The following is a 288,302-nucleotide window of genomic DNA, read 5'->3' as shown; positions in this document are numbered from 1 at the left end:
TGCAGTTTACAGTGTGCACTCATTAATACTTACCTGTCCTCACTCCTCCGGTGTTCTATTTTTCCAGTGTCCCCTGCAGCTGCCAAAAGCTGCTCAGCCAATCACTGACTGAAATGGGACGGGGCCGCGGCTGATTGGCTGAGCGGGCTGGAGGTGGCTGTGATTAGTGGGGAGACTCCGGAGACCCGTAGGAGGACAGAGAGGGAGCGAGGACAGGTGAGAAGACCTTTTTTTTTCTTCCTATGTGTATTAAATTGTGCGACTGAAATAAAATGTGGAAGATGCACCATCGAAGTGATGTTAGGCTCTTCTTTATGGCATAAGCCATTCTGTAACATGTCCAGGTAGGAGAGGCAGGATCCTCAGGAAGGAAGTGACCCTACAACTTGCACCTGCTGGTGGCACAGAATACATTTACTTTCATGTGCTCAATTAGGACACATGATTAGAGATGAGCCAACCGGGTTCGGGTTCGAGTCCATCCAAACCCGAACTTTCGGCATTTGATTAGCGGTGGCTGCTGAACTTGGATAAAGCCCTAAGGTTTCTGGAAAACATGGATACAGCCAATGACTATATCCATGTTTTCCACATAGCCTTAGGGCTTTATCCAAGTTCAGCAGCCACCGCTAATCACATGCCGAAAGTTCAGGTTCGGATGGACTCCAGCATGCTCCAGGTTCGCTCATCTCTACACATGATTTTTCTACAGAAGATGTGATCTCTATGGCTTACGACGCAAATACTTTCATCAGATACGCCTTTCCGTGGTTTGTGGCACCTGTATCTCCCAAGACATGAACACCCAGTGGTTTCGATTGCTTCACCATGTAACAAATTTCTTCTGAAAGTTTTACTATAATGTCACAACAGACCCAGTTCTTGCAAATTCTGACACCCAAAAAGCTATTTCTGTCTTCAATGTCACCATCTAATATCACGTCTCGTCCAAACCCGATCATTCAGCATTTGATTACCAGTGGCTGAAGAAGCTGGATGCGGCCCTAAAGCTGCCTGGAAACCATGGATACAGCCATAGGCCCTAGACTGTATCCATGTCTCCCAGGACTCCCTAGGGCTGCATCCATCTTCAGTCACTGCCCATTTACCACTGTTACTTTGAGGTAACAGACAAGAGGTGACACTCTGAACATGTACATGGGAAACATGGGAATTATCACCTCCACTGGGCACAACAGGCCTCACCTCATGGTGTGAATGGATGTTCTGTCAACAAACTGTCCGGGCTACTGTGTTCTCCACACTGACCATCCACCATCACTGGTTTACACTGTCACTACTTCATTTACACAAGGGAGAAATGTTTAGAAATGGCATTTTCTACAGATGAGAGCAACAAAGTTGGATGCAGCCCTAGGGAGTTCTGGAAAACATGGATGTAGCCTATAGCCAATTGCTGTATCCATGTTTTCCAGGCAGACTATAGCCTAATCCATGTTTTCCCAGACTCCCTAGGGTTGCATCCAACTTCTTCAGCCACTGGTAATCAGGGCCATCTTAACAGCATTATGGGCCCCTGGGCAGAGGTGCAAATTGAACCCCCCCACCCCTCGCGCCCGCCGCCATAAAAAAAAAAAAAAACATCTTTACAACCCCGCCCCTAGCCAGTACAGTTACTTACAATAAAAAATACAAATTATTGTTAACATAAACTTTAATTCACAACACAGTCTCTCAGCAGTACAAAAAAAAAAAAAAAAATGTGCGTGCATGCCTCACCAAACCAGACCAGGTTGGCTTCAAAGTATCCAAAAAACGCAATGGAGACAGCACTTCCAACAGCAATCTGCAGGGTTTATTGTCACACCAGTGCAACATGTCTCATATATACAGAGGGGCAACAACATGACTATTATATATGAGAACCATGTTGTTTTCCTGTATACTGTATACAGTATACAAGGAAACAACATGGTTCATATATAATATAATATAATAGTCATGTTGTTGCCCCTCTGTCTATATGAGACATGTTGTTTCCCTGTATATTGTATTATACAGTATACAGGTTGACAACAGGGCTTATATGCAAAGGGACAGCAACATGTGTAATATATTGTATCTGGGGCATGTAATATATTCACCAAGTTTCCCTGTTCACCGGCCATCCTCATAGGCTGAGACCTGACGTCGTCCTCCTCAGTTAATACGTGAAGGAGGAGGAGTCTCAGCTGCTGCGTACAGTGTTCACAGACTCCTCCCCCTTCTGCTGGCCTGAGCCTGAGGACCGCGCACGGGGGGGGCGGGGGGGTTAGGGGGGTGCAGCTGACGGCAGGACTCAGACCACAGGCACTGTACAGCACCTACAAGGGGGAGCATGCGCCGTGCAGACCAGGGACAAGGAAGATGTCACATCGGCCGGGGGGGAGCGGCTGACGGCAGCACAGGCACAATACCTACAAGGGAGCTTGCTTGGGGACAGGGAATACGTCACAGCGGGCAGGCGCCAAGGGCCAGACTGGGACTTAAAATCAGCCCTGGCACAGAAGCCCCAGCAGCCCATATACCATGGATAGCTGTGACTATACTATACAATTTTCAGTGCATGATAATACTGTATCTCTAAATAATTGTCATAGCTACCAAATAACACAGTATACAGGAAGCAAATATCACCATACATGTTACCGCCAAACTGTTACTTAGCAAGCCGAATATAGAGACCGATACTACTAGTGTACAAGTAACTATATCTCCACACCATGACCACTGCCATTACCATTACATAGTAACTAACACCACTATACAGTCACTGAATACAATCCACTATATAAACACAAATATTATCAATAATACCAGTGTATATATTGGACAAATAATACTGCCACACCATGGGCAATACCATCAGCATACAGTAACTGGATCATACCTCTATACTGTCACTGTATAATAGCCACTATATAAAGACCAATACTCTCCCTAAGCAGTGACCTATAGAGGTAGATCCTGCAGACTTATAACTATAGCTCAGCGACTCACAGGGGGCGGCTTCTCTGTAACAACTGCAAGTGACGTTTTTCACTGACAAAGTTATTCGCTCTTTCTTTTCTTCTCCATCTGGCTCCAACCATCATAAAGACGTCTCCAGTCGTGACTCGTATGCACAGGATCTGCCAGACAGACATTTTAGGCTCCTTGCTCCACAATCATCATCATCTCTATACAAAGTGCCCATGTATTGCCCCATACAGTAACAGTGCTCCCTCTATGCCCCCATATAAGCAGCTATGCCCAGTATGTGCCTGCAAATAGTAGTCAGGCCACCCTGTGTCCCCATATGGCAAACAAGCCTTCTCTGTGCCCCCATGCAGTCCCACTTTAGTAACCCCCTCCCTATATGCAGTCCCACTATAGTAACCCCTGCCATCAGGACGTTTGGGGCCCCATACAGCTGGAGTGTCTGGGCCCCCACCTATCTTGCACTGTATCACATATCTGAAGGCTACTAATGACAGGTAGGCTCTTTTGGCAGGGCCCAAATCTAAGCTGATTTTTATATTTCTTAACTTTAGAAATAACTGCGGTCCGGTCCGCAGACTGACTGTATACCAAGGACGGCATTCTTGACCTCGTATAAAACTCTCAGCATCAGGATTTTCTTATGAAGATGAAACCTCTCAAAATGTGGATTTCCTTTTCGTGTTGTAGTCTCTTTTATCAAACTTTTTCATTATTACCACAAACCCCTCACATACAGTGCTAGCAGAACCACTAACAGGTGAAAATGTATGCATATATCCTCTCACGTATACATGACGTGTATATATACACAGTATACACATTTACATGCATACTACACACATACACATGACTGGATACTGCACAACAAGCACACACAAGACTATACATATAGCACACATAATACTTCTTATATGCTTAGTACACACATATACACACGATATTATACTTCATACATATGTACAGGACATGCATACCTCATACACATGCACAAAAGATACATACTACACATAAATACATATGACATGCAAAGTGCATACACATATATACACATATTACATCACATACATACTGCACACACTTACCTATCCCTATAGCAGCCTAGACACAGATGTAGACTACCAATTCCTGTAACACTGGAGGACAGCTGGAGGGGTGAGCAGGGGGCAGCCTCTCCTGTGTGTCCTGTTCTCTGCACATCGCCTCCCCCTCCCATCTCTGTTCCTCCGACTGCTCAGCAATGTCGGCAGCAAATCACAATTACCAAGGAAGCCCTGACTGCTGGTAAGAAGCATGGGGCAGCACAGCCAGGAGGGGGCTGGGGGCTAAGGTTACACAGAAGGGAGTCAATGGCAGTCAGCTATGGTGTAGCACTGTGGAGGAACTACAGCAGTCCCACTCTGCGGGGGCCCGTGACTGGGGGGGGGGGGGGGCTGACAGCACAAAGAGAGGAGATTACAGCAGGAGGTGCCTGGCAGAAGATAGCCTGATACTCCAGGGGCCACTGTCACACAGCTCCCTGCACACTGCTCCTCTCCAGCTGACACACAGACAGCCCAGCCTCTACAGTCAGGGCCGCTTCTGCCATGAGGCGGAATGAGTATTCCGCCTCAGGCGACAGATTCTGCGGCCATGCAGGGGGCGGCAGATAGCCGCCCTGCAGCCGCTCACTTGTCCTGCGGCAGCCGTCCGGTCCCGCCACCAACGCTCACCGATGTCCCCTGCCGCGCTCCCGCGCTGTCAAGTCAGCAGCTTTCATGGTCCTCCAGCAAGTCGTGAGTGCCCGGGGTCAGCGGGGGCCGCGATGAGCTGGGACAGCGGTTATCGTTGGCGGCGGAATGGCGGCGATGACAGCCGCTGACTGACGGCGCGGGAGGGGACAGCGGTGAGCTTTGGCGGCGGGAGTGCTGCGGCAGGACAGGTGAGCGGATGCAGAGCTGGAGCGCGCGCGGGGGGGGGGTGTTCTTTGTATACGGGGGTGTCGGGTACGCATTGTGGTCGGGGGGGGGGGGGGGGGGGTCGGGAGCTAGTGAGGGGGCGGCCGCCTGCGGTTTGCCTCAGGCGGCGGAGACCCCAGAATCGGCCCTGTCTACAGTATATGGCAGAACGCTGTGCAGAGCAATCTGCCATTAGCCCTAATGCAGTCAATGTACCCTGGCCGCACAGTGCAGAGCATCATACATACCCTGGCCGCACAGTGCAGAGCATCATACATACCCTGGCCGCACAGTGCAGAGCATCATACATACCCTGGCCGCACAGTGCAGAGTATCATACATACCCTGGCCGCACAGTGCAGAGCATCATACATACCCTGGCCGCACAGTGCAGAGCATCATACATACCCTGGCCGCACAGTGCAGAGCATCATACATACCCTGGCCGCACAGTGCAGAGCATCATACATACCCTGGCCGCACAGTGCAGAGCATCATACATACCCTGGCCGCACAGTGCAGAGCATCATACATACCCTGGCCGCACAGTGCAGAGTATCATATATTCCCTGGCCGCACAGTGCAGAGTATCATATATTCCCTGGCCGCACAGTACAGAGTATCATATATACCCTGGCCGCACAGTGCAGAGTATCATATACCCTGGCCGCACAGTGCAGAGTATCATATACCCTGGCCGCACAGTGCAGAGTATCATATACCCTGGCCGCACAGTGCAGAGCATCATATATACCCTGGCCGCACAGTGCAGAGCATCATACATACCCTGGCCGCACAGTGCAGAGCATCATACATACCCTGGCCGCACAGTGCAGAGCATCATATATACCCTGGCCGCACAGTGCAGAGCATCATATATACCCTGGCCGCACAGTGCAGAGTATCATATATACCCTGGCTGCACAGTGCAGAGTATCATATATACCCTGGCTGCACAGTGCAGAGCATCATATATACCCTGGCCGCACAGTGCAGAGTATCATATATACCCTGGCTGCACAGTGCAGAGTATCATATATACCCTGGCTGCACAGTGCAGAGTAGCAGCAGATAACCTTCCAGTCGCAGCATACTTACCTTGTTCTATTGCATTACCTCCCCCTACTCCTCCTGATCGTCCAGCCGACATCACTGTGTGTGGGCTGCAGCTGGATTGGTCACTTATGCACAGGAGCCAGCACAGGAGAGAGCAGCCTCTAGTGGCCGGAGGTATAATTGCTACCTCCGGTCACAAGAGTGACTGACAGGGCCGGGAGCCAATGGCTGGCTCCCTGGCTCTGTCAGTGAGAAAGCAGGAGGATTTGCAGTGCCAGGCACCGGCCCCACAGACAAGATTAACAATCCGGGCGTGCAGGGGCCGCCTAGGACGCAAGGGCCCCCGGGCAGCCGCCTACCATGCCCAATGGGTAAGACGGCCCTGCTGGTAATCAAATGCTGAATGATCGGACTGCAGCATGCTCTAGTATTGTCCCATTTGCCTCTTCATCATAAATACCCTGCACAACTAGGGTTAATTCCACCTGAACTGCTATGGTTCAGATTACCCTATGGGACCCAGACACAGGAATTTATCACGATCCTATAGCTCCATAGAGTTATCAGCAGAAAGCTCCAGCAGTGAAAGTCAGCAAAACATTACATTGGAGCAGTAATACCATGTACCATGTGGGACATTAAGAATTGTTTTCCCATCCCAGTCAACCTTTCATCTTTTTTTTCTTTACAATCAGCTGCACATCTGTGAGCAGGCTGTACCCTTTGCATAGCTCACAGCTTATATTGTTGCGTTGTTCCTCAGAACTCCTGTCCAGGTTTCACTTTTTGTCACATTTCCAAATTATTCTTAAAGGGGTATTCCAATCTCATGTATGATGCCATATCCTGTGCATTTACCATCACTTTATGATCTGTGGGTTCTGACCATGGGAAATCAGCATCGATTTAGCACCGAGGCCCCTTCACAGTCTTAGGCCGGGTTCACACAATGTAATACACTGGCCGTTCTGTGACATGGCTGTGTCACAGAATGGCCGGTGCCAGTGAAGTTCAGCCCTGCACTACCGGCCAGAAGAACTTAATTTCTTTAGACTAGGGATGCGGGCGCATTCGGGTGTGCCTGCATTCCAATTACCCCCAAGCACACAATGTAAAGTGCGTCCAGAGCCGCACTTTACATTGTGTGCACAGTTAATTTTGGGAACTGCCATGTGACACTGGTAGCCTGCAGAACGCTGTAAATGGAAAAACAATGAACAGACTGCAGAGCTGAATAATCTTTTCTAACAGAATATCCGGTGAGCATTAGAGATGAGCGAATCTCCAGCACGCTTAGGTACGTCCAAACCAGTATTGTCTGCCCTTAATTACTAAAGGCTGAAGAGGTTGGATGCAACCCTAGAGAATCTTGTAAAACATGGATACAGCCTATGGCCTTTGAATGTATGCAGTTTTTCCAGGCAGCCTCAGGGTTGCATCCAACTTCTTCTGTCATTGGTAATAAAATGCTCAAGTTTCACTCATCTCTACTAAGTATTTTGTAGCATAAATCAAAGACATTATGGGGTAACTGGGGTGAGATGTTGCAGTACCGCTGCAGCACTTGTCACGGTGGTCTGGAGCTGTATGTGCCCGCCCCTGAATATACCAACACACTTTATAGTTTAGAAGAGGTGCAGGTGTAGAGTAACTACAGATTCTCAGATAAACTTAAACAGGTAAACTGTTTACTTGAATACTTCTCAAAGGTGCAATACCCTACTCATATTCTTTGTAGTAAGGTGCAGAAATTACAGCAATACTGGATCCCTTGAACTGGATTCTTGAGTAGTACTTGGAAAATACTTGTAGATATACTAGAGACATTACTTGTACTTATATTAGAATACTTAGAACAATCATTGCCCCTCGCTCGTGGGTAATAGATATGGACTTTGGACTACTTTAGACTTGAGTAATGTTACTGACCTGACTTGAGGTAGTGAGTGTGGACTGATACTAAATTCAGGGCAGTTTGGGGCCCTATCCAGACCCTAAGGTACTCAGCTGTGGGAGCTTTTTCCCCTTAACTAACACATATTAAAAAGTTATATAACTTTGTAATGTATGTTAGTCACCTGCTTAGAGCACTGTTTTAGGTCTGAGCTGGTGTTGCGAGAACAATATAGGCAGGACGTGCAGTCTTGTAACCATGAGAAATGCTAACACACTGTATGTGTGAATGTGTCCTAAATCTAAATCGTCATCTTCAGAAGGACAGCCGGACCGCTCCAGCCCTCCATCATGCCCCCCCCCCTCCAGTGCGTCATCAGCTGCTCATCAGTGATTAGCTGAGCATAGTTATGCTCAGCCAATCGCGGCTGAGCAGCTGATGACGCACTGGAGGGGGGGGGCATGAGGGAGGGCTGGAGCGGTCCCGCCGTCCTCCTGAAGATGATGTGTTCGACCCAAGATGTCGGCGGGGTTGACAGTGATTCGGTGAGTATATGGCATTACACTTCCAGGGTGAAGGAAACACGGGGAAGGGGGCCATTCACTTAAATAACACACATTAAAAAGTTGTATAACTTTGTAATGTGTGTTATTTAGTGAATAAATTTTGAACACCGCACTACCCCTTTACCATGCGTTGCTCTTCTTGTATAACAATTGACTGTTGTTCATCCTAGCCAAAACGTTCATATCGGTACAAGATGAGTGATATGGCGATTTGCAATGAACAATCCTGGCACTTTTTTATCAGAATGGTTTTCATTGTTTTATCAGCATTTAAATGCATCTGTGCCGGAAGCATAGCCATGAATCTTTCAGCTGAATAACTTTGTATCTAGATAAATAACTTTTAATCTAGATAAATCTAGATAAGTGTTCTAACCGATATGTAGGTGGCATGGTGAGGGGTATGTTTTACTGGATGTGCAACCATAAACAGATTATACAAATTATGTTGTGTGTGGTTTGTGTGTTGCTGCTATGGTGGAGAACTATGTGTTAGTGTACTTATATACCCTGTACTTTGCTGCAAACCTCTGCCCAGATACCATAAGGCATTTTGTCAGCAGAGAGCAGGCACTATATTTTGGTTTGTGTGGTTTTTCCCTCTCTGGCCCTGACCACATAAGTACAGTCCATGGACTGTATGAAGCCGAGGAGTTAATCTTTGTAATAGATTAGCACAGTGTGACGGCTGTGTACCAGACAGTTACTGTTGATCTAATCGCGGCATTTACCAGGCGGGACAAAAATATACTCTTTAATGGAGCTTCATTTACTAGTGACGTGATTACGCTACAGAACAAATTGATGTCTTTCTCTAAAATAGGGCATGTTGTCATTGCAAATATTTAGCTACATATGGCATAGTGTGATGAAAAGTAACACGCCACCTACTCCAGTAAAAAAAAACAAAAAACAGTTCATAAAACTGATGACACTAATTTACATGGAGATTGCAGAAAACTCTGGGATTTCGGTAGCTAGGCCAGTGACGGTCTATAAGTTCATAGGTAGAGCAAATTACAATATTAAAGGGGTTGCCGATTTAAACTTACTTGGGGGCAAGTATGAGATTGCGAAGAGTCTAAGGTGTCGTATAGATATGACATGAGGGGCAAGTTCTGTGGACAGCCCAGGGCCCATGGTACAGTTTATCCAGCACTGGCGTACACGTCTCTGTCATACATACCATCTATGGCTTTCTATGCTTCCTGCCATAGAGGAGCGGTACATTAGACAGTGATGTGGACACTTCCCTGACAGTGCCAGGAATACCACAAGCCGCTCTGACAGTGTCAGGAATTCCACACACACACTTCAATAAATATCAAGGTTGGCCCATGACTTTGTCCAATTTTTACATTTTGGCTTACTGTCTATTCAAGTTTGACACCCCTGATTTAGTTTAAAGGGGTACTCCAGCGGGGGGCATTTTTTTCCTGGGACCGGGGAGGAGGTAGCTGAGGGAAATGACGTCCACTCGGCTGAGGGAAACAACGTCCACTCACCTCCCCGGTTCCAGCGGCGGGTCCCGCATCGCAGCGCTCCGGTCGCTTCCTGGTGTCTGACGTGGGCCGAGACGTGACGTCTCAGGTCCGCACAGCCAGTCAGTGACGGAGGAGGGATCCGTTTCAAGTCCGCTCAGATCCCGCCTCTGTCACTGACTGGCTAAGCGGACCTGAGACGTCACGTCTCGGGCCCGCGTCAGACACCAGGAAGCGGGAACCGGGGGGTTGAGTGGACGTTGTTTCCCTCAGCCACCTCCTCCCTGGTCCCAGGAAAAAAATGCCCCCCCCGCTGGAGTACCCCTTTAAACAGAAAATCCCATTCACCTACCTTTGTACATTTATTGGGTCCTCAGGAGACAGGCCTCCAAATTGTCAGCTCAGGGAATTTTCTTATAGTGGGAGTCCACTCTTAGTCAAGACAAATTTACTAAACCTATATTAGATGGGAGGGTCTGTGCCTGTAAGGCTGTTATTAACAAAACTTGGAGAGAAACCCACTTTAAAGGGGTTATCCAGCGCTACAAAAACATGGCCACTTTATTCCAGAGACAACATGACTCTTGTCTCTAGTTCAGGTGCGGTTTGCAATTAGGCTCCATTCACTTCAATGTAACAAAGTGGCAAACCCCACCCAAACTGGAGACAAGAGTGCTGCTGTCTCTGGAAGAAAGTGGCCATGTTTTTGTAGTGCTGGATAACCCCTTTAAGATAATACACCATACCACCTATGAGTTCACCCTTCCCAAGACCCCTGAACATCCTGAAAGAATTAAAGCATATTCAAATTGTAACGGAAAGGGGACTGACTTACTTTATGGCTTTGTGTCGTGTCCACTAACACTTCTGCGTCAAGTTGAGAGATCGTATTTTTGGTAAATTTTTATATCTATTTTATTAGAACCATCATATGTTTTATATACCACTGTACCATAGAGAGTGACCCTTTTAATACATGCTTTTATTCTGATAGTTAAAAGGTGTCTTCTGGTGAGATGGCTTTAGACCAGCTGGAGGTGCCAAGATCAAAATAAAATCTACAAAAGACTTCCCAAGAGAAAACAAGACATATTATGATCCCATTTAAAGACACAGTATGGTACATAAGAAATGATGTAGTGGGCAGTTTAGGGAAATTGAAAATAAGAGATTAATAAGTAAGTCCATGATATACATTAAGTCCTAGTGGACAATAAGCCAGTAATTCCTAACAAGAGTGGGTCGGAGTATAGTGGGAGGAGGCTGGTCAAGTTGGGATGTTTGAACTGTGTTTGAAGGGGTTATTTAGCGCTACAAAAACATGACCACTTTTGCACCACTCTTGTCTCCAGATTGGGCGGGGTTTGTAACTCAGTTCCATTGAAGTAAATGGAGCTTAACTGCAAACCACACCTTAACTGGAGACAAGAGTGATGCAAAAAAGGCCATGTTTTTGTAGCGCTAAATAACCCCCTGGAATACGTGTATGTTGTATACTTGTTGTAAATACTTTTTTCATGTAAGAATTAGGGATGAGCGAACCTCAAGTCCATCCGAACCCGATCGTTCGGCATTTTAATAAGCTGGGACTGCTGAACTTGGATAGAGCTCTAAGGTTGTCTGGAAAACATGGATACAGCCAATGACTATATCCATGATTTCCACATAGCCTTAGGGCTTTATCCAACTTCAGCAGCCACCGCTAATCAAATGCCGAATGATTGGGTTCAGATGGACTCGCGCATGCTTTAAGGTTCGCTTATCTCTAGTAAGAATACATCAAGGCCTTGTGCTTACACTTATTTTTTGCTTTATCTAGTGGAAGGTGTATATTTCACCATGTTTGACTAATTAAAAAAAAATAAAAATTGGAAAATAAATAAAAAGGTGTTTTTTTTAAAAAAAACCTGATTCATACTACCATATACCCAATGGAGGCCATATACCAGCGAGGACCTCTGTGCTATTTAATTAAGCCGGATGCAGAAAAAGGACATGTACCACGTGGTATATGTCCTTTATGTTGGATGTACAGTGCTGGGTTCACACTATATTTTTGCAATCCGTTTTTTTTCTAGCAGTTTTGTGCAAAAAATGAATGAAAAACGGATAAAAAAAAACGGATGCATTTGTGTGCATCCATTTTGATTCGTTTTTCCATTGAGTTCCATTATTAAAAAAAAAAAAAGATCAAAATGGATCAGTTTTTTTTTTTAACGGACACAAAAATTAGGTCGACTGCGTTTTTTTGTGTACGTTAAAAAAACATCAGTTTTAATCCTTTTCTTTTATAATGCAGGTCAATGGGAAAAAGGATCAGTTTTTTTTCATCCTTTTTTTTTTGGGGGGGGGGGGGGGTAAAAAATGGATGAAAAAAAGCAATGGAAGAACGTAGTGTGAACCCAACCTTACTCTGTCACAACACCACCAAGTGACACAGCTATGAGTAGTAGAAAGTAGTTGTAGAAGAAATCCAAATATTCGGTGAAAAGGATAGCCATTTTTGTATTATAGAACATATAACAATAGGTCTGTGGTACCAGGATCTGATTGAAAGGGGTTGGATATAGTGAACAGTAGACCTGGATATGGGTGGTCACTATTGTTTTTCATGGATAAGACAGCTGTGAAAGTCTCTAGCTGAAGTCCCCCTTCCCTGCTGACTACACATACTTAGGCAATCGTGTACGTTTATGGAACATTTTTCCGACAAGAGATCATCTTATGTCTTTACGGGATAGACTTACCGTTACAATCCTAACACTTTGGCTGCGTGACCTCCCATACGAGTCCAGATTTTAGCTTTACTCCTGATAGTCTGCTACTTCCCTGCACATGGGCCTCTTTAACTCTCAGGCCAACACAAGCAGTAAACTGCTTGCTGCTCTGATCACTCTATTAACCCCTTCCTGCAAAATTAACAAAAATAAGTTTTTTTAAGTGCCTTACCACAATTCAATGTGCAATTATATCACATGGGTTTGCAGGCCTGCAAGTTGTATTTGTGCCATCAGCAGCAGAAGTTAGCTGTAAAGTGTAACCAGGCTACAGCTGCAATTTGGGCATCAGAATTAGCTGTTTACTCATGTAGATGGCACTGCCAATGCAAAAAAAAAATAAAAAATTTAAAAAGTTAGAGATAATTTTCCAGTTTAAAATCCTAATCCCCCATCCACAGGATAGGGAACAAGTGTCTGATCTAAGGGATCTGCTTGCTGGGACCCCCAGCAACTTGGAGAACGAGGATCTGTGTTTTATCTTAGAATTGATTGGTACATCACGCATGCATTTATTGTTTATGGAGCGGATTGTGAAGTACACTAACTCTGGCAGCTCCATAGACAATGAATGGAGTGACAGCTGCGCATGCATGACTCACTTGAAGAAGGAAAAAATTATGCCTCTCAACATGTGGTGACACAAAAATTTTTATTGCAAAAGCAGAAAAACATAAAAACTATATTGGATCATAGATATTGAAGCAGGAGGAAAATGCCAGTGGAATGGCTGCCATCTGTAGTGCTTATCATACTGGCATGACTTCAACAAAAAATCTTTACTTACTATTCCATCTGTAATGTTCAGCTGTGGTTTCAGGTTCACTAGGGTTCTGTAGGTTGACTACGGCCCTAGGGTGAAACTAGATGGTGCTTGTACACCTTATCCCCACAGATTGTATAACTCTCCTTTATTCTCTTCAGTCCTTTTCTTTTTAACTTGTGACCAGGATATGGCCAGGGGTTTTCCTGTAAAACATAACTTTTGATATTTTGCTGCCCACGGTGAGACTAAAAATTCCTTCCATACTTGTTATTATCTATTCAGTCTCCTTCCCCCAGTTCTGAGCTGCTGCTTTCTGCTGAAGACACAAAATCTGTGTGTGAGCTGTCCTCTCTGTCTCCCCCTCCCTCCCTTCTGAGATAGCTGATACATAAGTCCCTGACTGACTTTACCTGATACATTGTGGCTTCTTTGTAATGCTGTGAGGTTTATTCTGAGGTCAGGTTGTTAATGGTAGGATTTGAGGTCAAGTTGCAATTCAGTAGGATTTCAAAGCTCCTGTATCCAGGCAGTTCAATGCTGCCCAGTAAACCTGACATTTTAGGAAGGGGTCTTCAATGTACATTCTGGATAAATCCTCAGGTGGAACACACTATTTTGGGCATGGATGTGCTTGGAAGGATGCGGTTATCATTGATTTATGCAATGGCATATTCTGTAATCTCACCCTTAGAGGACTATGGTGAAAATCACTAAATGTTTACTGCCGGTATATGTTCAATAGATGAGGAAACATATGAAAATTCAAGTTGGTCAAGGCTGGTCAAGTTGGGATGTTTGAACTGTGTTTAACCCCTTAAGGACAGAGCCTGAAATGGCCTTAAGGACAGAGACAAATTTTATGAATATGACCTGTGTCACTTTAGTCATTAATAACTTCGGGATGCTTTTACCTATCTAGCTGATTCTGAGACTGTTTTCTCGTGACATATTGTACTTCACATTTCTAGTAAAATGGAGTCGATACTCATAACGAATCTTTATGAAAAAAACCCAAATAATGTGAAAAAATGCATTTTTCCAACTTTGAAACTTTTTTGCGTATACAGAAAGTGGTTATACCACATAAATTATATATTAAATAGCATTAGCAACATGTCTAATTTATGTTGGCGGCATTAATTAAACGATCTTTCATTTTTTTTTAGACAATAGGAAGCTTAAAACATTAGCAGCAAATTTCCAAATTTTCTGTAAAATTTCAAAATCAGATATTTTTAGGGACCTGTTCAGGTTTAAAGTGTATTTGAGGGGCCTGTATGTTAGAAAGCCCCACAAAGCACCCCATTTCAGAAACTGCACCCCCCACACTCTGCAAAAGCATATCCAGAAAGTGTTTTAACCCTTTAGGGGAGTCACAGAAATAAAAGCCAAGTGTGTAAGAAATTTGCAAATTTTAATTTTCTGTGCAGAGATTTTATTGTAATCCAATATTTTTCATAATTATAAACCTATTACCGGAGAAATGCACCCCAATAATTATTGTCCCGTTTCTGCAGTTTATAGAAATACCCCATATGTGGCCCTATTGCGCTATTTGACGCAACCACAAGCCTCAGATACAAAGGAGCGCCTAGTGAATTTCAACGCCTCCGTTATATTTGGTCATTTCTGACTGTACCACTTCAGGTTGGCAGAGGCTCTGGGGTGCCAAAACCTAAAAAACACCCTGAGCATTTGGACCCCACAGGTGCTTCACAGATTTTCCGAACAATATGGCGTGAAAAAAGAAAAAAATATTTTTTACACTAAAACGTTGTTCTAGCCTTCAATTTTTCATTTTCTTAAAGGGATAAGAGGAAAAAAAAGACACAAAATGTGTAGCGCAGTTTCTCCCGAGTACGGAAATACCCCACATGTGGCGATAAAGTGCCAAGGGGGCGCAGGACGAGCCTCCAAAGGGAAGGAGCGCCAATTGGCTTTTGGAAGCTGAATTTCACTGGAAAGGATTTCAAGGGCCATGTCGCATTTACAGAGCCCTCGTGCTGCCAAGACACTGGAAACCCCCACAAGTGACCCCATTCTGGAAACTACACCCCTCAAGGAATCTAACAAGGGGTGCAGTGAGGATATGGACCCCACTGGTGACGGGCACAAATGTGGAACAATGTGACGTGAAAGGGAAAATTTTCATTTTTCACTTTCATGGCACAAATGTGCCCGTCATCAAGGGGTCCATATCCTCATTGCACCCCTTGTTAGATTCCTTGAGGGGTGTAGTTTCCAGAATGGGGTCACTTGTGGGGGGTTTCCAGTGTCTTGGCAGCACAAGGGCTCTGTAAATGTGACATGCAGGCCCGTTCCTACCATGAGGCAGAGTGAGGATCCTGCCTCAGGCGGCAGCTTCCGAGGTCCCTGAGGGGGCGGCACAATCCTGCCCTATCATTGTAGTTAAGTCATTTCTGACTTAACTAGATGACAGCAGCCGCCCAGCAGTGTTACCTTATCTCCTGCTGCCTTATCTGGGTCCCGGCTGCCTTATCTGCAAAGCAAACAGTGGAGGATGCACAATACTACAAAGTTTCCCTGTGATCCCCGTGCTTCCTGCACTGTGTGCTGCCTGAGTGTCGGGACTGGAAGCAGGAGGAGGAGGGGACTCAGCACGGCAGCCTGCAGAGGTCATAACAGTGAGAAGACCAGGAAACTGACCCTGCAGAGCTCTGTCTCCTGTCCACCCTCCTCTGTGTGTGCTTCCTGTCCTGTGCCCCCCTCCCTTCTGTGTGCGCTTCCTGTCCCCCTCCTCTGTGTGTGCTGCCTGTCCTGTGCCCCCCTCCCTTCTGTGTGCGCTTCCTGTCCCCCTCCTCTGTGTGTGCTGCCTGTCCTGTGCCCCCCTCCCCTCTGTGTGCGCTTCCTGTCCCCCTCCTCTGTGTGTGCTGCCTGTCCTGTGCCCCCCTCCCCTCTGTGTGTGCTTCCTGTCCCCCTCCTCTGTGTGTGTTGTCCCCCCTCCTCTGCACCATGAGCTCTGTCTTCTGAGGTCCTGACTCTCCACAGCCTCCCAGGACCTGTGTAGCCAGGAGACAGATCAGAAACAGAAGGTATGGTGTGAATTGCATAAGTGTGTGTGTGTGTTTGTGTGTGTGTGAATGTGCATGTGGGTTTTATACAGTAGATATATGCTGAGGTGGGTATGCAGTGTTTCTAGGTGCTTACTGTGGGGGGTGACTGGTATTAGGGGGTCTTTGCTGAGGGAAGGGTATGGGTATTTTCTATTAGGAGGTCAGTATCACCAACGAAGATGCTGTTTGGGGGTATTAGGTGATATCCACCATTACAGGGGGCACCATGCTTTATAGGTCACCTACCCTGATCATATGCTGTAATCCTCTACTGGGCACTCTGGAGGATTACTGCATCAAGGGAGGTGACTTATACAGCATGGTGAGGGTACAGCGATTATGCGGATCCCATGCTTTATAGTTCATCATTATCTCTCCATCTCATTCATTTAATATCGGCCGCAGAGAACCTGTTAGTTCACACAATGAAGTGTGTGGCTCCGGCCGTATGCTCCATTGTGTGCAGCGGTGAATCCGGATGTGGGCGCACATGCGCCCGCACCCAAATTCAGAAGGAATGAACATCATCCATCCGGTACTGTGGTGACTTGATGATCTTCAGTAAAACCAGCCGCTCTGTGATCCGGCTGGGTCACAGAACGGCCGGTGTTATACATAGTGTGCACATGGCCTAAGGCACAGAGACAGGGGGAGTGATGGTAACTGGTCACACAGCTGGTACATGTGTTTGCATGCAGTATACGCACTGCTGGTACCTACTATGCAGTACATACACTGCCGGCAGGTATATTTTTATGTGTGTGGTATATTTATAGCTAATATATACCTATATGTGTGGTATAATTGCTGCTAGTATATATATATATATATATATATATATATATATATATATATATATATATGTATGTGTGCAGTTGATCACTAATTATTGGGGGGGGGGGGGGGGCGCCATTTTAATTTTCGCCTCAGGCAGCAGAAAGGCTAGAATCGGCCCTGGTAGGGGGAGTGGCTTAGCTATGGAGCTGTGAAGACGTGCTTCCTAGGAGCTCCGTCCCAGCGGCCGTGACAAAGCAACCATTCGGTGCCTCAGTTGCCTTAAAGAGGATGCAGAAGTCGCAGGGGACACCCGCTGACACCCCTAACCGCCCGGTGACACGCTCGGCGGCCTCAGCTGTCGGTATCGACCGTTTCTTCCGGCCCGCTACACAGGGTATGCAGCATTCCAACATGGCGCCTGATCCTCCCTCACACACTGGGCCGCAGGACCCTCGGGGATCTGGACTGGGACGCGAGACCCGCGCTGAACCGCGGTGGCCTTTGGGACCAGAAGTAAGTGCGGCATCCCCTCCAGACCTGTTTACGGTGGACGGTGATTTGTTCACGGGGCGGCCTGATGCCCAGCTTTCCCCACAACGGGACTCACCGAGTGAGGTAGTCCGGTCAGAGCTGCAGCTGCTTCGGACCTTGATCCAGGGACTCCCCACCAGACAGGACTTGGACTCCATGGTGCACCGTATAGAGATTGCACAGCAGCAGGCTCTGGAGGGGGTGAGAGAGGAGGTCGCGGGCGTATCTTCCCGCACTACCGCCGCGGAGGAAGCTATAGAGACCCTGACCATGAGGATCTCCTCACTGGAGTCGGAGGCGGCACAACACAGGCGCCATATGCAATCCCTGGCCATGTCACTGGACGATCAGGAAAACCGCGGGAGGAGGAATAATGTGAGGATCAAGGGCCTGCAGGAGCGGGGTGCCCAGGACGCTCTTCATTCTAGGGTCACACTGTTATTTAATATGGTGACTAGCCGTCCGGGTGAAGCTACCTTTACTATTGACCGAGTGCACAGAGTGAACCGATTACAGCTGAATGCAGATACCCCCAGGGACGTTCTATGCAGGCTGCATTATTATACGGATAGAGAGCTGATCCTGGGTGCCGCCAGGGACATGGGCTCAGATATTACATTTGAAGACACTGTGGTGAAACTATTCCCTGATGTTTCTGCACGGACTTTACACATGAGACGGCTCTTGCAACCGCTACTGCTACGCATTAAAGAGTGTGGTGCGTCATACAGATGGGGACATCCGTTCCACGTAGTGGTGAAAAGAGAAGGACGCACGCACGTTCTGCGGTCACCTGAGGATTTGCCTGGCCTCTTCTCTTTCCTCGACTCCGCACCGATCCCGATTCCCGACTGGATGTCAGTGGAGCGCTTGCCTGCAACATACCCGAGACCCCGTAGAGGAGACGGGGGACACCGTCATCGGCCCCCTGCTGCCCGGTCTAGGGAACCCTCACCAATAGGACGGGATCTCTCGGCTGGACTCCCAATGGAGGCGTAACGTGGCACGCTCTCCCAAGGCGGGCGGGACAAGGGTCCCTGTTATGTAGGCCTTGTTGTCATTCGCAGGTTTAGGGGGACACTGGGTTATTGTTGGTGGGGCTTTCCGAGCTGCAGTACGGGGAGGAGGGAGGGGATAGTACCTGCACAGTTTTCTCCCTCTATTGCTCAGAGTTTCTTAAGGGCAACCTTATGATGATTACACGTCTCTCCCCCCCTGACATTGGTGGCTGCTGTACATTTAGATGCACACATCCAGATTTTGTACCCCTCGGAAGGATACCGGGGTATATGGTCCCCACTCCCCTTTGAGACAGGTCACGCCCCCACTAATGTTGCCTTATGAGACCTCATGGTCCACTGTATTTTTGACACCTCATGTTCAGTTATGTTTCTTAAAATTTGCACCGTTCTAAGTATTGTGCCCCGGGGGGTGACTCTCGGTCCGCCTGTATCCTTCCCTTGCGGGAGGATGGGGTGGCCCGACGCCTCTCGGTGATACCGTCCATTCAGACGGTCGCTGGTCACGGATCTCCCCCATGTCTTTCCGGTCCTCTATTTTCTCTACCCCTCTGGGTTGTTCCCAGTCGGTTCTTCAGGGCAGCGCCCCTTCTTCTGACTCTTCTGCTTTCTTTCTTGACCCTACCCCAGACCCTCTACTCCCTACCCACTAACTCCTCCCTACACCCCCCACTCCCTCCACATCTCTTCCTACCCCCCACCCCATCTTAACCCCCTCCCTTGCCCCTCCCCTCCCTTCTCCTATCCCCTTCTCCCTTCCCGGGTGGTGGACGGTGGGCGAGATGTCCTCAGTGGGCTCACTCCGTGTGGGCTCCCTTAATGTTAAGGGACTACATGACCCGGGCAAGCGCTCCATACTCATGAATCTCCTGAGAAAAAAGAGACTACAGGTGGTGTTCTTACAGGAGACGCATCTTGTTGCATCTAACCAGATTACTCTCTCTAACCAAACTTTTCCTTTTACTTACCATAGCTATTCACCCAATCCAAAGGCGTGTGGCTCCTCCATCCTGGTTTCGCGGCACCTTCCCTGGGAACATCTTGGGACTTTGAGCGATGATGCAGGTAGGATGGTGCTGATCAAGGGTCGCATTGCAGCCAGCACATTCACGTTTGCTTCACTCTATTTGCCAAACACTAATCAGGGGACGACCCTTTCCCAGATGCTGGACACACTGGAGGACTTTATGGAAGGGACACTAGTTCTGGGAGGGGACTTGAATGTGGCCCTGGAGCCTCAGTTGGACACCTCATCGGGACACTCACACGTGAGCACCTCAGCCCTGCGGCGCATACGTTCCCTCCTACACGACCATAGGCTGGTTGACACGTGGCGAATGTGTCATCCATCTGACAAGGATTTCACGTTCTACTCACCCGCACACAACACCTATTCCAGGCTTGACTATTTTTTTCTTCATCACAGAGATTTGCCTATAGTCTCTCACGTGCAGATAGACAGCATCACTTTTTCGGACCATGCCCTGGTAGAAATACGCCTCGACCTTCCTTCGTTGCCCGCTCCACAATGGCAGTGGCGACTTAACACTTCCCTCTTGCACGACACTGTGGTGCAACAGGAGATAAAGTCAACTTTGGAATCTTATTTCCCCGCTAATGATACGCCGGATGTCTCCCCACTTTCGGTGTGGGAGGCCCATAAGTGTGTCATTCGCGGAATTTTGATAAAACATGGAGCACGATTAAAGAAGGCGAGGACGGCTAAAACCGAGAAATTGCTCGGACAGTTGAGGGATCTAGAGGCAGCACACAAGGGGACTGTAAATGTGGACACGACAGGGGCATTACTGCAGAAGCGGGAGGAATTGAGGACTCACTTGTGGCACAACGCGAAGGCCACCCTCTCCAGATGCAAACGGTATTATTATGAACATGGCAATAAACCAGGTAGGGCTCTGGCAAGAGCCCTGCGCACACAACAGGCGCGCTCCTACATCCCCATGATTAAATCCTCGACACAGACATCATTACACTTACCGGCAGCCATTGCAGAGGAATTCAGGGGCTTCTATGCACAACTCTACTCTATAGACTCCTCTAACCCCCTCACAGGTAGTGACAGCTTCACAACCCGCATCCAGACCTATATTGCGGAATCGGGCATGCCTCGGTTAGACGACGAGGTGGCGGGGGAGCTAGAGAGGCCCATCTCCTCTGGGGAATTTTTATCGGCCATCCAGGACTCACAATCCGGGAAAGCACCCGGCCCTGACAGGTTTTCCCTAGCCTATTACAAGCTTTTCCGACAATACCTGGCCTCTCCCTTTGTGAAAGCCTTTAACACAGTCTCCGACCTGGGTGAGTTGCCCCTGGATACCACGCGAGCCACCATCTCTGTCATCCCGAAAGAAGGGAAAGACAGTTCGCTATGTAGTAATTACCGTCCCATTTCCTTGCTAAATGCCGACCTTAAGCTCTTTACTAAAATCCTGGCCACCAGATTATCCTTGGTGCTGGAGGGGGTCATTCACTCGGACCAGGTGGGGTTTATGGCGGGCAGAGAGGCCAGGGACAACACCATCAGAGCGATTAACTTGATCCAGAAAGCCAAGTCCACTGATGCACCGTTCATGCTTTTATCCACAGATGCGGAAAAAGCATTTGATAGAGTGAACTGGTCTTTCATGATGGAGTCCCTGCGGTATCTGGGGTTGGGCCATAACTTTCTCAACTGGGTACGCGCCCTCTATCATGCGCCTCTGGCTCGGGTCCGGGTGAATGGCCTCCTCTCCGAGGAATTCTCTATCTTGAATGGCACCAGGCAGGGCTGCCCCCTGTCGCCCCTAATTTTTATTCTAACCCTGGAACCCCTGCTCTGCAGGATTTGTGCGGCTCCGGACGTGGGGGGCATACCGGTGCGCAACACCTACCACAAGATAGCCGCTTACGCGGATGACCTCCTTTTTTTCATCACCAACCCCACGGTTTCTCTTCCAAATTTGATGAGGGAATTGGAGGCCTTCTCTCAGGTGTCGAATTTTAAAATAAACTTTTCTAAGTCGGAGGCGCTGAATGTTGGCCTTCCGCTTGGGGTGGTGAGTGCGCTCCGGTCTGCCTTCCGTTTCCGATGGGCCCGGGAAGCTTTGACATATTTGGGGATCCAACTCCCGGCTGATTTACGTAAGCTCTACTCTTTGAACTTCCCCCCGTTATTGGCCAAGATACAAGCACAATGTGAGGCGTGGTCCAGGGGCTACTTCTCTTGGTTTGGGAGATGTGCAATATTTAAAATGACTGTACTCCCCAAACTTCTTTATCCCTGCCAATGTATTCCCACAGCTATTCCTGTCTCCTTCTTTAGGGCAGTGGACTCCTTGCAGATACGTTTTATCTGGAATGGAAGGCCAGCGCGCCTGAAGAGGACGCTTTTATGTCAACCTAAAGCTAAAGGGGGGATGGGCCTGCCGGACCTCCGATCCTACCACCGGGCCGCGCTTTTTACTAGGGTGGTGGACTGGTGCAGGCACGGGGACAGGAAACCATGGGTGGCTTTGGAACAGTCTTTCACCCGCGTCCCGCTTGGCTGCCTCCCGTGGCTGCACCCGTCTGCCGCCTCTGGTCTCCGCACTCACCTGACAATTGGTCCCACCATTCTTGCGTGTGCTGCCCCTGCTAGCCGCACACACATGCTCCCGCACAGGTCGGCTTGCTTCCCAGTGTTGGGTAACCCTGAGTTCCCTTCGGGCCTGGAAGACAGGATCTTCCGGTCGTGGGTAGGCGCGAACAGATTCAGAGTCACTGCCTTTCGCACAGGTTCGGAGTGGCTCTCCGCTGAGGCGTTGGGTGAGATTTCAGAGCCCGCCCCATTGGGGGCCTGGAGGATCACTCAATTGCGACATTTCTTGCACACGTTACCTAGCGCATCGACTTATGCCACTTCACTAACGGACTTCGAGGCACTTTGTATGGAAACGGGCACACTGAGACACACCTTATCCCTGACGTACTCCCTGTTACTTACACCTCCCGACCAAGGACCACCTAACTTTCTTCTCAAGTGGGAGGAAGATTTACACTTGTCCCTATCGGACCCTCAGCGTGACAGAATTCTGCTTTTAATCCATAAGTCCTCCATGTGTTCCAGCTTTCAGGAAACAGGATATAAAATTGCCACCAGGTGGTACAGGGTGCCCACGAAGCTACACTCCATCTGGCCAGGGGTGGACCCAATGTGCTGGCGGTGTGGGACCTCGGAAGGTACCCATTTTCATGTTCTCTGGTCGTGCTCTGTCCTGTCCCCCTTCTGGGAGGAGGTAAGGAGGGTTATTAAGACAGTGACGGCAGTTTCCGTGGACCTGACTCCGGCCTTATTCCTCCTGCATCATTGCTCAATCCCGCTGAAACAATACAGGACTTCTCTGCTGCGATTCCTGGTGATGGCGGCTCGGGCCTGTGTTCCCCTTTACTGGAAAAAAGACGTTGCCCCACCTATCTCGCTTTGGATTGCTAAGGTGAATGACCTTTTGTATATGGAAGATCTGACATCTTCCCTCCATGAGACCAACGCCAAATTTACGGCAACATGGCTTCCATGGATGGAATTCAGGAATTCTCTTGAGTATGCCAATTTGCTTGCCGGGACGGGTCGGGGTTGAAGTGGTAGGAGAGTCTTGCTTCTCGAGGCTGGGGCCCTCTCCCCATCGTCCCGCACCAAACCCCTTCCTCCTCTCCTCCCCCCTCCCTGCCATTACCTGATCCCCCCTCTCCCATCCATCTCCCCACTTCCCCCTACCCTCTGCCCACCAGGAGGGCTCGCCTTCTTCCTTTCCTTTCTTCCTGGTGCCTCTCTCTGGTCTCCTTTCTATTTTCTCGGTTCTTTTATTCTTGGCCTCTGCCCTTAGTCTTCTCCAAGACGGGGCTGGCCCCTCTCTGGGGCTGAGTGCTTCCTATAGTATATTACAAAACCGGGTGCAGGGGAGGGGGTGCGGTGATGACCCTCCAACTCTAGGCCAAACCGTGATAGGTTGTACATGTTTATGCTGTATGGTTTGCAAAGTACGGCTGTTAATTATTATTATTATTTTTTTTTTTTATATCTGTATGTATCTGAAGCTGTATATGCCTTTTCTTTTGACTCGCAGTAATTGTACATGTTATGATGTCATTTATCGAGGGGAGGAGTGGTGTTGTTGCTGCTTCGCCTCCTTTATGTAACCCAAAATAAAGAATTTTAAAAAAAAAAAGAATCGGCCCTGGTGACATGGCCCTTGAAATCCATTCCAGTGAAATCCAGCTTCCAAAATCCAAATGGCGCTCCTTTCCTTCGGAGGCTTGCCCTGCACCCACATGGCGCTTTATGTCCACATGTGGGGTATTTACGGACTCGGGGGAAATTGCTCTACACATTGTGTGTTTTTTTTTCTCTTTTAACCCCTTGTGAAAATGAAAAATTCAAGGCTAAACCAACATTATAGTGTAAAAAAATTTAATATTTCATTTTCACGCCACATTGTTCCACATTTGTGCCAGTCACCAGTGGGGTCCATATGCTCACTACACCCCTTGTTACATTCCCTGAGGGGTGTAGTTTCCATAATGGGGTCACTTGTGGGGGGGTTTCACTGTTTTGGCAACACAGGGAGTTTTTAAATGCAACATGGCCCTCGAAATCCATTCTACTCAAATCCAGCCCCAAAAAGCTAAATGGCGCTCCTTCCCATTGGAGGCTTGTCTTGCGGCCGCATAGCGCCTTAGGTCAACATGTGGGGTATTTCCATACTCGGGGGAAATTTCTCTACAAGTTTTGTTCTGTTTCTTCTCTTTTAACTCCTTGTGCAAATGAGAAATGTCAAGACTAGATCAACGATGTTGTGTAAAAATAAAATTTTTAACACTAAAACATTAGCCTAGCCGTGAATGTTTCATTTTCACAAGGGTTTAAAAGAGAAAAAACCCACAAAACGTGTAGAGCAGTTTGTCCCGAGTACAGAAATACCCCACATGTGGACATAAAGCGCCATGCGACCGCAAGACGAGCCTCCAATGGGAAGGTGCACTATTTGGCTTTTGAAGGCCGGATTTGGCTGAAATGGATTTCAATGGCCATGTTGCATTTACAGAGGCCCTATGCTACCAGGACAGTGGTAAACCGCCACAAGTGACCCCATTTTGGAAACTACACCGCTCAAGGAATCTAACAAGGGGTGCAGTGAGCATATGGACCCCACTGGTGACGGGCACAAATAGGGAACAATGTAACGTGAAAGTGAAAAATTTCCATTTTTCATTTTCACAGCACAAATGTGCCAGTCATCAAGCGGTCCATATGCTCACTGCACCCCTTTTTAGATTCCTTGAGGGGTGCAGTTTACAGAATGGGGTCACTTTTGGGGGGCCTCCACTGTCTTGGCAACACAGGGCCTTTGTAAATGCGACATGGCATTCACCATCCATTCTAGCCAAATGGCGCTCCTTCCCTTCGGAGGCTTACCCTGCACCCGCCTGGCGCTTTATGTTCACATGTAGGGTATTTTCATACTTGGGGGACGTTGCGCTACACATTTAGTGGTTTTTTTTATCTTTTAACCCTTTTAACCCCTTGTGAAAAAGAAAAAATAAAGACTAGATCAATGATTTAGTGTAAATTTTTTTTTTTTTTACACTAAATGTTGGTCTAGCCTTAATTTTTTTCATTTCCACAAGGGGTTAAAAGAGAAAATAAATGCAAAACGTGTAGGGTAATTTCCCCTGAGTACGAAAATACCCCACATGTGGATATAATGTGCCATATGGGCACAGGGCAAGCTACCAGAGGGACAGAGCGTCATTTAGAGGCTGGAATGGAGGATGGAGGCCATGTCACATTTACAAAGCTCCTGTGCTGCCAGGACAGTAGAAACCCCCCACAAGTGACCCCATTTTGGAAACTACACCCCATAAGGAATCTAACAAGGGGTGCAGTGAGCATATGGACCCCACTGGTGACGGGCACATATGTAGAACATGTGCTGTGAAGATGAAAATTACCATTTTTTTTCATTTTCACGTCCCAAATGTGGCCGTCACCAGTGGGCCATATCCCCGCTGCCCCCTTGTTAGATTCCTTACGGGGTGTAGTTTCCAGAATGGGGTCACTTGTGGGGGGTTTGTACTGTCCTGGCCGCACAGAGGCTTTCTAATTGCATCATGGCACGCCTCTAATGGGAATGAGGGCCATGCCTATTTAGTTGGGGAAAAGGGACAATTTTAATTAATTTGGGGGTATTAGGCCAATTATTAGTTTATAAGGTTGAAAATGACAGGTGTCCATCAAATTCAACCTGTGTTGATCCAAAGGAAGGCAAAAAACCCTCGTGAGGCAGACGACAGTAGCCTCATCACAGGGGAAAAATTCCTTCCCGACTCCATATTGGCAATCAGACTAATCCCTGGATCAACGTGACCCCGGAAATAGGAATAAGGGACAGAATTGAGAAAATTTAGAACTCCAATGACGTGTGGTACGTCTTGAAGCAATCCTTTATGCAGAGGCCGGGGTGATCAGGACAGGTGTCACACTGGTAAATGCTGTCCTTCCTGATCCCCCTTTTGTGGCACACTCTGCATTTCTTTTGGGATCTCCCCTTTTTTCCAGTGTGGGGGACTTCACCCGGAAAATGTTGTCCCTGTACGATACGGGGTCCTTCATATCCAGAAGCGCTGGGGCCCGCTCCGTGGCTGCCGAATATCAGGGCTTTGATCACTGCTTCCTGGAAATCAAGGAATTTCCCCGGGTGGCCGGCATATCGGTACAGCACAAAAGCGTTGTACATCGCTGTCTGTACCAGATATACGGCCACCTTTTTATACCACGTTCTGGTTTTTCTCGTGGCGTTATATGGTTTCAGGACTTGATCTGAGAGATCAACTCCTCCCATATACTGATTGTACTCTAGAACACAATCAGGTTTGTTCACCACGTTTGTGGTACCACGTACAGTGACAGCGGTGACGCTATTCCTGTGAATTGTGGTCAAAATAAGGACATCGCGTTTGTCCTTATATTTGACCAACAACATATTGTCACAGGCATAGGCCTTGCTCTCCCCCCTTGGCATTACTTGTCTAACAGGGTGACTTGGGAGGCCTCTTTGATTTTTTCGGATCGTGCCCAAGCTACAGTAGCCCGGGCAGCGAGTAACCGAAACAGGGGGATGCTGGTATAAAAGTTATCAACGTACAGGTGATAACCTTTATCCAGCAGTGGGAAGATCAGTTTCCAAACAATCTTCCCACTAACTCCGAGGATGGGGGACATTCTGGGGGCTGGATTTGGGTGTCCCTACCCTCATATACTCTAAATCTGTAAGTGTACCCTGAGGTACTCTCACAGAGTTTGTATAGTTTCACGCCATACCGCGATCTTTTGTTAGGAAGGTACTGGCGGAAATGGAGTCTTCCTTTGAAGCTCAGGAGGGACTCATCTACTGAGATGTATTTCTCTGGGATATACATCTCAGTAAATTTGGCTGAGAAGTGCTCTATGACCATCTGTACTTTGTACAGACGGTCATATGAGGGATCATCTCGCGGTGGGCAACTTGCATTGTCATTGTAAAGCAAGAATTTTAGGAGGGCTTCGAATCGAAACCGTCCCATGGCCATACTGTAAAGTGGGGTACTATAAATAATATCCCCACTCCAGTATTGCCGAATTGTCGGTTTTTTTACTAGGCCCATGTGCAGCAGGAGCCCCCAAAGTTTTGTCATTTCGGCTGCATCAGTAGGGGTCCACGCCATGGGCCTAGCAAAAGAAGAGGAGGGGTTCTGGGCCAGGAATTGGTGCGCGTACAAGTTTGTTTGCGCCACCATCAAATTTACAAAGTCATCAGAGAAATAGAGCTTGAAAAAGTCTATTTCTCTGAGACCTGTGGGGTTAATTTGGATTCCCGCCGTTGCCATAAAGCCAGGAATCCAGGGCTGATAATTTTGGTGGTCTGGGGTCCAGATGGGGTCACCTATCTGGGGGGCGGGGGGCAGGATGGGGTCACCTGTCTAGGGGGCAGGGGGCGGTATGGGATGACGTGTCTGGGGGGCGGGGGGTGGGTTGGGATGACGTGTCTGGGGAGCAGGGGACAGGATGGGGTCACCTGTCTGGGGAGCAGGGGGCGGGATGGGATGACGTGTCTGGCGGGTGTCAGCCACACCCCTTTTGAAAAACCCATTTTCCGATGGTAATACAAACGTGGATTTATTCCATATAACAATATGCAGCAAACTTCACAAGAAATACACAATGTTTTGGCGTCTCCTACGCCATTTTCAAGTGGCACTTGAAAATGGCGTAGGAGACGCCAAAACATTGTGTATTACTTGTGAAGTTTGCTGCATATTGTTATATGGAATAAATCCATGTTTGTATCACCATCAGAGTGCTGCAGAGTATTTTTTACTAGCTGACTTGGTCCAAGGTCTGGGATTCATATGCTGGCAGCCACAGTTCGTTTAGTGTGCTGCCTATATTATCTATCTATATATACAGTATATATTCAGATAGGAGATAGATGATAGATAGATAGATAGATAGATAGGAGTCCTATCTATCTATCTATCTACCTACCCCCAGTCACTGAGTGGCTGCAGGGGGTCAGGTATAAGTCAGCACATCCTCCCCCCACCAGGCACCGCTCTCTCTCTCTCCCACACAGGAATCCTCGGCCCCTGTCACTCAGTGATGTAGCACATATATCTGTGTCCCAGAGTGAGCGTCACACATGGCCGCTTCCAGCAATGACAAAAGATAACAGGGCTCCGAGGATTCCTGTGCGGGACAGAGTGCTGTGGCCAGTGAAGCATGGAGGTGCCAACCTATACCTGACCCCAACTGTATGTGCGGGAGAGGGGGGGCAGGGCTCACCGTGCAGCTTCCAGAGAAGCTAGGAGGAGAGAGCGCCCGGCAGCAGCGCTGAGCTCACACTGGAGGGGGAGCTTCCGCCTGTGCGCAGCCTGTCAGTTCTCCAGCCTTCCTCTTCAGCCCCCGCAGCAGGATCTTCCACTCCTTGCCCTCCACCAGTATATGTGCGCCCTGGCTCGGGAGGTAAATCGGAAAATCAGCTTTCCAGCCCCCACCTCTCCACCCGGCCACGGTGGTATGCGGGTGAGGCCGGCGCTGTACTGCTGCTGCACTGTCAGCGTGCACCCAGGCCCCCTGCGTAGTAATAGAAGCCTGGGGGTCCATCGGTGCAGTAGCGTTTGATGCCGGTGGTATGCGGGTGAGGGGGCTGTACTGTACACTATCGATCTGGATGGAAGCTGCTGCTGCACTGTCAGCGTGCACCCAGGCCCCCTGTGTGGTGGTAACAGCCTATTATCACTACACAGGGGGCCTGGGTGCACAGTATCGATAGTGTACAGTACAGCCCCCTCACACGCATACCACCTGCAGTCCGGCACCAAACGCTACTGCACCCATGGACCCCCAGGCTGTTATCACTACACAGGGGCCGGGCCTGGGGGAGAAGAAGCTGCTATCTTACCGCCTGTGAAGCAGGAAAGTGCCGAGAGAGCACATCCAACTGCCAGCCCGCGTGACCACAAGAAAGCCCATAAAGCCCACGCAGCCAATAAAAAGGAGGGCTGCAGAGGCAGTACGTGGGCGACGCAATACGGGTGTAGGGGGGGATTGGCTGGCCAAGCACATTATTAATTAGAGACTGCTTCAAGGTCCCCCCTCCCCTAGCAGCAGAATAGTTTATTCCAAATGCCTCCGGCATTGTCCAGTCAGCAATTAGGCAGCGCTGGGAAGACGGGGAATACAGAAAATACCGCACATACCGTCCTGGCCAAGTTGAGGTCGGTTAACCGACCCCAGTGACGGTATCGGTATTTTCGCGGTATACCGCCCAGCCCTAGACAGGAGCCGAGCGGAGACGACGGAGAATCACGTGGACGCCGCGGGACCGCAGATCTTCCATCCGGACGCCGGGATCCGGTGAGTATGGTCCTCACACACCACACACACCTTCTCTGCACCTCTTGGCTAACTAGCTGAGGGGTGTAGAGAAAAGTAATAATATTTATTTTTACTTTGATCGCCGCTATTGGCCGGCCGGGCTTGGCCGGCCAATAGCGGCGATCTGGGGGGTGGCACCATGGCCCTCTCCAGTATACACAGTAATGGTGATTGGTGCTGTCTCGTACAGCACAAATCACCATTAAATTCCGGGGCCCCGGGTCACCGATGACCCGGGAACCGGAAAATTGCTGTAGTTGGCTGATTTGAATAAATCAGCCAATTACATCGATCGTCTGCACGGGGGGGTGTAATCCACCCCCCGTGCTGACAAGCTACGATGGTCTGCTGTGTATTACAGCAGCCATCGTTACCGGATCGCCGTGTGTTTACACACAGCGATCCGGTAAACATCGGGCGTATGTGTACGCCTGTTTGCGTTAAGTACCACGCTGCGGGGGCGTACACATACGCCCGATGTCGTTAAGGGGTTAAAGGGGTTATTTAGCGCTACAAAAACATGCCCACTTTTGCACCACTCTTGTCTCCAGATTGGGCGGGGTTTGTAACTTGTAAGTTCCAGTAAGTTTGTAAGTTCCATTGAAGTAAATGGAGCTTAACTGCAAACCACACCTGAACTGGAGACAAGAGTGATGCAAAAAAGGCAATTTTTTTGTAGCGCTAAAAAACCCCTTTAAGCATGGAATACGTGTATGTTGTATACTTGCTGTAAGTACTTTTTTCATGTAAGAATTAGGGATGAGCGAACCTCAAGTCCATCCGAACCCGATCGTTCGGCATTTTAATAAGCTGGGGCTGCTGAAGTTGGATAAAGCTCTAAGGTTGTCTGGAAAACATGGATACAGCCAATGACTATATCCATGTTTTCCACATAGACTTAGGTTATGATTATCATTGATTTATACAATGGCATATTCTGTAATCTCACCCTTAGAGGACTATGGTGAAAATCACTAAATGTTTACTGCCGGTATATGTTCAATAGATGAGGAAACATATGAAAATTCTGTACTTAGTTCCATGAAAATTGATTTGAAAAATTTGTTCATTGAATTGTAGATATCTAAGAAAACTAATTGTGGTTTGAGGCAAACACAAGTACAAGTCTCTGGCAATAGGTTGCCACTAGAGATGAGCGAACCTGGAGCATGCTCGAGTACATCTGAACCCAATCTTTCGGCATATGATTAGCGGTAGATGCTGAAGTTACATAAAGCCCTAAGGCTATGTGGAAAACATGGATATAGTCATTGGCTGTATCCATGTTTTCCAGACAACCTTAGAGCTTTATCCAAGTTCAGCAGCCCCAGCTAATCAAATACCGAACGCTCGGGTTCGGATGGACTCGAACCCGAACCCGGTTCGCTCATCTCTAGTTGCCATCCTTTCAGCGCCAATACAAAATCCCTGACAAGGATGTTCCTTATGTGAGGACTGCGGTCAGCGAATAAGTGTTCTATTAGACTAAGCAATTTTTAAATATTACCAATAAATGATGGAAACTGGTAACCCCTTGGTGCCTGGGGAGGAGCGGCACTGAGTTAAAAGGCAGCAGCTGATGAGCAAATTTCCAAAATTACGGAACACTTTGCTTTGTTACTAATCTAAAAATCTTTAGTTTCTCCAGTGTAAGTGCTGGCACAGTTGTTAGAACCCCCTTGAGTATGGAGACAAAGTATAACAATATGTTGATGATTTACTCATTCAAACATGCAATGAAGAAGAGCACAAAGAGATTCTGAGTCCATGAAGCTCTTTATGCTGCAGTCTTAAAAAAGAGCCGAGACAATATACAATTGATGAAGTCAGAGGTTAAATTTCTCAGCGTGACAATCTCAGCTGAAGGGGAAAGAACCAGGGAGGAAAGGGTTAAGGCTATCCAGTCCATCCCTGTACCAACTAACATTACTGAACTGAGAAAATTCTTGAGACTCATAAATTTCTCTATTGAAGATTTTTCTCTTTATACGACCTGTAAAAAGGTGGAGAGGGTACAAATCCTCCAGTGACATTAGACAATGAAGCATTTCAAGCCTTTGAAAATCTCAAACAGGCTCTGGTTAATGCGGCTGTATTAATCAATCCAGACCCTTCTCAACCCTTTTACATTCAGGTTCATGTGGGGGATGAGGATGCCTCAGCTGGGTTGTTACAAAAATGGCCCAAAGAAAGCGCAGAAGTGCATTGTCAATTCCATGTATTGGGGGTATTACATCAGTAGTGCCTAGTATTAAGGCAAAAATTGGCCACACTCCAATGCCTCGGTTCACACTGTAGGTTGCACACTGTATGTGGCTTTAGTACAGGCAAAAAAAAACAAAAACACAAAAAGTGCAACAGCAACCTACAGGTTCAAGTACTTAGCGTACATACTCCCCCTGGCATACACACAATAAAAACCTGCTCTATAGATATAAAAAAATGAGGATCTTAGCAAACTGTTTGATCAAACAGAGTGTACCATGTCACCATGTTAAGGTGTGCTCAGAGACATGGTCCCTATTCTAGCATTCTCACACTAGCATTGGCCTCTCCTGGGCTAGCAATAAGCCTACAATGGGCAGATAGGAGCCAAAAATTCTCTATATATAGCACCCACGATACATGGGTGGAGTGCAAGCCAACAGAAGGTAGCCACACCCCTCACATACAACAAAAAAAGCAAAAACTGGCGGCACACCAATGCCTCTGTTCACACTCTAGGTCGCACGCCGGATGTGGCTTTAGTACAGACGACAACAAAAAAATACAAAAAGTGCAACAGCAACCTACAGGTATAAGTGCTTACAGTACATACAGTTTTTATTGTGTGTACAAGGGGGTAGTATGTATGGTAAGCACTTGCATCTGTAGGTTGCTGTTGCACTTTTTGTGGGTTTTTTCGGTGCCCAGTATTGGCATGAAGGTTGGTACATGGCAGATATGCATTGTGGATACCGGAGCACCAACTGCTTCTGCAATGTAAATTCCCTAGGCATTTTTCAGCTTAGAGAGCAGAGTTGGAGGCTGCATTACACATTATTCAATTCTTTACTATCCCTTCCTCTCTCACTTTGCACCTCCGTGTCTGGGAGCGGAGGGGCATGGTTGATTCACAGAATAAGCCCCTTCAGCACACAGCTTTTCTTACAGAAATAATGCAGTGAGGAAAGGATTTTCCTAGTTTATGGTCTTTTTGCAAAATCAAAGGGCATGAAAAGCTGACCTCAGATCTTCACATCATAGGCAATGCCTAGGTTCATCAAGCTGCAAAAGAAGCAGCTTTGACCAGAGAGGATAGATATCCAGACATTGTTTGCATGTGTGGCTCTCCGGAAAGAATTGTCCGATTACAAACCCTACTCAATGGTCATTGGCCGTGTGGTAGGGGTTGCCCCATCTATGGGCAGTAACGCTTCTATTCCCAGTGTGAGTTGGGGTCGTTTTCATTTAGTGTACCTGCAGGGTCAGTGTGACTAATTGGTGCCAGTTTTACCCCTTTAAGGCATTTGCAGAGATAGCAGGGATCATTGTAACAAAAATGACCCTAATAAAAACCCCAAAAGTACATTGTGTCTCAAAAACAAACAAAATCATCCGGATAATGAAAGCATTCCAAATTTATAATGACATAAAATGACATGTTACGTGATTTGAAAATTGGGGCCCCGACAACAAGGGCAAACTTGGCTGTGACACCAAAGGGTTAATACAATAGAATACAATACAATAGTTTGCTAAATTCTGTCCTATCCCATTCAACTTTAAAACTGTGGGCATTTCTGGTGGTGTGTTCTATTTATTTTATTTTTTTAACTAGATACAATAAAGTACTTTAGCAAAGGACATAATAAAACATTTCCCCGAATTGCTGTATGAATTTCAATATTGGAATTGGCAGCTTGTATGGGTAGTCAGATATATGTGATGTGGATAGTTCTGTAGCCAGAAGCAAATAAAGTTCCTATTGCCTTACTCCTGTTTGTGTCACATTATTAAATTGCACACATTCCGGATCCTGCATGATCAACAGTGTAAGCGCCCCAAAACGCCAAAGGTCCAAAATTGCCGATTCTTGGTCACGTCACATCACAGAAAAAATGTAATAAAAAGTCATTGTATATGCAAGGGTATCAATAAAAACTACAGATTATGGTGCAAGAAATAAATGTATTTATTTTCATAATACAGTATATTTATTCAATATTTCTATATTATATATCTATTTTAAAGGGGTTGGCCACTTCATTGTAAAATAGTTCAGTGTACAGTATTAGTAAGTGTACTCACTGCACTTACTGGCAGCAGCTCCCTGTGTACCTCATAGAGCCAAACTCAAGCTCCCCTCCTGCAAGCTGTCCTGCTCTGTCCATAAGATGGCCGACATGGAGAAGCATGTGACCATGCCCCACCCCCTGTGTCCTCCATAGACATATACAGACTCAGTGGTTGACACTGGAGGCGGGGAATGGTCACATGCTCCTCCATGTTGGCCATCTCATAGACAGAAACACCACAGAGCAGGACAGCGCAGCCTAGAGGAGGGGAGTCTGATATTGGCTCTATGAGGTACACAGGGAGCTGCTGTCAGTATATACTGTTAGTACATTTATTAATACTGTACACTGAACTATTTTACTATAAGGTGGCCAACCCCTTTAAGTAGTAAAATAAAATAAAAGCTAAATAAATTGGGTATTGTTGTAATCATACTGGCCTGAACAATATAGAAAATATGTCAGTTTTACTACAAAGTGAATAGATAGATTAGATAGATATTTTGGTTTCTCAGCATATTTTATAACAGCTAATATTCTTTAAATTTATAGTAGAGGGGTACATTATTCCTTTTATTACACACCTCAGGTGCTGTTCATTCTGTGCTCTCTGCAGACCCAACCAGCCTGTCTAACTTGCAAACCGAAATCTGTTTTATTTCAACTACTCTCTTTCTGCAGATGAAAAGTAATGTTTCCAGGCAGTTGCAAATTGCTCCTTCCTATTCTTTCAGATCTGTCATCCAAATTTCACATCCATTAAAACCATCCCTTTCAGTTTTATTTAATTTTTTCCTTCCAGTTTCACTTCAGGATACAATACGTCTCCACAGGATAGGGGACAAGTAAGAGATTGCAGGGGGTCTGACCTCTGTACCCCCCACGATCTCCATCTCAGACCCCCGGCTTCTTTGTTATGAATAGAGCCGTGCGCTGTATGGCACGTGACCCGCAGCTCTATTCATTCCTATGGAGCTCCCTGCAAGAGCTGAGTAAGCCAGAAAGTGCTTATCCTGCTCTTTCCGGGGGCTCCATAGAAATGAATAGAGCGCATTCATAACAAAGAAGCCAGGGTTCCGAGACGGAGATCGTGGGGGGGCACAAAGATTAGACCCACTGCGATCTCTTACTTGTCCACTATCCTGTGGAGGGGGAACAAGGTAATTTTGCCTGGACAACCTCTTTAGGGCCAATCTACAGTATATGTACCATTTATCGTCACAATTTACAACATTTAAACAAATTGATCAATTCTAAAGCAAAAAATAGTGAGAATTTGGGGGCAATTGTATATCTGGCCATAGCAGGCATACATTTTTTCCTGACTGGTGTCAATGGTGTAAGCTTTTATCACAAAACTTTTTCTAGACTTAATTGTGGGCTTGTATAAGTTCACAGCAAACTACTACATATCTGCATTTTTGTTTCCACTTTGCTTTCATAAGTTACTATAGTAAATAGTTTTAAAGGTATGCCAAATATTCTGCATTTACAAATGGAATTTGTCACCTATATCTCATTGATTTTCATCTTGGTTGATAGAATTGAAAATATATCCATAGTTGGTTTGTTTTTGTTCACTAAAAGAATTTGTCTCACAAAGTTGTGAGATTCCATCTTCTTGTAGGTCCCTTTTGTTCATTACTAAGTGATCTTCATATCATTTTTTCCCACCAACATTATGCAGTCAATATTCACGTGTCGGCAAATGAAACTGTATGAATGTTTTTTTTTTTTACCCAGGAAACAACATTAAGGAGAACCACCTAACGGGGACTTGTCATCACAAAATGACTATTCTTTAAACCACCATATTATATCAAATAGTGAGAGAAAAAATTGGTACTGCTAAATCCTCAAAAAAAGAAATCCACGAACTCTGGCCATAAGTCCATTCAAGAAAGTTTTATTTCAAGGTACTGGTACAAATTAGCTCACAGGCTGCTACATTCACCAAAGCATCCCCCTGGTGTCCTGCGGACGTTCCGTAGGATAGGCTCCTCCTTCTTCATGCGCAAGAACGTATCGGGCAAAGGTCCAATATATGTGAGTCTAAATTAACTCTTATGTTACAAAATCACCTTCTTTCTATGTATTTACACATTATTACAATTTTACAAAAATAACTATACATATTGTCAGGGCCCCAGGGAATAAAGACACAGGACAAGTGGGCCCTATGGCTAAGACCCCCACACTGTCCCTACCTACTTGCAGAGCAGGCCCTAAACGACCGTCCGCAACTGGGCGGCGTTCCCTACTCTGCAGAAAGTGCGAAACACAAAACAAGACGTGACAAACTAACACAATCAAGAATAGTCGGCGGGCAAGGTTGGCAACAAACGGGCAGCAGAAGTACAGAGTCAGAATCCACAAGCAAAGTCGAGGTCACGAAATCCAGGTCAGAAACACTAATAAACACGGAACGGAGATACAAGGAAAAGGTACAAGGAACTATATGCAATAACAGACAGTAAACAAGGTACACGGTGAAACAGAAACCAGAGACAATAACCAGGTAACTAGAGGACAAGGCAAGGAACACTGAGGACAAGCAAGGCACACTGAGGACTAAAGGAGAACACTGAACCAAAAGACAAAAAAGGTTATAAACAAGCAAGGGATCAGGAAACCAGGAATACAGACAATCTGAGGAAAGGCAGGATCTAGCAGACAGACAAGCTGAACAACGCTATCAAGAGCCCTGAGTGAAGGGAGAGGCACAGGTATAAGGGATAAGTAGTCCCGGACTCCAAGCTGATAGGTGGAGCAGGAGAAACACACAAGAAATCACAGAAAGCCAGAGGTGAGGAGACCTGTCCATCACAACACAGCAGACAACAATCAGTGAACAGACCATAGCAAGGAAAGTGCAGGGAGAACTAAGAAAACATGGACTGGAACAAAGAGGACATAAGCAGAGAACACAGTAAAACCAGGAACGGATTAATGCCAAAAGCGCAGTCTGTGGCGCAGAGGGCGGATCTTCACCGCAGAGGGTGGCACTGATGCCTTTTCAGGCATAATCATGACACATATATTGCACGCATGATCCTATCCTTTGCATGTGTGAAATGCCAACATTGTAACAGTATTATTAAAGGGACCGAGGTGAGTCACCCTACAAAAAGTAGTAAATATCCCATAAAAGGCTTTCACACATGTAATGATGCCAATGTGATTTACTTGATAAAATGCACCTGTGGTATGGGGTACGTCGGCCAAACAAGCAGACAAATCAAGGTGCACTTAAATGAGCATAAGTCTGCAATTAGAAGGTTTAGTACAGTCAAGGACAACAAGGAAGGCGATAAGAAAAATAAGTTTGGTGAAACTATGGTAGCACGCCATTTTTTTGGAATGTCGGCACAATATTTGTGATTTCTGTTGGCAAGTAATAGAACAGCTTGAGATATGTAATGACAGCGAGGAGAACTCAGACGGCTTCTCTGACGTGAAGCATTCTGGATTACAGAGCTTGAGACATTGAGCCCGAAAGGTCTCAATTAAGCATGTAGCTTTAGAGGATTTTTATAAACGTATCAGTAGTAGTATGATCGTTTTCCTCTGGATAGGATCACGGTGCAATATATGTATGGTTATTTTTGTAAAATTGTAATAATGTGTAAATACATAGAAATAAGGTGATTTTGTGACATAAGAGTTAATTTAGACATATATTGGACCCTCACCCTGCACGTCCTTGCACATGAAGTAGGAGGAGCCTATCCTCTGAAACGTCCGCAGGACACCAGGTGGATGCTTGGGTGAATGTGAAGCCTGTGAGCTTATTTGTACCAGTACCTTGGAATAAAACTCTCTTGCATGGAATTATGGCCAGAGTTCATGTATTTCTTTCTTTGAGGATCCAGTAGTACAGAGGACTACGGTCTGGAGGTACACAGGTATAGGTGTATTAAGTACCAATTTTTTCTCAAGTTATACAAATCCCCAAAATACACTTATTACGGGAAATGCTTATAAAGTGTTTTTTTCCCTGCACTTACTACTGCATCAAGGCTTTACTTCCTGCATATAATGGTGATGTCACTTCCTGGATAAAATGGTGATGTCACTACCCGACTCCCAGAGCTGTACAGGCTGTGGCTGCTGGAAAGGATGATGGCAGGGGGGCACTGAGGGACACAGGGCACTGAAGGGACAGTGAGCATCCCTCTGCCATCATCCTCTCCAGCAGCCACAGCCTGCACAGCTCTGGGAGTCGGGTCGTGACATCACCATGTTATCCAGGAAGTGACATAACCATTATATGCAGGAAGTGAAGCCTTGATGCAGTAGTAAGTGCAGGGAAAAAAGCACTTTATGTGCATTTCCCATAATAAGTGTATATTGGTGATTTGTATAGCTTTTGAGGCACATACAATACTTTAATAAAAATTTTCGCTATACTTCTCCTTTAACTTTCCATTTTACGGTCTACATTTTAAATACATTGTAATATATCGATAATTTATACAGACGCACAATAGATTCAATCAGACGACACACAGATCATTGGCCCTTGGAAATCCAGCAAAATTAAAAAATACAGCGCAGGCAGTGAGTAAGGAGAACATAATAAAAAATGTATACTTACCTGTCCCCATGCCCCCGCAGCACCAGCTATCTGACTGCTTCAGGAACTCATTTTCTTCTGGCATTTTGGTACATCACAACTTTGGCTGAAGGTACTCAACCTAGCTGTTGGATTGCCTGCTAAGTGACTTCAGCGGTGTCCCATCCTAGTCACTGACTTGCTGAGCAGGTAATCCATCAGACGGGTCATGATGTTGCAGCAGGGAGATCTAGAGGAGGCTGGTGAGGGTACGGGACCAGTAATGTAGCACTGCGGGGCCACAGGTAAGTATACATTCTTAATTATGTTCTGGCACCCCCCTGCCTGCAGTGTTTTTTTGGCTAAGGCAGTCAGTGACTTCAGCGGTGTCCCATCCTAGTCACTGACTTGCTGAGCAGGTAATCCATCAGACGGGTCATGATGTTGCAGCAGGGAGATCTAGAGGAGGCTAGTGGGGGTACGGGACCAGTAATGTAGCACTGCGGGGCCACAGGTAAGTATACATTCTTTATTATGTTCTGGCACCCCCTGCCTGCACTGTGTTTTTTTATTTTGCCCAACTTCTCCTTTAAGTCAATGCACAAAACTTTATTTTCAGACAAGACTCAATAGAATCTGGCAGCTAATATCAGAGAATCTATGTTTCACCAGATTAACAGATTAACAAAGGCAAATCAAATCTACATCTTCATTTTCTATATTTCTCATAGTATTGAAGCTATACTTCACTTAACTGCTCATATTTGCTGTACAGTGTTTTACCAGGATTAATTTAATATTCAGAGTTACATAAAGATTAAATCCTAATCTCATCTTTTCTTTGATGTATCTGTTATTCTTTAATTATTTTCTACACTAATCCTCTTTCTAATGGCTGAAGGATATTTTATTTTCATTTCATCCAAATCTAGGCTTTTTTGTTTAGAAGCAACCCAGTAATCCTTAATGTCTGGAATATAATGTGATGTCTGATGTGATTGTGATAAATTGGATCAACAACCAGAATGCAATGAAGCTTTTGAATCAACCACCTGTGATGCAAACATGACCCAAATAGGCTATGTACACCCTTTTTTTTAGCCATTTGACGGACGTCTTTTAGGATGTCCGTCATTTTGAAGCCAGATAACCGTTAATTATAGCCTCAAAATGCCGGCTATGCTAAAAGACGGCTGTCAATCGGACAGTGTGTGATTTATTGTATAGTGATTAACAATGACCAGAAGCCAGAGATAAATTAAGAATTCACAGATCGCAGTTATGCGTAAGTTATGTTAGTTAGATGTGTTATAAGGCCAATCATTAGGTAATGTTACAGCATTTTACTGTAAATCGATGGCCGTATATTGATAATGACCATCGCAAATAATGTCCATGAACATTATTTGAGGCCGTCATTATGAAAAGATGGACGTCTTTTGCTGTTAAAGGACAACTGCAGTGTTATATAAAAAAAAACAAGGTTTCCACATTTACCCCACTCCCACGTCCATTTGCGTTTGAATCTCCTGCTGTTCACGGGTCTCCGGAGCCTCAGTCAGTCTCTTATTTTTTTTCTCCTTTTCCTGGTTCTTTAGCTGGGAACGTCAGATGAGTGACAGCTTGCTCAGCCAATAAGAGCTGAGCATCATCTGACAACGCGGGACACTTGTTAGACCAGCCCCTCTACATTTAACACAAAATAGCGCGGTCAGAAGATCCCATAGAAGATCCTGGCCTAACCATAAGTCCAATGATCATATAAAGCTGTTAGTTCAATTGGATGTGGGCATGCTCTGTGACCTATGCATGTATATTTTTGCAGGGAGAGGGAGGTCAACTGTAACCATCATTTGAAAATAAAAAAAAACCAACACAAACAATTTTTTAAATGTTCACAAATCACAAGAGAATTCTGATTTGGCACTACCAGCACGTCCAGTGCACAAGGGGGGCGCTAACTCCACAACTCCCGAGGAAGATACAACTGGTGCTCAGCTCAGAAAGGAACAGTCCAACCAAAGTATCCAACACAAAGTAAACAGATGCGGCACTCACCAATAGTTGTCGTCTTCTCTTTTTATTGCAGAAATCACGGGGAATACATCACTGAAATGCATGAAGGTGAGGGAGGACAAACAAACGCATACCAGCAACAGCCGTTTCATACATGCGCGCTTTGTCACAGCCAGCCGTTTCATACATGCGCGCTTTGTCACAGCTAGGTACATCTGACGCCTGCTGGCTAGACACTAAATAAGTCCGTGGAATCAAACAGACAGGTGTAACACATTAGCAACAAAATATAAAATCATTGTAAGGGTGGCTTCACACACACCGGATCTGCAACAGATTTCACGCTGCGGATTTGCAGCGAAATCCGCTGTGGATCCAGTGTCAGTGCATCTCTATGAGAATACATACTCTCGTTGGGGGTTCCCGGCGTCTGCTGGTCCCACTCAATTAGTGCGCTGCCCCGCCACAGCCACTGATTGCCTGAGCGGGACGTCCTGCCAAGAACCCCCAAAGCAAGCCGGAACAGGAAGGAGGGATTGGATCCTCCAGCCGCCGGGGGGTTAACTTACATACACGCAGTGGGATGTCAATCCCGCTGCGAGTATGTATTTTCATAGGGATGCACTGATCCAGTGTGTGTGAAGGCACCCTTAAAAACATTTACAGGAAGGCATATAATTCATTGCTATCGTTGAGACCTAGTTGTCAAATGGCCTCAAACCAGGAAATCAAACTATCTTCTCTTCTCAGCAAGACGACAACTACTGGTGAGTACAGCATCTGTTTACTTCGTGTTGGATAGATCTTTAAATATGCATGATAGTTCTTTAAATATGCATGGTTTCTGATTAATCCTGAAGAAGGTATTTTATGCTGGCCCCATGCATAAGGTTAATAACTATCTTTTTATTAACTTCCATAAATGTGCATGCTTAGTTTATCTGACCATGTGTCTTTATCTTGATAGGGATAAGGGAGACAAAGTTTTGCCATGTTAAAATTCAATATGCCCAATAATTGTTTCCCAAGAACAGACAATTGGGCAACTCTTATAAACATTCGATGATTGGCCAATTTTACGGAAATCTGCAGGGTGAAGGACCAGTAATATATTTGTAGCTTAAAGGGGTAATCTCAACTTAACTAACATAGTTATATTTGTAGGTGTTACAGCTGTGGCGACGACCTGAGCTTCGGGCCATTGCCACACCTGCTCCTCCCCATCCCCGTTGTCAGAAAACACTGGAGCCCATGTTCTAGGGCCTGACACTGCCTCCCCTTCGCTCCAGCAGGGCATCTAACCCGCCCGCACTCGTTTCCTGCTCCTCTGCTTAGCACTAGAGATGAGCGAACCGGCCGAGGTTCGGGTTCATATAGACCTGAACTCTCGGCTTCTGATTCCCGCTGTCCGCTCCATGGAGAGGGTAGATACAGCCTGAGGATCGCCTGGAAAACTTGGATACAGCCATAGTCATAACCCCAGTTTTCTAGGCGGTCCTCAGGCTGTATCCACCCTCTCCACGGAGCGGCCAGACAGTGGGAATCAGAAGTCAAGAGTCCAAGGGTGCACACGCTTGCTCTGTGAAATTTGTGGTATTCTCATCTAAACTAACATAGTTATACTTAGGTAGGTGTAATTGCTGCGGCGACCCATGTTACAATCTGTTGTTTTGCAATAACTGCCGTTATTTGCCATTAAGTGCAATTTCATCAGTGTGTGAACATAACCTTTCTGTGTTTTCAATCCATTCTTGGTTTTGATTGCAAAATACTGATCAAAAACACTGTGTGGGAACATAGCCCTAAAAATGATGCAGTAATTCAACTATACCTGGAGTGATTCTATCAGACATAAACTGCCTACAGAGGACTGATCTGCAATCAGAGACACTGACAGCTGAGGGAGCTGGAGGACAGGCAGCATTGATTATTCATGAAGAGGAGGGAGGAGGAAGGAATAGTGAGATGTGCCATATTGTGCATAATCCACTGCATGGATAAATTACCAAACGGCACCATGCTCACTAGGGGACTGCCACCTACAGCACACTGTCAGCATTATGTAGGGCCCATGAGCTGATAGATTCCCTTTAACGACATGCTTTCCAGCTGGGACCTACCAACCTCCTTGAATGCCGTAATTCACCTGGCTATGGGGATTGATATTCACTTCTCCGAAACAGAGGAGGAGGTCTGCAAAGAATGCGAGTTGGCCATTCCTCGCTGCAGGTTCCACTTGGCTCCAGCTTTCCAATAGCCACCCTCTCTGTGATCCCAGCCAGCTACTGAGGAGCCCATGCAGGTAGAGTTAGTTGAGATGAGAATATTCCTGCAGCACATAAGCTAAAATAAAAGCCTTGTGGCCTTCCCCATTTGTCTGTAAACTTTGCATTTTCTTTTGGTAAAAAGTCTGATAATTTGAAGCTTTATTATTATTTTTTTTTTAGGCGTTTTTCATATTTGTGTCAGAAATTCCATTAAAATTCAACATTGCAGATTCCATCAAAAATTCCAGTCAAAATAAAAAAAACCTTACTGTAAAATGTCAGACACCATGAGAAAAAAAAAAACACGACAGATCCTATTACGCTGAAGTCAGCCACTCTCAAGCCATATTTTTAAAACAGTAATAGATGTAATTATGACAACACCTCTGTCCTGGAAAAGTCATATTATCATTAGATCATTGCATCATATCATAACATAACTTAGAATGATTTTTAGAGGATTTAGTGCGCTGGAATTCTCCAGATAGAGTCATCCATTATGTTGTTATTCTTGAGGCACCAGAAGAAAAGACACGATTCTCCGATCTTCTTGTTTAATATTATGTATCTATACAGATAAGAAAGGATAGCTCTCACGCCACATAGGCAAAGTGCTGTCCTTTCAAGTCAGTGTTTCACTTCATCTAGGAGTCTTACAACATTGACTGGGGAAATATGTCAAGCCAAACAATCTCTCCAAAAGGAAAGATTGCCCTAAGACTTTTAGATAGAGTAAAACAATGACTTGAAGGGACACCACTTTGTAAGAGCTATTATATCTCTTCTTCCCAGAGGAGCAGGAATGGCCATTAAAGAGGTCTGGCCATAATAAACTTTTCCTAGGGGGGAGGAGCAGGGGAGAAAATGATAATGATTGATTTCTTAGCCCTCTTCGTGCCTGTGATGCGCTGCCTGACCTTGGGACCCCCGTGGTTTAATATTAGGGATGAGAGAATTTACAGTAGGAATGACACAAAGCGCTGTATTCCGCTCATCGGGCTTCGGGGCTTTAAAGTCTACTCTGCTCCGTGCCGCTCCTCCCCAGGTGCTGGAAAAAATATGGATCCAGTCCTAGGAAACAGGGTGATGTTTCCCAGGACGGGATCTATCTTTTCCCAGCACCTGGAGAGGAGTGGCACGGAGCAGAGCCCACTTCAAGACCCCAAAGCCCGATGAGCGGAATGCTAGCTTCGTTCCTACTGTAAATTTGCCCATTCCTATTATGTGTCGTCGTCCCCCAACTGCTGCTTCTTCTCTAAGGGTGGTATTACACGGGCTGATGGGGGCCCGATAATACCTGTAAACGAGCAGCGATCTGCTAGATCGTTGCTCGTTTACTGGACCTATTACACGGCCCGATAATCGTTAAACAAGGGCTGCAGGGACATTGTTACCGATGTCCTTGCAGCCCTTGCTTAACTATATACATTACCTATCCACGTTCCAGGGCTGCTGCTGCGGTCTTCTTCTCCACTGGTCCTGCGTGCTCCAACTTCAGTGTGGCCTGTCAGCTGACAGGCGGCTCAGCCAATCATAGGCGGGGACCGCTACACTCATTTGCTACATCTTTTCAGTTACAGATCCCTGACTAAGTATGTTTTCATTAACATTAAGTAGAAGTTAAATCTGTCCCTTCTCATGAACCCGTTCTAATGGTGCACACATTTTAAGGTCATGATACTTTTCAAAGCTAACAGGCAAATGAACTTCACTGGATATCCCCTCACTTGTAGTAGGGGGGGTGGGCTTACTAGAATATTGTTTTGTAAAGTGAAACATCCGCTTTCAGGAAATATGATGCCAAGGGGAAGTGATTCCAGATGTTCTGCTTCACAAGTATTCTTTGGAAAGAGAAGCCACTCTGAAAATGAGTGAAAAAAGTGCAATCACATTACTATCAGATTAAAAGTAAATTCCTTTGATATATTCAGTGTCTTTAGTCAGTGCAATGTAATGTTTCTGTACTTCACAATCACGTAAAATTGAGTTTTTATTACATTGTCATCTACTGGAGTATTATTTATCAGTTTGGGTAACGCTGAAGAAGTGGCAGCGGAGAGCACTGTGTCAGACTGGAAAGAATACACTTCCTGCAGAGCATACAACAGATGATAAGTACTGGTAGACTTGAGATATTAAAAAATAAGTAAATTACTGTCACGGCTGCGGCGGCGTCCCATGCTCCGGGCCGCCGCCGCAACTGCCCTCTGCCTCATGCAGCCGCCGGGGTCCATGTGCAGGGACCCGGCGCTGCTACTAGTTCGGCCCCGGGGGGCGCCTTACCACGCCCCGCTCCTGTCTCTGTCTGTCCCGGCCGGCGCGCGCGTCCCCGCCTCCTAGGGCGCGCGCGCCGGCTACCTCGGATTTAAAGGGACAGTCCGCCCTTAATTGGTAGTTGCACCAACCACTCCCTATTTAATCCCAGCATGCCCCACCACAGGTGTTGGAGCCTCTACATGCTTCCCATAGCGTTTGGCCCAGCTCCCTGTTGTTCCTGACCTCAGTCCTTGTTCCTTGTTCCTGTCCGCTGTCCTTGTCCCTAGTCCCTGCCCGCTGCCTTCCTATTGTTCTTGAGTACTGTCCGCCACCTGCGATTACGCCTACAGACCTCTGTCTGCATCTCCTGCCTACTGCTCCTGCCACGCCTCGCCTGCCGTCACTAGCAACCTAGCCAGGGGTAGCGACCTGGGGGTCGCTTGCAGCAGCAAGTCCATCCCGCCTTGCGGCAGGCTCTGGTGAAGACCAGCGGCCCCTTAGACTCCGCTCCCTGGTGAGGTTAGTGCCATCGCTAGTGACGGTTTAGTGGATCCACGACTCCAGGCGTTACAGTAGGCTACAACTATGGATCCCGGCGAGGTGCCTGATATCCGTGAGGTAGCCAGAGTGGTCGCTCAACAGATCCAGCAACAGTCGCAGCAGATCCAGCAACTGACTGCCGCCTTACAGCAGCATACTACAGCTCAGCGCTCACCACCTCCTGCAGCCTCTTCGAGACTTCGACTGGCTCTCCCGAGTAAATATGGAGGCGATCCCAAGTTGTGCAGATGATTCCTGACTCAATGCACCATGCATATTGAACTCTTAAGTAGTCAGTTTCCCACCGAGCGCTCTAAAGTGGCTTTTATCATCAGTCTATTGGAGGGTAGAGCTCTGGCCTGGGCCACGCTGCTGTGGGACCGAGATGATCCTGTTGCTGCCAATCTCCGAACCTTCCTAGCCGAGTTTCGCTCCGTCTTTGAGAAACATGCCCGTGCCTCTTCAGCTGAGACTGCTCTCCTCAACCTCTCTCAAGGGAGCTCCTCTGTTGGTGACTATGCCATCCAGTTCCGCACCCTGGCAGCTGAATTAGACTGTAATAAGGCCGCTCTAATAGCCACCTTCAAGAAGGGCCTGTCCAGTCGGGTGAAAGACGTGCTCTCCGCCCGCGACCTCCCTACATCTCTGAAAGATCTAATCCTACTGGCTACCAGAGTCGACAACCGATTTTCCGAGAGAAAGGAGGAGGTCCGGCAAGAACGGCGACTAAGCCTGCCCCGTCGCCATCACCGCCTGGCACCGGTTTTCCAGAATCCTGTTGCTCCAGTACCCCAGTCGACTCCTGACGTTCCCATGCAAGTAGAACGAGTTCGCCTGACCCCTCTTGAGAGAGCTCGCCGACTGGAGCTGAATCTCTGTCTCTATTGCGGTGGCTCTGATCACTTCCGGCAGAGATGTCCCCAACGTCCTCAGTGTCCGGGAAACGCTCGCACCTAGGTCCGGTAGGAGAGGCCTCCCTAGGTGTGAATGCCACCTCTCCAAGATTGTCTATGCCAGTTTCTATCCAGACACCCTCAGGACAAACTCACACCCTCAGGACAAACTCACCAGACTACTGCCTTCATCGACTCCGGGTCTGCAGGCAGTTTCATTGCAGCTACCTTGGTCCAAAGATGACGGCTACCCGTGATCCAGCTAGCCTGATCCCTGTCTATCTCCTCGGTCACGGGCGAGACTCTTGCTGAAGCTGTGCACTACCAGACTGAACCTCTAGTCCTCCAGGTGGGCGCTTTACATCAGGAGAAGATCTCCTTCTACGTCTTGTGCCATTCCTCTTCCGACATCCTGCAGGGTCTACCTTGGCTGCAACTACATACCCCTAAGCTAGACTGGAGAACCGGGGAGATTCTCAGTTGGGGTCTGGAATGTCCTAACCGGTGTCTGAGGTCTCCTCAGCCCAAGTGCTCTATGACATCACCTGATTCCGCTAAGCCTCTATCCGGCCTACCGGTGGAGTATCAAGACTTGGCTGACGTCTTCTCTGCCAAGGAGGCGGACTCTCTACCCCCTCACCGGACGTACGATTGTCCTATAGACCTCCTTCCTGGAACTTCTCCTCCGCGTGGTCGGGTGTACCCTCTCTCCGTACCGGAGACTGAAGCTATGTCCTCCTACATCCGGGAGAACTTACTGAAGGGTTTCATCCGAAAATCCACGTCCCCTGCTGGCGCAGGATTCTTCTTTGTGCAGAAGGACGGTTCTCTTCGCCCATGCATAGACTACCAGGGCCTAAATAAGGTGACTGTCAAGAACCGATATCCTCTTCCGCTTATCCCCGAACTATTCGACCGTCTCCGTGGAGCCAGGATCTTCTCCAAGTTGGATCTCAGGGGAGCGTACAATTTAACCCGTATTCGTGAAGGAGACGAATGGAAGACCGCTTTTAACACCAGAGATGGGCACTACGAATACCTGGTCATGCCATTCGGCCTATGCAATGCCCCAGCGGTCTTCCAGGAATTTGTCAACGACATATTCCGTGACCTCCTCTATGTCTGCGTCATCGTCTATCTTGACGACATTCTGGTCTTCCCTGACCAGCAGACTCACGTGACACAAGTACGTCAGGTCCTAAGAAGACTACGGGCCAATCATTTGTACGCCGAGCTGGAGAAGTGCGTTTTCTATCAGCGCAGCCTTCCGTTTCTTGGCTATATTGTCTCCGATCGGGGTCTACAGATGGATCCAGCCAAACTCTCAGCTGTTCTCCAGTGGCCACGTCCTGTGGGACTCAGAGCTATCCAACACCTCCTAGGATTTGCCAACTACTATCGGCAGTTCATCCCACATTTCTCTACCCTGGTCGCACCCATTGTGGCTCTCACAAAGAAGAAGGCGGATTCCAGGCATTAGCCACCTGAGGCCGAGCAAGCCTTCACTAGCCTAAAGTCTGCCTTTGCTTCTGCTCCTGCTCTAGTCCGCCCGGATGCCACCAAGTCGTTTTTACTTAAAGTGGGCGCTGGAGCCGTCCTCTCGCAAAAGGACGCATCAGGCAAGATCAGAACCTGTGGGTTCTTCTCAAAGACTTTCTCCCCTGCCGAGAGGAACTATACTATTGGCGACCGAGAACTCTTGGCGATTAAGTTGGCACTGTAGGAGTGGCGTCATCTCCTAGAGGGGGCTAGGCATCCGGTCAATATCTACACGGACCACAAGAATCTTCTATACCTCCAGTCGGCCCAACGGCCCAATCCCCGGCAGGCCAGGTGGTCGCTTTTCTTTTCACGTTTCAACTTCATTATCCATTTCCGTCCGGCTGAGAAGAACGTGAAAGCCGATGCTCTCTCCCGAGCATCTGACGTCATGGGACAAGAGGACTCTCCTCGCCACATTATACCTCCCGATCGCCTAGTGCCAGTCGCCACATCTACTTTACAAAGATTGCCTCGCGGAAAGACATGTGCGCCCTGCTCTTCGTAGACGGATTTTGAAGTGGGGTCATTCCTCTATGGTGGCCGGGCATCCGGGAGTTCAAAAGACCGGGCAACTGATCTTTCGCCACTATTGGTGGCCCAGCCTACTCCAAGATATTAAGGACTTTGTGGTATCCTGTACCATCTGTGCCAGGAACAAGTCCTCTCGTCTAAGACCTGCCGGCCTACTTTAGCCCTTGCCAGTCCCAGACCGTCCCTGGTGCCATATAGGCATGGACTTTGTCACAGACTTGCCTCCATCTGCGGGTAACACTGTCATTTGGGTTGTTACTGACCGCTTCTCCAAAATGTCCCACTTCGTGGCTCTTCCTGGACTACCATCCGCTCCTCGCCTGGCCCAGTTGTTCTTTTAGCATATCTTCCGCCTACATGGTCTTCCTCTTCATATTGTGTCTGACAGAGGCTCACAATTCGTCTCCTGATTCTGGCGTGCTCTCTGTTCTCAACTCCAAGTGAAGCTGGACTTCTCGTCAGCCTACCATCCCCAGACCAACGGTCAAGTGGAAAGGGTCAATCAAGTCCTTGGCAATTACCTACGACACTTCGTCTCTGATCGCCAGGACAACTGGTCCAGTCTGCTTCCATGGGCAGGGTTCTCCTACAACCATCTGGACTCGAGTTCCACAGGCAACTCACCCTTGTATGTGGTCTATAAGCGTCACCCTTGTCCTCCTCTACCCCTCTCTCCATCCTCTGAGGTCCCAGCCGTGGAGGAATTGTTGTCTGACCTGCAGTCGATCTGGGAACAGGCTCGACAATCTTTGCTCAAGGCATCTGACCGCATGAAGGACCAGGCGGATAAGAGAAGAAGACCTGCCACAAATTTTCTCCCAGGTGACAAAGTCTGGCTCTAGGCCAAATATGTCCGACTCAAGATTCCCAGCTACAAGTTGGGTCCTCGATTCCTCGGTCCTTTCTCGGTGCTAAAACGCATCAACCCTGTCACCTACAAACTCCACCTACCCCCTACTATGCGGATCCCGAACGCCTTCCATGTTTCCCTCTTAAAGCCAGTGGTCCTCAACTGACTCTCCAATAAGTCTTCGTTCACTGCTCCTCAAGCCGTCTCAGACGACGTCTACATTGTTAAAGACATTCTGGCCATGAAAACTGTCAGAGGAAGACTGTTCTTCCTAGTGGACTGGAGAGAATTTGGTCCTGAGGAGAGGTCCTGGGAACCCGAGGCTAACATCCTGGACCAAGATCTCATCAAGAGGTTCCTGCAGGCAAGAAAGTGGGGGAGGCCAAGGGGGGGGGGGGGTACTGTCACGGCTGCGGCGGCGTCCCATGCTCCGGGCCGCCGCCGCAACTGCCCTCTGCCTCATGCAGCCGCCGGGGTCCATGTGCAGGGACCCGGCGCTGCTACTAGTTCAGCCCCGGGGGGCGCCTTACCTCGCCCCGCTCCTGTCTCCGTCTGTCCCGACCGGCGCGCTCGTCCCCGCTTCCTAGGGCGCGCCGGCTGCCTCAGATTTAAAGGGCCAGTCCGCCCTTAATTTGTTAGTTGCACCAACCACTCCCTATTTAATCCTAGCATGCCCCACCACAGGTGTTGGAGCCTCTACATGCTTCCCATAGCGTTTGGCCCAGCTCCCTGTTGTTCCTGACCTCAGTCCTTGTTCCTGTCCGCTGTCCTTGTCCCTAGTCCCTGCCCGCTGCCTTCCTATTGTTCCTGAGTACTGTCCGCCACCTGCGATTGCGCCTACAGACCTCTGCCTGCCACTGCTCTCCTGCCGCCACTAGCAACCAAGCCAGGGGTAGCAAGTCCATCCCGCCTTTCGGCGGGCTCTGGTGAAAACCAGCGGCCCCTTAGACTCCGCTTCCTGGTGAGGTTAGTGCCATCGCTAGTGACGGTTCAGTGGATCCACGACTCCAGGCGTTACAATTACAAATCTATATAATTTTCTACATAATTTTCGCCAGAGTTCCCATTTAAACCATTATGATTTGATCCTTCAAGACAAGCGCATATGTGCCCCAAAGACAAATATCCGGAACCACACACCTTTATATGCTAAAATGAATGAATTTTGTGTTTGGGGGTGTAGTGGATACCTGCAGTGCCTTTTCTTCTTCTACTTAGCATAACTGGAGATACATACTGGAAAATTATCATAAAGTAACAAGCTACACAGATGGCAACTATAGAGGGGAAGATAACACAAAAAATAAAATAAAAACCCACTGAAATACACCTTTCTTCCTACTCATTTTTTTTAGCCTCATTTAGGTCATTATTTTTACCCACATCAGGAGTAGGGATGCACGATGCACCGAAAAATCGATACTACTATCGATTTTCGGGGCAAAAAAACGGTTCGGTACCAGGATTTCCTGGTATCGATACTTTGTTAAACTACAAAATAGCGTAGTTTAACAGAGTATAGTGCAGAGAACATGACAGGCGACTACCTGAGCGCCTGTCATGTTCTCTATGTGCCACCCCTGCAAACACAGACCTGGGACCCCGATCTTCCGCGCACCATGCTGCTGCCGCCGGCCGTTCCTGCCTCTCACATCGCCGCGGGGTCCCGGGTCAGTATAGCATTACAGAGCAGCGTCGGCGGCAGGAGAGGGAAGAGAGAGGCTGAGAGCTGCACCGTCCGGGGGAGAAGGCTGGAGGTGGGGGAGGCGAGGAGGAGATCTGACAGGAGATGGGTGGCTGTGAGGTGGGAGCCGTCAGGACACTCCCGGGCCGGCATCAGCAATGTGAGGAGTGAGCAAAAGGTCGGCCTGGCTGCAACTGGGAAGGGGGAGGGGGGCGGTAGCCTGCACATTACTCTGCCGCCCGAATCCAGCTGGAATAGTGCAACTACAACCCCCATCATCCCTGATAGCTGAAGTGTATTACATAACTACAGTTCCCATCATCCCTGATAGCTGAAGTGTATTACATAACTACAGTTCCCATCATCCCTGATAGCTGAAGTGTATTACATAACTACAGCTCCCATCATCCCTGATAGCTGAAGTGTATTACATGACTACAGCCCCCATCATCCCTGATAGCTGAAGTGTGTTACATGACTACAGCCCCCATCATCCCTGATAGCTGAAGTGTGTTACATGACTACAGCCCCCATCATCCCTGATAGCTGAAGTGTGTTACATGCCTACAGCCCTCATCATCCCTGATAGCTAAAGTGTATTACATGACTACAGCCCCCATCATCCCTGATAGCTGAAGTGTGTTACATGACTACAGCCCCCATCATCCCTGATAGCTGAAGTGTGTTACATAACTACAGCCCCCATCATCCCTGATAGCTGAAGTGTGTGTTACATGATTACAGTTCCCATCATCCCTGATAGCTGAAGTGTGTTACATGGCTACAACCCCCATCATCCCTGATAGCTGAAGTGTGTGTTACATGCCTACAACCCCCATCATCCCTGATAGCTGAAGTGTGTTACATGACTACAACCCCCATCATCCCTGATAGCTGAAGTGTGTGTTACATGCCTACAACCCCCATCATCCCTGATAGCTGAAGTGTGTGTTACATGTATACAACCCCCATCATTACATGACTGCAGTTCCCATCATCCCCCTGATAGCTGAAGTGTTATTGTGCATATTATAAGATTATCACCTTCCTGATGACGCACGGTAAATGGTGCAAGCGGAGAAACCACCAAATTCAGTACCACATAAAAACGTGCTACTAAATAAAACTACAGATCACCCCACAGCCATGCAGGCTAAAAGATAAAAAAGTGTTAGGAGTGAGAATAGGGCAATTTTTTAAAGAACATTTATTTTAAATAAGGCAAACTTTAGTTTTAAAATAATATGGTCCGTACGGGCGCATCTATATTCTTGTGGGTTTTTTTAAAATAAAATTTATTAATTATCGAATTGGTATTGAGTATTGAAAAAAAAAGTTGGTATTGGTATCGAACTCAAAATTCTGGTATCGTGACAACACTAATCAGGAGAGGGTCCAAAGCACAGAAAAAGGTGCAAATGTTCATTTCACTTCTAGTTTTACTAAGGCTGCATTCACCCGTCCCGTAAATTATGGGCCCTACAGATGGGGAAGCCCTATCATGGAATGTTTCCCCGCCCGGCATAATGTATCAATATCATGCCGATGCTGAGATTCAAAGAGTTTCCCCATTGCCAGTATGATATTGATGCATTATGCCGGCAGGGCTGTGGAGTCGGTAAGCCGCAGCTCCGACTCCAACTCCGACTCCTGAATTTTATCAGGACCGACTCCAACTCCGACTTTTGAATTTTATTAGGACCGACTCCGACTCCTGCTACTTCATAAATGGCCGGTCATATACCAAGGGGAGTTATTTATCACACTGGCTCAGCAGCTTCTCCCTAATGTCCTACATGATCCTGGAGCGACTTCTGAGGGATTAAGGAAACATATAAAGCAGCTTCTCCTGTGTGTGCAGTGGATGCAGTCAGTCTCCAGCCTCCATGTCCTGAACAACTCAGAACTAGACTAGATGGAGCAGGTGGTCTTTTCCTGCTGACAATCTTCTATGTTGCTAACTAAATATTCACCATACTTAAAGAAACACTGCTAGCAATGCCAGATCCCTGTGATATAGAGGTCAGCCATGGTGATATACAGGAGGTCACACATAGTGATATAGAGAGGGGTCACAGATAGTGATATAGAAGGTCACTGTGGGGGCATGCAATAGCACACACGCACACACAGACACAACCTGCTGCAGCCATAGCATACACACCCACACCGCCTGCTGCAGCTATAGCACACACACAGCCTGCTGCAGCCATAGCACACACACACAGCCTGCTGCAGCCATAGTACACACATAGCTTGCTGTAGCCATAGCACACACCACACACAGCCTGCTGCAGCCATAGCACACATACACATAGCCTGCTGCAGCCATAGCACACACATACACACAGCCTGCTGCAGCCATAGTGTGCACACACACACATACACACACGGCTTGCTGCAGCCATAGCAAACATACACACAGCCTGCTGCGGCCATAGCGCACACACACACACACACAGCTTTCTGCAACCATAGCGCACACCACACGCACACACACAGCCTGCTGCGGCCATAGCACACACACACAGCCTGCTGTAGTCATAGCACACATACACATAGCCTACTGCAGCCATAGCACACGCACCCACGCACAAACAGCTGCAGCCATTGAACATTGAAGAAAAACACAATCTTCTCCCAGAGAGAAAACACCAAACCACAGAGGTTACAGCTACACTACTTATGTGTTCTCCTCCTCTATATTAAACAGGATATCTCCAGGAAGAGAACAGCACAGATCTCCCCCAAGACAATGGACTCTTCCAGCTCAGAAACAAACTGCCAAATACTGACCGACAACTTTTCCTCGACCACCCTTATCTAATAGGGCCAGTGTCCTATTAGAATGTTGCTCATAATATATATTCATAAGCAAAACTTGTAAAATTCATATCAAAATTCAATTCTAAATTTTTTAAAGATTTTTGTAAAGCTGGACTCGAAGTTGGCACATTTTTTTCCGACTTCAACTCCGACTCCAGCCAAAGCTAGCTCCAACTCCGACTTCACGACTCCAACTCCACAGCCCCACATGCCGGGCTAGGAAACATTCCATGACAGGGCTTCCCCATCCAAAGGGCCCGTAATTTACAGGACGAGTGAATGCTAAAAATTACCAAAACATGGGTCAACAGAGAGGCCATAAAAAAACTGCTCAAAAATGTAGTGGGGACATAGCTGTAGATTTTATCTATTGATAGAACTTTGGCAATGTACAGCACAAAACTGTCATTCACATGGTCTATTAAGTACTAACACCTCTAAATTAAGTGTAAATTATGTCAGAAGATTTATTTTCAACAAGTTGTACTTCTTGATATTTTTAGATTTTTCAATTTAAGGGTGGAAGGAAATTTCTGAACATTTCCTGTAATGAATCTGTACAAAACACATTTTCTTAAACATAGAAAAACAATTTCAACACGTTTATTGGGGAAATGCTACAGTACTGCAAACAAATCATAACTAAAACAGGAATTATCATAACTAAAACAGGAACTAAACAGAAAGGAAAGCAAGACAAGTGTGGAGTGACTGCGTCCCCCAAGAAAAACAAAGTTTACTTTGCTCTAAAGGTCATAGCTGTATAGCCTCCTGTACACACTGGAAAGAAACACATCAACATTTGTTGGATAAGTCATCAAGGACAATGATAAAGATCTTCATCCAAATGACAGTGTCTGTTCCCTATTTCTGTAATGTCCACCTAATACAAGCTGAAACTGGTTAGACATATAAAAAAAAGTATTTAGTATTTTTCACAAATTACTGGGACTAATCTTCCACTCATAATTATACCAGATTCACACATTTTGGTGTTAATCATGTGCCAAAATCTGCACCAAAAACAGTTAACACATGCCACTTTGTGTTCAATGGAAATATGTGTTGCACTTTACACCATGAATTTAGTTTAAAGCGAATTTATATGAACCCCTTCCCCCGTTCATTGGCTGACATCAAGTTATTTCCTGCAGTCTGTTGCTCCTAGTGCTGTTTTTAGGGTTAAAAAACATTCTTTTATTCAGCCAGAGCGGTGTAAAAGAGGCGGGCCTAGAGTGTCCTTGAAGTAGGTCAGCAACGCCTCTTGGGTCTTCCTCCCTGCCCTCCTTGTTTTAGTAAGGAATATTAAATGTAAAAAAAACCCAAAACCCTGCAGTTCTGCACCTAGGAGTCCGGCGAAAAATTTTATTAAAGTATTGTATTGCCCCCCAAAAGTTATACAAATTACCAATATACACTACAATGTGTGAAAAAGACGTCCGTTATTCCATAGACTTCAATCCATTTTAGTCAAGTCAATTAAAATAATGCAATAACAGACGTCTTTTTTAAACACAAAAAGCAGACGTTGTGTGAACATAGCCTTAAAGGAGAAATCTGGCAAAACATTTTATTAAAGTATTGTATTGCCCCTCAAAAGTTATACAAATCTCCAATATACACTTATTACAGGAAATGCTGATAAAGTGCTTTTTTCCCTGCACTTGCTACTGCATCAAGGCTTCACTTCCTGGATAAAATGGTGATGTCACGACCCGACTCCCAGAGCAGTGCGGGCTGTGGCTGCCATCATCCGATGGCAGGGGGACACTGAGGGACACAGGGCACTGGAGGGACACTGAGCATCCCCCTGCCATCATCCTCTCCAGCAGCCACAGTCATAACTTGGGTGGATTGGACATTTTATTTGCTTTTCATTTCATTTTATCTAATAGACAATATCACCAAAAATTATTAATTTTGGAGTTTTTTTCCCCACTATGATTGCAGTGTGGGATCAATAAAGTTTTTTTTTTTTAAATAAATCAGATAATTCTGCATGTGGCGACATTTTTTAAGTCCCCCTAGGGGACTATAATGTGCAATCATTAGATTGCATATACTAATCAATGCTATGCTTCTGCAAAGCATTGATCAGTCAGATTGGTGTTCAGGTGATTAAGTCTACTTGAGGCCGACTTAATCAGTGGAAAGGCCTGGACTGCCATAAAATGTAAGTAAAACGCAACAGCAGTTCTAGCAACCGATCGGCACCCCCGTTCTTTGCTGTGGCGGTGCCAATGGGAACTCTGACAGGACCAGTACACTGTGTATGCTGCGATCAATTTTGATTGTGACATGCACAGGGTTAAATTATTGGTAATTGCAGACAGGTGTCACCTATAACATACAGCTGACACACACTGCATGTTGGGCAGGTTTAGCTGCTGATCCCGCACTATATGTAACAACCGCTAGGCTGCTTTAAAAATGCGTATTTGCGGTCGTTTAAACTCTAAGCATCCACCGTAGCAATCCAAAAAGGCACAGGCGTAGCTGGGCTCCTACTGCGCCTGCAACGTTTTCTTCACCAGCATTTTGGATCTGTCATTTGTGTGGCACAACACTGGTGAGGAAGATGGTGCAGCGCAATAACATGGTAGCCTAGAGAAAGGAGCATGGCTGTGTCTGTGCGCCTACGCAGCTCTGGATAGTTTAGATGCTGAAGAGGAGAAATCTTGCCTGGGGGCATTACTTACGGGGGGAAGGTGGGGAGGAAAACCCTTTAGGTGTTGTAAACTTTTTTACACCACTCCGACTGAATAAAACACCCTAAAGACTGCACAAGGAGGAATGTGAAGCAGAAGACCGGAAAAGACTTGATGTCAGCAAACGAATGGTACAAGTGGTTTGGGGGTGGTGGTGGTGGGTGGATTCAGATTCGCTTTAAGGACAAAACTTTCACACCCCATTCATTTCTGTCGGTAGGACTGAATGGAATCATGATTGATAACCAACAATGAAAACTTTGTATTTTAACTTCAAAACTTTCAAAAACTGTGGGTCATAAATTTGCTCCAAAATGAATATAAAATACTGTTACAAAACATTTGGTTCATCCTACTTATAATCATCTAACATGTGGAGTCATTTTATAAAGTAACACTTGTCTTGAAAAGGCATATTCAGAGTTGTTGATTTACTTAAGAGTTTACAACAGTTACAAGCCATTACAGTAGTCATGTTGTGCCTATTATTACTCATGATACTCGAAATCATGCAGCAGCACCCTCTGTGCTCTGAGATAAGAGAATAGCAGGAGGATGGGGGTAGTAGCCGTCAATGTTTGTATCACTGCCCGAAAATCTGGTAAATTTATAATCCAGAGGCAAATCTGAAAAAGGAAAAAGGAAAAATGATATTATTATAACATTACTTCCTTAAGGCTTTGAGATGCCGTCATTTACCAGCAAAAGGCTGCCGTCTCTTAACATTGATGGCTGCAAATAATGATCATGACATCATGTCATTATTAGGAGGCAGACGTTTTTTTTCCTGCTATGATCCTGTAGTGGGAACATAGCTTAAATATACATACATATATTATATTGCTAGTTATTACTCCACTAGATCAACAAACATTGCATTGCAGTAGTAAATTTAAGAAACTCTAATATATCTTATCCGCAAAAAACTCTGTAATATACCTTATCTGCAAAAAAAAGTTTTATTCTCCCACCAAGATCCCCCCCCCCCCAAAAAAAATAAAAACAATAAACATGCTCAATTATATCTTGTGTTTACAAGACGTACTAGCAGCTCAACAAAGGATCAGCATACATATTGTCCATAACAGTCAATGGACAGGGGTGATCTCCAAGGTGCCAAAATCTGGCATCCCTGTCGATCAGTTGTTTGCACAAGCTGTGGCACCTGGATGTAAACACAGTATATGGAGCTAGAGGCCTTGGCAGACCTTTCATCCTTCTTGTATGAAAACAGGAGTCCCTGATGTTTGACTTCCATCAATCAAAATGTGATAGCATACACTAGTGTTAAGTAAAGAACTGCTATAAGCTCAAGACAGGCTTTATTTTTTATCTTTTATTCCTTTATTTTTTTCCTTTTTAATCTCATAAAAATTAATAAATCATCTTTTTACAATATTGTACTACTAGATTTCAGCTATACAAAAAAACCAATCCACATATTATACATTCCCCAACAATAGGGGGGACGACCAAGCAGCAGTGGAAGAAGAGGACAAAAAAATTACATAAAAAAAAATAAAATATACATTTACCCCTTAAGTACAGGGCCAAGTTGCATTTTTGCACTTTCGTTTTTTCCTTGTGCTTAAAAGGCCATAGCACTTGCATTTTTTTTACCTAGAAACCCACATGAGCCCTTATTTTTTAGCCCCACTAATTGTACTTTGCAATGACAGGCTGAATTTTTTGCATACAGTACACTGCGAAACAAAACAAAAAAATTGAAAGTGTGGTGAAATTGTAAAAAAAACGCATTTCTTTTATTTGGGGGGGTATTTGTTTTTTTTACGCCGTTCGCCCTGGGGTAAAACTGACTTGGTCCACTGCGTGCGCTGCATTTATATTTTTTCTGAGCTGGCGTAGGTTTCAATTCATTCGCCTCTACATAAATCCTCTGAGCTCTGGAGCTGCGGGATCATTTGTAAGCCCAGCGTAAAAATGTACTTATTAGATAAAGCTCAACATAAAAATATTCTTTCAAAAACAGAGATATTACACTTAGAGAGGGAGGCCTAATAGAATATTAGCTACTATTAACAAGGCACAGGAAGAGAAAAAATAAGTGACTATGCTTAGGGATAAGGATGGTAGGATGATTAATGATCTAGCAGAGAAAGAGGATAACTTTGTAAATTTCTTTTCTGAGCTGTATAAGTCTTCCCATACTTATCATTTGCTGTATGTCCTGCAGGAAGTGGTGTATTCTTTCTAGTCTGACACAGTGCTCTTTGCTGCCTCCACTGTCCATGCCAGGAACTGTCTAGTACTGTAGTAAATCCCCATACAAATCCTCTTCTGCGCTCAATACTGGAAAGAATACCACTTCCTGCAGGACACACAGCAGCTTATAAATACTGAAAGACTTGAGAATTTTTAATAGAAGCAAATTACAAATCTCTGGCACTTTCTGGCACCAGTTGATATGAAAGAAAAACATGTTGGTGAACAGCACCTTTAAAGTAACCATTAATTATCAAGCGCTGTACAAAGAAAATTCTTCAAGGGCAACTGTCAAGGAAAAAAACAATATATAGTATATATACTGTATGTTCTGCACTGCCCCAAAAGTCTGAAACTGCTACTATGAATATCAAATTTAAAAAAAAGGGAAGATCTATCTCCTGCCAATGTACACAGCTCCTGTACCCATACCATCCTGGGGATGAATATTCAAGGTGGTCTGACCTAAATACATGGCTCTATTACCGTAAATGTACGTTCAAATGGTGAGGACAGTCTACAACATTTGGATTTTGTCAGCAGAAAAATACATTTCTGAGCCTAAATTCACTGAGCTTCTCGATTATGTAATTCTGCTTTGCAGGCTCACATCTGTTTTATAAATAGGCTCACATGCTTTAAACATATGCCCAGTCTTCACACATTGATGGCAGTTCTTTTATGAGATTAACAAAATTATTGCGCAGTATTCCCCTTAATGAAACAGGCCTGAGTTTTGTCAGTTCATGGACCATCAGTAGATGTAAGGATGTGTGCTTGTCTCCATTTCACAGTTTAAAAGGGATTGCACAGAATAAGAAAAACATGGCTGATTAACGCTGTTGTTATGTCAAAAAGGTTGATATGGTCATGTTTTTTTTCTATCTTCACCTTAGGAATGCTTCCAGAATAGAAGCTGAAAGTCTCCATAGAAGTCCATTAGTCAGATGAAGACCCTTCACCTGGCTGGTACATGCCAGCATACGTCAGAAATTAGGTATAGAATAATATGTTGTTTCTACAGATGGGATCCTGTCAAAAATGTATCCATTAATGGGATACTATATTATCCTCTGGGTATTGAAAGCATTAGTTACACAAGTATTTCTCATAGCTTTTCATTAGCATCGGTTACTCAGTATATCCAACCTAATCCTGTACAATCATTTTAAAGTATAAAACATCACGGCCATCACGGAGATCAAAATTCTTACCTACAATAGCCATGATGCTTGGGATTGTGATAGTACTATAATTCCTAATACTAGAACAGCACCATGTCACATTTGGTGTATCCTGTGAGCTCTTAGCTCCAGGAGTAGAGTCTGCAAAGAAGGATCCCCATTTCTTCGATACAGAATAATTTTCTTGTACTGGAAGGCCCTAGAAGCAGAGAAAAAGAGGGACTTAGATATTCATAACATGTACAGTGAAATGTTACCTTGTAAGGGTGGCATCACATGTAACGAAATCGAGTTCGCAGCTAAATTCACTGCAATTCCCCTACTGTCACTTTCAATAGGATTACATACTTGCAGCAGATGCAAAAGGCAGCCCCCGCAGCCCGGTGCATACATTACTGGGTCCACGCTCCTGCTTGCTTCTGGGGCTCCTGGCGTCTGGCCAAAAAATTTGGTATTGTAGTGTGCAGAATTATCTGATCTATTAAAATATAACAATACTGTTCCCCGCATGATGGTGTAAACAAAAAGAGGAAATTGCTGATTTATATTATATATCAGAAAAAAAAGTATAAAAAGCGATCAAATTATTCCTTTATGATACCAATAAAATGTACAGATCATGGCGCAAACACCCCCCACCCCCCAATCAGACCTGTAAGTGAAAAAATAAAAGCATTATGGCTCTTAGTAGGCGAGGAAGGAGCACTGCTTCAGTGTGTTTGGACATCTGTGCAATAATGACCTTTAGTCATGAAGGGGTTAATAACTTTAAAGGGGTAGTCGACCAAAAAAAAATTTCTTTCAAATCAACTGGTGCCATAAAGTGCCAGAGATTTGTAATTCACTTCTATTAAAAAATCTTAAGTCTTCCAGTACTTATCAGCTGCTGTATGCCCAACAGGAAGTTGTATTATTTCCAGTCTGGAGAGCAGGGGAGGTTTTCTATGGGGATTTGCTGCTGCTTTGGACAGTTCCTGACATGGACAGAGGAGGCAACAAAGAGCACTGGGTCAGACAGGAAAGAAAACACCACTTCCTGCTGGACACACAGCAGCTGATAAGTACTGGAAGACTTAAGATTTTTTAATAGAAGTGAATTACAAATCTCTGGCACTTTATGGCACCAGTTGATTTGAAAGAAAAACTTTTTTGGTGGACTACCCCTTTAAGGGGGACACCATCTGAACCCATTGCACTATTTAACTCTAAAGCGGAAATCTTCCCTAAAACATCAGTTTCTAAAAACACCTTTTAACTACAGGCAATGGCATGTCCGACCATATTACGATTTTAAAGGTCATCTGAAAAAATGAAGAAAAGTAGCTATTCAAATGATAAACAATGGCATTTTTTCTACATTTTTGTAATGTTGCTGTTTATCTTCTTACTGTCTATATTATATAAAGAAGGTTTTATCACCCTTGTTAACATAATAGCCCACTCCTTTCTCCTTTTGAGGCTTTAGCTATAATATCAATGTTTTTTTCACCCTCTTTGTGCCATATAACACAGGGCACCTTCAGGCCATATACCACAGGGCACTTACACGCCTTAGTGGATTAGAGCTGTTTTTTGTGGTATGAGGGGAACAATTATTTTTTTTAGCATTTAAGTTACCGTATTTTCCGGTGTATAAGACGACTGGGCGTATAAGACGACCCTTGATTTTTAAGAAGATTTTCAGGGGTTCAAATTTTCTAAATCTTATACGGCGGAAAAGTTTAACCCCTGCCTGACCAAAGCAGGACTTACTAGCTGCAGTCAGTCACCCACTTCTAAATTATAGTCTGGCTGCAGCTGGGGAGCCCTTTTGCAGGAGTGCTGGGGTCAGGGAGAGCCTGCAGTGTAGTGTAGCTGCCTCTCCCCACCGCCCGGGTCACCTCCGCCCGCCCTACCGACCACCCGGGACCGTCCATAGGCTGCCACCTGCCTTCTTCAAGCCCTCACCGGTGGAGACTTCACCAGATGCCGCTGCTGCCATTCACCGCCGCCCGGTTCACCTCCCCTGTCCTGCCCGATCATCCAGAAATGTCCTTAGGCTGCCTCCTGCCCATCTCAAGTCCTGGCCTCCACTCACTAGTGTGGCAGCCGTCGGCGGAGACTTCAATCACAGAGGCTGTGGAGACTTATGGCGCAGGCAGTATCTCTGTATCACATTGCCTACATCAGGAAGATGACACACAGCTGCTGGGAGAGAGGAGCTGCCGGGAACAGGTGAAGGTGAGTTGGTGCTTTTTTGTTTCCTGGGGGAGGAGGGGGTTGCAGGGCAGGCATCTTAGCAGTCGCCGCATATGGCAGTGATGCAGCCATTTTAAAGCTCCCCCCCTGTATACACTAATAATGTCAATTTGTAAACGTTTTTAATAAGTAACAACCTACTGCTTCCGTTATAAGAGGGTGACGCAAGAGTAGGGGCGGAGTCTGGAGAAGTGTGGGATCCACACGGAACAGCTGTCACGCATTAGCAGGGTGTTGGCGTCGCAGCCATCCGAGGATGTTTGCCATGAATTTTAAAAGAAGTTACCAATAAAGTGCAGTTCAAGATACGGGTGAGTGCCAGCTCATTTCTTTTTTGCAAGTTGATACGCCAATAATGCATGACGTATAAAAGGACCCCCGACTTTTGAGCAGATTTTTTGTGGTTAAAAAGTCGCCTTATACGCTGGAAAATACGGTATACAGTATGTATGTATAGAAGCACTTCTGCAAACAATTTTATGTCTCTGTGCAACAGAAATAAAAGATCAGCTTTTTTAATAGTTACAAATATCCTACAGTTTTGTGTGTATAACTCCTATATGTCACCATGGCTGCAGACTACAAGCCCTTTCTGTAGTCTGATCCTGCAGTCATTCATTTCTCCGCTTCCTCTGCCCCCTCTTCTTCTTGTTAATTAAGTATTTATGACCATATGAGCAAAGGCGTTGTGTGGCATGGCTGACGATAAATGTCCCTAGTGAATGTTCCAAATCCGGTACAAGCTGTACCTGTTTGATGAATTTTGGCACAAATCATTAATGATGGTTTTTGGGACCTTAATATGCTAGTCTTTTACGTATGACATGTTGATAAATCTGCCCCAAATATAAAATTATTTTAAGTAATTTTCAAGTAATTTAGTTGTCTACGTAAAATTTTATATTTGGGCGTCTAAATCTTCCCTCCCATTTATCTTGAACTCGTTTTTCTTACGTTTACTACAAAGAGGCGTTCTTATTTTTCTGTTGAGGCTGTAATAGTTGTTTTTGTTAACTTTGGCAAAAATGCTTCTCACATCTGTAAGAAATCAGTTTCTGTCTTGCATCTTATAGATGTAGTAGTGTACATGAAATAACCTGGATTACACTAAAGGAAACCAGCTAAAACATTACTTTATTTACCTCAGGGAAGACTATAGAATTCATCATTGGGGTCCTTAAGTTTTTGTTTTTTATATAACTAAAGAGGTTATAGTGTGAAGCAAATTTGGTAAAATCTGATTTGTACCAGATGTGAAACTCTCCTTCAAAGACCTAGTATGGATGTTGTACATATAGCTATATAGTATACATATTTATGTATATTTCACAGTATATCTACACTTTGGGGGGAATTTATCAACACAGGATTTTTGTGTGGGTGGTCTACTGAATTTCTGCTATGGCAAGAGTAGACTGGTGTATTTAAATTTACTATCAGGAGAAAGACTAGTCTATTTTCTGTAGTAGGGAGTTGTTTGTCTTAGAATTGTCCTTGAATAGTCTCAGAATTGTCCCAAAATATACTCATTTTGCGTAAATTAAATGAAAGACATGTGTCTGTATCAGAGAGCTCACACATGATACTTTTTGTGTGTGGTAGGGGGGCAGTTGAGGGGGTAGGGTGTATTAAGCACCGTATGGGCAGTAGGCTCTAAATGGTATCTTGATAAAGGGAAGAGCGAAACGTGTGTTGGGGTGCGGGCCACGTCTGGATCCTGGGTTGCTTTAGGTATATCTCCTAAGTGTTTTCAATCTATTACTGCACTAGCTTTAATATACTGTACTCCACAGCACTTTACAAACTTTTGTGTATGTCTGGAAGATGTGACCAATCAGTAGGCATTTCAGTGATAAAACCGGTATTACTGAAGTACATGCATTGCTTTGCTGTCTAGTAGCATATTCTTGTAGTATAGTGCAGTACTGTACTGTGCCAGGACTAGCTGCTCCTTTGTAAACCAGGTACACACAAGTACTGAACAGAACCCCAAAAAAGAAACTGCACACTATGCATAATGTTATTTATAGCTTAATGTAGCTATTTCTGCCTTTTTTATATGTAAGAAATTGCTTTTTTATATTAAATATCCTTTCATTTTTCTTTAGGGTACAAACCCACACACCGTATACACAGCAGATACGCAACAAATACGCAGCAAATACGCAGCAGATTTGTTGGTACAGATTTGATGCTGTGTTCAGTTATTTAGATCTAATCTGCTGCGTTTTTGCTGCGTGTTTGCTGCGTATCGCAGCAGTAAATACGCTGCATATACGGTGTGTGGGTTTATACCCTTAATCTCATTTTTGACTAATATTGGGTGGACAATGAGGAGATGTAGGAACAATTTAACAGTTTTCCTATAGAGTTATAGGCTCAAGATAGAATAGGTTGAACATACCACAGTGTTCATCCTGGAACCAATTACTAGTGTAATACTGTAATAATTTGCTGGTGTTAAGTTTCTTACATCCTGCCTATTTCTTAGAAGAAATGTGAGAACTTTGTAGATGGCAATAAGATATAAAGTAAAATCTTATGTTTAAAGATACACAACACACGTTTGAGGAAAAAAATAAATCTCTTTCACTTCTATATGATTATGTCTTTAAGTTTAGAACCTAAAGAAGAGACCCTAAAATTCATTATGTAGACATAGTGCACATACTGTATTTTTAGATATACGACTTATGCTACTTGTGCCTTTTCTCAATTCATTGTGTTAAGTTTACAATTCACACAATCTGCAGTAAATAAGTAGATAGCAGAATTACTGAAGGAGGACATTTATCGATCCTCCTGATGCTCGCCACCGCCATCCTGTCTGCTCCTTAGGTGTGCTCTATGCTTGTTCTAGGGCTGCTCGTGTTTTCTGGAGTCTTCTTTTTCCTTCTGCTGCAGTGACACATCTGACCACTGGGGTGCGCATGCTGCCGCCTGCTTTAGATTTTTAAGGGCAGCTTGTCTCTACCTGCTACTGCCACCTGCCCATCCAGAGTTAACTGCATTTAAAGTAGCTCCTCCTTTGCCTGAGCATTGTTGCATTATTGCAGATATAGCAAAGGTGTCTGTCGGCTGTCTGTATACTCCAGTGTATCCTAACCCATGCCTGTTCTTCGGATCACACTTTTTGTCTGTACAGTGTGCCTCACCTGTCTGACCTAACTTTGTAGATGCCTGCCCCGACCCTTCGCCTGCCTGACTACGATACCAGTCTCATCCCCGGCACTGTGCTGAGTCTCCTGTTGACGACCTGGCCTACTGACCACATATACTTGGCCTGCTTCCCAGTGCCTTGCACTCACTCTGCCTGGTTCTTGGGGTCGAGCTACAGCTCACACTGGGACCACACATGTGGAGCGACCTAGTGTCCTCTTGCCGCAGAAGTCCAGCTTCCACATCCTGGAGCAGAATAAAGGGTAAAGACCTACAGGGCCCTTAGACTCCGTTTCCTGATGTGGCCCAAAGCTAAACCGGTTTAGAAGCACAGTGGGTCCACACTCGCTGTCTATTACACCATTTTTGTTATACAGTAATACTTTTTTTTTTTTTTTTAGAAACTACTTGCTACAAAAAATATACTCCAATCCTAGGAAATGAATGCACTATAAATAAAATCCATATTAAAAAAAAAATCCATATAAAAAACATACAAAGCCATATTCAGGTTGTTTGGCCTAAAACCATTCCTCGTTTTATAAGCAAGCGGTTCCTATAAATACTCATGAAAGTGGCTATAAATTGGTTATCTTTTTAAATAGTGATTAGCTTTATATCCAATATAGATGACTCTCTGTTCCTAAGCTGGGCACAGCTCATATTCTGTTTTCATATTTACTTTCATTAATACTGTAACCAAACAGTAAAACAACTTGTGAGCCATTGAGGTATGTTTGCTGGGCTGTAGCTGTTTATTGACTCTTGTACACATGAAAGTGTTATACTGGACCTCAAAATAGCAATCTTTCCACAGTCCAGAAAATTGAGAACTTCCGGAGTAATATGCAGTTATGCAGCTATTAAAAGTATTAATAGACGGCTTTGATGTTCTCATTAGTTCAAACAGAAAATAACATATTAGTGGATGTTTGTACGAATTCCTAGAAGGTTTCCTGTGGGACTTAAAGTGATGCACGTTCTTGAAAAAGACATGAATAAAGATCACTTACATCATACTTTCCTTTCTTTTTTAAGGAGGATCCAAAATCTGTCACATCTGGTTCTTGGGCTTCACCACCTTCTAACTCCTCGAGGATGAGGACAGTCTCCCAGTTGCTATAGTGACGGGCGGAGAAAATATCTGACCGCATGCTGTCACCAAAATACACCACCTGCAAGCCAGAAAATACTTCAATTATAAGAATCCATTACCCTTAGAGTATGGTTAGCTTATGCTAGCTTATGGAATCAAAGAAATGAACAGTCATATGATGACATCCTTCTCTAAGTAAAATATATACGACTATGGCTGACCCAGATGTAATAAAACTTTCTATGTGCTGGTTTAAAATGTACGTTACTCCTTCACCTGTTTCCCACTTCTCTTATATGTTTTGCAATTAGATGAACAGAGATAAACAGATCAGTTATGTTATGTATGTGAATGGCCCCCTTCCCCGTGTTCCCCCCACCCACGCTAAACCCGGAAGTGTGGTGCATTATACTCACCTGATTTATTTCGACCCCTGGTCATCTTGTGACAATGATGTAATCTTCGGGAGGCCTGGCCAAACCACTGAAGCCGTCCCTCATGCCGCCCCCCTCTCTGCGGCGTCATCAGCTGCTCAGCCACGATTGGCTGAGCATAACTAAGCTCAGCCAATCGCGGCTAAGGACGCGGCAGAGGAGGGCCGGCATGAGGGACACGTCATCAGCTGCTCAGCCGCGATTGGCTGAGCTTAGTTATGCTCAGCCAATCGCGGCTGAGCAGCTGATGACACGGCAGAGGTGGACCGGCATGAAGGAGGGCTGGTGCGGTCCAGGTACTAATCAGGTATGTATAGTGCACTACACTTCCGGGGGTGGGGGGGACACGGGGAAGAGGGGCCTTCACTAACATGACATACATTACAAAGTTGTATAACTTTGTAATGTGTGTTATTTAGTGAATAATTTTCTAACGCCGCACTACCCCTTTAAGGAGCCTAAAATGGCCTGTGCTGTAGCTGGCAGTCCCCTAGTGAGCATAATGCCCTTTGGTAATTTTCCGTGCAGTGGATTATGCACAGTCTCAGATCTCCCACTGTAATGAAGTGTCAAAGAGGAGTTGCCACACTCTGAAACACCTCACCACGCCTTCCTCCTTCCTCCTCTTCATGAATATTTAATGCAGCCTGGCCTACTGCTCGCTCAGCTGTCAGTCAGTGTCTCTAATTGCACCAGCAGCGCCTCCTCATACTTTCACTGTGAAGCTACTGAGTTGTAGAGATTATGAAAATCTTCTTGAATTACTGTACAAATATGCAAAAAAAGAGTATGTGGAGCCTAATTTAAGAATCTTGAAACACAGGACTAGCCAGATATCCCTCCAGAAAAGGGCCAAACCAAAGGGTGGCTCCGGAAGGGAAACCGCCAAAACCACCAATATTAATTGTCCCCTTCAGTCAATGTCCAACTCAATTTATGAGCACAAGGACATGACAAAGGAAAAACCAAAGGTATCCTTCTGCAGAAAGCTGTTTCAGAGTGTTGCCCCTCATCAGTGTGGAGTAGCACTCTGGCTAGGTGGGAGCAATGCCTAGTAAAGCCATATGGTAAACCTTCACCTTTGGCATCTTTCTCCTATGGTGTCAGGAGCAGTCACACCAAACACACAGAGACAGTGAGCCCTGAGCTCAGCCCCGCCCACTGTCCCTACCTAATTGCCGCAATCTGCCCTAAAATGGCAGCGGACAACTTGGCGGCGATCCCTGGCCTGGATACGTGAAACAATAGACAAGACAAAACGAACAAACACAATAAGAATGGTCAGCAATCCGGGTCACAACAGTCTGGCAGCAAAGGTACAAAATCAGGATCCAAAAGAGTAGTCAAATAACAGGCAATATGGTCGGGGGCAGGCAGCAAGCAAGCGAGGTCAAAAGATACAAGGCAGAAATCAGGAGAAGCAAAGAAACAGAACCACAAGCAGGCAGAGACTAAGTCAATAACCGGCAAGGCACAGGCAGAAACAGAAATCTTAAATAGGACACCAGGAACCATGTCCAGAAAGTGATAGGAGGGACCAGCTGTCAATCACTGAGGCAAAGGCAGGTTAACTGTTACAAGACCAGAAGAAACTTAGCAGAACAGACACGGGTGGGGCAGGGAAAACAATTAGCAGACCAGAAGAAATAAGACACAGTTCAGACAGGGCACAAACAAAGGCAAACAAAACACAGAATAAATGAAAGATTATGGCCAAAAGCGCAGTCTCGGTCGTACCTTACGCACCGAGGACTGCGCCAAAGTTGCATTCATGACATATGGTATGTTAAATATTTGGAGACATTGCCACCCTACTTTCTGAGTCTACTCTTGCTTTCTCCCTGCTTCAAATATATGTTGGATGTAACATATCTGCCCATATTTAAGGGACAACTCCCACGAAAATTTTTTTTTAGCTTATTTAACACACATTACAAAGTTATATAACTTTGTAATGTGGTTAAATACCCGGTCTGGCCCCCTTCCCCCACTTTCGGACCCCCGACCCCCCCCGCCCGGAAGTTAAAGAATATATACATTACCTATTACGATCGTCACGGTCCTCTTCTCCCGGGCGGCATCTGGTGACGACGACGTCAGAGCCGGGGGGCGGTCCGGGTCTTCTTCCTCCTCGGCGTCTTCATAGAGAGTGAATGGGACGGAAAAGGCTGCTGGTGCACATGCGCACCAGCAGCCTTTTCATTGGCTGGAGCGCATCACATGGCTTCCAGCTTCGTCAGCCCTGATTGGCTGAGGTTGCTGGAAGCCATGTGATGCGCTCCAGCCAATGAAAAGGCTGCCGGTGCGCAAGCGCACTGGCAGCCTTTTCCATCCCCAGGACCCGGAAATCAGAGACATCGCTGGACGGAGGTGACGGTGAGGCGGACGGCGGGCGAATGGAGTGGCGATCGTCACCGGAGGGATGGTGAGTATGGTGTCTGTGTTTTTTTTTTTTTTTGGGGGGGGGTCCCGCGGGAGTTGTCCTTTAAGACCACTCCCCTCTAATTCTAACTTTGGGTTTCCTCAACACATTCCAGAAGTGGATTATAGCAGCTTAGCCCACTCTAGCTCAATTGTCAGGATGTTATGGACACTGCAAGGCCTCTGCAGAAATGAAGTGGTGCCAAAAATAAGGTCCCAAAATCTAGGTGCTCCTTCATCTCTGAGGCTCTTGGTTCAGTCAAGATGCATTCTAGGGTCACATATGGGATATTTATAAAAACGTTAAAATTAAGGCAATGGATCTAAAGTTGCATTTCTATGTCAGCACTTGCTGTGTTAAAGAAAAAAAAATTAAGAGTAACTTCACACATACTACATTGCAGTAGATTTCACAATGGGAGTTCCTACTGCGATATCTGGTACTGTCATTTTCTATGGTTTTACATCCACGCAGCAGATTTTTCATTCCTTTGTGAGAATGTAAAGCCCCTTCCCACTTAATCCACCGCTGTCAGGCTAAAATGTTACCTGCCCGCGCTCCCGGCTGCTTCCCAGGCTCCTGGCCGCCCTGGCGCCGCTCAGCCAATCAGTGCACTGTCCCGCCGCAGCCACTGATTGGCTGAGAGGGATGTCAGGGAGCTGGAAAAGCGCGGGAGCGCGGGCAGGTAACGTATTAGCCAGGCAGCGGTGGATTAAGTGGGAAGGGGCTTTACATTCTAGCAGTGGAATGAAAAAATCTGCAGCGAGGATGTAAAGCCATAGAAAATGACAGTATCAGGTATCACAGCGGATTTTGCTGCAGAACTTGCAAAGTGAAATCCACTGCAATGAGGTACTTGTGAAGCTACCCTAAAATGGAATATCTGAAAAAGTGAGTTTAAAGGGGTTGTTTGGTTTTTATAATTTACAAGAAGAAATCCAAATTTCTATGAATAAAATACATTTAAGCTGCAAAATGTGAACAAATGTTTCAGATGTGATAAGAAAAAAACATTAAAATATGTTTTCTCTTTCTTCAAGGACAATTTTCCTTTCATCTCACAAAGCATCTGTATGTCTGTATTTCTCATATAGTTGACTTTAAAGCAGTATGGATTAGACCCATATGAATCTCATAAAGTATAAAGCATCTGCATGCCATTTGCATGTCTTTATTCATTATAAATCAGGTAAATTCTTAGGGATCCCGCCCTTTATACTGGTAACGCCTGGCTGACAAAACTGACACCTTCAAGTCTCAGATTAGGGTCGTGGGAAGAACACCACTTTTTTTCAAAGCAGAGCTGGTGTCTATATGAATGCATACCTTTTATACACCATTTTCTTTTTAGTTTTTTACACCATTTAGCTGTAATATTAAATGGGTATAAGAAAATAAAGCTATCACCCCAAGATATATAACTTACTTTTAAAGTAATAGTGTGAGTGAAGTTTACAGCACACTGCAGAGAGGGTGTAAATGCAACAGGTACTGCAACCTGACCGTGCAATATTCTACAGTGAAATAAAATTTCCTGCAACAGCTTAGGGCGGGAACTAGCAGGAGTGCTGTGGAAAGGGTGTTGGCAGGGTGGGAGGGCTGAGAGAAAGAAATTCATTCTGGGAATTGTAGCACTGAGCAACTGCCCAACCAGGAAGTACAACCATGAAACACAGAACAAAGACATGCTAAAGAAATATATTCTTGGTAGCTTCAGAATTCAGGTAAGCAATGCTTTATGCTTTAACTCACCATGAAGTACTGGGTCTATGGAAAGAGCCTGGGAGCCTGTCCCGCTACATACCCAGCGACTCCCTGGGTAATAGCGATCATTCTTTGCTTGCTACTAATTACTAAAATGTCACTGTCAAAGCTGCAATGTAAATGCTCATTACACCCCTAGATGAATTCTTTGAGGGATTTATTTTCCAGAACTTCTAGAGAATAAATAGTGGATAACCTCCTTACTAGCCCTTTTGTATACACACACATATATATTGTGGACATGTGACGGGAAAAGTGCTCGAGGGGTTGTACATCTCACCCAGGTTAATACATAGCGTGAGATGGTGAGTCCAGGAGGCATCGGTGCTCAGCAGTGTTATGCTGCTGAGCTATTATTTATTATTGCCGGGCCTGGACTTACATGGAATGGCAGGTAGGTTTTGGTAGTGGGACTTGCCATTCCCTTCCCCCGATCCAGTATGGGTTTTGGGATCAGGTGAGCTCTGATCCCAATCAGCCTGAGAAGGCAAAAGGTGTGCTCAGTGTACAGGTCCTTGCTCTCAGACAGGAGTAAACAGCCTGCGTGGTCTGTTTGGTGAGAGCTGGGAAGACAGCCACTGCTGGGGCCTGTTCACACCCCGCAATACTGCCGACTGAAGTGCCAGAGAGGTAACCTGCTTTGTTAGTTAGCGCCCAGACGGGCAAGACCTTTTTGTTTTGTTCTTAAAGCACAGTGTTGCTATATTTCTGTTATGGACTGTTTATGCTGCAAATAAACGCCAAGCTGTTATTTTAGTCCAAGTCTGCTGTGAACTGTGTCCAAACACACCATCCCCCGGGAAGATCCCTACAATATATATATATATATATATATATATATATATATATATATATATATATTTATATATATAGTAACTGTGTAACAAATATATAGTAACTGTGTGTAACAAAGTAGTGGTATAGTCCTAACACAGAACGTATCAAAGTATTCCCGCTGGCAAGAGATGTTCAGTGTTGCACATACAGTATATGAGAAGTACAGTATGCTTTATGAAAATTCAATTTGGGAACATTTGTTTAAAGGTGTTATCCAGTGCTATAAAAACAAGGCAACTTTCTTCTGGTGACAGCACCACTCTTGTCTCCAGTTTTGGCTGGGTTTTGTAACTCAGTTCCATTCACGTGAATGGGGCTTAATTGGATACCACACCTGAACTGGGGACAAGAGTGGTGCTGTCTGTAGAAGAAAGTGGCCATGTTTATGTAGCACTGAAAAACCCCTTTAAATAAGATAATTTGACTATTATCTTACCTTTGGTTCAGGTTTTCCAGTCATTTCTTTTAACAGGTCATATAAATGCACCCAGTTGCCTTGAGAATACCATCCTGCCTTCTCCAGTGCTGGCAACATGTCAATTTCCACATCATTGTCTACGAAGACAATAAAAATACAAATGAGAAATAAAGAAGTCATCACTAAGAAAGATACTAAAACTCCTAAATGCATAGGTTAACCATTATATCAAAGTGTACCTGTCCTTACAAAAAACTTTTAACATGTCATAGAGACATATCATATAGCAAAAAGTCCAACAGCACCTGGGTTAGTAGAGAATGCCTCTTACGTTGTAGAAGACGGACGCAAGCCAGAGGGTCTTCAATCCCAGTTAAAGACCATGAAACATCAAGGAAGAATTGTTCCGACAGCATCCAATAGTGAAAAAGTGGTGGTAGTTTATTCAAGCAACAAACACCATAGCAACGTTTCGACCCAGCAGGGTCTTTGTCAAGCCTATATTACATGTGCAATGTGCTAGTATATATGGGGAAACCCAAGTGCATCACTAATACACGCTCGTTGACATCATCAAAGTGTTAAGCGAGTAAAAGCACAAACAAGGAGTGGATCTGTGACCCACCCGCTCACAGTGATTGTATAAAAACATATGGTGTATATACATAAGATGTGGACAAATGTTTGTGTTCAGTGACTGCAGTTATGTTAGGGGGGCACATACGGCAAAAACAAATCTGGCAGGTGATGAACATGAAAACAGGGGTATATAGAACCATGACTTATGAAAAGAGGTCCTTACCAGGATTTCAGAGAAGCCCACCGGAGGAAGAAGTCAGAAACTGCAGCCCACAGGTGCGTGACCTGCAGTCCAATCCACATGTATGTAACGGCGCGAGAGGCGCCGGCGGTCTGTGGCAGATGACGTCAAGAGGCCGCAACGCCGCCCCCGTCATCGCCTTAGAAACCAATACAACAGGTTTCGCTGACAGCGCCGTGCACGCCGCCTGTCAGCGAAGCACAGCCTCAGACATGGATAGGAGAAAAGTAGCAAGAGAAGTATAACGTACTAGAAGTCCGGAGCAGTCGATGACTGCTGGACAGGTGGAGCTGGTGTAGGTATATAACCTAACATGTAGCACATTGGCTGCCGTGGGGAATACATGGGGGTACTAGGAAATATGCCATATGGGATACTTAATCCCTGATTCCACATGGGGTGAGGTATCACAGTCATTGGACGATCCGGAGACACCCTATGCATCCCAAGGGGGACACCCTGGAGGAGCATCCATCAAGGGTCGCACGGGGGTGATTGTCACTGTAGCTCGCGGTAAGCATGCCACTGTAACGAACCACATGCTCAACGGACCTCACTCATACAACAGGCAAAGGAGAGTAACAGCAGCACATCATCCCACTGTACTCTTCCATACATAGTCACACATCTCTACCCCGCCATCGGATTGGCAATACCTATATAGGGCCTATGGAACAAGGGCCTGAAGATTAAAGTTTAAACACCAATAATGCTCAAAGTACGATTTATTGAAGAAAAAGAACAGGTGAAGGCAGAAATGATAAGACACCCAGTCTGAAGATGCTAGTACAGTATGGATTGTGAAGAGTGCTTGAATCCTCCAGGTGGCAGTCCGGAATGGCCCAGTATAAACATGATCTGCAAGAACGGAAAAAATAACAATCCAAAATCACATCTCTTTCCATTTCCACCAACACTGTTCTGGCATCTTTTGATGTCACATCCTTGTATACCTCTATAGAACACACAAGGGGCCTCTATGCTGTAGCAAAATGCATTACTGAGTCGGACATGTCTGGGAAGTGTAGAGAGTTCATCCTGGCGCTGCTTGGCTACATCCTCGAACACAACTACTTTGAGCTCGGGGGTGTCTTTTACCGGCAGCGCCGCGGGACCGCGATAGGGTCCAATGTGGCCCCTACTTATGCTAACATCTACACTCACCGGCCACTTTATTAGGTACACCATGCTAGTAACGGGTTGGACCCCCTTTTGCCTTCAGAACTGCCTCAATTCTTCATGGCATAGATTCAACAAGGTGCTGGAAGCATTCCTCAGAAATTTTGGTCCATATTGACATGATGGCATCACACAGTTGCCGCAGATTTGTCGGCTGCACATCCACAATGCGAATCTCCCGTTCCACCACATCCCAAAGATGCTCTATTGGATTGAGATCTGGTGACTGTGGAGGCCATTTGAGTACAGTCAACTCATTGTCATGTTCAAGAAACCAGTCTGAGATGATTCTAGCTTTATGACATGGCGCATTATCCTGCTGAAAGTAGCCATCAGATGTTGGGTACATTGTGGTCATAAAGGGATGGACATGGTCAGCAACAATACTCAGGTAGGCTGTGGCGTTGCAACGATGCTCAATTGGTACCAAGGGGCCCAAAGAGTGCCAAGAAAATATTCCCCACACCATGACACCACCACCACCAGCCTGAACCGTTGATACAAGGCAGGATGGATCCATGCTTTCATGTTGTTGACGCCAAATTCTGACCCTACCATCCGAATGTCGCAGCAGAAATCGAGACTCATCAGACCAGGCAACGTTTTTCCAATCTTCTACTGTCCAATTTCGATGAGCTTGTGCAAATTGTAGCCTCAGTTTCCTGTTCTTAGCTGAAAGGAGTGGCACCCGGTGTGGTCTTCTGCTGCTGCAGCCCATCGGCCTCAAAGTTCGATGTACTGTGCATTCAGAGATGCTCTTCTGCCTACCTTGGTTGTAACGGTTGGCTATTTGAGTCACTGTTGCCTTTCTATCAGCTCGAACCAGTCTGCCCATTCTCCTCTGACCTCTGGCATCAACAAGGCATTTCCGCCCACAGAACTGCCGCTCACTGGATGTTTTTTCTTTTTCGGACCATTCTCTGTAAACCCTAGAGATGGTTGTGCGTGAAAATCCCAGTAGATCAGCAGTTTCTGAAATACTCACACCAGCCCTTCTGGCACCAACAACCATGCCACGTTCAAAGTCACTCAAATTACCTTTCTTCCCCATACTGATGCTCGGTTTGAACTGCAGGAGATTGTCTTGACCATGTCTACATGCCTAAATGCATTGAGTTGCCGCCATGTGATTGGCTGATTAGAAATGAAGTGGTAACGTGCAGTTGGACAGGTGTAGCTAATAAAGTGGCCGGTGAGTGTATATGGCGGTCCTGGAGGAGGAACATATCTACACTTCCCCCCAATGGCATTTGGTCAAAAGTTGGCTAAGATATATAGATGACATCTTTTTGGTGTGGGAGGGTACAGTAGACCAGCTTCTTGATTTCCAACACACCATCAACCATCTACATCCGGAACTCAAGTTCACCCTGACTTACTCACAAATAGAGGTACAATTTTGGACACATTGGTGTACAAGGAGGGTGAGCATCTAGCGACTGACCTATACGTCAAACCAACAGATAGATACAATCTGTTACATTATGACAGCTTTCACCCCAGGAATATGGTAAACTCACTCCCATGGAGTCAACTGCTCAGAGTGAGGTGGATAGTGAGCGATCCGGAGATAGCTGACACCCACCGCGACACCATGTGCACCAAGTTTAGACAAAGGGGTTATCCAGACAGACTTATTGATGACCACAGGGCACGTATTGACAGGACCACAAGGATAGAGACATTTGCTAAACAACACAGACAGATGGAACAAAGACTACCTTTCGTCTCCACCTACGGTCCACAGAGTAGACAGGTCTCACATATCCTATGCAAACATTGGGGGATACTCCAACGGGGGTGCCCGACCATCAGGGAATTCCAGACCCCCCCCATTGATGTCATATAAGAGGGACAAAAATCTGAGGGACATACTAGTACGCTCCTTGATCCCTACACAGAAAGGACATAAACAGAGACTGCTTGCCCCCTTGAAGAAAGGCAATTTTACATGCCATGGATGTGCTACCTGTAACAATATAATCAAAGGTGACACCTTCCATCACCCCCATACCGGGAAGGAATTTAAGATCAAGCACAGATACACATGTACCTCTGACTTTGTGGTTTACATGATTGTGTGCCCTTGTGGCCTTATGTACATTGGTGAGACTACAATGGAGGTGAAAATGAGGATCAGTAAGCACAAGAGTACTATCAGGAAATCTATGTTGGATTTACCGATCCCAAGACACTTCAAAGAGATGAACCACAGCATCAGTCAACTTCGTTTTCGAGTGATTGACCATGTCCCCCCACTGGCCAGAGCGGGCGACAGACAGAGACTTCTCAAAAAGAAAGAATCCAAATGGAACTTTGTACTGGACACTCTACAGCCCAGAGGGCTGAATCTTGAACATAAATGGCAGCTTTGATGACATACACATTATCTGACTTTGATCTACCCGACAGGGGTTAATTCACCACATTAGAGGGTTCCCATGGTCGCTTGCACACTACGTGCCCCGTGTGCGCCTCTATCCGTATAGCTAGATATATTATATTGTTTATTTATTTTCTGTTATTCTATTACCTGTATCACTGACACTTTTTATTTTTTCCGTTCTTGCAGATCATGTTTATACTGGGCCATTTCGTACTGCCACCTGGAGGATTCAAGCACTCTTCACAATCCATACTGTACTAGCATCTTCAGACTGGGTGTCTTATCCTTTCTGCCTTCACCTGTTCTTTTTCTTCAATAAATCGTACTTTGAGCATTATTGGTGTTTAAACTTTAATCTTCAGGCCCTTGTTCCATAGGCCCTATATAGGTATTGCCAATCCGATGGCGGGGTAGAGATGTGTGACTATGTATGGAAGAGTACAGTGGGATGATGTGCTGCTGTTACTCTCCTTTGCCTGTTGTATGAGTGAGGTCCGTTGAGCATGTGGTCCGTTACAGTGGCATGCTTACCGCGAGCTACAGTGACAATCACCCCCGTGCGACCCTTGATGGATGCTCCTCCAGGGTGTCCCCCTTGGGATGCATAGGGTGTCTCCGGATCGTCCAATGACTGTGATACCTCACCCCATGTGGAATCAGGGATTAAGTATCCCATATGGCATATTTCCTAGTACCCCCATGTATTCCCCACGGCAGCCAATGTGCTACATGTTGGGTGATATACCTACACCAGCTCCACCTGTCCAGCAGTCATCGACCGCTTTGGACTTCTAGTACGTTATACTTCTCTTGCTACTTTTCTCCTATCCATGTCTAAGGCTGCGCTTCGCTGACAGGCGGCGTGCACGGTGCTGTCAGCGAAACCTGTTGTGTACACTTGGTTTCTAAGGCGATGACGGGGGCGGCGTTGCGGCCTCTTGACGTCATCTGCCACAGACCGCCGGCGCCTCTTGCGCCGTTACATACATGTGATTGGACTGCAGGTCACGCACCTGTGGGCTGCAGTTTCTGACTTCTTCCTCCGGTGGGCTTCTCTGAAATCCTGGTAAGGACCTCTTTTCATAAGTCATGGTTCTATATACCCCTGTTTTCATGTTCATCACCTGCCAGATTTGTTTTTGCCGTATGTGCCCCCCTAACATGACTGCAGTCACTGAACACAAACATTTGTCCACATCTTATGTATATACACTATATGTTTTTATACAAACACTGTGAGCGGGTGGGTCACAGATCCACTCCTTGTTTGTGCTTTTACTTGCTTAACACTTTGATGATGTCAACAAGAGTGTATTAGTGATGCACTTGGGTTTCCCCATATATACTAGCACGTTGCACATGTAATATAGGCTTGACAAAGACCCTGCTGGGTCGAAACGTTGCTATGGTGTTTGTTGCTTGAATAAACTACCACCACTTTTTCACTATTGGATTTTGTCGGAACAACTCTTCCTTGATGTCATAGAGACATGTCAAAAGTTTTGATCGGTCCAGGTCTGAACTCCTTAGAGCTCCATTATAAGCCTGACTCTTTTCTAACACAGTGTGGGGAGAGGATGCGTGCATCTTCTCCCTGCTCGTTCTACCGATCAGTTTTTTTTAAATCACAGGTACAAGTTAATATATATGTATATAGTTTTGCAAAATAAATGTATAATTGATCTTTATTAAAAAGTGTAAAGATTAGTGATGAGCGAGCATGCTCGTCCAAGCTTGGTACTCGTTCGAATATTAGGGTACTCGATGGTACTCGTTACTCGGACGAGCATCTTCGAAACTCGAGAAAATCTCATCATCCGTTTCCTGTAAGTTTGGGCGCTATTTCTCAGCCAATAAACATGCAGAAGACTCTTTGGTACATCCTGCGATGACGTGGGACCCATACATGTCGATAGCAGCGTTTGGTTGGCCAAATCAGATGACCCTGCCAAATAAAAAGCGCGGCCGGCAAGGCTCAGCCCACATGTATGCTGGAAGAGATTAGGGACAGAGCTGCTGCTGGTCAGGGAGAGCGTCAGTGTAGGATTTAGCGTTCCAGTAGTTAGGGAATACTAGCAATACAAACAAACAGCCCTTGTAAGGGCTTCAAATCGTTTTTAAATTGTATTACTACAGACTGCTGGCTGGGACCTGCAGTACAGCTACCACGATTTCAGCAGCACAATGTGGTGATCGGCTGCTGGCAGAAAGGGGACATTAGGTTTTGCATACAGACCCCTAAGAAGTGCTCAGTCCTCTTTTATTGGGACCACTAGTATTTTTTCTGATTTCTGTATTTCTTGTTCAAGGGATATCTAAGTTCACTACTGATTGCACAGTGTAAAGGGGGTATCACAGAGTGTGTATAGGTGCAGCCATCACCAGATTGTATATCACAGCCTCTCAAAAACTAGTGGGACCACTAGTATATTTTCTGATTTCTATATTTCTTAATAGAGGCATATCTAAGCTCCATACTGTGCAGTGTCCATAAAATGGTGAACCCCAGGGGTAAGGGTCGAGGACGAGGATGTGGGGTTCCAAGCGATGCAGTTGGCAGAGGCCGTGGTTCAGGGCAGGGTGACACAGCAGCACCTGTTGAGGAGGTAGCAGTGGCACACCACAGATGTTCACTCCCTAGCTTCTTCGCCCAACTTACGGGGTCTCATGGTAGACCGGTATTGAAACCGCAGCAGTGTGAACAGGTGATCACGTGGATAGCGAATAATGTGTCCAATAACTTATCCACCACCCATTCTTCAACGCAGTCCACCCACGCTACCCAAGGGAGTGGAACCCTTGCTCCATTAGCTCAGCCTCCTTCCCCACAGCCTGGCCCCTCCAGGGAAAGAAGGGATTCAGATCCACCACCATGCTCCCAGGAACTCTTTTCTGGACCCTTCCCTGAGTCTGAGCACATTTATTACAAATTTATTACAAAATCGTAACAAAGACTGCACAGTGTTTTGCTCATTCTGGAAAGCTCAGTGATACACATCTCTGGAAATTGTCCAAAGGTTGCTGCTGCAGAATCCCGCCATGCTCAGTGTGCTGCTGTAAGTGAATGGAGAGGGCGCACGCTCGTCCTCTCCCTCTCCTCTCCGCTCAAAGAACTAACATGCTAGTTCTTTGAGCAGAGAGCGGCGGCAGCGGACGAGCGTGCGCCCCCCTCCATTCACTTACAGTACAATTCCGACGATCTTGCTCAGTGTGAACTGGCCCTAAGAGTGGATTATTGGTTTTGCCTACCCATTCCCTGCCACAGGGGCCTGCAGATCCTTGCACTTTCAAAGTCAAATCCAATTGAGCATCCTTGTCTTGTCCATTTAGAACCATATTATCTGTGGATGTCATCTTACGGGTGTCCACTGCTGTCCTGCTGTCCACTGCCGTCCTTTCACCAGTACCTTCTACCTTCTTTGGATGTTGCTATGTTGTGTCAGGCAAAGTTTTTGGGTGGTTGATCATATGCTACCTCTGTTTTAATGGTTACCTGTGTTCTCACTGCCATGCTGTGTCAGGCTAAATTTTGGGGTGGTTTAAATGCTACCTCTGTTTTAATCCTTCACTGTGTGATTACTGCTATACTGTTGCCCATAATTTGGCGTAATAGACTACTATTACTAATATTGCGATTAGGCAGTCTCAGAGGCATCCATGCCTGCTGCCCCTGCTGTTTCCTGTCCATTTCTGTGGTGCTTTCATCATTTTCTGAGGTTGACAGGTTTTCACACGACCTTTCCTCTACCGAACTTGGGTCCCCCGCAAAAATGCTTGAGTTTCCCCTTGACTTCAATGGGGTTTGTTACTCGAAACGAGCACCAGAGTATCGGGAAATATTCGTCTCGAGTAAAAAGCACCCCAGCATTTTAGTACTCGCTCATCACTAGTAAAGACCTATCTTTATTTAGTGGGAGCTTTCAGGCTATGTTCACATATTGTCAAAATGGTGTTATTTGCCATTAAATGCTGTCCATCCAAATAAAACAGGCATTCTAGTCTTCATCCTCTCTCTCTTCAAAACATATAGTAATCATTAGACAGTAGCAGAAGTGGATGTGGCACAAATATGTATGCAGTTGTGCCCAAGTTGTGTAAAATTGCTATTGTGTGAGCCATTTTCCTCATACATCACATATTGCAATGACACAAATCACAGATGTGTTGTTTTAGATTGTAGAAGTAAATCATGCCATATGTGTCTTCTTCACCACTTCTCATTATATCCACTTGGTTGTTTCTAAAGAATTTAGAGAAATTTAACAGACAGAAATCCAAAATGTGCCCCATGTACATTAACAATTTTCAAGTAGTTTGTTTTTCTTATCTTTATTGAGAAACAAATATCAAAATACCTCCACAGAGTGCCAGAATACTATCACTATATACCGATCAACTATGACATAAACCCCTTTCTGCAAAATTTCATGCATCATGACATCCCAGCACGTCATAATGTGCAGGGGCTCTTTAAAGAGAGCTCAGGAGCTGAGCTTGCTTCAAAGAGGGTAAGGACCGGGTGCTGAGGCCTCACCATTAGTGAAAGACTGCATAGGTTGCACCATTAATTGCAGGGGACCTGATTGTTTTTCCTGACTGCTGAAGGTAAAATATGTACCTCTGTGTAGTCTGATCCGCGATTCTCTAATAGAGTTTGCCTAGGGCAGACTCTACGGGAAGATTGCAGATTACATTATTCAATGCTATGCAATGACGTAGCACTGAACAGTGTATGCAATCTAATGATTGCATGTAATAGTTTCCTAGGGGAACTTAAGTGTGTAAAAAAAATGTTTAAAAAAATATGACATAGCCGTTATCCCAATAAAGGTTTAAATCACCCCCTTTCCTATTTTAAAAATAAAACACATATAAATAAATATATAAACATATTATATCTCGTAGCATGCATAATTGTTATTCCTGCATGGCGAACGGCATGAACACAAAAAAAAGGGAAGGATTGCAGATTATCTATCAGAAAAAATGTACAGAAAGCGATCAAAAATTTCCATCTATGCAAATGATACTAATAAAAACTAGTAATTTTGGCATAAGAAGAAGAACACCCAAACCAGCCCTGTACGTGGAAAAATGAAAGCACCATGGCTCTTAGAAGGAGAGAAGGAAAAAAACGGAAATTCAAAAAATTAAGGCCAAAATAGGCCGCAGAGGCAAGTGTATTCCGCTCAGGTAAAATACGCATTAAATCATCCCCCCCTCGTGGATACTAACAATTAGTTTTATACTTACTGTACTTACTTTTATACTTTTTACTATTTATTATCTTTTCAGTCTCCTTCCCCCAGTTTTAATAAACATTACTTATTCCCATATACTCCCAATTCTGCTAAGGCTTTTTGGGGGGAAATTTTGCTTAAAAAAAAACAAAAAAAATAAATATGACACTAGAAGGAAATAACTTAAAAAGGCTTCACAAGAAAAGAAACTGAAAACATAACATCCATAATCACTGTGACCTTTTGGGAATAAATTATGTTTATTCATTGCAAAACTTTGGCCACTGATAATGATTTATACAGATCCCGGTCATCCCAAAATGGGTGGCCTTATAAGTAGACAACTAGTCTGCCAAGTGTACTGGCAGCAGGCTTGGCACTGAATAAAAAAGGCGGCCAAAGTAAACCATGTTGCAAGCACATATAGTATGAGTAAGCAAAGAAAATCTTGCCGGGGTTTATTAATTCAATAAAAGGGTTGTGTAATGTGTTCAAATATGAAATCCCCAAACCACCTAAATTAAAGGCTGCATCTCTTTCCAAAGACTAGAACGCAGGACATTATCCTATAGAACTCTGGATCAGTTATTCTTTTGTTTATGCACTGTATTATCCCAAAGCCGGGTTAATGACATGTAGATATACTAAATGGAGTGTGTCAAGCATCAAAAGCCCTGCATAAAAATGTAGTGAATAGAATGAATGAATAGAATTTATAACAATTGTAATGGATACAACATGTTTTACTGGCTACCTAACATATATCAACCATAAGGCAAAACCAACATGTGGTTTGCATAAACTGCTGTGTCTGTATGCACAAAGTGGATATAATCCCAGAAAGAAATTTCACTCCACCCACCCTGATATTGTCAAAAATACTTCTTATCTTTAAGAATCATTATTTCCAATCAAACTACTATAAGAAAAAAATATAGCCTAAAAGCCTAAAAATATAGGTTTGTACATAAATCTTAAAGTGACATTGTCACCCCCTTTTTGCATTCTGACTTCTCTACGCAGGTGTAAAGGAAAAAATTTGCAGTTTTCATACCTTATTTTATTTCATACATCATGGTACTTGTTCCAATGAAAAGTAATCTTTTAACATCTGTGGACTGTGCCCATTTAGCCACCATAGGCCCCGCCCCTCTGTTACGTCATCGACACATAGGTCCGCCCATTCAGCTAGACCTTTAGGCCAGCCTGTTCCGATGGCTGTCGAGGGTGCAGGGCCTATGCGGCGATGACCATGTGGGCGGGGCTAAGTGCTGCTCCGTGAAGCCCCGCCCAGGTAGCATAATCAACAGATGATAAAAGATGACTTTTAACTGGAACAAGCACCATGACGTATGATATAAAATAAGGTATGAAAACTGCAGAATTGACCCTTTACACCTGTCTAGAGAAGTCATAATGCAAAAAGGGGTGACAGTGTCACTTTAAAGAAATATCCTTATTCATCTCAACTAAATTAAATGACATGTCTTAGCATGTGATATCTCACTAGCAGATGCTCCACCAGGTATCTTGATCTTATTACAATCTTTTAGCAATTTTTTTTTTCTGGCATTTTGCAGCCTATAGAGGAACTTGCAAAAAATATCATAGACTATAACTGAGCTAAAACATGGCAAAAATAAAAAAAATACAGTGCGTATGAGGGGTACAGGCTCCAACTAGCCCAGAGGAGAGCAGGGAAATTCTCTGGAGGGACTTCAGGACTAAATATGCATGTAGTGTACAGAATCAGCACAGCCTCTCTCCTCTCCCCTGGTACCTTCCACCACCTCGAGACACAGAAGGGAAGGGAGAGGGGATGCAGCCTGCAGATCTGACAGCATGTGAGCTGTATCTGTTGCTTTCTTGTGCCAGAGGTAAATGAAATATGTATGTGAGTCTGTGTGTATGGTGCATGTGTGTGTACTATGTATGCATATATGTAATGTGCATTTGTTTATATCTGTATAAGATGTGTGTATGTATGCATATAGGTAATGGGCATTTTTTGGGTTACATATATGTATGGTATGGCTCAGTTCCTCCAGCTGCAACATCCCAGTCACTGACTGGCTGAGCAGGTGATCCATCAGCCTGGTATGTGACATTGCGGACAGAGTTGCTGCAGGAGGCTGTCAGCTGTCAGATATTGTTAAAGAAGCAACCCCTGTCTGCCTGAGATTTATTAGTTTCATGGGACTTCTCCTTTCAAGAAACTTAAGAGGCACACTATGCTGTTTGCAAAGTGTACTAAGTTGCTATAGTAATGTGAAAGGTTTAGCACTGGTTATATCTGGTGCATGTAGGGAGGTCCCCTAGAATTAAAATCCCTGATGGGCCCAAGGTACCCAGTCCAACACTGGACTGGAGGTATGAATGTGAGTATGAGGGGTATGAATGTGGGTATGACAGCTCATATTATTCTATTCACTCCCAGCTAATTTATAGCCACAGGGTTTTTGGACAAAAATGCAATAAAGTTTTAAAAGTACTCAGATCATATCACTTGAGTCATTTGTATATTAAATAGTACATATTAGTAATAATTTTGCTGAGTTCAGTATAACACTATGAGCTCATTGTATAAGTGCAGTCATTCACAAAAATGATAACTAAAAAAAGGATCATTTTACCACAATAATATCTAATTCAAGCAGCCAACACTGAAGGCTCCGAGTTTAATAGAGAAGATCTATTTCTAGTGACTTCTTATCAGGATCCAGGAGCCAGAGATATAATATACTAAATGTGATGATCTTTTGAACTACTCTTTTAAATGAACTAGTTCATAGTGAACTAATCCCCAAAATAAACTAGATTTCCCATCACTAATTTAAAGCGTACTTGTTGCATACCTAGGTTTGTGATTGCAAGAAATTTTGCAATATATACACGCTTTATTTTTTTTGTTTTCTATGTTTAAATCAATGTTCTAAATACTTCCAGTGTGCTGATATTTGTTTTTTCCTCTGTTTATCACACAGCGTGGACTTCAGTTTAACAAGAAGGGAGACATCTAGTGGCCATATGTATAATGTTGATTTAAACATAGAAAACTTAAAAAAGAAAAGAAGAGTATATTGCAAATTTTAAATAAATCTACAAGGCAGAGGAAACTTCTCATAGCAATATGTTGTTATATGGGGACCAAAATAATTAACCCTTTCATGACCTGGGGTCATTGATACATCAGTGCCCAGGTCGTTTTTAGACATCAGCTTATGGGATCAGGGGAGAGAGGGGAGGGGGCAGATTGCATCGCCGCGCACCTGGTGCGCGCCCTGCTTCCCTCCTTCCCCCGACCTCCGTAGCCAGGAAACCGGAAGCCTGAGGCTTCCGGTTTCCATGGCTACCATCGGGGCTCTGCAATCACTTTGCAGGGCCCGGTGGACAGTTCCTGACACAGACAGAGGCCACCTCCGCCACAGCAGAGAGCAATATGTCAGACTGGAAATAATACTCCACTTCTTGCAAGACATACAGCAGCTGATAAATACTGGAAGACTTAAGGGTTTTTAAATAGAAGTTAACTGTATAACTTTCTGACACCAGGTGATTTGAAAGAAAACATTTTTCGCCTTAGTTTCCCTTCAATCATGTTAAAGTATGATCAAGTATGATGACGAAAGTACTAATATTTTGGTGCTAAGTCAGTAAAGTTCCAAAATGCTGTAAAATTAGAAAAAGAAAAAGAAATGTCATAAACTGGAATAGATCCTGTTGATCACATTGCATGGACACACTTGTTAGAGTTTCATCATTTAGGCATAGAAAATAACTGACTGAAGCACCATCAGCCTCTTCATCTCCTGCCCCGTAACCCTTTACTACAGTCAACATTTTTAATTCTGAGCCTGGAATTTTCTCCAAACAACAGAATAGCAATTTAAAAATTTAAGTTTATATTAATTCACAGTGTCATGACAGGGAGGAACCCAGAACAAACTTACCAAGAGTCCAAAATGGTCTTTGTTGAGGAATTAGAGAGAAAAAACCTGGCTTTAAGGCGTTGGTAATTATTATGTCAAAAAGCTCCTCGAAATCTTTCCTACAGACAAAAAAAAAAAAAAAAAAAAAAAGAGCTATAATAAAGTACGATAATTCATCCAATAGGACACTACATTTCTCTATCTAAAAATATCTATATGTTTTCACATACTGTATGACATGGGTAAGGATTCAACCAATGATCAGGATTTGTACCTGTTGCTGCCACGTTTCAAAGTGCTTACCTCCAAGATGTGGAATCAATGGAAGTGACTGTCAGGGAGCCGAAAGCTTTAGCCATCTTCTGTTTCCCAGACAACACTGAAGAATAACTTTGGCAAAAACAAAAAAACTGTGTAGGAAGGAGTTTGGTGGGAAAATAATAAAGAAAGTATACTTACTGGTCCCTGTGCCCCGAAACAGATGTAAACAGAGTCAACAGGCTCCTGTACCTCACTAGATGTAATTTCCCCACCCCCTCTCCCCACACGTTACGACTCTAGTGTAGGTACCCAATCCGGGTGATGGATTGCGCGCTCAACCAGTCAGTGACTGCAGCTGAGTCTCGCCCCAGTCACAGACTAGCTGAGCGTGCAAACCATCAACTGGTTCGTGACATTGCTGGAGGGAGAGCAGGAGTATGCCGGCAGGATCAGGGAGGGGTGATGCAGCACTCCGAAGGGACAGGGACAGGTAAGTATACATTCTTTATTATGTTTCTCCCACCCACTGTCCGCACTTAATTTTTTTTTTCAACTGAATTCTCCTTTAACCCCTTAAGGACAGAGCCTGAAATGGCCTTAAGGACAGAGACAAATTTTATGAATATGACCTGTGTCACTTTAGTCACTAATAACTTCGGGATGCTTTTACCTATCCGGCTGAATTTGTTTTCTCGTGACATATGGTACTTTACATTTCTGGTAAATTGGAGTCGATACTTATAACGAATCTTTATGAAAAAAAAAAATAACGTGAAAAAATTTAATAAAAAAGGAATTTTTCCAACTTTGGAACTTTTCTGCTTATACAGAAAATGGATATGCCACATAAATTATACATCAAATAGCATTAGCAACATGTCTACTTTATGTTGGCAGCATTTATTAAACTATCTTTCATTTTTTTTTTAGACAATAGAAAGCTTAAAACATTAGCAGCAATTTTCCAAATTTTCTGTAAAATTTCAAAATCAGATATTTTTAGGGACCTGTTCAGGTTTAGGCTATGTTTACACTGCCTATGATTGCGTCCGTAGTGCGAACCGCGAATATACGCACGTAGTTTTGAGGTTGATGCATTCGCTTGAAAGTATGAACAAGACCATTGTTTGAGGATGGAAATGTTGAAACTCACGGCCGTGGATTTCCATGTGGTCCTGTACGGAGTACTTATTTCAGCCAAATTGAACTTGATATTTCAATCCAAAAGGTTCTGTGAGTTTTATTGGGCTGGGCGAAGATTTCCAAGTAAATGACCTGCCTCAGATCGCTTCGAAACAAGCTAGGGAAGCATAACTGTACTACGAGCGTATGTTCGCGGTTCGTACGCATCTGGCCGCATGTCTATTTTTCCCACGCCCGTAGTTTCAGCCGCACATGAACGGCAGCGTACGATCTACGGACGGAATCATACGCAAAGTGAACATAGCCTTAAAGTGTATTTGAGGGGACTGTATGTAAGAAAGCCCGACAAAGCACCCCATTTCAGAAATTGGACCCCCCAAACTCTACAAAAGCACATCCAGAAAGTTTATTAACCCTTTAGAGGAGTCACAAAAATAAAAGCTAAGTGTGTAATAAATGTGAAAATTTGAATTTTCTGTGCAGAGATTTTATTGTAATCCAATATTTTTCATAATTATAAACCTATTACCAGAGAAATGCACCCAAATATTGATTGCCCGCTTCTGCAGTTTATAGAAATACCCCATATGCGGCCCTATTGCACTATTTGAAGCAACCACAAGCCTCAGATGTAAAGGAGCGCCTAGTGAATTTCAACGCCTTTTATTTGGTCATTTTTGACTGTACCACTTCAGGTTGGCAGAGACTCTGGGGTGCCAAAACCTAAAAAACACCCCTAAAAGGGACACCATTTAGAAAACTACACCCCTCAAGGAATGTAACAAGGGGTGCGGTGAGCATCTGGACCCCACAGGTGCTTCACAGATTTTTAGAACAATGTGGTGTAAAAAAGGAAAAATTCTATTTTTTACACTAAAATGTTGTTCTAGCCTTCACTTTTCATTTTAACTGCTGCTAAATATTAGGGCTTTATTACGGCTTTTGATATGTTCGGATCGTGCCGCAAGCTACAGTAGCTTGGGCAGCGAGGGAGCGGACGAGGGGGATGCTGCTTTCCTGTGTACAATCCGTCCTGTGTACAATCGCCCTCTAAATGTTAAAAAATCTCCACAGCCAATAAAAAAATTAGTCTACAGTAGCACAGTAAACGGACTGCACAAGAAGGGGATGCAGCTGCGGGCATCTAGTTGGCTCAGATTCCTGATCAGAGTACAAGCACTGCACCAATGTGAGCTTACAGGTGTACAACAAAAAACAAAAACATATTTTCAGAGACCTGCAGAGTGATGAAAAAAGATCTAAAGTTAAAGTTTTTGGGACTTACCCTAAAATGTGCTCACATAGAAGCTGGCAGTAGTCACTGTGGGAGCTAGTAATTAGCAGAAGGATTTTTCCAGCATTTTTCAGGCTCTTTATCCAGTTCTTTAAAGATTCAGGACATGGTTTTAAATATTTGCTTGGGTCCTTCTTCACAGTTGGAAAATATATTCCACAATTTTCTATAACAACAAAAACAGTGTCTGCTTGGTTCTATGCTGAAGAAGTTGCTCTTTTTTGCATTACAGACATACAAATGTATCATGTGGAAAATCTGAAGCATTTACAATAGCATCAATGTGGATGGAATTTTAATCTTATACCCATCTTTTGAAAGCAATCTGTACATATCTTCAAGGAAATGAACCTATGGTGTGGATTTTTTAATCTACAGCATGTCAATGTATGTTTGTTTTGTGGCTTTTTTCCTGATGCAGTATGCGGCCCCTTTCACTATGGTTCCAGCTGTGCTACAGCTCCCCTCATTCAAATATCCAGGGTGCTGCTGGGTGTGGAATAACTTTGTGAGGACACAGCACCAAACCAACAGCCCCTTCATTCTCCAGAACATAGGGGTCTCAGAGGTTGGATCCCACCATCACTCACTTTGTGAGCTAGTAATACCTTTTCATGCTTTGACTGGTGTAAAATTACTGGTACTTTACTGTAAACTGGTCCCAATATTGATGACTTGGGACTCATATACACTCACTTATTGCATCTCCAGTCTGTATAGCCATATTGAGGAACTCAGAAGCACGTGGACCCTCTACTCTATCCTCAGATTACAGAATCACACACACACACCATATTTATCTGGCAGATTCTGCCAAAATTTAAGAGAAAAAAAAAAACAATGCCATGTTCCATCAACACCACCATGTCAAAGGGTGTAATATATAGACTGGTGTAAACTGCCCACAGTGACCAATCACATCTCGGCTTTTTATTTTATCAGCTGAAAGCTAAACTGTGATTGGTTGCTGTAGGTAGTTTACACCAGTCTATAGTTTATACCCTTTGATAAATCTCCTACTGTACAAACCCAATGGCTCACTGAATAGGCATTCACAAAGTGTCCTTTTTATACAACATGCTACCTACCTTACCACTACCAGACTTTTATATTTTAGGTAATCAAACATAAGAAAAAAAGCAGGCACTACGACACCCAGCACTCCAACAGCACAGCTTCCTATATGCAACGTGACCGCTCTGGTGGTGCTTGTTGGTAAGGGCAATAGTCCAATGTAAACTGTAGCAGAGTAGGAATACAACGGCAACTCACCCAGGTAGAGCGGAATGGAAGCTTTATTGCAGGAAAAGAGCAAATATACAAACAACGGTGCGTTCCGCAGATAGGAGCAACAACGTTTCGTGCTTGCGTGCTTCAACTGGCTCACATGTTAAAGCGCGAAACGTCGTTGCTCCTATCTGTGGAACGCACCGTTGTTTGTATATTTGCTCTTTTCCTGCAATAAAGCATCCATTCCGCTCTACCTGGGTGAGTTGCCGTTGTATTCCTACTCTGCTACAGACTTTTATATTTTAATTGTTTTTGGTCCGTTAATTTTTGTGACCAAATTCAATGAATGCCACTGGGTTTATTACAATTTCCTTTGACACTTTTGTCTCATTAATGCTACTCATTGTTATCCTATCCATTGCAGTTTACATATTCTGTATGTCACAAACATCATTGTTGGTTGCACATCCTCTGCGGAGATGTATAGCTGACTTACAGTGACTTTTTGCGCTGCATCAATGCCAACTTTGCCAACAAAGAAACAACTGCTTGATGGTTACTGAGTGAAACTCTAGCATGCTAAGGTTCGTCCGGACCTGAATACTCTGCATTTGATTACCGGTGGCTGAAGAAGATGGATGCAGCCCAAAGGAGTCCTGGAAAACATGGATATAGTCTATGGCCTATGGCTGTATCCATGTTCTCCAGACGGCCTTAGGGCTGCATCCAACTTCTTCAGCCATGCAGGGTGTTCGGGTTCGGAGGAATCCAAGCGTGCTAGAGGTTCACTTATCTCTTATAGTTAACAATTTACAATAATGACAATGTACATTAAAACAAACAATTAAAAAAACTGTCCACAATCATTTTATATAAAAATAAGTAAATAAGTAAATAAATGAAATAATTTATTAAAACATGCAGGACACCGTCAGTAGTATCAATTAGTACCAATTTTATCTCCAATCCGCATGCAGTTTTGGAAATCTGTGGAAAACATTAAGGGTGCGTTCACACCTACAGGATCTGCAGCAGATCTGCAGCAGATTTAATGCTGTGTTCAGTTATTTAAATGAAATCTGCTGCAGAAAATCAGCTGCAGATCCTGTAGGTGTGAACGCACCATTAACAAGCTTCTGTTGCCACCTAGTGGCTTTAAATATTTTTTTTTTTTGTGGATATATTTTTGTATATGAGCACATTACAGTCAACACATTTCCTAAGGTGGTATTCCCATCTTATAAAGTTATCCCATGTCCACAGAACGGGGTATAACTAGTTAATCTTGGGGGTCATATCTCCCCCCCCCCATGATCTCAACCAAAGTCTCATGTTAGAACACTATAGCCAGCTGTTTCCATGATTGCCACTAAAAATGAATGGAGGCGCAGCAGCATGCATGCGTGATCTGCTGCTTCATTCTAACAGGAGACTCAGGTTCCCGTTTTCGAGATCATGAGGGACCTCTGCAATCACTATTTCTGCTTGATCAGCTGGAAGAGGTGACGTCTCAGGTCCGCTCAGCCAGTCAGTGAAGGAGGCGGGGAGGTGAGTGGTTGTCTTTTCTTTCAGCCACCTCCTCCCCGGCCAGATCTAAAAATAGCCCCCACGCTGGATAACCCCTTTAACTAAGTGGGATTTAGAATGCTGTGACGTTTTTACCCTTGCCTTTCAGACCATGTAACTGAGAGCTGTATTTTTTACCAGGTTGCCATTGTTATTACAGCATTCAACATGCAGGATAAACAACATGACAATTCTATACATTGGATATTATGAATGTATTAACCAAATGGGTGTCATTTATTTTTATATATATAATTATATATAATTATATATAATCATTTATTTTTATATATATAATTTATATAATTATTTTTATATAAAAACATATTTTTTGCTGACAAAAAAATTAGGCTTTTCTTCTGTCAGGCCCAAAAAATGTACTGGGTTGGCAGACCTGGGATGGCAGAATCTTTGCAATCACACTGTGCAAAGCGGTGGGGCAATGGGGTAACATAGTAGGCCCGACAACCGTACAGTTCCTATAATGTAAATGTACAGTATAAGTGGAAAGGTGTTTAAAGGGGTTATCCAGCAAAAATCTTTTTCTTTCAAATCAACTGGTGTCAGAAAGTTATATATATTTGTAATTTACTTCTATTTAAAAATCTCAAGTCCCTTCCCCTACTTATCAGCTGCTGTATGTCCTGCAGGAAATGTTTTCTTTTCAGTCTGACACAGTGCTCTCTGCTGCCACCTTTGTCCGAGACAAGAACTGTCCAAAGCAGCAGCAAATCCCCATAGAAAACCTCTCCTACTCTGGACAGTTCCTGTCTTGGTTAGAAATGTCAGCAGAGAGCAATGTGTCAGACTGAAAAGAAAACATTTCCTGCAGGACATACAGCAGCTGATAAGTATGGGAAGACTTGAGATTTTTAAATAGAAGCAAATTGTAAATCTATATAACTTTCTGGAACCAGTTGATTTAAAAGAAAAAGATTCTCACTGGATAACCCCTTTAAGACAAAATGCAGGGTCCCACTGTATAGGGACTGTGGCTGCGTGTCATCCAGCTAGTAACCTTTTTTGTGTTTTTTATGTTGTGTTCTGTAATTTTATGTGTACCTGATATGTTTGGGAGCAAGAAGTTTAACATTTACATACCTAAAGATAGCTAGGAACCTTCCAGGGTAAAGGGTATGTTCCCACTAAGGAACACGCGCCGCAATTTCAAGCAGAGGCAGCAGCATGTCATTTTTTGGGCAGATGGCGGATTGAGCTTCAGAATATCATTGAGTCTATGGGACAGGCGGAAGTGGAGTCAGCTGTGTGGCCTCAACTTAAAATGTTGGCGCATGTTCCGTAGTGGGAACATACCCTAAGGGTACTATTAAACGGCTCGATGGGGGCCCAATAATAACTGTAAACGAGCGCCGATCTGCTAGATCAGCGCTCATTTACTGGGCCTATTACACGGCCCGATAATTGTTTAAAAAGGGCTGCATGAACATCGTGCAGCCCTTGCTTAAACTGCATACATTACCTACCCATGGTCCAGGGCTCCTCTTGCGGTCCGCTTCTTGCCGAGTCCTGCGCGCTGCAGCTTCAGAGCAGCCTGTCTTAGCTGACAGGCCGCTCAGCCAATCACTGGCCGCAGCGGTGACAGGCCGCTCTGAAGCTGCAGCGGAGGCAGCAGACTGCTGCTATGCTCCATGGGCTGCCCAGACGATCTAGCGATCGCCCGGGCAGCCTCCCCACGGCCCCCCTTGAACTCACCTGCTCGCTACTTATGCGTGTAATAGCGTAAGCAAGGAACGAGGAGCAAACAAGCGCTAACAGCACTCAACATCGCCCTGTTTAATAGGGGCTTTAGAGATAAGCTGCATAATGGCCCCACAGCAGGACAATAGAACCTAAGAACCTCAGTATGCCTCCTGGTAAGCCTAGTACCATATGGCTGCAAAGTTACAAAACCTCAAGACCTGTACCCTGCCTTTAAAAACTGCAGAATCATTGTGAGTAAAGACTTCTATTTTTTTATTTTTTTTTTAAATATGAAATAAACATTTTACAGAGAAGAAAGAGAAAAATGTAACAAACCCACAGTTCCCTCTCATTGTCGAAGTAGACTTCTTACACCAGCTGTGAGTCAAACAACTATGATCTGTCTCAAGGAGAAATATAACAGGTACACATATAGGGCCACATGTATCATCCGGCGAACAGATGATTTTCGGCGGAAAGTGCCGATTTGCGTATTTTTTTATACGCAAATGGCCGATTTGCGAATAAAATATTCGCAAATCGGCACTTTCCGCCGAGTATGCCAGGGGGGCGGAAAGGGGGCGTGTAGTGGGCGGAACGGAGGGCGCGGACTCAGAGTCCGCGCGATTTACCATCCGTTCCGCCCAAATATACGCCGAAAACCTACTCCAGTCCTCAGCTGGCGTAGGTTTTCGGCGGTGCGCACCGGCGCGCACGGGATTTATGTAGAGGCAGTCCGCCTCTACATAAATCTCCGTAGCGCCGGAGCTGCGGGGGCATTTATAAGTCCGGCGTAAAAAACAGCGGACTTAATAAATGCCACCCATAGGATTTTGGATGGCCAAATAAAACTTCTCACTTTATTTATCCAAAATTACAATTTCCAGCATGTTAACAGGCTTTGCCTTCACTGGATACAGCTGTATCCACCTCTCAACTAATGGTGCATTTACAGAGAGATTTATCTGACAGAGTTTTGAAGTCAAAGCCAGGAATGGATTTGAAAAGAGGAGAAATCTTAGTCTTTCCTTGCAACCTGCAACAATGGCCGTTGTTTATTGGAAACAAATATATAGTGTGAATGTGGCCTAATAATGCGCTTCTTTGAAGTCAATAGGAAATTGGACGGCAGTGCGCACACTGTATAGTGGGTTGAAAACCTTTCCATTATAATTTTGCCCTGCCAGTCCCACTACTGATTTTGATTAAAAAAAAAGACAAACCAAAAGACTGACAAAAATACTACAGTATGTGCGAACAGAGGCAAATAATTAATATGATAATAATCAGCATTTTTTCACTCATATTTTATTTCATAATTAGCTTTAATTTTTTTTTACTCTGTAAACCTAGCCTGAAAATGTGTCAGCCTGGCAATGAGTGGCTATGTTCACGTGAAATTTTTTCTTTTTTTAATTTTGAGTTTCAAATTACGTCAGTCATTTCTCAATTTGGGTGCCCGACAGCTGTTGGTACATTATTCTAATTAAGGCCCTTTTGGGTGTGGTTCTTTTTTGAAGGTCCATTGAATATAAAGGGGTACTCCAGCAAAAAAAAATTTCTTTCAAATCAACTGGTTTCATAAAGTATATAGATATGTAAATTACTTCTATTTAAAAAATCTCAAGTCTCCCCTGACTTGTCCCTCTTCACTGTTCTTCACTTACCCCCCCCCCTTTTTTTTATTTTTTTTTATTTTATTCTACCTTCTCTTCTTTTCCCTTCTTTCGTTCTTCTCTTTTCCGGTCTCCGGTTTCTGGTCTTCTTCTGGAGACCTAAGTTGTTTAGCTCTCCATGTTGGGGAGCAAATGTTATGGTACTATACGCATATACCAGGTGATAGTCTGTGGAATTTGTGACCTTTCGGGGTCTTAAATTAAAAAACATACTTTCTCGTCATTGATGTATATGCTTTATCTATTATGAATATGTACATACGAACTGATTGTATACCCTGTGAGAGTTTAATTAAAACATATTTTCCATAAAAAATCTCAAGTCTTCCCATCAGCTGCTGTATGTCCTGCAGAAAGTGGTGTATTCTTTCCAGTATGACACCATGCTCTCTGCTGCCACCTCTGTCAGAGACAGGAACTGTCCAGTGCACTAGCAAATCCCCAGAAAAAATCTCTCCTGCTCTGGACAGTTCCAGTCTCTGAAAGAGGTGGCAGCAGAAAGAACTGTGTTAGACTGGAAAGAATACACCACTCGCTGCAGGGCATACAGCATCTGATAAGACTTAAGATTTTTTAAATAGAAGTAAATTATAAATCTGAATAACTTTCTGAAACCAGTTGATTTGAGGGAAAAATATTTTTACCTGAGTACTCCTTTAATAGAAAGACGGTGAAAGACGAGAAAAAACAACAACTAAGAATAACGTCTGTTGTTTGCAAAAAATGTCCGCACAGTGTGAATATATTTTCACAAAAAATCATGGTCATATTAAGCTTTTATTTTACTATGTGAATCTAGCCTGAAAATGTGTCTGGCAATGAAACGTCGAAACTTGCCTGGCTTATGCGTGGTTACTGCTATTTGTTTTCAGACTGCGTATAGTCACACATATCTACCGTTAGCTTTGCAACTACATAATACTTTTTTGTCAAACACTGTACAAAGCAAGGAAAACTTGTTAGTTTTACTAAATAAAGTAAGTGGCCACAAGAGGGTGCTATATATTTAAGAATTATGACTCGCTGTATTTTTCTAGACTGTTAACAAGATTTTTATGTAATGCTAGAAGGTCAATATAAAGCTTGTAGAAAAGGATACATGACTCATAAGTCACTGATGTATAAGCATACAGTGTCATACATAAGCCACTGACTATCATTGTAATAAAAAAGGCTAACTTTACTGTATGTGTAGTGCCATAGCTGCACCATGTTCAAGCTCGGTATAGGAAGCCCCAAGACTAGCTAAAAGCAGCAGCAGGGAAGGGTGGCGCCATCCTCACTATTCATACTACCATCAACATCACTACCTGTATAACATCCCAACTCACCTCTTAAGACTTTCCACCAACCCATGCACCACTAAAATAAAAGTTCTGATACAATTCAGCCTGTTACCTGGAATATAGCTATAAGAGGTTGGACTACTCTATAAGCCAGCAGCAGCACCAAGAATCTTGCTCCTTCCCTAAAATCCCACAGCAGCACAATAACGGGGTATTTTTGCCCCTGTGAGCTTAGGCAGGACAACAGGACAAATTTTAATAGTAAAAAAAATATACAGTGGTGCCTTGGATTACGAGCATAATTCGTTCCGGGGCCATGCTTGTAATCCAAATCCACTCTTAAACCAAACCAAATTTTCCCATAAGAAATCATAGAAATGCAGACAATTGGTTCCACACCCCAAAAATAATGATTTATTATTGTGAATAACATGTAAAACAGATGAAACAAACATTCAGAAACAGCAGAATATGTTATATTATAGGTTACTGTACAGTAATGGAGAGGATGGGAAACACAAGAGACTGCAAGGAGCATGAAGGAATGTGTAGTGCAAATGTGGGCACATACATGCAGCACTCTGTCCGGGGAGAGAGGGGTTACAGCTATGAAGAAATGACCTCCAAAGTCCTGTCCCCTGATGCAAGCCCCAGCCTGAGGTGGATCTGCCATAATTTGGAAGGTGAGGGAGACTTCCATGGTCGGAGTACAGTGCTGTAGACCCCGCTATGCAGACCATGCCCCTCCTCCACTTCCCCTCCCACCCAGTACAGGGAGCTCTTAAACCAAAGCAATGCTCTTAAACCAAGTCACAATTTTCAAAAACTGTGAGCTCTTACATCAAAACGCTCTTAAACCAAGTTACTCTTAAACCAAGGTACCACTGTACTTTATTAAAAACCAATTAACATAGGACTAAGCTCCTCCTCCCTCCGATATAAGAGTAGGTGGGCCCTATAGCCAGTTATGTTTTGTCCTGGAGATAGGCAGGACTTTCCTCCTTCCTTCCTTAATTTTGTCTATTTATCAGGTCTACCTTGCTGTAATTGTTCCTGTGTCTCTTTTTGTGTGAATTTGCTCTTTTTTTTATCTTAAATGGGCTGTTCTCCTCTATGATTGTATAATTATACCTATATATTAGGAAAAAGATGAACCTACCATACAAGACATCATCATCTGGGTCAGTGATCTGGTTAAATCTTCTGTTAATGGCCTCAGAGACTCCCTGACTTGTCCAAGGAAGAGAACTAGAAGAGAGCATGAAGTTTCTCCCTCTGTGTCTAAAGGAAAGTTTCAGAATTCTGGACAAAGTATACGCTACAGAATCTAAGAAGGATAAAGATTAGTAAGAGAATTTTCTTTTCAATCCTGATAAAATTTGCATACTGGTTAAGTTGGTGCATTTGGACTCCCAGCAGTCCTCTGACCTATCTGCTACGCCATCTAAAGCTTTTAAGATGGATGATTTCATTTCTGACTTTATCAAGGCAGAATGGACGAAACCTGATAGGGCGCCTTCCATTAGCAAAAGATTCTGGACTTTATTTGCAATTAAAGGGGTAGTGCGGCGCTAAGAAATTATTCACAAAATAACACACATTACAAAGTTGCACAACTTTGTAATGTATGTTATACAAGCAAGGTAGAAGGAGAAATCGGCACTACGGCTGTGATATCAGAAAGCTGGGGAGTTCGGACTTATAGATGCATATAACAGTTAGACATCGGTGGTGCTCTATATAAAAATGTCATATTGATAAATCTTGTCCAAGAAGAAAGATAAAGAGATATGGCACTCACCGGCTGATGTCTTCGTAAAAAATACACTTTATTTCATCCACATTAGGATACAAACAGGTTACAAACAGTGAGAGGACGCCATCAGCGCTAACAGCGACAGCTGTTTCCTGCCCTTCGGCACTTCGTCTTGGCTGCGTGATGACGTTATGCAAATGTTACGTACTGATATAGTCCATCCTACATACTACGGTGACGTAAATTGTGTGATTAAAAGTTGAATAACATTTAAAAACAACTACAAAAAGGAATGAAGTTCATTTCTATCATTGAGACCTATAGGTCCCGTCGCTTCAAAATGGGCAATTAAATAAGCTTCTCGTCTCAGCAGTATTTTATGTCTATCCCCGCCTCCCTCTGGTGGGAAAATACGTTCCAACCCTGCAAATTTAAGCACTTTTCTGTCACCTCCATGAACTGTTTTTACGTGATCTATTAATCTAGCAGCGCCCTTACCGGTGGAGATAGAATACCAGTGTTCACGTATCCTCTGCTGAAGTTTCCGTTTTGTTTTTCCTATATAAAAGCGCTGGCAGGGGCAGGTAATAGTATATACTACATACGAGCTTTGGCAAGTAATAAGTTGTCTGACATCCCAATCTTTACCACCTAGAGATAGTTTTTTAGCTCCTAGATTAAAGTTACACATACAGCATTGAAAGCATTTTTTATTTCCAACAGGTAAACTTTTTTCTAGCCAAGTTTTTCCAGTATCGTTGTGTATACTATTGTTCACACTGTCGGCTATTGTGCGATTTTTTCTATAAGTTAGGAGCGGTCTACGATTTGCAATTTCTTTCAGAATAGGATCGCTCTCAAGAATGTACCAATTTTTTTGTATTGTGTTTCTAATGGTGTCATTCAGGGGCGTATTTTTGAAAGAAAAACAAAATCTTTTATCTTTTGTTTTTTTGGAAAGTTTTTTAGGGGGTGCATTAACTAAAGTTGTTCTGTTGATTTTTTCAGCTTTTTTAAGAGCTGTTTCTAGGACCTTTTCTGGGTACCCTCGGAGACGCAGCCTCTCCAGAAGGTCTCCGGCTTGTTTCAGGTAAGTGTTTTCATCACTATTTATGCGTTTGAGTCTCAATAGTTGACCGTAAGGGATGGCATTTTTTACAGATTGCGGGTGCGAACTATTATAATGAAGTAAGACGTTCCGAGATGTTGGCTTTCTATAGCCCTCTGTACAAATTTTACCATCTCTAATTTTAACGGCAACGTCTAAAAAATCAAGTTGCTGCCCTCCGAATTGACCGGTGAACAGCATGTTCATATTATTTATATTATTTAAATAATTAATGAATGAAGTGAATTCGTCGCTCGAGCCCTCCCATACAATACAGATGTCATCCATAAAACGTGCAAAGTATTTAATATTTTGTATGAATGGATTATTGGATGAAAAAATAAACCTTTTTTCAAAAATAGCTAAAAATAAATTTGCATATGAACATGCAACTGGAGTACCCATTGCGGTACCGGTGCGTTGTTTGTACCATGTGCCGTCATATCTAAAATTATTGTTGGACAAAATGAACCACAAAGAATCACAAATAAATTTTCTAAATTTTTCCGATTTTTCGGAACTCATGAGAAATTCGTTGATCGCCTGTACACCCGCGTCATGTGGGATGCGGGTGTACAGGCTCTCGACATCAAGCGAAACCAAGTTATAATGTTCCTGCCAAGTTATGTGTTGTAATGATTGTAAAAATTCATTTGTATCTTTCAAATAAGACGGGATATGTGGCAGCAGGGGGCGTATTAGCCAATCGACATATTTTGAAAGTGCCTCGGTCACTGAACCGATCCCGGCCACAATAGGTCGGCCTGGGGGATCAGTCAGTGACTTGTGCACTTTTGGGAGATAGTACCATTTAGGTTTTTTGGGAGATACTGGAAGTAATTTGTTTGCTGTGTGTTCTGAAAGAATTCCTTCTTCAACAGAAACACGCAGCAGGCTTCTCAATTTTTCCATGGTTTTAAGTGTGGGATCTGAAGGGAGTTTAGTGTACACTTCTTGGGTATTTAATTGTCTGAGGGCTTCTTTAGTATATTGGGTTTTAGACAGCACTACTGTACTGCCCCCCTTATCTGCCCTCTTCACAATCAAATCCGGACGGTTTTTTAACCATGTCAGTGCTCTTTTTTCTTTATCAGTTAGGTTATTTTTAGCTTTTGGGTATATGAGGGCTTTCATATCATTCATCACAGTTTTTGTAAAGATGTCTATTGCTCCCCCAGGTTCCACAGGTGGACTAAAAGTTGAACGATTCCCACCACTAAAATAGGACTCCTCTATCTCTTCCGCTCTAGGGGTTATATCTCCTCTAGATTCTATCTCTAACTCTTCTAAGATTCTAAAACACTCTTTTTCATTTTCTGTGGTGGTCTCAATGGCACTAAACCCCAGGGGCCCAATTGTTGTTGGTATCTCACCTTCCCTTTTACTTATTCCCTCCCTAGATGTACAACCTGTGGAGAAAAATTTATGCAGGTTAACCTCGCGCATTGCCCTGTACAAATCTATCTCAAAAGAGGCCAAGTCAAAATCCTCTGCAATGCCAAAATTTAATCCTTTTCATAATACACTAATGCAGTCATTATCCAAGGGTACTCCAGATAAGTTCATGACGTTTATAGATGTTATTGACGTCTCCACGTCACAAATTTTCTTTTCTTGGTTTTCTTCCCCACTTGATCTTTTCTTTCGTCGTCCTCTTCTGGTGGATCTTCTAAAGGGATGTCTTTACTCGTGCTTGCTTGTGTAATGATTGTTTTTGTTGGTTCTTTCTTTTTTTGTTGTTCTATTTCTATGTCATTGGAACTGGAGTCAGACTCACTTGTTCCCATGTCTGAATATGGTGACGTTGTCTTCTTTTTATTATTTTTTGTTGGGAAGCGTTTTTTATTTGTTTTCTGTGACCATGAAAAAATCTGCTGAGTTTCATAATCATTCTTGTCCCTCAAATATTTTTCGCGTTTCTTTTCTTTAGTTTCTCTTTGGAGGACAGCTAGACGTTTTTCTAGTTTTTTCAAGAACGTTTTTAGCTGTTCTCCGGTCATCCTTGACTTAAGTTCTGTTTTAATTTTTGTGAGTTCAAGAGTGATGTTTTCATGCTCTTTTTTATTTCTTTCTATTACAATATTTAGTAAGCGGGTAGAATGATCCAAGAACGCTCTATCCCATTCGGCTTGAAACTCTTTATCATTTTGAAAGATCGCAGGTGCTTTGTAATTTCTTAGGCCTCTTGGTACTCTATCGTTTTCTGCATATGATTGCATTGATTTTATTGTCCAAAAAAGCCGCATCTCTCGTTCAGCCAGGGATATTACTTTATATTCAAGCGTCTTGGTACTTAAAATCTGAACTTCATCCTTTTCGTTGCATAACGCAAAGAAAGCGCTGGCGTCCTCTCTACCTGTCTGAATTATGGCATCTAAGTCCATATTATCAATCCCACTCACAATGTCCATGGTTTTATCTGATTCACTCTCCATGTGCTCTGAATTCTGAGACAAGTTAGACTCCATATCATACAAGCAAGGTAGAAGGAGAAATCGGCACTACGGCTGTGATATCAGAAAGCTGGGGAGTTCGGACTTATAGATGCATATAACAGTTAGACATCGGTGGTGCTCTATATAAAAATGTCATATTGATAAATCTTGTCCAAGAAGAAAGATAAAGAGATATGGCACTCACCGGCTGATGTCTTCGTAAAAAATACACTTTATTTCATCCACATTAGGATACAAACAGGTTACAAACAGTGAGAGGACGCCATCAGCGTTATGTATGTGAATAGCCCCCTTCATTGTGTTCCCCGACCCCGCCCGTGGACCCGGAAGTGTAGTGCATTATACACACCTGATTCGTGTCGACCCCCGTCCGCCATCTTCTGACAGTGATGTGTCACTCGCGGCTGAGCAGCTGATGACGTGAGTCATCAGCTGCTCAGCCGCGATTGGCTGAGCATAAATGTGCTCAGCCAATTGCGGTTGAGCATAGTTATGACGCGGAAGAGGGGACCGGCATGAGGGCCGGCAGGAGCGGGTCGGCCGGCAGAAGACGGCGGTTGACACTAATCAGTGATCACTAATCACTTTAATGAGGAGCAGTCCAGGTCCTGGATGACCCCTCCCAAAGTGAACGTAGCTATAGCTAAACTTTCTAAAAAGATTCGAGTTCCGTCTAACGATTATAACTCCGCCTGAGGTTTAAGAGATCCTATGGATCGCAGGATAGAGGCCTCTCTAAAGAGAGCCTATACCATGGCTACTGGACAAAATGCTATAGCAAACCATGAAGTTTCTAAGTCTTTAAGGAATTCGCTGGCTAGAATCCAGGAAGACAAAGACTGCTAGATGACATACTTGCTTCCTTTAAGCCGGTAACCTCGCTATGGATTAAATCTCGGATTCAGCTACTCAACATGCTAGACTTGTTTCTAGATCTTTAGCACTATCTACTGCATCCAGAAGAGCTCTGTGGCTTCGCCTCTGGGCAAGGGATAATCCTTCCAAGTTTACTCTATGCAACACAGAATGTTCTCCAGGTAGGCTCATTGGAGCAGAATTAGACTCCTTCTGATCACAAGCAGCTAGCTGAACCTTTAACGTACTGGGAGATAAGCCCTTGTCAAATCCATCTTGCAGAAATTGTAGTATCTGCAGCACTGAAGGGGAACTACGAATTTGTGAGCCTTGTGAGACTTCTACTCTTGTGAAGAAGCAAGGAAAGCTGGATCGAACCAAACCAGCAAGCAGAATTTCTCATAGAAGCTTACAATCAGAACGGCATGGACTCACTAATGTCCACAATAAAATATATTTATTAAAAAGCAGCAACACATTTCGGCTCAATATTACTTATGAGCCTTTTTTAAGCATATCAAGTATGCTTGAGTAAGGCTCACAAGATAGTTCCCCTTCAGTGCTGCAGATACTAGAATTTCTGCAAAATGGATTTGACAAGGGCTTATCTCCCAGTATGTTTAAGGTTCAGCTAGCTGCACTATCTGTTCATCTTCAGAGAAGACTTCTCCAGACTCAAGAGATGAAGGAATGAATAAGAGCAGTATCCAGACTCCACCCTAGAGTCTGCAGACCTGTCAATCCATTGGACCTCACCCTGGTCTTGAAATTTTTAAATAACAAACCCTATGAGCCCCTTATTGATATATCTCTAAAATGATTGACTTTGAAGACTCGGTGGTACCACGGTTTAAGAGTAACTTGGATTAAGAGCATTTTGCAAGAAGAGCTCAGTTTTTTTTTTATTTGAATTGGTTTAAGAGCATTGTTTTGTTTTAAGAACTCACTGCACTAGGTGGAAGGGGTAGTGGGGAAGGGGCATAGTCAGCATAGTCAACAGCACTGTACTCAGACCCAGAAAGTCTCCCTCACCTTCCAAATCATGGCAGATCTACTCTTCAGGCTGGGGCTTACATCAGGGGACAGGACTGTGGAGGTATTTTCTTCGTAGCTGTAACCCCTCTCTCCCCGGAAAGAGAGTGCTGATATCTTATGCCCACATATGTCCTGCTCATTTCTTCATTCTCTCTGCAGTCTCTGTCAGCCCTTGTGTTTCCCATCTTCTCCATTCCTGCTATTATGTCCCTGCATTCACACTCAGCTATACACACTGCTGCTATAATGTGCCTGCACTTACACTCAGCCATTCACATTGCTGTATAGAGAGGTTTCTGTCACTGTCCTCCTGCACAGCTCTGATTCTTACTTCCTCATTGGTCCATGCTAAACACACCCTGTCCCTATTGCTGTCATGTAACCATGCAGACCTCTGACAGCAGCCCTGCTTCTCTATTCTAACCTGTTGTACTACACTACTGCATTATAGGGCTTTGCAGTTCCATCCTGTATCTACAAACTGCTGCTGTTTTTCCAGGTTATTGCACTTACTGCATTATACACCACATGCTGGCTGCTATACTTTACAGTAACTTATAATATGACATATTCAGCTGTTTCTAAATGTTTGTTTAATTAGTTTTAGATGTTATTCAGAATAGATGAATTAGATGGTATCTATTCCTATTCTTGCCTTGGTCTTGACTTCAGATTATCCAGCATTGCGAAGTTTAGATGTAGTAAGATACTTGAAGACTTATCTCCAAAGAACACAAGACTACAGACAATCGGAGAATTATACATAGTATACATTCTGGCCAGGATTCCAACTGGCCGCAGGGAAAACACTGACATGTCAGTTCACACAATGAAGAATTTGGCTCTGGCTGCACTCTCCATTGTGTGCTATGGGGAATTAAGATGCGGGCGCACACAGATGCGCCCCCATCCAAATTCAGCACAAATGTAGTTCATCCGGCTGACTTCACTGAACAGCATACCATAGGCACATACCATACTTGTAGATGTGATGTACCAGATAAGGGTATGTGCACACTATGGAATCAGCGCGGATCACCTACCATAGCATCCATGCGTATTTCGCCTGTGCCATAGACTCAATTCTATGGTCGTGCGGAGTCCGCCGTCCGTCCAAAGAATGAACAGGTTCATTCTTTTGACGGATGGCGGAATCTGCGTGGCTATAGAATGGTGTGCGGCCATGAGCGGGGGCGAGCTGCGGAATCCGCCACGGGTGATCCACGCACATACTGTTAGAGAGCTTGAGCAGATTGATAGAAGCCAAGTCACAGGACTGCATGACATGCAGTGGTGAAATGCCCACCCAATACCATGTCATGTGCAATGACCAAAAACCCACACACCTATAGTATCTATAGACGGAGTGTATGTAGATTAATGAACCTTACATTCAAGTATGTGAAGTGTATCACAGGATCTATAACATGATCCAGTGATGTGTAAGGAACTGTCAGTGCACTGGAAAAGAACTCATAATAAGGCAAGACAAACATTCATGTGAGTGCATGGTATGTGGGTTCACAAACTGGGATGAAATAAGATAATTACAGAGCACATTATCAAGTATATTGATCATAGGATCACAATAGTTTCTAATGGTAGTGAATAAAATTAGCAAATAAAATTAATCACCCAGCTGGTTCATGTCAATTAGAGGTAACTATGTAAGGAGGATATGATATATAGTCATATTCTAGATTAAAGGTAATTATGATATATATTTATATTCTAAATGATCATAAGGGAACATAATATACAATACCATCTGTCTTCAAGGGAGGCACATAGGGGGATATTTACTAACAAATCTAAAAACACAATTTTGTCAAAGATGTTTCGGCATAATTTCCAATCTAATGTGTTTAGTCAAATTTATGTAAATTGTCTAATAGCACAGTAAATGTGTCTTAAAAATAATGGTCTTAGTCTAATAAATTCACCTGGTTCGGAGCAGACGTAGCGATGCGCCAATATATGCGACTTTTTAAAAAATGAGCAGTTAATAAATTTTGTTAAAAAGGAATTCTGGTGCACTTTCGATCTAACTAGCAACAAAAAATCTAATTCAAAAAGTTTGCATCTAATTTGGATAGTCTTGTCTAAAAAAGCTTCATAAATTCATATTAGATTTATTTTGAGCGCAAACTAGATATATTAGACTAAAAACAGACGCAATTAGTTTGATAAATGTCCTCCATAGTCTATAACCTGATATGACTAATGTTGTGATTCATCTGATGAAAGTATCTCAAAATAAGTAAATTCAGAAGGGATTTTCTAGTGGTGCTTGTGCTTGCTAATGCAAAGTTTGATCTCCATGGTGGTTTGTACGCCAGGCTACGTGGGTGAATTATCATTCACAACACACCTGATGCATGGAAAGTTGCCTTTTTTGATGGGTGCTAGCAATAATTGTGTGGATCCATTCTTAGCAGGGTTCTCTGATTTCAGTAAGGAATTCCTAAGATTATGTCCCCTTTTGGACGACATAATAATGTTCGCTCAAAATGGACACTACCCAATCCCTGCAGTGACTTTCATCACTCTTAATACAAGTCCCCTGCAGTGAACCACACTCCAGCTGTGAATTGCACCACTGTTCCCTGGCGTCCCACAGCGGCACAAATGGGGGTTTATTGCCCCTGTGTACTGGGCAGGACAAAAAGAAATTTTAATAGACAATCAAAGAAATAGCTCCTCCCCTCAGGAGTACAAATGAAGCCTTGCCCCGGTACTCACTCAGTTTTTATTTTGTCCTGGTGTAGGGCAGGACTGTCGGTTCTCCCCTTCCCCGGTCTTTTCTTTCTTTGTGTATGGTGCGCGGCGCGTGGAACGCAATTGCGTTCCACTGCGCTGCGCCGCACCGGAAATGACGCGTATCGCGTAGTTCCGGTGACTAAGCGCATGCGCAGTTCACCGGGTAGGACGCGATGTGCGTCATCAGCTCCGGCCGGATGTAGGCCCTCGCTCGGGCTTATACAGTGCTCGGAACGCCAACTTATTTGCAGGTAAGCCTGGCTGCGGTCGGTAATACTGCTCAGTATCGCTACCTGGGTTGGTCGCTTCTCTTGTGGAAGATTATCAAGTAGGTCTTGCTGGATTCTAGGTGTTAGAGTTTATAGATCCTTAGCTTATTGTACTCCCTCCATTACCATGTCGTCTAGAGAATCATCTGGGAGAAAGAGTTCTGCTAAAAGACAACATCTTGTCTGCAGAGAATGTGGTATGTGTGTTTACTATTTTTCCCCTCCATTTCTCCAGGAGGAGGTATTGATTATCTGTATCTTTTCAGAGACACCTCTCCCGGATGACAGTGATTACACCACCTGTCTCTCCTGCCGTCCTAAGATTCAGGACAAGAATGAGCCTAATATCCAGGATGTGGTTATCTGGGTCAAGGATCTCATGCAGTAAGACTTCTGGAATAAGGTTGGAAAGATTATATATATTATTAGAAAGACACTCATAGTGTGTCTCTTAGGTCTTCCATGAAGGATATGCGTGAAACTATTAAGGGAGACATTGCTGCCATGATTCCAAAAAAGAGATCCAGAAGAGGTTATACTTCCTCTCCGTCCGCATCTGGTGAAGACTATACCATCTTGGATGAGGTTCATTCCTCCCCCTCCCACAAAGATGTGGATGAAAAGGAGGACAGATTTATATTCAATCCTGACAAGATTTCTAGACTGCTAAGAGCTATTCAAGTTGATAATTCTGTAGATTATGCTGACATGCCGAGCTCCTCTAAGGGTCCCAAAGGGTTTTGTGTGGATGAATTTGTCTCTGAATTAATTGATTCCGAATGGGATAAGTTAGATAAGGCCCCCCCTATTAGTAAGAGGTTTTGGTCCTTATTTCCTCTAAATGAGCAGCAGTCCAAAGGTTGGATCAATCCCCCTAAGGTTGATAGAGCCATCTCTAAATTAAACCGTAATATTATGGTACCCTCTGAGGATGGGTCAAGTCTAAAAGATCCAATGGACCGCAGGATTGAAGCCACGCTTAAAAAAGCCTATAATACTGCGGCAGGTCAAACAGCTATTGCCGTTTCTAATCATGAGGTTTCTAAGACGATAAAGAAATGGGTGTCAAAAATCCAGAATGATATAGATTCTGGTATCAGTAGAGATTCTATTCTAGATTCTTTTAAAAATCTTTCACTGGCGGTAGATTATCTGTATGATTCTGCATCACATCAGGTAAGGCTGGGAGCCAGAGCCATGGCTCTGTCATCTGCATCCCGTAGGGCCTTGTGGTTACGTCCATGGTCGAGCGACAACCAATCCAAATATAATGTGTGTAATTTAGAGTATACCCCAGGTAAACTTTTTGGAGCTGAACTGGATACACTTATGGAGGAGTTATCCGACAAAAAAGGTAAATCTTTACCTAGTGCTCGGAGTTCTTTTCGGAGGAGACAAGCTCGTTCCCCCCCCAGGAACAGACAGTATCGCTACAGAGGCAGAGGAAGAGGTTATGGTAACTACAGGAGAGGAGGTCAGACCAAGGGAGCTAAGTCTCCAAATAGAAAGAAGGAGTTCTGACGCCACCTCAGAGGTAGGGGGTCGCATTGCACAATTTCTCCCAGCTTGGGAAAGGGTTGTGTCCGATGTTTGGGTGATAAACCTAATAAAAAGAGGTTATGTGTTACCACTGCACCCCCTGCCTCCAGAACGTTTTCTTGTATCCTCCCGTTTTTCTCCCCAAAAACAGATCGTTCTAGAAGATTCTATCTTACAGTTGATCAAGATCAGAGCCCTGGAGGAGGTTCCAATGGCGGAAAGAAGAGCGGGAGTTTATTCACCGGTCTTTCTGGTTCCAAAGCCTTCAGGGAAATGGAGACTGATCATAGATCTGAGATACGTGAATCAGTTTATGACAAAGAACAGGTTCAGAATGGAGACGATAAAGTCGGTAAAATCACTTCTGAACAGAGGAGACTATATGGCGTCATTGGATCTCAGAGACGCATACTTCCATATTCCCATATTCGAAAACCACAGAAAGTTCCTGAGGATAGCCGTATACATCAAAGGTCGGTTACAACATTTTCAGTTCAGGGTTCTTCCTTTCGGAATTACATCTGCCCCCTTTGTTTTTACGAAGGTAGTAGCCGCTGTCGTTGCTCCTCTCAGATTACAAGGGATATCTATTATCCCATACCTAGACGATTGGCTTCTCCTGGCAGAATCAGCCGAACGACTAAGTCACAATGTTACAGTGACATTGGATCTTCTATCCTCTCTAGGATGGGTAGTCAATTGGGAGAAGTCAGACCTGACCCCCTCATTGACAAAGAGATTTCTGGGGTTTATAATAGACTCGGAAGCTATGCAGCTTTTTCTAACCCCAGAAAGGAGAAGCAGAATCCAGGAAGGGTGCAGTTATCTGAGAGTGCCTCGTCTAGTTACCCTCAGAGCTCTGATGCGGTTTCTAGGTCTCCTTTCCTCCTCAGCGGAAGCAGTCCCCTGGGCTTTAGGGCATATGAGAACTCTTCAATCGGAAGTTCTTCAAGCTTGGAACAGGAGACCATCAGGCCTAGAGAAGAAGATAAGATTATCTCTGGAAGCAAGAGCTTCGCTCCGCTGGTGGTCTCGAGGAAAAGATGGATTCAGTTTAGAAGAACCCATTTGGAAGATCCTGACGACGGACGCTTCAGGCTCAGGCTGGGGAGCACACCTAGGAGACCTAAACATCCAGGGCATTTGGTCACCCTTAGAAAGAACCCTCTCTTCAAACGAAAGAGAGCTAAAAGCCATTTACAGGGCCCTGCAACACTTTTCTCCTCACCTTCAAGGGAGGGCGGTGAAAGTGAAGACGGACAACATGGCGTCAGTCTTTTATATCAACAAGCAGGGCGGCACCAGATCGAGACCTCTTCTAATAGAAGTAGGAAGGATCTTAGATTGGGCGGAGAAGAACACACATCGCATCATGGCAGTCCACATCAAAGGAACTCACAATATTTTAGCAGATCGTCTGAGCAGGCAGATGACGATCCCAGGGGAGTGGTCCTTGAACAGGACAGTCTTCAATCAGTTAGTCGAAAGATGGGGTCGACCAGAGATAGACTTAATGGCAACAAGAATGAACACCAAGGTCCCAAGATTTTGCTCCCTATACCAAGCAGATCGCCCAGAATTCACGGATGCGATGTCGATAGAATGGAACTTCAACCTAGCCTATCTATTTCCGCCCACGGCCATGATCCCCAGAGTGCTGAGAAAGATCAGACAGGATCAGGCCTCGATGATAGTGGTCATACCCTTTTGGCCAAAGAGGTCCTGGTTTGCCCAACTCATGTTAATGAGCAAGGGGGACTATTGGAAACTACCATTGATACACAATCTGGTGTCTCAGGGCACTCACTTGTGTCAGGACCTAGGGGCTCTCCATCTCACAGCTTGGAGATTGAAAGGTCCCTACTAAGAAGTAAAGGATTTTCCAATAGAGTGTTGGAAACACTATCTCATACGAAAAGTGAAGCTACCAACAAGTCATACTCTAGAGTCAGAAGAGTTTTCCAATCTTGGTGCTCTTCTAGACAGAAAGACTCGACTAATCCTTCCACACCGGATATACTAGAGTTTCTACAAGATGGATTTGATATGGGCCTTTCTCCAAGTACCCTTAAAGTTCAATTAGCCGCCATGTCGGTTTTTCTACAGAAAAGACTTTTGCTAATTCCCGAGGTGAAGAGTTTCGTTAAGGCTGTGTCTCGTCTGCGCCCGAGAATATCCAGACCGGTGTGTCCATGGGATTTGTCTTTAGTCCTAAAGGTCCTGGCTGAGCAGCCCTTCGAGCCTATTTCGGAAATCTCCCTTAAATTATTAACCTTAAAAACGGTTTTTCTGTTAGCTATCACATCAGCTAAAAGAGTTGGAGAATTACAGGCCCTATCCTCTACCGAGCCTTATACAACATTTCTTCCAGATAGGGTGCTCTTACGTTTTTTACCTACCTTCACCCCGAAAGTACCTACATTCTCAAATCTTAATCAGTTGATTTCAATTCCTATTCTGTCCCAAGAGGCCATTTTGGAGGACCAGATGTTGGAAAAATTGGATATAGTGAGATGTCTGAAGGTATACCTGCAGCGCACAGAAGAAATCAGAACAACAGAGAATCTATTTATCTCCTTTGGGGGAAATAACAGGGGAAAAAAGGCTTCAAAACCTACACTCTCAAGATGGATTACAGAGTGTATTAATATGTGTTATTCACTCTCTGGTAGTGAACCTCCAGAATTTACGAAGGCACATTCCACACGATCAGTGGCTTCCTCTTGGGCAGAAAAAGCTTTAATTCCGCTAGATCAGATTTGCCTGTCTGCATCATGGTCTTCTCCCAAGACCTTCTTTAAATATTATAGAATTAGTTCCTTGTCTTCTCCTGTTTTCTCGTCCTCCGTCATACAGGCTGCAATGCAGGTCTCCCTCCCTGTTGGGGTTAGTACTAGCTAAATCCCCATTTGTGCCGCTGTGGGACGCCAGGGAAGTTAACATTATGTATGTTAATGTGTTTTCCCTAAGTCCCATCAGCGGCACAAGCTTCCCTCCCAGTGGAATATTGTTATGTTATGTCTGTATTTTTCTTTTAAATTTTTGTCTTTATAATAAAACTGAGTGAGTACCGGGGCAAGGCTTCATTTGTACTCCTGAGGGGAGGAGCTATTTCTTTGATTGTCTATTAAAATTTCTTTTTGTCCTGCCCAGTACACAGGGGCAATAAACCCCCATTTGTGCCGCTGATGGGACTTAGGGAAAACACATTAACATACATAATGTTAACTTACTGCAAATCCCAGCTTGGAAAACATGGATACAGCCATATGCTGTATCCATGTTTACCAGGCCTTCCTAGGGCTGCATCCAACTTCTTCAGCCACCAGTAATTAACACACCGTTCTTACCACAGATCCTTACATGGCTAATATCATCATATTGCATCCCCTAATGACGTTAGCTCGCTAACAACATGGTAAATTTTTGGAAGATTCCTAACATACTTCTCAAGAGGCTCCAACACCAGATGACATGTTGTCATGGCTAATTCATTAAATCAGTTCAAGGGAGGCCTGGATGCTTTTCTTAAAAAATATAATATTACAAGTTATGGGCATTAGATTTCCAGTGATACGTTGATCCAGGGATTATTCTGATTGCCATTGGATTCGGGAAGGAATTTTCTCCCTGTGATGGGGTAATTGTCATCTGTCTCATAAGGGCTTTTGCCTTTCCCTGGATTAACACCAAAGGCTTTCCCTAGGGGGAACCTGATGGACTCTTGTCTTCTTTCAACCTTATTAACTATGTTACTATTATGCCTCCAAACCTGTCACCAGCTAGGAGCATAGAATCCACATCTGATAACCAGGGGCGTAGCTAGGATTTATGGGACCCCATAGCAAAAAACTGTATGGCTCCCCCCTCCCATATATATATATATATATATATATATATATATATATTGCAGACATGTCACTGGAGAAGTATTCGAGGGGAGGTACATCTCACCCAGGCTACTGCATATGGTGAGGTAGTAAATCCGGGAAAGATCTCTTACTCAGCAGTATTATGCTGCTGAGTTGTTCTTTACATTTTCCGGGCCGGATTTACTGGAATGGTGGGTAGGTTGGTAGTGGGACCTGCCATTCCCTTCCCCCCGATCCAGTTCGGTTGTTGCAGTCAGGTGTGCCCTGATGAGCCTGCAACAAGTCAAAAGCTCCACAGAGCTACAGGGGATTGCTCTCAGCCAGGAGGGAACAGCCTGCATGCTGTGTTTCCTGGGAGCAAAAGAATACTGCCACTGTTGGGGCTGATTTATACCGTGCGATACTGCTGGTCGAAGTGTCAGATAAGTTACCTGTTGGTTAGTAAGCGCCCAGACGGGCAAGACCTTTTTGTTTTGTTTTTAAAAGCATGATGTTGCTGTATTTCTGTTTACTGGACTGTTTATGCTGCAAATAAACGCCAAGCTATTATTTTCAAAGCCAAGTCTGCTGTGAACTGTGTCAAACCACACCATCCCCCGGGAAGATCCCTACAATTGGTGCTGCGGAGCGGGCAAAACGGTTGCTAGGGGCAACGGTGTGCATAAACTTGGCTACAGCTGCTTATGTCCTGGGTGAAGGCTGCTGCTTCACTCTAAAAACAGACAAGCAACATGGAGGAGATGATGAAGCAGTTAATGCAAGTGAGTCTGCAACAGCAACAGGCTCTGACAGACGCTAACCTGCGCCATGAACAGGCATTGGCCGCACACCAGCAGGCTAATAGGCAACAACAACAGGCTCAGGCAGATGCTAATCTGCGCCATGAACAAGCGATGGCTCAACAACAGAGACTTATTGAGCACCTGATAGCAAAGCAAGAGGCGTCTGCAGGTGCTAATCCACAGCCAGTGGCAGCAGCAGCGCCAGAGACTTTGTCTGTGAGAAGAGCTGTGCAGCGTGCGCTGCAAAAGATGACTGCTGATGACGATGTTGAGGCCTACTTAACTGTCTTTGAGCGTGTGGCTGAGCCAAAAAATTTACCCTCCACTGAGGGGGCAGAAGTCATTGCTCCCTATTTAACAGGCGAACCTCAAAAGGCCTACTATGACCTCAGTAAACCAGAGGTCAAGGACTATTCTCGGCTAAGAGCAGAGATACTCGCCCGACTAGGAGTTACTGCTGCTGTCCGTGCCCGGAGGGTCCGCAACTGGAGCTACAGTTGGGACAAGTCAGCGAGGTCCCAGATGTACGACCTGATCCATTTGGCAAGAAAGTGGTTGGAGCCAGACACTTCTACTCCTGCCCAGATCCTAGAGAGGGTCGTGATGGATCGCTACCTACGAGCACTCCCTGCTGATCTTCAACGCTGGGTGGGACAAGGTGACCCTAGGAGTGCCAACAAACTTGTCAACCTTGTCGAGAGGTTCCAGGCGACCGAGGACTACCTCCGTGATGTTCCTGCAGCACCGTCACCTCCCCGGAGTGCCAGATCTGTGCCGTCAGCTGGTAAGAGACTTCCATCTATTGGGGGAGTGTGGAGGGGTGCTGATAGAGGGAAGAGCGCTCAGGAGGTGTCTCAGGGGCAAAAGACTGGTGATGGTCCCCGGTGGCTAAGTGGCCCTAAAAAGGTCTCCCTGCAAAGAAGACCAGGCCCTATCCAGTGCTGGAGATGCCATGAGACGGGACATGTGTCTGCCCATTGCCCTCTTACCCATGAGCCCATGGAGTGTGACGCTAGCCGGCGTCAGTCGCTATTTGCGGAGTCGTCTTTTGTTGCAGTCACTGGACTAGAGACTGAACCGCAAGTCTGCAACATTACGGTCAATGACTTCCCTGTTAAGGCGTTGCTGGACTCAGGAAGCCTTGTCACCTTGGTGCATGCCAGCCTGGTGACTGGGGACTTTGTGCCAAAAAGACATATGAGTGTGGTGTGCATACATGGTGATACAAAAGTTTACCCTATAGTACTGGCTAATGTCGGGACTGAACTAGGTGCTGTACAATATGAAGTGGGTGTGGTTAAAAACCTCATGCATAATGTGATATTGGGGCGTGATTTTCCATTGTTCTGGGCTCTATGGGGAAAACAACAATCCCCTGAAAGGAGTGAGGAGACCCCTAAGTCTATTGCATTACCCACGTTCAATGATAAAAATGTACAGGATGAAAATGATGCTTTTCCTTTGCAGGTCCTGGCTGGTGAGGAAGAGGCTCCTCCCACTGAGCAGAATGTTCCAGCCTTAGAGGTGTCTAGGGATAATTTTGGTACTGCACAATTACAGGACCCCACTCTCAAAAATGCGAGAGAGCAGGTCACTGTTATGAATGGGGTACCTCAGGAACCAGAAGCTGAGAAAAAGTTTCCACATTTTTCTATGACTAATGATCTCTTCTATAGAGTCACTAAAATTAATGATGAGGTTGTGGAACAGCTTCTGGTGCCTAAGTCGTACCGGCGTCAGGTACTCGACATGGCCCATAATCATGTCCTTGGGGGCCACTTGGGGACAGATAAAACGCAGGAGAGAGTCTTCCAGAGGTTTTATTGGCCTGCGATTTATGCTGACATAAAAAATTACTGCGAGTCGTGCCCCACATATCAGCTTAGCGCCCCAGTGTCGCATTTCCGCAGTCCTTTGGTTTCGCTCCCCATCATAGAGGTACCTTTTGACCGCATTGCAATGGACTTAGTGGGTCCCATTGTAAAGTCGGCAAGGGGACACCAGTACATTTTGGTGGTCTTAGACTACGCGACCCGCTATCCTGAGGCTGTACCCCTAAGAAACACTGCGTCTAAAACAATTGCCCGTGAGTTGTTTTATATGTTTTCCAGGGTGGGGATCCCCAAAGAAATCTTGACCGACCAAGGTACTCCGTTTATGTCAAAGGTGATGAAGGATCTATGCAAACTGTTTAAAATCTCACACCTACGTACCTCTGTATATCACCCACAGACGGACGGGTTAGTGGAGAGGTTTAATAAAACCCTGAAACATATGTTAAAGAAAGTGGTGGAAAAAGATGGTCGGGATTGGGATCACTTACTACCTTACCTAATGTTTGCTATTAGGGAAGTGCCCCAATCATCCACAGGGTTCTCTCCCTTCGAGTTGGTCTATGGTCGTCACCCTAGGGGTTTGTTGGATATTGCAAAAGAGACATGGGAAAGCGAGTCCACCCCATATAAGAGTGTTATTGAGCATGTAGCACAAATGCAGGACCGTATAGCCACTGTAATGCCCCTAGTAAGGGAACACCTCCAGAGGGCGCAAGAGGGCCAAAGCAGAATTTACAATCGTTCTGCAAGAATCAGGACATTTAGCCCAGGTGACCGGGTACTCATACTTGTTCCCACGGTAGAAAGCAAATTCTTAGCAAAGTGGCAAGGTCCCTATGAAATTGTAGAGAAGGTCAGTGAGGTGAACTACAAGGTGCACCAACCAGGTAGAAGGAAGCCTTTTCAAGTTTATCACATAAACTTGATCAAACCCTGGAAAGACAGGGAATCCTTGGTGGCGACAAACTCTGTTAATAATTTGTCACAACCAATCCCTCCGGTCAAGATTGGTGATACTCTATCAGTGTCACAGAAGCAAGAGACTAAAGAGTTTTTGCAGAAAAATAAAGACAAGTTTTCTGACCTTCCAGGGCGTACGCATCTCATTCACCATCACATTGAAACTGAGCCAAGAAGCAGAGTAAACCTTAAGCCCTATAGGATACCAGAAGCACGGAGGGAGGCGGTGTCAGCCGAGGTAAAACGTATGCTTGAACTAGGAGTCATTGAGGTGTCCCAGAGCGAGTGGTCCAGCCCGATTTTGTTAATCCCAAAGCCCAATGGAACTTGGAGGTTCTGTAATGATTTTAGAAAGTTAAATGAGATCTCCAAGTTCGATGCCTACCCCATGCCCAGGGTAGATGAGTTGATAGAAAGGATGGGTAATGCCAGGTACATAACTACCCTCAATCTCACTAAGGGCTACTGGCAGATCCCACTCACTCCTAAGGCTAGAGAGAAGACTGCATTCTCCACCCCTGATGGACTCTTCCAATATGTAGTGATGCCATTCGGGTTACATGGAGCCCCTGCCACTTTTCAGAGGTTGATGGACTTGATCCTGCGACCACATCGGGATTACTCTGCTGCCTACCTCGATGATGTGGTCATTTTTAGCCCTGATTGGGAAAGTCACCTCTGTAAGGTCCAGGCGGTGTTAGATGCCATAAGTGATGCGGGGTTAACCATCAATGCAGAGAAGTGTGCACTAGCCTTAGAGGAGGCCAAATACCTGGGATACATTATTGGGAGGGGGTTAGTGAAACCACAACTAAATAAAATTGAGGCAATACAGAATTGGCCCAAACCCCTCACAAAGAAACAGGTCAGAGCTTTCCTGGGTATTACAGGCTATTACCGTAGGTTTGTGCCAAACTTTGCCACAGTTGCAGCCCCGCTAACTGACCTGACAAAGGGTGCGAAGTCCGCAATGGTGACATGGACTCCAGAGGCCGAGAAGGCTTTTCAAAGCCTTAAATCTGCCTTGTGTCAACAACCTGTGCTAGTTACCCCTGACTTTAGGCAAGAATTTCTGGTCCAGACAGATGCCTCCAACACAGGGTTAGGTGCCGTCCTCTCACAGGTCGTGAATGGCGAGGAGCACCCGGTGATGTACTTAAGCAGGAAGCTATCCCCGGCCGAGAAAAACTACGCCATTGTTGAGCGAGAGTGTCTGGCAGTGAAATGGGCCCTAGGTACTACTTGCTAGGCAGAAAATTTAAGTTAGTGACCGACCATGCCCCCCTAACATGGATGAAGGTTAACAAGGAGAAAAATGCGAGGGTAACTAGATGGTTTCTGTCCCTCCAAAACGTTAATTTCACGGTGGAACACAGGCCAGGAAATTACAGGCAAATGCTGATGCCCTATCAAGGGTACACTGTCTGTGGGGACAAAATGCTCAGCCCTCCCGTCTGAAAAAGAGGGGGGGGATATGTAGACATGTCACTGGAGAAGTATTCGAGGGGAGGTACATCTCACCCAGGCTACTGCATATGGTGAGGTGGTAAATCCGGGAAAGATCTCTTACTCAGCAGTATTATGCTGCTGAGTTGTTCTTTACATTTTTCGGGCCGGATTTACTGGAATGGTGGGTAGGTTGGTAGTGGGACCTGCCATTCCCTTCCCCCCGATCCAGTTAGGTTGTTGCAGTCAGGTGTGCCCTGATGAGCCTGCAACAAGTCAAAAGCTCCACAGAGCTACAGGGGATTGCTCTCAGCCAGGAGGGAACAGCCTGCATGCTGTGTTTCCTGGGAGCAAAAGAATACTGCCACTGTTGGGGCTGATTTATACCGTGCGATACTGCTGGTCGAAGTGTCAGATAGGTAACCTGTTGGTTAGTAAGCGCCCAGACGGGCAAGACCTTTTTGTTTTGTTTTTAAAAGCATGATGTTGCTGTATTTCTGTTTACTGGACTGTTTATGCTGCAAATAAACGCCAAGCTATTATTTTCAAAGCCAAGTCTGCTATGAACTGTGTCAAACCACACCATCCCCCGGGAAGATCCCTACAATATATATATTTAGTGATGTGGCAAAAAAAAAATTCTCTTGTGGCCAGAGGCAGAATCCTGCGTGCAGCTACAACAGTGACTGGCAGAGGGGAAAGCCAATGTCTACTTGTTCTGTCCATCCACTGTATTTAACTATAACAGCCTATTAGGAGCCTCATGGTTATATACATAGGTGCAGGAGCAGACTACCTTTTGCTTAACTCTTTATTTACTGCAGTGTGTAAGTGACCCAGTGTTTTCTTACATGCTGTAACACAAACAAAGGGTTAATGCAGAAGACAATTAGCTCTCTCCTGCTACTCCTGCACTGATAACCCCTAACTTCTGCAAGAGCTCAGAGGTTTTCAGAGAGCTAATTGTCTTGAGCTTATATTAACCCTTTTTTTTGTGTTGCAGCATGTAACAGAACACTGGGTCACTTACACATTGCAGTACATAAGGGGTTAAGCAAAAGGACACAGGAGGCTCATCTTCCCTGGGCCCCCTACCTCCACAGGCCCCATAGCAACTGCCTTCTCTGCCTCTATGGTAGCTATGCCACTGCTGATAACCATTAACAGCTACAGTAGCACAAGAAGTATCTAAATACCTTCTACCTCTGCTAGATAAATGCTTAAAAGTTTCACACAGATTCATAAATTCTACACTGGAGCTAACTAACACAGAGACAAATGCTGAGATAATTCTCAGAAACAAACTAAAGGACCTTGGAAAAAGAGTAAGAGGAAATAATCTTTGTTTCCTAGACATTCCAGAGACAGTGTCTGGTACATCCTTGGTCAATTATTGGATGAGACTTTCGCCAAAGACACTACAATTCAATCTACCACAGCACCCAATGATAAATGAGTGGGCACAGAGAATAGGCACACCTAGAGGGGAAAGGTATTATTGACCTAGATCAGCCACAGCCAAATATATACACTGGACCATTGAAGAGAAGATCCTTCAAGCATATCAACAAAGAAACTCATTGCCTATGAGAGATAGACGGTGCCACTTGGAACCTTTGACTTGTTCGCATGCCTCCTTAAACTTGGTCACATTATTTTCAACCTTTTTAGGTTAAGATTTCCAAATCGATATCCCTTCTTCCTGCCGCATATAAGGCTATCATTATTCAGACACCATATTAAACTTTCTTCAACTATGAAAATACCCCACTATGTATTAGCTGATCACCAACTAAAAACATTAATTCAATTCAATATATACATATATAGTCTATATTGATGTGTATGAACAACTGAATGATTGCATCAATAGACACTGTCATGAAATAGAAAGCTTTTGACATGTCACAGGGCCCCCCATTGATCAGGCGAACAAGTCAGAAGACGCATGTACTCTTTCTCTTGATCAGTGGGGGTCTCAGCAGTATAACTTGAAACAATCAATTTTTTTTTTTTATAACAAGTATGCTTTAAACCAGTCCCCTTGTGTCAAAAATGTTTTAAAAAAATGTAAAAATGCCCAGTAATAATGCTCAATTAGTTTCTTTTTAAACTTTCTTAATGCCCTTTTACATAGGCAGATAAGCGCCATTACAGTGCCATTCAAAGAGTTTCTCTGCTGCCGTCATGATGTTGAAACATAATGCTGTCTGGGGAAACAGACCAGGGTTTGCATTCAATGTCCGTGATTTATGGGCAGAACACGGACGTGTGAATGCAGCCTCAGTCTATATAGGGAACTTGTACAGTCAGTTGCTTAAAGTGTCAACAGTGGATGTGATATAAAGAAAGTTTGCAATATACTTTACATTCATTATTTATTTTTTAGTTATCATGAAAAAACACAATTCCTGTTTTTCTGCTTACACTGCAATACTACTGTACTGGAGTATACTGTCTTAGCAGGGCGGTTTCTAGGGCATTTTGGCAACTGGTCCAATCTTGATAAAAGCATTCCTCCCCCCCCCCCCTCAGTTCAGCTCTGCGGAAGAAAGGTGGGCTTTTATCAAGATTCAGGTTATTCTAGGAAGAAGCAGTGTGTGTATTGTGGCCTAGAGCAGTGTTGCTAATGTTCCCCTGAAATGCCCCAGATATACTAATAATGTCCCCCTGCATTGCCCCAGATATACTAATAATGTCCCCCTGCATTGCCCCCATATACTAATAGTGTCCCCCTGCATTGCCCCACATATACTAATAATGTCCCTCTGCATTGCCCCATATACTAATAATGTCCCCCTGCATTGCCCCCATATACTACTAATAATGTCCCCCTGCATTGCCCCTATATATTAATAATAATGTCCCCCAGCAATGCCCCCATATAGTAATAATGTCCCCCTGCATTGCCCCACATATTTAAATAATGTCCCCCTACATTGGCCCCCATATAGTAATAATGTATTAACCTTCAAACCCCCTGCGCCAGCTGGAGCATCCGTCGTCAGCTGCAGAGACTGAGATACGGGGCGGTGCTGAGGACATCAGTGAAGGCTAGAGGGAGGGACAGTGGTGCCCAGAGCTCTGTGGGGTCCGGGGTCGGAGGTCCTGGGTGGTCATAGTGCCGATTCGGTAAGTGCGCGGGGCGGGGCACAGTCGGGCGCCCCCCTACTGTTGGGACCCGTTGCGGTTGCCCGACCTGCCCTGTCCTAGAAACAGCCCTGTGTCTTAGTATAGTCCACATGTGGCTATAATCTAAGGGTACCGTCACACATTCCACAAAAACACTAAAGCAGCCATGCTTATCTGACAGCACTCCTCCGATCCCCTCCAGAACCAGCTCCGGGCCCCCTGTTTAGTGACGGTCCCCTCATCCAATCGCTGGCTGCGGCGGGACAGTGCAGTGACTGGCTGAGCGTTCTGCCATTGAGTGGGGGACCGAAGACAGTGGCAGAGGGCATCGGGAGAGCACTGTCAATGGGTTAATGGTTAATGGGTTATTAGTGAAAAACTGGTCCACCTGTGTGCTTATATTATGTTGTTTTGGCTCTAGTACTTTCTGTAGGTAGCTAATGGTCAATGTCTGAATCTATAACGACTATGGATTTTGAGCATTTGTAGACAACACTGTTTATTTTAAGGTTTTAGGCGGCTGGGTAAGGGATATTTGTAGTAGCCATGTAAATATTTGTTTGTGGCGATAATGCTCATCAGTAAGATGCAGAGTTTCAATTCAGCAGCTAAGCCTAAACTGTCCACCTAAAGAGCTCACAATCCACACCAATGTATAAACATATAACCATATAAATGTCATAACTTCTATAGAAGCCAGTTGGAACCTTACTGTGTACGATGATCAGCTTGCTGTACAAGGCCAGGGCACAGGCAGAGAATGTTCTATACACACCCAGTTTAATTTCATTAGTATTTTAATTCAATTACCACGTCTATCAGACGACACATAATCCATTGATCTTTCCCTGATATTTTAGATCCATACCAGACTAAGCAACAGCAAGTCTGCATGGCTGGACGCCATCATAAACTAAACAAAATAATAAGCTTTCTTCCCAAACGCAGATCTTTCCTTGGTAATTTGCAGCGCATGTAATGAGATTTAATAAACTAAGCCTGAAATGTACACTGCCTAGGAGCTGCATGTTCACATTTTATACTGGCCACATTTACTTTGGATCCATCAGCCTAGGGTGAAGTTTCACAGTTGTATTTTCCAAATTAAAACAGAGCGATGACTAGGTCCAGTTTATCAGTAATGTGGCCGAAGCTGCTGCTCTGGGCCTTTACCATACCCAGGGCCCTTTACCTGCTTATTGCAAACTCTTTAGCTCATCCTGTGGGAGTTTCAATTAAATGACACACAATACAGGAAATCATTCTCCCACCTCCCAGAGCTTTTTGGCCCATTGTCTGCTTAGAGACTACTCTAATGGTAAAGTGACCCCCATGAATCCCTAGAAACATTCTATAAACAGACATTTTAAGAGGACACTTTTGGAAACTGCAATACTGGATAGAAGGTCTTTAGAACGTCCGATAATCGTTCTGTGTAATAGGGCCTTAATACAGAACAGACAGAACAGGCGTCCATCGAATGGAGGCACACCACACCAGTGATATATGGGCTCGCTGCTATGCCTTCAGAGCTGGTATTTCTTCTCATTTAAAATCAGAGCATTAAGAAGGGAAAGTTTTGATTGGTAGTAAAGCTGAGCAAATGTTCAGCAAGCCGGCTTGTCTGAACCCATTTAATTAGCACTGGCTGCTGATGTTGGATGCAGCGCTGGGGAGTCCTGGAAAACATGGCTACAGCTATAGGGCATAGCCTGTGTCAATGTTTTCAAGGACTCCCTAGGGCCGCATTCAACATCAGCAGCCAGAGATAATCAAATGTTGCACACTTGGCTGTACAAATAAGTATGTATATGGTTAATGCCTGTAGATGTATGACAGTACGTTAGTATATAGTATGTTAGTATTCATATGTGTACATTAGTACATATAGTATGTTAGTATTCATATGTGTACATTAGTACATATAGTATGTTAGTATTCATATGTGTCCATTAGTAAATATAGTATGTTAGTATTCATATGTGTACATTAGCACATATTTATAATGGGTACAGTATGTAATTTATGAGTTTGAGCTGGGTTTATTAAGAGGTCCCAATTAAAATTTTGCCGTAGGTCCCTATGATCTCAAGTTATGCCCTTGATCTCAATTAAAGCATACCTGTAGCAAAAAAAGAGATCAAACACAGGAGGTCCCAGTCCTTTAAGCGCTCACACAAGAAAAGACACCTGTTCATCATGCAGGTTGTATATCAAATGAAAGCAATTGACTTGTACTATTTCACGGGCCGAGCAGGGCCCGATCAACAATGTAAACGAGCGCCGATCTGCTAGATCGCCGCTCGTTTACTGGGCCTATTCCACGGCCCGATGATCGTTGAGCGAGGGCTGCAGGGACATCGTTACCGATGTCCTTGCAGCCTTTGCAGCGTACATTACCTGTCAAGTCTTCTGCTCCGCTTTGTCTTCCTCCCCGGGTCCCGCGCGCTCTAGCTTCAGAATGGCCTGTCAGCTGAGCGTCCACTCAGCCAATCACAGGCCGCGGGGGTCCCAGCCTGTGATTGGCTGAGCGCTCCGTCAGCTGACAGGCCATTCTGTATGCTGCTGCTGCTTCTCAAATCGTTGTTTGCCCGCCGTGCACCGCTATTCTACCGTAGCGATGCGCGGTGGGGGAACGATGATCTGGCCGTAAATGAACTATCAGACGATGACACGATCATCGGCTGATCGTTCTCTCTATTTCACTGAGCGATAATCGGCCGAATCGGGCCGATTATTGTTACTGTGGAATAGGGCCCTTAGTCTAATTATATAATTAAAAGGATTTTCCAGCAAAAATTTACTTTTCCCCTAGGGGAAAAGTAGGAGATTGTGGGGGGTCCGACCTCTGTACTCCCCCATGAATAGAGCTGTGGGTATGGCATGTAACCCGAGGCTCTATTCATTCCTATGGAGCGATGGAAAGAGCCGAATATTCCGGAAGAGAGCTGTACTCAGCTCTTTCTGTTGCTCTATTCAGAACTCTACACAGTTGCTCTAGTTGCTCTACACAGAAGCTGGGGCCCGATATGGAAATCGAAAGGGGGTACAGAGGTTGGACCCCCACAATCTTCTACTTTTCCCCTAGGGGAAAAGTTATTTTTCCTAGAATACCTCTTTAACTTTTGCTAAATATATTATCAACTCTGCAGCTTACCAGGTGACAATGTTCTTTGTTATGTAACAATTCAGTAAGTATAATCTCACCGTGTGATTACAGAGGTTTTGGTGCTGTGGGGCAGGAGAGCTGACCATACAATCCAAGCACCCCCAGGATTCTCTGCTACTGTGGACACATAGCAGCTGCAGCTGTGCGCAATGAAGGGAGACACCCAGTGGCCATATGTGTAATGTTGCTTTATACATAGGAAACTTAAAGCGAGTATATTGCAAAACTGCTTGCGATCACTACCCTTGTTGATTTCATAAAAAGAAAAAATGTGACAGTGCCTCATTAATGTTTTCAAAGTGTATATAATAATAGATAGTACTTGTGCCAAATTCAGTCACACAGATAAATACAGAGATATAATAATATGCAAGAATTTAAAAACTTATTTATATGTAATCATCTTAATTTCACATTGATTTAGATAGTTGCTAAGTCTGCAAGGCAAATGAATTATGAATTAGTCCAATGAGCATCTTTTCTTCTAAGGCCAATAAAGGTTGCTACAAAAACAGATGTCTGTGTTTGAATATTTGACTGTTTATCTGCAGCCTATTATGCATTTATAAACCACAATCTTCCTTTCCCAGACCATAATCACCAAATTCCATTCTTAAAGTAATGGAAACATTCTGTGCAAGTATATTTTTGTCTATTTTTCTAAAAAAAAAAGTTATTTTGTCCTGCTTAGATGGTAATCATGAACTCTGCAAGCATCAAATATCAATTTTGTATCTATTACAGCAAATAGATTTTGTTATTTCAAGGAAGACAGTTACCTGGGCCTGCCAAGAGACATTCTCCAACAGCAGCTAAGTAGTTTGGTAAACCATTTTATTTGTGGAAAACAAATACTTACATCTTGTCTGCTTGGAAAGGAGTTTAGGTCTGGTCAGTAAATATTAAAGGTGAACTATAACCCCATAATTGTATGTTCACACTGGCAAAGATGGTGTGGTTCTTGTTGTGGAAACTGCACTGACTTCAACATAAAAAACCCTCTCCCACTGACTTTAACAGGAGATAGAAACCACAAAAAATAAAAGTGGCGTGTAGCTTCAGCACTGCAGCCCCCCCCCCCCCCCCCCCAACCGCTCACATTGCAGCTCAGAAAAAGTATGATGCAGCACTTAATATGAGCATGCATTTTGCCCATGTCAATAATATACTGTAATGTGGGCTACAAAAAAGTATGAAAAGGTAACAGAACAAGGATGTAGGTCACTAGACTGGCCACTACCAGATTTTAATTTTCGAATGACATTTGCAGGCTACAAGTTTGTATACAGCTCTCTGCAGCTACCAAACCCCACCGTGCTCCTCTCTCACTCCTGCAGCATCACGACCCGGGCTCAGAAATGCCCACTCAGTCAATCGGATACTGAGGCTGGACACAACTGCAGTCACTGATTGGCTGAGCGGGTACTTTTCCCCCATGACGTACCAGGAAGCCGGGGGTAGTGTGAATGGTGCTGTAGGAGAACTGATTAAATTTGGTTCTTTGGCCACAGTTTTTTCTTTGGAGTTTTTGTTAAAACTCCAAAACCACATATAAAAGGCTCATTCACACTCTAATTTCTAGTTTTGTTTAAAAAAAAAAAGTCTAAAAAAGGCAGCATTTTTGCTTCATGCTTTTTTTGATACAATATTTGTAGTGTTTTTCCTAAATAGTCTGTTTTAGTAAACAAGTCATGCAATTCTTTGATCATGTGACTCAAGGATTTCTCATTAAAGTGTACCTGTCATAATAACTTTCAAAATCGAAATCAACAGGGGATGTGATATAAAGTAAGTTTGCAATTTATAGTTTTTTTTTTTTTTTTAGTTCTAATGCTGTAAAACAAAGCTATACTTATTTGTATCCAGGTCCAGTCTCCTGAAGACAGCATTTTATTAACAGCTCAATGTATCAATCAAATATCTGCCTTCTCTGTGAGCTTGCAGATGACCTGTGTTTGGTCCATTTTTTTTTCAACCAGCACAAATCTGCCTTCTGGAGACTGGACCTGGATACATATACATATACAAGTATAGTTTTTTTTTACAGCATGATAACTAAAAAAAATTACTGTAAATGTCAAACATGCTTTATTTCACATCCCCTTTAGGTTTATATTTGAGAGTAAAAAAAATGACAATTTAAGAATATAAAAAAATGCTACAAAATACATATTTATGGTGCGTTCACACCTGCAGGATCTGCAGCTGATTTTCTGCAGCAGATTTCATTTAAATAACTGAACACAGCATCAAATCTGCTGCAGATCCTGTAGGTGTGAACGCACCCTTAAACATTATGTTTAAGCAGGACAAAATCTTATCCTAGTAATGGGATAAAAAAAAATGCCACACCAAGGAGCCGGTGTAAAAATGTTCATTTGTTTGTACAGGTGGGTATAGAGGTGAAATTTGATCAAATATAAGGAACCTGGCTTCATTTTATTTCTACTATGTGCCCCTGGGAGATGAGGGTTGGTGAAACACCACAACTTCCTCTGACTTTGGGTGCCTCATACTGGTATAGTTACGCACTGCCTGCCACACTATAACGCAACTATACTTATAGCATGAAGACCTGCAGTACGTCTACAACTTTTTGTGTTGTTTTACTTATTCTTATATTCACCCCATGTAAGGTGTATATTATTGTTTTATGCTCCTTGGATTCCTTTATGTATTTTGCATTTCTTATTGTTTCACTGGAGTCAGTGGTTTCCTTTTGTCTACCTAATCCAAATAAAATTGACGTATCGCCCAGTTAAGATCATACAACATGTTCTTGGTTCCTTATAAAGTGATATTTTACAAAAATCTTTCAAAAAGAAGAATAATCCTATCTAGCTGCTTAGAAGAAAAAGTTGTGAGACAATGCATAATGTGTACAACCAGTTAAAGGAACCAGTCTGGTTGCGCAACATACTGATACACAATTTAAAGTGCCACTGAAAAGGTGCACCACAGGCATTCTTTTGTCAATAAGAAAGAGATCAATGGAAAACAGTGCTCAAAAAAAGATTCTTAAATGTACTGGTACCATTTACCTAGTAATACCCTAGTACTCTTGCTAAGAGTAATGCAGGAATTTTAGTCCTTGGTCAAGGGCGCTGTACTTTATATGTAACAAGCTTCTTTTTGGACAGCCATTTGTAGCAATAACCAGTCCTAAAAACCTATGTTTGTTTTTTAAACAGCTGTTTTTGTTTGGTCTTTTTGAGTTCTATGTGTATCTCAAGCCTAAGGCTATGTTCACACTACGTAAAGCTACGGCGGTAGTTTTCACCGCAAAACTACGGCCGTTGTTTTGAGGATGATACGCTATAGCAATTTGTACGAACTATGGTAGTACGATGTACACAGCGTATAAGACTATGGCCGTAGTTCGTGCGGACCCACGAAAAATAAGCATGTCATTTATTTGCGGCTGGTAATGTTACAACTACGGCCGTGGATTTCAATGCAGGTAAAATTTATTTTGGCCAAATTAAACTTGATTTTAATGTAAAAAATGTACTGAGTGGTTTATTGGGCTAGTCACAGTATTTCAATTAAATGACATGTTTCAGCCCGATTAAAAACATGCTAGGAGGCAATATTAAACAACGGCCGTTGTTTCACGACCAGCCCGTATGCTCGTAATTCCACGGCCGTTGTTTTGACCTGCAAGAATCCAGCCGGTGAAAACAACGGCCTTTGTTTTACGTAGTGTGAACATAGCCTAAGTGTATGAAGTAGATTTGAGTATGAATTAGATCTATTCTATACATGTGATGGAGTTGTCTCTGCCACATAGATTTTACAAATCCCATTGCATGAAACAATTATTAAATTCACTGTAACAAAATTGTTACATGAGACATACCCTAAATGATTGTCCTATAACATGAAACCTTGGATTACGAGCATAATTCATTCTTGGTACAGTATGTGATTGTAATCGAAATCATTCGTGTATCAAAGCCATTTTTTTCCCATGAGAAATATTTGAAACATAGACGATTTATTCCACAACCCAAAAATAGGGTCGATAAGGTGTTCTGTATCAATATATAATATCAGTAAAGAAGGGGTTTATCAGTTAACTCTCCCTCCACACACAACTCCCTAGGTGGCTGCAAACTTGCTGGTGCTGGTACCTGCTGATACTAGGGCTGGCTGCCTAGAGCAGCTATTGGTGAAGGGGTTAATCCAGGAGTCAGAGGGGAGCAGCAGTGACACAGACAGGCACCGGAGAAGAGTTGGAAGACGTCCAATCATGGGCAGAGTGGATTAGGTAGCAGTGGGTTAAAATAAGAGGGCTGTCTACCCAGTACAGTATCAGTATGGGGTCACAGGGGGCTTGTATTAAGAAATCTTGCTCGTTTATAGAGTTACAATTTTAGGCTATGTTCACACTACGTAAAAAACACGGCCGTATTTCATAACAATGGCCGTATTTGCAAATAACGGCCATTGTTTGCGCAAATACGGCGTTGTTATGAAATAGGGCCATGTTTTTTACGTAGTGTGAACCTTGCCTTAAATTGTTAGCTTGTCTTGCAAAAACGCTCCCAAACCAAGTAATCCAGGGTTTCACTGTATACAATTATTTTGTGCCACTGTTTATTTAGTCTAATTCAACTTTATTATAATCTTTAAACAATAAATTTACTTATCTAGCATTGCTGCACAGCGTCAAAATGATGGCCGTTTTTATTGGACGGCCGCCTGAAGACACCGGATGCTGGATGTTTTTCTACTTATGTCCATGGTTATTATTAAGCTGTCTCACTAATATCCGTTCCATGCAGTGGTGCTTCTGTTTCCAGGACTGAGGTGAGCTAGTGTACTTGCTATTCTTTTCTTGTGCATATGCAGATTGATAATAGAACAATGTTGTAAGGTATGGGGTGTGACAATCTGGGGGTTACTCACTCACTGGGATCACCATCTCCTGGCTCTGAGACGGTTGGCACATCACAAATTGCAGTCCAGTCAGTGCTGTATGCTTTATACTGACCTCAGTCACCTTTATTTATCCATTCAAGGAAAAAACAAAAAGATATAAGCAACACTGCAAATAAAATAAAACCTAGGCCGTCTAGCCACTGACTGTACTACACAGCTTCCCTAGCTGTCACTTCTGAGCCCACTGCTCAACATTACCAGATCCACTGGTCTCACCAAGACTTGTCTGCAGCTCCCACAGGCCTAGCACTGTCTGTGTCCTCCCACCCTGGGAGCCATCACCTGGGAGCCCTGGAGTCTCTAATAGATCCACCAGGTGGTTTCAGAGCCTCATTAGCTCTAAGGTTGGAGTGGAGTATACGGACCAGGGGCTCCACCTGAACTCCAATTCCCACTCCAGAGGCACAGTACTGCCTCTTTAAGCCCCACCATGCCACAGGGGTTACAGGGGTTTTCCCACAAAATAAAAACATATATAAATAAATAAAAGCTCTGAAATAATGGAAGTGCATAAAGAATGTATATTTTTTTCTACACAGGTGTCAATGTGCGATAATAAGGCCACTAGTATGTCAACCACTGGACTCTGCAAAGGTGGACGCAGAAATAAGTAGTACAAAGAACAGCAGGGGGCGCTTCAACTGATATCAAGGTAAGATACCTCAAAACAGAAATTGATTTTTAATTAACTGATATAGGGTGTGTTCACACGTACAGGATCTGCTGCAGATCCTGTACGTGTGAACGTACCCATAGATAACATTCTTTATCCATACTGTGGAAATACACACAATATTTATTGAGAGATAACCCTTTTAGGTGGGTTCACATGTACAGGATCTGCAGCAGTCCCGGCCTGTGATTGGCCTCTCTGACGCTCTGAAGCTAGAGCGCGCGGGACCCAGGGAGAAGAAGACCGCAGTAGCAGCCCTGGAGCGTAGATAGGTAATGTATATCGTCAGTCCGACAATTATAGGTCAGAACCTATATCAACGATCAGCTGATGACAACGATCGTTGTCTTTATTACACGGAGCGATAATCGGCCGATTCAGCCAATTATCGTTCCGTGTAATAGTACCCTAAGGGTGCCTTTACACAAAGAGATTTATCTGACAGATTTTTTTAAGCTAAAGCCAGGAACAGACTGTAAACAGAGAACAGGTCATAAAAGAAAGACTGAGATTTCTCCTCTTCTCAAATCCATTCCTGGCTTTGGCTTCAAAGGCACCATAAGAGTTAATGCAGATCATCAATGAGTTGTGTTTGAGTAAACAATGTGACTGTAGTGTATGTATTACCCCACAAGTAGATGCAAAGTGTTGTTGTATAAAAAATGTCATTGACCTGCGTAATCCTACAGACTGACCACTAGCTCACTTGCTCTGAGAATCTCTTTTGTACAGACACATTGGCAAGTTCTCATATGCTGAGCTCCAGCCGTGCCGTCACTGGCTCCTGAGTAAAGCAATTCTTTCCAGCAGTTTCACATACCACAAAGGTCTACTAGTTCAACTGTCACGCTCCCAGAGACCACTGAATTTTTGGCAGTCTCATTGGTCTCAGATCTTTCCTGTTTGAATTTATTCAAAACTCACTAAACCAAAGAGATTTTCTAAAGAACCATGAGTAAGACAGAGACTGAAAATTGGTGAAACATTCTTTTGCCTAGAACATGCCCCCGAAGAAACCAAGCCAAGATACTGTACTTAATCCATTTCTTTTTCCTAGCACACCTCCCTGTATTTTAACTTGCTAAGAGCATGTATAACTATATGTATGGATAGCTGGAAATGAACAAAGCAGACAAATCTAACAAGTATTAATTCAATTGTTCATTCAAATATGATTGTCGGAAAAAATGTTAACAGAACATAAGCTTTACTTTGTGCAAACAGGTAATGGAGGAGAACAACCATTAAAGGGGTTATGTGGGACTTTACTATTATATCAGTGGAGGCTAGACTTAGAAACCTTGCTGTTTAGGAGTCTAATGGGGCTGCAGTGCTCCTCTTGGTTTATCAGGTGCAGCCATATACTTTTTCCAGGACTCCCTAGGGCTGCATCCAACTTCTGCAGCTGCACTCATCTCTAGTACTGACTTGTAATGCCGGACACAGCTACTAAAATGAGTTGTGGCTGGTAAACAAGGAAAAGGATAAAAGCAGCGAGGATGTTGAGAGAAGAACTACCAACAATCTAGTTTTAGGCCATGTTCACACATGGCAAAACAGCAACCGCTGGGTAAACATCACTTGGAATTTGGGCACATTCGGGTGTGCCTGCACTACAATTAGCCATAGCACACAAAGTAAAGTACGTCCGGGAGCTGTACTTTACATTATTTGCACAGTCTATTTGGTGCGGCTGCTGTTCACTGAATAACGGCTGCATAAAATAGACATGTCAGTTTTCTGTGCAGCCGCATGGCATCCAGTGTATACAGTGTATATACATTATGGCCGTGGTTCCATAGTGGTTAATGCAATCAGCCGTTGTAAACAACGGTCGTTGTTGCAAACCTGCAACAACGGCTGTTGTTTAATTAGAAATACATTGTGTGAACTTGGCCCTAAAGTAATAGCTAACTCCTTTAGGGTCCACTTGCACTTACAGGATCTGCAGAATATTTGATGCTGTAGGTTTTATGCTGTGTTCCATCATTCAGTTGCATTCATATCTGCAGCATTAAATCTGTATCCTCAAATCAGCAGCAGATCTTGTTGGTGTGAGTGGACCTTAAGGCTATGTATCCACAGCATCTTCTTGTGGCTGTCTGAGGTCAAATAAAAGCTGTGATTTCATAATGGTGGACACTTTTTGTGCAATAATGGGCGTCATTTTGAAATAACGGCTAAGATTTGGCCTCAATCGGCCAGAAAAGAACATAGCCTAAAAGTGAATGTGTCACCTGTTCAATGGAATGGCAGAGTTTTCTAAGCATGCTCTGTGACCTGTGCAGAGGAGTGTACAGGTTGGGAAGACTAAGCTCTAAGCATCAGCTATTGTGTTATCTATATACTGGTATCACTGCTAAAAAGTAAACTGAAAATGCCAGCTTAGGCTTAGTGGTCAGAATGGAAACTGTGAGATTTAAGGATTATTTCATAACATAGATAGTAAAGTGGAAAATTATAAAGAACGTTGTAAAATTAAAAAAATATATATTTAACATAAAAAAAAACTTGATTTAAACAATAGGTAATTTTCTGCTCATGTATTCCCTTTAATCCCTTTACTATAGTCATTAGTAAGACTTTTACAGTTGCATGGAAACTGTGGGCTAGGAGCTTGGCATCATAGACGGCTAGACTCCACAGCCGCACAGTGCACAGTGTAAAATCATATAATATTTTAATGTAATATAAAAAACTAACAAGCCCCCTTAAAGAAGATGTACCATGAGGTACATCCTCTTTAATCTGACCCAGGGATAGAACGGCGCTGTCACGGGGAAGCCGGTGCCGCGTTTCATTTTTTGAACTGCGGCCCGGTTCCCGTGTACAGCGCCGTTCTATCCACGGGTACCGGGCCGGGGCTGAAGCACAGAAGACGGGCCGCCCCCAGGGGAAGAATCCCCCGCCCTTCTATGATGCGGCTCCATTGATTCTAATGAAGGCGCATCATAGAGGGGAGGGAATCTCTGCCCACTGGGGGCGGGCCGGCCCGCCTACTGTACTTCAGCCCCGGGCCGGTACCCGTGGATAGAACGGCGCCGTACACGAGAACCGGGCCGCGGTTCAAAAAACGGACAGCGGCACGGGCTTCTCTGTGACGGCGCTGTTCTATCCCTGGGTCAGATTAAAGAGGATGTACCTGATGGTACATCCTTTTTAATCATGTCCAAAGATATGTCACATATCTAAATAATATAAGGTAAAAAAAAAAACAGATATGATTTTAGAAGTGTATTTTTTAAAATTGTTTATATGAACAGAAACAAAATAAGGCAATAAGTATGTGTATAAATGTAAAAAAAAAGTCAAAAATCACAAAACACAAAAGCTTAAAGATAAAGTCTGAAAAATACAAAAACCTATAGGCAATTAATCATGTGTGCAATCAATAATCACAGTCTGGTTATTAAGGCCAGAGAATCACAACATTCTACTTCCCAAAATACAGAAGCCTAGCAAAACAAGGATGCTGATAATCTCATGACCTGTAGAAGAAATACAACTAAAATACCACCGACTATCAAACATTTCTCCAATGGACAGGAAATCTTTGTATTTCATCTTTCCACAAGAAACCCGAGCTTCTGAGAACACCATGCCTAGTACATTGTGTGCATTAGTTCTATTATTTAGAATATGACCTGAGCATAAAGTTTGCTGGGCTTTATACAGTTTACTCTACAACCTGACCACCCAGCATGGAACTGCATTTCACTAACCCTGATCTGAAGTCTGGTTGGGAGAATAACAACTTTGGTTGGGAGACTTTTAGGAAAAAAAGGGGTTTCATCGCCATACAGTTGTAACAGACAGTGAGTGTGGACCCTGGTGTTACTCAACCGGTTTGGCCGTACGAGATAGCGGAGTCTAAGTCATTATCCTTTATCCTGCTCTAGTACACTGAAGCTCTACTTCTGTGGCAAGAGGACACCAGGTCGCTGGCTGGGTTGTTAGCAGGAGATTCAACAGATCAGAGAGGCGAAGGATACGGGCAGACGGCAGAGTCCAATAACGCTCAGGCAGAAAGCAGGAGGTGAAGCTGGTTTAAAGAGATACAGGTGACTCTGGATTGGCAAATGGTAGTAGCAGGTGGAGACAAACTGTCTTCATAAATCCAGACCAGTTGGCCGACTGCACACCCTAGTTGTCACAGGTGTTACTGCAGCAGAGTGTGAAAGAATATGCCAGAAGCACTTCTTTAAGGATGTATGTGCCGACCATATGGCATTGTGGGGCCCTGGAGTCCTGTCTCTTCATCCGAGGATAGCAGTGCTGGTGGTGGACTTGTGGAGAGTATTTAGGTCTTCCTGTATGCAGGACCCCCCAATGTAGGTAGGCCCATCTGTAGTATGCATTACCTCTGTAGGTAGCCCCCCTATAAGTAGATCTCCTTGTAGACAGGACCCCGATGAAGGTATCCCATCCTCAGGTAGTATTAGCCATGTTGATATTATTTTCCTGCAGGTAGTTCTCCCAGTAGGCAATATCCTCCATGTTGCTGTCCCCTATAGGCAGTCTCCCTGGTAGGTTGGTCTCACAGTGGGTCTTATCCAACGAGTCTGTCCTTTCCCTCCCCTCTTGGTAGACACAGTGGCATAACTCATACATTAAAGCCTGAGAACAAGGGAGGGGCCTCAAGTGACCGCAGACATGAATGACAGAATGACAATGGTTTCTCGCTCTGTCAATCTGAGGGCTGTATTTAACTATAAGTGCTGATTAGGAGCACTTACAGTCAAAGGGTACCTGGCAGCACGGCCACTGCCATGGGACTACTAATAGTCCTTTAAAGTGACCTGTGTACTCTTAACATGGAGGCTTAGATAACCATGGTTACCAACTATACGTGAAGGAAATGTGCTCAACCTCCATTCTGACCCAATGGTGGTGGTTGGTAACCATGGATACCTGAGCATCCAAATTAAGAGTCGACTTTGCTGACAATTGATAAAATGCCAGTTCCTCAGCTGATCACATTGTTTAACCCCCTCCCGCCGCTGCACAGTAAATTAACGTCGCTGCAGCCTATGCCTGGTGCTGCAGCGACGTTAATTTACTGCAGAGGATAACACAGGCATAGTAGCTACGCCTGTGTCATCCGCGGTGGGTTCCGGCTATCAGTGATAGCCGGGGACCCGCCACAACTCTCAGCACCGGAGCCGCGCTCCGATGCTGAGGTTAACCCCATAGATACTGCGGTCAGCATGACAGCAGTATCTATAGGGCTCCGGAGAGACAATACTCCCGCTACAGAGGGGGAATTGTCTCTCCGGTGTGCATCAGGGCTCCGCGGCGGGCGCGCGGCTGTGCTCTCTGCCCCCTCCCCTCTCTCCCCTGTCGCTGTAACAAGATTATGACAGCGGCAGGGGACATAGGAGAGGAGGCAGAGCGAGGGACATCAGCTTATGGGATCACTATGATCCCATAAACTGATGTCAAATCACGACCTGGGCATTGAGGCATCAATGATCCCAGGTCGTGAAAGGGTTTAGCAAGCTAAAAAATAACTGTCGGCTAAAGCGACTCTGTACCCACAATCTGATCCCTCCTAACCACTTGTACCTTCTTATAGCTGCTTTTAATCCAAGATCTGTTTTTTAGGACAATAACTGCATCACAACCGAACTGACCCCAAAACAGATCTTGGATTAAAAGCAGCTCTCCAAAGGTACAAGAGGTTTGTGGGGGGGCAGATTGTGGGTACAGAGTCGCTTTAATATCCCTTGTTTACACATTGATAAAAGTAAAGGACCACATAATAATCAATACATTTATCTGACAGATCTTTGACGCCAAAGCCAGGAACAGACTTTAAACAGGGAACAGGTCATAAAGGAAAGACTAATATTTCTCCTCTTTTCAAATCTATTCCTGGCTTTGGCTTAAAAAATCTGTCAGATAAATATCTCTGTGTAAACGCACCATAAAATCTCCTTGAACTGATCAATGAGATTGGCATTTTTGTTGTGGCAGCAGTTGGGCCATCTATAAGAGCTCTAATGGTGCGTTTACACAGAGAGATTTATCTGACAGATTTTTTAAGCCAAAACCAGGAACAGACTATAAACTGGGAACAGGTCATTAAGGAAAGACTGAGATTTCTCCTCTTTTCAAATCCATTCCTGGCTTTCGCTTAAAAAATCTGTCAGATAAATCTGTCTGTGTAAACGCACCATTAGACCCTAAGGGTATAAACACACACACCGTATACGCAGCGTATTTACTGCTGTGATACGCAGCAAATACGCAGCAAGTATGCAACAAATACGCAACAAATACGCAGCAGATAACTGAACACAGCATCAAATCTGCACCATCAAATCTGCTGCAGATCTGCTGCGTATTTGCTGCGTATACGGTGTGTGTGTTTGTACCCTTAGGGTATAAACCCACACACCGTATATGCAGCGTATTTTCTGCTGCGATACGCAGCAAACTCGCAGCAAACTCGCAGCAGATTAGATCTAAATAACTGAACACAGCATCAAATCTGTACCAACAAATCCTCTGCGTTTTTGTTGCATATCTGCTGCGTATACGGTGTGTGGGTTTATACCCTTAAAGAGTTTGTCTGTGCTTAGACTATAAGGTTAAACACGAGTCACTACTGTTGAAGCTTTTTTTTTTTATGATGATGGGTTTCCATTTAGCAGTTTCTGCACACCATACCTTTTTTTATTCCATAAACAACTTTACACCTGTTTGAAATTTAATAAAGTTTCCAAAACCTTACAGGCTAGAAATTCTAAGTATCCTGATCAGCTAAAAACATGGCCTTTTTTTTTCTTGTCTAGCATAACAAAAAACCCACAAACTATAGCAATCTGCCACAATGGCAGTCATTCTAGGACCTGATAATGCTACGATTTACAAAAAAAAAAAAAAAACATGAACAAAATGAAAAATATTAAAGTTACGTAAAATAAAAATGTGTGAAACAAATAAGGATTTTGCTGATCACACTTCAAAGGCTGCAGGATATGCATTAAAGAAATACAAGACCGTTCAAGTCATGTTCAGTAAAACCTTGATAATCCTTTATACTTGTGCTGTTGGATGTTTTATGTAATATTAATCCAAATAATGACAGGCCATCTTTATCAGATCATCAGACCCTGAAAACGCCAGTTCTGAAAATCCCTGCTGGTCCAATGATTCGTCTGCTGTTCTACAGCATTTGGCCATAGAAATACTTGGCTACTGGGTTATTTGGAGTTAATCTAGCACTAGGATTTTTGTTCAAATCTGAATCAGCAGTCTATCAGGTTTCAGATTATTGAAATTCAGGAGTACACAGGGTACACAAATGCCATAATACAGCATATAACAGGAAACCTCCCAGTGCTGGACCCCAGTATTACCAGGCAGATGTCAAATATATGCGTCAATAGAAATTGATCCCTTCCATTCCATCAAATGTAGGGGTGTGCAGCTTTATATTTAAGCCCATGTTATTTTTTCTTATTCCAGCCATATTATGCTCTTTCCCTAGTGCTTCTATGGCAAACACAACCCCGATTTCTGTATATTGAAACAATAGGGCAGATGTATTACTGCAAATGTGAGTTTTAAACACTTTTTAGACTTGTGTCTTGCTTTTCGAAAAGGAATGGCTTAGCAGAAATCGGTTATAGAAATGGCCCATGTCTTGTGTGCAACTCAATAAACTAAATACTGTGTATCGATACTGTTGCATAACATTTTAGAGTAAAGGCCGTATTACACATAGCGATTATCGTTTAAAGATTCGCTATAATGATCGATCACTAGTGAAAACTAGTGATTGCAAAGTGAACGATTCTGAGGTTATTACATTCACCTATTACTATTATGAACAATCTTTTTTATGTCGCTAGTCGTTCCTCAGGACAGCCCACACAACATGTTTTATCTGCAAACAACTTATTACACAAACAGATATGCGAATGATTGGCTAACTCGCAACGATAATTTTTCAACATGTTGAGAGACAAAAATGAATGATTTTTCATTCATCATTTGACCATTGAGTGTTATTACACAGACAGATAATCGCTCATTTGCAATCGTTATCAAATCGAAATCGAATTTTTAAACAACTTCTTGTAATAGGGCTCTAATCCAACTGGTATTTGGTTTAAACATAAAGCGACTCTGTACCCACAATCTGACCCCCCCCAAACCACTTGTACCTTCGGATAGCTGCTTTAAATCAAAGATCTGTCCTGGGGTCCGTTCGGCAGGTGATGCAGTTATTGTCCTAAAAAACTACTTTTTAACTTGCAGCCTGTGCCAAACGGAAGTATCTGTGCCCTAACTTTGCACCACCCCTACGTCCTTCCTCCCCACCCTCTTCATCATTAGGTATGCAACTGGAACATTTTCTCCATGCTGAACACTGCACAGGTGCTTGAAGGACTGCCGGGCTGACACAGGTGGGGAATAGGAGGCAATCTGCCTAGTGTATTCCTAATGATGAAGAGGGTGGGGAGGAGGGACGGGGGGGGGGACAAAGTTAGGGCACAGATACTCCCATTTGGCACGGGCTGCAAGTTTAAAAGTTGTTTTTTAGGACAATAACTGCATTACCTGCCGAACGGACCCCAGAACAGATCTTGGATTAAAAGCAGCTTTCCGAAGGTACAAGTGGTTTGGGGGGGGGGGGGGGGGGCAGATTGTGGGTACAGAGTTGCTTTAAAGGAGAAGTCCAGTGAAATTGAAAAAAGGAAGGAGGACGGTGTTGCAGAAAAAATATTAAGCAAAGTAAACTCACTCATCACCGTGCCTCTGTAGTGCCACTCCTGGGTCCCGCTGTAGGCTGACGGATGTCATTTTCAACTTTCTCCTTTTACACTAATAGATTTTTCAGCAGCAGGCATCTGCAAACGAGTGCAGATCAGTGAGATTGGCACTTGTTTGCAGTGCCTTTACACGGCAAGAGAAATTGAGCTGCCTGGCTGCATAAACGATCCTTGTATTGTTTGTGCAGCCCTGGAAATTGACAGCACAGATATGTATATAGTTATAGCAATTATACTGTACATAGGATATGTATATATCTGTGCTGTCAGTTTCCAGATCACAAGCAGCAGTGCATACTTACAGTACATAGATACTTACTTACTTACAGATACACACACTGTATAGCAAGCATAATAACCCACTTTTCCCAAAATAATTGTGATTTATTGACACATTAAAGTGAATACAGATAACACAGGACCCATCTCAGCTTGTACAAAAGCCTTTTTTAACTGAATAGTCACACATATTAAGTCATACTTAGGTAACAGTCCAATAAAGAGACCTTATTTATTGGTTAGTGGGCAACTGAAGATACAAAAGAAGCTTGAATATGGACATCATATCTTCTTTTAATACGCAGCGCTATGAAGTTCAGCTGAATTCAACTGTCTCTCAAAGGGGATTCTATTATTATTTTGGAGATTTGTTCATTTTTAGCCTTATCTAAGATGGATCTGGAATAACCTCTTTGGACCTTTTGTTTCATTTCATCTTATACTTCTGATATCTGGATTCTTCACAATTGAGGTAACCTTCAAATTGCTTTTATTACTGCTGATGGGTATGAAAGTTCAAACATTTTATTGTGATCCGTTAGCTTATGGTAAGGGCCCGTTCATACTACGGAAAACAGGTGGAAATTCTGAGCGGAACCCCCGCCAGGACCGTATTTACAACTAGGCACCCGTGGTCCGGTGCCAAGGACAGCACCTTGCAGGGGGAGCACCAAGGAGCAGGGGGAAGGAAACAACCTGTTTTAATTTTTTTACTCTCCCACCTTCCAATCAGACTTGCCAGTAAATCTGGTATCTTTTCGAGGCAGGGGGGGGGGGGGGGACACCTTCTTTATTAAGGAGTATTTTTTAATTGTGCTTTTGTGTTCTTTTATTTTAGACTTGTAGTACTACACATGAATGAAATATATTACATCAAGAGGGGTCCTTTCTTGCTTCTTTGATTTTAATAGGCACGTCTCTTTTGTTTAGTTGCCTAGTAACAACTGAATTATGTCATCATTAATGGACTGTTTCCTTTATATGACGTTATTGTAGCATGCGAGACTGTTTAGTTGAAAAAGGCTTTTTTGTACAAGCTGAAGCGTTTCCTGTGTTATCTGCATTATCTGTATTTACTTTGATGTGTGAATAAATCACAAGCATATTGAAATAAGTCAGTGCCAGAGTTTGTCTATTTTAACTGTATACTGGGAACCACAAGCACCCCCACAGATCAAATCCCAAGCGCACAGAACGCTCAGAGCTGGCGTAGGTTTCAGTATCATTTTTCCACCAGAAAAATGAAAAATGCGGCGCACGCAGAGGCCGCGCCGCCTCTGCATGCTACTGCAACCCCTCCCCCCCCCCGGAATTGCCCCCTCTCTGTCCCACTGGCAAAGGTGGCGCAGATGGGGCAGTTGCGAAAAAAATATTCACAAAAATACCATTTGCAAATATTCTTACGCAGATCTGCCCCATCTGCGCCTAAAAAAGGCATTTACGCCTTTTCTTACATGTCCCCCATAGACTTCTATGTTGCCACCAACGTATGTTAGAGAAGTCACTGATGAGTGTAAGCAGCAATCTCTATACAAGGAAATGGTGGACCCAGCCATCGTGTTAGGCAGCCCCCCCCCCATGTACTGTTTATATGAACATCATGCCAGCAGAGGGGAAAATGAATCTCCATCATTATAGTGCCGCAGAGATTCAAACTGTTACCCTACTGCTGACATGATATTAATACATCATACCGGGCGGGGAAACATCCAGGAACATCCATCCATAGGTCCGCAGAATTTGTGGACATGAGAATGAAGCCTTAGCGATTCATTAGCAGAAAAATGGGGTGATTAACTGAGCAGGCTGTCACTCCTGAGACAAGTTTGTCTCGGAAGTGGCAACAACTGCAGTCAGCAGGGGACATTGGAGAAGCCGCAAAAGGACACAGGGGAAGCATAAGAAGTTTAAGGGCAGCATTTTATAACGCCGGATACCCCCTTTAACATGTTTGCTCAACAGGACATACTGCAGAAGAAAAAAATATGACCTGACAGAACAGGAAGAGTAAAAAGAAAGCAAAGGTATATGGGAAATTACATCAATCAATTAGGTAACCTAACAAAACTGTGACCACAGGGTGGCAGTATAACACATCAAACATGGTATACGATCGATATAACACTGAATATAATATACAATAAATTGACAGCACAATTCCTTGGCTAAAATAATATATGTTGCAGTATACATTTTTAACTGGGTCCTGCTCTATGGAATAATACAGAAGTCTGCACAAAAAAAACTGAACTACCTTAACAAAAGCTAAAATTATACTTTTTGGCCACCTTTGTGGAATTTGCCATCATTTCATTTTATTGTAACAATACGTTTTTTTTAAAACCACACCATGCATCTATGTACTTGTCCCTCTCCATTGTCTTCAATAGACAATGAAGAATGTATTAACACAGTTTTGAGGTGTTTTACAGGTTTTTTTTGTGTAGTTGTACAGCAGTTTTGCCTGGAAGAACTTTCATGTTGTGAGTAAAAAAAAAACAATCATAAATTCTGCCATGTTATATTATAGATGTTAGAGTTTTGTTTTCTAAGGAGAATGAAAGTGCAACAAGTCTATTATATGGACATTTTCTTCCATCAATCAGAAATAATTTGAGATTTTTAACATCTCTAGATGGTTGTTATAGCTGACAATCTCACACTCCACTGTGTGAACTGACAGGTTCTCTGCGGCTTTTATTGATTAAATAGTGTCTTTTTGTTGCGCCGCTAGCAATCCCGGCCGGAGTGTATACCAAGTGTATACACTTTGGCCAGGATTCCCTCAGCCTGCAGCACAATTTAAGTTCTGCATGAATCATGGCCGTTGTTGCCGTTGTAAACCAACGGCCGTGATTAAACCTGAGCTTACGTTGTGTTAACATAGCATAAGAATGGGTCCGTGCAGTTGCAGACAGCCCTACGGATATGGTAATGTAGCCTAAGAACTCTAGCTCTTGACATACCATAAAACAGATACTGAAAGTATTACTCACAATTTATGGTAGTCATTGACATTCTAAATAAATGAACGCACGGGTTTAACATACACGTACATATGCTTTCTATGTCTGGATTTGATTTTAACACAGATAGAAAAGTAACACTGTCCAATGAATATATGATCTGCAAACTACCGGCCAGTGAGTTTCAAACATGGTTGTTTTTTTCCTAGCATAATTCTTATATAAATGATATTTTATATCACAACTTTAGGTAATAAGAAACATTTACAGGATTGCTTTCAGGTCATAGGATGTTTTTGAAGAGTGGAAGGGTGTATGTCAAATTTAAACTGTATGAAAATAAACTGCAAGACTTTGAACTTTGTTCCAACATATCCTATTTCTTTAGGAACTTCTTGACATCGACCAAGAAAATCTCTTACTTTAAACTGCTTTTCCTTTTGGCATTCCCGTTGTTGAACATTTTTTATATCTAGCGCCTGGAACATTCAATTATTATGCTAAGCCAGTAAAGAATGTAGAACTCCCATTCTGTTTTATTTCACCATACACCATTTCCATATGATAATGACTTTTTTATTCGCATTATATTAATACTCAAAATCACAGTACAATAATGATTGATGTACAGTATTTTCCAAAGTACTTCTATCACATCAATTACAAACATTTCCTCTACTTATAGTATCAGCAAATTTGGGCAGCAGATAGAAGATTGTATGTTTTAGCCAAAAGTCTCATTTATAAACTCTACATAACCCTAAATAATAATCCAGTTCATCTTGAATAACTTCAGGTTAAATTGATGCAATTTGACATTTAACCACAAATGACATATTCTTTTCACAATGTTTACTAAGAACAAAAATAAATGTAAAACAGCTTTGTCCTTGCTAACCTAAACTACACAGTTACTGTAATGCTGTAATATTATTCATTAATATCTTTCTCTTAATTAAATCAACTCTGTCAGTAGCTTTATACACCTTCTCCAGTCCCTCTCTCCTGCTGTCACTGCTCACCTTACTAAAATATTCAACCTCTCCTCTGGTATCTTTCCTTCCTCATTCAAACACTCTATTATAACCCCACTGCTGAAAAAACCTTCTTTAGATCCATCCTGTGCAGCCAACTATCGACCTGTCTCCAATCTCCCCTTCATCTCTAAACTCCTGGAACGTCTGGTCTATTCTCGCCTAACCCGCTATCTCTCTGAAAACTCTCTTCTTGACCCTCTACAGTCTGGTTTCCGACCCCTTCACTCCACTGAAACTGCTCTTACCAAGGTGTCAAACGACCTCCTGAAGGCCAAATCACAAGGAAACTACTCCTTGCTGATTCTCCTGGATCTCTCAGCAGCATTTGACACTGTGGACCACCAGCTTCTCCTCTCCATGCTCAGCTCTCTTGGCCTCAAGGACTCTGTTCTCTCTTGGTTCTCTTCCTACCTCTCTGACCGCTCCTTCAGCGTATCCTTCTCTGGCTCTACTTCCAGTCCCCTACCTCTTAATGTTGGGGTTCCCCAGGGGTCAGTCCTGGGTCCCCTCCTCTTCTCCCTCTATACAGCCCCCATCGGACAGACCATTAGCAGGTTTGGTTTCCAATACCATCTTTATGCTGATGACACCCAGTTATACACTTCTTCCCGTGACGTCTCCCCTGACTTCCTGCAAAATACCAGTGACTGTCTATCCGCTCTCTCTAACACTATGACCTCTCTGTTTCTCAAACTTAATCTCTCTAAAACTGAACTTCTTGTATTTCCTCCCTCTAACAAACCTAAACCCGACATCTCACTCTCAGTCTGTGGTACTAGCATCACTCCTGTGCATCAAGCTCGATGTCTGGGGGTTTTGCTGGACTCTGATCTATCCTTCACTCCCTATATCCAAGCTCTTACTCGCTCCTGTCATCACCATCTCAAAAACATCTCCAGAATCCGCCCATTCCTCACCACTGACACTGCTCAGACTCTGACTGTCGCCTTGATCCATTCCCGTCTTGACTACTGTAACTCCCTACTAATCGGTCTTCCTCTGTCTAAGCTCTCCCCTCTCCAGTCTATCCTGAATGCAGCAGCCAGACTCATCTTCCTCTCCAGCCGCTATACCGATGTCTCTCCTCTGTGCCAGTCACTGCACTGGTTACCCATTAAATCCAGAATCCACTTCAAGCTCCTCACCCTCACCCATAAAGCTCTCCACAACTCTGCCCCTCCATACATCTCCTCCCTCATCTCCACCTACCATCCTTCCCGTGCTCTGCGCTCTGCAAATGATTTAACCTTAACATCTTCCATAATCAGAACATCTCATTCCCGCCTCCAAGACTTCTCTCGTGCTGCACCAATTTTCTGGAACTCCCTACCCAAACACATCAGACTCATACCCAATACCCACAGTTTCAAGCGTGCCCTGAAGATTCATCTCTTCAGGCTCGCTTATAATGTTCCCTAAACTGTTTCCCCCTTCTGTTGTTTCCCTTGCTCTATCTCTGACGGTTCCTGCACTTTATATGTTTACCTGCATCAGACGTTGGCGTTGTTACTGGCTCATCCTGTAATTCTAATTATGTACAATGGCTGGACCATGGACAAATAAAGCACTTATGCCTGGTGTCAACGAAAATGATAGTCTGTAAGCTCCAACGAGCAGGTCTCGTTTATACTCTGTATTTTGTATTTTTGTTATTTTTCTTTACTATGTTCTTATTTATTCCAATTTAACTGCGTATTATGTACCTCTGTACTGTATGCATAGAAAAAAAAGCGCTGCGGAATCTGTTGGCGCTATACAAATAAATTTATTATTATTATTATTATTATTACTATAAACTAGTGAAAGAGAAGCTAAAGATTATGTGTGTGTGGTCAGTAGTCCTGAATATTCATGAGCACCAGCACACTCTGCCCACCGGCTGTTGATTGGCAGTTGTCTAGATATGCTGTCTAAAGGCAGACAGTTGTCAGCAGCCAGAGGGACAACAGTATAATGACTAAACAAAATTATATTAGTAATCCACCATTCTGTTAAGTATTTCGGTCACTAGTTAATACTGCCCTAACAAACAAAAAAAACTGCATAGTGTGAACTGAGGTGTTGGAGTGCTGGTCTATTTCTGCATTTTGTGTTACATGTATGGGGATGTGGCTACCTCCTGTTGGCTTGCACTCCACCCATCTCCTGTGGGTGTTTTAAACAGAGATTAGTTGGGTCCTTCATGCCTAGTTTGTAGGCTTAATGTGAGCCCAAGAGAGGCAACTGCTAGAGAAGGACCATCACTCTGAGGGCACCTTGGCGTGGTGAGATGGCATAATCTGTTTGATCAAATGGTTTGCTAAGAAGCTCATTCTTTAAAAAAATATAATAGTTTTTTATCGTGTGTACACTGGAGTTTGTGTGGTAAGTCCTGGCACTTGAAGGTTGCTGTTGCACTACATTTTTGCAATCCAATTTTGATCCCTTTTTTTATATAATAGAAGTCAATGGAAAAATGGATCAAAATGGATGCACACAAATGCATCCCTTTTTTATCCATTGCATGTGGCTAAATCTCACAAAAAAGATGTTGGGGTGGTTTCAATATGAAGGAATTTTCTATGGAATAATTGTATTTAAATTGTATTGTATGTGGCAACACTAATTGTACTAAGGTCGGAGGGGGGGTAGCATTAATTGTAATGTGAGTGGCAGTAATAATTGTACTGGAGGTGGGTCGCTTTGACAGAAAGTATAGTGTGAATGGGAGGGGTGTATTGACTATATAGTGGATCGATGGCATAATTGTTCTATTGGTGGCTGGTTTACTATTAGGGCCCTTTAATGTAGTTCTCATCAATGAGTAAGTATTTAATAGCTGCATTAACTGTACTGTGTAACGTGGCATTAAGGGTATGTTTACACATTTATGTTTCTAATTGCAACTAATAAAAACAAAGCCAGGAATGGATTTGAAAGTAGGAGAAAGTCCAGTCTTTATAACCAGTTCTAAGAGTCTAACAGCTGTGTCCCCCATAACAACCATTTTTAAATTGTGCTAATGAAGCTAAATAAAAAAATTAAGTAATTTCCCATATATCATGATTAGAGATGAGCGAACCGGGTTCGGGTTCGAGACGATCCCAACCCGAACGTTCGGCATTTGATTAGCTGGGGCTGCTGAACTTGGATAAAGCTCTAAGGTTGTCTGGAAAACATGGATACAGCCAATGACTATATCCATGTTTTCCACATAGCCTTAGGGCTTTATCCAAATTCAGCAGCCACCACTAATCAAATGCCGAATGTTCGGGTTCGGATCGACTCGAGCATGCTCGAGGTTCTCTCATCTCTAATCATGATTAAGAATTTCCTATGTATTTAGGATTTAATTTTGTAGAAACATTGGAAGAAAAAAAGTGAGTCATTTTGCATTTTGGATGCCCATCATTACAATGACGGCCGTTACATTATTTTAATTCAGGTGGAAAAATCGCCTATGGTAAGCACTGTAGCCTTGCAGAGCTGGGGTCCCGGGTTCAAATCCCACCAAGGGCAACATCTGCAAAGAGTTTGTATGTTCTCTCCATGTTCGCGTGGGTTTCCTCTGGGTTCTCCGGTTTCCTCCCACACCCAAAAGCATATAGATAGGTGAATTTAGATCGTGAGTCCTATTGGGGCTAGGAAGCAAGAATTGGCAAAACTATGTAAAGTGCCGCGGAATCTGTGTGGGCTATCAAAATAAAAGCATTATAAGGCAATGTTCACATAACGTCAAAAATAGAGAAAAGACTACTGCTTTTGCAATTTAAAATAATGTCAGTTTTTACCACAATTTAACTGACTGCAATGCAATGCATTGAAGTCAATGGAAAGACGGACGTCCAATGCACAATGTATTGAATAATGAACATGATCATTATTTTCGGACGTCTTTTGCAGCGGACGTTTTTTATTAGTTGTTCACATACAGTTTTTCTTTTGTCACAGTTTTTTCCTCCGCTTTTACTATTAAATTTAATGGACTTTTCAATTAAACCGCACCCAAAGGGCAATTAGTAACTTAAAGGACAAGTGCCATGAAAAACTTTTTCCCAGTAATTTAAGCACATTACAAAGTTATATAACTATGTAATATGCTTCAATCACCTATCTGCCTTTTCCCCCCTCCACCCCCCACCAGGAAGTGTCCTGACTCACACAGACCTGATTACTGTCGTCACCGTCACCAAGCTCTTCTCTCAGCTCCTTCTCCTGTTACACTAGCCTCCCCCCTCCTCTGCCTTGTCAGGTGACTCAGCTTGGTCACCTCCGATTGGCTGAACAACTGCAAGCCATCACTTGTCACATCTCACTTGCTTATCTTCCCTCCGACTGACTCCGGCACATAGGCAGCTCCCCCCTCCCCTCATACCCTCTCTCCTGCTGCCGTGGACTCAGTGAAGGAGTCATGTCACTAGAGAAGATAAGCTGAGCAAGCAGAGTCACCTGACAAGGAGGGGAGGGGGAGGCTGGTGTAACAGGACCTAGAGCAGCCCTCCTGCTGATGACTCATCCTCACAAGAAGGAGCTGCCTGGTGACGGTGGCGGCAGTCATTAGGTCTGTGTGAGTTAGGACACTTCCTGGTGGGGGGTGGAGGGGGGAAAAGACAGGGAAGGGAGGCAGATAGATGATTGAAGCATATTACAGAGTTATATAACTTTGTAATGTGCTTCAATTACTGGGAAAAAGTTTTTCATGGCACTTGTCCTTTAAACTATAATAATGGACCAACAGCCGTCAGGCTAGGCTGCTAAATAACGTCCCTTATTTTAGACCCAAAATGACGGACGTCATTTTTAAAGGAGCCTATGTTTGAACAACTAAAAAAATAATGTTTTTAAACGTAGCCTATGTTTGAACAACTAAAAAAATAATGTTCGTTGTTTGCAAAAGACATCGAAAAATAATTGACATGATCATTATTTTGTTGTCTGCGCAGACAACTTCCGTGATTTAATAAATTGTGTGCATTGGGCAGCCGTCAATCCAATTACTTCAATGCATTCCACTAAAGTCAATTAAAATGTGGTAATGATGGACGTTATATTAAAAAAAAAAAAAAAAAAAAAGCTTTACAGCTTAATCTGTACATAGCTTTTTACCTGTAGAAATTATGTTTTGGTCCTTTGTTTAATCAGAAAGTCAATTAGTATACCAAATCTTAAGACTAAACTGAAATCTGGATATATACTTATTTATGTAAAAAAATAGGTAAACACATTTAAATATTTCTAAGGATATATGCAAGAGTTGGCCAAGAAGCATGATACTGCTGTTGTTTCAACATCCAAACTTTCTAATATTTCTTGGTAAATTTCAGTCTAAAATATCTGACATAATTGACAGGCGCTTATTGGAAAACTATGGTTTGACCTAGACTGACCTATTCTGGGCATTTAGGATGAATTTCTTTATAGATGCTTCCAAGAACTAGAACTAATTCATTTTTTCACTGACAAAGTTGTACAAGAGCTTATATTTTACAGGACAACTTACTAACTTTTGAATTTGGTGCGGTTAAAATAAAAAAAAAAATGCAACTCCACCACTTCCTTAATCGAATTGATAATTATTGATAATAGTGATATACTTATTTTATGCAGTAACACCATGGTGATAATTTTAGTCACTATGGGCACATGTATCAAAGGTGCGCCCTTGCTATACTCAAATTTTTACTTTTTCCATTGCATATGTCAGCGGTAAGTCCGGTCGCCTAATTTATCATGTTTTACACCTAGAAACAGGTGTAAACCATGGCAGAAATCTACACCTGTAGACTTCTGTGCAAGCTGTGTGACAGGCTCAGGTCTAGACTGATTTACTATGAGCCATGTGCCTATTAGTAAAGACCAGTTACGTGATGGCAATATGTGCTCATGGTGTAGCAGTACTATTTAAAGATATAGTAGCCTCTGGGTTTTGAGGCATCACGTGGCAGGCCTATTCAGCCATTCAGGGCAACTGCTAAATGGCTGAGCATGCCTGCTACATCCCATTTTAAAACCTGGAAGCCACCACACTGGGGAATCGAAGCAGTAGTGTATAGGAGCTAGGTTATTTTTTTCTCTCCCCAGGGGTCCTTTACGGACAACACCTTTAATTGCATTGCGGTGATGAGACCCCACCCATCCCTTTGCAAAGCCAGAGACTTTATTGTCAATGTAGGCAGCACTAGAAAACACTGGCTATAAGTATATTCAGTATGGCTCTATATAAGTATAAATACATTACAATCCTGCACTACTTCTTTAGAGAAGAATTGATTAATAAGTTACAGAGATTTCAACTTAACCCTAGATCCTGAAGTTCACTTTTCTGGGAACTCTTTAATGTCTTATAGAAAATTACATTTTTTAAAGAGCAGCCATTGTATTTTGTGCTAACACTCATTATTACCAGAGATGATGAACCTTCCCAAAGTTCAGGGTTGCACGAACCTAAATAATTTGTTTTTGAATCCCACTGTCTGGAGAAGATGGATGCAGCAGGAGGACTGCCTGGAAAACATGGATACAGCCATAGGCATATTTTCCAGGCAGTCCTTGGGCTGCATCCACCTTCTCCAGGTGAAGGGATTCAAATGTCAATTGTTTGGCTTCATGTGAACCCAAACCTTCAGCAGATTTGCTCATCTCTAATTATTACATGTGATTTTAGGCGTTAACATGAGAAATATCACTACGTCTGTCCATTTACTGCTGTATAACTACTGTGTGTAATGAGGGAAGTGTGGGGAGATAAGTAAAAATATTTAATATTATATTTCATATAATATTTAATGGACCGCAAATCATGCATGCTGATCATCAGAGCCAAATAAATGGGAAGTGTGAGGCTGCGACTACATGGTGATTTCAGGTCACACGATCAGGAGAACAATGGGGTCAAAGCTGCAACCCACAAGCTGCTGTAACCAGCAGTTGCAAAATATTTATCCAGGTCAGACTTGCTGTAACGGGACCCTGACGTGACCCTATTCACTTGTATGAGTAAAGGGGTCACGTTACAGGTGGTGCAACATGGAGCTGTAATCCCAGCCATAAACTCATATATCCATTTCACTAGACTCATTCCTGTGATAGCAAAAAGAACATTTTTACTCACTTTTGCTTGTACCCCTTTCAGAAATGCCCTTAGGGGGTGTAGATTTAATAATGGGGAAATTTTGAGGGGGAATTTTAACACAATAGCAACAAAGTAGACAATGAAATAATATAAATAAGAAATAAGTACAAGTAGAAAATGTATCAGGGACCCATTTATGCAAACACTATTCTTGGTGGTGTATGTTTGGGCAAGCCTGGCACAAAAATTGTCATTCCAGAACCTATGTTGGGGTAAATGGTGTTTTATTTTTATCATATTAGTTTGTTTTATCATATTCCGACAACCATAAGTTTATAGCTTTTTGTAAGACAGAGGTGAATGGGGGCTTGCTTTTTTGGGGGTGTAGTTTTTATTGGTACCATTTTGGTAGGGATGGTCCGAACTCTCCGAGGTTCGGGTTCGTATGAACCCGAACGCTCGGCATCAGATTCCCGCTGTCTGCCCGCTCCGTGGAGCTGGTGGATAGAGCGGGAGGACCGCCTGGAAAACTGGGAAACAGCCTATGGCTATGGCTGTATCCCAGTTTTCCAGGCGGTCCTCCCGCTGGATCCGCCCGCTGCACGGAGCGGGCAGACAGCGGGAATCATTACCGAGAGTTTGGGTTTGTACGAACCTGAACCGATCTCGGTTCGGACCATCCCTACATTTTGGGGTACATGTAGCATTTTGTTCACTTTTTAGTAAGAAGAGATAAAAAAAACTAATTTAGTTACTAATAAAAATGAAATGCTATCTTTATTCTTTGGTTCCATCTGATTACAGTGATACCCAATTTATACAGCTTGTTTGTTTTGCACAATAAAATCTATAAAAAAAAAACAAAAAAAAAACTTTTTCTGTCACCATATTCTGACAGCCATAACTTTAGCATTCTTACCATACATTCTTGCTTTTGCCCCCATTTTTCTGTAATAATAAAGGGCTACATCTGTACTGCTGTGCTCTATACCTGTCAGTTACAGCCTGAGGGGCCAAGCCTGGGGCTTTTCCACATAGGCTTCCATAAGAGGCATACTGGGGACCCATATCTGGCTTCTAAGTGCCACAATAGGCTACAGGGGGAGCCCCCTTACCATGTCAAACCTACATATATCGCAGTCTACAGACTGTGACTTCTACAGGGTTGATCTTCCAGCATTGGAGTGCGCTCTGCTAGCTGTGACAGCAGAGCTCCTGCCATGATCATGTGTGTAGTCTGCACAGTTCATCTTAATCATTTTGATGTAATATATCCAGCATGATATTATCTGGCATAATTCAGTTCAAGTGTTTCTGATAAAGCATTAGTGTTGTCACAGAAACCTATGCCCACAGTATGACTAAGTACTGCTAAGCTTGAAAAACCTAACGTTTGCACAAATGCCCACTTTTCCCACAGTTGTTATATTAGAGAACCAGACCACTAATAATGCCAACAACTTATCAGTGTCAGTAGTGCATGCACTCTAACAGCAATGTCAACCACAACAATACTGTTGTGGCTGGTATTAGTCACAAAAAAATATCAAAAGAGTCTGATCATTTGGTGTTAGAATGCAGGTGGCTGAAGAAGTTGGATGCAGCCCTAGGCTTTGTTCATGCACACAATATAATATTTATGTAAAGAACGGATGCTGATTGCAAAGGAATCAGCGTCCGTTCTTTACTGCAGGGGTGGCATTGCACTGAAGTCAATGCAATGCCGCTGCTCTGTTCACACAGCGTTATGTTAATGCTTGTTCTTTAGAATGGGCGTTAAAATAATGTACCTGCCTATTCTTTTTGGACGATGTACACCGAACAGCGTCTGGAAATAATAGCTGCTCACACAATGTAATGTGCGGTGGCGGCCGCACATTACATTGAAGTGAATGGTTAATTGATTTGCGGGCACACCCGACGGCGCCTGCAAATCAATAGTAAAACATTGTTATGCAATGGATGCTGTTAAACATAGTGTGAACATAGCCTTAGGGAGCCTTAGGGTCCTTTTACATGTACAGATAAATAATTAAGCGCTTGTTTAGTGAACAAAAAGCAACAATGTTTTCTTACAAATGATAGGCTTTTAGGCTAGAAGATAAATTGCTAAGTCGTTATTATGATCGCGTTCATAATATATACTCTGAACAACTAGTGTTTACACTGAAAGACTTGTGAGCCATTAACAATGATTTTGAGGTCAGCTCCAAAGATGCAACAAACGAGATACAGTAAGAACAAATTTTTGATTTGTTTGTTGCCATGTTTACGCCAGAAGATTATAACTTAGTTTAACAATAATCTGTCCGTGTAAAAGGCCCTTTAGGGCTGCATCAAACTTCTTCAGCCTGTGGTATTCAAATGCCCACGATCGGACTCGAGCATGCTCAAGTTCTGTTCATCTCTAGTTGCTAATTCATGTCCAGAGCTGAATTCAACACATGGGCAGCACAAAAAGTTCTCTTTAATTGCTCATGTAGTTAGCTGGCCATTTGGACAGCTAAAAGCCATATGGAAGTACCTCCAACACCTTGTGCTGATTCAGCTGCTCTCACACTGTGTATACTGTTACCATCAGCCTGTAAGTATGCAGTGTTTCATGTATTTTCAAATGAAGATTCACACCATCTAATAGAATGTAAAAGTTTATTCTGGAAAGATTTGTAGACATGATATTAGACACTTTAACCACAACGCATTCCTGGCAAAGGCGTTCTCACACTATTTTTTGAAAAATAAACTTAAGAAATGTTGTTGGCATGCATTTGTTCTCACTAGCCAGACATTTAATGTACTGTATGTTTCTCCATAAAAAGTGATTTCTGACAATCAGACGCTGACAATAACAGCAGCCCTTTAAATGTTAAGTGTGTTCAAATAAGGGGTTTCTAATTATATACAATCGGGTAGATTTATCAAACATGGTGTAAAATGAAACTGGCTCAGTTGCCCCTAGCAACCAATCAGATTCCACCTTTCACTTTCCAAAGAGTCTGTGAAAAATGAAAGGTCAAATCTGATTGGTTGCTAGGGGCAACTGAGCCAGTTTCACTTTACACCATGTTTGATAAATCTCCCCCAATGTTACTAGTTACTTAGTGCTCATAGATAGATAGATTTTTACATCATATGGACAAGCAGTAATCGTTCAAATATAATTGCACTTGTTCATATTGAGTTTTCTAATGGCGACCTTTGTTGCAAGAGCAAATAACCTCAAAATTTAGGTTCGCACACAGTAAAATAATACCAAAGTGCGGTAGTAATTTTGAGTAAACAATAAAACAATGTGTGAACAGGTTAAAAAAGGGCTGTATTTTGCAAAAGCAAGTAGTAAATAATAAGTATGGTCATTACTTGAACGGTCGCAATCAATTACGGTTGTTATTCTATATGGTGTGTGTCTTGCGTGCCTATTTCCCATCGACTTCAATAGAGCACAATATTACATGACACAGTGGGTAGCTGTCCCCTCTGTGGGTGCTGAGGCCTGACATCTAAGTACTTCTAGTATACCATACCAGGGTGTGTTATTGGAGTGGAGTGCTCTCAATACACTTTAAGGCTAGGTTCAGACTATGTAACTGTGCGGCTGTATTTGCGGCTGTAATTGTGCGGCGGTATTTTTGGTGGTTCATGCGTACGCTGGAAAGTATACGATATACGGCTGCATAGTGCACGGCCCGATCGTAAACGGACCCGTAAAAAATGAACAAGACCATTGTTTGTGGCTGGAAATGCGGCCGTGGATTGACAGGTGGTCCGTACGGAGTACTTCAAAAATAGCCGGCAATGATGCCAAATGCCGATGCCTCTCATGGTTAATATATTGAATTAATAAAACACATTTTCGTTGTAATAAAGTCCCTTTCATTGTTCAATAATTAAATTTAAACGATTCCATCATTTTGCAATTAAATATACTGTTAAAATAAATATATATATATAAATAAATGTATATTTATATATATATTTATTTTTTGACAGTATATTTAATTGCACAATGATGGATTCGTTTAAATTAAATTATTGAACAACGAAACTGATTTTATTTCAACGAAAATGTTTTTTATTAATTAAATATTAATTAGTACAGGAAGCTCCAGTAAGCCGTTAATTCATATTGCCGGCAATAGAGCATTCTGTACTAATCAACACTTTACTTCAATTAAAACATCAAATGTTTCTTCTAATTATGTTATCACAATAGCATTATTAGAAGAAACATTTAGAATTATATGTGCGCTCAGCTGATTGGCTGATCGGCTGAGCGCACATATAATTAGCGGGTCCGCAGCACAGTGACTTCATTGTGCTGCGGACCAGCGAAGAGACAACATCGGGGTGAGTATAGAGCTCTCCCCACCTCCTCGCCAGCACTGCACCCCTCCCAGCAAGGAAGGGGGGTCACCTAACCCCTTCCTTGCTGGGATGGGTGCAGTCTGACATCAGTCTGGCCCCCAAGGGGTTAAGGGGGATGCAATACATCCTCCCTTAACCCCTTGGGGGCCAGACTGTAAGCAGCGATCTGTAAAGATGCTGCATACTGTAAGGAGCACAACACCGCTCACAATGATGGGTGTTGTGCTCCTGTTTGTGTGTTTTTTGTGTGTTTCTCCCTTTTTGTTTTTCAGATATCGGTATCCTGGGTATTACATCGGATTCCGTGGACTACGTTGATGACCAGCGGTTGTTTGTTGTTTTTTTTTTTATAAAATGGTCAATGAGGGGTGTGGGGGTGTTTTTATTTGAATAATTATTTTTTTTTTATTTGTGTCTTGTCTTTATTTCTTTACTTTATAGACTTAGTAGTGGAAGCCGTCTAATAGACGGAATCCATTACTAAGTTGGGGCCTAGTCTTAGCCGGTATAAAATGGCTAACACTAACCCCCCATTATTACCCCAGTACCCAATGCCAGCAGGGGTACTGGGAAGAGCCGGGTGCCAGTGGTCCCGGAGCGTCAAAATTGGCGCTCCTGGACCGGGCGGCAGCAGGCTGGTAAGATTTAGGCTGGGGAGGGCCTAAACCAATGGCTCTTCCCACCCTGGTGTTACCAGGCTGCTGTCGTTTGGTTTTTAACCCGGCTGGTTATAAAAATAGGGGGGACCCTATGCGTTTTTTTTTAAATTATTTATTTATTTAAAAAAAAACTGGTGCTGGGAGGGGTGCAGTGCTGGGGAGGGGGTGGGGAGAGCTCTATACTCACCCCGATGTTGTCTCTTCGCTGGTCCGCAGCACAATGAAGTCACTGTACTGCGGACCGGCTCTTTATATGTGCGCTCAGCCGATCAGCCAATCAGCTGAGCGCATATATAATTCTAAATGTTTCTTCTAATAATGCTATTGTGATAACATAATTAGAAGAAACATTTGATGTTTTAATTAAAGTAAAGTGATGATTAGTACAGAAAGCTCTATTGCCGGCAATATGAATTAACAGCTTACTGGAGCTTCCTGTACTAATTAATATTTAAGTAATAAAACACATTTTCGTTGAATATAAAATCAGTTTCGTTGTTCAATAATTTAATTTAAACGAATCCATCATTGTGCAATTAAATATACTGTCAAAAAATAAATATATATATATAAATATACATTTATTTATATATATATTTATTTTAACAGTATATTTAATTGCAAAATGATGGAATCGTTTAAATTTAATTATTGAACAATGAAAGGGACTTTATTACAACGAAAATGTGTTTTATTAATTCAATATATTAACCATGAGAGGCATCGGCATCGGCATACTGCAGAGGATCGCAAACCCCGGTAATAGCAATTCATGTAAACTGTTTCCCTGCTTTCCCAGATGCATCCAGAGGTGTTTGCATCACTTTCTTAAGATTTTATTTGTTATTTTTAGTTGAACCAGATTCCCAAGTAAATGACCGTATGTTTTCAGCCGCATGTCTACTTTTTCCAACGGCCGTAGTTTCATCCGCACATTTACAGCCGCATAAAAAATACAGCCGCACACATACATAGTGTGAACATAGCCATAGTTCACACTACGTATATTTCAGTCAGTATTGCAACCAAAACCAGGAGTAGATTAAAAACACAGAAAGGCTCTGTTCACACAATGGTGAAATTGAGTGGATGGCCCCCATTTAATGGCAAATATTTGCTGTTATATTGAAATAATGGCAGTTATTTACTGTTATATGGCAGCCATCCACTCAATTTCAACATTGTGTGAACAGATCATTTCTGTGTTTTTAATCCACTCCTGGTTTTGGTTGCAATACTGACTGAAATATACGTAGTGTGAACGCAGCCTAAGCTTTCACAAAACACTTGCTCAAGTATTAAAATTCAAAATACTTTTTTCCCATATATCATATTAAAAAACAAAACAAAAAACATATTGAGAAACATCAGAACCATTATAATATGTTATTTATCCTGCATGGTAAGCATCACCAGAGAAAAAACACTTAATGCCAAAGATGCTTTTTTTTGGCCACTAAATTTTCAATTAGTGTGGATTAAAGAAGTCCAGCAAAAAAAAAAAAAAGGAAATATTTTAAAGCATGCCCCCACAGCTTTCACTGCTCCTTGAAAGTCACTGCACCACTGATGCATGAGCCGGGTACGTGAAGTTGGAGCAACAGGAGCTAAAGGAGACCGCCATTTGTTAGAGATCAGTAAGGCAGCGCTACAGGGGCATGGGGATGGGTAAGCATACATTCTTTATTATGTTCCCTCAAGTCGGAAAGAAGGAAGTCTGAAAACGTTTTACCTTAAAATGAAAAACAGAAATGTTTCTTAAGACATAAATGTGATTTCCAACAGATGTTGAAGTTTTTTTTTGTGACGTTTTAGACATTCGTGTCTCAGCTGGTTTAGAATTTGTTTCCACCTTTAATCCATCAACTGAACTGAATCATGGACTGGCACGGTAAAAAACACAGTCTTGGAAAATATCACATGATATTACAACTGTAAGAAAAGTCGGGATTTAAAAAAAAAAAGGGGGGGGGGGAATAGTGATAGCTGGCGTGACCGATCATAGTTTGTGGCTTTTTTTATGCAGACACCTGTAATGGTAGACATGTGTGGCATGTACGAACTCCTGACATCTCACCGTTTTTTCCATGGTACATTATGTTTGCATTAGGTTCTTCTTGAATATGCACCTTTGCTGTAAATTTTATTCTTTTCTGCAATTTGTATCCATAAACTATGTTTTATGCAAAGTTGCATGAAAATTGTGGTATTAATAATATTTTTATGAAGAGTATGCTATACATTCTCAACTGTAGATTTTGGTACCTTATTAGTCATTTGTGGTCTACATTATATCCATATATGTCCATCGCTTCTCGGCCTTTTGGCTAAGATCAAGTGTAGTATCTGTTCTTATCAGTTTAATATCGGATACGTATATTAAATGGATTTTTAGAACAGAGAGATGGTAAAAGACTGTCCTCTGTCCTCTCCAGGCATTGACCTGGTATTGCAGTGCTTCCAAGTTCAGTGCACACAAAAAAGAAAAAAGGGACTTTTTTGCAATGTGTGTTAATAAGCTGTCTGGCCCTGTTCCCCCTCCCTGGAAGTTAAATAAAGTATACATACCAAATCACTGTCGACCCAGTCCTTTTCTCCCGAGGGCCATCTTGATTCGATGTCGTCACAGCAGGGGGCGGTACTGGTCTCCTTCCTCTTCACTGTCTTCCACAGCAGTGAATAGGAAAGGAAAAGGCTGCTAATGCACATGCGCACTAGCAGCCTTTTCATTGGCTGGAGCGCATCACATGGCTTCCAGCTAGTTCAGCCTTTTCTCTCCCATTCACTGCACCCAGACCCGGAAGTGAGGACGGTGGCCAAAGATGGCAGGGACACGGCCGGCGGGAAATTTGAACGCGATTGTCACAGGTGGGATGGTAAGTATATTTTCTGTGTATGTCTATGTGTTTTGTTTTTTTTTGGGGGGGGGGGGGGGCTGCCGCACTACCCCTTTAATTCCTACTTTTTACAACTTGCTACTGTTGGGATTTTATAGCTCCATTACGTTTCCTTCTTATTTTTTTCTGTAGCCACCTTTAACCCCTTCCCGCATAATCACATACAGGCGCGTCCATTTCTGTAATGCCTTTCCACATATGGACATGTTAACTTGTCCTCGGATGAAATGGGAACAGGAGCTGTGCTTGTGCCATTTGCAATGGTTCCCGGCTTTCAGTGATAGTCGGGCATCCACCGCAACTGCCAGGAATCGAGCCACGCTCCAATCCCGGCAGTTAACCCTATATATGCTGCAGTCAGTGCGATCCCAGCATCTTAAGAGAACACAGAGAATTTACTACTAACCTAAAGTACAATATGCCTTAAAAAACCCTCAATCTCAGAATCGCTTGGATAAGTTAAAGCATCACGAAGCTAGAACTGCATAAATTGTCAGATTTGAAAAATGGGCTATGGTCCTTAAGGCCAAAATCAGCCCCGTTCTGAAGGGGGTTAATAAAAACTTAACTAAGAAAAAATAAGAAGAAATACTAAAGAGGCCATAGAATTTAAAGAAAGAGTCAACCAGTTAAGTCAACCAGTTAAATAAAGAGTCAACCAGTTGATCAGCAGAAGTGCTGGAAGTTGTGCCCCCCCGATCTGATATTGATTTCTTTTTCAAAGCATAGGTCAATTATATGAAAGTCTTGGAAAACACCATGAAATATTCAAACATAGTAAGTACAAAATAATCAGCCATTAGTTGTGACAGAAAATACACAGACGGCTGAAAGAGATATTGAAAAGAACTATGACTGTCGAAGGAAAATAGGGCCAGAACCTTACTATTTAAAACCACATGTATAAGGTAACATTGCTGGCTAACAAAGTTCACAGATCCTTGACAGAAAGCAGTTTTGGTTTGTAATTTGAATTACACATTTTACAGACTTTAAAGGGGTGGTGTCATTATGAAAACTAGGTCTAAACTAATGCATTATGTGAAATTAAACATATTCATACAAGCATTTCTAACATAGTAACATAGTTAAGGTTTTTCAAGAAAAGCATCCAGATCTCCCTTGAACTTATTTAATGAATCAGTCATGACAACATCATGTGGCAGAGAGTACCATAGATAGAGATGAGCGAACCAGACGGATTTCTGGTTCGTATGAATCAGAAATCTCGGCGGCTGACTCCCGCTGTCTGCCGGCTCTGTGCAGCGGGTGGATACATAGTAAGGAACGCCTGGAAAACTGGGATACAGCCATTGGCATTGGCTGTATCCCAGTTTTCCAGGCGTTCCTTACGATGTATACACCCGCTGCACGGAGCCGGCAGACAGCGGGAGTCAGCCGCCGAGATTTCTGATTCATACGAACCAGGAATCCGTCTGGTTCGCTCATCTCTAACCATAGTCTCACTGCTTGTACAGTAAAGAATCCACATCTGTGCTGATGGGGAAACCTTCTTTCCTCTAGACGTAGAGGATGCCCCCTTGTGATGGTTACAGACCTAGGAGTAAAAATATCACTAGAAAGATCTCTGTACTGTCCATTCATATATTTGTACATTGTGATCAGATCGCCTCTAAGACCCCAAGCTTGATAACTTGGTACCCACCCATTCCCTCAATGACCTTGGTCGCCCTCCTCTGCACCTGCTCCAGTTCAGCCATGTCCTTTTCCTATACCGATGTCCGAAACTGTACACAGTATTCCATGTGTGGTCTGACCAGTTATTTATAAATAGGAAAAAATATATTCTTATCTTTAGCATCTATACCTCTTTTGATGCATCCCATTATTTTATTAGCCTTGGCAGCTGCTGCCTGGCGCTGATCACTAACATTAAGTTTACTGTCCCCCAATACCCCCAGGTCCTTTTCAGAAGCAGTTTTACCCAGAGTTTTATTATTTAGCACAGAACTGTACTTATTATTTCTACGGCCTAAATGCCTAACCTTAACCCCTTCGTGCTGCAGCTAGTTTGGGCCTTAATGACCAGGCTAATTTTTCAAAATCTGACCTGTCTCACTTTATGCTCTTATAGCTCAGTGATGCTTTAACGTATGCTAGCGATTCTGAGATTATTTTTTCGTCACATATGGCACTTTATGTTAGTGGCAAAATTTGGTCACTAATTTGTGTGTTTTTTGTGAAAAACATCAAAATATCATGAAAAATTAGCATTTTATGAACTTTGAAATTCTCTGCTAAATTAGTTAATAAGTCACATTACCAATATGTCTTCTTTATTCTGGCATAATTTGGTAAACATATTTTACTTTTTTAGGGTGTTATGGGGCTTAGAAATTTATCAGCAAATTATCACATTTTCGTGAAAGTTTCCAAAACTGATTTTTTTAGGGACCACTTTTTTTTAAATGGATTTAGAAGTCTGGTATCCTGAAAACCCCCATAAGTGACACACCTTAAAGAATTAATCTAGGGGTATAATGAGCATTTTAACCCTACAGGGGCTGGAGGAAAGTATTCACAATTAGGCAGTAAAAAAATGGAAAATTTTCCAATAATATATACGTTTAGATTAAAGTTTCTCATTTTCAAAAGGAACATGAGAGAAAAAGCACCCCAAAATTTGTAATGCAGGTTCTCTTGAGTACAACGGTACCCCATATGTGGGCGTAAACCACTGTATGGGCACACAGCCGGGCTCAGAAGGAAGGGAGCGCCAATTCGTTTTTTCAATGCAGATTTTGCTGAAGAAGTTTCGGAGCGCCAGGTGCGTTTGCAGTGCCCCTGTAGTGTCAGCAGAGAGAAAACCCCCCATAAGTCACCCCATTTTGGAAAGTGCACCCCTCAAAGAATTCATCTTGGTGTGTGGTGACCATTTTGACCCCACAGGTATTACAGGAAAGTATTCAAAATAAGACAGTAAAAATGAAAACCTCGAATTCTTCCAATAATATGTTCGTTTAGTTTGAAATTTCTCAATTTCACGAGGAACAAGAGAAAAAAAGTACCCGAAAATTTGAAACCGCAGGTTCTCCTGAGTACAATGGTACCCCATATGTGGGCGTAAACCACTGTATGGGCACACAGGAGGGCTCAGAAGGGAAGGAGCGCCAATTAGCTTTTTCAATGCAGATTTTGCTGCAGAAGTTTCCGAGCGCCAGGTGCGTTTGCAGTGCCCCTGTAGTGCCATCAGAGTAAAATCTAGCCATAAGTCACCCCATTTTGGAAAGTGCACCCCTCAAAGAATTCATTTTGGGGTGTGGTAAGCATTTTGACCCCATAGGTATTAGAGGAAAGTATTCAAAATTAGACAGTAAAAATGAAAAACTAAAATTTTTCCAATATTATGTTCTTTTAGTTTGAAATTTCTCAATTTTATGAGGAACAAGAGAAAAAAAGTACCCCAAAATTTGTAACGCAGGTTCTCCTGAGTGAAAAGGTACCTCATATGTGGGCATAAACCACTGCATGGGCACCCAGTAGGGCTCAGAAGGAAAGGAGCGCCAATTAGCTTTTTTAATGCAGATTTTGCTGAAGAAGTTTCCGAGCGCCAGGTGCGTTTGCAGTAACCCTGTAGTGCCAGCAGAGTAAAATCTCCCAATAAGTCACTCCATTTTGGAAAGTACACCCCTCAGAGAATTCATTTTGAGGTGTGGTGAGCATTTTGACCCCACAGGTATTAGAGGAAAGTATTCAAAATTAGACAGTAAAAATGAAAAAAAACAAATTTTTCCAATAATATGTTCCTTTAGTTTAAAATTTCTCAATTTCACGAGGAACAGGAGAGAAATGTCACCCCAATATATGTAATGCAGGTTCTCCTGAGTAGAACGGTACCCCATATGTGGGCATAAACCACTGTATGGGCACACAGCCGGGCTCAGAAGGGAAGGGGCGCCAATTAGCATTTTCAGTGCAGATTTTTCTGAAGAAGTTTCTGAGCGCCAGGTGCGTTTGCAGAGACCCTGTAGTGTCAGCAGAATAGATTCCCCCCAAAAGTCCCCCCATTTTGGAAAGTGCACCCCTCAAAGAATTCATCTTGGGGTGTGGTGACCATTTTGACCCCACAGGTATTAGAGGAAAGTATTCAAAATTGGCCAGTAAAAATGAAAAACTCGAATTTTTCCAATAATATGTTAGTTTAGTTTGAAATTTCTCAATTTGACGAGGAACAGGAGAGAAAACGTACCCCTAAATCTGTAACGCAGGTTCTTCTGAGTAAAACGGTACCTCATATGTGGGCATAAACCACTGTATAGGCACACAGCAGGGCTCAGAAGGGAAGGAGTGCCAATTTACTGGAGCAAAACCGCAGCTAGTAATGGTTATTAGAATAGCGCAGTTACTAAAATAAAATAAAAAAAATGAGATTACAGGTAAAGTGGACAGTCTGGGGTGACAATGGGCAACCTGAGGTGGTTCCAGGTAATCTGGGGTGGTTACGGACAACATGGGGTGGTCACGGGCAACTTGCTGTGGTTACGGCAACCTGGGGTGGTTACAGGCAACATGGGGTGGTTACGGGCAACCTGCAGTGCTTACAGACAATCTGGGGTGGTTACGGGCAACGTGGGGTGGTTACGGGCAATGTGGGGTGGTTACGGATAAACTGAAGTGCTTATAGGTAATCTCGGGTGGGTACCTGTAATCTGGCATGGTTACCGCAATCTGGAGGGGGTCATTGGCAATTTGGGGTGGTCAGAGGCAACGTGCGGTGGTCAGAGGCAACGTGCGGTGGTCGGAGGAAACCTGTGGTGGTCAGAGGCGACGTGGCATGGTCAGAGGCGATGTGTCGTGGTCAGAGGTGACGTGGCGTGGTCAGAGGCGACATGCGGTGGTCAGAGGCGACGTGAGGTGGTTACAGGAAACGTGCTGTGGTTACAAGCAACGTGGGGTGGTTACGGGCAACGTGGGCTGGTTACGGGCAACGTGGGCTGGTTACGGGCAACCTGCAGTGTTTACAGACAATCTGGGGTGGATACGGGCAACATGGGGTGGTTACGGGCAACCTACAGTGCTTACAGACAATCTGGGGTGGTTACAGGAAACGTGGGGTGGTTACGGGCAACCTGCAGTGCTTACAGACAATCTGGGGTGGATACGGGCAACGTGGGGTGGTTACAGGCAACCTGCAGTGCTTACAGACAATCTGGGGTGGTTACGGGGAACGTGGGGTGGTTACGGATAAACTGAAGTTCTTATAGGCAATCTGGGGTGGGTACCTGTATTCTGGCATGGGCACCGCAATCTGGAGGGGGTCATTGGCAATTTGGGGTGGTCAGAGGCAACGTGGCGTGGTTAGAGGCGCCGTGGCATGGTCAGAGGCGACGTGGCGTGGTCAGAGGCGACATGTGGTGGTCAGAGGCGACGTAGGGTGGTCAGAGACGACGTGTGGTGGTCGGAGGAAACCTGTGGTGGTCAGAGGTGGCGTGGCATGGTCAGAGGCGATGTGGCGTGGTCAGAGGTGACGTGGCGTGGTCAGAGGCGACGTGCGGTGGTCAAAGGCGACGTGAGGTGGTTACAGGCAACGTGCGGTGGTTACAGGCAATGTGGGGTGGTTACGGGCAACGTGGGCTGGTAACGGGCAACGTGGGCTGGTTACGGGCAACCTGCTGTGCTTACAGACAATCTGGGGTGGTTACGGGCAACGTTGGGTGGTTACGGGCAACCTGCAGTGTTTACAGACAATCTGGGGTGGATACGGGCAACGTGGGGTGGTTACAGGCAACCTGCAGTGCTTACAGACAATCTGGGGTGGTTACAGGAAACGTGGGGTGGTTACGGGCAACCTGCAGTGCTTACAGACAATCTGGGGTTGATACGGGCAATGTGGGGTGGTTACGGATACACCGAAGTTCTTATAGGCAATCTGGGGTGGGTACCTGTATTCTGGCATGGGCACCGCAATCTGGAGGGGGTCATTGGATTTTTCTGGTGGTCAGAGGCAACGTAGCGTGGTTAGAGGCGCCGTGGCATGGTCAGAGGCGACGTGGCGTGGTCAGAGGCGACATGTGGTGGTCAGAGGCGACGTGGCGTGGTCAGAGACGACGTGTGGTGGTCAGAGGCGACATGAGGTGGTCAGAGTCAACGTGCGGTGGTCAGAGGCAACGTGCGGTGGTCAGAGGCATTGTGGCGTGGTGAGAGGCAACGTGCGGTGGTTACGTGCAATCTGGGGGGTTACACGTAATCTGGCGTGATTCCGGGCAAATTGGGGGGCTTATGTGCAACCTGGAAGGGTTACAGACAATCTGGGATTGTTACTGATAAACTGAAGTGCTTATAGGTAATCTGGGGTGGGTACATGTAATTTGGGGTGGTTACGGGCAATCTGGAGGGGGTCACTGGCAATTTGGGGTGGTTACGGGCAATGTGTGGTGGTTACGGGCAACGTGCGGTTGTTATGGGCAACGTGCGGTGGTTACGGGTAATCTGGGGGGGTTAGGGGTAATTTGGGAGTAAACTGCAATTATTACTATAATAAAAAGTGTGTGTTTTATTTTTTTGTATGTTTGTCACTTTTTGTACTTTATACATTCATTTTCACTGTATTACTATGATTACTGTGATATTTTCTATCACAGTATTCATAGTTTAGTGACAGAGACCAAATTTTAAAATTTTCAGAGCTGGCTGGTTGTGGAGCGCATGCGCACTTCATAACCAGCCAGGACATCGAGGAGAAAGGAGCTCCAGGATCAGGTGAGTATATGGGGAAGGGGGGGGGGGGTGACTGGGGGACGGGGGGGGTGACTGGGGGGGTGGGGGGCGACTTTGGGGGGATGGACATATCACTTTTTATCCCCTGTCACCAATCATTTATGGTGACAGGGGATAAAAAGTGCCTGGAGCACACGGTACAAGCTATCAGCGGTATATAGTATATACCGCTGATCGCTTGTACCGGGACCCCACAGGGGGGTCCCCGATGACTGCCCCATGCTCTCCGCTACCTCCGGTGGCGGAGAGCATGGGGCTTTCATTCATTTTCACTTTTCCATCCCTGCGAACAAACATCGTTTGTTCGCAGGGATGGCAGTGGCCATCTTGGAAATGATGGCCGCCGGGGGAGGGGGGTTAGTGATCGCCCTACTAGGGGGGGGGGCTGATCTGAGGTCTGGGGGACAGATGGGGGAGATGAAAGGCGGCGGCGGCACCGGTAATCCCCGTTACCGACGGATGCCGCTATAACGTTAATAGCGGCGATCGTCGGTAAGGGGGGGGGGGCGGTACGGACGCCACACACTGCCCCAACCCCTTAGCTACCTCCGTTAGCTGGGGGGATGGGGTGGGGGCCGTCTCGGCCCCGCTATCTTATTCTCTCCCATCGCCGTAAAAAGCTGATGGCAGCAGAAGGCCCCTTAGTGACCTCCGTAAAAAGCCGTATCGGCGGTCACTAAGGGGTTAAATTTATCCACATTAAACCTCATTTGTCATTTCTCCGCCCAAGCCTCCAGCTTCTCCAAATCCCTCTGTAATATGATATTATCCACCTCTGTGGTGAATATTTTACCCAGTTTAGCGTCATCTGCAAAAATGGAGATTCTACTCTGTAGCCCCTCTAGAAGGTCATTAATAAAAAATACTAAAAAGAGGTGGACCCAACACTGACCCCTGCGGTACCCCACTATTTTTCTGTCCCTTAACCAGTTACTTACCCATTTGCATATGTTTTCCCCTAGTCCCAGCATCCTCATTTTATAGACCAACCAGGTTCTGAATCTGTCCTGTTTGAAAGATATAAGCTTATAGTCCCCTATTTTTTAGCAATGTTTTAATAACCTGCTGCCAATGGTTAAGACCCAGTAAGGTGGGCCAGGTATGCTCAGTTCAATTGCTCGGTGCAGTACAGTACAGTGATGTAAATTACTGTAATAGCACATTTGTACTCCTTTACATATAGGTTTACATCTGATTTTAACAACTCTGCTTAATAATACAACGCCTTTAACCCCTTGGTGACTCAGGGTGTACATTCATACCATTTGTATACCATTTATGAAACCCACTGCGAATACAGTATGCGTGAAAATCACCTTAGGCCCAACTAAGAGAAATGAATCTAATGCAATAATACAAACAAGTCACAGGGTCACAAATGCTATAATCTGCTTTGGGCCTTCTAGCTGCTCAGGACTCACCAAGGAGCCCACCACATTACCAATAAACCCATCTGTTGGTAACCTTTTAAAAAAGGTGTCAGGGCAAAACATGAAGTAAACATAGCATCAGCATTTTCTTGATTACGTATTACACATGAAAGATAAAGATGAACTAACCTTGAGCATGCTCGGGTTCGCCCAAAACTGAAAGTACTGAGGATCTTGAGGTGTCTTGAGAAATATGGGTATAGCCAAAGGCTATGTTCACACAACGTGAACATCCGGCCGGGGGCAGCACGGGATCCTGGACGGAGCGTATACGATGTGTATACGTTCCGGCCAGGATCCCATTGAAACTAAGACATTGTTCCACCCCGCAAAAACTACGGCCGTTGTTGCCATTGTATTTTTACATAGTGTGAACATAGCCATAGGCTGTATCCATGTTTTCCAGGCAGCATTACGGCTGCGTTCAACTTGTTCAGCCACTGATATCAAATGCTGCACACTCAGGTTCACTTATATGTATGAGAGTATGAGATTGAGGGGTGTCCAACCTCTATGCCCCCAGGGGATCTCTAGATTGAGGTCTTGGCTTTATTCTCTATGGAACCACAGGAGAGAGTCGAGTTACGGAGGTGAGAAGCACCGCAATCTCATACTTGCCCCCTATCCTGTGCATAGGGGACAAGTAAGGTTAATTTGGAAAACCCTTTTAACACACAAGGGGGCCTTATAGACAATGTCTATTTTTTTTTTTTTTTTTTTTTTTTTTTTACTGCAGTTTTTCGAGACAAAGTTAGGAACCATCTGGAATCAGAAGGGCTGTACCTTCCATACTATCAGCCTCTAGTGATAGGTGCAGCCTGGGCTGTGAGCAATAAGCTGTTTTATAATAACACCCCACTGTTTGATGTGACAATATACTATACTTACAGGTTTGAGCAAAGTGGGCACACCTAAATAGTAAATAAGAGTGCATAGTCTAACCCCCCAAACAAGATATAGCAAACAAGAGAAAAAAAGTAGCATAGCACATCCACTATTCATCTAATAAAGTCCATTTTTATTAAAGGGCATCTTTCAGCTGCAAATTATGTTCCAAACTGTTGACATGATTAGATAACTGTACATAGAAAAACTCTTTTCTTTTTCAGTGTGAACTGTCAAAGATTTCCCAAGCCCCTGAATTGCTGCAAGCTGGAATCCCTCGCTCCCCCTCCCATCCCTATCTCTGCTTGGGGCTCAGACCAGATCAGATAGCTTTTAAGAAAGCATTGGGTGTCCAAGACCCTGTTTCTGGTTGAACAGTTTGCTTTCCTTGGACCACATTTGGTCTCTACTGACAACTGCATATGGGGAACAATCCAAACACCCTGCTGTTTTGGAGATGCTCTGACTCCAGCCATATTATGGCCCAGATCCTTAAAGGGGCAGGAAGCAGGAAGGGGTTGGGGGAACCCAATAAAGAATTTATATTTACCCATCCCTATGCCCCTGCAGCACAGTGTCTTTGACCAGCTCTCTGACCCGCGCTGACCTCTTTTTTTTTTAAACTCAGTTTTATTAAGGATGTACACAGATAATAACACCGATTACATACAGAATTCAGCAAACAAGTAAAGAACGTAAGTACATACAAAGTAATCAATACAACGTACAGCTGCTGTAAACGCAACTAGCGTCCCGACTGGTTGGTAAGTGATAACCATGAAAAGAATGAGATAAAAAAACAAAACAAATGTTGCAATACAATGCGAAGGGTGACCGCACAGGTCATGTACCGCCTCCGTTATGTAAACCAGTACTATGTGGCAGCAAGGTAGTGCCTCAGGTGGGGTCCGCCGCTTCCGGGGCCACTGTCAATGGGGACTGACACCACGGGTCCCAAACCTTGTGGAATTTTTGGGGGCATTTTCTATGCTTAAATATGACCTTCTCATACGCAGTGATTTTATTGATTTGCTTTTTCCACATTAGAATGTTAGGGGGGCGAGGGTCCATCCAGCGCAACGCTATTGATTTGCGCGCTATGAACAATGTTTCTCGAAGCATAATACGCATGTGGTGCGCCCACTCCTCCTCGTCCAACAGTCCAAACAGGCAGACTGATGGGGTAAGAGGCAAAGGGATATGAATTAAGGACGTAAGAAGCTGAGTCACCTCCAACCAGAAGGAGGCAATAAAGGGACATGCCCATACCATATGCCAGAAATCGGCCGGAGTGAATTGGCATTTAAGGCACGCAGGAGCCGCCAAGCGACCTATACGGTGCAACCGTAGAGGCGTAAGGTATGCCTGATGAATATAATACAGCTGCATTAATTTATTGTTAGCAGCTGGGGATACAAATTTGTGTGATTTAAGAAGTGCCTCGCAGTCCTCGTCATCCAGTGTGGGAATTAATGTTTTCCACTTTTCTAGTGCAGGAAGAGGAGTGGATGCAACCACCGCTTGTATCAAATATGCATACAAAGATGAAATTATGCCACCTGGGCCTTGCGATCTATCAATGCCTATTAGTGGGTATGAAGATATAGCATCCAGTGGGCGGGGGAATTGAGCTAATAAGGCGTGTCGCAGTTGGAGATACCGATAAAAATATGTGCAGGGAGTGGCAAACCTGTCCCTAATTGACTCAAAGGGTAGGAGAGAGCCATCCTCATATAGATCACTGAGATACCAGACCTCCTTTTGGAACCAATAGTGGGCATCCACAAAGGTAGCAAGCTGGGGTAGAGCCGGGTTGTACCATATAGGCGATTCTATTGGAACCTTCTGATAGTCTGTTAATCGCCGCGTGGCCTCCCATGTTTTCCGCGCCACCCTGTGTGCAGGCAGCAACGGGATACGCAGGCATATTGGGGCCTCTAAGGCGGCCCACAATGTCACTGGGGTTATAAAGTCTGCGGCGTGTATCTCGGGCTTTCCAACTGGAGGTGCATTAGTCCAGGAGCTGAGGTATTTGAGCTGACCTGCCAGGTAATAAAGGTACATATTTGGTAGTGCCATACTCACCTCCTGCTTGGGGCGCTGTAACTTGGCTAGCTGAAGTTTAGACCTGGATGAGCCCCAAATGAAAGAAATCATAGCCGAGTCCAGGTCTCGGAAAAATGATTTAGGGATCAGGATGAAAATGTGCTGCAATATATAAAGGCATTTAGGCAATACCACCATTTTAATTAAATTAATACGGCCTGCCACTGAGAGTGGTAAGGAGGCCCATAACTTAAATTTGTCTCTAAAGTGGAGGAGTAGCGGGTCTACATTCAAGGACAGTGATTGCGATCCAGTTTTGGTTATAATGATCCCGAGGTACCTAAAGTGGTCCACCACCTGCAGTCCGCATACCTCCTGTCCCAACATAGCACCACGGGTAGAGCTAAGAAATTGTATTGAGGATTTGCTCCAATTTATGGATAGGCCAGAATACACACCGAAGTCATCTATGATGGCAATAGCTCTTGTCAGGGACTCTTCCGGGTTGGACAGGAACAGGATTAGGTCATCTGCATACAAACCCACCCTGTCCTCCCCGGTGGAGTGGGGTATACCAGTCATGACTGTGTCTCGTTGCAGGAGGGAGGCCAAGGGCTCAATAGATAGACTAAAGAGAAGAGGGGATAGGGGACAGCCCTGACGGGTTCCACGGGACAGGGAAAAGGAGGGAGAGACCAATCCAGTCAGTGCTATTGTGGCCCGGGGTTCTTTGTATAATATAGTGATCCATTTAACAAAGTTGGGGCCAAATCCCATGCGCTCCAGCACCCCAATGAGAAATGGAACTTCGACCGAATCAAAGGCCTTGGCCGCATCAAGTGAGGCCAAGGCCCAGTCCTTGTTCTCCTGGGTCCCTCGCTGGGCAATCAACTGCACTCTGCGGAGATTGTCCGAGGTGCCACGCTTGGAGCACCGCCGGGGACGCAGTGTTTCTATGTATCAAGTACGCCAATAAACTACTAGAGCGATTCCCCTGCTCAAAATAGTATTGATTGGTAAAAAACACCTTACACCTAGCTTTTTCATATAATGTAGCCATGTATTGTCGCCCACAGCGAAGCCACTCAGCTCGGTTGGCTTCAGTAGCTTGTGATATAAACGTTGCCTCCTTGACAGCACAGTCGGCAGCCAGCTCATCCTCTAACCGGGTAGCCTCACGTTTATGGTAAGAAATAGAAGGCTGTACACAACCACGGAGATATGCCTTTAGGGATTCCCAAAGATGAGAATGATTATCAGCAGGGAGGTTAGCCTGCAGAAATACTGACAGTTGGCCAGGTATCCTGTCCTGTTCCGTGAACAGAGACAGCCGGAACAGGTGAATTTTGTGGGGACCAGTAGGTATTGTGAGAGGGGTTAGCTTGAAAACAGCAAGTATTGGGGAGTGATCCGAGACCGCTCTCTGTATATGTGAAATAGACACTAGATTTACATTAGCTTTAGGTTTTCCAAACACGTAATCAATTCTGGAGAGTGTATCTCTCCCTGGGGTGTGGCAAGTATACTCCCGTACCTGAGGATGAGCTGTGCGCCACAGATCCACCCAACCAAACTCCTCAGTCAAACGAGCCAGAGGGGACGCCGGACCCTGAGGGGGTTCCGGCCTGCCCTCCGGGTCATGGAATTTATCCATTGTAATATCGTAAAGCATACTAAAGTCACCCATACAAATTTGGAGGGCCGCTGGGAAATCAGATGCAAAGTGCATGGCTTCATGTAGTACACTTATTGGAGCGGGAGGAGGCAAGTATATACACAATAATACTATAGGTATCTGGTCTAGTTTGGCTGAAATAAAAATGGCTCTACCCTCTGTATCCACATATGTCTTAAGCGGCTCTATGCACCAGGAGTGAGACACCACAGGATGCTGACGTATGGGTAGCATGTAGGGCCCATAGGACCCACTGCTTATGCACATAGCGTGTCGTGGAGGGAGTGAAGTGAGTCTCTTGCATACATACAATCTGTGGGTTGTGTCTGCGGACATGCTCAAACACTTGCGCCCTTTTACGCGGTGTACCCAATCCTCTGACGTTTAGGGAAAATATCCAAGATGACATTGATGCCGGCAAGGAGGTAGAACAATTGACCTGTACGTGTGTTAACTATTCAACTCAACTCTGAGCACAACAATAAGGAAGAGACAACAGGGAAAGGAAGGGGGAAACTCAAGGAAGACAAAGAGCAAACTGAAACACAAAAGTGTAGGTCTACACTGATCCACATAATCAGCAATTCGTGGCAAATATATGGGGGGAGTCCGAGAGGGTGTCTAGTACTTAGACTCAATCGTACTCGTGACCCGGTGGATGATATATGAATGCCACCCCGATACAAAGCATTTAAGAAAGTAGAAAAAAAGGGCCCATAGATATCCGCTATGGCGAACATGGTGAAAGATGAGAGTAGCTTAGATGGGCACCATCCAGACAACCAAAGTACCATGTAATATTAACCCGGGGAGAAGGAGAGGAGGGGGAAAGGGGGGGAGGAGGGGAATGGGGGAGGAGGGGAAAGGAGGGTTATGGGGGAGGAGGGGGAAGGAGCGTGAAAAGGGGGGAAAGGGGGGAAGAGGGGCAGGGAGTGGCAAACCTGTCCCTAATTGACTCAAAGGGTAGGAGAGAGCCATCCTCATATAGATCACTGAGATACCAGACCTCCTTTTGGAACCAATAGTGGGCATCCACAAAGGTAGCAAGCTGGGGTAGAGCCGGGTTGTACCATATAGGCGATTCTATTGGAACCTTCTGATAGTCTGTTAATCGCCGCGTGGCCTCCCATGTTTTCCGCGCCACCCTGTGTGCAGGCAGCAACGGGATACGCAGGCATATTGGGGCCTCTAAGGCGGCCCACAATGTCACTGGGGTTATAAAGTCTGCGGCGTGTATCTCGGGCTTTCCAACTGGAGGTGCATTAGTCCAGGAGCTGAGGTATTTGAGCTGACCTGCCAGGTAATAAAGGTACATATTTGGTAGTGCCATACTCACCTCCTGCTTGGGGCGCTGTAACTTGGCTAGCTGAAGTTTAGACCTGGATGAGCCCCAAATGAAAGAAATCATAGCCGAGTCCAGGTCTCGGAAAAATGATTTAGGGATCAGGATGAAAATGTGCTGCAATATATAAAGGCATTTAGGCAATACCACCATTTTAATTAAATTAATACGGCCTGCCACTGAGAGTGGTAAGGAGGCCCATAACTTAAATTTGTCTCTAAAGTGGAGGAGTAGCGGGTCTACATTCAAGGACAGTGATTGCGATCCAGTTTTGGTTATAATGATCCCGAGGTACCTAAAGTGGTCCACCACCTGCAGTCCGCATACCTCCTGTCCCAACATAGCACCACGGGTAGAGCTAAGAAATTGTATTGAGGATTTGCTCCAATTTATGGATAGGCCAGAATACACACCGAAGTCATCTATGATGGCAATAGCTCTTGTCAGGGACTCTTCCGGGTTGGACAGGAACAGGATTAGGTCATCTGCATACAAACCCACCCTGTCCTCCCCGGTGGAGTGGGGTATACCAGTCATGACTGTGTCTCGTTGCAGGAGGGAGGCCAAGGGCTCAATAGATAGACTAAAGAGAAGAGGGGATAGGGGACAGCCCTGACGGGTTCCACGGGACAGGGAAAAGGAGGGAGAGACCAATCCAGTCAGTGCTATTGTGGCCCGGGGTTCTTTGTATAATATAGTGATCCATTTAACAAAGTTGGGGCCAAATCCCATGCGCTCCAGCACCCCAATGAGAAATGGAACTTCGACCGAATCAAAGGCCTTGGCCGCATCAAGTGAGGCCAAGGCCCAGTCCTTGTTCTCCTGGGTCCCTCGCTGGGCAATCAACTGCACTCTGCGGAGATTGTCCGAGGTGCCACGCTTGGAGCACCGCCGGGGACGCAGTGTTTCTATGTATCAAGTACGCCAATAAACTACTAGAGCGATTCCCCTGCTCAAAATAGTATTGATTGGTAAAAAACACCTTACACCTAGCTTTTTCATATAATGTAGCCATGTATTGTCGCCCACAGCGAAGCCACTCAGCTCGGTTGGCTTCAGTAGCTTGTGATATAAACGTTGCCTCCTTGACAGCACAGTCGGCAGCCAGCTCATCCTCTAACCGGGTAGCCTCACGTTTATGGTAAGAAATAGAAGGCTGTACACAACCACGGAGATATGCCTTTAGGGATTCCCAAAGATGAGAATGATTATCAGCAGGGAGGTTAGCCTGCAGAAATACTGACAGTTGGCCAGGTATCCTGTCCTGTTCCGTGAACAGAGACAGCCGGAACAGGTGAATTTTGTGGGGACCAGTAGGTATTGTGAGAGGGGTTAGCTTGAAAACAGCAAGTATTGGGGAGTGATCCGAGACCGCTCTCTGTATATGTGAAATAGACACTAGATTTACATTAGCTTTAGGTTTTCCAAACACGTAATCAATTCTGGAGAGTGTATCTCTCCCTGGGGTGTGGCAAGTATACTCCCGTACCTGAGGATGAGCTGTGCGCCACAGATCCACCCAACCAAACTCCTCAGTCAAACGAGCCAGAGGGGACGCCGGACCCTGAGGGGGTTCCGGCCTGCCCTCCGGGTCATGGAATTTATCCATTGTAATATCGTAAAGCATACTAAAGTCACCCATACAAATTTGGAGGGCCGCTGGGAAATCAGATGCAAAGTGCATGGCTTCATGTAGTACACTTATTGGAGCGGGAGGAGGCAAGTATATACACAATAATACTATAGGTATCTGGTCTAGTTTGGCTGAAATAAAAATGGCTCTACCCTCTGTATCCACATATGTCTTAAGCGGCTCTATGCACCAGGAGTGAGACACCACAGGATGCTGACGTATGGGTAGCATGTAGGGCCCATAGGACCCACTGCTTATGCACATAGCGTGTCGTGGAGGGAGTGAAGTGAGTCTCTTGCATACATACAATCTGTGGGTTGTGTCTGCGGACATGCTCAAACACTTGCGCCCTTTTACGCGGTGTACCCAATCCTCTGACGTTTAGGGAAAATATCCAAGATGACATTGATGCCGGCAAGGAGGTAGAACAATTGACCTGTACGTGTGTTAACTATTCAACTCAACTCTGAGCACAACAATAAGGAAGAGACAACAGGGAAAGGAAGGGGGAAACTCAAGGAAGACAAAGAGCAAACTGAAACACAAAAGTGTAGGTCTACACTGATCCACATAATCAGCAATTCGTGGCAAATATATGGGGGGAGTCCGAGAGGGTGTCTAGTACTTAGACTCAATCGTACTCGTGACCCGGTGGATGATATATGAATGCCACCCCGATACAAAGCATTTAAGAAAGTAGAAAAAAAGGGCCCATAGATATCCGCTATGGCGAACATGGTGAAAGATGAGAGTAGCTTAGATGGGCACCATCCAGACAACCAAAGTACCATGTAATATTAACCCGGGGAGAAGGAGAGGAGGGGGAAAGGGGGGGAGGAGGGGAATGGGGGAGGAGGGGAAAGGAGGGTTATGGGGGAGGAGGGGGAAGGAGCGTGAAAAGGGGGGAAAGGGGGGAAGAGGGGAAGGGAGTCAGGTAGGGAGAGTAGGTCTGGCCGGAACGGCAACATCATAACTTAGCTGGGTCTTAAGGTAAACATCACTGCCAGACCGTGGTTGAAGCACACCAAGTTAACAATTCCGGATCAACGCCGTGGCGAACGGCGTTCCTCAGCCCGGTGTCCCAGCGATTGTAGTCCTCGGCTTCAGTTGGCGAATTTAAGAAGAGTGCTCTATCGTCATAGATGACCCGCAGCCGTGCAGGAAAAGACATCAAGTAGATAATTTGGCGCTCCCGCAGCTTCGTCTTCACGGAGGCAAACAACGCCCTCGTCTTCTGCAGAGCCGCAGAAAAATCCGGAAACAGAAGAATAGAGGCATTTTGGTAGGTAATCTTGCCCACTTTGCGAGCCGCCGTCAGGGCCGCATCCCGGTCACGGCTGCTTAGCAAACGGATTAGGAAGGGCCTCGGGGAAGTACCAGGTGGAAGTGGTCTAGAGGGGACTCTGTGGGCCCGTTCGACCGCAAACGCCGCTGAAAAGGATGCCTCTGGCAGCAGTTCTTTAAGCCACCGCTCCGCAAAGAAGCATGGGTCTTTACCCTCCGCCCGCTCCGGAAGACCCAGGATCCTTAAATTATTCCTGAGAAGGCGATTCTCGAGGTCGTCCGCCCTTTGAGCCCACGCTGTGGCTGCTTTATCCAGCAAGGTTAGTTTAGCAGGCATGGGTTGGACAATATCTTCAAGGCCGGAGATTCGGGCCTCAGTTTCTCTGACGCGGGCACGTAGGTTTTGCATATCCTGCCACAGGAGCCCCACGTCCACCTTTACTTCATCAATTTTACCGGTGAGCGAGGTGGTAGATGCCCGCATTGCAGTGAGTAGTTGCTCTGAGACTTGCGCCAGTGTCAGTTCAGGAGCCGCCTCACCTTCCTCCTGAGGTGCGCCCTCCTGTATGTCTCCCCAGTCACGGGCTGCACGAGGCTGGTCGGCGCCATGTTGGTTCAGTGGCCGGGTAGAATCTTTTAGCTTTTCAGCCCCCGAAGACTGCCTGGAACGACTCATATTGAAGACACCGGTGTCCAGAGGTATTCTAGCATAAAATGAAGTCGAGTAGTGGCGAATATCAGCAGGATTAGCTGGGGTAACCGGGATCACGGAGCGGAGCTCACATCAGGCACGTCTGCTCTGCACGGCTTCCGGCCACGCCCTCCCCCCCCCCCCCCCGCGCTGAACTCTTATAGCTCCTGCTACATCACACCCCCAGTTCAGAAATGCCCAATTAGCTATCTTGTAACTGGGGCTGTGCTCCTCTTCAGTCACTGGCTAAATAGGTACTTCCCGCTGGGATATGATCATGCAGGAAGCTGGGAGAAACAGGTCTGACAGCTATTAGACAGCCAGTGATGTTGGGGACGGGTAAGTATAGATTCTTTATTATGTTCCCCCCACCTCCTACCTCCACAAGATTTTTAAATTTTGTTCCCCTTTAATTTTTCCTGTTTCCAACATATCACCTTCAAGAACTAAATTAAATGTTAAGGTGGCCATGCACCTTCAATAACTAGTTATTTCTCCCATCCGGCCCCCATACACAGGAACATACGACAAAGCTGAGTGATTCTTTGTCCTCTATAGATAAGGGAGGGTTATCTCTATCAGAACAAAGGGGTCAGGAGAGCCCCATACACCTTATACCAACGTTCACCACACAAGGTTTAATGTAATGTGAAAATCAAGGCTAAAAGATTAGACATAAATACAGGAGTGTTATAAATGTCTATTGAAATGTATACTGTACTTCTTTCTTTTCTTTCATACACCCTCTCTATAAACCTAGGCAGTTTTCTAAACTACTGAAAAAGTAGTTTTATAGTATGTATCTGTTTACACTGGACACTAGAAACTATGACATATAAAGATGTACAAATTAAAAATGAAAAGGGAAAAATAAAACAAAGGGAACAGACTAATAAACACGAGTAGATAAAATAACCTCCCTGTCATATTTCTGCAAGATATATAAATAATTTTGATTTATTAATTAGAAACACTTAGGAATGTATTTTCCAAGCCACACTGATCCAACCTCAGTAGAAAAAGACTGCCAAGATAAATGTCATAGCCTTCCTTAATTTAACACATGGGATCAGATGAATGAAAATCCAATTCCCCTTCCACTTCTCAAAAAGAGTGTCTTACTGCTGGGAAACAAAGAAATGATTTTCCTCTGGAAATGAATCAGAAGACACACCACCATTCGGTAGCCAGAATATAATTCAACTCGGTATAAAACGTGAAAAAAAAAGTTCAAAATCTATCATATAAACATTGTTTAAGGAAAACGGCATTCCTCAGCAAAGCTTGCAGATCAGAGAGACCAGGCTGTGTTGATGTTCACATCTGAGGAATAGACAGACCCAATGAGAGTGGACTTAGTGATGACCTGTGCAAGCAACAGCTAACAGGAACTGGACAATTACAACCCTCATCTTCTGCAACAGGTAGGACCATGTCTGTTTTTTTCTGATTCCTATACAGTAGGTGATTCTGTAAACCTGTCTATAAGCAGAGGGATACTGACAACATTTTATTCGGCATACTTTACATTTTTCTTTCACTTGAAGACAGGCAGCTTAATATGTGTGAGGTGGCAACATGCAGAACAGGCTGAAAGCTTCCCTTTAAATTGTTTAAAAAAGAAACCTACACTTTAATCTAAAGCAAAACGGTGTATTGGATTATTGAAGTACTTTATTTACAGAAAGTATTATTGGCTTTTCTTTATGTTCCGTGGAATAGAAATTTAGAGAAATAGACTTGGCAAGCACAGTATGTCAGCTGAAAGTAAAATAATCCAGCAAAAAAGTGCTTGCATACCTACTGAAGTTCCCTGTGTCTAGAGGCCTGAGGAATGTTTAAATTACTTTAGCATGGGTTGTAGGCAATATCGTAGCACAAGACGACAAAAGAAGGATGTTAATCTGCTGTTAAGAAACAAGTGGCGTATCTGGGCAGTCATGTTATGGACATATTCAATAGCTGTGATAATACCCTGTGAGATGATTTGCTACTAAGCAGGTAATATATGGAAAGGAACTTGAGTTTTATTAGTAAATTAAAGTTATTTTCATGTAAGTTGATCATAGCAAGCCATGATTTCAAGACTTCATGTAGCAAGCAATAATTTCAATAGTATTATGCCTCTTGTTACTGCTAGTACTAAAAAAATAAATAAATAAAATAAATAAATATATATATATATATATATATATATATATATATATATATATATATTTGGTAATTCAGATGGTAAAATGTCTTGGAACTGAATAGGCGGTAAACATTGTCAAAAATTAAGACAGATGGCTGAGAGATAATTTTCTATTTAGAAGTAGTAGTATAATTGTAGGTTATAATGCTTATTCGCTGTATAATGAAGAGTTGCACCATGTTTTCAGTATCAATCCCTATCCCAAGATTCAAATGGTGATAATTTTTGTTGAGTCTTACTAGATAAAACTCAATCATGTGACAACTATACATACTGGACAACTTGTTACAATTAGAGATGAGCGAATTTACAGTATTAACCAAGTCAAGCGTTTCGTCAGCTCAGCGGTTGGCTTGTCAGCCGGCTGCCTTTGAACTCTGTGCCTCTACGAGTGTCGGGAAAAGCTGGATATAGTCCTGGGAAACTGGGTTTTTCAGGACTGGATCCATCTTTTCCAGGCACTAGTGGAGGAGCTGCACGGAGTTCAAAGTTAGCGGGCTGTCAATAGACAGCTGCAATGTATGCCTATTTTACTGTTGGATTTTGCATCTATTTTACTGCATGTAACATAACTTCAATGTACAAGTACCTCATGTGGATCCAGTGTACGAGGGTTATATCATACAAGCAACGGCCAAGACTTTGGAGCTATTTTAGGGTGTAAAAAGTCATTTTTGGTAAATCATGTGATTTTCAAATACACTGGAAATCATCTAGACTATGAAATGAAGACATGTTGCTTAAAGTGGCTTTACTAAGAGGCACACGCGTTTTAGTAAAGCCGGCCGGCCCTATGCCTGGCGCAGGCTCTGCGTGACAAAGGTGCCCCTGCTTCTATTAGGTGTACATTTGTGTTATGATTTACGCCTGCAAGCAGGCAAGGATATGGCTGGTGTACGCCATGAAAAAGAGAAAAAACTGCCCATTTTCTGTGGCATATGTCAGTGGCACGGATTGATAAATGTGCCCGTTCATGTTCTTGAATAAGATTCAAGCCCACAAAGCATGGATCTCATTGCAAATCTTACAGCAGTGTAACAGGTGAATAAGTGTGAAACAAATTTGCAACATACAGTAACTGACACATTGCTGATTTTTTGCAGAATGTAGCTGAGATTTAAAATATCATCCAATTTGCTGGTACTTTAAATGCTTTAAGATTTTCAACATAGAAATTATATGCAGAAAATCTGCAATAATTTTGCATCATGTGGCCAATACTACATTTCGCATACTAAATACTTCATACAGCAGAGAGTCCTTTTTATTCCTGGAATACCCACTCCTTTGCAGTAGTGAGTAGTGATACATACAGATTTGCATGCATGCTGCTCACGTTACCATCGCTGGACAGAATGCACACTACCTTTCATATATCCAGTTTCATATATTTCAAGATATAGAAAAATAGTTTTATTCTCTAGTACAAGGAGTCAAAGATGCTTTTCCAAGATTCTGAATAGCTGCAAGCTGGAATGCTTCCTCTCTCCCCCTCCCAGCTTTATTGACAACTGGAAGCTGAGTCCCAGTCAGAGTCAGGTATGGGAGGGGGAGGGAGGAGGTGTTACAACCTGGTTCATTTGAGGAGCTTGGGAAAACCTCTTTTGACTCTTCTTGCTATATATGAATAAAAGCATTTTTCTATGTTCTGGAATCACATAAAGATATATGAAAGGTACCACATGTCTTTCCTTATGTAACAGCTATCTAGTAGTGTCAGCCGTTTGGAATGTGAATTGCAGATGACAGATTCCCTTTAAATCTGCAGTGGATCTGACACAACAATTGACATATTGTAGATTTAAAATCCACATTACAAGTCTACTACATCTGCTGCTGATAAGGGGTTGTCCATCCGCTCCATTTACGCTCAATGCACGGGGAGGGGTAAATAAAAAAAAAAATATATATATATATATATATATAAATATATATATATATATATATATATATATATATATATATATAAATATATATATAATATATATATGCACTTACCTCTCTGGCTCTAATGCTGCCACTTGTACTAAGTCTCTCTGGTCCCTGATCTGCATCAGCTAATAAAGCAGGCCCACACAGCCATTCAGTGGCTGTAGTGGTGCCCTGCCAAAGCCAGGTGGCATCATGGGAGCCAGGAAATTAAGCGTATGTTATTCTTTTTTACTCAACTCTCCCCAGGCATATAACATGAAGGAGTCCTGGCCTGACAACCCCTTAAAATCTACAAAATCTCATCCACTTTGCTAATACTGTAAATGTTGTGGATTTTCTGCATGCAGAAAAGCCACAACGTTTCCATCCCTGTGTGGCTATAGCTCAACAGTAGAATGTAACATTCCATCCAAGTCTGAGGTTTCTGTTTCAAGTGCTCTTTGGGTCTTTTGATCATCTCCCATCCCCTATTTGTCACTAAGTTTATGTTGCCCTAAATGAGGGCAGTATAAACTAGTGACAGAACTAGTGAACAAAACAATGTATCACTTACACCATTTTGTTCAGCCATTGTCCTAATATGTAGAATATTTGGGCTCCGTGCTGCTAGACTCCCTCCGCCCTCAGCTGCTGAATAACAGCTGTCTGCTTATATGCAGTATAAATAGACAACTGCCAATCAGTGGCCGGTGGGCAGAGGGGCTGGTGCACATAAATATTCAGGACTACTAAGCACATGCACATAATAGAGAGGACTAGTTTATCATGCTCAGAGTCATTTTCATTTAGGGTGATATCTCTGAATCAGCTGCACAGAACAGTGTAAGGGATACTGCACATCATCATCATTCAGCTTCTCTGTCAGTAGTTTATGTATCCATGGATAGGGCAGCATAAACCTACTGACAGAGTCTCTTTACCCCAACCTTTGTAAACTATACAGTTTGTTGTATCGTATGTAAAATGAAAGGTACAAACACAGTATAGTGTAAATTGCATAGGAGAAAAACCATAGTTGAAAAGCTGAGTAAAAAGAAGAAATGACCAAACAAGGCTAGAGCGTAAAAGCTGTGAAAAAGTTTAGCAAAAGAAAAATTGAAAATCTTGAATTTCAGAACTATGGTTTACATTTACTTGTCATTCCAAGACTTTCACGATTTGATGACAACTTAACAACTTAAAAACATAAATTGGTTTAGAAGCAGATAAGATTGGTTTGTAATTTCATCCTATTCTTGTTGTTTTGAACAATTTCAAGGATGTATTAACCCTTTCCCCCCGTCAGATATTTTGGCAAATTTGCAAAGACAGGCTCCCGACCCCCCCCCCCCGTTAGATCCCCCTATACTCACGTGATCCCGCTGGGTCCCGCTTCCTGAGCCGGTCGGGTCACGGAGATATCAGCGCCCGAAGCCCGGCGCGCGCGCTGACAGCAGAGTCAGACGCCCTTAGAGAATGAATGGGGAGTCCGATGCTCCGTCATTCTCTATGGACATCGGACTGATCGTAATGAAAACCAAATCGTTGCTACAAAATCGTTAAACGATCGGTTGGGCGAATTATCGCTTCGTGAAAACGTAGCATTAGGGTCCATTTACACAGAAAGATTATCTGACAGATTATCTGCCAAAGATTTGAAGTAGGGATAGTCCAAACCTGCTTCGGTTCAGGTTCGTATGAACCAGAACGCTCGGCATCAGATTCCCGCTGTTTGTTCACTCCGCGCAGCGGGTGGATAGAGCGGGAGGACCGCCTGGAAAACTGGGATACAGCCTTTGGTTATGGCTGTATCCCAGTTTTCCAGGCGGTCCTCCCGCTGTATCCACCCTCTCCACGGAGCGGGCAGACAGCAGGAATCATTTCCGAGAGTTCGGGTTCGTACGAACCGGAACTGAAGCAGGTTTGGACCATCCCTAATTGGAAGCAAAAGCCAGGAATGGATTTGAAAAGAGGAAAACAGGTCATGAAGGAAAGACAGATTTCTCTTCTTTTCAAATCCATTCCTGGTTTTGGCTGCAAAAATATTGCCAGATATCTGTTAGATAATCTTTGTAAAGGGAGGGGAGACATTCCAGCTTACAGCTATTCAGGATGTTGGATAAGCCTCTTTGACTCCTTGTACCAAAGAATAAATTTCTTTACATTCTGGAAGCACAGCTGGATATATGAAAGGTACCACGTGTCTCATAGTCCTAACAGCTATCTAACAGTGTCAGCAGTTTCAAACATATATTACAGCTGACAGATCCCTTCAAGCTCTGTTTGAAATGAATAATATGTATCAAAACAGAAAAAATAGCAACAGAAACTAATTAGCTTTTCAATGAAGAAAAAAATGCTTTTTCTGCATTGGATTACTGATGGACTATGGATCCGGTCTGGTGAAGCTAGCATACTATATACCTTGACATACACCAGCGCTGCTTTCCTGTTGCTGGATACACATGCTTTTAAATTCAATTTTTAGCTTACTGCATTTGATTGTGGTCATAAATTCAAGTGGCTCACAATCAAAGTCTAGTGACTTGACAATGTTTTATCGTATTTGTCTTTTGGGTATGTCAGATTTCAGGTTATACTGCTGTCTTTTTTTTTTTAAAGTTAAATGAAAAAGCTTGTTTTAAAATTTTAAAAACATGGGCCAGCTCCATAGTTCTTGTCAGTAAAATGATATTGGCAAAAATTACTCAAGATTAGGGATGAGCGAACCTGGAGCATGCTCGAGTCCATCCGAACCCGAACTTTCGGCATTTGATTAGCGGTGGCTGCTGAAGTTGGATAAAGCCCTAAGGCTATGTGGAAATCATGGATATAGTCACTGGCTGTATCCATGTTTTCCAGACAACCTTAGAGCTTTATCCAAGTTCAGCAGCCGCCACTAATCAAATGCCGAACGTTTGGGTTCGGATGGACTCGAACCTGAACCCGGTTCGCTCATCTCTACTCAAGATGCATTCTTTCTGAGGCAGGGTTCACACGCTCTATGACAGAGTCCATTCTGTGACATGGCCGTGTTACAGAACGGCAGCTGTCTGTGAAGTTCATCCGTGCCGGTACTGCAGTGAACTTCAGATGAACTTTATTTCTTTTTAATTAGGTTGTGGGCGCATTTGGGTGTGCCTGAATTCCAATTACCCATAGCAGACAATGTAAAGAGCATTGTCATTTTTTTGTGCATCCGCATGGAATCCTAGCCAGAGTATACGCAGTATTTGTACAATCCCGCTGGGATTGCATAGCAAATAAATCGATCTGTAAATTCATTAAATAATGGCCGTGCTTGCAAACCTCCGATTATGGCTGTTTTATATGTTGTGTGAACTTAGCCTGAAAGTGATACTGAACACCAAGGCCCACATTTATCAAAGGGTGTAAAACATTTATCAAAGGGTGTAAAGAGCTGAAAGCTGAACTATAATTGGTTGCTATGGGCAATTTACACTAGTGCATATTTTACACTCTGATAAATCTCTCCCCAAGTTTTCACATGAAAAGTGTACATGTCAAGACCTAAACATCGCTGGACAACTCTCTTCCTACTCTTTGGCTAAGTAAGCGACATGGCCCTATAAGTTCCATTATGCAGCCATCTCCTGACACAGAGCTGGGAGAACTTGAGTAGAAAAGTTAATACAGTTTCATCATACAGGAGGTTATAGTACCTACCTGAGATCACATGACCCAACTGAAAATAAGGATTTCAGGAATTTTCCAATAGAAATTAATAACTGTTCTGCAGTTACACACCACTACCACTACACAGTGAACAGAGACAAACTTTGTTCACTGAGTACTGAGGGCACTAAATAGCTGATTGATGCGAGTGCCAGATGTTGACACCCTATTGCCACTCCAATGCAACTTCTGTCCTCTTGCTGGGGATTTAAAGGGCCAGTGTGTCTCCACATATTTCTGCCTCCTAAAATACTGTTTTGCCTGCCTTGTTTTGCCATTATTTGGGCACATGTACCTTAATATGCCATGTGTGATCCTAAACAAGAAAGTACACCTAATCACAAGCTATGATACCAATGATTTTAGACCTAAGAATTATGAAAGCATGAATTTAGCTTTCATATATCACAGTATGTCAGAAACAGTCTGACACAGAATCCATCTTAGGCCCTGCCAACAAACAAGTGTTGATCAAGTAGTGTTGCCATTTATTTTCCATGCTACAGTGTCTGTCATTTCCTCAGTCTGGGAGAATTTCTTATCTCTTAAAGAGCTCTCGCAGGTGGCCACTAATGAGCCTAACAGGGTGTATAGGGGGGAATGGAAGCCCATCCTTGGTTTCCACAAGTGCAACATTCAGGCCCTAAAGGTTTTAGACCAAACCCAAGTGAGAGAAATGTTTATTTCTCCATTGCACAACTTTTGTTGCCTAATATTCTCCATATTTGTTTTTTTACAGTTATGGAAAACATAAACTACACTCTCTGAATTCTATGGTTGTATGTATTAGGACATAATGAAAGAACATCTGGTCCTTAGAAGGTCTTGAGATTAGGTAAATACGACTTCAGGTGGACAACAACACATAAATTACACAATGCATTTGTTATTTAACAAAAACTAGGCCAAAAGCATAACCAGTGTAAACAGTACTTTCCTATTTCTTCCATAATAAGTAGCATCCGAGTCCTGCTAATCAAACACCTTTGCTTAATCAATCATCAGCAAGTGAGGCCACCTCTATAAAAGCAGAAGCTTTTCCAGTTTTTTGGTCTGGAGCATTGAGGCATTTGTTAACCCAATGACAAGGAAGAAAGGGATAAGCAATGATCTTAGAGAACCAACTGTTACTGCCCATCAATCTGGGAATTTTGTGTTACACTAGTTAGAACTAACCAATTTTACAGTATAAATGAAGCAAAGCACTTCGTTAGCTCGGAAGTCAACTTATCAGCCTGCTGCCTTTTAACTCTGTAGCTTTCCTTCTGGGGTGCTTGGAAAAGCTGGATCCAGTCCTGGCAAACTTTTCCTAGTTTCCCAGGATTGGATCCAGCTTTTCCTGGCACCTAGAGCAGAGCTGCACATAGTTCAAAGGTAGTCAGATGCTGAGCTAACAAACCGATTTGCTTTGTTAAAACTGTAAATTCAGTCATCTCTACAAGTAATCATACTGCCTCTACCCTCTTCCCAGCCACTCGTGCTGGGAACCTAATGCAAAGGACAGAACTTAGGCTGACAATCAAGCATGAGTGGCTAGGAAGAGTATCCTTGACCCAACTTAGGCATTATTTGCAAGTATGCAGGTCATCAGGGGCACTTTTGTTAGTCTTCTGCTATGAAAGCCCAGGAGATGCAAGGCAAGCCATATGGTTATTGTGGAAATTCGTCACTGTGGTACATCATTGCTCAGGTACCAAACGTGCCACTCAATGCTTGTCTCTAGGATCAACAACGTGTAGCTTGCCACTGTATGATCGTCTGTTTACTGTTTGTGCATGGTTTATCCAGTTTTTGTACACACTTTATACCTTGGTTTGGGAACAGCCAACAAATGCAGCTGTTTTAGAATTACTTAATCCACACCTCTGGGCCCTGACAATCTGGCCAGGGTCACAGATATTAACAATGTTAGCCCATAACTGACAAATGCTGCTATGAGCTGATCGTAACGCTGCCACTATGTGGTATTACGTTATTATTATCTCTATTCAAAAATACCTTTTTTTTTGGGGGGGGGGGTGATAAGTCATCATACAATCAGAATTTTAGAATCTATTGTTAATATTTATTAACAATATTCATAAAATATTAATTTTAGTATAAGCAGCCTATTATTTATATTAGCATAAAGCCTTAAAGTAAAGAAATAATCAGATAGTTTAAAAGATGTAGTTAAAAGCTGGCAACAGAAATGTTATTCCTAGCATTTGGAAAATACAATTCCATTTGGGAGGAGGTCTGGTACAGTGGTTAGGGAGTTGGTCTTGTGGGTTTAATTTGTGCTTGGCTATTTATTCTATGTACTTTTCGCCTATGGTTTTATTTTATGTTACTATTCTAATTTAGTTTCAGAAGAAACATAGTTAAGAATTATGTGTTATAAAAATAAAAAGTAAAGTTATATCCTCCTATATGGAGTAGATGAAAAGAGTATTTATAATAAAGAGAAAAGCGGGAATAATAATTGACTTTAATTTCAAAAGCGAGAGCTAAAAAATTGAAGGATTACTGTCATTTGTTCTAACTTTTGACTTGTCATCACACTTAACGAGAGTAGTCCAACAACATCCGTCTTTTCACGTTTTAAGTGCTGTACCTGTGGATGTAAATAATCACCTACGGATGCTGTCGGACTACTCTCTTGAAGTCTATTTGTCCACAAACAGGACTGTGGGCTATTCAACGTGCATCCTATATCTACCACATGGCCAGCCCCAGCCCCTAGCGGATCTTCATTCAGTGCTATTGAACTTAATTTTGGTCAGGCATTTAGATATGTCAAAAGTTACTGATTGCAGCAGGTCTCCCCCTGAGATACATTGCATGTCTCTTCCTGTCTGGCAATCAAATAAGTCTATTTTGCTTTATTATAGTCTATGAGCAAAAGAGTTGGAAGTTTGGCTGGATGGGGAGTGGAATGCACTGCAGCAATCTTCCCCCAAGTGTATGGGTGGGTTCACATTGAGAAATTCTCGCGGATAAACTCCGCGGAATTCCGCCGGCTGTACGCGCTCACGGACGCGCGCCTTTCCGCCGGCTCCATAGAAACCATTCTATGGGCCGGCTGATTCCGCATTCCGCCAAAAGAACTGACATGTCTCCCAGTTTCCCAGGAATGGATCCATCTTTTCCCAGCACCTGGGGAGGAGCGGCACATCTGCAGCCCCATGAGCAGAATGCAGTTAGGAACAAAGCAATTCGCTTTGTTCCTACTGTAGATTCGCTCATCCCTAATTGAAATAAGATCATGATACCTAGTAAAGTAAACAAAATAGTACAGTATAGTATAGGTTCCAGCATGGCTGCAGCTTACAGCTCTGTGTCTGGAGGAGGTTCAGAGGTGATGGATTATCATGTGATCTGTGAACTAAATAAGCTATTGAACTAAATACCAGGAAAAGAATCAGGACAGTCTAGTTCAATCACATGTAAATGACTGAGCTCAGCAGTGACACCTTTGGTAGTTACAGGTACTGACTCCTGGTAAATGTATAAGAGAGGTTAAAAGCAGTAAAGTTGTGAGCAGCATATTTAGCATAAAGTGAGGATACAAGAGTTAGTGCTGGCAACAAGAACCTCTAGGTTAACAAGATGACTTAATCACAACAGGCCAGCTGTTGAACATACCCTCTCACACACACATACACACTGACTCTCCCATGGGCTGTGTTTAGCCAGTGGTTTCAGAGTTTTTATTTTCTTTATTAGGGTATGTGCACACTGCTTAAAACAGACGGAAACTCCGTCGCGTAATCTGTCGCTCACGCCTGCTCGCGGACAGTGGCGGGCGCGCGTGTCTCCGCCCGTGTCATAGACTGAATTCTATGTACGGGTGGATTTGTTACTCCGTCCAAAGAATGATTAAAGACATTCTTTGGACAGAGGAAGGAATCCGCCTGTGCATAGAATGGAGTCTATAACACGGGCGAAGACGCGTGCACACACCGCTGTCCACGAGCGGGCACGAGCAACAGGTTACGCAACGGAGTTTTAAAGGGGTAGTGCGGCGTTAGAAAATTATTCACTAAATAATACACATTACAAAGTTATACAACTTTGTAATGTATGTTATGTTAGAGAATGGCCCCCTTCCCCGTGTCCCCCCCACCCCCGGAAGTGTAGTGCTAGTGCACTATACATACCTGATTCGTGTCGACTCCGGCCGCCATCTTGGGGACAATGATGTCGTCTTCGGGAGGCCAGCCGGAACGCACCAGCCCTCCTTCATGCGCCCCCCCTCCCTGTGGCGTTATCAGCTGCTCAGCCGCGATTGGCTGAGCACAGTTGATCAGCGATCAGCTGAGTAGCTGATGACGCGGCAGAGGGGGGCCGGCACGAGGGACGGTCAGATCGGTTCGGCTGGCCTCCCAAAGATGACATCATTGTCACAAGATGGCGGGCGGGGGTCGACACGAATCAGGTGAGTATAGAGCACTATACTTCCAGGTCTAGCATGTGTGGGGGGGGGGGGGGGGGAACGCGGGGAAGGGGGCCATTCACTAACATAACATACATTACAAAGTTGTATAACTTTGTAATGTGTGTTACTTAATGAATAATTGTTTAGTGCCGCACTACCCCTTTAAGCAGTGTGCACATACCCTAAGATTTAGATTAGCATTTTTAAGTATGTGCTGTGTTTTATTACTTTCATTTTCTAGCATGGGGAACTAAAAATCAAATACCAGTGTGACAGTGAGTGAGTGAGCTGGAGCTGCTGTGCTGGACTCACTGTCACCTCCTGGCTCTAGTTCATGAAGAACTAACCTTTGCCAAGAAAGTAACTAGATCAATTAGTTCATTTTGAAGATTAATTCATTTTCAACTGATCATTCATAAACTATCCATCACTACAACAAGCCAGTTTTTAGCACAAACACGCAACACCGTTTGGAAGAAGGGAAGAAGCATCATTCTTTGGTGCTGTCTTGTAATCTCAAGCTGGGATTCTTTGTGATCATTAAAGAGGATGTACCACCATGGTTGTATGTTTGTTTTGGATTATAAAACTGGGTTATAAAACTAAGTGTGAGAAATCAGCTTCCAGGACTGCTTGATATTATGCATATACATTCTTCCTTCTACCTGCAAAATGTGAGAGATTTATCAAGGCTGCTCCCTGGGCGTATGACACGAAGCAGGCGCAGATTCCTAACTGTTTTGTGGCATACTTAATCCGTCAGGGCTGTGGTGTCGGAGTCATGGAGTCGGAGTTAGTTTTGGCTGGAGTCTGAAAAAATGTACCGACTCCGACTCCAGCTTTAAAAAAAATTATTATTATTAAATTTTCATATGAATGTTCCTCATCAATATATTTTATCAATCTAAGGCCCATATTTATAAAACACAGAAAAACACTTTCTCACATACATTTAGTTAGAAAGGGTGAAGCATTTTCTCCATATTTAGGTAATAAAGCACTGGCCCTATTAGATAAGGTTGGTCAGGGAAAAGTTGTCAGTCACTATTTGGCAGTTTGCCTCTGAGCTGGAAGAGTCTATAGTGTGGGGGGAGATCTGTGCTGTTCTCTTACTGGGTGCTAGATGATTGTATACGAGCATCAGTGTAGCAACAGAAAAAAGGCAAATACAAGTAGGGCTAAGCGTAATAGGAATATTTATTGGCTGTTGTTAGTTATAATCACTAACATACAGCGAGAAAGATTGGTCCCCAAAAGAACTACAATGAGACAATGACTGTCGTAGGTTGCCTTGTTACTAATAACCAGTATCTATTTATACAGTTCGTCTCTTTAATGACAACTAAAGTCATAATGACCTGTGTAACGTCCTGTCGCCATAGTCACAATGACCTGTGTCAGTTCAAAGTAGTCTACGACCTGTATCGGTCCCAAAAAAGTAAATCCTGTCGGTCACTAGAGCCTCCAGCGGCTCACGTAAGTTATGACCTCTGTAAGTTACTACAGCCTCAAACGGGTAAAATCGTATGCAAAGTGCTGCCACACACACCCGTACTCAACGTGTTTCAGTCAACTGTGATCAAGACATCATCAGGAGTATTCAGGTGGTATTAAACGGCAGTTAGTAAGCAACACATATGTTAATATTATGCAAATAGCATTAAATTCTGGACACGGGTTCCGATGGCGGTACTCACTATCCCACGAGGATGGGGCTAGGAACATCTAGATGCAGTTTAGCAGTGGCTAACACCAATTTAGGTCCCCAAGTGTCCCCTGAAGTGGGAGTATATAATGGGTCTCAGATTCTGGTGGTGTGCCGGTTGTGTCCAATGTTGGGAGACGTTTGCGCTCCGTTTTGCCACTGCAGAAGAACGGAGCGCAAACGTCTCCCAACATTGGGATAGAGCAGGAGGCAGTGGGATCATAATAAAGAAGTCCTATTTATCCAACCCTATGCCCCCACAGTGCACCATCATGGCTCATGGGCTAATGGTTCAGGGACAGGGAGCTGATTAATCTAGGCTTATGTTTGACCTCTATATCACAGGGATCTGGCATTGTTAGCACTTTTCTTTTGTGTATAGTGAATACTTAGTAAGAAATATAGAAAATTGTTAGCAGAAAAAGACCACCTGGTCCATCTAGTCTAGGCCACACACAAAGCGAACAGAGCCTCTACATGCACTGCATTCACGACAATTTACTCCGGCTCACCGGCATAAATATTTGCTAAGATCTGCGCCAGCTCTGAGCTGACGTAGATCGTACTGCCTGCGCGCAGAATTGATGTAGATGCTTGCCTGCCTGTGCCTCACCAGTCTTGATAAATCCCCTGAAGTGTAAATCAAGCCCTAAGCTTTTCTGGGAAACCCCTTCATTCTCTACCAATGCTTTTATGATTGCAGACAAATAGTTCAATCACAGTACATTGACAGAGAAATACCTCAACCTTTATCTGGTATTTAGCAATTTCTTTTTCTGAAGACTAATGAATCCAAATTATGCCACACCACAACTCCAAAAGCAGTCAAAGGTTTCGGAAGTAGATTATACACTATAATAGCATAATATAGATTCTGTCAGAGATTTTATTTATTCTTCTAGATCCAATCTTGACAAATTTTCATTTCTTAAATATTAAATTATTCTGTTATCTATCCATCATGCAAAACATAATAATTTTTCAGTTTGATTTATTTAAATCTGTTGCCCAACATCTGCCATACATGTATTGTGGATATGCTTTGGGATGATATTATGCTGGCTTAGGAGCTGAGCCTACAGCAGACACCCGCCTACTGCAGATAGTGTCAGAGATAACTCTGATCCCCTTAAATCCCAAGCTCAGGGGTATGGACTTTGTGCAGGAAATCCCCAGGTTGAATCCCCAAAGTAGTCTCCAGTAGCAACTGCTGATAATTTACTAGTAATACTTTTGAAGCAATGTAAAAAGGAATCAATATGAAAAGACTGGCATATAGACAATCATAAAACTTGTAAGTGCATTCTGTATGTGGCTGACAATTTTTTCCCTATCAGAAATATTGCTGAATGATACAGGGGCACTCACCTGAGATAACTTATAACTCATTATGACTTTAAAGGGTTACTGTTGTTAAATTTATTTTTAGTACAGGCGATTTTAAGAAACTTTGTGATTAGGTTTATTAACCGAAATATGCATTTTTATCATGAAAATCGTTTGAAGCTCTCCCTCCTGTCTTCATTGTTCTCTATGAAGAAGGGAGGGGTGGAGGGAGATGAGGCATCAAAACAGGACAACAGAGAGTTAATTTACAGCTACATCACAAGGCTCTCTCCTCTGACATCAGCACTGACCTTTCTGACCTCTTTCAGCGGCTCCCTGCTGTGTAATCCTTTGTTCTCTGCTGCCAACTAGTCTCCCTCCTCCCCCCTCCCCTCTCCATAGCACAGACAGGATCCGACTGATGTAAAAGAGTCAAGATTTCCTAATAATAAGCAGTGGATGACAGAAAGGAAAGCTTGGAATGTGCACCAGAAAGTTGCCTGCTGAAGGTAAACCAAGGCTTCCCTTTCATCTGCCATTAAGCTCAGGGCAGGGGGCCATTGTGCAAATAATAGGGTATGTACTGCTTTATATCCACAGTGCTGCAGTGTAATTTCCTCCTCTCTTTTCAGCAGGAGCAATAGTTCAGTGCTTACTGTAACCCAATCCTTGCTGCTCTATAACTGTTTCATTCATTTCTGCTCACAAAGCCCCTTGCACAGACAGTTCAATAGTGTGTCTATTCTATAATAGAAGGATTTGTATCTCTTCTGTGTTTTGATCCCATTACTTCTTTTACATTACAGATAGGATCACAATAGGACAAATATTATTGCATCTGATACAATCAGGAGAAAGCAGAAGTTTGTATAGGAAAGAATTAGTAATTTGTCCTAAAGGAGTCCAATACCATAGCATAGCCTGAGGCCGCATTCACACGTTCCGTGTTCTGCACTGAACACGGACATGAAATGCATTTAACGGGCTTCTACCCCGCCCGGGCAGCATCTGTTATTACATCCTGGGAGCGGGGGAACTGTATTCATATGCGCCGCGCTGTAATGAATCAGCTGTCATGACTAGGGGTATGGCAGATTTTGGGGTCCTGCTACTATTCTACACTTACATTAATCTATCCCAACTAAAAATCACCCCTTTCCTCTTACCTCCCATCCTCCATCAGTAAGGACACTGGACACCGATTAACGATGGAGAAATGGCCACAGCAGCCTCTTTGTTAACATTAATAACATCCATAAAACATACAGATGAATACAAACATTAAGTATAACCATAAACACGGCATATGTATGACATATAACTATCCCAATACCTTGGTGGAGATGGATGGCCCATATAGCAGCATGAAGACTATTCCCCAGTCGCACCACACTTACTCAGGGTTTGCTAATATGCCAAATGCTGCTACCCCCCTGGTTCCTATGAAACCTTTACCATACCTCCGACTATGCGGATCCCATTGCAAAACCACCTACCAGCCGAACCCGAAGCGTCCGTGGACAATTCCATGTCCATGTGCTCACACCCGTAAGTCAGTCTTATGTTGTGCTGTCAAACGAATGAAGTGCAAGGGGGACTTAATCCCTCCCATAGCCTGTGCCAACCAGCGACAAAAGATGCGCCCAATAGGAATGGTCCGGCACGCAAAGTTCAGCTTGCCCAACACCGATTGGATCTGCCGCAAGCGCACCTTCTGCCGGTCCACTGGGTCGGCCTCCTACTCACGCAACTACCCCACCTTGTTCAGGGGCAGACGGCATTCCATGGCCACCAAGTCAATCTCGATACCGAGAAAATGCATAACCGTCCCCGGGCCCTGGGTCTTATCTGGGGCCAATGGGATGCCAAAGCGGCTAGGCACCTGTTCAACCATATAAAGCAAAACCGAGCATACCGTGGATTGCGTTGGCCAGACACACAGAAAATCTTCATGGTAATGCAAGACTGACCGCACTCCAAACTCCCTCCTAACCACCCATTCCACAAGGGTGCTGAATGTCTCAACATAAGAGCACGATATCGAGCACCCCATAGGTAGGCAGCAATTCACAAAATACTTGCCTTCCCACATACAGCCTAACAGGTGAAAGCTGTCGGGATGAACAGCCAGCAGGGAAAAATGTTGCTTCGATATGGGCTCCCGGCCCTCATCGATGCACCCACTCAATCGCCTTGTCAAAAGACACATAGGACACCGAAGAAAATTCCGGGTCAATTCCATCATTAAGCGACTCACCAGCTGGATACGATAAATGGTGGATCAACTGGAAGTTGTTGGGCTCCTTTTTGGGAACCAAACCCGAAGGAGAGACCCGCAGGTAAGGCCAAAGACCTGCCGTGCGCCCAAGGTCCACCTCCTTCCCCAATTTTTATCCCATTGGCTCCAGACGAAACTGGGCCGATTTGAGATTAGGTAGGCGAAAAATTGGAGTAGCCGGGCAGAACGGAATATGAAACCCTTAACTAAACCCATCCCTTAACACCCCTGCCGTGACCCTCCCCGGGTATTCACTTAGGTACGGCAACATCGCTTCAAGATTGATTGGCGTCCGACCTCTTACCACCAGGGTCGGTGGGTTGCCTTCCTTTCTGTCTCCTGAAGCACTTTGACTGTGAATGGTCCCCCATGCTTTAACTTGCAGTAGGCAATAGACCCCCAGTCCCCCCCAGGGTAACTCCAGCTGAACTTACCGACCCCGACAGGACGGGCGCAGCGCCACCACCCAGCCAAGCTGACACCGGGGACCCTACGCTAGTCTTAGGCCCCACACCCTGTGCAACTAGATCCCTCATGCTGGCCAGAAACTGCATTACCGCCTCACCCACACCCGCAAGCTGACCGGCAGCCGCAGCCCCCCTCCCCCAGCAATAGACAATGCACTCCCACTCACACCACAGGACACAGGGGACCAGACAGCAGGCACAACAAACATGGAAGACAACTCACCAGGCTGATTAATGGCCGATGCAGGAAATCAGCTCTCCTTCTTCTGGGTCCACAGACTTCTTCTGTTCAGATGACAAGGCCCCAAGTACTCTATGCTGGACCGACGGGCCAGGGTCCACCTTGCCACCCTGCAATACTGCTGCTGCTGACTGGAGAACAGGCCGATGCAGCAGGTCTCCGACCACGTGACCGCCAGGCCTCCCCCCGTACTGGATTTGCTGCCTGGACATGGGCCTTCCTGACCTGCCGCCTCTTCTCACTCGCCCCCCCCCCCCCCAGTCTGCTTCGTCCCATGGAGCTCCTGCCTAGCCGGAGGACGGCACCTGGCTCTCCTGCTGCTCCTGGCTGCCCCCTGTCTGCGCCGGTGGGAGGGACCACCCGCTTCTGCTCCGGAAGTAGATGCACGTGGGAGAAAGTGGCTGCCATACTGACCTCCCCTCCCCTGCAGGAAGCCCGCTGCGTTCCAAGATTCCTCCCAGCCTCCCTACCAGGTGGCAATCTGGGGACCAACTGACAGGGTCTGAAGGGTCCCGTGTGGTGCTCACTGCGCGGCGGGGTATCTCGGGGCTGAGGCGCTCCGGCGGAGCCTGCCTCCCCGCCCGCTCCCCCACAAACCTGGTACAGCTGGGCTTGCCCCATGAAGTGTCACAGCCTCCCAAAAAGGTGTCCTGCTCCATGCTGCTAGCGGCTGCTGCGTGCTGTCTTTGGTACAGGAGCCAGGAACATGTGAGTATTAACTCCTCCCCTCCCTTTTAACCCCTTTGCTACAGCCCTCCCCGCTCCTCCCTTGCTCTTTCCTGATTGGCCCTACCTAAACCGTCCACTGCTCCCCCCCCACACACTAACTGACCTACTCCTAACCCCTCTCCAGCCACATGCTTTAACCCCTAACTGCCCACCCCTTCATGTCCGGGCTGCCACTAGGCTGCGCCCATTATCGCCCTCCCTTTACAGCGCGGCACATATGAATACAGCCTTATAGGCAGATAGTAGCAACTTCGGGATCTAAGTGGTTACAAGAAGGGTGCTCTCTATGTCATGCAAACCACATGACTAAAAAAGAACTTGTGGTTGGTTAAAATAAAATAATCAAGTTTTACATAATTTGTAAACATTTTCTGATCAGAAACACGATCTGGAGCTCCGTTGAACACAATATATGAAAGAGAATTAATAAATTAAAGCGTTGCTTTGCATTCTGTGGTACTTAGGTGAATGGAAACATTTTGCTTCCTGACGAAGGATGTGTTTTCTTTACACAGCTGTAGAGGTGATGGAAATTTATTCTTGACATACTTTACTGTAAACCTTTATCCAAAATAACCCCATAAAGTATGGAGCTGGGGAATACTGACCTTATAGACTGCCTGTTATTGTAATAGTGTGGAAAATAATAATAATAATTATCTAGCAATGAATCATATGACATGACAGTGGTACAGCCTTAGGGGTAAGTACATGATGAAAGCTATGGGAAATTAAACATATTTTAAATGTACAAGCATTTTTACAACTGTACTGTTTGATAGATATAGGCTTACTAAATCTCATGTCTCTGCTTTGTTTTGGTAAACTGTTGCCATCGGTTACGACCCACTAAGGTGGGCCAGGCATGCTCAGTTCAACTGCAATATCCAGGACATACTGGCAGTTGGTCTCCACTTAGCCTGCAAGCAAGAGGGATTGTGGGAAAAGTGTCTGCACTATTGTATGTCAACAGCTGGGTCACAGTTCAGAGAGGAGACTAAGGGCCCTATTCCACAGCTAGGATAATCGGCCGAATCGGGCCCATTCGGCCCGATTCGGCCGATTATCGCTCTGTGAAATAGAAAGAATGATCAGCCGATGATCGTGTCATCGGCTGATCATTCATTTAGGGCCAGACCTAAAATCATCGTTCCCCCACCGCGCATCGCTACAGTTGAATAGCGGTGCGCGGCGGGCGACCGACGATTTGAGAAGCAGCAGCAGCATACATTACCTGTCAGGTCTTCTGGTCCGCTCTTCCTCCCTGGGTCCTTCAGAATGGCCTGTCAGCTGACGGAGAGCTCAGCCAATCACAGGCTGGGACCCCCGCGGCCTGTGATTGGCTGAGTGGCCTGTCGGCTGACAGGCCATTCTGAAGATAGAGCGCGCCGGACTCGGGGAGGAGGACGGAGTGGAGCAGAAGACCTGACAGGTAATGTATGCTGCAAGGACATCGGTAACAATGTCCCTGCAGCCCTTGCTCAACGATCATCGGGCCGTGAAATAGGCCCAGTAAACGAGCGGCGATCTAGCAGATCGGCGCTCGTTTACATCGTTGATCGGGCCCTCCTCGGCCCGTGAATTAGGACCCTTAGAGTGATTAGATCCATCGAGATGAAAAAAAACAGTACAGTGATGTCAGCTCCTTTACTAAAAACAGCACATTTGTTCTCCTTTACATATTTGCACAGTATGTGTTACACCTGATTTTACCATCTTTTCTACATGACACAACCACTTTAACCCTACCAATATGTTGTGCCATGAGCTGTAGAGGGCTGTGCATACAAGTCATGACATAAATGCAGCTACTTTTTTTTTTCTTTTTGCAAAAAAGGCACCACCCCTGTCCTCAGGTTGTGTGGTATTATAATTCAGCTCCACTCACTTCAATGAAACAGAGGTGCAAAAACCCACACGGAAACTGAGGACAAGAGCCTGGATAACCCCTTTGCAGGAGTCTGTGTATGCAGGGGGTGGACAGAACATAATAAAAAATGTATACATCTCTATCCCCGTGCCCCCAAAGTGTTTGTTTTCTGACAGCTCTCATTTTCCCCCAGCCTCCTGATTAGTCGCAACTAAGGTCAAAGTACCTGACCCAGCTGATGGATTTGCAGCTCAGCCAGTCAATGACTGCAGCGATGTACCATCCCAGTCACTGACAATTTGAGTGGGCAAACCATCAGCTGGGTCATGACATTGCAGCAGCAGGAGCTGCAGGAGACCAGTTGGGGATTGGAAGTGGTGATGCGGCTCTACGGGGGCACTAGGACAGGTATACATTATTTAATATGTTCTCCACACCCCTTGCCTGCACAGTATTTTTTATTTTTGCTGGAATTCACCTTTAAAGGGGTTATCCAGCACTACAAAAACAAATTGCAAAAACGGTCATGATTTATACAAAACATACGTTGTACAGTATGTCACACGCTGTGTCAAACAGCACTTGACACGCTACAGGACAGCACCAGGAGCGCTCCTACTGACACAGCAACTGTTCTTAATGTTGTGAATACCTGGCTATGCCCTATTGCACGGTGTTAAATAAACGCATGAACACTTTTGCATACTACTAAAGAGTGCTCTGGATTTTCTTTACTACTAGTTCACACAATAGAGCGTGCGGCTCCATTGTGTGCAGTGGTGAATTGGTATGTGATCGCACATGGATGCGCCCACATCCGAATTTACCAGAAATGAAGATCATCTGGCCGGTACTGCAGGGTCACAGAACGGCCAGTGTTATACGTAGTGTGAACCCAGCCTAAATGTACATGTACATAATGTACATGTACATAATGTACGTATTTAAAATCTCCACATAAAAACCAACAGTCTGTTTTTTTCCCCACAGCAACAAATCACAGCTCAAGTTTCATTTTACCAAAGCTCATTAAAGAGGATGTACCACCAGGTACATCCTCTTTAAGCTGAACCCACGAATCGTACTGCGTTTTTCGGACCATGGCCCGTTTCCCGCGCACGGCGCCGTTCTATGCACCGGAAACGGCCGGTGCTCAAGCACTGGAGGCGGGCCGGGCCACCCCCAGTGGGAGGGAATTCCCTCCCCTGTATGACGCGGCTCCATTCAGTCTAAGGGAGCCGTGCACGGGAACGGAGACGCGATCCAAAAAACGGACCGCAGCACCGGCTTCCCTGTGATGGCGCCGTTCGATCCGTGGGTTCAGCTTAGAGAGGATGTACCTGATGGTACATCCTCTTTAAGCTAAAAAACACAAGTTGTCTTTGGTTGCTGCAGGGAAAATCAGACATTGTGAGTTTCAGGCAGCTTGATAAATCAGGGCCTATATATTTATCTATGTTTTTTTTTATCTATTATTATGACCATTGCAGCTTATTTTTCATTCAATATTTTTTTAATAATATTAACTTTTATGTGCATTGTCATTACAAACCTGTCTGTTTTGGACACAATATACTTACCTACCACATGGATGTTTGTTCTGTGAGGCTCTGTGATGCGAGTTCATGAGCTAAGATTGCTTCACAGAGCATGGGGACCGCCTGCTATCAGCTGTTAATAACGGGCTGTAGCAATCGCTGCGCTCCTGTCAGTGTCCAATCAGGACCCCTGAAGTTTGACTGCGGCGGTTCTGATCAATTTAGCTGGCTGCTGGAGGTCTCTTACCTTCCTCTGTGCAGTCAGCTTGGCAATCGTTACATAGAGTTTGCCACAAACAGGCTTTATGTAATGATCGCAGATAACACTGATCAATGCTATGTTATAAAAGAGTCACAATAGGGCCATTGTAATCACACCTATTAGCAAAAAAATAACATTTTTACTGTTAAAAAAAATAGTAAAACACTAGAAAACGTATATAAACATTCATATCGCTGTATTCAGACTGACCTACAGAATAAAAATATTATGTAAATTTTACTGTACAGTGCATTACGTAAACGAGGAAATCCCCCAAAATTTGCAGAGTTGCATTTTGCCCCCCCCCCCCCGATTTCACCTCATAAATAATATTTTGGGGGTCAAGTCATACAAGTTATGGTAGATTGAAATGCCACTACAAAGTACACCTGTTCCTCAAAGAAACAAGCCCTCACATGGCCCTGTAGATGAAAAAAAGAGTTGTAGCTCTTAAAAGGCGAGGAGGAAAAAACGAAAACGTAAAATTGAAAATTGTCATGGTCATTAAGGTCATTTTAGGCTCTGTGCCTAAAAGGGGTAAATAACTTTATTAATACTGATGTCCTTATCCTTATGCTGCGTTTACACGGAACGATTATCGTGCGAATTCGCACAATAACGATCAAATTTGAACGATAATTGTATTTGTAAACGCTGCGAACGATCAAACGGCGAACGAGAAATCGTTCACTTTGATCTTACAACATGTTCTAAAATCGTCGTTCGACGTTCGCAAAAAATTCGCAGATCGTTCAGTGTAAACAGTCGTTCGCCAATTTAACCAATGTGTGAGATAGGCTTAAGCGATCGCAAAACGAATTTCCGTACGATATATCGTACTGTCTAAACGCTGACCGTTATGAAAAAAAAATGTTACTCTGACATCGTTAATCGTACGATCGGGCCAATAATCGTTTCGTGTAAACACAGCATTAGACTAGGTCATCAATAACACATCAATGAGGGTATACCGTACACCACCCTCACCAGTTGGCTGAGCAGTTTACGCCGGTTGCGTCTTTTTGTTAAATTTTTTGCGCTCAGAGATGCAGGGTTTAAGTTAGCTAATCTTTTAGCCAGATTTATCAAGAGCGATTTTTGAGTGTTTGTGCTTCAGTCAGACCCTGGTGTAGCTTTGTAGGCAAGCTGCTAGCCCCCCAAAAATACAAAAATTGCCCAAGATTTATCAAGGTCTGTGCACCTAATAATTAGGAATGAGCGAACTGGCCGATGTTTGGGTTTATATGAACCTGAACTATTGGCTTCTGATTCCCGCTGTCTACCCTCTCCGTGGAGAGGGTGGATACAACTAGAGATGAGCGAACCTGCCAAGGTTCGGGTTCGTATGAACCTGAACTCTCAGCTTCTGACTGCCGCTGTCTGCCCGCTCCGTGGAGAGGGTGAATACAGCCGGAGGACCGCCTGGAAAACTGGGAGACAGCCTATGGCTATGGCTGTATCCCAGTTTTCCAGATGGTCCTTCGGCTGTATCCACCCTCTCCACGGAGCGGGCAGACAGCGTCAGTCAGAAGCCAAGAGTTCAGGTTCATACGAACCCGAACCTCAGCAGGTTCGCTCATCTTTAGATACAACCTTGAGGACCGCCTGAAAAACTGGGATGCAGCCATAGCTATAGGTTGTATCCTAGCTTTCTAGGTGGTCCTCAGGCTGTATCCACCCTCTCCACGGAAAGGGCAGACAGCAGGAATCAGGAGCCAATAGTTCAGGTTCATACGAACCCGAACCTCGGCTGGTTCGCTCATCCCTACTAATAATAAATTTTGTGCATGGACCGTAGATTTTTGCACAACACGTGAAAAGTGCTCAAGCACAAAAATGATTGCATAAATGATAAATGTCCTCCTAAGTGTCTACCTAAAACTAAGACCAAGAGGCGGCCAACTCTAGTTCAGGGTTCCACGAAGCATTCACCTGTATACCTAAGGGCAAGTCCAAGCCCAAGATAGGTCATTAACCCCTTAAGGTCAAAGCCTATTTTCGTTTTTGCGCTTTTGCTTATTCCATTTTAAGTTTAAAAGTCCATAGCGCTTGCATTTTTTCACCTAGAGACGTATATGAGCGCTTATTTTTTGCGAAACCAATTGTACTTTGCAATGACAGGCATTACTTTTCCATAACATATGCTGCGAAACCGGAAAAAAATCATTTGCGCTGTCAAATTGAAAGACAAACGAATTTGTTTTGATTTAGGGGAGTTTTGCATTTACGCCGTCCGTCCTATGGTAAAACTGACTTGTTATGCATGTTCCTCAAGTCGTTACGATTACTATGATATATAACATGTATAACTTATATTGTATCGGATGGCCTGTAAAAAATTCAAACCATTGTTAACAAATATACGTTCCTTAAAATCGCTCCATTCCCAGGCTTATAGCGCTTTTATCCTTTGGTCTATGGGGCTGTGTGAGGTGTCAGTTTTTGCGCCATGATGTGTTCTTTCTATCGGTACCTTGATTGCGCATATATGACTTTTTGATCGTTTTTTATTACATTTTTTCTGGATTTGATGCAACCAAAAATGCGCAATTTTGCACTTTGAAATTTTTTTGCGCTGACGCCGTTTACCGTGCGAGATCAGGAATGTGATTAATTAATAGTTCGGGCGATTACGCGCGCGGCGATACTAAATATGTTTATTTATTTATTTATTCATTTATATTTATAAAATGGGAAAAGGGGGGTGATTTGGACTTTTATTAGGGGAGGGGATTTTTTATTAATAAAAGCAAAGATCGATTAGATCGGTCATAGATTACTATGGCCTGCTGCAGGCCATAGCAATCTATTGCCGAACCGGGATCAGCGTCATTCCGACGCTGAGGCCCGGCACGGGCAGAAGAACGGATCTCCCCCCCGCGATCGCATCGCGGGGGGGAGATCCGTCCCACTAGACACCAGGGACGTGCGGCGCAGTGCCTCTAAATGCAGCTGTCAGGTTTGACAGCTGCACTTAGAGGCTTAATTAGCCGGCGCGGCAACGGGACCCGCGCCGGCTAATAGAGGCACTGCCCGGCTGCACGTGTCAGCCGGGATCAGCGCTGTTCAGAGCGGGGTCCCGGCGGGACCCCGCTCTGAACACCCCGAGCGGCACCATGACGTATCAGATACGTCATGGGTCGCTAAGGGGTTAAAGAAGTCCGTTGAAAATTTTTATTTAAGTATTGTATTGCCCCCTAAAAGTTATACAAATCACCAATATACACTTATTACGGGAAAAGCTTATAAAGTGCTTTTTTCCCTGCACTTAGTACTGCATCAAGGCTTCACTTCCTGGATAACATGGTGATGTCACGCCCCGACTCCCAGAGCTGTGCGGGCTGTGGCTGCTGGAGAGGATGATGGCAGAGGGATGCTCAGTGTCCCTCCAGTGCCCTGTGTCCCTCAGTGTCCCCCTGCCATCATCTTGTCCAGCAGCCACAGCCCGCACAGCTCTGGGAGTCTGGTCGTGACATCACCATGTTGTCCAGGAAGTGAAGCCTTGATGCAGTAGTAAGTGCAGGGAGAAAAAAAACACTTTATAAGCATTTCCTGTAATAAGTGTATATTGGTGATTTGTATAACTTTTAGGGGGCAATACTTTAATAAAAATTTTCGACGGACTTCTTTAATATCAAATTCGCAGGACATCCCCTTTGATATGCAAAATTCCATTTTAGTTTTAATAGAAGTGTACCAATATATCAGCAGTTTATGACCAGGTACCTTCTTTCCTTAACTGTCAATACTCATATTTTCTAAAATTTGAAAATGGCAAATTTCTAAATCTTTGGTTTCCTGCACTTATCATTATTATCATCTGACTGTTATATATAAGAAATACTAGACACAAACTGAACTAATAGGAAAAGTGCTGCCAATCCAGTTTAGTCATAAAAAGGAAAAGATTATAGCCAACTGAAACAAGCAGACATCACTATAAGCCAAGTCTGGAGTGACAGGCAGTTTTGGCAGCTGACAAAGTTTAGCCAAGCCAGCATGACCATAGGAAAGAATTCCAAAAACCGTTCTGAGGTTAAGTAGTATAAAACAGATTGATTATGTCGTACAGGCATACATGTGGAAGTAGTACAGAAAATACAGTAACTTAACACATACCTGTTATTTCAGGTATTTGTTTTGGATGAGTGGTCATGTGTATATGGGGAGAAGCATTATATCTTGTTTATAGCATTTGTCATATTTCTGCTCTGCAAGTTGTCATTTGGCACTCCTCTCATTTTTCTCCTCCTTCTCCTCTCTTTAAACTTAGTTTAGGGATCAAATTACAAGTCGTATCCAGTAAACAAAAGTTGTTGCTAAGCTGATTTTGAGACAATTTGGCAAGGAGGAAGGGAAAGGGGAGATGCTTGACGACAGAAGAAGAAAACTGTTTTGTCTGATAAGACTTATTACTAAGTTTCTTATATCCGCTTGTACTATTGATCTAGGCAAAGTTTGCTGAAAAGACATTGCCTATTTAACCCCTTCAAGACCGAGCCCTTTGATGCAGGGATGTCCGGTTCAAATTAATGGAATGTTCCTCCTCGTTTTCTAAGAGCCATAGCGCTTTTATTTTTCAACCTACAGGGCTGGTTGGGGAGTCATTTTTTGTGCCATGATCTTTAGTTTTTATTAATATCATATTGGTGTAACAGAAAAATTGTTATCGCTTTTTTTTCATTTGTTTCTGATATATAATTTACTAAAATCAGCAATCCTGGTGTTTTTTTTTTAACGTTTACGCCGTTCACCATGCGGGAACAATAATGTTATATTTTAATAGATCGGACAATTCCGCACGCTATGATATGTAATATGTTTATTTATTTATTCATTTTTAATATTTTTATAACGGGCAAGGGGGTATTTTAAACTTTTAGTGGGAGGGGGATTATAAGGTTTTTTTTTCATTAGGCTGCATTCACACGTTTCGGGAAGTTGTCCGTGCTCACAGATCCGTGCGCACGGACAATTTTACAGCACATTGCTTTCTATTGGGCTATTCAGATGTACCGTGATTTCACGGATCCGTGATCCGTTCCGTTAAAAAATAGGACATGTCATTACTCGGAACGGATGCACGGAAAGGATTCCCCATAGAAATCAATGAGATCCGTGTTTTTCACGGATGTACACGGATGTGACATCCGTGTTCATCCGTGAAAAACACGGATGTGATGTAATCAATGTCATTTAAAATGCTGTAAGACAGATCCGTGAAAAAAACGGACACGGATACAAAACGGATGCAAAACGGACTGTTTTGCACAGATCACGGAGGTAGCTTCCGGACCACAATCACGGACCGGGAAAATCACTGAACGTGTGAATGCAGCCTTACACTTTTTTTACTGTAAAACCTGCAATCAATAGATTGCATGTACTTATCTATGCTATGCCATAGCATAGATCAGTGTTATCAGCGATCTGTGCATAGAGCCTGCCTGACAGCAGACTCTATTCATAGATCGCCGATCCAACAGGACGGAGGTAAGTGACTTACCCCCGCCCGTCGGCACAAGCGATCGGGACCCCCTGTGGGGGCTGTGGGGGTCCCGATCACTCAGTAAAAGAAACTTATTCTGTCACTCAGTACCCTAAACACTGCGTTTGCTATAGATCGCAGCATTTAAGTGTTTAATGAAACGCAGCTACCTCTCATTACCTCCGGACACACTGATGTGTGTGGGACCGCTCTCACTGCAGCGGTCCCACACAAATCAGTTAGCCTCTAAAGTCAGGAACGTATATATACATTCCTACTGCACGGGCTATATGCATTAGGAACGTATATATACAGATTGCTGAGGGGAAGGGGTTAAACACTGACAAAAAAGTACAAATAAAATTAATAGTATTTAAGTGTTTAAAACTCTGCATACAAACTGTAGCATGTTAAAGTTTAAACTTTATGTTGCCCACAGCAACAATCAGAATTAATTTGCTGTTTAAAGTTATGACTAGAGTTGTAAATAGAGATGAGCGAACTGGGTTCAGGTTCGAGTCGATCCAAACCTGAACATTTGGTATTTGATTAGCTGGGGCTGCTGAACTTGGATAAAGCTCTAAGGTTGTCTGAAAAACATTGATACAGCCAATGACTATATCCATGATTTCCACATAACCTTAGGGCTTTATCCAAGTTCAGCAGCCACCGCTAATCAAATGCCGAAAGTTCGGGTTCGGATCAACTGGAGCATGCTCGAGGTTCGCTCATCGCTAGTTGTAAAACGACTATCCCATACTTACCGTTTCCAGTCCAGCAGGTGCTTTTGTTATTTACCTCAATTTCTTTCTGTCCCATCTGTCCTAATGATGTTTCAAATCTGCTTAAGCCAATTACTGAGGCTATTTTGGGATCAGAACTTCATTGGCAATGCGCCATTGAGTAAGTAATGAGAAGTACCAAGCTGGAATGGAGCGGCAATGCTAGCCCAGGAGAGGTGTGTATGGCATACTTATTTTACAGCCCTAGGCTATTGGGGTAGTCTCGACTGCAGCACTTACCCCTCTTTATGCTCCTGGACAGCTTTCACTTCCTGCTTTTGGTGGAGGGTGGGCACCTTCACAGTTATTGGCTTTTCTAGCCAACAGCACTGTGCTTCTGTGCTCTGCCATATGCCTTACTGTGTTGGGCTTTGCTATGCCTGGTAAGTGTGAAAATGGATTAGTGCAGAAAAGGTGGCCCGGCAGTGGAGACAACACACATATCTTTACTGATGCATGCTCTGGAGATCCCGACCACCCATCCATTCAGACCAGTAAGGTCACCAGCCTGATCACTGCTCCTAATACAGAGAGGAGGTTGGGAACCTAGACAGCTAGCTGTAAACATGACAGACAGCGCAAAGTGCCTAGAAGGAAGTGCTAAAAAGATAAGCAGAACCAACTGCAAAGTTTATAAACTTTTAATGACCTACTGTTTTAGATACAGTTATTGTGATGAGAATATCCCTTCAATGTAAATGTAGTCTAGACAGCCTAAGAAAGAGTTATCACACATTTATGTTTTATGTTATGTTTAGATTTATTTGATCAATCCGGTGAACCTTTAGATACTTTTGAAAACTTTGGCTTATTTAGTTGCAGAATTGTGTGTGAAAAATCTGGCTCAATTTACGCCAAATTCCCTCATAACCAGCAAGCACAGGGGCGGATTAAAGGGAACCAATCACTTAAAAAACGCATGTAAAGCTATGGGAATGTGCTGTAGCAGCACCCAGCACACTTCCCAAACATGCTTTTATACCCCCCGTCCCTGCAATGTACAAGCCAAAAACGTACTTTATAAACTCGGCGCTCTGTATGTAAATTACCCCCAAGTAGTCCTCTGGGCGGGGAGCTGCGGGCAAGTAGTCACGGTCCCTGGGCGTTCTGCATAATTGTGGCGGCGTCATCGGAGGCGCGCTGTCTCTAACGTTAGCACGCCTACGTTCTTTCTGTGCCGCTCATGCGCAGTACAGCCGGTCTGGTCTGTGCCGTACTGCGGCAATGAGTTTGAGGCTTTCTGCACGTGCGCAGTACGGCGCAGACCGGACCCGCTGTACTGCGCATGAGCGGCACAGCAAGAACGTAGGCGTGCTAACGTTAGAGACAGCGCGCCTCCGATAACGCCGCCACAATTATGCAGGCTAATCACGCCCAGAGGGGCGTGATTAGCACTGCAGAACGCCCAGGGACCGTGACTACTTGCCCGCAGCTCCCCGCCCAGAGGACTACTTGGGGGTAATTTACATACAGGGCGCCGAGTTTATAAAGTACATTTTTGACTTGTACACTCCAGGGACGGGGGGTATAGAAGCATGTTTGGGAAGTGTGCTGGGTGCTGCTACAGCACATTCCCATAGCTTTACATGCGTTTTTTAAGTTATTGGTTCCCTTTAATGGGTCTATATCTCTCAAACAGTACAGTTTTTAGAAATGCTTGTACTTTTGAAATATGTTTAATTTCATGTATTTCATCAGTTTAGACATAGTTTTCTCAATGACATTGTTTTATCAACCCTTTAACGCCTGGACGACCTATGTAGAGATGAGCAAATTTAAAGTAAAAATGAAGCAAATTACTTTGTAACATCGGTCAACTGGTCACAGGACACCCGGAGCAGAGTGGCATGGACATCAAAGGCAGCAGGCTGATAAGCCGACTACTGAGCTAATAAAGGGATGTAAATTTGATAATCTCTAAACCTATGCTGTAAGGGTACAGCATAGGCACATGTAACCAGTTGACCCATGTTGTACCTGTACGTTATTATGTGCCTATGGGGCTATGACACAAGCCCAGGAGCTGAGCTCACTTCATAGTGGGTGAGAGCAGCTAGGCCCTCACCGTTAATGACAGACAGCAGCGATCACGCTTCAGCCAGTGATTAACCCCTTAAGTGGCGCAATCACACCATTTAAGTCTAAGTGAGAGGAACAGCTTCTGTCACTTAAAGATCAGGACCCCCGCAGTGTGATTGTGGGGCTCCCTATCGTTTTCCCTGACCACTGGAGGTCTATGTGAAGAGTGCCAATAACAATGATCAATACTATACAATGGCATGGCATTCATCAGGATATGCAATATAATGATTGCATGTAATGTTCCCTATGTCTGATCTATAACAATATAACAATAATGTTCCTGCATGGTGAACAGGGTAAAAAGGGGCAGGATTGCTTCACAAATATGGTACTAATGAAAACTAGCTTAAAGTGCAAAAAATGACACCCCAAAAACCCCCGTAGGTGAAAAAATAAAACTGTTATAAGAGTGACAATAAAGCACACAGGAGTATTAAATATTATTGAGTGCACCTGTCAAACTGATCGGGTTTGGCAACATTCTTTCAACTTAAACACTTGTCATTTGATTCCCCGTAGCTGCAGAAGTTGGATGCCACCCTATGAAGTCCTGAAAAACATGGATACAGCCATAGGCCATGGTAACACAACGTATGTTTTACATAAACCACGGCCGTTGTTGCAATCTGCAACAATGGCCATGACTTACTGTATGCAGAGCATATGTTGCATTTGAATGAATGGAATCTCAGCCAGAGCGTATACACATGGTATACGCTCCAGTTGTGATTCCATCTGGCTGCACAAAAAAAAACGGCAGGGTCACAGAACGGCTGGTGTCTTACGTCATGTGAACATGGCCATAGGCTGTATCCATGTTTTCCTGACAGCCCTGGGGCTCTATCCAACGTCTGCAGTCAAAGGGAATCAAATGGTAAGCATTCGGGTTCGGAGAAAATTTCTGAGCATTCAAGTTCGGAGAATGTTGCCGAACCTGATCAGATTGACAGGTCCCTCAACACAAATCAATACTCCAAATTATCTCACTAAAAATATTACATGCTTAATGGTGCTGTTGTATGCAAAACTGGCAACTTGTGATACCATTTACTGCTGAGTGGCACCTTAACTAGGGGGAATCCAAGTGCAATCTGTAATTTATGCTGCTAGCTGCAACCTTTAGAGATCTGTGTAAATGAACCCCTTTTAGTAATGCTAAAAGATAACAGATTTTTCTTTTTATATATGTGTATTTTTCAGCTGGTAAGAAAAGCTTTTTACATAAGTATAAAAGTAAATTAAGTAAAATAAGTATAAGTATAAAAATGTTTTCAACAGTTTTGCAGTCTTACCAGCTGTCCTATGGTGTATTCCTGTTACTTAAACAAATAAACACTAATAAATAAATTATGATGCGTAATCTGCACCCATGCTGTATAAAGTTATTAATATGTGCTAAGGCAATATAAAAGGCTTTTAGGGACACTGTTGTGGGTGGCCTCTTTTGTAGATATTCTAATAAAAAAAGGCCCACACACAAGAGAAAAGAGAACTCTTACTTTTCCCATAAAACAAGACCACCCACTGATGTGTCCTAGTAGCAAGGTTCTGATATATATAATATATATATATATATATATATATATATATGAGTTAAACACTTATTTTAAATGTATTTCAAACTATATTTCAATAGATACTTTTAAACTTCAAAACAGTTTAATTCTATTGAATTATAAGCATACTGTATGCTTACCAATATTGCACACTCAATATTTTCATGCCCATTAAGCTGACGAAAGACATGGGATAAAATGTAAACTGATAACCAGCAGAAAAACTGTAAAAATGATACCATAGTAACGTATACACAATATGAAAGTATATGTACTATTACATATACAGTATAAATACATGCACGCGAAATACAAAAGAATTAAGATTATTTCAGTCGTTTAACCCAAGAGGACTTGTGGCTTTAGTGTGCATGATCCATAGAACTTCTTTAGCAGCAATAGCTGCTGATGACTGCATCCTCTTTAAAGCGGCACTATCAGCAGGTTCTTCTCAGAGAACTGCTGATTTGCCGCAGTAGCTGTGTCCCTCAGTAGTATATGGCCATTAGTTTCACCCCTCTCCTCCCCCGCATTTTTTTTTTAAAATTGCTAAGTGCTCTTATGCAAATTACTTGCATAAGAGCATTTAGGGCGTTGCTCTGGGCCGGAGAGCATCGATGCGTCCGTTCCAGCTCCACCCCCTCCCGTCCCGCCCACTATGCATATTCATAAAAATTTTTTTAGAAAAAAAATGCTATGATTCTATGAGAGTAAGAAAAAGGAGCAAAATCATGAGCCTTTAATGCACAGCTCTCGGAAACGGGTCGTGACATCACCATTTTATCCAGGAAGTGAAGCCTTGATGCAGTAGTAGGTACAGGGAAAAAAGCACTTTATAAGCATTTTCCGTAATAAGTGTATATTGGTGATTTGTATAACTTTTGGGGGGCAATACAATACTTTAATGTATTCCTATGATTCTTTAGTATTTTGCAGATGTTGCCCGTGGTGGGATTTAAACCCAGGACCCCAGTGCTGCAAGGCTACTCTGCTAACCACTGCTAGTCACTGTGCTGCTAAAACTGAATAAGTGAGAAAAATTCTGTTTAAACGGATGTGTTTAAATACAGATTTTTGGTATTCATAGCTGGGGACATTGCACAATATGTGAATTTGTAAAAGTTCTTCTGTAATGCAAACACTGGAGAAACTTGTTAGATGTACTAAATGTACTATGAGGGTCCATTCACATGTGTAGATGCAAGATAAGAAGTATTGATCGGTGTGATTGATAGACTGTTACATGATGTTTTTTTATTTAGATATATGTATGAGACCTGTTGATCAAACCTGATATGGTATAATAGCTCTTATGACAATACTTTATTGCTTTAAGTGAAGCTTTCAGCTAAAATTCACATTGAAAACTGCTGATACCAGTAGATAGCTATTCGGTCGAGGAGACACATTGAACCTTTCATATATCCAGGTGCGCATCAGAATGTAGAAAAAGGCTTTCCCAAGCTCCTGATCTGCCCCCCCCCCCTTCCAATCCTGACCCTGCTTGGATATCAGCTTGCAGAGGACTGTTAATCAATCATGATTATTTTCAAAAGAAAGAAAAGGGAATAAGCACCCACAAAATGTATAACTCAATGTTGTGACCCCATTTTGGAAACTACCTCTCAAAGAATTCATCTAAGTATTTGGAGCCCACAGGTTTTTGAAGAAGGGTTTTAGCTTTGTGCCATTTTAGCTTACATTTTTTTCTAATGAAATCACATTTTGGCTCAACATTTGCTCATTTTCTCAAGTATCACAAAAGAATATGGCTTGAGCAATCCCATAGTGTGTGAATGAAACTGCCATCCAGTGTGGATGAACCCCCACCAATCACTTGTCATCTATCCTGTGGAAATGTCATAAATTGTAATTTTGGGAAAACCCTGTAAAAAAAACTAAAACTTGTTTTCGTGTTGACATTTTATAATAGCTAATTGTCAGCGTGAGGTATGGCAAAACGCAGTCATACAAGACGGACTGACCCACTGTACCTTCCTACTTGCCACATGACAGTCCTAGGTGACTGCGCACAACCACGGTGACGGTCCCTATACACAATAGGGTGAAACACAGAACAGCGACAAACACAATAAATCCTAGGTTAACAATCTGTGTCGGTAACAGCGGGCAGCAAAAGTACAATTTCAGCAGACAAGACAGATAAACGGGAACAAGCCAAAGGTCAGGGCAGGTGGCAAACAGGATAGAGTGGATACAAGCAGAGGTCAGAGTAAAGTATAAAGCCAAAGCAACAAACAGGAATGCTTAGCCTAGTGGTTAAACTAATAGCCACTGCTGGCCATGCTGACTACATATGAGGACCAGGAGGCCCGCGTTCAAATCCACAAAGACCCTAACTGGCAGAGGCACCTGCCCGTCAAGGAACACACAAGACTGCTAAGCTGCAGGAATCAGCTAACAGAGAACAGAGTAACCCTATCCTTGCCAAAGGCTGAGAGGCAAGGCGGGTGTGGCTTGACAGATAAAAACAAAGCCCTGTTCACACCAGGTTCAGTGCCTTTTGCGCCGCTCTTCCCGAACTGAGGAGTGTGAAGGCACATTCCTGACACTAATATTTTATTTATTTATTTAGTTGATGTGGGGGCTTGTTTTTTGCGGTACAAGCTGTAGTTTTTATTTATTGGTACTATATTTTATGAAGTGCAAATGACTTTTTGACAATTTTAAATACATTATTGTCAGGATGGTATCTTTGCAGAGCATTATGCTTCCCTCTGCTCGTGCTGTGCCGTAGAGAAGGCGCTGATATTCTCTTATTCTGTTCTGTGTTTTGTTTTGCTGTGTCTGAACACTGGTTTATTTGCTCTCTTTGGGAGACACACCCGACTTCACCTGCTAAGTTCTGTCTGGCCATGTCATGGTTAATCTGTGTTTTGGTTCTGCTGTTACTGACAGTTCTTCCTGCCAGTGGATCGGACTTGTTCTCAGGTGTCTGTGCTTGGAGATCAGGGGGATGGTCCAATTACATTCTGGATCAGAACCCTGGCCTCCTATATAACTAACCCAGTCTGTGCACTCATTGCTGGTTATTGACTTAGTCTCTGCCCGCTTGTATCTTCTGTGTATTTGCTATCTCTGATTTTTGCCTTATTCCTTGACCTCCCTTGCTTGCCGCCTGCCCTTAACCATATTGCCTGGACTTTGACTACGTTTATTGGATTGTGATTTTGTACTTTTGCTGCCCGATTGTTGTGACCCGGACTGTTTACTATTCTTCATTGTGTTTGTCTGTCTGTCTTGTATTTATTTTCCACCTAGCCAGTGCAGGGACCGTCGCCAAGTTGCTCACTGCCATCTTAGGGCAGATTGTGGCAAGTAGGTAGAGACAGTGGGCGGGGCTGAGCTTAGGGCTGCGAGCGGGGGGCCGGGCTGCGGGCGGGCCGGGCTGCGGGCGCGCGATCGCAAAACGATTTTTACGTACGATTTATCGTACCGTCTAAACGCTGATCGTTATGAAAAAAAAATCGTTACTCCGACATCGTTAATCGTACGATCGGGCCAATTATCGTTTCGCGTAAACGCACTATTAGTCTCTGCCAGCTTGTATCTTCTGTGTATTTGCTATCTCTGATTTTTGCCTTATTCCTTGACCTCCCTTGCTTGCCACCTGCCCTTGACCATATTGCCTGGACTTTGACTACGTTTATTGGATTGTGATTTTGTACTTTTGCTGCAGGATTGTTGTGACCCGGACTGTTTACTATTCTTCATTGTGTTTGTCTGTCTGTCTTGTATTTGTGTTCCACCTAGCCAGTGCAGGGACCGTCGCCAAGTTGCTTGCCGCCATCTTAGGGCGGATTGTGGCAAGTAGGTAGAGACAGTGGGCGGGGCTGAGCTTAGGGCTCACTGTCTTGTCTTGTCCTGCTTTCCGGTTCCTAACAATTATGTATATATATACCATTCGGTATAATTGACAATAGTTTTAATTTGTGCGTTAGCACGATTAGGCGGTACCCAATCTATATAGCTTTTTTATACGTTTTTCTTCCTTTACATAACAGAATCACTTTTGGGGGGAAGGGGGGAATAAACTTTGTTTTACAGTATTCTGGCAGAATTTATTATATAAGAGCTTGTTTCTTAAGGCTTTTTTATTACTACCAAACTTGCCATACATGTGACCTTTTGATCATTTTTATTTCACTTTCATAAAGTTTAGCAACTTTGGCATTTTTTTTTTACTTCCTTTGGTGTTCACTAAACAGGATAAAAATGATTAACGTTTAAAAATACAGGTCCTTATGAATGCAGTGATACCAATTATGCATATACAGTGGTACCTTGGTTTAAAAGTAACTTTGTTTAAGAGCTTTTGCAAGAAGAGCTCAGTTTTTTTTTTATTGTAACTTGGTTTAAGAGCATTGCTTTGGTTTAAGAGCTTCCTGTACTGGGTGGGACAGGGAGTGGAGCATGGTGTGGTCTGCATAGTGGGGTCTACAGCACTGTGCTCTGACCCAGGAAGTCTCCCTCACCTTCCAAAACATAGCAGATCCACTTCAGGCTGGGGCTTGCATCAGGGGACAGGACTATGGAGGTAATCTCTTCATAGCTGTAACCCCTCTCTCCCCAGACAGAAAGTGCATTAATGAGCCCACATATACCTTGCTCATTCCTTCATGCTCCCTGCAGTAATTGTTAGCCCTTGTGTTTCCCATCCTCTCCATTCCTACTATAATGTGCCTGCACTCACACTCCGCTATACACACTGCTGCTATAATGTGCCTGCACTCACACTCAGCTGTACCCACAGCTGCTATAATGGGCCTGCACTCACACTCATCTATACACACTGCTGCTATAACCTGCCTGCACTTCCACTCAGTCATTCAAACTGCTGTATATAAAATTTGTCTCTGTCTTCTCACTTCCTGGTCCATAGTGAACACACACCCCTTACCCATTGCTGTCATATGACCACACAGACCTCTGACAGCAGCCCTGCTTCTCTGTTCTAGCCTGTTGTACTACGCTACTGCATTGTGGGCAACTGCATCTCCATTCTGTATCTTCAAAGTGCTGCTGTTTTTCAGGTTATGCACATAGTATACATTTTACTCCACATGCTGATTGCTGTACAGTATAGTGACTTATAAATAATATGACATATTCAGCTGTTTCTAAATGTTTGTTTCATCTGTTCTACATGTTAATTAGAATAAAAAAAATCCTTATTTTGGGAATTTGGAACTAAATGTCTTATTTTAGTGATTCCTTATGGGAAATTTTGCTTTGGTTTAAGAGTGGATGTGGATGACAAGCACGGCCCAGAACAAATTATGCTCCTAATCCAAGGCACAACTGTACTTTTTTCTGTAATAATATAAGGCTTTTTCAGGAAAGGAGCTTATTTCACTTTTTTATTTTGTTTTTCTAATTTTTTTTTCCCACAATGTTTTGTCCCCTGTCAAATTGCTAGTAGTGATGTGTGAACTTGCCGTATAGTTGGCATTTGACTTCCAGTGGCTGGAAAAGTTGGATGCAGCCCTAGGGAGTCCTGGAAAACATATATACAGCCATAAGTCATGATTTCCTGGCAGCCCTAGGGCAGCATTCAACTTCTCCAGCCACTAGGAGTCAAACCCTGACTGTACGGGTTCAGCTGAACCCAAATGTTCGGCAACTTTGCTCATCACTAATAGCTAAAATACACAGCAGTACATCAGTAATTACTATATACTGTCAGTATTAGGCTATGTTCACACAATGATTTTTCAGCTCCATTTAAAATAATGTCCGTCATTTTGAGTCTAAAATTACAAACCTCATTTCGCAGCCAGGCCTCATTTTTCTAGTTTGGGTTTATTAATTGGACTTTGGGTGTGGCTTCACTGAAAAGTCCATTAAGTTTAATAGTAAAAACGGAAAAAGAACGGTGACAAAAGAAAAACTGTGTGAACAACTAATAAAAAACGTCCGCTGTTTGCAAAAGATGTCCTAAAATCATGATCATGTTCATTATTTTGACGTCCTCGGTAAAAACGTCCATTATTCAATACACTGTGTGCATTGGAAGTCCCATTGTCTTCCCACTGACTTCAATGCATTGCCATTGCAGTTAGTTAAATTGCGGCAAAAACTTTTTTTTTTTACCTCTTAACAACGGAGCCAATCGTTCTTGCGTTTTCGTTATTTCCTCCTTGTGTTTAAAAGGCCATAGCACTTGCATTTTTTCACCTAGAAACCCACATGAGCCCTTATTTTTTGCATCACTTATTTTTTGTACTTTGCATTGGCAGACTTAATTTTTTTTTTTTTAATTCTAAATTTTTATTCACATTTTCTCATTTTTGACACAACAGGGCAAAGCAAAACCAAACAAACAAGTAAGGGACCGCTGGGACCTTTACACGTTCAATAGACGGCAACTGCATGAAACGGTCACCATTTTTCCTGGACCTGCGTGGGCAGTCCACAACCTCCATAGAGCAGAATGGTTCTTCACACATGCAACATTAAGGGGGGGATGGTCTGGCGCACAACCAAAACTATACAAGAAGCTGACAGAGGGAAAGCAAGGAAAATGGAAAAAAAAAAAAAAGGGGGGGGGGAGATGAAGAAGAAAGACGAGGGGTGGTCAGCCTACGGGGGAGGGCTGGGAGGGAGAGGACTAGGGAACCGGTAGCTCCTCACTGAGCCAGCATAGCCCTACATTCAGGGGAGTCAATATACTGGTCCCAGAAGAACCATGTCCGGTAGAACCGGGAATTCCGGTCCTGGAGCTGTGCAGTGAGGTCCTCCATTCGTTTGATATCTTCCACTTTCCGGAACCACATAGCAAGGCTAGGGGGATCTGGCTGTTGCCACAGGGCCGGAATACAAGCCCGGGCCGCATTGACCAGATGCCGGAGGACCGAGGAGCGGTAGCTTCTGAGAGGGAAGTCGGACACGTGCAGGAGGATGAGAGCAGTAGAGAAGGGGAGCGGAGAATCAGTGAAAATGGAGGCGATACGCCACACCTCTCGCCAGAAGGGCACCAGCTTAGGGCAGCTCCAGAACGTATGCATCAGGGAACCTTCCTCCCCGCAATTCCTCCAGCACAGTGGGGGCACCTCAGGGAAGATCTGATGAAGACGGGTAGGAACCTGGTACCATCTAGAGAGGAGCTTATAGCCTGCTTTCTGGATGCGGGTGGAGATCGAGGAGGAGTGTGTGCATATAAACACTCTATCTGTTTGGGCCGCAGAGAAAGAGGTGTGCAGATCCTCTTCCCAGGCTACCAGAAAGGGTGGAGGTGGCTAATCCGGAGGGGAGTCCAACATGGCATATATTGTGGAGAGAGCCTAAACAGAGCGATTCGAATTGAGTAGGCGAGCGGGCGAAACATGATGGCATGGGGAGGGTGCGGAGGAAGTGGTGGAGCTGGAGGGATCTCCAGAACCCCAAAGGGGCGAGGTCCGTCAGCAAGTTGAGGTCCGACAGCGAGGGCCAGGTCGTTCCCCTGAGGAAAGAGTGGGCACGAAAACACCCAGCCCGAAACCAGGCTCGGAGGCCAGGGTCCTCCATCCCTGGGGAAAAGGATGGGTTACCCAGGATCGGGAACAAAGGGGAAGGATGCGGGGCCAGGAAACCAGCGGAGAGGTGCTTGTGACAGATCCGCAGCGTCGGGGCAATGGTGGGGTGAGAACTCACTCGGCGGGCCGAGTCCGGTAGCCAGGATGCGGCCGACAGGGGTACTGATGCCAATGCCTCTTCCAGGCCCACCCACAGCTTCGTAGATTTGGGGCGGTACATGGCTACCTTCGTCAGTCGAGGCTGTTTGTGTGCCCATATAAATTTGGTGAGAAGGGCAGACTTAATTTTTGCATAAAATATGCTGCAAAACCAGGAAAAAATTATATGTGCAGTGAAATTGAAAAAAAAAAAAAAAAAAAAAAGCAATTCTTTTTCTGTGGGTGGGTGGGTCGTTTTTACACTGTTTGTCCTATGGAATTTGATGTCTTTTAAAAAAATAAAACCTTTACAGAAAAAAATGTTCCTTAAAATTGCCCTATTCCCATGCTTATAACGATTTTATCCTTTGGTCTATGGGGCTGTGTGAGGTGTCATTTTTGCGGCATGATGTATTCTTTCTATCGGTACCTTGATTGCGTATATACAACTTTTTGATCGCTTTTTATTACAATTTTTCTGGATTTGATGCGACCAAAAATGTGCGACACTTTTGTACCTCACACAGTAATTAGAAGTCCCCCTGGGGGACTTTTAATACAACTACACTGATCTCCCATAGAGATCAGTGCGTTGTATTACACAGCACCGATCCATGAGATCGGTGATCTATTGCTTTGGCCTGCTGCAGACCAATGCAATAGAATACCGAGCCAGGATCAGCGTCATTCCGACGCTGAGTCCCGGGCGGTAAGACGAAGGGATCCCCCCTCCGGAAGGGGGGGTTTCCCCACAAGACACAGGAAGGCTGCATATAAGACAGTTAGATGCGGCTGTTTTGTTTGACAGCTGCATTTAACGGTCTTAATTAGCAGGAACGCCTATCAGCCACTCCCGCTAATAGCCGAGGTCTTGTGCTGCAGATAGCAGTCGGGATCGCGGCAGTTCAGTGCAGGGTCGCGGCACGGCCCCCCTCTGAGCCCCCCGAGCGGACGTATGACGTACAGTTATACGGTTAAATATCAAAATCTTTTCTCAATTTTTGACGTTGTGTGAACATAGCCTTACACTAACCTTAGTTACTAAGTGTAACAAATTCATATATTGAGGATTGAAGTGTTTTGATAATCTGGGATGTTAAATCTAAATTTTAGTGATGGTATAATTGATTTAAGGTCCCTAAATGTTGTATGGATCCATAATATGACCCAATATTTTCTAAGGCCAGTTTCACACGTACAGGTTCCACAGCTAAATCCACTGCTATCCTGTGTCATCTGTCATTTTCTATGGTTTTACATACATCGCATCACATCGCAGCAGATTTTTCATTTTGCTGAAAGAATGAAAAGCCCCTTTCCACTTAATCCACCTGGCCATGCTCCCGCTTGCTTTCAAGCTCTCAGCTCTGTAACATCCCGTTGACCCAATTAGTGAAAACTGGCCTAAAGAGTTTTTTTTCCCCAGTATACTATAACTTTTCTTTCCTTCATGTTGTTAACCTTATTGTATATGTGGTCCTTAAAGTGTCGCTGTCTTTAAAAATCTAAATCAACAGTAGATGGGATATAAAGCAAGTTGACAAATTACATTCATTTTGTTTTTTTAGCTAAGGAAAACACAGCATTTCCTGTTTTCTATTTTGTTTTTTATTCCCCCAAAGAGTAAGAAAACAGGAAGTCCTGTGTTTCCCAGGTCATCTGAGTGCTCACAGAGTACAGTAGGCGGTCATGTGAATTGAGCAGTGGCACTCAGTACTGGTCAGATTTCCTGTGTTTAGTCTATTTTTTTCAACCAGCACAAGTCTAAAAATCTGCCTTCAGGAGACTGGACCTGGATTTCTGGTAAGTTCAGCTTTGTTTTACAGCATGATAACAACAACAAAAAAATAATGAACATATATTGCAAACTTGCTTTATATCACATCTACTGTTGATTTAGATTTTGAAAGTTATAACGACAGTGGAGTGGAGTTTATATTATGTGACACTTCTCATTGACTACATTTTGCAAAGGACACTGCTCTTATCACCAACAGAGAAATATAAGGGAATGAGTGATCATTACAAAATATTTATTTTTTTAAGAACTGGGACGAGACATTGACTAGTTAATATAGTCGCAAACAGCAGAAAATACATTCAGAACTTATTATAGAAGCATATAAAACCAGGTAATGTTATATGACTTTCTGCATTTTTACATGTTTAATTTTCTAGCTCTATTATGTTTTGAGTCAGAACATATAAAACAAGCTTCAGGGAACTGTCAGTTTTTGGCCTAGACTATGAAGAAATTTTAGGACCGAAATAGTCTTTTTAATATGCTTTTTTTTAGTCATATTTCTCCATTGCCAAAACCCTACACAGGAGCTTTGTTTGAATTGGGCAAGCCATGCTTTCTGACATATAGAGACTACATAGAGAGTTTTTGTTAATATGGCTGACACACTTATTTCAGATCAGTGAACAGAATGAAAATGATTTTATTTTTTTCTGTGCAGAACAAGTCTGGCAACATGAACCTACAAAACAGCATCTTCCTGTTTATGCTGTTTCCAAATTTTGTCTACACATCTGGTTATTTTCCTGAAAGACATCCAAAGCAATCCAGCATAAAAGGACCACCACCTTTCCTTCCATTTAATGCAAAAAGTCAAGGTAAGATAGATTTCAAATCAAATATGTTTAGGTTTAAATAGGGAGCTGTTACCTTCTTCCGGTCCTGATCTTAGGTAGGTATTGTGCAGGGATTTCTTAGAGCGAATTTTATATCATGTACAGAATAAGTTTACAGAGTTAATAGACATAAATAGTAAACTGCAGCAGTCAAATCCATAAAATGTCTACGCTATTGTTTTTTTTACATGTAATTAATATAACTTTTTTTTATTATTTAATGAAGAGTTAAGATGAAGTAATTTGTAATGACAATCAGCAGCACCAATAAAATACGATATTGTATCGTACAAAACATTATCTTTAGTTTCTAACAACTAGTAAGGTTTCTCTTAAGCAGAAACTACAACTTTTGACTACTTATCCTGCGGATAAAGTTGATTTTCATAGCATAAGTTAAAATTATGTCATAAAAACGCAGGAGCTCTATGAAGTGAGCTCAGGGGCAGCTGGGTACTCACTGTTAATGACGGGCCACAGCGATAGACCTACCATCCGCCATTAACTCCTTAGACGATGCGATTATGACGTTTAAGTCACTGTGCTTCTGTCACTATCTAATCGGGACCTCCACAGTGTGACTGCAGGGACTACGATTGTTTTCCCCAACTGACAGAGGTTTAATACTTACTGTACAACAGTGTAGTCAGCTCAGTGATCTTCTAATAGAGTCTGCCTTAGAATCTATGGGAAGTTCACAGATTACACTGATCAATGCTATGCAATGTCGTAGCACTAACCAGTGTTAGTAATCCAATGACCTCTTGTAATAGACCCTTGGGAGATTTTAGGGTACAAACCCACTTGACGTATTTGCTGCGTGAATCAGTCTTAAAAATAAGCAGGCAAAACGCAGGTTGGCTTTATACGATTGTTCTGCATTAAAATACGCAATTGCGTATTTTTGAAGCGTGAAGCTTGTTGTTAGCAAAGCATCAGTTGTTAACAACCTGTGTGAAAAACGCATTTAGCTTCACGCTTCAAAAATACGCAATTGCGTATTTTAATGCAGAACAATCGTATAAAGCCAACCTGCGTTTTGCCTGCTTATTTTTAAGACTGATTCACGCAGTAAATACGTCAAGTTGGTTTGTACCCTAAAAGTGCACAAAAAGGTAAACATTTAAAAAAATATATATCATAGCCCCTCCCCCAATAAAAGTTTAAAGTGTTACTGTCGTTATAACTTTCTAATTCTAAATCAACAGGGGAAGTGATATAAAGCATGTGTGTAATATACTGTACATTCATTTTTTATTTTTTTTTTTAGTTATCATGAAAAACACGACACTTCCAGAGTTCAGACTCAAAGGGGGAGTTTTAAAGGGAACCTGTCACCCCCAGTGTCGGGGGGAATGCCGCCGACCCCCCGCTAGAACCCTGGATACTTACCCCACCTCACCAAGTCCCACTCCTGGAGCTGGTTCCGGGACGGAGATACTTTAACAAACTGGTGTAAAGTAGAATTGTCTCAGTTGCCCCTAGCAACCAATCAGATTACACCTTTCATTTTTTAAAGAATCTGTGAGGAATGAAAAGTGGAATCTGATTGGTTGGTAGGGGCAACAAAGACAATTCTACTTTACACCAGTTTGATAAATCTCCCCCAAAGAGTCTAAACACAGGAAGTCCCATGTTTCTCAGGTCATCTGCGCTCAGAGAGAAGGCAGTAACTTGATTTATTGATTGATTGATGGATGAATTGATGGAGAGCCGTGACTCTCTGTACAGGTCAGATTTCACGTGTTTTCAGCACCAGACTAAAAAGCTGCCTTTAGGAGACTGGACCTGGATTTCTAGCTTTGTTCTACAGCATGATAACTAAAAAAAAAATAAAATAACGAATGTAAATTGTAAACTTGCTTTATTTGACACCTGCTGTTGATTTAGATTTTGAAAGTTATAACGAGAGTGACACTTTAAATCACCTCCTGTCCCATTTTAAAAGTAAAACATGTAAAATAAATAAACATATTATATATCCTATGGTGCCTAATTGTCTGATCTATTAAGATATAACAATGCTTTTCTCATACAGTGATCGGTGAAAACGGAAAAAAGGAAAAAAGCGCAAGGATTGCAGCCTTTTTCTCACATTATCCCTCAAAAACCTTTTTAAAAAAAAAGATTAAAGAGGAACTATAAGCAGGTTAAACGAATCTAACCTGATTGAAAGCTCCCTATTGCACAGAAAACACCGAGGATGAAGGTATGTCTCTTACCTTCATCCTCGTTACCGTTAGTCTTAATCCGGTAAGACTGTTAGGAGCACTGGGCACCATTAGGAGCACAGCCCCACCCCATAGCGTCGATCCGTCCTGACCCTTCTAATGATAATCAATGGAGAGGGCCAGATAGGGGCAGGACTGATTGGTGCTATGAGGGTGAGGCAGTGCTCCTATTGGTGCTCCAGAGTTCCTAACGGTCTTACCAGACCGAGGAGTAAAACAATAACTGCATGGAAACAGCACCGAGCATGAAGGTAAGAGACATACAGTCATCCTTCAGCATACTGTATATTTGTTATTTTAAAAATAAGATATAAAGAATTCATTGGGTTCAAGCTGAATAATTTCACAAATCTTACAAAAATTATCTTAGGCTGTGTTAGGCTGCTGTGTTTTTTTTTTGCACTTTGTGTTTTTAAAGCTACAATGTCACCCCGACTGCTAACCAAGCTGACGGAACCCTTTAGATATTAAAGGAAACCAATCACCTAGAAAATGCCTGTTACGCTATGGAAAAGTGCTGTAGTAGCACCCAGCACACTTCCCAGACATGCCTTTACATGCCAGACATGTCTTCCCGCAATGTACAACCTTCAACCATATTTTATAAACTTGGGGCGCTGTATGTAAATTGTCCCCAAGTAGTCATGTGGGTAATGAGCTGGCAAGTAGTCACTGTCCCCTATGCATTCCCTCTGGGCGTGATTACACTGCATAATTGCTGTGACATCATTGAGGGATGCGCCGTGCCTCACATCGGCACGCTTACATTGTTACTGCAGTACGGGTACGGTCTGCGCTGCACTGCGCAGGTGCAGAATAGTCTCAAACTCATTGCTGGAGATAAGATAACGACGTATAGAATTAATTGTTTATTATTTTCCAGGAGGGGGGATGATTCAGCATATATTTTACCTAACCGGATAACCCCTTTAAAGGGGTAGTGCGTCATCAGCCGCGATTGGCTGAGCACAGTTATGCTCAGCCAATCGCGGCTGAGCATCGGATGACGCTGCAGAGGGCGGCCGGCATTCGGAACAGTCAGAGCTGTTCGCCGGCCGGTCGAAGAAGACATCACTTACTGAAGATCGGAGACGGGGTCGGCACGTGACAGGTAATGTATAGCGCACCACACTTCCGGGTACACGGGTGGGGGTGGTGGGACACGGGGAAGGGGGCCATTCACAGACATAACATACATTACAAAGTTGTATAACTTTGTAATGTGTGTTATTCTGCGAATAATTCTTTACCGCCGCACTACCCCTTTAAGACAGTAGTCAGCAGAGCACAATCTGAAACACAGACATTACCACAGGCTTGGACCTGACCTGCCAGGACATGGTAATATCTGCTACTCCCAACTGGAGGTGGTCCGTGGCAAAATAAAAATTTTAAATATAACAGAGTATTTTGGCTTCCACTATAAACAGAAGACACAATGTTGATGTGAACAGTGGCTAATATAACCTAGTTTTCTATGTAAACCTAGGTGTCCACAGTTACAGAAAATCTCCACAGTTACAGCTACAAATATTTGGGAAGATGAAGAAAACTGCCTGCTCAAATCTGGGGCTATTTGGGTAGTGGCTTACATGACAGATTTATCTGACAAATATCTGAAAGATCATTGATGCCAAAGCCAGGAACAGACTATAAATAGGAAAGAGGTCATCAAGAAAAGATTGAGTTTTCTCCTCTTTTCAAGCCATTCCTGGCTTTGGCTTTTATAATCTGTCAGATAAATATGTCTGTGTAAATACACCATTACATTTTAATCAATTACAGACAATTCTGCTCATTTCTTGACCAGGTGTGTGGCATACCTGGTAGACTTGGCTTTAAATTAAAGTTCATCCAGCTCACTTGGTAGGTGCTCAACGTGAGGGCATCCAACTCCTCAACAGCAATACAAAGTAAGGAAGAAGATAGGTCTGCACTTCCAAGACTAAAAATGTCCTTTTTTTAGGGTGCCTTCCCCCACACCGGATCCGCAGCGAATTTCACGCTGAGAATTCACAGTGAAATCCAGTGCCCGTTCATCCCAATGAGAATACATACAGCGGGATTGACATACTGCTGCGTGTTCGTAAGTTAAACCCCTTGCTGGCCTGAGCATACATTACCTGCTCCGTGATTCAGCTTGCTTCGGGGGTTCTCGGCTGGACGTCCTGCTAAGCCAATGAGTGGCTGCAGCAGGGCTGTGCACTGATTGGCTGAGCGGGATGAGAAGACGCCGGGAACCCCAAAGCAAGCCGGATCCCGGAGCAGGTAATGTATGCTCCGGCCAGCGGGGGGTTAACTAACATACACGCATTGGGATGAAGGGCATTGGATCCACAGCAGATTTCACTGCAAATTCGCAGCGTGAAATCCACTGAGGATCTATTGTGTGAAGGCACCCTAAAATTACATTAAAATCCATATCACAAGTCCACAAGCATAAGGGCCTGTTCACACGGTGTAAAACTGGCGGAATTCCGCAACAGAACTCTGGCCAAACTTAGTGTAATACAAGCTGACTATTGGAGGGCTCGCGCATCTCCTCTCTCCCCGCCTCTCTGCTCAGTAGAATTGACATGTCTGCAATAATGTGCTGCAATTGCAGTCCGCACTACACTACACTTTTTTTTTTTTGTAGAACGCAAATGCGGAGACAAACAATGTTTGTGATTAGTGCTATTGAAAGCAATGTGATCTACCTTTGCCATAAATTGCAGAACCGCAAATGCAGACACTTTTTGCAAACATGTGAATGAGGCCTAAAAAAATATAACAATTTTTAGTAGAAATAAAACAATTTGTGAACAGATGAAAAAAAAAACCTGTTGCATTTTGCAAAATTAGGTGGTAAATTATGGGCATGTTCATTATTTGGATGATCGTAATCACTTGCAGACATTGTTCTATACAGTGTGTCCAAGGCTGGCCAATTTCACATTGACTTAAAAGTGGCACATTATTATACTGAAAATATGGCCATATTTCTCTTTTATTAGTTCTCTTTTACCTGCAGCAATCAGCTGATCATTAAGTTGGCTTCTGTCTAAAAGAGGTTTGTTTTCACAAAATAACTATAAGATCGGACTTTTACATTAAATAACCTGTTATAATAACATTATGATATGTTTTTCCTATTTTCTTTTTTAGTTATTCCAAGCGCACCAGAACAGGGTGAACCCGGTCCCCCTGGACCAATTGGTCCAAGAGGTTTGCCTGGACCACCAGGACCTCCAGGAAAACCAGGCTATGGGACACCAGGGCTACAAGGAGCTCAAGGAGTGCCAGGACCACCAGGATTTTCCTCCATTGGAAAACCAGGCCAACCAGGTATACCAGGAAAGCATGGGGAGCGTGGAGACCATGGAGAGAAGGGGGACACTGGACCTATTGGTCTACCTGGACCAAGGGGTCTACAGGGACCAATTGGATTGCCTGGTCCAGCTGGAATTTCTGCTATTGGAAGCCCAGGTCCTCAAGGAGCAGTAGGAAACCCTGGGCCAAAAGGATTTCCTGGATTTAAAGGTGAACCTGGTATGCCTGGCCTTAATGGACATAAAGGGCAAAATGGTTACGGAATGCCAGGTCAACCAGGTGAAAGAGGACCTCCTGGTATGCCAGGTCCACCTGGGCCTCAAGGTCCCACTGGAATAGGCACACCTGGTATAAATGGTTTTCCTGGACAACCGGGAAAAGTAGGTGAAAGAGGTCTACCTGGTGTACCAGGGATACAAGGTCTACCAGGGTCCCAAGGACTACCTGGACAGCCAGGAACAACAGGAATTGGTAAGCCTGGAATAAATGGTGCTCCTGGTCTTCCAGGGCCATCGGGACCCAAAGGACATCCAGGACTCCCAGGAATGCCAGGCCCTCAAGGAATGCAAGGCTATGGAAAGCAGGGGTTACCAGGAGTAAAAGGGTTAAGAGGGTCTGAAGGAATCCCTGGTAATCCTGGCATAAAAGGAGACCAGGGAGAAATAGGCCATCCAGGACAGCCAGGGACACCAGGCCTGCCAGGAATTACAGGTATACCGGGACCTAGAGGGGTTCCTGGAGAAGTTGGCTTTCCAGGACATAAAGGTGACATTGGTCCTAAGGGTTTTCCAGGAGCACCTGGATCAAAAGGTGAAAGGGGTTTACCAGGTTTAGATGGTAAACCAGGCTACCCAGGTGAGCCAGGACTTGCTGGACCCAAAGGAATAACAGGTACTTCAGGGCAAAAAGGAGAAAAGGGTATTGTAGGACCACCTGGGGTGCCTGGAATAACTGGTCCAGTAGGCCCTAGAGGAGAACCTGGTTACAGTGGAGAACAGGGTCCTAGAGGAGCTACAGGCATACCTGGTATGAGAGGGCAAACAGGAGCACCAGGTGTCCCAGGTATGCCAGGTCAAAAGGGTGACCAAGGTTTCCCAGGCTTACCAGGTCCAACTGGGATTGCAACAAATGGTATTCAAGGGCCAATGGGACCACCTGGGATTCCTGGTTCAAGAGGGATAAATGGTGAACCAGGAATACCAGGACCTCCAGGTCCACCAGGCCAGCCTGGTCAGATAATAATGCCACATCAAATGCCAGATGGATATGCTAAGTCAGGGCAAGTTCTAGGTCTAAGAGAGCTTCGAATGTCAGGATTTACCGCTATCCTCTCCAAAGCATTTCCAGCAGTTGGAGTACCCATAAAATTTGATAAGATCTTGTACAACAGCCAAAATCACTATGATGTCCGAACTGGAATTTTTACATGTAGGATATCAGGGCTATATTATTTTTCTTATCATGTACATGTGAAAGGTTCAAATATTTGGGTGGCATTATATAAAAATGGAACACCATTAATGTATACCTATGATGAATACAAAAAAGGATACCTTGACCAAGCATCTGGTAGTGCTGTCATAGAACTTACTGAAAATGACCAAGTTTGGATGCAGTTGCCCAGTGCAGAATCAAATGGTCTATATTCTTCTGACTACATGCATTCCTCTTTCTCAGGTTTCTTATTTGGCCTAACATGATACAGTTTTTATCCATTTTGGATCTGATGCTTGAAAACTGGTGTTATTTTAACAAATTTTTGTTTTGTGTTGATATGAATATAATACAGTGCATTGTATTTGTGTTTTTTTAGTTGCATGGATAATTGATGTAGGTTTAAGTGATTTTCAGATGTAATTTTTTTTAATTTTTATTTGAATCATACCAAAAATCCAGACCTGGCACTTTACTTCGTTGATAAGTCAGCCATAAAACTTGGTCAGTAAAGCAAGCAATGATTTTATGTTTAATATGAAGCAACACTTTGAAGCTAAGTGGTAATAAGGATATATTCGAATTACTTGCATTAGTTACAATTTTAGGGAGCAGAATGGCTCTATGAAACATGCTGACAGGCTCCACACACAAAATAGTGACAAGTGTTGAGTGGACTTGCTGAACTGTTTTGGTTCGCCAACATTGTCCGAACCCGAATGCTCGGCATTTCACTCCTGGTGCCTGGAAATGTTGGATCGACTGTTTTGTTATATTTTAAATTCCAATATTCTGAGCTGGTCAGTTCCATAATAGATATTTCTAGAAGTGGGTGAGCATTAAAATGATAAAAATCAGGCTTCCTTCAGCTACCACTGGGAATAGTTTTAAGGGGTTTTCCAAAAGAAAATAGTTGATCGGTGGCATGTCAAAACCCAGCTCCCCTGCGAATCAGCTGTTCAGTGACTGGACTACAGTGAGAAAACAAAAGCAGTATATATAGTAGTATATATAACGTCTGGTCTGGCTGTCTTCTCTGCCCTAGTCTACCTGCTAACTCTGCTTTGGCCAGCGATTGCAGGAGATCTTAATATTACAATGCTGCTCATAAACAGTCATCCAGTATCCAGGAAGAGAACAGCACAGATCTCCCCCCCCCCCCCCCCCCACCACACACACACACAATGGACTCTTCCAGCTCAAAAACAAACTGCCAAATAGTGACGACAAATTTCCTCGACCCCCTTTATCTAATAGGGCCAGTGTCCTATTAGAATGTTGCTCATAATATAATATATGTTGATGAGCAAAACTTATAAAATTCATATCAAAACTCAATTTGAAGTTGTTTTAAGATTTTTTTTAAAGCTGGAGTTGGAGTCGATACATTTTTTCCGACTCCCAACTCCGACTCCCACTCCAGCCAAAACTAGTTCCGACTCTGACTCCACAGCCCTGGTACAATGGCACATCTATTAATCATAGGGTTAATGCACATAAACTAATGCATTTTGACTAAGTGGTTTTTCAGGATCTTGGAAATGTTATGTTTTATGACAGATGTTACACTGCAAAGGGCTGTCAATTAAATTCTGTAGATCACCTTATGTATGGCTAGCTTCAGTTTAAAGGTAATCTGTCAGCACCAGGGCCGTACCAGAGGTGCTGATAGCGTGCTGTAGCCGGCAGTCCCCTAGAGAGCATGGTCCCTTTTGGTAATTTGGCCTGGCAGTGGATTATTCACAATCTCAAGTCTTCTACTGTAATGAAGAGTTAAAGAGGAGTTATGCCTCAGCGTTTGTGCCTCACACTGGCATGCCACACCACTCCTTCCTCCTCCCTCTCCTTCATGAATAATCAATGCTGCCTGGCCTCCTGCTGTCTGAGCTGTCATTCAGTATGTGCCAACAGAGGACTGTTCTGCAATCAGATATAGTTGAATCTCCTAGCCTATGTTGAAGCTGTAGTCTAGGGGTAAATAACCTGTCTAAACACCACCCGCAGGTTTTTCTTTGGTTCAAATTCCCTGATTCCCTAATTATTAAATTTTTTTTCAGTATTGTATCATTGTGCAAAGAATTCCCAACCAGGACCAAATTAGTTTAGTTTTTTTTAATTCAATGTATTTTAAAAAAAACTATTTTTAAAACTAATTTGGACCTGGTTGGGAATTCTTTGCACTTTTAGGCTGGGTTCACACTACGTATATTTCAGTCAATATTGTGGTCCTCATATTGCAACCAAAACCAGGAGTGGATTAAAAACACAGAAAGGATCTGTTCACACAATGTTGAAATTGAGTGGATGGCCGCCATATAACGGTAAATAACTGCCATTCTTTCAATATAACAGCCGTTGTTTTACAATAACAGCAAATATTTGCCATTACATGGCGACCATCCATTCAATTTCAACATTGTGTGAACAGAGCCTTTCTGTGTTTTCAATCCACTCCTGGTTTTGGTTGCAATATGAGGACCACAATACTGACTGAAATATACGTAGTGTGAACCCAGCCTTAAAATGCAATACAAATACAATAATGAGGAAAAATAAATAACTAAAAAATAAAGACATTTTATTTCCATCAGGGGATTTGAACCAAATAAAGAACTGCTGGTGGTCTCCATACAGGTGATTTACCTCTAGACCACAACTCCTACACATTTGGGCTCAGAGATTCAACTATAGCTGAGTGTTGTTTTTTTTCCAGATATAAACTGCCTACACAGGACCGATCTGCAATCAAAGACACTGGCTGACAGCTGAGCTGCATTGATTATTCATGAAAAAGAGGGACTGTACTGTACTGTACTGAACAGACAAATTACCAAAAGGTTCCATGCTCACTAGGGGACTGCCAACTACAGCACACTGTCAGCACCTTGGGTAGGGCCTGGGTGCTGACCGATTCCCTTTAATGGCACAAGACTGTATGTCATTAGTGTTAACCAAGGCTTGCACTGGTATGCTCACCAAATTCATAAATAACATGATACCACCTTTTGTTTATCGCTCTCCCCTTTCTAAAATGTCAAAACGTTTCCTCTGTAGTATTGGTGAATCAAGATGTAGATTGTTTTATTGCTCTGTTTCAATTCAAGGCACACTTGGCACCTTCCACACTCTTAAGTTAATAACATGTTTCTTTTTTTTTTCGTTTTTTGCTCTCCTAATTTGTAAGAAAGTTGGTAGCAGTGATGTTTGTAATTATATACAGTGCTTTAAAAAAGTATTCATACCCCTTGAACTTATGCCTTTTTCCATGTTACACTCACAAACCTAAATGTATTGTTTTTCAGAATTTAAAGTAGCAAGTAATTGTGATGTGTAAAGAAAATGATAAAAATACGGTGGCTCCATAAAGAATGATTGGCAGATTGGGTCATGCACAGACCCCCGCCCCTGAGCGATCTTATAGTTCTCAAATCCCTCTGAAATGAAAATATTTCTTATATTCAAAACATTAGTTCCTTAGAAATTGGTAGGACAACTTGAAAAAAAAATCCGTACGTCCAAGTTTCAAATACAGCAAAATAATGTTGTTGGTGCAGTTATGCAGATGCCTCACTATAGCACAACTTTGTAATACAGTACAAATCCTAAACATATTAAGAAGTTTATTCAACTACTTTTTCAAAGGTGTGAACAAGAAATGAAAGGGATTATTCACCTTCTAAAGAAAAAAAATATAAGATAAAAATCTGTATGTACTGCATGCACAGTCACACATCTGTATGTCTTTTTTGTATTGTCTTCCAATTTTTATGCCATTTTTCTTTACCCTGTTACCTTTTTATGTGCAACTTCAGAATCTGAAAAGTTACACTTGGCTAGTACAGAAGTGGGAAAAATCCTCCTGAAAAATCTGCTGCTCCAGCGTTGAAAACTCATCCTCCCTCTCACAGTTGCTGAAGAAGTTGGATGCAGTCCTAAGGCTGCCAGGAAAACATGGATACAGCCATAGGTTAAAGCTGTATCCATCTTTTCTCAGACTCCGCACTTTTGGTATTCAAATGCCAAACGATCGGACTCGCGCATGCTCAATTTTGCATTCATCTCTACTTATTAGTAGATTCACAAAGAGACATGTGAACAAAATGTCAAACATAATGAAAGAACACTTACAATATAGCAGCATTCCTATGGGTATTTTGAAAACTAATACTATTCATAAAGTACAAAAAGTAGCAAACATGCTCCATACCCTGTCCACTGTGTGCCAATTAAATTAGGTAGAGGATCAGACATATTTCAAGTGTTGTCAGATGTTATAACTCACATAAACATCTATGAATGCCAATGCAATACCATTGCAACTAATCTTGTATCTTTGTTCTCCACAAAATAGGTTAACAAAGAAATACTATGTATCTGGTAGTAAGTGTAGCAAAAACAGTTCCTGTACTGCCACATTCCATAGTTTTGATTATTTAACTGTTACAATGTGGAAAACCTGAAAGCAGACTAAAGTCTCTGGACCAAATCCATGTAAAACATACCGGTTGGATTTTTGACTTTTGGCATGTATGTCTGGTATTATTTAAAGTTTCTTGACATTCTTTGTGTGAATGGCATTATCAAACATTAGAAATAACCATCTGAAGCTGGTAGTAAATCACTTATGTTTCTTTGTGTCTGCTGTACAAAAGGTTCTATAGTAACATTCAGTTTAGCAAAATTGACAGCTACAACAGAACAAAAAAAAAAAAAACCATCAATATCACCGGAAGAAAAAATGCTAAAGTTTAGCTACAGGTCTAACATCTAATTTACAACACAGAGTCACTTTTTCATTCTGTTCACTCCGTCATCCCCTCCTCCCCCTCCCTTCCGAAACGGCTCATGTCAATGTCTCCCTTGTCGGCTGTTACACAGTGCAGGCCAGGGAATTGTTTACATGAGCCGTCTCAGAGGGTAGGGTGGAGAAGGGGGAGACGGAGTGAACAGCTCAGACACAGTTTTCTGTGTCTTCAGCAGAAAGCAGCAGCTCAGAACTGGGGGAAGATACTAAAAAGGTAATGACAAGTAAGAATGAAAATCTTTAGGAGGGGGGATGACATGTATTTTACCTGAGTGAAATGCCTCTTTAATATATACTCGCCTTTCAGTTACTATCTTCAAAAAAAAAAAAAAACACATATAATGCACATATATTCTCCATCCCTAAATGTCATTTCATGTAGTTAATGGTGTGCAGAAAAAAAGAGTGACTTGTTTGATTTTACTCTAAACAATCAAATCACAATAAAATTAAGCAAGTCAATTACACAGACATACAATAGCTATAACTAGATACACTCACTATTATAAAGCTATCAATAACAAACCCTAATATGATTGTATGTTATAAAGGGGACTGACTCACTTGTAAACAGCACTTTCCCTTTACATGCTATTTATACATTGAAAAAAGAGTAAATCAATAAAGATGTACTTTATATACTTGGATAAAACCTGTCAACTAAGGGCCTCATCCACACATATTTTTGTGAATCAGGATCCTTATTGACTAAAAGATATAGCACCCATTGATTTCAATGGGATCATCCACACATTTGTTTTGAAAATGGATCTGTTTTTGACCACTGATGCATGTGTAGGACCTGCACTTACGGTATACTTTTTTTTCAGAACAGAAGCTACAATAGAAGTCAATGTTTGTAACAGACAACACACTGATGCACAATCCGTGTGCTGTCTATTTTTCACCCAAGCTTTGACTAGCAAGCCCTAGGCAGGCTCAACCTGTGGTCTTTTATCACCCTTTGGCTATGTTCTCACAACGTCTTTTTATGCAAAATAAAGGCTGCTGTTTTTAAAATAATGGCCTTTTTTTTTTAATAATGATGGTCATCAGTAATGATCGTTATTTACTGCCGTCATTATGAAAGAACAAACTTTTTTTTGCCTAAAAAAGACATTGTGTGAATATAGCCTCTATCTGCTTGTGCTGATCCGTAAAAACTGATGGTTTCTCCAAGACATTATTGATCCTGCAGAAAAACTGATGTGTGGATGAGGCCTAAATGATAAAATAAATATTTCCATCAATTATGTCTCAATGTGAACTTGTTATAATGCTTATTATGGCAAATGTCTTACTTGTAACAAACATAATATTCATGTGCTATGAGATACAATAATGTTTCCCAAATTGTTTTCATTGGTAGATTATTTCAAGTTATATTCAACACTGTTTTATCTTTATTACCGTGTATGTTATTTATATTGGTTCTCAATTATGGTGCATAAAATAACTGAATTAAATCTTACCATGTAGTACCATACCCTGTTGAAATAAATCTTTACCCTATAAAATGCTTTTGTTAAAAAAAAAATATCCCACGTGAAAAAAGCAACAACTGTTACATATTTCTACTGGTCATTAAAAACTGACAAATAAAAGTGTTGCACTTTAACAACTTCTGGATATAATGTGTTCTTTCATATTAGTGAAAAGTAGTGCTGCTTTAGCCAAAGTTAAAGCTTGGCTTTGTTACCTTACGATGCAACAAATGTATGACTGCATGTGTTCCATTCGATATCCAGTATGTGCTATCGCTAGAGATGAGCGCAACTTGTTCAGCATGTAAATCCTGGTGGCTGAAGAAGTTGCATGCAGCCCTAGAGTGTCCAGTAAAACATGGATACAGCGACATGGATACTCCCTAGGACTGCATCCAACTTCTTCAGCCACCGGTATTAAAACGTCGAACGATCAGATGAGTTGCACTCTTCACAGCTGTTATATTTCACACTGACTGATATGACTATAGTGTTTCTACATCAGGCTCACTGAGAGGTACAGAAGCAACTGTTTAGCAATTTTTCAGTTTTATCAAATGTATCATGGGACTAAAGAGATACCAATTCTCCTAAAGTAGAGCGTCATAAAGACATGTGAAAACTTAAAGACCATTCCTGCTCCACTGGGAATTCTGGGAAGAAAGGATTAACAATAACGTGAATGGCGCAAATGGTTCTATATTCCAAATTCTAAGTTCTAAATTTTGGTTCAAAGGTTTAATAGACATGTCACACTGCTGATAAGACACAATAATAACTAAATAAGATAACTAGCTTTAGATTACTATGTTACTACGTTACTTTGAATTCGGTGCCAGAATAGAATTCTGAGTGCTGTTATCCCCGCTCCTCTATGCATACAGTGGAACCTTAGGAGAAGGAGTGTCCTTCTCCGCCTCTACAGGTCAGAACTTTTCTCCAGTGTCAAATTTAAAATAGATGTACATTAGTGCTGCACAATATTTCTAAAAAAATACACTGGGGGTACACGTTCAACACAGGCAGTGAATGGTTGATATAGGAAAAAAACATAGTGTGGGTTTCTGGGCCAACGGCTCAGGGCAATGTTTTTTTAAAAGCTATATATATTTGGTATTGTAATCGTAATCATACAGACCCATACAATACAGAAACATCAGTTTTGTTGTAAAGTGCACTGCATAAAAGCAACTCCAACCCCCCTCCCAAAGAAAAAAAACATTTATTTCTTTATTTTACACCCAGAATTGCCATACATTTTCTGGTAAAAGGTGTCAATGCAAAGTACAAATAGTCCTGCAAAAAAGTAAAAATGATATACAATTCCTTAATTAGATGGGAAAACCTTTAGGGGGAGATTCATCAAAGGGTGTAAAATATACACTGGTGTAAGCTGCCCACAGCAACCAATCACAGCTCAGCTTTTAGCTTTGGTAAAATGAACAAGGAGCTGTAATTGGTTTCTGTGGGCAGTTTACACCAGTATATATGAATCTGGGTCTTAATGTTTTGCACACAGCCCTCCCTACTCCAGCAACAACAGATGTAAACCCGAGTAACTATTGCTTTATTCATAGTCTATTGGACTAATAATTGGCAAATAAAACCGTAATGAAAGGCAAGTTTTATAACAGCAAACTGTTCAAAATATGCATATTGCAACTACCAAATGTACTGAATAAGGCACCTAATGTCTGAATCAGGGCTTATCAAACTTTTTCTACTGGAGCCTTACCCACCAGACCAATAGGAAGCCTGCGTCTCACCATCTGTGATGGAAGTCCATGCAAAAATTAAAAATATTGCACAGTCTACCGTTTCCATTTGTCTACCATTTAACTAACCTATATATACAGTAACTATTACTGAATGAGTCAGTGTTGCTAAAACTGTGAAAACTGCCTACCCACCTGAGCCTCATCAACTAGCAGCAAACAGTGGGATCACAAGTAGAAAAAGCTGGTATGCTTTCTACATCTGAGTAGGAATGTGTTACTCCCCCAAAACATGGTGCATCTTAGGAAGCGAGTTGTTGCCCTTCTGAAGTGCATAGTCTGTGTACCATTTAATAAAATCATTTGTTATTTTATGCCTGGCCCCAAGTCTAATGATGTCACAGGTGGGCACAGTAGGCAGCGAGATAGCTTAGATTAGGATAATCCATCTCATGGGAGTATGCTGCCTTTTCTTACCGATCCCACGCCGGGTATGGGCACAGCTGGAAGCTGCACCCAATCATCTGGATAAAACCAAGGGTTATAGCAGTACTGTGTTTGTAGCACAATCCACAAATAGTAAGTGAAACACTGACCAATAATTCCTATTTTATTGGAAATAATGGCTATTCATTGGGCCTTTGCTTTATTCCTTATTCCTCACAGCATTTTTTCATCAACAATAAGGTGGTGCCTCACTAATGAGGTCCACTTTACAGTCTGAGAAGCATTAATCAAATTGGGGGTAGAAGCCTTTTTTGTCAGTTTACTTACTACAGATCTCTCGACCTATCAAGTAAATATTTTAAAATGAAACAAGTGTGTGGCATTTACTACCGGTGGCTGCAGAAGTTGGATGCAGCCCTAAGGCTTCAGTTGTGCTCAGCTCTACAAACTGTAAGGGTACGTTCACACGTACCGGATCCGCAGCGGGTTTCTCGCCGCGAATTGGCAGCGAGCCCCGCTGCGGATCTGTGCCCAGTAAACTCTATAAGCAGACAAATTTGCAGCAGGATGCATATCCCGCTGTGAGTTTGTCAGCAGCCCGCCCCGGCCATTGAAGCCTATACTTCACCCAGTCCCCCCTCCAGCTTGCTTCAGGGGCACGTCCCGCTCGGCCAATCAGTGCGCTACCCCACAACAGCGCACTGATTGGCCGAGCGGGACGTGAAGACACCAGGATCCCTGAAGCTAACCGTAGTGGGGACCAGGTGAAGTATAGGCTCCGGTGGCCGGGGGGTTAACGGGGCGGGCTGCAGACAAACTCGCAGCGGTATGTTTTAGAGTTTACTGGGCACAGATCCGCAGCGGATCTCGCTGCCAATTCGCTGGGAGAAACCCGCTGCGGATCCGGTACGTGTGAACGTACCCTCCCACAATGCTTTTTTTTTTTTTTTGCCATTTGAGTCCACTTGGATTCAAGTGGGCAAAAAAAGACATTGTGGGAACATAGCCTAACTTGCCTCTTTCTGTCAAGCAATGTGCTGTCTGAGTTAAAACATGCATTGTCAGCTTCATTCACAGTCATCATTCAATGTTTATGTAGGCAGAAACAATACTGCCTTCTACCATGTAAGATACTCTTTGGCACAAAAATTATATTTCTTTCAGCTGAAGAAATTTTGATCCCAGACTAGCTATAAAATGAAGAAAGGTGGAGAAAGCACCGTCAAGCAGTTTTCCAACTATTAAACTGAAACTTCACAGATTCAAAATGGCAGGATAGTGGACAGTAACATGTGGAGTGCCATGTGCTGTATCAGGTAGAGTGCACTGCTCATTTATAAAACAAAAGCAATTAAATACAGTTTTAACACAATTGGTAATACATTAATAAGTATAAAGAGGGCCGCCAAGAGTGCTTACTGAAACAGTCTACATTTCCTGGCAACATTAATAAAACATTTCTTCAGTAATTTCTGGCTGGCGATGTAAGAATTCAAGCTGATCTAGTAAAAATACCGCCACATTACTAAACTTTTTTTTTGTCTATTATTTGATAACTATTTTTAATGGACTAACAAAAGCAGTGAAACAAAGGAAACATTGCTAGCGTCTGCAATTTTGTATGAAACAAAGAGGATGGAAAAACAGAACTTTAGTACAGTTATGTGTTGGATGTAAACCATCAGAGAAACTTGAAATATGATTGGTAAATGGTGGACTGTAAAGCTTAGTTCGACCTGGAATGATGTAGCTTCAAGCTTAATTTGGTCTTCGGATCCAAAGCATGAAATGGTATGAAAAATGACCGTTGCCGAGTTCAAATGGCTAATGCACGAAACATTTTATATTTGCTGTGATAGACAAATTGTCCATTTTCAAAAACCAAAGACAGAATTCTGGAAGGTAAAAGTCTGCAGCCCCTCACAATGCTTTATATTTCATGAATGAAAAACTAGGGCAGCCAACAGGTTATACTGCTGCTTATAGCAGCCAATTACAACTCCTTTTTTTGCATTTTATTCTGCACTATAAAAGGAAAACTGTTACTATAGGCAAAGTCTAGTAATTTATGTTTGCAGCACTTATCCTGTAAGGTTTACCTGTCACAAAAAAGTTTTTATATGTCATCAGGATATATCGGTCGGGGTGAGTGTTTAGACTCTCACCAATTAGTAGAACTACAAGTTACGATCACACGTCTATGGGGGCCGTGCAGGTCTCATAAATGCAAAGTAGGGAGAGCAATGTGTGGCAACACGCTGCTCTTTGCACTTATTCTACTGATCTGTTTGAGTCTGAATAAAAACTTTTGATTTAGGACATGTCAGAATTTTTTTTTATTAAAGGGGTAGTGCGGCGTTTAATATTTATTCACTAAATAACACACATTACAAAGTTATACCCCTTCCCTGTGTTCCCCCCACCCCGGAAGTGTGGTGCATTATACTTACGTATTACATATTACGTATTACGACCCTGGCCGCCATCTTGGGTCGACGACGTAATCTTCGGGAGGCCGGACTGCTCCAGCCATCCCTCATGCTGGCCCTCCTCTGCCGCGTCATCAGCTGCTCAGACGAGATTGGCTGAGCATAGTTATGCTCAGCCAATCGCGGCTGAGCAGCTGATGCTATGCTCAGCCAATTGCGGCTGAGCAGCTGATGACGCGGCAGAGGGGGGCCGGCACGAGGGACGGTCGGAGAGGTTCGGCCGGCCTCCCAAAGATGACTCATTGTCACAAGATGGCGGATGGGGGTCGACACGAATCAGGTCTAGTGTGGGTGGGGGGGGAACACGGGGAAGGGGGCCATTCACTAACATAACATACATTACAAAGTTGTATAACTATGTAATGTGTGTTATTTAGTGAATAATTGTAGCTGCCGATGACGCGGCAGACGACGTCCCGAACATGACGTCGTCAACCTAAGATGGCGGTTGGGGTCGACAGCAAATATGTAAGTATAATGCACCACACTTCCGGGGTGGGGGGAACACGGGGAAGGGGGCCATTCACCTAAATAAAACACATTACCAAGTTGTATCACTTTGTTTTTTAGTGAATAAACATTAAACGCAGCACTACCCCTTTAACAGCTACACTTTAAATAGGTATCTTAAAAGGCAACTCTGGCTAGTTATTTTTCTTTCAAATCAAATTGTGTCAGAAAGTGTAACTGCCTTCTATTAAAAAATCTCCAGGACTTATCAGCTGTTGTATGGCATAGACATAGATATGTAGGACAAACAGCAGCTGATAAGTACTGGAAGACTTGAGATTTTTGTAAAAGAGGTAAATTACAAATTTTTGACACTTTCTGGCACAAGTTGATTTGAAAGAAATAAATTGCTTGAGTTGCCCTTTGATCTCAAATTAAATAGTTATACTTGTACGGCTTGTCAAGTTAAATATTTTTGCAAATACATTCATTTAGCAAATTTGCCTCCTGTTCCTGATATGCTTGCTCAGAAAACATTGGGCATAATGCACCCCGGACTGAGTATATAATGCTCCCCATACTGTGGATATAATGGTGTTCACCATAATAAATCTGACGTTATCTATATTTTTATCTGTGCAATACTATATTATTATAGTATAAAAGAGTCTACCTGAGCCAGCAGCGATGGAAGGTGAGTATAAACCTCCAGCTTGAGCCAGCAGAGACAGGAGGTGAGTATAGACCTACGTCTTATTAAGTGACCCATGGGCATCTCGTAGGCATGATATGGGGGTGTGGATCGGACACCTTTCAATCCTCTATTTCAATGCTATATTTCGCGGCATTGAAATGGTTAATTGACTACCATCAGCAGGATACCTAGTGGTAATCATTAGCAGGAGAGGTCTGCTACACTTAGTAGCCAACACCAGCTAAGTATGGAGGGGACTAAGGAGGGTTAAATGCCGCTGTCAGTTTTGAGGACATGGCAGGTACAGATTTTGCTGCCCGCCATGTCTTCTGAAATGTATTGTATGTTAAGCAGCTTAACATAGAATATCGATAACCAGGGAGTCCTGGTGTCTTATCAATTTTAACAGTAGTATTGATATTTTACATATATATATACATATATATATATATATATATATATATATATATATATATATCGCCAAATAGATAACGCAATCAGAGCAGAGTCAGGAGGTCTGGTCAAATCAAGCGGTTTCTTTTATTGCAATGACTCAAAAGTGCAGAATTTTTAGAAATGGTGCCTTTTTCAAGCTTCAAGCATATCTTTAAAAAATTTCAAATATTTCAACCACAATGCAAGGTAGTCCTGTAGTTTTGTCCCTGTTTATAAATTAGCAAATTCACATTAGTTGTAGAAATTTCTGACTGCCCCATGCATCTGGTGTAAAAGCAATCTGATTCAGATGGTATGAAGTTCTATCCATAGACATTTATCAAAAAAAAAAAAAAATCTGCCATGCATGAAAATAACCCAATAAACATGTCCTCTTCTCTTGGTTAATATTTTGAATACATTTGAAAGTATGAAGATAGACATTGAACGGAATGTCTTACCTTTGAACGCAGTAGTTTTGTAGTTGTGCTCTATTGCAGAAATAATATCTTTCCAGAAATCATACTTCTTTTGTCCATCCGTCTGCATGGTAAAAACACATACAACGAGTACTTAAGATTGTAACTTCAATATGTACCATGTGATACAAGTTTAAAAATAAACCCTTCCTATTTGCTCGTGATTTTGGAGGTAATAACGTAAGGGTGCCTTTACACAGAGAAATTTATCTGACAGATTTTTGAAGCCAAAGCCAGGAATGGATATGAAAAGAGGAAAAATCTTAGTCTTTCCTTTATGATCTGTTCTTTGCTTAGTCTGTTCCTGGCTTTGGCTTCAAAAATCTGCCAGACAAATCTTTCTGTGTAAAGGGACCCTAAGAAAAGACAAGGTTATCTCCATCCTAGTCCACCTAGGGTTATACAGATGATAATTGTTCAATTGTTGCACACAAAATAAGATGGTTTACATGCAGAATATAATTTTGGTGATCAAAAGCACAAGAATACACTGCACTAATCAAACGTATTGTAACTGTGAAGGGTGGGCAAAAACAGAGATTGTTAGTGATGTCCATGCAGCCCTTGCCTTAAAGTGTCACTGTTATTTCAATTTTTTTGCAGAAATCAATAGTCCAGGCGATTTTAGGAAACTTTGTAATTGGGTTTATTAGCCGAAAAATGCATTTTTATCATGAAAAAGCAATTTGAAGCTCTCCCCCCTGTCTTCATTGTTCTCTATGGAGAGGGGAGAGGTGGAGGGAGATGAGGCACCAAAACAGGATAACAAAGAGTTAATTCACAGCTACATCACAGGGCTATCTCCTCTGAAGTCAACCCTGACCTCTCAGTCCTCTGAATACCACTTTCACACAGGTCCCGCTGTGTTATCCTTTGTTCTCTAACCTCTGCTGCTGACTAATCTCCCCCTCCCCTCTTCATAGAACGAACAGGGCCGTACTGATGTAAAAGAGTCGAGATTTCCTGATGATGAGCAGTGAATGAGAGAGAGGGGGGGGGGGGGACCTGGGGAAAGTCTTTTTGAATGCAGATAATGGCATATTTGCCTAATAAACCCAATTACAAAGTTTCTTAAAATCGACTGTACTATTGATTTCTGCAAAAAAAAAAAAAAAAGAAAAAAAAAAAAAAAATATATATATATATATATATATATATATATATATATATATATATATTTATACGACAGTCACAAGTGTGATAATAAATTTCATGCATTACCTTACCATGCTCCCTGTTGTCTTCCTGCCTTCTCACGTCCTGGCCAATGACTGTGGCTTGTCACTTCATAGAGAAGCTCTCAAGCTCTCCCTGCACTGGCGGCTGCAGGGATCAGGGAGAAGACAGGAAGACACCGGGGAGCATGGAGATGCAATGTATGAACTTTATTATTTTCTTTAGACTCATCAGCCGTGTATCGCTATTACACACAGCGATGCGCCCCAAAGCGGCAGATGATTTAACGTCAACCTCCAAAGACACGATCAGCCGATGATCGTCATCACTAACTAATCGTTCTCTATATTACACAGAGCGGTGATCTATCAATCAGCCTGATTTGGCAGATTATTGTTCTGTGTAATATAGTCCTGACTTTCTGACCAAGAACACCAACAGCATCCTGCTAAAAAACTAAGTCTGTTTTGCTGAGGCAAGCCCTACTTTTGTGTGAAGCTGCCTATTGGATTTGGAAAACTCCAGTGCCTAGACCTAGTGGGAGAGATAGCCCCTGGTGAAGAAGACTTATGTCCAAATTTATATACTCCTGTCTGCTTCTGTAAATTCAGTTTTTTGGGGGCTTACCTCAGCAATGCTGACATATTCCAGTCATAGACTTGCACACTGGGCATCTTGTTCCTGCCTATTTGAGTTCCATCCTGCATCCCCACCTCCACCATCCTAAAATCTGTCTGTGGAAATACGCTGTGATACTGTTACCAAATGTTACTGTTATGGCCTATGGCCCTGCATTCTCGAAGCGGATTTTCATTTTACTGTGAGAATGTAGTTGCAACTTTCTTAAACTATTTTTATGCCGAGCTGGTAGAAATAACAAAGACACCATGCTCCTGTTTGCTTCTTCCGGTCCCGACTCGCTGAAGCCCGCTCAGCAAATTACTGTGCTGTCCCACTGGAACCAGTGATGAGCCGGGGCCCAAAGAAGCAGACAGCATAGAAATTGTTATAGCGTTGCAAATATATTCTTGCAGGGAAATGAAAATCTGCTCTGAAAATGCAATGCCATAGGCCATAACAGTACAGAGTATCACAGCAAATTTCGCTGAGAAACTCCCAGTGTGAAATCCTCTACGATACTGTACAAGTAAATCTACCCTTAATGTCAGCTACAATTAGAGATGAGTAAAAGCTCTGCATTTGACTGGCGGCTGAAGAGGTTTGATTCAGCCTTAGGAACTCCTGGAAAACATGGATACAGTGTATGGCCGGGTTCACACTACGTAAAAAACGCGTCCGTATTTCATAACAACTGCTGTATTCGGGCAAACAACGGTCGTTATTTTCAAAATAACGGCCGTTGTTTGCGCAAATACGGCCGTTATGAAATACGGCTGTTTTTTATGTAGTGTGAACTTAGCCTATGACTGTATCCATGTTATTCAAAGTCTTAGGGCTGTATCTAACTCTTCAACCACAGGAAAAAATTTAAAAAATAGTTTTAGGGTGCCTTCACACGTAACGGATCCGCAGCGGATTTCTCACTGCGAATACGCAGCGAGATCCGCTGCGGATCCCTGCCCAGTGCACTCTGCCAATGCGGAAGTCAGGAACACATCTCCATTTTGCACACATACTGTGAAAACGGCTGATGCATTCACCTGTGCCTTGTTAGACCCCCTAGGGGATATATGTCCACATACACAAACCTGTGAAGTAAGACATTATTCCAAGGGTCGCTCTCGTTGGGGCACAGTGAGTACAGTATGTGGCAACACTTGTTACTCTGTCACACTATTCTGTTGGCGTACTAAACATGCCTGTATAGACTGTGTTGTTGTGACATGACCGACGTTCCTTTACATATATTGACCTATCTCTAACCCACGACCCCTGATGATGTGACGTAGAATGTTACAGAAACGCGTTGGTAAAAAGATGGTTTCAATGGGCAAGATGGTCTAATAATCTCCTAGTCTGGACTGATGATTGTGGGACTGACAGTAGACTGATTTATCACTACTTATCATCACACGCTGAGAGTTGAGAGCTGTCAGAATTGTTCTGTAGGTGTTTGGATTTGTGGAATCAATATCTGTATGAATTGGGCAGATTATTCCTAGACACGACTATACAGACTGACCTTACGCTCTTTCACTTTATCTGGAGAATCTTTCTATTATTCTTTAAGTTCTATCATTGGTACTGGTTGTACTTTTAATGCACATCCAATAAACCTGTATTTTATATAAGCTATTCCTTCTTTTCTTACTTCCATAGTTTATGCAAGGATCTATTGACATTATATCTTGGTAGGTGTACCGCAGTTGACACCATTTGTATGCAGACAAACTTGCAGCGGGATGGACATCCCGCTGTGAGTATGTCAGCAGCCGGCCTGGTTAACACCCCCCCCCCCCCCGCGCCGCTGGAGCGTATACATCACCTTCTCCATGCTCCGGCTTGCTTCGGGGGTTCCCAGCACGTGAAGCATGAAGACGCTGGGAGCCCCGAAGCAAGCCGAAGCGGGGAGCAGGTAAAGTATACACTCCGGCAACGGGGGGTTAATGGGACGGGCTGCTTACATACAGTGGGATGTCCATCCCGCTGCGAGTTTGTGTGCCCATAGAGTGTACAGGGCAGGGATCTGCAGCGAGAAATCCACTGCGGATCTGTTACTTGTGAAAGCCCCCTTAGGCCACTTTTACACAACGTAAATTTTCTAATAATCACGGCCGATTTGCAACAATGGCGGTGATTAATAGAAAATTTACATTGTGCTGCAGACAATGGATGCCCGACCGGAGTGTATACATCGTATACGCTCCACCTGGGATTGCAAGTGTCCTCAGCGAAAACTGACATGTCAGTTTTGTGCTGCCGCACTTTCCACTGTGTGCAATGATGAATTGGGATGCAGGGGCACACGGATGCGCCCACATCCCAATTCAATAGAGATGAAGTTTATCCGGCCAATTCAATAGAAATAAAGTTTAGAACAGCTGGTGTCATATGTTGTGTGAACGTGGCCTAACAATAAGTCTTTAAGTCTCTTAAATGATAACTTTAGTTTGAGGGCGGAGGGTTGGAGATGACCGACTCCCTTTAATCACACTAATATTAAAACCATTTCTAATGATCTTATAGAGTTTTTGGCTGAGATTTATCAAAAAGTATAAAATTTAGACTGGTGCAAACTGGCCACAACAACCAATCACAGCTCAGCTTCCAGCTCTGGTGAAAGGAAAGAGGAGCTGTGATTGGCTGCTGTGGCCAGTTTGCACCAGTCTAAATTTTATACCCTTTGATAAATCTCCCCTTTTATGTTTATACTCACCATTTCTAAAGAATCAACTATTTTCGCACACAGAAGAGCTCCGGGCAAATCAAAATAGTTGTCATAGAAGTAGTATTTAGCTGTAACAGGAAAAGACATAAGATTAAAGTTTTGCATTTATGTAAAGCAAAATTATACACAGCTCGAAGGCTACATGAGGTAAAACAAATATAATATAACACCTTAGACCTGTGGGAGTCAATGAAGAAGCCTCAAATGCAGCCCTGGACTACATCAGACTCGAGGTCAGAGCAAACTTTTTACTGAATTACTTTTTACATATTCATGTTTCAGGCTAGAATATTCTCTATATTTTTACTAGCTTATGATAAAAATACAATAAAACTTAATAAAAGAGATTCTCTAAAATCTTTTCTTGTAGTACATACAGAGGGAACACAGACCACAGGCATGTAAAAAAAATCATATACAAGGATATGTATACATAAACAAATACTGTGTTTATCGAAACTTTTGGAGACGGAAAAGATGCCCATTCTATTCTATAGCAAAGTGTCCTCACAAGTGGGGAGAAAACAAACAATTCCTTCTTATTTTGTATGGTCAAGCAGGGTACCCATTTTAGAGGAATGTTAACACATTATTATCAGATGAAGCAGCTGTATAATAGAAATTTGACTTTCTATGGAGGCTGCACATCAAATACATGAAAGACACCTGTTGAGCATCATTCCCCTCGAAAATTAAAGGTCAAGATGACTGAACGTGAATGTTGATACTCAACTTAGAAGCTAATTGGGTTATACTGATCCAAAGCAAAAAACAAGCACATATCTGAAGGGTTGAGAAGTACAAAACATACACATTTTTAACTAGCCTGTGGTAGGACCTAAAGGGGTTGTCCAAGATGAATTTATAATTGGGCATCCTGCTGGGGCTTCAGACGACATGTCAGTAATGTATACTAACCTGTACAGCTGCTTTGGACTGCCCGTTTTCCACCACTGTGTTTGGAAACTTCCGGTGATGTTCCACTCCTTCTGGAAATAGTTGGTCAGCATAGACAGTATAGGATCTATGCTGACTGGCCATTTCCAGAGGGAGCGTCACTTCACTAAATCATTCTAAATCAGTGACAGCAGCGTGAATGGGCGGCATAAGATCCAGCAGCTGTTGGGAGTATACATGACTCACATGTCCCCCCCAGCCCTGACAGGATCCTCCAATTATGAATTTATCATGGACAACCTCTTTAGTAGTCGATAATAATAAAATTAATGAAATAATAAAGTTTATTTATATAATATTAACAAGAGGGGTGAGGCCCCTGCTAGCAAACGCTTCCAAGACAAAAGGAAGAAAGTGCTTTATTTGTATAATGGTCCAGCCATCATATATGAATAGGGTCATGTGCATAAAGATGGATGAGCTGGTCACCAGCCAATCAGTGTGTGCAAATGCAAAGTGCATGAAGCATAGAGGAACACTGCTGACTGAAAGATGAGAAAGGGGTAGGAAAGTGGTTTAGGAAATGTTGTAAGCCTGCCTGAGTCTTTTGGGTTTGCTTAAAACTGCAGGTGTTGGATTTAAAGGGCCAGTTCTGCCCTCTTCCTCTATTGGAGCCTCTGTGTCCCTATCCCACTAAAAAGTTCCCTTGTTCCTGCCTGTTGCACCGATACCTGTTCCTGGCTGCTCCTTGTCTACGTTGCTTTCTTAGCACCTTGTCTGCCACCACAAGCATGCCAAACCAGGGGGCCGCCGCAGCAAGCCCAACCTGACTTGTGGTGGGCTCAGGTAAACACCAGTGGCCCCTTAGACTCTGCTCCCTGGTGCGGCTTACTCCACCGCTTGCTGTGCTTCAGCGCAGTGTCGGACTGGGCCACCAGAGGACTGAAGGATCCTCTGGTAGGCCCCAGCACCCAGTGGCACACAGGCGGCCCCGACAGTGACGGTGCTGCCGCTCTATCAATGCTGTCAGCTGACTGGGCCCTCACTTAGCCAGTCAGGTGACAGCATCAGTGTCTCCCCCCCCAAACCTCCCTTTGACTGATTGGTGCCCCCGCTTGCCGCTGCACTTCCGCGTCGCTCCCTGGGGGTGCTTGAACCAGTGAGCTTAGCTCAGTGTGTGCTGGGGGCCAGGACTTCCGGCACAGGGATCACGTGTGCCGTAAGTAACACACCCGACGCACACTGAGTGCTTTGGTGCCGGGCTGCTCGGGAATACCTGGGGACACCACGAGGGAGCCACGCGTGAGCCGGGGGAGAAGAGCAGAAGACAACAGCGACGAGCCAATATCTCCCTAATAAAGTCAGCAATCAGCTGATGAGTTTGCTAGCAATTTAATGTACATCCATGGCTGCACGATGTCTGAGCTGTGTAATAGGCTCCTTCTATAACAAGGTGGGAGCACTTAGTGTACACAAACATCATTATTTTACATTATTGTGGAACTCCTTTAGGGTTAAAGGGGAAGTATATTTTTTTCACATGGACAATACGTTAGTTACTAAAAAAAAATTGTTGACATACAAAAATCTCAGTGACAAATATAAATAATTGTATATATGAATGGATTCATAGGAAAGGTATTAAAGAGTTCTATCAGGAAAGCATTACCTATCACTACGAATGGGTTAGGAAAAATTATGGACTCTAGCACCATCTACTGTTAAAAACCACAAACTTCAAACATATTATTAAACATACTATTCTAAAACATATGAAAATTGTGTAAAAGTTGGGAAATGTGTCAGGGGAACATGTTAAATATTGAAGTCGTGCTAAACTGAGTTTTTATAAAGCATTTAGATAGATTGTGTCATCAGTGTCCTATTGCGTATGAGAAACATACTTTTTAACTATCTTAGGCTATGTTCACACTGTGTATGTTTCCGGCCGTAGTGCGAACCGCGAATATACGCACGTAGTTTTGAGGTTGATGCGTTCGCTTGAAAGTATACGATATACGCCCGCACAATGCACACTACGTATGAGCTTACAGCCGGATCATATACGGCGCCGTGAAAAATGAACAAGACCATTGTTTGAGGACGGAAATGTTCCAACTCACGGCCGTGGATTTCCATGCGGTCCCGTACGAAGTACTTATTTCAGCCAAATTGAACTTGAGTTTTCGATCCAAAAGGTTCCGTGTGGTTCACGGGGCTGGGCGAAGATTTCCAAGTAAATGACCTGCTTCAGATCGCTTTGAAACAAGCTAGGGAAGCATAACCTTACTACGAGCGTATGTTCGCGGTTCGTACGCATCCGGCCGCATGTCTATTTTTCCCACGCCCGTAGTTTCAGCCCCACATGTACGGCGGCGTACGAAATGCGGCCGGACTCGTACGCAGTGTGAACATAGCCTTAAGTGGCGCTTTTGTTCTAATTTTCTATTTCATTATAATTTATTTTATAAAATAATTCTGTTTTAGGTCTAAGCAACCAAATTATAAGCAGACACTTACTGTTCAGCAGGGAAAACTTTTCAGCAGTCTAATTCATTTCTTATATTTTTTTATTTTTTTGCAGAAACCAGTAAGAAAAATGTCACAGAATGCGACAAAATGTATACTAAGGGGTAATAAACAGAGGTACACAGTCGCATTGATGGAGAAAGACAAAGAGGAGTAGGCTCTTCCTATAAGATATTTTATATCAGAAAAGGAATACAGGAATATAACCAGGATCATTGTAGTCAAGCAATAACTTTATAACTAGTATAATAAATAACAGATAAAGAAGGTTAGGAGAAAGGGACATGCCTTAGGAAAGGGGAAGGCCACACAAAGAATGCAAAGAGACTAAGGTGAAGAGGGATAGACTAAAGAATATCAGTTATACAAAGGGCTAGGTTAAAGATAGCATAAAGGGGTTAATAATCATATTGTCAGGCCATCAAAGGGTTTCCAAGTTTTATTAAATTTGCTGTCCGGTCTTATTTCCCAGTGTGTGAGCTGTTTGAAGAGATAGTCCAACCTCTTAGACCGTTCAATAAGAGTTGAATAGGGATAGGCATAGGGAGATTTCCATGGTGCGAATATTAAAAGTCAAGTAGTGGAAAGGAAGTGTCTAGAGACCCACATCTAGAGGACACTTATGGTATACCCAGTAAATATGCCATAAGTGTTCCTGATGGGTAAACGTCTAAGAAAGTGGGACCAACACCATTCCTCTTGTTTGTTAAGAGCATCAGAAGGTCAACAATTAGAGCACCCCAGGAAAATGATCTTCTTAAAGGAAACCACTGCCAACCACACAACTTAGGAGCATTGGCTACAACTAGTATGTGCACATGTCTATGGAGATAAGAAACCACTGAATCTCCTTATCGATGATATGGATGACCGTTAAAGCTATTCTTGAAAAATACAGTTTTTTTTGTTTAGTAAGGGTGCCTTCACACATAACGGATCCCCAGCGAATTTCACGATGCAAATTTGCATCCAAATCCGCTGGGGATCCATCGCCTTGTATTTTCTATGAGAATAACATCCTGCTGCGAGTATGTAAGTTAACCCCCCACCGGCTAGAGCATACTGTACCTGCTGCGCGCTCCGGCTTGCTTCGGGGGCTCTCGACGTCTGAGCACGTCCTGCTCAGCCAATCAGTGGCTGAGGCAGGGCAGCGCACTGATTGGCTGAGGGGGACGTCCAGCCGGGAACCCCAGAGACAAGACGGATCATGGAGCAGGTACAGTATGCTCCAGCCGGCGGGGGGTTAACTTACATACTGGCAGCTGGGTGTCAATCGAGCTGCGAGCATGTATTCACATCATCAACAGCGGATTTTACTGCAAATTCGCAGCGTAAAATCCACTGCGGATCAAGTTCGTTTGAAGGTACCCTAATAAGGTAAATTTAAATGTATAACCCCCTTCCTGTCAGTAATGCGTATACATACATTCCTACTGCACATACCCTGTGCAGTAGGAATATATATATAGGTTCCTGACTTCAGGGGCTTACTGATGTGTGCGGGACCGCTGCAGTGAGAGCAGTCCTGCACACATCAGTGTGTCCGGGGCCGGAGGTAATGAGAGAGGCAGCTGCGTCTCATTAACCCCTTAAATGCTGTGATCTATAGCAATCGTAGACGTTTACGGTACTCAGTGACAGGACAAGCTTCTATTACTGAGTGATTGAGACCCCCACAGCCATGCTGCGGGGGTCCCTATCGCATGTACCAACGGGCTGGGTAAGTAACTTACCTCCATCCTGACGTTTCGGCAATCTGTGCATACAGTCTGCTCTCAGGCAGGCTGTATACAAAGATCGCTGATAACACTGATCTATGCTATGCTACAAAGATCGCTAATAACACTGATCTATGCTATGCTATGGCATAGCATAGATCAGTATATGCAATCTAATGATTGCATGTTTAACAGCGAAAAAGTGTTAAAAAAAGTGTCATTAATTTTTTTTTAAAGTATTAAAAACCCTTATAAACCCCCATCCCAATAAAGGTTTAAAATACCCCCTTGCCCATTATAAAAATAAAAATATAAAAAATAAATAAATAAACATATTACATATCGTATTGTGCGGAATTGTCCAATATATTAAAACATTATTGTTCCCACATGGTGAACGGCGTAAAATAAAATAAAAAAAAAGCAAAACACCAGGACTGCTGATTTTGTTAAATTATATATCAGAAAAAAAATAATAAAAAACGAATAAAATTTTTCTGTTACACCAATATGATATTTGTAAAAACTAGAGATCATGGGGCAAGAAAAAGACACCACAACCAGCCCTGTAGGTGGAAAAATAAAAGCGCTATGGCTCTTAGAAGGCAAGGAGGAACATTGTATTAATTTGACCCGGACATCCAGGCATCAAAGGGCTCTGTCTTGAAGGGGTTAAAATACTTACAGGTTAAGGTCAAAAGCTTCATTCACAGGTTCAGTGATTTTTAAGCACCATGATTTAAGTCTACTAGCTAACTCCAAGATCTTTGAAAAACAGTCCGCTTTTTCCGCGGATCCATTAAAATTGTACAAGTCTAGGTACAATCGCTGACATCACAACAATGTTTTTTTTATGGATTCACAGATGTCACATCCATGGAATCAGTGAAAACATATGACATGTCACGTAAAGACAGTGGCCATTTAAAGTGTCACTGTTGTTTGAAAAAGTTTTGATCGTGACCCCTACCGATCATGAGAATGATCCGGGAAAAGACCGTGCTGCAGTGCAGTCCACTCCTCGCTTTGTGATAGTGAAAGAGTCGGGCTCCATAGACTTACATTAGGAGCCTGACACTTAGCGTGGTATTCTCCAAGCTCGTTCTCATGATGGTCTCTATGACATATCAAAAGTTTTTCCAAACTAGCTTTAAGGTGACTAGTAGTATTAATTGAAGTAGTTTTGCAGAGTCATATAAAGCAGATGTCTGGCTAATACAGAATAGTAGGGGAAGTTCATGTATGTCCATATATTGTATGGGGCAACCATAGCTCATGTGATAATGTCATACCTGATCGTGCATATGTCCCATTGATTGTTTTAAAATGTTTCCACTCTCTTTTTTCACCATAAACCTCTTCAATCATTTCAGTCGTCATTGCCTTAGTCCCATGATAAGCTCTGTTAAGAGAGACAACAAAGTTATTAAGTTTATTTTATATTCATGATGACATTACACTTAAGGTTAGCTTCACACGTATCGGATCCGAAGAGGATTTCACGCTGCGAGTTTGCAGCAAAATCCGCTGCAGATCCTGTGCTGTGAAGCTGAATGGGTCCCATACACGCAGCGGATCCGCTGCGTGTATGGGACCCGGCCCATTTAACCCCCCGCCGGCGCCCGCCTGCAGCCCCGAGTATACATTACCTGCTCGGTGCCGCGTCTGTGTGTGAAGTTCCCGGCTTCCCTCGCTCCCCATCAGCCAATCAGGCAGCACTGACTGGCTGATAGGGAGCGAGGGGAGTCGGGAGCGTCACACACAGCCACGGCGCAGCTGCAAACTCGCAGTGTGAAATCCGCTGTGGATCCGGTATGTGTGAAACTACCCTAAAGGGGTATTACAAGCAGAGATAAATGATGCCCAATTAAAATAGCATAAAAAACTATGTAAATCAGCAATGTCTAGGAATGTAACACTCACATGCCCCCACTGAAACTTCAGTAACACAGACTGCCTGCCCAACACCAGCGAATCATTTACATCAGCGGTCCCCGACCATTTTTCCACCAGAAGGGTTATGGAGCAGGTTGGCGTTTGGTGCATACTGTCTCATTTAATCATGACATTTATAATGTAACAGTAAGCAAAGTTTTGTGCCCCTTTGCAACCTCCCCCATGCCCCTAGTATTGAAGTTAACTACCCATGATGCCCCTAACTACCCCCAATGATGCTCTGAATATTGCAGTAAATCCCCTATGAAGCCCTTAGTATTGGAGTTAACCCCCATCCCCCCTCTGCTAGGTACCCCTCGTGTTATGCTTAAGCCCTCTTACGCCAAAAATGGCCCTAGTCCCTACCTAATTTAAAAAATGAATATTCCATTCATCTTTCCTCCTTTGTAGCAATGTCTGGGTCCTCTATTCAATCAGCTGCTGTCTGTGCCGAAGCAGGTCTTCTTCTACAGGCGACGCACAATGAAATTACGTCATTTAATACAGCTTGCTGGAGAAGACATTTTTAGGGGGGTAAAATTTTGTGCCCCTAACAATTATGCGCCAGCACACTGACTAAACCGTCTACAGCTTGGTCCTGGTCCACAGACTGGCAGTTGGGGACCCCTGATTTACAAAATGACAGCGGTCTTTGCCTACAGGGGCATCTTTATACAAGCCTGCTTCTAGATTGACAAAAGAGCCATCTTGTCTCAATTTGCGAGCAATTACTTTTTTTTTCAACTGGTTAACCCATTACTAAACCTTTTTCTGAATTGTGAAACTACAGCTTCCAAACTTCCTTGGAAAATATTACGGTGGGTTCACACTACGTTTTTGCAGTCCGTTTTTCCATCTGTTTTTGCATAAAATGGATGGAAAAACAGATGCAATTGCATGCAATCCATTTTGATCCAACTTCCATTATTAAAAAAAAAAGGATCAAAATGGATGCGATTTATTTCAAGCATACACAAAAACCTGGTCAACACGTTGTACACAATTGCATCCGTTTTAATAAAAACAGACTGCATAAATGTAGTGTGGCCCTAGCCTTACAGTGGCATTGTACTTGTCTTCCATTACTCCTAGACATCAAGGCACTACATGTGATTTTCAAATGGGCTGCCCTTTTTCGGTATAGGAATTTCCTTTCTATGTACAAGAGCAGTCAGTCATTCACAAAGTGCATCTCATTATTGCAGACCCCAATGCCATCCTGCCAAACCTAATTTATATAACATATATAGCTATTGCAGAATAAATGTATACAAGATGTGGGTTAGGGGCAGTAAAGACAGATTCACTGCAATAAGCTAAACACTGTGCAAGCTTCTGTTTACTAAGGCTAGGTTCACACTGCGTTTTTGCAATCCATTTTTTTCATCCTTTTTTTGCAAAAAACGGATGCATTGACTTCCATTGTAAAAAAACGGATCAAAACGGATCCGTTTTTTTAACGGACACAAAAATAGTGTCAGCTACGTTTTTGTGTCCGTCAAAAAAACGGATTGCAAAAACGCAGTGTGAACCCAGCCTAAGAGAGTCACATTTAGCGGAATTATGTTTTTAATAAAATAAACAGTATGTAGAATATGCATTGCTGGCTACTACTTATAAATCTTACATACTGGGTCATATTATAGGCTGCATTATCATTCAGTTCATTCAGCAGACAGCTAGTAATTTATGTAGGTGATGGTTCACTAAGAATGCCACTGCTCCAAGTATTTAGCAATAAATTCAGAATGTGCTATCATTTTTGTGAAATTGCCTCAGAGAAGAAAACTATTTTCAAGGATATACCGGAGAATAGTTCCATCTGCAGCAAGTTTAAGAAAGTTTCCTTCTTCTAAATCCAGCACCAAGCCTTTGCAGCTGAAACAAATAGTAGAAAAATGTGTTATAAAACTATGGACAAAGTGCACTTCCAGTTCTTTTAAACTCCTCCATAAATTTGTCAGCAATATTTTTGGCTGGGTTCACACTGAAAAAAAAAACTGTTGTAAAATACTGTAGGTATACAGCTGTAAATTTGGGTTATAGCCGTATTATACGATGTAATCATGCGCTCTATTTAAATGAATAGGAAATTGTCAGGTTGCACTCTTGATATGTTTGGATTGATTCTGTTTTACATCTCTAGGGTTATAATGCAAAGAATGTTCTGCCCATTACATAATCCTGTTGAAACATATGATGATCTATAAAGCGTACATATTTATTTTATTTACTGTCAATGGCAAAATACTTTCTTGGTAATTATAACATTGTTTTGGCAGCTATAACTAAGAAGGCTTCCTGGTAAGGCTGGGTTAACACTACGTTTTTGCAATCCGTTTTTTTTTTTTATCTGTTTTTGCAAAAAAGGATGAAAAACAGATGGAAAAAACAGATGCATTTGTGTGCACTCGTTTTGATCTGTTTTCACATTGACTTCCATTATTTAAATAAAAACGGATCAAAACGCTTCCGTTTTTTTAACGTACACAAAAGTAAGGTCAGCTAGGTTTGTGTGTACGTTAAAAAAAAAATGGGTGTACGTTAAAAAAAACGTATGCATTTTTTTGTTAATAATGGAAGTCAATGGGTAAACGGATTAAAACGGATGCACACAAATGCATCCGTTTTTTCCAAAAACGGATGAAGAAAACAGATTGCAAAAACGTAGTGTGACTACCATGCCTAAGGACTAGAGAGTCGGATGAGTAAACCTTATGCACACTCGGGTTCCAACAAACCCTAACGCTCTGTAATTGATTACCGGTTGGAAGTTGGATGCAACCCAAATCATGGAAAACATGGATACAGCCTATGGCTTATGACTGCATGCATGTTTTCAGGCAGCCGTAGGGTTGCATGCGACTTGTTCAGCCACTGCTAATCAAATGCCACACGCTCGGGTTCAGATGGACTTGAGCTTGCCAGAGTTGTGCTCATCTCTACTTACAAACTCTCTGGGGGGGATGTATGAAGACCGGCGTACAAGTATGCCAGTCTTATATTAGGCCCGTCCCCTTTTCCCGGCAGGATTCACTAAAAGGCGCACGCCTCTGAGTGAATCCGGCCGGGCGCCCGAACTGCGCCCGCCGTACAAAATCTACACCTGCTTCTAGCAGGTGTAGATTTTGATCATGATTTACTCCTGCGAGCAGGTGTAAATCATGATAAATGAGGAGTGGGAGGAGGCCACGCCTCCTCCCCATTTTGGCACGCCCCCCAGCCCACCCATCGGGTGAGCGGGGCATACAGCAGGCGTACGCCTGGGAGAAGGGGCGAATCTGCAACTTCTCCCTGGCATACGTCTCGGGCAGACGCTTGATAAATGTCCCCCTCTGTCTCCTGTCTACCAGCACTTATCAGCGGCTGTAGGTCCTGCAGGAAGTGGTGTTTTCTTTCTATCCTGTGACAGGAACTGTTCAAAGCAGGAAAGGTTTTCCATTGGGATTTGCTACTGTTTTGGGCAGTTCCTGACAGAGGTGGCAGCAGACAGCATTGTGTCATAGTGAAAAGAAAATGTTTACATTTGTCTGTCACCATTTCAAGCTTGGATGACCCCCTTCAACACATTATATTTTTAACTTGACGTCATACTGTATAATGTATATTAGACGATTACCAGAAGTCCCACTCTTCAGATGTCACCGTTAGCAAGTCTTCCTTATAACCTTTTTCGGCCACTAGGTACTGGGCAAAACTGTCATAAATTAACTGGTAAAGACAAAAGAGGAGTTTAAAACAATTGAAATTTTAAACAATTTTAACAATGAAAAAAAAATCTAGACGCACACGTTTTGTTTCTACCCTATTTCAGCTTTCATACTTCATTAAAAGTATAAGCTTCTCCAGAGAAAGACTCCAACACATACCACTGATGCATTTTACTTAGACTCTTATGTTAAAAAAACAACAACACATTAATTAAATAAACAATAAAAGTGGCCCCTTTACTGGTAATATTGCTATGTTCACACTACATATATTTTCATAAAACTACGGCCGTTGTTGCCAAGTGCAACAACGGCCGTGGTAAATACGAAAATACACATGCCGTTGCCGTCTATGGAATCCCGGACGGAGTGTTTACACATAGTCACATAGTATACACTCCGGACGGAATCCCTAGCGACGCTGTGAGAAACTGACATGTCAGTTTTCTGCGGCCGCTATTCATTGAATAGCGGCCACAGAAAACCCTGTCAGTGCACACTATGGAGCGAGCGGCTCCGGCCGCACGCTCCATAGTGTGCACTGGGGAGTTTTGATGCAGGATCGCATGGATGCACCCGCATCAGAACTAAGCGGCACTAAAGATCATCCGGCCGGTACTGTAGTACCGGCCGGGATAATCTTCTTTGAGATCGGCTGTTCCATGACCCAGCAGGGTCACGGAACAGCCGGTCTCTTACAAGGTCTGAACATGGCCTCACAGTGCATGCAGCGTCTTGTAGACATGTCAAAAGTTTTGATCAATCCAGGTCAGAGTGTTCAGTCCTGTACTGATTGGGAGAATAAGCTGGGAGAAGACCGCACTAAAGTGTCTCAGTGTCTCAATGTTATGTGTTACACAACTCCGCTCTCCTCCACTCAGAGAATTGACAATTGTTAATTCTTTGAGCAGAGAGCGGCGGACAGCAGTGGCGCGAAACACATTACATTGAGACAATGAGGCAGGCGGGATTCCGAGTGGAGTTTGCGGTGGGGGCTCCACTTGGAATGTCCACCTGTCTTACTCAGTTTGAACCTTAAAGGGTTTATCCAGTCCTACAAAAACATGGCCACTTTCCCCCTACTGTTGTCTCCAGTTTGGGTGGGGTTTTGAAACTCAGTTCCATTGAAGTAAATGGAGCTTAATTGCAAACTGCACCTGAAGTGGAGACAACAGTAGGGGGAAAAGTGGCCATGTTTTTGTAGCGCTGGATAACCCCTTTAGGGTGCGTTCACACTTACAGGATCTGCAGCAGATCTGCAGCAGATTTGATGCTGTGTTCAGTTATTTAAATGAAATCTGCTGCAGAAAATCAGCTGCAGATCCTGTAGGTGTGAACGCACCATTAATCTAGATTTCTGAATACTTATTCCCTTATCTTTCTACATCCTCAAATTCTTTGATGATTGCTGTTTTTAAAAAGGGGGTTTCTAACATACAGAGCTCAAATCCATATCAGAAATTAACCATGGAAATTATCATTAAAATGAATCCAAAAATACTAAAATAACGTTTACCAAATGATGTCTACATTAAGTAAATATATTGCAAATGAGAATTATTAGCTCATCTATTTGCTATAACTATATTTCTTAAAAATGGAGGATGTGAAAATGCATTTTTTTTCCAGATTTTTGCTACATTTTGCTTTTTACAAATGCTCACTAAAAAAAAATAAAAAATCTCAGAATCACTTGAAGGGAACCAACCAGTCTGATTGTGCTGATCTGGTTCCCTGCAGCAGTGCATAGAGCTACTGTGTAGCTTGCGGCATGTACCTGCCACTGCTGCAGCAGTAGCTTTGCCGAGGAGAACAAGATGTTTAACCGCTTCAAGACCAAGACCATTGATGCACGGATGTCCAGGTCAAATTAGTGCAATGTTCCTCCTCTCCTTCTAAGAGCCATAGCGCTTTTATTTTTCCACCTACAGGGCTGGTTGGGGTGTTATTTTTTGCGCCATGATCTCTAGTTTCTATTAATATCTTATTGATCATTTTGATGCCTTTTTAATATTTTTTTCTGATCTATAAATTTATAATATATAATAAAAAAGAGGATTTTTTACTCACCGTAAAATCTCTTTCTCGTAGTCTTCATTGGGGGACACAGATACCATGGGTATAGGCTGCTGCCACTAGGAGGCGCTGACACTAAGAGAAACAAAGGAAGTGACTCCTGAGCAGGATATACCCGCCCACAGGCACTGAGCTAAACCAGTTTGTACAAGAGCAGTAGGAGAAGTCAAGTACAGGTAAAGTAGGAATAACACCAAAAACGGAGAAAACTACCATACCGAGGAAAAACCCCAAAAGAAAATGGGTGGGTGCTGTGTCCCCCAATGAAGACTACGAGAAAGAGATTTTACGGTGAGTAAAAAATCCTCTTTTCTCGTGCGTCTTATTGGGGGACACAGATACCATGGGACGTCCAAAAGCAGTCCATGGGGTGGGAAAGAGAACCGCTAGACAAGAGCGCTTGGTGAGAAGGCACAGAATAGCACCAACACAACCATCAACTAGGAAGAGAGTAAGGGATGATGCTGAATGCATCAGAGAAAAACCCCTACAGGTCCGCGGCAAAGGAAAAAGAGTGTCTAGTCCCTGGAGCAACGTGCTGCACGGCAGACAGAGTGGGCTGTGTCCATCCTGGAAGCCAGCAACATGATGTAACATCGAGTCCAACAGAACTAGTAGGCTAGATGTGGGGAAAAAAAGCAGACGCCCAGCCAAGTAGGCGATCACAGGCGGCAGGGACTTACTCTGAGGTAGAACAGAATAAAAGTCAAATACAACCATGACGGGAGAGACTGGAAAATGTTTCATGGCACATAGAGGCCTAAGGCGTCAAATAAAGGAGAGAGCGGAAAGAGCGTCTCTCATAGAAGGTGCCACATGAGATGCAGGAGAAGCTGCGTCCTTGACTATGGAGCTGGGAAGAATGGCCAGGCTGGAAGCTCCATAGGCCTAGGAGCTGGAGGAAGGAAAACCAAGATCAGAATCTTGAGTAAGTTGTCCTGGAAGGAGTACAGTAGTACCTGGTACCCCGCAGTGCCCGACAGAAAAGAGGAGCAGAGGAAAGCCGGTAAGCCGGGGAAAAAACAACTCCATGGGCTGTTAGAGCCTTAGAAAGGAGGTTGATCATATAAAACACTCCGCTCCAAGGAAGCCTAGAGGTACTCGAGAGCCTGGAGTCCCAGAAGACAACTGTCAAGGGAGGTCAAGGTAAGGCTGATGGGCATGGGAGTTGTCACAGGACAATGGGCACAACAGGTAATACATAGACTAGAGTCCATATGTAGACTAGATCCAGAAACCAACGCCTCAAAGGGTGAGCAGAGACGTTGCTTGGTAAGAGCAGAACAGCAAATGTAAGTCCTGCCAGAATGCGATAGGTTTGGAGACGATAAAAGGTAGGGCCAGACATGGGCCAGTGAACAACCCTGTTTCCAAGGAGAGGAAACCCTTAAGGGAGTAAGTTCTCAAGGAATCCACATGGGAGACAAGAGCTCGGTCAACAAGAAGACCAAGGACAAGGAAGTCAAGCAGGAGTGCTCATAGAGGCCAGTGAGGGTCAGAAACCCACACCTGCCTGTCGGAAGAAGCTATTACGGAATAGCAGTCCTCAGGAGGATACTTATACTAAATATTCCATCCTCCTGGAGGAGGGAAGGGCTGCTTGAATATTTTCTGACTGAGTGGTAAAAAACCAAACCCAGGATGGGGGGGTCATGCACAAACAGTGCATTAAGCCAGGGAGAAGGAGTAATGGTGTAAGCGGGAGCACTGCAAAACCCTGAACTGAGAACAATGCTTCATAGTCCATATGGCCAAGCAAGGACACCTGGAGAAGCTAGACCATGAAGAGACCATACACCTATGCGTAGGACGGTAGAGAAACCGTACAGGCAGTAAACAGGAAATCCTCACCCTGTGAGACTGCAGCTGCCTAAGAGAGAAGACTAAATACTTGCCATGTTGGCCATAGGCAGATGCAGAAGGAGGAGTCCTAAAGTAGCACTGTGATAGACATGTAGGCAATTGATGTCCTACATACACCAGGGGTAGAAGAAACCCTTTACTGTTTTACCTGAGGAGCCGAGAGGCCTCACTTCACCCAGATCAAAGAGGGGACGGCCTAAGCAATACAAGCCATACTACTGGGAAACAGCCAGCGAGACAAATGTCAGAACATGGTAGTTATGCCCAGACAAAGGACAGAAGAACCACCCTGACAGTACCAGGATGAAATAGTGACCGGATCTGTATGCTGCCGGCCATTCAGAGGACCAGAGTATGAGAGTCCAACAGTCCGGGGGCAGGTAAAGCGAGGGGTTCTGTACCTTGAGTAGTGGGACACGTAGCAGGATGCTTGGGCTTTAGAAAGGATACGGCCCAAGAGGAATACAACAAGGTTACGCTGCCTGAGAGCAGGCAATAAGACTTGTTAGTGGAAACATATAGAAGACAACATGGTGTAGTAACAAGTTACCCCATGATGATCCCCTGAAGTGACAGGCACAGATCATGGAAGTCCTACGAGGATGAAAGGTAATATACAGGGTAACACGAGCAGAGTAGCTGCAAGCAGTAAGTAACAGAAGACCAGCATTCAAGAGATACAAATACCTGGACTGGAAGCAGGTAATGTGCCTGGTCAGACCTGTAAACAGAAGCCTACAGTGTGTGCTCTGGGAGCAGGGAAGAGATCAGGACTGTGTCCCAATGTAAATGAGGACTGGATACGAGAACTGCCCAGCATCACCAGGATAGTGAGCAGACCTGAAGGTGGTGTATTACATTGTGTAACAGAATACCACAATCTGAACACCGAACTACAGGTAATGTAGTTGGAGCCATATCATGCAGCAGAGGGCAGAGCTCTGAATAACCTTGTACCACCACCTGGGAGGGGGTAACATGTCCAGTTCTATGTCCGTGACATCATGTAGTAAAGGAATCTATGTCATGAAGATGAGAGGCAGGTCTGAAGCACCGCCCGCTAATGGGTGATGTGAGTGACAGGACTGGAAGCTCTGAGTAACACCAAAACAACGACTGGCAATGGGTGATGAGTCTGGTCCCATAACCTGTCTAACAAACCATGTAGCAGACGGTTCTGTTGTGAGAGCCCAGGAACACAGCATAGTAATAGGTAATGTGTCTGGTTCCATGTCCTGCTTGCGACACCATTTAGCAAAGGATTCTGCCTCAAGAACACAGTAGTCCCCTTAGGAACGGTAATGTGTCTGGTCTCATGTCCTGCTTGTGAAACCATGTAGCAGAGGGTTCTGCTCAGAGATAATTTGTCAATGAGTAACGTGTCTGGTTCCATGTACATACCGTGACACTGTGTAGCAGAGGGTTCTGCTCAGAGCACAGATACACTGTCTGGAAACAGGTAACGTGTCTGGTTCCGTGTACTTACCGTGACACTGTGTAGCAGAGGGTTCTGCTCAGAGCACAGATACACTGTCTGGAAACAGGTAACGTGTCTGGTTCCGTGTCCTCACCGTGACACTGTATAGCAGAGGGTTCTGCTCAGAGCACAGATACACTGCCTGGAAACAGGTAACGTGTCTGGTTCCGTGTACTTACCGTGACACTGTGTAGCAGAGGGTTCTGCTCAGAGCACATACACCGCCCTGATAACGTGTAACGTGTCTGGGTTTATGTACTCCTCGAGACACCGTGTAGCAGAGGGTTCTGCTCAGAACACAGATACACCACCTGGATAGCGGGTAACGTGTCTGATTCCATGTACTTCTCGTGACACCATGTAGCAGAGGGTTCTCAGAGTACAGATACACCGCCTGGATAGCGGGTAACATGTCTGGTTCCATGTACTTCTCGTGACACCATGTAGCAGAGGGTTCTGCTCAGAGCACAGATACACCGCCTGGATAGCGGGTAACGTGTCTGGTTCCATGTACTTCTCGAGACACCATGTAGCAGAGGGTTCTCAGAGTACAGATACACCGCCTGGATAGCGGGTAACATGTCTGGTTCCATGTACTTCTCGTGACACCATGTAGCAGAGGGTTCTGCTCAGAGCACAGATACACCACCTGGATAGCGGGTAACGTGTCTGTTTCCATGTACTTCTCGTGACACCATGTAGCAGAAGGATATCACTGAGGGCACAGAAACACTGTATGGTGATGGGGAATATGTCTGTGCGTATGTGGTTGGAGGGGAACCAGAGTGTGTGTATATAAGTATTAATGTAATCTTATATATATAAAATCTGACACAGAGGTGTCAACCAGCACCAAAAATGCTTGATCTGCAGACCAAGGGTTGCTGGAACATTATATGGAACGTTGGCCATAATAAAACATGATGCAAGCCATTCTCATATATGTAATGGTGTAATAACCACTTCCACCAGTAGGTGGCAGGAGAGGTGCATCAGGTGTCCCAAGCTGCTGGAATAGAAGGGCAGTGTGTGTGGTAGCTCCATCAGGAGACCGCACACACACACACACGGCAGGGGGAAGGGGAAGCAGCATCCCTCAGTGCAGGCTCTGGAGAGAGCCAAAAGGGGGGATGCCGCGGTACGCACTGCACCCGAAAAGGGGCGGGGCCTACCGGGAGGGGGCGGAGCATCTTACTGTGAAGGCTCCACCGAGAGCCACAGGTAAGATTAAGGTGGGATGCTGAGGCCCACCCGACTCCCGAAGGGGGCGGGGCCTGCCGGGAGGGGGCGGAGCATTCCAGTGCAGGCTCCACAGTTAAGAAAAAAGGCGCAATTCTCCGAGCCGCGCGGCACCCGGAAGGGGCGGGGCTTACATGAGGAGGCGGGGCATCCCCAGAGCAGGCTCCAGTGAGAGCCAAACATAATGAGAAGCAATGAAGCGGGCCGCGCAGCGCCCGAAAGGGGGCGGGGCATATCGGGAGGGGGCGGAGGTAGCCCTGTGTGTACTCTGGAGAGCCACAATATAGGGAAGAAGGGCGGGATGCCGCGGCACCCGGTAAGGGGCGGGGCTTAGGGGAAAGGGGCGGAGCATCCTTTAGTATGGTCTCTAGAGCCACATGAAAGGAAAAGTGCGGGAAGCTGCGCAGCACCCAGTCAGGGGAGGAACATCCCTCACAGTGTGCCCCATGGCACCAGAGAGAGACACTAATAAGAATAAAATGGTGGAGAGGGCTGGCCTGCTACCGACTGAGGGGAGAGGAGCATCTGCCTGGGGAGGGCTGCAAGTGACTGGAGAGGGAGAGCTGCCTATGTGGAGTAAAATGGCGGCCTGGGAGGGAGGGCAGGGGGAATATACTCACCATATAGGAGCACATACTTACCATTGTAGTCTTCAGCCGGTGGGTGCCTCACCTTAACGCGCCAAGCTTTGGGGGGCGAGGCGGGAAGGGGCTGTGCGGATACAGAGTCCGCAGAAAGGCGACCAGATAGTCAGACTGATCTGGGGCCCTGGTGTCACGTTGCCGGCCGGTGGCGACCGAGGGGTCACAGCCCATTTACATTTATGGTCTGTTCCCTGGTTGCATAGTGGGGGGGGATCAGGGTGAGTTTTAGATAACCCACCGTGCCCAAGAATCCATAGGACCTAGAAGGAAAAAGAAATCTAACTAACTAAACATAAAGGAAGAAACTGGTCTGGAGAACCCAGACCTGTGTCTGCCTCCTACTGACACTAAGCTAAACTGGTTTAGCTCAGTGCCTGTGGGCGGGTATATCCTGCTCAGGAGTCACTTCCTTTGTTTCTCTTAGTGTCAGCGCCTCCTAGTGGCAGCAGCCTATACCCATGGTATCTGTGTCCCCCAATAAGACGCACGAGAAATCAGCAATCCTGGTGTTTTTCCCCCAGTTTACTGTGCGTGAACATATATTATATTTTAATAGATCAGACGGGCGGCATCAGAAGGGGGTTTTAATAGATCAGACAATTCCACACGCTACGATTTATAATTTAAATTTGTTGTTTATTTTAAATATTTTTATTTTTTTATAATGGACAAGGAAGTATATTAAACTTTTATGGGGGGGGTATAAGATTTTTTTTAATACTTTTAAATTACTTTTTTATTACGCAGATCACTGTCAGTACATACAAGCAGCGGTTTGAACGATGTATGTAATTCAGTGGCTGTGGCAGGGCAACACACTGATTGGCAGGGCGCGAGAGCAGGACGCCGGGACCCCGTGGAGCGAGGAGGTATGTATACAGAGCGGAGCGGGAAACGGGCGGCATCAGAAGGCTTTAAGCGGCCGGCAGAATTACATACACGCAGCGGTCGTTCAGACCACTGCGTGTATGTACTGACAGTGATCTGCCAGGACCTACCCGACTCGCAGCGTTATTAACGCTGCGAGTCGGTATGTGTGAAGGCACCCTAAAACCTGCAATCAATAGATTGCATGTACTGATCTATGCTATGCCATGCGATCACAGCTGCCACTTATTATGCTGGGATCCTCGGACACTGATGTGTGCAGGACTGCTCTCACTGCAGCAGTCCCGAACACATTAGTCAGACCCTCAGTCAGGAACGTATATGTACATTCCTACTACAGGGGGTATGTGCAGTAGGAACGTATTTATACAGATTGCTGATGTGATGGGGTTAATCAAGCCGCACGAGGCTGGGAGAAGGGTGGCAACTAGTCATCTGGGCGGGGAACTGTCTGGGACTAGTAACCGTTCTCTCCCTTTCAGCACAGGATGATTGACACGCAAAGAGGTCTGTTAAATCCTCGCACTGCGTGCTGACAGACAGAGAGCCGTGACTAGTCCCAGCCGACTAGTTGCCGCCCCTCTGCCAGCCTTGCACGGCTTGATTAAACATCAAGCTGCCTAGTAGCTCTATACACTGCTGCAGGGATTATCAGCACAATTGTCCCTTTAAGTTAAAACGTACATATCGGTTGTCCGGCGCAGCGGGATGCTTTGAAAAACTCCTACAGGTGTGCCATCCTGCATGTACAGTTAGACAGGTCAGACTTGAAAAATGGGCCTTGCAGCCAAAATTAGCTTGGTCCCTCAGGGGTTACATCACATTATCACAAATGGCCAAAATAATTCTACTTTGGTTAACAGAGTATCTGCAGACCATTGCACTATAGTATGCATCGCTCATTCATTGCTATAGCAACCGGCGCAGGTCACCACAGCACCTAATGACGTCGCTAAGTAATTACGTCACAAGTACGCAGGCGCACATAGGCTGTGTTGCATTATCACTCGGGCCTGTCTGCCTGGTAACTGCTTATTAACCCTTCCCTCGCTAACTGCGGCGAGGAACGGGTGACAGGCAGTGAGGACGTGGTTCGTGCTGTCAATCAGATCCTCGGCTTGGGTCTGCGTTATGGACGGCGCGGTGACGGGCGGCTTCTATTGTGCCGCGCGCCTCTGTAGCCGCCGCCCCCCCCCACCCCCCACTTCTCGCACACTCACCTTGCTGGATTCCTGCAGCCGGTAGCGGCACAGAGTGTGGTCCAGGTCGAAGCCGATGACATCGCAGTCTGAGAGGGAGAAGTGGGCGCTCATGTTTTGGCGGGAAGAAGGGAGCGCTGTGAGGGGAGAGCAGCGCGGTGAGCGGCACCCTGACCCGGGGCTGAGCTGCTGTCAATAGGCTTCGCCGCTCCTCACTGTTTCCCGCTAGTGTTTAGGACAGCCGCAGCACGTCTTGCGGTACCGCAAGCTGGCCGTATCCTGCACCTCGTCCGCCTGTTATCATGCAGTACACAGCGTCTCCAAGCTGAGGGACGTTTTCTGTAGTAGAAGAGTCTGTCATGACATGCTTGTGTACATGGCCGCTCACCACATGCGCCAATGCTGTCTCTGGGTGCTGTTATAAATAACACATTCTAGCGCTATATAGTGTTATCGGGCAATGCAGCTCCTTAACGTTTTCACACAACTTGCAGAATGCAGCAATTTTTAATTTAATGGAGATGAGGAACCATAAAAAAGCGATGTCACTGCTGTACCAGGTTGGGTATGGCGCAGAGGTGGCTGCAGACTTTATCCACCCATGCTGCAAACTTGTCCGCAGTCACAGGATCCACCAGTACCCACCGATTTCTGTTGTGTTAGTCACCGTCTACTTCTTCACGGATCCGCAATTTGTTCTGTCAAAAAATAGGGTATCTCCTAGTGTATGGCATGGATTGCGGTACAAATTAGCCAATAGTAGTCTATGAGATCTGTGTTTTTTGCAGATAAAATATGGACAAATTAGTTTATTTTTTTTTTTTACCTGATCAACTATTAACTAGAACTTTACAATTTTAGGGTACGTTCCCACGTTCTGGATCCGCAGCAGATTTCATCTAACTAAACACAGCATCAAATCTGCTGCAGATTCTGTATGTGTGAATGCACCCTTAGGGTAGCTTCACACGTACTGTATCGCAGCAGATTTTGCGCTGCGGATTCGCAGCAGATTTGACTAATCAACTAAATCCGCACTGTAAAATCCACTGCGTATCCTCAGCGGATTTTACAGTGTGGTTTAATGCTGTGTTCATTAATTTAGTCAAATCGAAATTCAGCTGCAATACGTTACGTGTAAAGCTACCCTTAACGTCAGCACTAGAAGCAAATACGGGCCTTTTTTTTTTTTTTCTTTTTCGGATCACAGAGTAAAAATACCAGACTTGAAAAATCACTGAACGTGCCTTCACACCTACCGGATCCGCAGCGGATTTCACGCTGCTGATTCATAGCAAAATCTGCTGCTGATCCAGTGCCATTAATCCCTATGAGAGCACATCCTGCTGCGAGTATGTTGACATTCTGCTGTGAGTATGTGAGTTAACCTCGTGCAACCCGCAGCCGAGAGCATACATAACCTGCTTGGCTGCATGTGAGGCTCCCTGTTCCCATCAGTCCTGCTCAGCCAATCCGTGCACGGCAGCACTGATTGGCTGAGCGGGACCAGAGCTGGGAGCCTCACATGCAGCCTGTGTTGAGCAGGTAATGTACGCTCTCGGTGGCGGGCTGCAGGAGGTTAATTCACATACTCACAGCAGAATGTCAGCATAATCGCAGCAGGATGTCAATCCTGCTGCGAGGGATTCCGCTGTGAATTTGCAGCGTTAACCTCTTAAGGATGGAGCCACGTTTTCGTTTTTGCATTTTCGTTTTTTCCTCCTTGTGTTTAAAAGGCCATAGCACTTGCATTTTTCCACCTAGAAACCCACATGAGCCCTTATTTTTTGCGTCACTAATTGTACTTTGCAATGACAGGCTGAATTTTTGCATAAAGTACACTGCGAAACCAGGAAAAAATTAAGTGTAAAATTGAACAAAAAAACACATTTCTTTTATTTGGGGTGATTTGTACGCCATTCACCCTGGGGTATGCATGTTCCTCAAGTTGTTACGATTACAACGATATATAACATGTATAACTTTTCTTTTATCGGATGGCTTGTAAAAAATTCAAACCATTGTTAACAAATATATGTTCCTTAAAATCGCCCTATTCCCAGGCTTATAGCGCTTTTGTCCTTTGGTCTATGGGGCTGTGTCAGATGTAATTTTTTTACGCCATGTTGTTTACTTTCTATCGGTACCTTGATTGCGCATATACGACTTTTTGATCGCTTTTTATTAAATTTTTTCTGGATTTGATGCGACCAGCAATCAGCAGCTGGCACCTCACCATTAGCCGTGGCGTGTAAGTGACAGGGGGAGTTCCCTGTCACTTACCGATCGGGACCCCTGCAGTGTGACTGCGGGGGTCCCGATCATTAAAACGGACCGCCGGAGGTCTCTCACCTGCCTCCGTGCGGTCCGATCGGCGCTCTGGTCACTGAGCCTGCACAGGCAGGCTCAACGAGCAGAGCGCCGATGACACTGATCAATGCTATGCCTATGGCATAACAGTCATCAGTGTATAAATCAAAGTAATGTATGTAAAAGTCCCCCAAAGGGACTTAAAATGTGTGTAAAAAAAAAAAAAAAGTTAAAATCACTAATACACTACCCCAAAAACCCCTCCCCCAATAAAAGTTGAAATTACCCGTTTCCCATTATATAAACCGTAACCAAAATATACCGCAGCATGCGTAGTTGTCCGATCTATTAAAATATAACATTGCGAACGGCGTACACGAAAAGAGGGAAAAATGTGCGCGGATTGCCGATTTTATGTTACATTATATATAAAAAAAATCAAGAAAAAGTGATCAAAACGTCCGATCTTCACAAATATGGTATTAATAAAACTAGAGATCATGGCGGAAAAAATGACACCCCATACAGCCCCATAGGTGTAAAAATAAAAGCGCTCTAAGCGTCACAATAGGCCCATTTAATTAATAATTAACTGCCAAAAAAAAAGGATTTCATTAAAAAAAAAAAAATATATAACATAAGAAAATCTGTGTAAACCTGCATATGGTTGTGTTCGGACTGACCTATAAAATATTGGTATCATGTCGCTTTTACCATATAGTATATTACGTAGACACAGGAACCCCCCGAAAGTTACCATATTGCATTCTTTTTTACAATTTCAGTTATTTATATCTTCATAAATAATATAATTGGGATTCCGTCATACATGTTATGGAAAAATGAAAGACGCCATTACAAAGTACAACTATTCCTGTAACAAACAAGCCATTACATGGCCCTGTAGATAGAAAACTGAAAGTGCTAGAGCTCTTAGAAGGGGAGAAGAAAAAAACAAAAGCGCAAAGAACAAAATTTGCGTGGTCCACTGGGTCATTTAGGGCCTGGTCCTCAAAGGGTTAATTAATATAATAAGGCTAAGTCAGGCTGTGTTTACACGGAATGGTTATCGTGCAAATTTGCACGATAGCAATCAAATTCGAACGATAATCGTACGTGTAAACGCAGCGAACGATCAAACGACGAGCGAGAAATCGTTCATTTTGATCTTTCAACAACTTCTCAAATTGTCGTTGATCGTTTGCAAAAAATTTGCAGATCGTTCCGTGTGAACAGTTGTTCGCCAATTTAACCAATGTGTTAGGCTTAAGCGAACGCAAAACAATTTTTCCGTACGATATAGCATGCCGTCTAAACGCTGATCGTTATGAAAAAAAAATAGTTACTTTAACATTGTTAATTGTACGATCGGGCAAATTATTGTTTCGTGTAAACGTAGCATTAATTGCCCTCAGTAGATGTACAACCTGCATGATGAGCACGCAGAGGACTGGGGTTTCCTTTGTTTGGTCTTTTTTTTTCCAGAGAAATGACCAAGTATCAGCATGAACAACAGTTTGGCTATATGTATAATGTGGAATTGAACATAGAAAACTTTAAAAATAATAAAGCATATTGCAAAACTGCTTGTAATAACAACCCGTTGATTTCTTAAAGAAAAGGTATGTGTGAAATAGTCCAGGCGATTTTAAGAAACTTTGTAATTGGGTTTATTCGGCAAATATGCCATTATCTTCAAAAAGACTTTTCCCAGTTTCCCCTCCTCTCCTTTCTGTCATCCACTGCTCAGAATCAGGAAATCTCGACTATGGATCAGTCAGATCCCATCTGTGCTATGGAGAGGGAGGAGAGAGATTAGTCGACAGCAGAGAACAAAGGATTACACAGGGGAGCCGCTGAAAGCCTTATCCAGAGGTCAGTGCTGACCTCAGAGGAGATAGCCAGGTGATGTAGCTGTAAATTAACTCTTTGTTGTCTGGTTATGTTGTCCTCTTCATAGACAATCATGAAGACCCCCCCCCCCCCCCCCGCAACACGATTGCAGTGGAGCGGTCCCTGTTTCCCGGCTCGGTAATCTATTGCTCTCGGCTTTATTAAAGATAAATTAAAAAAATAGACATGTTTGTATCGCTGCGTGCATATTCGCATGAACTATTAAATTATCATATTCCTGATCTCGCACGGTAAATGGTGTAAGCGCCCAGAAAAAGTGCAAATTTGCGCATTTGCAAGGGTGTCCTTGACTAATTAAAGTGTATGGGTCCGGAAATCCGGATGGTTTTTCCTGACATGTGAAGGAGGCCTAATATGGTTACAATTTCTTCATTTTTTTTCCTCTTTTCACAGCTTAAGGATGGCTTGTTGCACTTGCAGGAAGAGTCTTTTGATCTAATTTTTATCTCGTATTGCCCCCTCTAACATCAATGACAGCTCGAAGTCTTTTGTGGTAGTTGTAAATGAATGTGTGCACTTGACATCTGCCCAGAGTGGCTCAATGATACTGAGGTCGCTCCAGAACCTTCACTTTTTTTTCTGTTGTAACCAATAAGAAGTAGACTTGGCCTTGTGTTTTGGACCGTTGCCATGTTGGAACGTCCCATACACACCTTCCAGGCTGATGAGTGCAAACTTGCCTCCAGTATTTGCTAATAACTTGCTGCATTTATCTTTCCTTTAACTTTGACCAAGTTTCCTGTGCCTTTGTAGCTCACACATCCCCAAAACATCACCTCTGTGCTTTACAGTAGGAATGGTGGCTCCGATTTACCAAATGGTGTAAAATATACACTGGCCCACAAAAATATAAACTGCCCACAGCAACCAATTATAGCTCTTTCATTTTATCAGCTAAAAGCCGAGCTGTAATTGGTTGCTATGGGCAGTTTACACCAGTGTATATTCTACACCCTTTGATAAATCTCCCCCGATGTTTTTCATCATAGGCCTTGTTGACACCTCTCCAAATATAATGTGTATGGTTGTGGCCATAAAGTTTGATTGTAGTCTCATCACTTCAAATTACCTTGTTCCAGAAGCTTGTATCTGTGCTGTTTGGTGTATTGTAGGTGAGATACTGTGGGCATTTGCACAGTAATGACTTTCTTCTGGCCACTCAACCATGCAACCCATTTTTCTTCAAGTGCCTCCTTATTGTGCATCTTCAAATGGCTACACCGCTAATTTCCAGACAATCCTGGATTTCAGCAGATGTTATTTGTGGGTTTTTCTTTGCATCCTGAACAATTCTCAATTTTTGTTGGTCTACCCGACTGTAATTTGGTTTTTACAAAGCCCCTGATTTTCCATTTGTTAACCACAGTTTGATCACTGCTGATTGTCTTTATCAATTCCTTGGATATCAGAAAAAAGTGAAGGTTCTGGAGTGGCCATCTCAATCTACTGACCTCAATATCATTGAGCCACTCTGAGGAGATCTGAAGTGCACAGTTCATGCAAGACAGCCCAGGAATTTACAGGAACTGGAGGCTTTTTACCAAGAAAAATGGCCAGCTTTAACATCTGAGAAAAGAAGAGCCTCATCCACAACTACCACAAAAGACCTTAAGCTGTCATTGATGTTAGAGAGGGCAATACACAGTATGATTTAAAAAGAGAAGACACAGTAGTTTGACAATCTTCACCCAACCACCCATGAGAGGGAAAAAAGTTTTTGTGTTATCAAAAAAGGACTAGAAAGCAAAAATTCTGCCGGGGTATGCAAACTTTTGAGCACAACTGTATCTTTAACTCATATATTTCAGTAAACTGTTAAAAAAAACTGTCAGTGTCCAAATATACAGGGTAGTCCAAAAGTAGGTGGACAGAAAATATTTATTTTCATTAATGCATACAATTATATATGCTAACACAAGCAGAACATTGACAGTTAAAATTGATTCTGAACAATAATACAAAAGCCCTAGAATTTTATCAATGCAGGTGCACAAACTGTTTTCCGTCACAATTTGCACAGCTTTAAAGGGTGCCTCTTACGCTTCGACAAACATTTTTGCATGTCTCTATGGGTATTAATTACTTAAAACGTAATTTTTCAGAACACAGACACTTTTTGGTTTTCGACTATAAACTTTGTCCTTTACTCCCCCTTCCCCCCCCCAAAAAAAAAATCAATTGGGGTCGTCTGGTCAATCAAGTGGGCCTCTTTGGTCAATCCATTTATTAGGAGATGTTTCATAAAGATATTCGCGGACTACTTTTGAATAATGTGGGGGGTTGCCATCTTGTTGGAAATAAAGGTAATTTGAATTAGGCTGTTGCTGTAATTTCAAGATACCGTATTTTCTGGCGAATAAGACGACCCCCCAACTTTTCTAGTTAAAATATAGAGTTTGGGATATACTTATCGTATAAGACTACCCCTCTTCCAACTCACACCAAATAAAAAATGAATAGGAAACATCAGAAAGTAGCGAGATCTGAGAGGCAGAGAAGGAGGCACAGTGATACTGGTAGGATACAAGGGCGGGCCAGACGGATGAAAGAGGTGTGTTTTTCTGGGCACAGCGCCACTTGGTGGCCATTTTTGAGTTCCCCGTACTGTATGGGGAGACACCAGATTCTCCAAACCGGTTCCAAAGTTTTTTAGTACCCGCCCTATAAGACAACACCCGTCGTATAAGACGACCCCTGACTCTTGAGTCTTAAACAGAGGAAAATACTGTACTTATCTCCTGTGACTCATGAAAAAATATTGGTCCTAAAACACCAAAACTTAAAATACCACCCCAAGCATTGACACCAGGCTCATTTAGTTGTTGTTAAATGCATGTTCACATTATACCAGTAAATACATTTATGTCTGGTAATATGACCGGATAAAGCTTCATCACTCTACATGTTATCTAGAACAGTGTTTCTCAACCTTTTCAAGCCAAGTACCCCCATGTGATGAGATGCTCCAGCCTTGTACCCCCCCAAGGATGCGATTGTTATAAATGTTGACTAATTTCAGCTGAAATCACACTGCAGCCATAGGCTGTGTATAAAGTCTCAGCAGTTCATTTCAAGATCAGATCCCCCCCATAACAATGTGACTGATCTGTGTGTCCAAGTAATAATGTAACTGTAGCCAGATATAGTGCCCCCTGAAGCCTGAAAAAAATTTCCCCTATAAACTTTAAAGATGCCCCTTCCACATTAGCAATGCCTCCTGTGGCCAGTAATAAATCCCATGTAGCCAGATACTATGCCCACTGTAGCTAGATGCAATGTTTCCTGTAGCCATATACCGTATTTTTCGCTTTATAAGACGCACTTTTTTTCCTCCCAAAGTGGGAGGAAAAACCAAGTGCGTCCTATAAAGCGAAGACGGCTCCCAAGCAGTGCCGAGCACCGCAAGGAAGCCGTCCTGCCCGCCCCCTGTATTGCCGCTCACTATGCATATGCATAGTGAGCGGCCCTGAGCGATCCCCTCCGCCCCGCCCGCCCCTTCTATTGCCGCTCAGCTGAGCCGATCAGAAGTCCGGGAAAGTGCAATGAGCAGCACTTTCCTGGGCTCCTGATCGGCTAAGCGGCGATGAAGGGGGCTGGCTGGGCGGGCGGAGGGGATCGCTGTCCTACTCACCTGTCCGCCGGTCTCAGCAGCTCCTCTCCCGACACTCTGGTCTCCCGTCATCCTCCGGGCACAGGCAGTGGGATACAGAGACGCTGCCTGTGTCCCGGAAGTGTTCTGCAGCGTGAGTCTCTGTCCCCCGCTGCCTGTGCCGGAGGATGACGGGAGACCAGAGTGTCGGGAGAGGAGCTGCTGGGGCCGGCGGACAGGTGAGTAGCCTGTTTGTTGTTTTTCTAGTCGCAGAATTGATTGGCTACCATGGGGGCACTGTATGGGGGCATTGGCTACTGTATGGGGGCATTGGCTACTGTATGGGGGCATTGGCTACTGTATGGGGGCACTGGCTACTATAGGGGGCACTGGCTACTATGGGGGCACTGGCTACTATATGGGGGCACTGGATGGGGACATTGGCTACTATATGGGGGCACTGGCTACTATATGGGGGCATTGGCTACTATGTGGGCACTATATGGGGGCATTGGCTACTATGTGGGGCACTATATGGGGGCATTGGCTACTATGTGGGGCACTATATGGGGGGATTGGCACCGATCACACTGCTGCTATCTCCAAACTGTGACAATGAGCAAAATATTTATTTTTCTATTTTTCCCCCCTAAAATAAGGGGTGCGTCTTATCAAAAGGCGCGTCCTATAAAGCGAAAAATACGGTATACCCTTTTTAGACAGAAATGTCCCATACAACCAGACATGCCCCTTGTAGCCACATATGCCCCCTGGAGCTAGTTATGCCCCATGTACTCAGATATGCCCTATGCAACCAGATATGCCACTTGTACCCCTTGCAGACAGGTACAGTATGTCTATTGCTGCTGGATGTACCCCTTGTATCAGACTATGCCCCCTGCAGCCAGATATGCCCCCCCCCCCCGGCATCTGGATATAACCCCTATGTCATTTATGCCCCTTGTAGCCAGGAATGCCCTTTGCAGGCAGGTATAAGTGATAGAACCAAGTAAGCCCCCTGCAGCCAGGTATACCCCACTGTAGCCAGGTATACACCCTGTGGTAAGTTATGCCTCTTGTAGCCCAGTATGACCCTTGCAGCCAAATGTGCCTTTTGTATACAGCTATAGCCCATACAATCAGATATGCCCCTTGTAGCCAAGTATGACCCATACAACAAGGTATGCCCCCTGGAGCCAGGTATGATCCATACATTCAAGCATGCCCCCTGTAGGCAGATATGACCCTTGTAGCCAGTTGTGCCCCTCATAGCTAGATGGTTAACAAAACCTGCTGTAATAAAGCTAACAGTATGTAAAGGCCATGTAATGCCACCACACAATGTAGACTTATAACCACTACATAGTGACTACATTACCACTACATGATATGTTGATAAGTATTATCACCATATTGTTACCATCCAGTATACCAAAACCAATATCACCAGTAATAATATTACACATAGGACAAACAATACCGCCACATCCTAGCCAAATAATACCACAGCCTAATGAAGTTTGGCCGACTGTGGCTGGCTTAGTCCAAAATACCTGATAAGATAGCGCAGCATGCAGTAGTATTATTATTTGTTCAAATGACACCATGCCAGAAACCAGATGTACTCAATTAGTGCCAACAGGGTGCCTATGTAGGGCTGGGCGATATGGCCAAATTTTTTTTATTTTGCATAATTCTCAATTTAATTATCGATCCCACATCCCCCCCAAAATCTATCTGTACCTGTCCCTACTCTTTCCTGCAGTAAGTAGTGTACAGGAGACTGTCCCAGCATATACAGACTATGGATATACTGTGGCAGGGCAGCACGGCTATACACAGCACCAGGGCTGGCACAGTGTATAGAGGCACTGCACTACCATAGTATAGACTGACTTCTTATATACTGGGGCAGTTGTAGCCTGCTGACAGCAGCCTTAGTGGAAGAGGGGGGAGGGGTCACAGCAGCCATGGTGGAGGGGAGGGGGGTCAAAGCAGCCGTGGTGGAAGGGAGGGGGGTCACAGCAGCTGTAGTGGAGCAGAGGGGGGTCACAGCAGCCGTGGTGGAGGGGGGGGGGGGGTCACAGCAGGCATGGTGGAGGGGAGGGGGGGGGTCACAGCAGCCGTGGTGAAGCAGAGAGGGGTCACAGCAGCCGTGGCGGAAAGTGGGGGGGGTCACAGCAGCCATGTTGGAGGGAAGGGGAGGTCATAGCAGCCGTGGTGGAGCGGAGGGGGGTCAAAGCAGCCATGGTGGAGAGGAGGGGGGGTCACAGCAGCCGTGGTGGAGGTGAGGTGGGGTCACAGCAGCCGTGGTGGAGGTGAGGTGGGTTCACAGCAGCCTTGGTGGAGGTGAGGGGGGGTCACAGCAGCCATAGTGGAGAGGGGAGGGGGGCCACAGCAAAAACAGAAGCCTCCAGTGTGTGTCCTGCTCTAATCCCTCTCCTCCCCCTCCTCTCTGCCCTGACCTCCCTCCATCCTGACTACAGCCAGCAGCCCGGAGTACCTGATACAGTACACAGTGGAGCAGGAGGGGGGATGGGAGATGCAGGACGCTCTGGAGCTGGAGGCAAGCGGCTTATCTTCTCATTTCTACACTAGGTAATACAAGGAGTTCGTCAGTCTGCAGATTACTTGTATTAGCAGACTGCTGAACTCCTCTCTTCTGAGGTACCACACACAGACCATCCCTGCTGCACACTACGGGAACACATGACTGATATGCTGCCCCCTAGTGAGTGGAGGCTGCAGTGCTAAGGCCAGATATGGTACACTCACAGCTGTGAGTATAATTGAATCAGTGTGAGTAGCCCGATATTGGGGCCGGTTAGGGCCCTGCGCGTACCCACTCAACCTGTGCCGCGTACCACAGGTTGAGAAACACTTATCTAGAATTACTAGATTCTCTTCAATTTTGTTAAGCATACTATCACAAAATTGCAGCCGCCTGTCTAGATCATCCTCCAATAAACCATGAATTAGCCATAGATGATAAGCTTTCCACCAAAAATATTTCAGGATTTGCATTATAGAAGCTCGTGAAATTCCCGATTCCAAAGAGGCTCTTCTGGTGGACTTTTTTGGACTCTGAACAAATGATTCTACAACAAGTTGTTTATGATTTTATGATGGGTCGACAAATTTTTGTTAAAGCATTAAAGGGGTACTCCGGCCCGGGGTATTTTTAAGCTATGGCTGGGGAGGGGGTGGTTATAGATGGCGGTGATAACTTACCTCCCCGGTTCCAGCGCCGGGTCCCGGATCTTGCTGCCCCGTACACCCGTCCCGCGGCCACTTCCTGGTGTGAGCTGCGGCATGAGACGTGACGTCTCAAGGCAGCTCAGCGGCCAAGGCGGGACTCCGCTACCTTAGCCATAGCTTAAAAATACCCCCGGGCCAGAGTACCCCTTTAAGGATTGAACCAGTGGCATTGAATTTGTCACAAATGCTGTAAATGGTTTGTCTCTTTGGAGCTTGAGCGACAAATGATTCAACCCAATTTGTTCTTATGGTTTACGGATTATTTGCCAATATGGGTTATTTGAAAAGAAGACAGATTTAAGGGAGATTTATCTGTGAAACTGGATCTGTAAAACCAGTGCCCCTAGCAACCAGATTCCACCTTTCATTTTCCAAAGAGTCTATGAGGAATAAAAAGTGGAATCTGATTGGTTGCTAGGGGCAACTGAGCCAGTTTCACTTTACATTATGTTTGATAAATCTCCCTCTTCATAACCCTCTTACACATATTGCCCACCTACTTTTGGACCACCCTGTATATGGACCCAACTGTGAATCCTTGCCATGTCCCACACCAGTTTAAAGGCCCTTTTACTCAAAGCAATTAACAAGCGCTTTTGGCTGATTATCGGCAGTTATTAGTTAAATAGCTGGCACAGGCATTGGTCTGTGTTGGCTATTATCAATGTCCCCACCATGATCACTCTCCGTACCCTCTTAACGGTGCCACACTGTATTAGGTTAAAGAGGACCTGTCACCCCCGTGCCGGCCCCCCGCTAGAGCCCACTATACTTACCTGATCGCGCTGGGTCCCGCTTCTTGATCCGGTGCGGTGACGGAGAGTTCAGCGCCCGAAGCCCGGCACGCACGCTCCTGAGTCCGATGCCCATAGAGAATGAATGGTGAGTCCGACGCTCCATTCATTCTCTATGAGCGTTGGGCTCATCTCAGGAGCACACGCGCCGGGCTTCGAGCGCTAAAATCTCAGTCACCGGACCGGATCAAGAAGCGGGACCCTGCGCGATCAGGTAAGTATAGGGGGCTCTATCGGGGGGTCGGGAGCCTGTCACTCCGGCACGGGGGGTGACAGGTTCCCTTTAAGTCAGTACAATTACGATACCCAATTTATATAACTTTTTTTATTTTATTTTTTTTGCAAGTTTTAAAAAATTTAAACTTTTTTTTAAATAAATGTGATTAAAATTGCTGTATTCTGACCTTTATCTGGCCCTTAACTAATTTTTCGGTCTATATGTCTAATTGAGGGCAACTTTTCTAAGATCCAATAACAATACGAAAGTGTGTAATAGGCATGTCCACCTAGGCCTTAAAACAAACACCACAAAATGGGCTGTAATATATGTCATAATTTTCACCATTTCACACTACATTAGGCAGAGAGATCTTATGAGGTTATTCGGAGAGAAGAAAAGGTTTCCGGCCACAGGAATTTCTTTTCAAACTGCAGGGGCATTGGGGAACATAACAAACCATACTAATTCACCGTTGCAGTGCCGCTTCGGGATATCCTGCAGAGCTGACATGAAAAACCTAGCTGATGGACTGCTTGCTCAGCCAGCCATTGACTGGCTAAGCTTGCAATCCATTAGCCAGGACGAGCATTTCCCCCCCAAGTCATGACGTCACCACAACTCAGGGAAAAATGCCTTCCGGTTAGGCGAGACATCGTGGGCACGGGGAGAGGTAAGCAATGGTTTATTTTCTCCTCTGCCAACTGTCAGAATTTTGCTACAGCTGGACTTCAACTTTGAGGGATTTTGTTCCTATAATGTGTAAGTTACAGTAAAAGTTACAGGTTATCAATATTCTGTGGGTCAGTGTGTTTAATTGATACTTTATTTATAAAGGTTTTTTTAGCATTTTTAAAATATTTTCTGTTTTTTAATATGCTTAAATTGCTCTGTTCTAACTACAGACTAGATTTTATGGCTGTATCCATGTTTTCCAGGCGATCCTCGGGCCCAGACATCGGGATTCAGAGGTTGAGCGTGCTGCTTATTACAAATCTATAACTTTTTCATTTTTATGCCTACTGGGCTGTATAAAGATTTGTTTTTTTTCACAAGACATGTCCCGCCCCAGTCACTGATTAGCTGAGTGAGCAATCAGTCAGCTACAGACGTGACGTTGCAGCTAGCAGTTTACCTGTTTATGATTTTGACAATCCCCTCACCCCTATCGATTTTTAGTGTTCGTGGGACTTCTTTTAATCCCATGTTTATTTTAAATTGGGAGCAGACAACTAAAATATAGAAAACACATTTTTATTGTCATTTGTATTACTACAATTTTTTGATAGTACATTTGATAAAACTTTTATCAAAATATGTTAACTAACTACTTTGGAGTAAACAAATGTCTGAATGGTGTATGTACACCTACAATGAGGTAGTTTTTACATAAGCCATTCGATACCGCCATACTGTTTTTGTAGTGGCCCTACAAAGAAAAAAATATTATTAGCCACCATAAGCTATTCAACAAGTCCTAAATTGTACAATTGGCGCTGTACTTTATTATTATTATTTTTTAAATCTTTTGTTACAACATGGCACAAAAATGTAATTAAAAAAATCTTTTTGTTCACACTTTGCAGTGTGTGGGCTGTAATTTGTACGTAGACCAACAACAAGCTGCTAAAGAAAAGCAATTGAATGTTACTATGGTTGAGTAAGAGAGTACCCTACTAGTACACATAGTACACTGCTAGGGCGTAGGGCACTTCATGATACCGAGAAGTAAGATAAATCTTTTTTTTGGTCAGCAATTGGGCTTTATTGTGGGACAAAAAAGTTATTTTTTTTTAAGTCTTTTGCTGGGAATTTACAAGTAAAATAAAGGAAGTAAAACAATGTATTGCCACAACAGAGGCTGTAATATTTTTCTAGGGACTAGAACTGTGTGAAAGATTTTAAAACCGTTTCCAATACACAGTGGTGACAGAATGGCAGTCTAGGCAAAAATATCTCTCATCTCACCTAAAACCTTGTTTCGAGCAGATATGGCACCTTCTTGGGGACTTCTTTGGTTTTGTGTCGAAGGAATAGCTTCAATAAATTGCCTTTCAAATGGTTTTCTTGCATCCTCTGATTGAATTGGCAACCTAGGGCCTGTAGTGGGGTACAGTAATTTCTCAATGATTATTTCCTAATATGGTAGAAATGTACCACTTCCCCCAGACTTTTTGAACAAGACATAGGAGTTGTAAATTGCAATCTGTACCAGATATATGTCTGATATTTTGTACCATTTGCATGCTTTCTGCATTATCTCAATGGGTATAAGTATTTGGTCAGATAAGTCAAAGCCCCCCCCCCCCCCCCGCCCCAAATGTATTTGGTGTAATCTGCAACACAAGAGGGTATTTGTTTTTCCGTGGCAGACCCCCCGCCATTGTTGTTTCTGTGTGAATAATACTCGCCCATAAGTACATCTTTTTTGTCCCTGTGGCATAGTGCCAGTGAGTTGCCATTACAAAAGCTATAAGATTGTCTCTTTTGTAATTTCTTGGCCGGTAGTAATTGTGGCAAATGTTAACGTTTTTTTTTATGCACGTGCAACGTGCTCCTTTATTTGCTTCTTGCAGGTTTTGTAAGGGGAATGCGTGTGTAACAATTTGTCAATATATAACACTGATATACAGTGATTTTGGTGGCGACAATGTCTGAACAGTTTTACAGTATATTATTTTTATAGTGCTGATTAAGAATGACTTAGAAACTAGAGCCAATCTGGCAAAATCAGAGATATTTGATATTAATATTAATAATTAATGCAGCATGTTTTGAAAAGCATTCTGAATTAAAAGGATATTATTATTTTAGCTACAACTCATCAGTAGACAGTCTGATGTCATAGACTGTATGATTTCATTAATTAATACAATAATTAATAGTTATTGTTATGTTCTTTTTCTTTTGTGTATGTCATCAGGACAATCACGCTAGAGACTCCAATGGTAGTCTGCCATCATGTGTATGTGAAATAAAAACAGAAGAGGGGGTGCCTCCTGGTGCAATAAGGCTAAAAGATGGAGTGCTAGATAAACGCACTTATCTGGTGGACTTGTGCAAGAAATAGGCACAACTCTACTGTAAGCAAAGGGTGTCACTCAGACAAAAACCGCAGCTTACATAGTTACATAGTTAATACGGTTGAAAAAAAGACACATATCCATCAAGTTCAACCAAGGAGGGGATGGATACAGGGAAGGGGGAGGGGCGATAGGTTCTATACATATGCATTTATATTATTTTGGTCTAAGAACTTGTCTAGGCCGGTTTTGAAGCCCTCTACTGTTTTTGCTGTGACCAGATCCTGTTGTAGACTGTTCCACAGATTCACAGTTCTCATGGTAAAGAAGGCTTGTCGCTTCCGGAGATTGAACCTTTTTTTCTCCAGGCGGAGGCAGTGCCCCCTTGTCCTTTGAGGGGTTTTTACCTGGAACATCTTTTCCCCATATTTCTTGTAGGGGCCATTTATATATTTAAATAAATTAATCATATCTCCCCTTAAACGTCTCTTCTCCAGACTAAGCAAATGTAATTCTTTTAATCTCTCCTCATAACTAAGATGCTCTATTCCCCTAATTTTTTTTTTTATTTCATATCTTTTTATTTATTTTTCAATTTTTTCCAATACAAAAGTGACATCATTACTTCATCATAACAATTTTACATATACAAGCACATAATACAAATTAACCACCGTACAAATAAATACCCCAAATTACCCCCCCCACCCCACCCCCCTGGTCTGAACCAGAAAAAAAAAAAAAACTCGCCTCGCCCCCTCCCTCTAATTCCCTACTCCCTCATACATTTCATAACATCTTTCCCATTTTTCACAACTTGGAGTCCCCGGAGCCATCCATTGTTTAACTACAATAAATCTAGCATAGAAAAGCATTTTTTGTACAGTTTTCTTACTCCTTTTTCTCGCAATGATGTTAGTGGTGTCTCCCAACAAAGCAGTGACCGGGTTCAGCTCAAATTTCACCTTACTCTTCCCTTCAATTTTTTCGTGCACTCTCCCCCAGTACTCTTGCAAGACGCTGCATGTCCAAAGCATATGTGCAAAATCCGCCTCCCCACAACCACATCTTGGACACTTTCCATCCTTTCGCTTTCCTATTCTACAAAGGAACATTGGGGTGTAATATAAATGATGTACTATATTAAATTGAATAATTCTATGATTACCCACACTTGAGACTTCCTTAATACTTCTCAGCACTTTCTCCCACCTACTCTCATCTATTTCCCCAATTATTCCCTCCCATTTTTCCTTGCTTTTTATCCCAATCTGTTGTTCCTTTATAAGGTGCGAGTATATTGTTGTAATCTCTTTCTTTTTAATTGTCCTGCCCCTTAGTTTTTCCACTAGTGGGCTGGGGCTACATACTTGCAGCTTACTATTATTCTGACTTACAACTAACGCTTTTCTACATCTAACATAAGAGAACCAATGTCTTTCCTCTATCCTATATAGGAAATTGGGAGTAGTAAAAGTACTGGAGGAGGTGGGGGTGAAAACAGTTAGAGACATAATGGACGGAAATTACATCAAAAGTTGGGATGCTCTATTCCCCTTTATTAGTTTAGTTGCCCGTCTTTGAACCCTCTCCAGCTCTAGAACATCCTTTTTATGAATCGGGTTCCAAAACTGGACGGCATACTCCAGATGAGGCCACACCAAAGCTTTATAAAGCGGTAATATTATATCCCTGTCCCGAGAGTCCATGCCTGTTTTAATGCTTGACAATATCCTGCTGGCTTTAGAAGCAGCTGACTGACATTGTGTGCTGTTCTGTAGTCTATTATCTACAAGTACACCCAGATCCTTCTCCATCCGCGACTCTCCCAGAGTAACTCCCGCCAGGATATATGATGCATGCGGGTTATTAGTACCCAGGTGCATAACTTTACATTTATCCACATTGAACCTCATTTGCCAAGTGGACGCCCAAACACTCAGTGTGTCTAAGTCATCCTGTAACATCTGCACATCCTCCATAGACTGTACTGTACTACAATGCTTGGTGTCATCTGCAAAGATAGAAATATTGCTGTTAATTCCATTCTCAATATCATTAATAAACAATTTAAACAGAAGGGGGCCCAGTACTGACCCTTGGGGTACACCACTTATTACCGGGGACCATTCGGAGTAGGAATCATTGACCACCACTCTCTGGGTACGATTACACTGGCCAACAAATTTTCAAAAGTTGTTTGGTTCCGAAATAAAATTAGCCATTTCTTAATGATTTTTATGTGCTGAATTCAAATATCACAAGGAAAAATGTTAATTGGCTCTAGTTTCCATGATATCGAAGAGTTCTCATTTTACTGTTTTGTGAATTGTATAGAATACAGTATAATAGCCGACAGATTTATTACTTCTTCAATCATAAGGAAGCATGTTTACTGTTCATAAACTTTTGAAATATATTCATAGGAAACTTAGTTCTATCTGAAATCAACTACAATTTCAGGCATATCCAAGAATTTTTACTAATTAATTATGTTTATTGAACTCTGTACTGTAGGTCCTTATTCAATGGCTTCTCGGTGCACTTACACGTCTTTTCTATTCATACATGGGATTGTCTCTGATAACTGTCCAACAGTAATCTGCAAGCATTGATGGGTTCCATTGAGGCTAGGTCCACACTGTGTTTTTGCAATCCGTTTTTGCAAAAAACAGATGCATTTGTGTGCATCTGTTTTGATCTATTTTTCCATTGACTTCCATTGTAAAAAAAAAAAAAAAAAAAAAAATGAATCCGTTTTTTTAACAGACACAAAAATGTAGCTGACACTACTTTTGTGTCCGTCAAAAAAACGGATCCGTTTTGATCCGTTTTTTTTTTTTTTTTTTATAATGGAAGTCAATGGAAGAACGGATGCACACAAATGCATACGTTTTTTAAATCTGTTTTTTGCAAAAAAACGGATTTCAAAAACGCAGTGTGAACCTAGCCTTACCCTGATACCTTTTTTCCATATTGGTCATTCTAAGCTGATGCAATATACCAGTTGATGATGCAATACTGATGATGCAAATTTTTCCCAGTATTGTATCACAGGCTGTGAGAAATATAGAAAGTATGTCTATATCTTAAAAATTAGAGCCAATTTCAAAATTTTAACATCATTTTCGATTTCAGCACCCCAAAATTAGTTAAGATCAACTGTTTTCATGACGGAACCTTTTTGGCCGTTGACCAGTGTTATTAAGCCAGTTTTCTATCCAGTTTCACATTAAATTTTCCAAACCGATAGACTTTAACTTACCCATCAGACATCCATGAGGAACTGTGTCAAACGCTTTAGCAAAATCCAGGTACACGATATCCACAGCCGCGCCGCTGTCCAGGCTTCTACTTACCTCTTCATATAAACATATTAGGTTGGTTTGACAGCTTCTATCCTTAGTAAAACCATGCTGGTTATCACTTATAATACTATTGGCCACTACATATTCCTGGATGTAGTCCCTTATAATCCCGATCATTAAAACGGACTGCCGGAGGTCTCTCACCTGCCTCCGTGTGGTCCGATCGGCACTCTGGTCACTGAGCCTGCACAGGCAGACTCAATGAGCAGAGCGCCGATGACACTGATCAATGCTATGCCTATGGCATAACAGTCATCAGTGTATAAATCAAAGTAATGTATGTAAAAGTCCCCCAAAGGGACTTAAAATGTGTGTGTAAAAAAAAAAAAAAGTTAAAATCACTAATACACTACCCCAAAACCCCTCCCCCAATAAAAGTTGAAATCACCCCCATTTCCCATTATATAAACCGTAACCAAAATATACCGTAGCATGCGTAATTGTCCGATCTATTAAAATATAACATTGCGAATGGCGTACACAAAAAGAGGGAAAAATGTGCGCGGATTGCCGATTTTATGTTACATTATATATAAAAAAAAATCAAGAAAAAGTGATCAAAACGTCCGATCTTCACAAATATGGTATTAATAAAACTAGAGATCATGGCGGAAAAAATGACACCCCATACAGCCCCATAGGTGTAAAACTAAAAGCGCTATAAGCGTCACAATAGGCCCATTTAATTATTAATTAACTGCCAAAAAAAAGGATTTCATTAAAAAAAATATATATAACATAAGAAAATCTGTGTAAACCTGCATATGGTTGTGTTCGGACTGACCTATAAAATATTGGTATCATGTCGCTTTTACCATATAGTGCATTACGTAGACACAGGAACCCCCCGAAAGTTACCATATTGCATTCTTTTTTACGATTTCAGTTATTTATATCTTCATAAATAATATATTTGGGATTCCGTTATACATGTTATGGAAAAATGAAAGACGCCATTACAAAGTACAACTATTCCTGTAACAAACAAGCCATTACATGGCCTTGTAGATAGAAAACTGAAAGTGCTAGAGCTCTTAGAAGGGGAGAAGAAAAAAACAAAAGCGCAAAGAACAAAATTTGCGTGGTCCACTGGGTCATTTAGGGCCTGGTCCTCAAAGGGTTAATTAATATAATAAGGCTAAGTCAGGCTGCGTTTACACGGAACGGTTATCGTGCAAATTTGCACCATAACAATCGAATTCGAACGGTAATCGTATGTGTAAACGCAGCGAACGATCAAACGACGAGCGAGAAATCGTTCATTTTGATCTTTCAACAACTTCTCAAATTGTCGTTGATCGTTCGCAAAAAATTTGCAGATCGTTCCGTGTGAACAGTTGTTCGCCAATTTAACCAATGTGTTAGGCTTAAGCGCACGCAAAACAATTTTTCCGTACGATATAGCATGCCGTCTAAACGCTGATCGTTATGAAAAAAAATAGTTACTTCAACATCGTTAATTGTACGATCGGGCGAATTATTGTTTTGTGTAAACAAAGCATTAATTGCCCTCAGTAGATGTACAACCTGCATGATGAGCACGCAGAGGACTGGGGTTTCCTTTGTTTGGTCTTTTTTTTTCCAGAGAAATGACCAAGTATCAGCATGAACAACAGTTTGGCCATATGTATAATGTGGAATTGAACATAGAAAACTTTAAAAATAATAGAGCATATTGCAAAACTGCTTGTAATAACAACCCGTTGATTTCTTAAAGAAAAGGTATGTGTGAAATAGTCCAGGTGATTTTAAGAAACTTTGTAATTTGGTTTATTCGGCAAATATGCCATTATCTTCAAAAAGACTTTTCCCAGTTCCCCCTCCTCTCCTTTCTGTCATCCATTGCTCAGAATCAGGAAATCTCGACTATGGATCAGTCAGATCCTATCTGTGCTATGGAGAGGGAGGAGAGAGATTAGTCGACAGCACAGAACAAAGGATTACACAGGGGAGCCGCTGAAAGCCTTATCCAGAGGTCAGTGCTGACCTCAGAGGAGATAGCCAGGTGATGTAGCTGTAAATTAACTCTTTGTTGTCTGGTTATGTTGTCCTCTTCATAGACAATCATGAAGACCCCCCCCCCCCCCCCCCCCCGCAACACGATTGCAGTGGAGCGGTCCCTGTTTCACGGCTCGGTAATCTATTGCTCTCGGCTTTATTAAAGATAAAAAAAATAGACATGTTTGTATCGCTGCGTGCATATTCGCATGAACTATTAAATTATCATATTCCTGATCTCGCACGGTAAATGGTGTAAGCGCCCAGAAAAAGTGCAAATTTGCGCATTTTCAAGGGTGTCCTTGACTAATTAAAGTGTATGGGTCCGGAAATCCGGATGGTTTTTCCGGACATGTGAAGGAGGCCTAATATGGTTACAATTTCTTCATTTTTTTCCTCTTTTCACAGCTTAAGGATGGCTTGTTGCACTTGCAGGAAGAGTCTTTTGATCTAATTTTTATCTCGTATTGCCCCCTCTAACATCAATGACAGCTCGAAGTCTTTTGTGGTAGTTGTAAATGAATGTGTGCACTTGACATCTGCCCAGAGTGGCTCAATGATACTGAGGTCGCTCCAGAACCTTCACTTTTTTCTGTTGTAACCAATAAGAAGTAGACTTGGCCTTGTGTTTTGGACCGTTGCCATGTTGGAACATCCCATACACACCTTCCAGGCTGATGAGTGCAAACTTGCCTCCAGTATTTGCTGATAACTTGCTGCATTTATCTTTCCTTTAACTTTGACCAAGTTTCCTGTGCCTTTGTAGCTCACACATCCCCAAAACATCAGTGATCCACCTCTGTGCTTTACATTAGGAATGGTGGCTCCGATTTACCAAATGGTGTAAAATATACACTGGCCCACAAAAATATAAACTGCCCACAGCAACCAATTATAGCTCTTTCATTTTATCAGCTAAAAGCCGAGCTGTAATTGGTTGCTATGGGCAGTTTACACCAGTGTATATTCTACACCCTTTGATAAATCTCCCCCGATGTTTTTCATCATAGGCCTTGTTGACACCTCTCCAAATATAATGTTTATGGTTGTGGCCATAAAGTTTGATTGTAGTCTCATCACTTCAAATTACCTTGTTCCAGAAGCTTGTATCTGTGCTGTTTGGTGTATTGTAGGTGAGATACTGTGGGCATTTGCACAGTAATGACTTTCTTCTGGCCACTCAACCATGCAACCCATTTTTCTTCAAGTGCCTCCTTATTGTGCATCTTCAAATGGCTACACCGCTAATTTTCAGACAATCCTGCATTTCAGCAGATGTTATTTGTGGGTTTTTCTTTGCATCCTGAACAATTCTCCTGGCAGTTGAGGCCACAATTTTTGTTGGTCTACCCGACTGTAATTTGGTTTTTACAAAGCCCCTGATTTTCCATTTGTTAACCACAGTTTGATCACTGCTGATTGTCTTTATCAATTCCTTGGATATCAGAAAAAAGTGAAGGTTCTGGAGTGGCCATCTCAATCTACTGACCTCAATATCATTGAGCCACTCTGAGGAGATCTGAAGTGCACAGTTCATGCAAGACAGCCCAGGAATTTACAGGAACTGGAGGCTTTTTACCAAGAAGAATGGCCAGCTTTAACATCTGAGAAAAGAAGAGCCTCATCCACAACTACCACAAAAGACCTTAAGCTGTCATTGAGAGATAGAGAGGGCAATACACAGTATGATTTAAAAAGAGAAGACACAGTAGTTTGACAATCATTGGCTTCACCCAACCACCCATGAGAGGAAAAAAAGTTTTTGTGTTATCAAAAAAGGACTAGAAAGCAAAAATTCTGCCGGGGTATGCAAACTTTTGAGCACAACTGTACCTTTAACTCATATATTTCAGTAAACCGTTAAAAAAAAACTGTGTCAGTGTCCAAATATACAGGGTAGTCCAAAAGTAGGTGGACAGAAAAGCTGGAATTATTACTCACCGATAATTCGTTTTTCATGAGTCCATCATGACAGCACCACCTGAACTTCCTAATAGGAACAGGAAGCACAAGAGGTTAAAAAGGGCCCCACCCCTCCACCTCCTCAGTGGTTTACAGATTACTACCAACATAGCACAACATAAATATACATTGAGGGCGGGTAATAAATGGGTGCTGTCATGATGGACTCATGAAAAACGAATTATCGGTGAGTAATAATTCCAGCTTTTCAGATCGTCCCTCATGACAGCACCACCTGGAGACATACCAGATAATCCATTTAGGGTGGGACCACAGCCTGTAACACTTTGCGTCTGAACGCCATGTCCTGAGACGCTGTCACATTCAGCTTGTAATGTCTGTTGAACGTATGAGGTGATGACCAGGTTGCCGCTCTACAGATCTGTTCTAATGAAGCTGCCGATTTTTCTGCCCAGGAGACAGAGACTGCCCTGGTGGAATGGGCTCTAAGTTTCTCCGGAACCTGTTTACCTGATGACTTGTAGGCTTCTGTTATCGCAGACTTCATCCATCTTGCTATTGAGGCTTTGGAAGCCTTATTACCTTTATTAGGCCCTTGGAATTGTAATAGTAGGTTGGAATCTTTCCTCCATTCTTTTGTAGCCTCTAGGTAAGTAATGACTGTCCTGCGGACGTCTAAAGAATGAAAATTAGCTTCTTTGTCATTATTTGGTGGATCACAGAAAGAAGGTAGCACAATGTCCTGGGATCTGTGAAAATTCGTTACCACCTTGGGAAGGAAAGACGGATTTAATTTAAGAATGATTTTATCGTCTAAGATGGTCAGGTAAGGGTCTTCCACGGACAACCCTTGATTTCACAGACTCTTCTTGCTGAGGTATTCGCAATTAAAAATACTGTTTTAAGAGTAAAAAATCTCATTGATAGCTTGTCAATGGGTTCAAAAGGATTTTGGGTTAAGGCTTGTAGAACCAAAGTAAGGTCCCAAGGCGGAGTAAGATTAGTGATTTTTGGCTTCATTCGGGAAACAGCTCTAAAAAACCTCTTAACCCACTTGTGTTCAGAGATGGGGGAATCAAAAAAACATCCCAGTGCGGATACCTGTACTTTTACGGTACTGAGGACTAGCCCCTTATCCAAGCCATCTTGCAAAAATTCTAGGACTTGGGGAATGTCTGGATTAAGAGGATCTGGAGTAGACTCACCACACCAAGTAGAGAATTTTTTCCAGTATTTAAGATAAATAGTGGAGGTTACATCTTTTTTACTTCTCAGCATAGTATCTATGACTTTAGTGGAGAGACCCTTGCGGGCTAAGAAGGACTTTTCAGTAGCCACGCTGCCAGATGGAGTTGTTCTAATCCCTGATGATGTAGAGGGCCTTGGGTCAGAAGGTCGTGCGTCTGAGGAAGAATGATGGGATCCTCTACTGACAGACGTCTTAGGAGGCAGAACCAGCTCCTTCTCGGCCAAACTGGGGCTATGAAGATGACTCGCGTTTGGCCTGTTAGGATTTTGTGAAGGGCCTTCCCCAGTAGAGGGAAGGGAGGGAATGCATAAGCTAGGTGAAAGTCCCAATTCTGGGCTAGAGCATCCACTCGTTCTGGATTGTCCTGTGGATTTAATGAAAATAATCTTTTTACCTTTTTGTTTCTCTTTGACGCAAAAAGGTCTATCTCTGGGGTGCCCCATTTTACTGTGAGATTTAGAAATACTGCTTGACTGAGGCTTCATTCCCCTGGTAGCATTCATTGGCGACTGAGGTAATCCGCCACGACATTGCTTGAGCCTTTTAGATGGACTGCAGTTAGGGACTGTAGGTGTAGTTCCGCCCAGATGAAGATCTTTTCTGCTTGTCTTTGCAAAAGAGAGTGGCGTGTCCCTCCTTGATGGTTTAGAAACGCCACTGCTGTCGCATTGTCCGAATACACTTTGACGTGATGTCGGTGGAGTTGATGTTCTGCTTGTCTTAAAGCTTCGTATGTTGCTCTTAGTTCTCGATAATTGGAGGAACAGAGACTTATTCTCTCCGACCATTGCCCCTGTAGGTACCGGCCTCCTATGTGGGCGCCCCAGCCCTGTTGACTGGCATCTGTGGTTAACGCTGTCACCTGGGGAGGAAACCAGAGAAGACCTTTGGTTAGGTTCTTTTTGTTTACCCACCATTTTAGTGATGCCTTTACTTGACTGGATACTGTCATTTCCGTATCAAGGGAAGACTGAAGCCGATCCCATGATAGGATCTGGGACTGCAATGTCCGAGAGTGACTTTGACACCAAGGTACTGCCGGGATGCAAGACGTCATTGATCCCAGGATAGACATTGCCTCTCGTATGGTTGTCACTTTTTTCTTGGAGAACTTCCTGAATTTTTCTAGAAGCGTGTTTACCTTTTCTTGAGGAAGAAATGTTGTCTGAAGTTCTGTATGAAGTTCAGAAGCATGCCTAGGAACTTCTTTCTGTGAGACGGATGTAAGTCCGATTTTTGAAGATTTACGATCCATCCTAGCTCCTGAAGGCAAGATATGGTTATTGCAATATTTGATTCTAGAAGATCTTTTGACTGAGCTACCAACAGTAGGTCATCTAGATATGGAATGATTGTCACATTTTGTAGTCTGAGATAAGCTACTACTTCGACCATAACTTTTGTAAATATGCGTGGTGCTGACGCTATTCCAAATGGTAGGGCTTTGAACTCAAAATGGTGAGTAATGTGGTTGTGAACTATTGCGAATCTCAGATATTTCTGATGTTTTTCGCATATGGGTATATGAAAATAAGCGTCTTTGAGGTCTATCGTGGCTAACCAGGCATCCTTAGAAATTAGGGGGATGGCTGTTTTGAGTGTTTCCATTTTAAATCTTTTATACACTATTACCTGGTTTAGAGGTTTTAGATTTATTATCGTTCTATAGGTACCATTAGGTTTCTGGACCAGAAACAATCTGGAATAGTGGCCCTGACCTTGTTGGTCCGGAGGTACCTCGATAATTGCATCTAATGTAATAAGTTCCGACACTCCTTGCCACAGACGCTCATTTAAGGTGTCCGAACCTAATGAAGTGGTACAATATTTTTGAGGAGGGGGGTCTGAAAATTCTATTTTAAACCCATTTTCTAAAGATGACAGAATGAAAGGGTTTTTTGTTATGTTCTCCCATTGATGATAGAACTGGGAGAGTCTGCCCCCCACCGGAAGGCTGCTATTGCTTTTTATCTGAGGATTTAGGGTTGAGGAGGAACTCTCTCCCTTTTCCACCCTTGGGGTAGCTCCATCTTCCCGTTTTGCCTTTACCTCTATAGGACTTAGAGGGATACTGCTTGAAGGAACGAAAATTTTGTTTACCTTTTGCAGCTTTTTCCTTGGGGAAGTCCTTCTTTTTTGTCGGCTGCTTGCTCTAGAATGGTGTCGAGCACGGAGCCGAACAGCATGGAACCTTCAAAGGGAATGGCACACAGTTTATTCTTAGATGTACTATCCCCATCCCAGTTTTTTAGCCACAGGGCCCTCCTGGCTGCCTTAGTCACGGCCGCAGAATTAGCTGCAAAACGAACTGATTCGGCTGAGATATCTACTAAATAAGCAGTGGCCAGTTTGAGCATAGGGATGGACTCCAAAATCTTTTCTGGAGGAGTCTTTTTCTCTAAGTGGCTTTCCAACTCCTGGAGCCAGATAAACAGAGATCTGGCTACAGTGGTAGCGGCAATATTTGGATTGATCGCAGAGGATGTGGAGGTCCATGCTCTGCGCAACAGTCCATCTATTTTTCTGTCCATAGGATCCC

General features: G+C 43.6%; 2 protein-coding genes and 1 pseudogene across 3 annotated transcripts; 2 read left to right on the top strand and 1 right to left on the bottom strand.

Moving 5' to 3' along the window:
* Window positions 1-56,787: 56,787 nt before the first annotated feature.
* Window positions 56,788-262,572, bottom strand: NT5DC1 (5'-nucleotidase domain containing 1). Of its 2 annotated transcripts, none has more exons than XM_069974871.1 (12): window positions 262,142-262,572; window positions 252,644-252,735; window positions 250,831-250,902; window positions 248,382-248,491; window positions 241,934-242,013; window positions 237,403-237,484; window positions 88,772-88,946; window positions 86,104-86,201; window positions 72,547-72,665; window positions 66,571-66,732; window positions 60,191-60,359; window positions 56,788-57,379 (listed from the first exon to the last, which is right to left on the bottom strand). In XM_069974871.1, the coding sequence occupies exons 1-12, from the start codon at window positions 262,232-262,234 to the stop codon at window positions 57,261-57,263; spliced, it is 1,371 nt and encodes a 456-aa protein (XP_069830972.1). In that variant the 5' UTR covers window positions 262,235-262,572; the 3' UTR covers window positions 56,788-57,260. The 2 variants fall into 2 exon arrangements, with proteins under 2 accessions (XP_069830972.1, XP_069830974.1); XM_069974873.1 differs by lacking the exon at window positions 262,142-262,572 and adding an exon at window positions 261,798-261,863.
* On the top strand, window positions 156,278-156,450 carry LOC138796147 (U2 spliceosomal RNA; annotated as a pseudogene).
* COL10A1 (collagen type X alpha 1 chain) lies at window positions 217,287-224,689 on the top strand. Its single transcript, XM_069973641.1, has 2 exons — window positions 217,287-217,428; window positions 222,825-224,689. The coding sequence occupies exons 1-2, from the start codon at window positions 217,287-217,289 to the stop codon at window positions 224,687-224,689; spliced, it is 2,007 nt and encodes a 668-aa protein (XP_069829742.1).
* Window positions 262,573-288,302: the final 25,730 nt, after the last annotated feature.

Source organism: Dendropsophus ebraccatus, chromosome 6 (genome assembly GCF_027789765.1).
Source record: "Dendropsophus ebraccatus isolate aDenEbr1 chromosome 6, aDenEbr1.pat, whole genome shotgun sequence".
Classification (NCBI taxonomy): Eukaryota; Metazoa; Chordata; class Amphibia; order Anura; family Hylidae; genus Dendropsophus; species Dendropsophus ebraccatus.
The sequence above is the reverse complement of the archived record's forward strand: the minus strand, read 5'-3'. Positions and strand labels throughout refer to the sequence as shown.

Excerpts from the sequence above, each read along its gene's own strand:
- COL10A1 (XM_069973641.1), top strand. The coding sequence starts at position 217,287 with ATGAACCTACAAAACAGCATCTTCCTGTTTATGCTGTTTCCAAATTTT. Across the intron at positions 217,429-222,824 it reads ATTTAATGCAAAAAGTCAAG|TTATTCCAAGCGCACCAGAA; the intron begins GTAAGATAGATT and ends TTTCTTTTTTAG.
- NT5DC1 (XM_069974871.1), bottom strand. The coding sequence starts at position 262,234 with ATGAGCGCCCACTTCTCCCTCTCAGACTGCGATGTCATCGGCTTCGAC. Across the intron at positions 88,947-237,402 it reads CAAAACTACTGCGTTCAAAG|AAAATTGTGGAATATATTTT; the intron begins GTAAGACATTCC and ends TTGTTGTTATAG. Across the intron at positions 66,733-72,546 it reads CTGGAAAACCTGAACCAAAG|GTGGTGTATTTTGGTGACAG; the intron begins GTAAGATAATAG and ends TCTGGCTTGCAG.